General features: G+C 37.8%; 9 protein-coding genes and 3 long non-coding RNA genes across 18 annotated transcripts; 8 read left to right on the forward strand and 4 right to left on the reverse strand.

Annotated features, from left to right (window-relative positions):
* Positions 1–23,277: 23,277 nt before the first annotated feature.
* Positions 23,278–29,275, reverse strand: LOC311295605 (uncharacterized protein; the record flags this gene model as incomplete). The annotated part of the gene is made up of 7 exons (XM_084417071.1): positions 29,200–29,275; positions 28,337–28,669; positions 25,197–25,535; positions 24,666–24,995; positions 23,919–24,233; positions 23,596–23,715; positions 23,278–23,459 (listed from the first exon to the last, which is right to left on the reverse strand). Exons 1-7 carry the CDS (start codon positions 29,243–29,245, stop codon positions 23,278–23,280), a joined length of 1,665 nt encoding a protein of 554 aa, XP_084273197.1. The 5' UTR covers positions 29,246–29,275.
* Positions 29,276–32,425: 3,150 nt separating this feature from the next.
* On the forward strand, positions 32,426–37,721 carry LOC311295233. Its single transcript, XR_014628257.1, has 3 exons — positions 32,426–32,607; positions 33,444–33,476; positions 37,599–37,721. It is a non-coding gene; the product is annotated as an uncharacterized lncRNA (long non-coding RNA).
* A 15,506-nt stretch (positions 37,722–53,227) lies between these two features.
* On the reverse strand, positions 53,228–65,267 carry LOC311295211 (uncharacterized protein). 4 transcript variants are annotated; one of them, XM_084416469.1, is made up of 9 exons: positions 64,704–65,257; positions 61,031–61,140; positions 59,474–59,800; positions 58,530–58,865; positions 57,781–58,137; positions 57,260–57,401; positions 57,086–57,114; positions 53,770–55,247; positions 53,228–53,362 (listed from the first exon to the last, which is right to left on the reverse strand). In XM_084416469.1, exons 3-7 carry the CDS (start codon positions 59,763–59,765, stop codon positions 57,090–57,092), a joined length of 1,152 nt encoding a protein of 383 aa, XP_084272595.1. In that variant the 5' UTR covers positions 59,766–59,800; positions 61,031–61,140; positions 64,704–65,257; the 3' UTR covers positions 53,228–53,362; positions 53,770–55,247; positions 57,086–57,089. The 4 variants fall into 4 exon arrangements, with proteins under 4 accessions (XP_084272595.1, XP_084272593.1, XP_084272594.1 ...); XM_084416467.1 differs by lacking the exon at positions 61,031–61,140 and having other exon boundaries at positions 53,770–53,875; positions 54,033–55,247; positions 64,704–65,256; XM_084416468.1 differs by lacking the exon at positions 61,031–61,140 and having other exon boundaries at positions 57,260–57,289; positions 64,704–65,267.
* Positions 65,268–75,893: 10,626 nt separating this feature from the next.
* LOC311295606 (CD48 antigen-like) lies at positions 75,894–79,552 on the forward strand (the record flags this gene model as incomplete). Its single annotated transcript, XM_084417072.1, has 5 exons — positions 75,894–75,985; positions 76,603–76,920; positions 77,085–77,381; positions 77,483–77,617; positions 79,527–79,552. Exons 1-5 carry the CDS (start codon positions 75,937–75,939, stop codon positions 79,550–79,552), a joined length of 825 nt encoding a protein of 274 aa, XP_084273198.1. The 5' UTR covers positions 75,894–75,936.
* A 10,580-nt stretch (positions 79,553–90,132) lies between these two features.
* On the forward strand, positions 90,133–201,348 carry LOC311295607 (uncharacterized protein; the record flags this gene model as incomplete). The annotated part of the gene is made up of 5 exons (XM_084417073.1): positions 90,133–90,181; positions 90,649–90,939; positions 194,973–195,080; positions 196,139–196,200; positions 201,012–201,348. The coding sequence occupies 5 exons, from the start codon at positions 90,133–90,135 to the stop codon at positions 201,057–201,059; spliced, it is 558 nt and encodes a 185-aa protein (XP_084273199.1). The 3' UTR covers positions 201,060–201,348.
* On the reverse strand, positions 121,465–156,129 carry LOC311295221 (uncharacterized protein). Of its 2 annotated transcripts, none has more exons than XM_084416484.1 (6): positions 155,892–156,129; positions 152,618–152,947; positions 127,642–127,701; positions 126,871–126,990; positions 126,710–126,738; positions 121,465–123,204 (listed from the first exon to the last, which is right to left on the reverse strand). In XM_084416484.1, exons 1-6 carry the CDS (start codon positions 155,941–155,943, stop codon positions 123,133–123,135), a joined length of 663 nt encoding a protein of 220 aa, XP_084272610.1. In that variant the 5' UTR covers positions 155,944–156,129; the 3' UTR covers positions 121,465–123,132. The 2 variants fall into 2 exon arrangements, with proteins under 2 accessions (XP_084272610.1, XP_084272609.1); XM_084416483.1 differs by having other exon boundaries at positions 127,387–127,701; positions 155,892–156,127.
* On the forward strand, positions 132,651–140,723 carry LOC311295230. The gene is made up of 3 exons (XR_014628254.1): positions 132,651–133,294; positions 140,427–140,578; positions 140,689–140,723. It is a non-coding gene; the product is annotated as an uncharacterized lncRNA (long non-coding RNA).
* LOC311295224 (CD48 antigen-like) lies at positions 159,464–167,419 on the forward strand. The gene is made up of 6 exons (XM_084416488.1): positions 159,464–159,583; positions 160,017–160,319; positions 160,892–161,185; positions 161,309–161,416; positions 162,552–162,613; positions 166,545–167,419. The coding sequence occupies exons 1-6, from the start codon at positions 159,535–159,537 to the stop codon at positions 166,590–166,592; spliced, it is 864 nt and encodes a 287-aa protein (XP_084272614.1). The 5' UTR covers positions 159,464–159,534; the 3' UTR covers positions 166,593–167,419.
* LOC311295223 (uncharacterized protein) lies at positions 181,223–187,355 on the forward strand. 2 transcript variants are annotated; one of them, XM_084416486.1, is made up of 7 exons: positions 181,223–181,359; positions 181,525–181,746; positions 182,369–182,680; positions 183,435–183,722; positions 183,798–183,911; positions 184,023–184,084; positions 184,898–187,355. In XM_084416486.1, the coding sequence occupies exons 2-7, from the start codon at positions 181,707–181,709 to the stop codon at positions 184,946–184,948; spliced, it is 867 nt and encodes a 288-aa protein (XP_084272612.1). In that variant the 5' UTR covers positions 181,223–181,359; positions 181,525–181,706; the 3' UTR covers positions 184,949–187,355. The 2 variants fall into 2 exon arrangements, with proteins under 2 accessions (XP_084272612.1, XP_084272613.1); XM_084416487.1 differs by having other exon boundaries at positions 181,236–181,359; positions 181,528–181,746.
* On the forward strand, positions 188,258–189,835 carry LOC311295232. Its single transcript, XR_014628256.1, has 3 exons — positions 188,258–188,336; positions 188,627–188,715; positions 189,708–189,835. It is a non-coding gene; the product is annotated as an uncharacterized lncRNA (long non-coding RNA).
* A 4,281-nt stretch (positions 201,349–205,629) lies between the features above and the next one.
* LOC311295215 (uncharacterized protein) lies at positions 205,630–208,803 on the forward strand. The gene is made up of 6 exons (XM_084416475.1): positions 205,630–205,735; positions 206,146–206,463; positions 206,672–206,956; positions 207,795–208,079; positions 208,172–208,315; positions 208,403–208,803. Exons 1-6 carry the CDS (start codon positions 205,684–205,686, stop codon positions 208,417–208,419), a joined length of 1,101 nt encoding a protein of 366 aa, XP_084272601.1. The 5' UTR covers positions 205,630–205,683; the 3' UTR covers positions 208,420–208,803.
* Positions 208,804–221,939: 13,136 nt separating this feature from the next.
* On the reverse strand, positions 221,940–244,147 carry LOC311295809 (uncharacterized protein). Of its 2 annotated transcripts, XM_084417333.1 has the most exons (8): positions 243,997–244,126; positions 242,925–243,257; positions 240,721–241,059; positions 240,192–240,521; positions 239,445–239,759; positions 238,004–238,117; positions 237,842–237,867; positions 221,940–221,982 (listed from the first exon to the last, which is right to left on the reverse strand). In XM_084417333.1, exons 1-8 carry the CDS (start codon positions 244,037–244,039, stop codon positions 221,965–221,967), a joined length of 1,518 nt encoding a protein of 505 aa, XP_084273459.1. In that variant the 5' UTR covers positions 244,040–244,126; the 3' UTR covers positions 221,940–221,964. The 2 variants fall into 2 exon arrangements, with proteins under 2 accessions (XP_084273459.1, XP_084273458.1); XM_084417332.1 differs by lacking the exon at positions 221,940–221,982 and having other exon boundaries at positions 237,808–237,867; positions 243,997–244,147.
* Positions 244,148–262,214: the final 18,067 nt, after the last annotated feature.

Here is a 262,214-nt window from a genome sequence, read left to right on the forward strand (position 1 = left end):
TGTGCCAGTGGATCCCTAAAGCTCTTTCAACAGGTGTGTCATCAAAGTTGAGGTCAAGTGCCTTTACATCAATGGCTCGTTCAGAAATTGGAATGCTATCCAAGACAACTCTGTCATTTGAAATAAACTTGTGTAGTCTAAGACCACCTAAGGCACACAGTTGTCGAGCTTCTCTTGCTACTTGGACAGCTTCTTCTGTGCTGGCTACACTGGTGACACCGTCATCTACATAAAAGTCTGTCATGATGAATTTTGAGCCAAGAGGATACATGCACTCATTCTCCTTTGCGAGGTGTTTCAGACCATAGTTGGCGCATCCAGGTGATGAGGTTGCACCGAAAAGATGGACCTTCATGCGGTACTCTTGTGGCTGTAAAGCAAAGTTTCCGTTTTTCCACCAGAGAAAGCGGAGATAGTTTCGATCTGCTTCTTCCACATGAAATTGGTGGAACATCTTTTCAACATCGCACATAAGGGCAACGGGATGTTTTCTGAATCTTAAAAGAACACCAGTCAGCTTATTCATTAAATCTGGGCCTTGGAGCAAGTGATCATTAAGGCTGGTTCCCCGGTACTTGGCAGAGCAATCAAAGACAACACGGAGCTTGTCTGGCTTCTTAGGGTGATACACTCCATGGTGAGGAATGTACCACTTCTCTCCATCCTTTCCTTCATCATGCACTTCTTCTGCATCACCTCTCTCAATGACCTCTTCCATAAACCTTACATAATGTTGCTTGTACCGTTCATCTTTCAGTAATTTCCTTTTAAGATGATTGAGCCTTACGAAGGCAAGCTGCTTATTGTTAAGGAAGTGAGGTCTCTCTTTGAAGGGGAGAGGCATCTCGTAATGCCCGTGGTCGTTCTTCCTTATGCCTTGCTGCAGTTTGGTTAAGAAGAGGATGTCATCCTGTGAGACAGTTTTATTATCTTCACCAGCGTCTTTGAAGTCAGACTCCAATACCTTAATAACATCCGCTGGAGTCACTGGGGGGAGCTCTTTAATGCTGACTCTATGACAGATGGTGTTGAAGCTTTGCGATTCATGGTGTGAAGACAAGCGACCAACAATGCTCCAACCTAGGTCTGTATGGACTGCATAGGGTTCATCATCGCCACCTAATATCACTTGTTTTGGTGCCAAAGCCTTTGGACAGCTGTAGCCTATCAGGAGACCAACCTCACAATCCTGCAGAGGTGGAATTTTGTCCACTATTGGAGAGAGATGCTTCCAGTGTCGTGCTGTGTCACAAGTAGGGATGTGAGTGCGGTTCACTGGAATGGAGTCCTTAGTATAAGCAGTTGGCAGGTTGAGGACAACGGGGGAGCTATAGCCTCTTACTTTGAGACCTGACACTCTTTCACTCGGCATGACAACATCCTTTGCAGTCATTGTTGTCAACTTCAATCTCACAGGACAGGAGTCAGCTTGTAGCTGTTTGCTTAGCTCTCGATCGACGAACACAGTATCACTCTGGGTGTCAAGCAGTGCATAAACAAGTTTTTCAGAGGCTGGATTTCTCTCGGTTGATACCCACACTGGCACAATCATTGAAGTATTGGTGGATGACTCACCATTATCTACTTTGTGAGATGTAGTAGTAGTTGTCTCAGTGTCATCTTGGTTTGAGGCTAGTGCAGAGTTTGCTTTCCTTCTGTAGTTTTCATCATGTAGACACGTTGGATGTCTACCATTGCAGGTGTCACAGGATAGACGGTGACGGCAGTCTTTTGCACTGTGGCCTAGTTTCATGCAACCATAGCAGAGATTGTTCTCCTTCACATATTTCCGTTTCTCTTCTAATGACTTTGCCACAAATTTAGTACAATTGTGAATCATATGCTTGATGTCTTTGCAGAAGAGACACATTTTGAAGCTTCCTTTAGGTGGCCTTTGTTTGTTGTCATCATTTTGTTTGTTTTCCGTAGCTGTTTGGATGTGAAAGACGTTAGCTCTGTTCCTTTTGCTGTCCTTGAGGTTCCACTTTTCTGAAGTGGGGTCAGAGGCACGAAGAGCGCTGAAGGAGGTGACTGGATTACAAGTAATCTCTGCTTCTATGGACATGAAGTTCACAAAATCTATAAGCTTTGGAAAGTCATGAGTCTCTATCAGTGTCTGCGTGACCTGACGGTTCCACCGTGCTGCTGCCCAATCTGGTAATTTGAGTACTAGTTTCTGATTTTCATCACAGTCATTTAGTATTTCAAGCCCCTTGACATGAGGCATAGCTTGATGACATGCATTTAAGAAATCTGAGAATTCTCTGAAACCTTCAGAATCCTTGGGCTGAATCTTAGGCCATTTGGCTAGTTTTTCTCTAAATGCCTTCTGTATAACAAATGGCTGTCCATACCGTTGGTTCAGTTTGTTCCATGCATCATTATAGGCCTCATCATCATTCCTATAGAAGATGCCATCAAGAGACTTCCGAGCTGGCCCAGCAACATACCTTTTTAAATAGTGCAGCTTGTCAGCAGAAGAAATGGCCTTTCCACCAATGAGCGACACAAATGCAGCCTTCCACTCAATGAACTGGATAGGATCACCACTGAACACAGGTGGTTCTGTTGTTGGCAGCCTGTTCAGGGCTATGCTATCTTGGACAGCTTGAGCGAGATACGATATATCAGATTTTGGAGGTGAGGATGTTGCGGTGATGTCAGTAGGGCTTGTTGCTGTGATGTTGGTTGGACATTGGATGGGAAATGGAACCACATGCTGTTGCGCTGTTATGCTTACATTCTGCTTTTCCCTTGTATTCGTGTCTGAATTATGAATGCTGGCTTCCTGTGCCATTTCTTGATCATAGGCCTGCAGTCTCGCTCTAGCTGCTTTTAGATCCTTCTCTGCCTTTAGTTTTTCTAATTCACACTTTCGAGCTTCAATTTCTTGTATAATTGAGTACTCTGCTTCTTTGGCTGCTAATTCAGCTGCTGCGTCTGCTCGCTTGGCTGCAATTGACATAGCTGTAGACCTTGATGATGTGGTGCGTGAGACTGTGGATCCATAGACAGAGCAAGCATAATCGTGATGGAGTAACTCACGAAGGCTGTGTTTCACATTTTCTTGATCAAAGTCCTCAAGGCATGCTATTCTGTCAAAAATGATCTTTGAAATATCTTTCGTCACAGCTTCACAAGTATCGATTCTGCGTCTTGTGTCACTGGAAGGAGCGATGTAATCTCTAATTTCTAGGTAGACGTGCATGACATCATCTCTTCCCTTCTCAAGTGCATTAATAAGTGCTACCAGTTGGCTCTCACTAACGTCTGTTTTAAGCTTTTCCCTTGTGTTGCGAGCACAGTCCTTCCATTGTTCGTATAGCTGAATCAATCTTTTCTCCTTTTTCAGGGCCTCCTCCTTTTTATATGCACGCATCTTCTCCGTGGGGTTGCGTTGTCGACCAGAACGGTGAAGCTCCTCCTCTTCCATTCCGTTATGAGGCGCATCTACCTGCTGGTCTGGGTCGTTATTTTCAGAAGCGTCCATTTTCTTTACAGGGGGACAGATGAGGTGAAGCTGTTGATCTTCTGGGTGAAGCTCTTACTGTAGCATTCCCGGCTGAACAGATGCGATTCACTCTCAAGAACTGATGTTAAAGAAGAATTTTATTCCCAAAAAAAAACACCTTCCAAAACACCGTAAGAGCTAAATGAAAGTAAACAAACAAACAAACAGACATTAGACATCTCACTGCAAATGATACATGTCCATAAACACATGAGAATACACATTAACAATCTAATTGGCTTTGGTAGCCTAAATAGTGAGAAAACTCAAGTTTTTAGTGAGCAGGGGCTAATGTAATAACCTTGCCTTAATGTACTGTAATAAAACTGAATATGAATTATAAATTGTTTTAATTACAACAATCTCCTTTTAAAGTGCTATATGGACTAAGTGACAACTGAATTAACTATAAATTATTTATGTACAGCTGACGATCTCAATTCAGAGAGAACAACCTAAAATATATGAAATGACCAAATAAAGGCCTAATTTCCTGTAAACAATCTATCAGACGTTCAAATCAAGAGAAACGAAGCAATATTACACTGTGATCTGCTTGTGACAGTAACAATCAAACACACACACTCTACATATCATATCACTGATTTACACATGCTAATGACCCACTGACATCTTCAACGAAAACGAAACAAACACTTTAGTCTCTCAAAATTTAGCAAACAACATAAAATTAAAACAATACCTTGTGCCCTTCATCAGCCAGGAGCTAAGAACGAAGTAGAAAGAAACCCTTTTTGAAGCTATCTTTTCGGTGATTGGAGAACTCTCATCTCACTTCCCTGGTAGCTTTAATCAGAATGACGCGTCACATAGAAAGTGCGCCAACATACACACAGCGCGCGCGCCCGCTGAACTTCCTTTCACGGACTTCAAAATAAGAGCATGTGAGGTAAGTAACTGACGCTCTTGTAAGACAACAATAAAAATACAATGTCACAATAAGCATTCAGCGAAAAACATTAATAAACCAAAACAAACAAATAAAGATTTTTTTGTTTTGTTTTTTAGCTCAGGTTTAACATTTGGCTCAGGTTTAGTAAGAGTCCCTTTTAGTAAGGTATTCCATGACCACACCGCCCTCTATGGCTGGAGATAAAGGAGACGGCCCACTTCAGAGATAGGGAGATTTAATGGTCCTTTACACTGAGCATAACTCTTTGTAAACAAAAACAGATCAAATATGTCCCTTCCCCCTTTAAAGCATCCCTCTCTTCTCTTCCCTGCTTGTGCCTTTTTCTCTACAGCTTATTGGGTATTTATCAGCATGTAACAGCGAGCGATCTCTGGAAGCTTTGTTTATGTCAGGGAGTTCGTGGAATGGCTCTTCTTCATGTGTTCCATATATGGTCTAATGTGCATAGGGCGCCCTCTGGCTGCCAGTATGGACTGAAAACACAGTACATCAGAGTATCCAGCGGCACTCATAATGATTACATCGGCCCATTTTGGTTATAATAATTTAAATAAATATTATTCCTCTCTATAGAAATCTATCATAAACCTATGAAATCTATCAATCTATCAAAATCTGCACATTTTTGAGCTAAAAGCATTGAGGGACGTTGTTTGGTCAAGCGCTGTCATGACGACCGCACATGAGGTTTTTTTTTTTCTGAATGGGAGCGGCTGACGCTCATAATTCATATTAAAGGTATCTACTATTTTTTCCTGATATATAACTGACACATATTAAGACATAACTGTCCCTATAAGTTTCTCAGAATAAAACAGTGCTCAAATACTGAAACTTGAGTCTTATATCATTTTAATGATGTATAGTTTGTCAAGGTAATAACATTACATCTAATAGTAGCCTAACTTTAAACTATTTAAACAAAGAACGAACGATTCAGTGCGTCGGCATGACGGCTAAAGGCCTCATTATACTTCTGCGTTGGACCTAAGCCGGAGCCTATACGCCGTAGGCAACGTGTTGGTTTTAATTTATACTTCTGTGTCGTTGTCCGCGTTGACGCGCACCTAGGGAGCATGTGAAACCCCGAGGGAGGGGTTCTGGCAGACCAATCACAGCGCTTGTGTCCACGTAGAATTGACGCGTTGTTACATTTTTGGAGAGGTGCACGTCAGGTTACGCCGTAGGGTACGCGCGCTACACACAGCCTACGACGTAGCTACGGCGGCAGTTCGACGCAGAAGTATAAATAGGCCTTAACAGTTACGCACTTTCCTAGGCAGCTGAGCGAAAGGCAGAACAGGAGCACGCACGGTCTTCTTGATCGTTTGATTCGCTGGGCTAGCTTCATCAAACCTGGTGACAGAGCCATCTACCGCTCTGGCAGTGATAATGTGGGTTTGGAATGATTCGTAACATTTTTATAATTGTAATGAGTAACGATGCAGCACATAAAAAATGTATCGGAGTAAAAGTATTACACTCGTCGAAAATATGTACTGAAGTAAAAGTGGAAGTAGGAGAAAAAAAATAATACTCTAGTAAAGTACAGATACAGCCTTTTAGTACTTAAGTACAGTAGTGAAGTAGTTCTACTTCGTTACTATACATCTCTGGTGATTGGCTTACGGGAACCAATGATTTTAAACTTCCGACAAGCACATTTTGTAAGAAATATGGACATATCAATATTTCAATAAGTAATATAATACTTTCAAACAATATATAAAGCAGATGTAACTGAACGAAAAACAATTACATTTTAACCATGATATCATTTATTTAACAAAAAAATTTACAAAGATGCCAATTCCTTCTGAGGAAAAAGTTAGGACACCTTATGACCTAATAGCTGGCATTGCCCCCTTTGACTGAAATAACCTAAATAAGACGTTTCCTTCAACTGTCTAGTTTCTGACATCGACTGGGAGAAAGTTTTTCCCACTTTCCCACAGAATCTTTTCAGCTGTGTGATGCTTGAGGGGTTTCTTGCATGCACAGCCCATTTCAAATCACCCCACAGCATTGCAAAAGGATTAAGATCCAGGCTTTGACTTGGCCATTCCAGAACTCTCCATTTCTTTCCTTTGAGCCATTCCTTGGTGGATTTACTGGAATGTTTTGGGTCATCTTCATGTTGCATAGTCCACATCTGCTTCAGCTTCAGCTTCGGTCCCAAGATGACATTTTAGGATTGTTGGAGACTTCTTTAAGCATCTTGGGGTCTGCTCTTGGGCTGAACTTGCTAGGCCTGACTTGGGCATGTTGGCAGTTGTTTTAAATGTTCTGCACTTGTAAATTATTACACGGAAAATCCGGACAGTGGAATGGCTAATTTCGAATATTTTGGAGATTTCTTTAAATCCGTTCCCAGACTCATATGCATCTACAACATTCTTTCCGAAGGCCTCAGAGAGCTCTTTTGATCTCACCATGGTGATTTCACTCACTTCCACAATCAAGAGCAAACCAAACGTCTCGGTTACGTATGTAACCCTCGTTCCCTGAAGGAGGGAACAGAGACGTAGTCAACGTGTCAACTGATTGGGGTCACGCTAGGGAGCCTGTCATCTTCGAGTATTGTAAAAACGAGCCAATGGACATTGGCATGCATGAATCGCATCACACGCCCCGCCCCGCAGCGTGGGTATAAATACAGAAGTGGATGCAGGCACCAGTTGTTTTTCGCTGAGGAGCCGAGCGGGCCCCGGTCAGCGGTGGTACAGCAATAGTGGCTTGGGGACTACGTCTCTGTTCCCTCCTTCAGGGAACAAGGGTTTCATACGTAACCGAGACGTTCCCTTTCCCTTTTAGGATTGGGATCCTAACAAAACGCCACTACTTGCTGCCACCTTCCAGTGCCTAGACAAAAGCCTCCTGATCTTCCACACTTGTAAATGACGGACTTAGGCTAGAAAAGTCACTGCTGTTCCACAGGACCACTGGGAAAGCGTACCCTATCAAGAAAGGAAGGAGCGCTGCAGAAGCCACATCCTGCCTGAAGGGAGGTAACATGTGTTAAACACATATGGACTTGTAAGGACTGATTTTCCTGCTAAGACAAAACTCACCATGCAATAAAGCCATAAAACGCACCCACAGAAGATAGCAAAGACAGAGCACAGGACAGGATTGTCCTGTCCAAACTGTTCTCCTACCTCATCTCTGCATCCAAAAATTACACCTACGGGTCAGCAGTGATTATCATTTGAAATTGGAGTCAGATTAAGCGAGGAGCTAAAGTAATATTGAAACTAAATTCCAATAAATTAAGTGAATTTCACTGGAACACTGAAAAGACATACACGCATTATTCCTTCGCCCACCGTTGGATTCCGTCGTTGGGCCAATGAGTAGTCCTTACAGACTGAGCGAACTTAACGGGCAGTACAAAATATGGCATGTCATTGAGGTGGCTCCAGCCAATAACAGGGGGGAGACGCAACCGGTCAGTGACGGCAGAGCAGGCTCTGCCAAGGGAAGACACGGACTGGCCACAGGGAGTCAATCCGTGGAAAATACACATATGGGATCACCGTAGGGATCACAACATATGGACCCCACCTAACACAAGTTACACAAGAATACAAGTGATAGGTCTAGTATCGAACATTCCGCCACGTCCAACACAGACGGGGTGAGGAGGAACTCAACAGGGTTCAGAAGAGGGAACTCAACTGGAGCAAGAGGCGCACTTATCCAGTCCAAGGAGGGGAATGCAAGCCGACACTACAAACAGGGCTAAGATGAAGCTGGCTTCATGTGAAGGGAGCTATCGAAGCAACCGGCTCGACACATAGGCTAATTTCTTAGCGAATGTGCTGGTGTTGCCCAGCCCACAACTCTTAATCTGTCAGCAAGGCACTCATGTCAACACCCAGGAAGGAGCTACACTCTCTTTATGGAGGAGCTCACTACCCAGGTGGGCACGGTGCACCTTGGAATACACCAAGATGATGGCCACACTAAATTTGTTAGTAGGCCAACCTCTGCATGGAAACCGCCTTCCCTTCAGCTGGTTTCCACAACAGACAAGAGCTGGAGAGGTCCTGAGACTTTGCATTCTGCCCAATATAACCACACTAGCGGAAGGAACAGAGAAAAGTTCAGGCCTGGGTCTGCCTCCTCCGGGGCAGCGCTTGCAGGCTCACCACCTGGTCCCGTTTTAAGGGAGAGGTAGGAACCTTGGGCACAATCCAGGCCGGGGTCTCAGTAATGAGAGTAAGCCGGCCCGAAACCCAGGCACGATTCGTTGACCGAAGAGTGTGCAGGTCCCCTACTTTCTCGATAGAGTAAGCAAGTAGGAGAACTGTATCTTTAAAAACAGATTTTTAACTGTGTGGGTGCCAATGGTGCCCCATCCCTGAGAAGTCTCAGAGGAAGTGTCAGGAAGGCTGTCTAAGGAACGAGGTCCTAGTTGGGCCATTACGGGGCAACTAAAGAACCTGTTCCTCTGACCTGACTGAAGCAGCAGCTGACCTGACAGTGATGTGCAAGAAGGCTCACTGGGGATTAACGCACTTTGCATAGACCCTGGCGTCAGCTGTGAGCCAGTGTCTCCATGTTTAAGGGAATAAACAACTAGCAAGGGAGCAAATCAGAGCGGCAACAGATGTAACTGTGTGGCCCCGAAGATATCCCGGACAGCTGAAACGCCTGGGGATGAAGTCTCCATTCTCTTCGGCAACAGGCTGTCGTGAGGCCACCTGAGCGGCATGATTGAGCAGGCCGGAATTTTAGAGTGAAAGAAGCGACCTCAGAAGCTTCTGACCCCATCGGAGGGGGTGGCCGGTGAGTTGTGACATGCGAGGGAAGCGTATGAGCAACGGTCGCTGTACTGGGCAGTGCATCTTGCTGAGCAGCGGCATCAAGCAAGGAACTGCTACAACTCGAGGCAACTAAATGCCAATGCAGTGTGAGGTAAGCCCAAGCCCTCCTTACTGCATGCCCATTATACATGGCCCCTAAACTAGTGTTTAATAGACACTTGTTCTAGGAGCAATTAGCCCGGAGAAACAAAAGGTCTGAACACTGCTAAGGGTTTGGCAGCACACCAGGTGTTGTTAACACACGGGGCATTCTGCTCTGCCACGGCCACCTAGGAACCTGGTCATAAAGTCATATGTGCTAAAGTGGTCATCATGGAGGAAACCAATTATGTGCGGTTGCATCTCACATTTGCCCAAGGAGCCTCTGAAGTTTATTCAGTGGGACCCTTTCTCACCACTAAGCACAGACCGGACACATTTCAGTTGAGAAATGTGTAAACCAAGTCCACCTCCATACTGGAAAAGAGCTTCTTAGCCCGTAGACGAGTTACTCCTTCCCAGCTGACCTGAACCCCAACTGGCTATGTAGCACTCGAAGGGAAGGACTTGTACCAGACCTCAACCCCTCAACACAAGACATAGGATGACCCATGTTTGCAGAGAAATGGATATCTGAAGCACGTGTCCTTCAGGCCCCACACTGCAGACCACTCATAGGGATGGCATTAGTAATGCGTACTGTGTAGTAACTTGAACGGAGGCTTAAAAAAGTGCCCAAATCAAGCACACAGACCCCTGATGGTCTCTATAGAACTCACTATAGTCTAAGTATAATGAAGAACAGGCCTCACTTAGAAACCTGTTTTCATATTGGCTGGAGGAACGGCTCGATCGCAACCTTCACCAATAGGAAGCGACGACCGCACACACGGCAGCACAATCTGAACAAAGAAAGTGTAACAAAAATCGATGCATATGGGCGGGTGCCGGACGAACTGAATCGTCTTAGCCGAGTCTGATGATACAAGAACCAGGTGAATCGGCCGGGAGCACTTTTCAGTTCTACAACGGACCTACACAGGGGGTCCAATGTATCAGGACATACTTAAGGCCTCATTATACTTCTGCGTCGGACCTACGCCGGAGCCTATACGCCGTAGGCAACGTGTTGGTTTTAATTTATACTTCTGTGTCGTTGTTCGCGTTGACGCGTACCTAGGGAGCGTGTGAAACCCCGAGGGAGGGGTTCTGGCAGACCAATCACAGCGCTTGTGTCCGCGTAGAATTGACGCGTTGTTACATTTTTGGAGAGGTGCACGTCAGAGTACGCCGTAGGGTACACGCGCTACACACAGCCTACGACGTAGCTACGGCGGCAGTTCGACGCAGAAGCATAAAACAGGCTTTAGAGTGAGGCAGTGTGTTAGAGACAGGGACCTAGCTCGGAAGGCCCGAAGGCGGCCAGAAGCAAGGTCTGTGTTGTAAACACCTGTCTCTAGGTGGCTGCAGAGAATGCGTGACCGGGTCCTCGAACGCACTCAATGCCAGCTAAGACGCCGAGTCTATAGGTACAGATCAGCCAGGAGCACCGTGTAGTGCTACAACTGGTGAAACAGCGGAACCACAGATACCACAGACTTCAGGCTACAACAGGGACCCAGCTCGACAGGCCCGAAGGCAGCCCGAGACAGGGTATGAGTGTGTAGTGTGACTCTTACTTGTCTCTAGATGACCTCAGAGAGTGCGTGAGAAGGCGATACTGGGTCCTCGAAACTGTTAGGCAAAGTTCTATACCGCATCGCCGAATAACCCAACCTGGGAAATGGGGGAGTCCAGGAATCGAACATTGTCCGCTTCCCTCGAGATGGCGCATCTGGACCACTTATGTGGACATCGCCAGACTGATTGCGCGAGCTGCAACGTTTGCCCACAGGCTTTGTAAGCTTTGCCCATAAGAACGGACGAAAACTTACAGGCCTTAGAGGGGAGACGAGGATCCAAGAGGTAGCGGTTGCCGGACACAGCTGCATCGCGACAGACCACTCCACTGGAGGGATGGCCTCGTAACCCTTAGCCGCACCTCCATCAATGGTAGTGAGGGAGGAGGAACTACTAAGGTGGTTTCTGGCAGAGAAAGGTGCTGTCCACGACCTAGTAAGCTCTTCATGCACTTCAGGGAAGAAAGGAACTGGAACCGAGAAACCAATCATCCAACCGAGACAGTTCGGGAAACGCTGGAGAATTTCAGACGAGCCCTACTGCCTCAGCGGCCCTTTCCAGCATAGCTGACATCTCAGGATCTGGCTCGGGCAGCGTTGCCTTCCCAGAGGGGGGCAACAGAGCCGAGTCGTCATCTCCAGAGCACAGCTCTCCCTCCGATGCTATGATGGATATCCTGTCCTCTGGAGGGGCCCCAAATGAAACGGCTGGTCGGCCCACTACAGAGGGACCAGCACGTTCCCCAGGGAGCTCCACCGGCTGCGGTGTAAGGGAGGAGGGAGGGATCCACAGGGCCTTGCAGGAGGGATTTCCCCTCACCGTAATCCTCAGATCACCCAAGCCATGGGGCACTCCAGGCTTCCCCTGGGAAGTTGACCCAGAGCGCACTATAGAGCGGGGCATAGGCGTGGGGACTCCACCCTCGCTTTTAACAAAGGCGAGTCTCGATCTTAACACCGAGATGATCATGTTCCCATAGTGAGAAGATGAATCATCCACGAAAGCTGCTTCAGCGTGCTGTAAGCCCAAACACGTGATGCATCAATCGTGACCGTCAGATGGGGACAGAGCCCTACCGCACCCAGAAACGCACGAATGGAATGGCATCTTAAAAAAGACACAAACACACCGGTGTTGCTCTTTAAGGAAATGGGACCCGTCATCAGTGCTGGAGCATACAGGTGAACAATCGCGGCAACACTTTAAAGTGAAGCACTCACTATTTCTGCCCTCAACCGGCCGTCAACAAAACACTCTTTATAAAAATTCTGTTAAAACAGCAGTTGAGAGCTTCTGTAGCTTGCGATCACTGCTGCAGCGCTGTAATGGCGGCGTATCGCTCACCTCGCCATCTCCAGCAACGCTGACGACCATAATTTCTGTGCAAGGTGACCCGACACTGACCCAACACTCGTCAGTGTTGCTGGAGAAGGCGAGGTGAGCGATACGCCGAGGTCAACATGGTCCCCAGGGTTAGCTTTGGTGGAGGAGGTGTAACAGTCTGGGCAGGCATCACCAGTCAGCGCAAAACTGATTTGGTTATTGTAGATGGCTCAGTCACTGCACGTTCTTACCTCAGAGACATCATAGAACCCATCATCATCCCCCAATTCCGCCAGCACACCCCCAACTTTCTGTTCATGGATGATAATGCTCCACCACATCGTGCCAGAATTGTCACAGCTCGACTTCAGGAAGTCGGAGTGCCTCATATGGTATGGCCAGCAATGTCCCCTGACCTGAACCCCATAGAGCACGTTTGGGACCAGCTGAAGCAGAGACTGGATGATCATACCCCACCCCCACGTGACCTGGCAGAACTGCGAGCAGCACTTGTGGAAGAGTGGAACGCATTGCCTCAGGACAACATCATGAGGCTAGTGAGGAGCATGAGACGTCGCTGTCAAGCTGTCATTGCGGCAAATGGTGGAAACACCCGCTACTGACATTGTCAATTTTTGTTATTTGGGGTTACCCTTGTTATTGTCTACATTTTTGGGGTAATAAATATTACACTAATGAAAATGGTGTTTCTTCTCATTCATTATTAGTAATATCAAAGGATACTTTTACTTATTTCATTAAAATTCAGACCAAATAGGAATAGCACTCATGTAAATAACAATATCCCTAACTTATTGTGAGTAGTGTATCTGAAATGGAAAGCTTTTGTAACATTAAACACTACCCTTCAAAAGTTTGCGGTCAGTAAGAATTTTATTTTTATTTTTGGGGGAAATAATTAAAATAAATCAGTAATCAAGGATGAGTTAAACTATCAAAAGTTACAGTAAAGACATTTATAATGTTAGAAAATATTCTATTTTAAATAAATGCTGTTCTTTTGAACTTTCTATTCATCAAAGAATTTTGAAAAAAAAAATTTGTACACAACTGTTTTCAACATTGAAAATAATAATGAATGTTTTTTTTTTAGCATAAAATCAGCATTAGAAGGATTTCTGAAGGATCATGTGACACTGAAGACTGGAGTAATGATGCTGAAAATTCAGCTTTCATCTGAGGAATAAATTACATTTTAAAATATATTAAAATAGAAAACAGTCATTTTAAATCATCATAATATTTCACAATATTACTGTTTTTTGTTTTGTTTTTTATTATTGTTTTTTATCAAATAAATGCAGCCTTGGTGAGCAGAAGAGACTTCTTTTAAAAACATAAAAAAATCTTACCGATCTAAAACTTTTGACCAGTAGTGTATATAAATAAAACTATAACTATATTGGTATACTGATATACAGAGAATACAGATCTACTATTTCAGCTTCCTTCTGAGACCAATTTTCAATTTAGCTATGAACACCAAACTTGGCACAGACCTTCAGACTGTTGTGACTAATATCTTCTATCTGGTCTGTATTATATCTTTTCTGATCCAACTTATGGTATTTGCATATACGACTTTCAAACAGGCCTAAATTACCATAGACTTCCTTTGAGGAGGTGAAAACTTTTCTACAACAGAGTATTATAAACTGTAATGTATTTAGCTGTCATGATCCCGGTGTTGTTCCTGTCTAGTGTTTTGGACTTTTAAGTCGAAATGTCCTTTACAATTGTTTCTATGTTCACTCCTAAGTCTCTGGGCCCGTATTCATAAAGATTTTAAGAATCCTCTCAGAAAACTCTTAATTTAGCTTAAAAAACTTTTATGTAGGAGCTTAAGAGCGATTCGGGACCGATCTGAGAGCAACTCTGAGTAAGGAAAATACAAAAACTTTTATCTTAGTGAGGAGGCGGGGTTGACCCCATTGCTATGTATGACACAATCTTTTGAAGACTGTGATTGGTTGGTTGTCCAAGAAGGGAAAAAAAAAGTGATTTTAAGTATAGGGTCTATTCTAAGCCTCCACTTTGAACTTACATGCGTAATTTTTCCTATTTGATCGTTCTCTCTCACACACACACACACACACACACATTATATATGTGTATATAAATCCTTTTTTTATTTACCATGCTGTTGATTTCCTAAAAGGTATTTGATTGCTTAGAATGATACAAATTGTTCCACTCTTTCCAGTTACACTGATTGCTGGCATGTCTATTTAAGCGGTGGTTTGAATGTTGGTTTTAATGTATCAAACATGGAATTTTCCCAGTTGCCAAATATCGTAATGTAGTGATTACTTTCATTTCAGGCGCTATGGCATTTCTGCGCTGTGTTGGAGATGTTAGCGTGTCTCTATAAAGATCAGTCACAAACATGATCCCTGCACGATCTAATCTATAGCGCCTTATTAACTCACTGTCATCCATTGTCTGCAACACATTTTTTTCTCCCTCTTCGTCGTTCTGCCATGTTCTCCTCTGCTAAAGAAACTCTTAAGCCGCTTAAAAGTCCTCGTCCGTGCTCCTAACAATTTTGACCTTAAGACCTCTTTTAAGGGTTAAGATGCTTTCTGAATTACTTTTTTCTTTACTAGGAGTTTTTCTTTAATTTTAAGAGTAAACGCCCACATTTCTAAGAATTTTCTTAGAATTTTGTCACTAGGAGCTACTCTTTGCATTAAGATTCTTTATGAATACGGGCCCTGATCTTCTTCTCTGCCTGCTGCTTTGCCTGTCTCAGCCGTTACAGAAAGACTGGCCACAACGGATCCAGCAGTAAGACTCATTAATTTGCGCCAAAATAAACAATCACTCGAGGACCACACCTAAGATTTCCTGACCACAACAGATCCAGCAGTAAGATAGTGATGTTACATAATGACACTGAAGCTTCGATGTGCGTATCGCACATGCGACACAATTTCTAGTGAAGCCCCGTATTGGGGTGTGTATTGGTTTACTAGAGTAAACGTTTCGCTTTGGGTGTCAGAAGGCTCGAATCCCAGATCTTATTTAACGAGTCATTGTTGGCTCAGTCTGGTTGATGGGTTTGTGAGGAGAGAAAATGAGTTTATTTAATGAACAAATCAAACACAAACATGAAAGGCTTTTATTTGTACACATAACATTGAAACTATGGAGTGTGTTGTGGTTGCTTCATCTGCCAGAGCTTCTAACACAGGCTTCTGGCTGCTTTATTTTAAATAAGTACCATATGGCGCTGTTCTCGATGTAGCAGGGATATGTTGTTACACCAGATTATAACCCATTTTATTTATATTTTTATTTATTTTTATTATTTGTTTTGGGGTATTTTATTTTGAAAGAAGTTTGTGTGCTCTTACTAAACGTAATCATCACAGTATGCACGTCGGCTGACGTCATACGTAGGAGCGAGCTTCAAACAGCAGTGCAATCGGAGTTTCGTCCTCTTTCCTGCAATGTCTCTTGAGGAGAGGTAACGTTAAAAGAGCTGCGGTTTAACAGTGCCTGTCTGTTTATGTGTTTTATCACACAGGTATTGTAATTAAATTAAACTTTTGCACGACCAGCTTTGTGTGGGAAAATTATTTTATTAAAAACATCCAAAATAACACAATGCAGAGGAACAACCGCTACATCGACACTCTCGAAGCTTTTAATCTTTTGGAACAGTCAGGGGAAAGCCTCAGTGATTCATTAGGCTTAATTTCCCCATCCCTACAGTAAGACTCATTCATCTGCGCCAAATTTAACAACATGCAGCTCATGCAGGTCATGATCCCGGTGTTGTTCCCCTGTCTTGTGTTTTTGACTTTTAAGTTGAAATTTTTCTTATACCATGTTCACTTCCTGTATTCAGTTCCTGTTTCCCTTGTTTTGCCAGCATTGTTTGTTACCATAGCCACCCTTGTGTTTCTCTAGTTGTTTGTCAGTCATTGTTTTTCGCTGTAACATGTTCCTGTCCTGAGTTTCCTAGTTTATTCTGGCTACCTTATGTTTGTTTCTCTTGTGGCTTATTATTATTATTAAATAATAATTCAACCATTACACTAGCAAAGCCTAAGAAGTAGTGATGGGATAAATTTTTTAAGTTTCAAATCAATTGAACCATTAAAACGACACTCGGTTACTAACGTAACCTCGGTTCTCTCTAGAGAGGGAACGAGTGTTGCGTAAGTTTAGCTTACGCTGTGGGAAAACTCCTTTTCTCGAGAATACTGAAGCAAAAAATTATCCTTTAATTTTTAGAATGTAAAACGCATTTGCTGCAGCAGGCAGACATAGGTGAGACAGCTCGCGCGCATGGCATGACTCCAGCGCCAATGGGAAGCCTTCCCGCGCTGTCGTCATTGCCCGCCAAAAGGGGTGTGGCTTCAGCCTATAAAAAACCCTCGCCCAGGTTGCACAAGTGATTTCAGTCGACTAGAAGTGAAACCAAAGTACAGCACAAGCACGGCAGGCTATGCAACACTCGTTCCCTCTCTAGAGAGAACCGAGGTTACGTTAGTAACCGAGTGTCGTTCTCTTACGAGAGTACTCTTGTGTTGCGTAAGTTTAGCTTACGCTACGGGAACCCTATGTAAAGCGCCGTGCGTGCTGAGTTTCCAACACTTATGTCCCAAGGGCAGTAGCCCGGGGCTCCTACATAAGTGAAGTAATCGCAACGGCAGAACAGGGCGGGACGACTCGGTGTTATGAGATAGGTGCATACACATACAGTACACAGTTAAGGCAGTATGACCACCTTAAACTGCATAAGCCCACAGGACGTTGCAGCATATCAGCAGTCTAATCAAACTGAGTTGGGTAGACAATGTTAATACACATAATCAGCGGCCACCGAATGAAACGAAAAGCGTTTGCCTAAAGGCAGCAGAGCGCTCCACATGAATCCTTAAAGCCCTTACTGGGCAAAGGAGGTTAACCCCAGCCTCACTGTCAGACACAGGGAGGGCCGAGAGGGAAATAACTTGCGCTCTAAAAGGAGTCGCAAGCACCTTTGGGACGTAACCGTGCCTTGGTTTGAGGATGACCTTAGAGTCATTAGGCCCAAATTCCAGGCACGTAGCGCTCACCGAGAGCGCGTGCAGGTCGCCCACCCGTTTTACTGAGGCTAGTGCCAGCAGAAAAGCGGTTTTGAATGACAGATACTTTAGCTCCACCGCGTGTAATGGTTCAAATGGTTCACCTTTCATGGCCTCAAGGACCGTGGAAAGGTCCCAAACTGGAACTGAGGGTGGCCGAGGAGGATTCAGCCTCCTAGCACCCCTGAGAAAACGGATTATGAGGTCGTTCTTTCCCAGCGACTGGCCATTTACAGGTTTCGTAAATGCTGCTATGGCCGCCACGTACACTTTGAGCGTGGATGGGGCTCTCCCGCTGTCCAACAGCTCTTGTAGAAAAGAAAGTACCACCGTTACCTCACCATCTAGCAGGTTCATGAGCTGAGCACCATTCAGCGAACACTGACCATTTGGACGCATAGAGCCGTCTAGTAGACGGAGCTCTAGCCTCTGTGATCGTGTTCAGCACTCCCTCCGGGAGGTGAAATGGTGATAGTTGATCGCCCACACATGTAGGGCCCATAGCTCGGGGTATGGGTGCCAAATTGCGCCTTGGGCCTGGGACAGCAGGTCCTTCCTCAGCAGAATCGGCCATGGAGCTATGTTCCCCAGTTCCATCAGTTCTGGGAACCAGACTTGATTCTCCCATAGCGGAGCTACCAGGAGTATCGAGCATTTGCTCTCCCTGACTCGCTTGATTACCTGTGGTAACAAGGCGACCGGAGGAAACGCATAGAGAGGACGCACGGGCCAGTTTAGGGCCAGCGCGTCTCTTTCTTTTGAAAAGAACATTGGGCAGTGAGCGTTGGTTTGCGACGCGAACAGGTCTACCTCTGCTCTGCCGAAAATGTCCCAGATGTTTCACACCGTCAGGGTGTGCAGGGACCATTCCCCTGGGGAGAGTTTTGCCCTGGATAGCATATCTGGGCCCACATTCAGGACGCCCGGCACATGCGCCGCTCTCAGCGAGCGCAGATTGTGCTGGCCCCATATGAGGAGGCGTTTTGCTATTGCGAGAAGGCTCCGGGACCTGAGGCCGCCCTGGCGATTTATGTAGGACACCACCGACGTGTTGTCCGTTCTGATTAGAACGTGGTGGTTCCTTAATGTGGGGAGGAAGAACTGAAGGGCGTTTTCGACCGCTTTCATCTCTAGACAATTTATGTGTAGACGCTTCTCCGCGTCTGACCACAGGCCCATTGAAGGTCTCCCTTCGTATAGGGTGCCCCAACCCGTGTTGGAAGCATCTGTCGAGACTACTTTGATTCGTGAGGCGATGCCCAGGTTCACGCCGGACTGGTACCAGCCGGGTCTCATCCACGGTTTCAGAGCTGCAACGCATATCTGATTCACCGTGAGACGAAGCAGACCTGATGTCCACGCTTGCGCTGGCACCCGCCACCTCAGCCACAGCTGAAAAGGGCGCATGTGCAGCAGACCCAGCTGCAGAACCGACGAGGCTGAGGCCATGAGACCCATCATCCTCTGAAACACTCTGAGGGGAAGATTCTTCCCTACAGTGAATGTCGCCGCTAGGCGCTGGATCGCTTCCGTGCGTTCCCGCGTCAGGCGCGCCACCATAGAGCTGGAGTCCAATTCTATCCCCAGAAAGGATATTTTCTGGCTGGGGGATAAAATACTCTTGGCCCAGTTGATTCTGAGACCCAACTGCTCGAGATGGGTCAGCAGTAAAGCTTTGTGTAACACCAATTCCTCTTTTGACTGTGCTATAATTAGCCAGTCGTCCAGATAATTCAGGTCTCTCACGCCCCTTCGTCTGAGGGGTGCGAGCGCCGTGTCCATGCATTTCGTAAATGTACGAGGTGCTAAAGACAGGCCAAAGGGAAAGACGGTGTACTGATAAGCCTGGCACTCGAAGGCGAATCTCAAGAATGGCCTGTGACGGGCTGCTATTTGGATCTGAAAATAGGCGTCTTTCAGATCCACTGATATAAACCAGTCCCCCGGTCGAATTCGAGCGAGGATTTGTCTGGTTGTGATCATTTTGAACGAACGCGTTGTTGTAAAGTTTTTCTTTCTTCAAAGCAGACCAGGAGACGTTGGGATCACGTTCAAACAGAAGAGTTTCTTTATTTGAGCGCGGCTGCGGTTTCGTCCAACATAATCTAAAGTATATACAGTTTGCATTGTAGTTATATACATTCCAAGGGGGAGGGATTACATAGAGGTGGAGACCCTGAACAAAGCATGCAAATGAAGTAGGAACACACCCTACTCTGAGTCCAATTGAATCAGCATAACTATTCACATGCTGATACTGGCCAGGAACTCCAATTCCAAAAGCCATCCCAGAGCCATTAAAGAGAAAAGGTGAAAGTAAATCAACCTAACGATTCAACATCTGGGCTCCGAAAGGTGAGAATCAAGTGATCTGACTCATTTAAAACACAATAGAGAAAACAGGTCTGGCAGGAAAGGAGACTCTTTGCTGGAGACTCAATAATCATCTGAAATCAGTCTACTAAACTTTATCAGTTTATATACTATTGCAGTGGAAAAACTAAATTAAACTTTTAATAAAAATGTAACCCAACAGCGTCATCAGCGCTTTGTTCAAGCGTCTGAGATCTAGTATAGGGCGGAGCCCGCCGTCCTTCTTTGGTACTAAGAAGTAACGGCTGTAAAACCCCGACTCGCTTTCCGCCAAGGGGGCGGTTTCCACAGCCCCTTTTTTCAGCAAATTCTCTATTTCGGTGCGAAGTAGGTGTGCTACTTCCCGATTCACCAAAGTTTCGACCCGGGCTGTGAAGCGTGGTGGTCTGCAAGCGAATTGTAGCGAGTATCCCTGTTTCACTATCTTTAACACCCATTTTGAAGCCCCTGGGATGCTTTCCCACGCTTTCGCGTGAATGGACAGGGGTAGAATGAAATCTGGGCTCCGGTCGCTCAGGTACGGGGACCCGGAGACCCGGCCATGATGACATACTTCATTCATCATGCTCATTTCGAATGGGGCAGACAGTACTTCGTGCAGTGGTTCTGTAACCGGCACCCCGTACATATGAACGGGGAGATGCTTTATTACAGGCACAGCTCTGTGGGCTCGCGGTGCAAGGCAAAGCTTTCCACAAAGTGTGTGCGCTGAGAGGCAGACACATGATCTGCACTCTAAACACTGCCAGCGCGAACTGGGTTCATACGCTGAGGCGTTATGTGTGTGCGTAGCGCAGATACAGTCATATACACAGGCAGGGGAGGGTGCTGTACAGCGGGCACATTTCCTACACTTAAAGTATGAACGGCATAAGCCGGTTTGACTGATATGGACCCTGTGGTGGTGTGAGACACTGCATGGGTAGTGCTTGTGTGTAGGGGTGAACACTGGGAAGTATGAGGTAGGAACGGAGAGGTATCCCGTCTTTCGCGCCGTCAACCACAGAGAGCGTCGAAGAGACAGAGGATCTCAGCCTGGCCGAAAACGGGGCTCCCCACGACCTGGAGAGCTCATCGTGCAGCTCGGGGAGGAAAGGAGCGGGCCTCGAGACAGGTGCAGAGCGGCGTCCAGGCAGAAAACAGCCATCCAACCTGTTAGGCGCGGGCTCCTTGGGCGTAGACCAGTCAAGGCCAAGGTCCTCCACGGCCTTCGTGGTCCGCGTGTTCTTTTCCCAGGCAGGAAGCGCACAACTCGTGGTGGTCCCCGCCGCTGAGAACGGCAGGACATGATGGGCATTGAAAAATGCCTTTGCTCTTTTAATGAGAGAACGTGAGCACACGGAGCAGTGAAAAGGATCTTCTCCTCGCGAAGACACGCCGGTGGTATCCCCGCATGCATCGCTCATTGACTCTCCCACCTCTCTCACGGATGGCCAGCGCCGGGCTTCCGCCACCGCTCCCACCGTGCCTGGCGACGCACCTTTGCCCGCCATCCGCAGGGTGGCAGTCCAAATCTGCCCTGCCTGCCAAAGCCTGTCGGACTACTTCGGCCCTCATCGGTCGCGCCTATGCTGCCGCCGGTTAGGCCGCTTCAGCACTTCATTCCATGGCCGTGCTTCAAGTTTATCAAGCCAACCTTCTCCGTTCTATGGATGAGGCGGGCCCGGATCCTGCTAACTTCACGGATCTTAGAAGCGCCACGGACGCTGCACAGGCCATTGGAAGAAGCATGGCGTCTCTCACCGTCACCGAGAGACACTTGTGGCTCACACTTTCCAACATGAAAGACTCTGACAGAGCCACCTTCCTCGACGCGCCTGTGTCTCCTTCGGGACTCTTTGGCCCGTCTGTGAAAGGGTTTGCTGAGCGCTACTCGGAGGTGCAGAAGACATCACAGGCCATGCAACACTTCATCCCCAGGCGCTCAAATTGCCGCTCCAAAAAGCAGCCTCCCGCCCGGAACACAGCACCCCTGCCGCTTCCGCCGCCAGCTTCACAGCAGCGTCAGCCCTGGGACTCGCGTCAGCGCTCTCGCTCTTCGAGCCGCCGCAGGCCGCCTCCCCCCGGGGACCCAGGCCTAAGATTGTGCTGAACCCCGAGCCTCCCAAGTCTTCCTGACCACCTTAGGAAGACGACGATGGTCGAGTCCCGCTGCGGCCGGACCGCCATCGAAAGCAGCACGCTTCGCTCTCGCAGTTCCCACAACAGAGGTAACTGGAGGAGTGTATTTTACAGCCAACGAGCCCGTTACACAACCCGCTCGCCTGTACTCAAACGCCGTTTTCACGGCGACCCAGATAAATCTCAAAAAGAGCATTATGTCTGTTGGTTCGGCTCACGCCAAAAGTGTTATAAATGTAGGAATTGTGCCCACTTCCCAGTGCTCACTCCTACACATAAGCATGGCCCGTTCAGTGACACTCACTCACTCAGGGCCCACATCAATAAATTCGGCTCAGGCCGCGTGTGTTTCAAATGTAGGAAATGTGCCCGCTATTCAGTGCTCACCCCTACTCATAAACACTGCCCGTTCAGTGACACACACTCACTTAGGGCTCCCATCATCAAACACCAATTGTGTTTTAAGAGTAAGAAGCACTCCCGCTTCTCAGCGCTCACACTTACTAGTAAACACTGCATGCCCTGTGTCACATACACATACAGGGCTCCCTTCAATGATACACTCCCCGGTCGCCGTGACGAGAGTGTTATGTGTGAGCCGGCCGGCCGCTATTCCCAGCGCGCCGCCCCATATAAGCGCTGTAAGCACAGTGTCAATGTATCAACCCCATCCCGTCTCTGGGTCCCTGACACTCAGCGACCAGAGCCCAGATACCATTCTACCCCTAGCCATACGTGCAGAAGCATGGGAAATGATTGGTCAGAATGGGTGTTGAACATTATAAAGAGAGGCTCAGGCTATTCGCTGCAGTTCGCTTGCAGACCTCCGCGCTTCGAGCCAGGGTCGAAACTACGGTGAAAGGCGAAGTAGCCCATCTACTTCACGCAGAGATAGCGAAACTGCTGAAAAAAGGGGCCATAGAAACCGTCCCTCTGACACAGAGCGAGTCGGGCTTCTACAGCCGGTACTTTCTAGTACCCAAAAACTTTCTAGTTCGACCTGTCTTTGGCACCCCAAATATACAACAAAATGCATTTAAGGGCTAAAAAAGTGGATTTAGCATATGTCCCCTTTAAAGGGCCACCATGTCTTAGTCCGCACGGACAACATGTCGGTGGTGTCCTACATAAACCGCCACGGCGGTCTCAGATCACAAAACCTTCACACGCTGGCGGAATGCCTCCTCGTGTGGTCCCAGCACAACCTGCGCTCGCTGAGAGCGGTTTTGTGATGAGCAGCCTCTCGATAGGTTGCAGCAGTTGCCGCAGAGCGACCAATAGGCGCGCGAGCTGCCTCGCCTATAGGTCTGCTCTCTGCAGCAAATGCGTTTTAAATGAATACAAAATTATGGATAATTTTTGGCTTCAGTATTCTCTAGAAAAGGGATTTTCCCGTAAAGTAAGCTAGCTTACACAACACTCGTTCCCTCATCTAATGAGAACCGAGGTTACATCAGTAACCGAGGCGATTTTATTAGTGTCTCTACTCAATGATTTTTTAATCAAACCATATAGTTCTGAATTGTTTTTTGTTTTTGTTTTTTTGCAGATGGCAGATTCAGTGTAGGCTACAGAGTATCTCACCTGATCAAAGCACTGCATCCTGATATCTGTTTAAACAATAACAAACTCAATTAGACATTACTTTTGCTTAATTACAATAAAAACTACAAAAGCCAAAGATTATTGTCACACAATAAATCTAATATTTTCTATCTTATTAAACCACCTTTTTGTAATGCTCACCATTTTGTCCTGCCTGACGCTTGTGATAGTAAATTACAGCAGCAGATGCAGCAACAACAAGCAGAACAACAGCAACAGCAGCACATATTCCTGCTACAACAGCTGAAGACAGACCTGAATCTGGAACAGATGAAGTCCTTATTATATTTAATATAATTGGTGTTAATATAATAATAAGTCTTGTTTGTTGTGACAACTGTGAGTCACTTGATGTGCATGTGAAAGATCACAATGAAAACATTTACGGGGTTGATTTAAATATTTCAAACTGCTTTCTTATACTGCTTCAGGGAAAATACATTGAATGACTAAATGATACTCGCCAGTGACAGTAACAGTGAATATCTTTATGATACTGTTGCCGTTGATCTGTAGTTTATAGAGTCCAGAGTCTGTGGTTCTGGTGTCTGTGATGGTCAGAGATCCAGTATGATGATTCAGCTTCAGTCTGTCTCCGAATCTCTTTTCACCATCTTCACAGAACTTAATCTGATCTCCAATGATTTTGGCGATGCAAATGTCATTAAAATACCACGTCATCAACTCATTTGGGTTTATAACATCAGGATCTAAAGTAACAGATTCTCCTTCCTTAACTGAATTACTCGTCATTTCATCTCGTTCAGCAGCAGAAACATCTGAAACACAAACCAACAGATCATTGATTGAAGGTCTTTTGCAGGAAAACAAGAAACAAACTCCACAACATGAGAAATCTGTAGATATAAAGGTCATTGTCATGGTCATTCTTGACTTTCAGTCTGAAACATTTGGAATTGCAGATGCATTTAATCAGATAATAATAGAATATGATCAGAGATGAGAAACTGTATTCACTAGAACAAAACAAAGGTTATAACTAAATGTTTCAAATCACACTGAACTAAAGTTAAATCTACAAATTTTGCTTTGACAGTAAATGTGTTTTTGAAGAAATCATCAATGTACTGTGAATTATTATACAGGTAATGAGGAAAAACACTTGTGAATGTCACTGCAAAAAATATCACTAAACAAATTTATGATGTGATTTAAATGTACAAGACTTGCTTTTAAATGTATTGACTCACCATGAACAGAAACACTAAATATCTTTTGACTGCTGCTGTTGCTGCTGAAGATCTCAAGATGATAGAGTCCAGAGTCTGTCTTTGTGATGTTCATGATGGTCAGAGATCCAGTCTGATGATCCAGCTTCAGTCTGTCTCTGAATCTCTTATCACTATATTTACACTGAACATCTGTACAGATGAAACTGAGATCTCTAGTGATTTGAGCTATACGGATGTCATAAAAATACCATCTAATCTCTTCTTGTTGGTTTGTTTGAACACCAGTGTATAAAGTGACTGGATCCCCCTCCATCACTGACACTCTATCTGTATCAACACCAAAATATCCTGAAGAAATTAACAATTGTAAGCCAAACAAAATTATACATCAGGAAAGTGTTTTTTTTTTTTTCTCTTCTACAGATCATAATGATTGTGAGTAGAGAAATAAGTGCAAGACGGACAGTTTTTACTTCACAAAGTGAATCAGACACCTACGAGATCAAAGATGAATGTAATTTCTTAGGTTCATCACTAAATGATACTCACCAGTGACATTAACAATGAAGCTCTTTATGACGCTGAATCTGATGGTGCTTATCAGTAGATAATAGAGTCCAGTGTCTTCAGTTCTGGTGTTTGTGATGGTCAGAGATCCAGTCATATGATTCAGCTTCAGTCTGTCTCTGAATCTCTCATCAGCATATAAACACTGAACATCTGTACAGATAAAACTAAGATCTCCGTTGATTTCAGCGATGCGAACGCCATTAAAAATCCATTTCATCAAATAATATGGGTTTTTTATTACACCAGGATTTAAAGTGACAGATTCCCCCATCATCACTGATTTTCTCTTCATTTCATCTAGTTCAGCGGCAGAAACATCTGAAACACAGACCAAAAGATAATTGAAGGATCTTTTCACTGAAAACATAAAACCAACTACACAACATGAGAGAACCATGAATATAAAAGTAATTGTATTAGCCCTATTCCAGTGTTTTCAGTCCTAGAGGCACATCAACACTACACATTTCTGAGTTCTTCCTAATCAAGCACACCTAAATCAACGCATTAGCTCATTAAAGGGATACTTCACCTCTGGAAAGATGAATGTGTATTTAAAATGGGTCATTTATGTTGTAGAAATGTGAAATTATTTTTGAATTTGGAGCCTTCTAGACTGAGAAAAGCCAGAAAATGTATTTTTGGCTTAGGTGGATGAAAGACAACAACTCCCAGAATGCACTTGCTTCGCTGCTCTACGAGTCCACTCCCAAGCCACGCCTACCGGTAAGAGCGCGCAGTTAAACAACAAGACTAGGCTACTAGTGAGTCTCCGTGAGTCTGCCCGGGATTTCGAGATCGCTCAAAATGTCCGGGATTTGGCTTTTGCGTTCTAGTCGCCATTCATTATGTTTACTGTGGCGAGCAGGACGAGGCTGAGGGGCACGGGAGAATGGCGCGAGGCTGGTGGCGTGATTACTGATGAGCGACGGAGAAGCAGGAATGTTCTTAGCAATGTTAAAAAGCACATCAACCTTTTACTTGTTTAGCGTTCATGTAAACTTTACAGTCAGATTCACCAATCGGAATGAATTCAGTTATATTGAAACAAAAGGTGTGCATGTAAACAATGAATGGCGACTGCAGAAAGCAAAAGCCGAATCCCGGACATTTTGGACGATCTCGATGGCCGGACATGTCCGGGAAAAAGAGGATGGTAACCCCTACCACTCAGCTTTCTTCACAGAACAAGAGCCTGCTAAAATAGCTTCCAAAAAAAGATGGCTGACACTATGTGTACATTCTGTGAGTGAGATCCCACCCTCAATGGGCGGGTTGAAAACATGCAGAACAGCCCCTACTACTGGCTGTAGTCTTTAGCCTCTGGCCAAAAAATCCTTAGATGACGCAAAATGATGATTTTTGCGTCATCTGAGGATTTTTTCCAGACAAAAAATACATAAATCTCTCGTCTCAGGGGGACATGAGGGAGGAAAGCACGGTAATTCGAAAAAACTATGGGTTTTCTACTGATACAAAGCTTAATGCTAAATCCTGAAGTATCCCTTTAATAGAGACTTTAAGACATGGGCTGTGTCCGAAAACTGATAAATGATGCCTTTGGAGGACGCATTAACCCTTAATCAGTGTTCAAGTAGGTTTACGGTTTTGGTGTTTGGGGTCAGATAGACCCCAAACTTTTACAGAGCGATTGCATAAGGAAATATAAATGTTTACAACTATGTATCATTTTTTTATTTACTTCTCAACTATACATTTATCCTGTGTTTTTGTAGATATTTGGTAGTTTTTTACCTATTTTCTGCACTTAACTACGCCATAATTGGCTCATGAAAAATTATTTTTTTATGAAAAAAGCACTTAAATTTTATAATTAACAATTATAACAATTACAATTTTATAAATGCCTTCCAAATGTGTGAGTACTTTATGCAATCACCACAAAATCTGCAGCTCACATTTAGGGGAACTTTTCCAAAAAAATATCTTATTATCATATTTCCATATATCATAATTATCATATTTCCTTCCCGAGTTATTGCATGTCAAAGAAGAAAGATATTCAAATTCATAATAAAAATTATATATATTTTATTGTCTTTTATCAGCAGTTTCTCGGCATGAGAATGTCCAAATGTAATGTAATTTATATTTTCAAAAAATGTGAAAAGTTTTCTATCAAACGATACCTAAGTTTTGACTCTCCTTGCTATAGGTTTGGAGTTTTGAGTCTTTTGTTTTGTGTGTCACTCAGAAAAAAACAACTCTAAAAATGCTCTCTGTTACAGTCACACGTGTGTGTGTGTGTGTGTGTGTGTGTGTGTGTGTGTGTGTGTGTGTGTGTGTGTGTGAGAGAGAGAGAGAGAGAGAGAGAGAGAGAGAGAGATAGAAAGTTTGTTTCACTTTGTGTTTATGCTCTAGGACCAGACCTTGATTTAAATGTAGAAATTTTCTGATTTATACTGGATTTATTATCTTTTTTTTTTTTTTTTTTTGACAAACAAAATGAAAAAAAAAAAAGTATTTTTTTTTCATTTTCCCATTCATTTTCAATGTTTCAAACATCTTAAACGGTAAAAACAATTTTACACACCTTTAGAAAAAACACTTTTTACTTTTTAAAAATGAAGGAAAAGTCCAGTGGGGTCAGCTGGACCCCAAACACTGATAGGAAGGCATTAAGATAGGAAGGCATTAAGGCACGTTCGAATCCAATGTTAGCTTCCCTTCCTGTCCCCTGAGATACCTTCATCTGATCGATATTTTGTTTCCTTGACGCACATAGATGTATCTTTTGCTGCATTTTATATCCCACAATCCTGTGCTTTCCATTCTGTGACAGCAGCTTAGATAACAATAAAGATGGTGCTGAAAGTTGCAGGTGCTGGTCAGTTTGTGTGTAAATGTGTTTTTGAACAACATTTTCTACTTTTTTTATGTAATTCAAGCAAGATATGACTATTGTAGTAATTAAAAATTTGCTTAGTTTTCACCAAAGCCCGCTCTATTTTGCTGCAAATCATTAAACTGTTATGCTGGCTCAGAATTCCAATAGTATCTGTCCGACTCCGAAATCAGTTCTGTGAGCTATGTGCGCAAACAGCGAGGCAACAAGTTTTTGGACGCAGCCCTGAAATGGATTGATCAGAAATACTCACCATAGACATAAATACTGAAAACCTGAAGAAGACTGTCACTGCTGCTGTTGATCTGCAGTTTATAATCTCCAGAGTTTCTTTTTGTGATGTTTGTGATGGTCAGAGATCCAGTCTGATTATCCAGCTCCATGTCTCTGAATATCTTATAAGCATCCTCACACTGAACATCTTCACAGGTTTTAATGGGATCTCCAGTGATTTCAGCGATGAGAGTGTTTTTAAAATACCATCTAATCTCTTCTTTTTGGATTGTTTCAATATCAGTGTATAAAGTCACTGAATCCCCTTCCATCACAAAGAATGACACTCTGTCTGAATCAACACCGAAAAAACCTGAAGAAGAAATGAACAGTTAAACGATCAAATACATACAACAGGGTAGTGCACCGCAGTACAGATAGCCTAGTTTGCGGTTTGATATGTTAGAATAGTTAATGACTCAGGAAATGGTTGGAGCTATGAGCACTAAAAAAAGTACGAGTCATTATAAAAAAAAAAAAAAAAAAAAAAAAAAAGATTTAGGACCAGAGGACCGCGTCACCGGAATTCAAAAATCATGAATGACATTTGATATTATTTGCAACTACAACAGCGTACTGCGAAACGAAATATATAATAGCCAAACGAAATCTGCATCTTAAACCACAAATTTAGGCTCTTTACTGAAAACCGAAATGTTGCGATTGAAACTGTCGCTTTTTGTTTTAACTACTAACTAATGTCTTACAATTGTCCAGCAAAATACAAACAACAAATTAAGTTCTGTTGAATACAAAGCTAGAGCTGATATAAAGCAAAAACGCGTCCCGTTCGTTTTTTAATCGTTGACTGGAAAAGATATTATCCTAAATTAAACGTCTTACCATCCACACGTACACACAACAAGAGGAAAATAAAGATATGCTTCATTGTCACTGTTTGCAGAAAGGTGAATGCAGAGTCAGTGAGGCTTAAAGTGCTCTGTTCCAAAGGGGCGGCGCGAGAGAATTTTAAGGCAGGGGCTGAGGGGGTGCAGTGGTTCTCAAACTTTTTACACCAAGTACCACCACTATTTGGCTCTCCAAGTATACCACCATAATGACCAATATGAAAATACAGTAGCGTAGTAGGCCTAACTACTCAGCTACAGTTATGCACGGCTCAAAAATGAGGCAGCTTAATTTCTAATAAGACTATTTGGTAACGCTTTAGATTACAGCCCGGAAAGTACTACGTAATTAAAATGAAAGTACAGTGTAACTTTCGGTAATTACAGTGTACCTAAAAGGACGTACGTGTAAGTATAGGGGGATAATATGTAAAGTTTTGGGAATAAAGGGGTAACAACCAGGAAAATAACAAATTATTTAGGCAAATTATTTAGACTGTAAGTATTCCATGTAGGTACAGGGTAAGACATTGCGGGCTGTAAATTAAAGTGGTGCTTCTTACCCTCTTGTTTCATGTAGTGCAGGGTAAGTAGGCTACAATAAAAACACATGCACACACACAATCTGACATCACTTGGAAAACCTTTATTTGAAAAACAACTTATTTCAAAACAGATTTACAACATATTACACTTCTTATTCTTTATTATTTTTTTAAAATCAACTTTTCATTTCAAATACTAAAGTCCTGACAGAAAGTAGCATGTTTTGTCCTTTTTTGTCTCTCTTCATCTTCCTCTCTTTTTCTATCGTTCCACTGATTAGCCTAATCTTAAGAAGGAGTCTTTTTCTATTCTGTATTATGTCCCAGCAAGCAATAGCCGTCTTTTCAACGTCTGGGTTAAATATAGACCCGATATAGTCCGGCTATGTGTAACCCACTTTTAGCCCAAATAACATTTAATCCGGATAAATGTATTTTTTTCCAAAATAACTTGTGAGATGTATGATATTCCATCATGTAAGCAAAGTCTACCGTGATTACAAGTTGTTTGGCTTACTTTATTTTAGGCTACATGTTATAGGCTGTGCGTAGCCACGATTTAGCTCGTATTCAGACCCGGCTATGCGTAACCCACTTTTAGCCCAAATAACATTTAATCTGGATAAATGTATTTTTTTCCAAAATAACTTGTGAGATGTATGATATTCCATCATGTAAGCAAAGTCTACTGTGATTACAAGTTGTTTGGTTTACTTTATTTTACATGTTATATGTGTAGGCTGTGCTTAGCCACGATTTAGCTCGTATTCAGACCCGGCTATTGTAGCCCACTTTTAGTCAAAACTGATTAATTGTTGTTTTTTGCCAGGCAGTGCATGAAATGGTTGATATTCCATCATGTTCGCATTGGTATGATATCTACAAGATTCAATATGTAATTTCAAGACATCGTCGATCTGTAGTCACGATTTAGCTCCGAATTGGACGGGATATGGGGTCTGCTTTAGCCCACCTGGCGAAATCAAGGCAATCTGGTCTACGTACGGCTTGGCTATAGCCCAGATTCAGACCAGCGATATAGTATAAGAATATTAGTCTTTGAAATGTTTTCGCTCACACAGCTTAATATGTTTTCTGTCACACATAAACATAACATTCATGGGTGTTTCTGCAACTACGGGCACTTTTAAGTCCCAGGAGTGAAATTTTAGATTTATGTTAAAATTTGTCATTTGATGTTTCATAAATATAAACTTAGTGTCAATACACACCTTGACATAAAAAATGATGAATAAATAATATGATTTAATGTAAAATTATGAAGCATTTATAGGTCCAAACACCATTTTTGCTCATGTCCCACACCCGTGGTTTCAATGTTGAGATACTTAAAATTAGCTCATTCTTTTACAATATGACATTATTTCAAATGGAATTGTTTAATATACAGATTCATTTACAGCATCTTAAAAAATTTTGTATTATTTACTGATCATTTTTATGATTTTTTTAACTAAATGTGCCTGTCCCACACTTTTGAGTCCTTACCGCAACAATGAAAAAAAGCTTTTATTATGAAATTTTATCGAACACAAACAAGTCTAGTTTCTATGGAAACAGAAATTATCACATGAGCACATTGCTGACAGACTGGACCACCACACTACCTCACTCACAAGATACCAAAAAAATAAGGTAAACATCATCTTTTCTGCTCTAGTATTTATTGTGCGTCCTTACCATTCAGCTTAATAATTGTGTATTTATAACTACATTTTAAAAGTAAATGTATATTACTGTTGAATTCACATATATTAAGATGTTAAGAGTCAAAACTAATGTGGTAGGCCTTGCTAGCTGCCAATTAGCTAAAATATTAGCAAAAATGTCATTTCCGCAACATGTCTTTACCGCAGCAAATTTGGGTGTTGCGGTAAAGACTTTTTGTTGCGGTAGAGACAAATTCAAGGTTTACTGTATATTAAATTACAAATATTTAGTATATTATTAGTACTTAAGTATATATTAGTATTTATATTAGTATATATATATATAAACATGCCATTTTTTACATTAAAAATTTAATTTTGTCCTTACCGACACAAGATGTCATTACCGCAGCACTGCTCTATTTTCATTTTTTTTCACATTTTCATTTGCAAAAAAAAATATTTTTACACTTAAGTTGAGATGATTAACACATTAAAATTGCAACATCTGTCATAAAAAGTTAATTATGTTATCTTTTGTGTGTATGGAAACAATTTACATCTAAGGTTACTGTAAATTTTTTACATGGCATAGAAAAAAACATGAAATTCCCTATTTTGTATAGTATTTTTTTATATCAGTATTTACAAAACTGCATCAAATTTGAAAAAGCTATTTAAATATATTACATTTTTTATAGAAATTACTAAAGAAAAATGTATAAAATGAACGTTATTGTAACATTGCGGTAAGGACACTTTTTTAGAAGATGACCCGAAAAACATAAAAAATAAACATGTTCCAGATTAAAATCTTAACAAATACATTCTATTTTGTGTAAATCTTTGTATGTATTACAGACTGTGATGGTTAAAATTTAAATTCATAGAGGTTTATTTTTTTAAATTAGGATAGTCAAAAGTGCCCGTAGTTGCAGAAACACCCTCATACACAATCTACGATAAAAAATCTAATGACATGCAATTGCATTTCCCAACCGCTAGATGGCACAATCGAAACACTACTGAGACATGTCTACTGGGACTACTGGCATTGCGCGACTAGATCACTTTAGCCAAATTTCGCGATAAACATTTCCGCCATTTTATTTTACACGAGGCAGCTGTCGGAGAGCAACGGGCGAGCAACAGTCTGAGTGAAAACCTTCACATTTCTACTTCGATCTTGTAAGTATGCGTGTTATTTTTGATATGTTCATTGTTTAAATTAGTTAGCCTAGTTGTTATAATGTGTAGAAACCGTGACATTTTAACATTAACATTGCAGAGTAGTATTTTTCTCCAAAAAGTTAACGTTACCTGCTCGTGTTATTGCAAATGTATCTAAATTCAATGAATGTGGTAAGCATGAAACTATTCATTACTATTTTTTATTATTATAAAGATACCAGTATATTGTTTTTAAATTAGAGTAATAAATAAAAGTTTTTGATTTAAAGCAAATTTACTTTACATAAAATTTAACAGCAGCATAGTGCAACATGAAAAGAAATTATTTAAAAAAAAAATCCTTTCCAATTAATAAAAGGTAGTGGCAAACATAAAGTCTTTACACTTGTTTTTAAATAATTACAATATGCAGCATACATTCAGTTTTCAGTGAATTTGTTTCAGATATAAAACTGAATGCTGCTTCTCCATGTTTTGTTTTGACTTTGGAGATATAAAAGTAGCTGGCTACTGTCCCAGATGACCTGAGAGGTCTGCTCTTCATAGTGCATCAGAAGATTATAAATTTACTTTGGCCTTAAAATGTTAATTTAATAACCAACTGTAGTTTTTTGATATGAATTTTTTGACAGACAGATAGCCAGTGTAAAAACCTCAGAACTGGAGTGATGTAATCCACTTTATTTGATTTAAAGACACTGTTTATTGCAAATTATCCAGCAATCAGTCAACAAAGTACAACAATTGAATATACAGAACACTTGTCAATGACTACCATTAAATGTCTTGTTACCAACATTCATCAAAATATATTTTTTGTGTGTGTTCAACAGAAGAAAGCCATACAGGTTTGGAACCAAGTGAAAGTGAGTAAATGATTACATGTTTTTTTTTTTGTTTTGTTTTTTAAGTGAACTACGCCTATAAGTATCTTTTTATGTTTATTAGAGTTATATGAGTAAGTGATAAAGAATGACTTATAGTAGGGCTGTAGTACTCGAGTCCGGTCTTGGACTCGAGTCCGGACTCGAGACCGTTTTTCTATGGTCTCGGACTTGTCTCGGACTCGCTGTAATTCGGACTCGGACTTGTCTCGGTCTCGGCCACTGGTCTTGCCAAATATGGCTTTAGGTCTCGACCAAGCGGCAACCTCCCCGTCTCTCTCTTGAAACCAATACGGAAGTGAGTTAAACTGCAATTCATTGACTGGCCGCTTGGCCTGGCTGCAGAAGTGAGTCAAATCTGTATCTCCCTCATGTTAAAATTACCAACTTTACAGCAGAAAAAAATATGTTTACAGCCTGGATCTCTATGTGGCTTTGGTCTATACAGCTAATTTTGCCCTTCATAACAACTGTGAGGGGGGTGAATTATTTTATAACTCGTCCGTTTAGTTGATTAATATTTAAATTTAAGGGTGTGGCCAGTGGCCACTTGAGTGACAGATGGATTGCCGCTGTCAGTGCTAGCCGTTTGTCTGCTGTTACTAGCCGTCACTTCACCTCAGCAAATGTTGCTGCTGAACTTGCCATCTCTGCAGTGTTTGTGCTTTTTTTCGGTATTATTTCATACAATTTAAACTTGGGTACAAAGCCCACGTCTTTGGATTCCGTCGTTATCGTTCGAGAGAACAACCAGCGCTGTATTTCAGTTGTTTTCCTCCGTGAACATGCACTAATGGATGTCTGACAATTTCGTTGCTTTTTGGGGTTTTCAAATTGAAAACGTCAATAAATACTCGTTCGTTCTGCTCTCACGGAACAGATGGATTATAATATGCTTATGTTATGTACCGTCAGATGAAATCCTGCAGGCGTCGGCGCTTTCTCCGTCCATGCAATAAATGCACATGAATGAGCGCGGATTTTCTAGCGCATTTACTTGCACTTCAAAGGCAATATATCTATGGTTTAACCCATTTGAGAGACGGCCAAAATCAGAATTTAAAATGGACTGAATAAGCTCTCTACGAACTTGAGCAATGCCGCGCTGACGGACCATGAAAGAGTGACGGACATGTATGCACATAAATCACTGTCACACACAAACACTCTCGAAGTAATACACAGTCTCACTTGTAGTTGTAGCCATGTCTTTTAACTATTATAATATTTCGAAGGGCAAAAATAGGAACGTTTAACTGGCTTTACATCATCAGCTAACTCGATCACGTCGAGCTAGGTGATTTCAGATAGCCAGGCTCCTCAGCTCCACTCACGCCCCGCCTGTTTGCCTATTTTCTGTTATCCGGGAGTGACGCAAGGCCAAGATGGCGACGGCCGGCTCCGCCCACTTTAGGCTTCAAAAATGCTCTTCAGAAACCTACGGGTGACGTCACGGACACTACGTCCATATTTTTTTACAGTCTATGGTCTCGACCGAGTCCAGGTGTCTTTATAATGTTCCCAGTAAGCACACATACGTCGCCGCGATATTAAAACAAAATATTATTGGAGGGAAAGTGAAACACTGGCCAGTGGCCACCTAATAACTAGCGATGGGCATTTCGGCTCTTTTTCGTGAGCCGGCTCGTTTGACTCAGCTCACTGAAAAGAGCCGGCTGTTTTGACTCGCAAATGGAGCTCTTTAAAAAATAAATGTTTAAATAAACTCGCCTAAAGTCCACCGCTAGTGCAACGTGAATATTCACATTTTTAATTGTCCATAACAAACCGAAAACTTGCCTGCTTGCCTTGCACATCTAGATGATCTAATTAATGGGCAAAGTTTTCCGACTTTTTTCTTACCTTCTTTTTCTTACCACCCGCCACCCACCCGAATTTAATTAAAATATTATTTTTCGTCTCGTCATTCGTCCGATCCGCGGTTTATCCGCATCTCTAGTGTGTGTGTGTGTGTGTGTGTGTGTGTGTGTTGGCTCGACCCTCCCTCATGCAGTTTAACTGGTTGACATTGCGTGTATTGACAGGCTGATCATACAGTCGAAACGAATGTGTGTGCTCCTTTAGGCTTATAGGCTATAATCATTATTTTTTTTTTTTTGTTCTTTGAATTAGTCAATTATTTTAAATACAATTAAAATCATTCATTATTTAATTATTACATAATGATTTAATTTCTATAGGCTTTATTTTTTAGCAGACTTTTTTTTTCCTGTCCTGGACTCGGTCTTGACTCGGACTCGAACCTTTTTGGACTCGGTCTTGACTCGGACTCAAACCTTTTTGGACTCGGTCTTGACTTGGACTCGACTAGTCCCGGTCTTGGACTTGTCTTGGACTCGACAAAGGTGGTCTTGACTACAGCCCTAACTTATAGTGATAGTTCACTTTGAAATTAAATTTTGATATGTTTTAGCTTACCTTATGGGCATCCAAGATGTAGGTGTCTTTGTTTCCGCAGTAGGCTACTTTAAATTATTATAATCGAAACATGGATAAAATCGCCTTTAAAGTTGTCCATTTCTATTGGCGTTAGTGCTGCATCCGTTCACAAAAATAATGTTTTATATATTTAAGGTGGGAAATTTACAAAATATCTTCATGGAACATGATCTTTACTTAATATCCTAATGATTTTTGGCATAAAAGAAAAATCTATAATTCTGACCCATACAATGTTTTGTTGGCTATTGCCACAAATATACCCGTGCAACATAAGACTGGTTTTGTGATCCAGGGTCACATATATGAAGAGTTCAGATGCAAAAGCCTCTAAGTGCCATCTGAAATTTTCTTCTCGAATGTTCATTTTTATCAAGCTCATATATGTAAGTTCAGTAATTTCACTTAAATGACAATTAATAGGTAATTTTCATTGCCATTTAAGTGAAATTACTGAACTTGCATATATGAGCTTGATAAAAATGAACATTCGAGAAGAAAATTTCAGATGTATATATGTATGTACAGTGCTATGCATAAGTTTAGGCAACCATGCTAAAGTTGACTAAAAAGAGGAATAAAAAATCATATTTTGCAAATTTAACTTAATGCCTTATTTTAAAAAATGAGGAAAAATCCAACCTTTAAGGACACCAATTTTCTTTGTGAATGAATAATGTATCGTAAATAAATAAATGTTCTTCCTTAAAAAACAGGGTGCATAAGTTTGGGCACCACTATGTTAAATTCCCATAGAGGCAGGCAGATTTTTATTTTTAAGTATTTTTTTTTTTTTTTTTTTAGGATACTATGCATCCTGATAAAGTTCCCTTGGCCTTTGGAATTAAAATAGCCCCACATCATCACATAGCCTTCACCATACCTAGAGATTGGCATGGAGTACTTTCCATAAGATCATCTCTCAATGCAAATCAAACTAGCTATTAGGCTAACTGAAATAAAATCATGCCAATCTCTAGGTATAGTGAAGGCTATGTGATGATGTGGGGCTATTTTAATTCCAAAGGCCAAGGGAACTTTATCAGGATGCATAGTATCCTAAAAAAATAAATAAAAAAAAACTTAAAAATAAAAATCTGCCTGCCTCTATGGGAATTTAACATAGTGGTGCCCAAACTTATGCACCCTGTTTTTTAAGGAAGAACATTTATTTATTTACGATACATTATTCATTCACAAAGAAAATTGGTGTCCTTAAAGGTTGGATTTTTCCTCATTTTTTAAAATAAGGCATTAAGTTAAATTTGCAAAATATGATTTTTTATTCCTCTTTTTAGTCAACTTTAGCATGGTTGCCTAAACTTATGCATAGCACTGTATATAGCCTATATATATATATATGCCTTGTACAGAATTGTTCAATACGCGTATCGTTACACCCCGTATTGCATCACCATTACGCGAGCAAAAATGTTCAATTATTGATATTAATTAATTTATAATATTGATATAAATTATTGTCTATATTGATATAAATTATTCAGTCTCAATCTATATTCTGTTAACTCTATATTGGCCAGCTCTAGTGTGCATCCTAGCAAAAGTGATTGACTGTAATTAGTTAAATGACTGTCAACAATGCTTTTCTTGAGCAATAATTATTTCCTTTTTCTCATTTGGCAGACGCAGTGATGACCAGCTTTCCATCAGCTACGGAATGTGAAATAAAAAATGCAATTTCTAATCATTTCAAACAAGCACCAGGGAGGGCAGGGGGTGGGGGTTATGGATCAAAAGTAAACAGTTAATTCTTAAAAATTTTAATATCTTAATTTGTTTTACATATTTTTCCAAAGTTTTATTTGTTCATTTTTATGTTTGAATGTTGTCTAAGTTGTTGTTGTCTATATAATTGTTCAAAATAAATCCCTTTATATTCAATTAGTTTGGATGGATTTTCATTTATGAGAACCTGTTATATTCGAGTGAAAAGAATCATTATGCCTCATTTTGTTGTCTATTACATGTATATGTAGTGTAATTGATGACTAGTCTATTCTTGGGCTATGGTTAGACGTCTATTAGATTTTCACTGACAGCCCAAAATCAGCCTTGTTTTAGCCTAGACCCATATTGTCTGTCTATTAGACGTATATATGTAGTCGTTTAATAGCGGTCTAATTGATGACTAGTCTATTCTTGGGCTATGGTTAGACGTCTATTGGACGTATAAATATAGTCGTTCAATAGCTGTCTGATTGTCTATTCTTGGGCTATGGTTAGACGTCTATTAGACGTATATATGTAGTCATTCAATAGCTGTCTATTCTTGGGCTATGTTTAGACGTCTATTAGATTTTCACTGACAGCCCAAAATTAGCCTCGATTTAGCCTACGTCTGGGCTGTGTTTAGACGGCTATTAGACGTCTATTAGACGCGAAATTGCTTGCTGGGGTATTAACAGGAAATACAGAACACCCAGAAATGTTCTCATAATTTACTCATCTTTTCGCTACCGACTGGCTTGAATGGCTTCGCGTTTGGTGAAGGTTTAAGCGTTCATTGCATTCTCGCGGGAGTTTGATGTGAAACTTGCGCGAGAACTGGTGTCTCTGTTCTTCTGCATGGTTTGTTTTTCATTATTATTATCTGTTATTGTTTGTATTTTGTTGTGAGCAAAAAAATAATAATTCGACATTGGGTTTTTCGGTGCGCTTACGTCACGCTTTAAATTGTCAAGCGTAAACTTACTCAACCCTCTCATGAACGCGCAGGTGACAGTTGGTTGGAAGCGTCACGCTTTAAATTGTCAAGCGTAAACTTACTCAACCCTCTCATGAACGCGCAGGTGACAGTTGGTTGGAAGCGTCACGCTTTAAATTGTCAAGCGTAAACTTACTCAACCCTCTCATGAACGCGCAGGTGACAGTTGGTTGGAAGCGATAGTCTAAAATTTTAAAATATTTGGTATTTTTCTTACAAACGCTTATCGTTTCACTTCAGAAGACATTGATTCATCTTGGTGTCGTATGGATTACTGTAGTTATTGTTGTAGGCTACTGTTGTCAACTTTTAAGAACACATGAGCTTGCATTATATGCATTCACAGAGATTATTTATTTTTCTAAAAACTTTTGTTTGTGTTAATCTGAAAAAGGAAATTCGTATACATCTCGGATGACATGAGGGTAAAAGATGAGTAAATGGTGAGGACATTTCTGTACTGTATTTTCTTTTAACACATAATACAGAATAGCAAGATGTCATGGGTTTCCTTCTCAAGATTCATCAGTGGAAAGAAAGAAAAAGAAGGGCACGTGGCCTGATTTGAAGTAGCTCGCCAACTCATATCGCATCTTTTGCGCGCTCAAGTTCATTCAAATGTAGGCGCGCGGTAAGCGGTAAGCGCGCTCATAATTGAAGCGACGCGCTCGTTTTTTTTTTTCGATGTTTTTCGGCGGTGGAAATCCATTAGCCACTAAAACTTTTTTGTCGTTGTGGAGAGCGCAGAGCATAGTTGCATAGCAACGACAGACGCCACGGGAAAATCGGGCCTAATTTTACTATTAATAATAAAAGATATATAAGCTTGAAAGTGCATTGAAAATGTCAGTAATTTATCTTTTTTTTGACTCATTCTTTTTATAAATAATCATTTAAAGTCTGAAATACGTGAGGTTTATCTTTTTTATAAAAAAAACTTTTTTGTCAAAACTTTTTGAACTTGTAGCCTACAATTTTCTATAAAAAAAAATATATCTGATTCTGTTCTTTTCTCTGACACGCGTTGTTGGGTGTGGAAGGTTACTAATGTGATTGCTTTAAATGTAAATTGAATAAATGCTTTTTCAATGACTGAATTCATTGAAATAAAATTAATTCTTCGATTTGAATATTTTTTTGGCAATGCGTCGTAGGTCTTAAATTTCAATCTTTATGGTCTTAAAATGTCTTAAAAAGGTCTTAAATTTGACTTACTGAAACCTGCTACTGTAATATAGGCTTGTATTGGGTTTGTTCATCTCATGTCTGAATTATGTCTATTTATATCCACAAAAGTCACAAGACTCTATCATTTAAGGGATTATTTATCAAAATGTTCTCATAGGGGAGCACACCCCTGGATCCCGCTTGACAATTATGTTAATCAGGGCATATACAGTGAGGAAAATAAGTATTTGAACACCCTGCTATTTTGCAAGTTCTCCCACTTGGAAATCATGGAGGGGTCTGAAATTGTCATCGTAGGTGCATGTCCACTGTGAGAGACATAATCTAAAAAAAGAAAATCCAGAAATCACAATATATGATTTTTTAACTATTTATTTGTATGATACAGCTACAAATAAGTATTTGAACACCTGTCTATCAGCTAGAATTCTGACCCTCAAAGACCTGTTAGTCTGCCTTTAAAATGTCCACCTCCACTCCATTTATCATCCTAAATTAGATGCACCTGTTTGTGGTCGTTAGCTGCATAAAGACACCTGTCCACCCCATACAATCAGTAAGAATCCAACTACTAACATGGCCAAGACCAAAGAGCTGTCCAAAGACACTAGAGACAAAATTGTACACCTCCACAAGGCTGGAAAGGGCTACGGGGAAATTGCCAAGCAGCTTGGTGAAAAAAGGTCCACTGTTGAAGCAATCATTAGAAAATGGAAGAAGCTAAACATGACTGTCAATCTCCCTTGGACTGGGGCTCCATGCAAGATCTCACCTCGTGGGGTCTCAATGATCCTAAGAAAGGTGAGAAATCAGCCCAGAACTACACGGGAGGAGCTGGTCAATGACCTGAAAAGAGCTGGGACCACCGTTTCCAAGGTTACTGTTGGTAATACACTAAGACATCATGGTTTGAAATCATGCATGGCACGGAAGGTTCCCCTGCTTAAACCAGCACATGTTAAGGCCGTCTTAAGTTTGCCAATGACCATTTGGATGATCCAGAGGAGTCATGGGAGAAAGTCATGTGGTCAGATGAGACCAAAATAGAACTTTTTGGTCATAATTCCACTAAACGTGTTTGGAGGAAGAAGAATGATGAGTACCATCCCAAGAACACCATCCCTACTGTGAAGCATGGGGGTGGTAGCATCATGCTTTGGGGGTGTTTTTCTGCACATGGGACAGGGCGACTGCACTGTATTAAGGAGAGGACCGGGGCCATGTATTGCGAGATTTTGGGGAACAACCTCCTTCCCTCAGTTAGAGCATTGAAGATGGGTCGAGGCTGGGTCTTCCAACATGACAATGACCCGAAGTACACAGCCAGGATAACCAAGGAGTGGCTCTGTAAGAAGCATATCAAGGTTCTGGCGTGGCCTAGCCAGTCTCCAGACCTAAACCCAATAGAGAATCTTTGGAGGGAGCTCAAACTCCGTGTTTCTCAGCGACAGGCCAGAAACCTGACTGATCTAGAGAAGATCTGTGTGGAGGAGTGGGCCAAAATCCCTCCTGCAGTGTGTGCAAACCTGGTGAAAAACTACAGGAAACGTTTGACCTCTGTAATTGCAAACAAAGGCTACTGTACCAAATATTAACATTGATTTTCTCAGGTGTTCAAATACTTATTTGCAGCTGTATCATACAAATAAATAGTTAAAAAATCATACATTGTGATTTCTGGATTTTTTTTTTTAGATTATGTCTCTCACAGTGGACATGCACCTACGATGACAATTTCAGACCCCTCCATGATTTCTAAGTGGGAGAACTTGCAAAATAGCAGGGTGTTCAAATACTTATTTTCCTCACTGTATCTTGGCTTAGCAACGACAGACTCTTAGCTTACCTCCCAGGGAAAAAGGTTCAGGCTCAGGATTTTTTTCTACTATCATCACCCCTGGTTGTGCTGGGAGCAGGTCGTTTCTTAGTGTTATCAGACATGTCATAGGTTGCATAAGTCATCCATGTCATAAGTTGCAGTGTTGTCGCTGTTGAGTGCAAAGTCAGTAGACAAGGCAAGAGGCTCGGGAGCGCGCATGCAGGTCACGTCACTGGATTTCGCGGTAAATCCGACCTGGCACCTTCACATCAAAATAAGAATACTTGCTTTCTGAGGTAATAGCAAAACCCGCAAAGTGGATAATTTTAATGTGAGATTACAACCCCTTCACACACAGGCAATAAAAAATGATTCATTTTAGTAGAAAAACTACATATAGCACCTTTAATATGAACATGAATAAATTATGTAATAATTAATGTAAATCATATATAGGCCTACAAACATTAAAATAATGAAGAATAAACACAAAAGTCGTATTTAAAAAAAAAATCATGAAATTTAATTATTTGTGTCCTAATAAGATGGAAAATAGCAGAAAATAGAGTCTTAAAATCAATTTTGGCCTCTTCCAGCACCCATACCGTAAGTGCACAAATAGACACGCATACTAAAAAAAAATGTGCGGCTGGCTTGACCGTGTATTTTCAACGCGCGGCCCACTTGACTGCAGTCAATTACTGGCTATATATATATATATATATATATATATGAAATTGAACAAGCGCAACATTCAGCATTCAATCAAATATTCTTAAAGATTTATTATTATCAAAAATGTTATTTCAATATAATATATCTCATTATTTCGACATAATATGTGTGCGTGCAACAAGCAAGATGTTCATTTGTAAATCCGATGACGCGTGCATTGATTTTTATTAATGAACTGTTTTCTGTGTCTGTGTCGGCTGCAAAGATGAAGTTGCCGATCGTCATATCCGTAGTGAACGCGCCTATAGAGAGTAATGCACATAATGGATTACATAATCAGAGAGTAGCCTATTTCTTTTCGTTTTGAATTATTTCGTTTAAAGACATTTCAAGCTTTGTGTATTTGATGTATTTCTCATGTCTGTGAGGCATATGAGTTTTGGTTAAGTTAGGATGAGATGCGCTCCAGTTCACGTGCAATGCAAGTGACTGCGCGGGCGCCTCCATGGTTATTTGCTTATTATTTATTAAATCCAGGCAATTGGTTGATGAAAAAATAATTAAAAATAAGATACATTTTATACAAAACTAAATTCACTTTAAAGAAATGCTTTCTACAAAATAAAACTTAATGAAGTTGTCAAAATCATGTCTGACACACTCCATGTCTCCCGATATATTGCGCATCCTATCTTACTTGTGCTGTTCACTTTTCATAATCAACATAGATGGAAAAAAATAACATTAAAATATTTTAATAAATATGAAACTAAATGCGCTTATTTAATGGCTACAACAGTATAGTAGGCCTACAGACTCTCTATTTGTACAAATTGCTGCACATTCATTTAATTCTGAATTTTGCACACACAAGTTGAAAGCCATTTGGTCATATCAAGTTCATGGATAATTGTGCGTGCATTTATTAACCACTATGATACTAAAATCATAACAAAGTAGGCTATACTATGTACAAAAAATCAGATGAGCCCAGAATATGATTATTTAGGCCTACATGTTAAGCATTTTCCTCCCATAGAAAACCATTATAAGAATGCTTAACGTGGCTTAATGCAGATTAGAATGTCCCCTTATTATGTCGAAATAACGAGATATTATGTCGAAATAACGACGACTTATGTCGAAATAATGAGATATTATGTTGAAATAACGACTTAATATCTCGAAATAACAAGATCATTTTTTTCTTTTTTTCTTCAAAATGCAGTTCAGGGCTTCCATAGAATACAGCCTGAATATGATTGCTTCCAGAAATTATTTTTGGGGGTGCTATCGGGGTGCTTTGGTCTTTCTTGGGGGAGCTGAAGCACCTGCCCTCCCTAGCGCCGCCCATGCTCTGTTTCAATAGTAAGTGAGTAAATCTGGGGTGGCACTTTAGGGTGATGATGACGTAGTTTCGCCCGTTCTTTAGTTTACATTATATTTATTCGGTTAGCAGACGATTTTATTCAAAGCGACTTAAAAATGAAGAATAGCCTACAACAAGCGATTCGCGGGACAATAAAGTGCTCGTAATATAACATTTCAGCCATCGTTTAACTCATCCACAAAAGCTTCTGTCTTTGTAAACGTTTTTTTTTTTTTTAGGCTATTTGCAAAAATGCATTAGAATTTTAAAGTAAGGTGAATTCAGGTATTCTGGGACCCTTTTTTTGCAATTTTGACGTCTGTGATTTATTTCAATAGATTAAGGGCCAAATTGGGTTGCTGCAATTTTGAAAATTAAAATTCCAAATTTGACTAATTGGTATACATCAAATGATCAGTCCTTAAGTCAGGAGCGACGTTATGAGCTTGGTTGAGACCATAAGATAAGGGAATTTATGATTTATTTTTTTGCCATTTTGACGTCTGTGATTTATTTCAGTAGATTAAGGGCCAAATTGGGTTGCTGCAATTTTGAACATTAAAATTCCAAATTTGACTAATTGGTATACATCAAATTATCAGTCCTTAAGTCAGGAGCGACGTTATGAGCTTGGTTGAGACCATAAGATAAGGGAATTTATGATTTTTTTTTTTTTTGTTGCCATTTTCAAGTAATTGAAAATTAAATGTAATTTAAAAGTCATTGTCAAGTAAACGTGTCATTACCATCACATCATCGAATATATGTAAAAAATAAAACTTAAATGATAAATCAGTGCTTTTAAAACATTTTGTGGTTTCACATGGAATCTATTTATCTTGAACTTAATGGGATTGTTGATTTTCATTTAAGTAGGGTGATATCAGCTAAATTGGGCCACTTTTTGGTAAATCGTTTGGGACAATAATCAAATACCATATGTGTTTTTATGATTAATAATGAGTGTTTCTGATAATTCTGTGTTGAAATTATGTAATAAAATATAATTATTTAGGCCCTACAGTTCTTGAAACATCAGCTGTGCCAACTTTTTTTGCATGAGCAGTTTCAGGTAAAATGGGCCAGTCAAACTGCAAAGGGAAATAGTAATTTATCATCAATTTTAATTTTAAAACACAATTGCTTATACAGCCACATAACATTTAAACTGCATTAAACAAACATATTCATATGTGCCATTAAAAAAAAAAAAACATTTTGGGTGCAAACCCACATATTCAAATGTGCAATTAAAAAAGTCCATTTTGGAACAGCATTGATAAGTGAACTGATGTCAGTGTGTGTGTGTGTGTGTGTGTGTGTGTGTGTGTGTGTGTGTGTGTGTGTGTGTGTGTGTGTGTGTGTGTGTGTGTGTGTGTGTGTGTGTGTGTGTGTGTGTGTGTGTGTGTGTGTGTGTGTGTGTGTGTGTGTGTGTGTGTGCGCGCGTGTGTGTGTGTGTGTGTGTGTGTGTGTGTGTGTGTGTGTGTGAACAACACATTTAGAACGAAATGTGCAAATTACAAAAATTCACATTCAAAATTGATACCTGATATGTGTGTGTGTGTGTGTGTGTGTGATGAAAACATTTTTCAAACACAGCCTTTGCAAATGAAACCATCGTCATCACAGATACCATTCTCTTCACCACAGCTCTCATGAAACCAGGCAGAACATTTTTCGTTGTGTAGAGATATGCAATGACAAAAAAAAAAAAGAAAAGAAAAAGATCTATTGATCACATTTTACCCATTCCTCAGTAGCCTTAGGGTCAAAATTGGGTCACCATAGTGGGTGTTGCAGACTTTGCAAGGTGATTTGCTTCTCTTGCCCTGATTAAAATCTTTTGTGATTTGCTTTTTTTTTTTTTTTTTTTTTGGTTGCTTGCTGCCCGGGTACTTGCTGGCTTGCTTGGCTGGTTGCTTACTGGATGACTTTTTTGTTTTTATATTCAATGTGTTGCTCACTTGTGAGGTTATATGATGGTGGTTTCACTCTCTTTCTGATGGCCCTCTCCCTTTGTGGCACTGAGATCAAGTCAGTGAATGTGACCGATCTCACAGACTGAACAGAAAGAAAATAACAAAAAGAGCCTATGTTATTGCAAGAAATAGAATAATTATTTGGTGTACATTTTATATGATTAGGGACTAAATTGTGTGTGTGTGCGTGCGTGCATGAATGTGCATGTGTATGTTTGCGTGAGCATGCATGTGTAACATGTCATGTAGACTAAGTTTGAAAGTAGTATAAAATATCACTTACTGTGGAGGTAGAAGGTCCCTCATCCTGGGAGTGAAAGTGGCCTTCCTTTCCCTCCCTGTTTTATTTTTGTATTATTTCCTCTGTGGTCCTTGCTCCTCTTCTCTTTTCTCTCTGTCTGTCTCCTCTCATTTCCTCTGCATTCCTTTCTCCTCACTTCCTGTCTCCTCTGCTTGTCTCCTCTCTTATCCTTCCTCCTCCTCCTCTCCTCTCAGCCTGGCCAAATCCAACCTTGGAAAAGCTGTGTGTCGGTGTGTGTGTTAGTCTTCTTGGTCACAGGTTAAGGAACCACTGGCATTGTTGGAGATTGACTGAGTTGTTGTTCGAGACATGCTGGCACCCAGCAACCCAAATTTGCGACCTGGAAGGTCACGACGTGCCTAACTTCAGGGTCCGAGTGTCAGCTGCATAATCTATGGAGATATGCTTCTGTCTATCTGTATATGTGTGGGAAATTACTATGTTTATCAATTTCTTAGCCAATCAGAATCATTCAGCCTGTAAGCAATGACGTAGCTTAGACCTTGGAAATGGTTTAACTGCTCTGATCTTTGTAACTGTAAGCGGGGCGGCCTACAAACTCCTGCGTGAGTCTTGAAGCTGACTTCTGCTGATGAAACTGCAAACAATCTTCAGTAAAACTTTTCTTCTATTTTTTATAATTCTGACTCTGGGTCTTCTTTCAAACATCTGGTCATTGGGTCCTAAACTGTTAACCCCTAACACAGTCTTGATTTGAATTATTGCCCCGCACACCATAACAACCATAAACCAGTCAAATCACCTGTTACTTGTCAAGCACAGTTATGACAACAGTTTGAAATCCTTTGCAGTCATTGGCTCTAAATTCCAGAGGGGCTGGGACCCCCAAACCTTAAATGGCCCATTTTACCTACATTTCTGATTCATCAATCTACCCTGGCTTGGAATAAAAGCTTATTTTAAGTGAATCTTTATCAAAACTTTTTAATACAGTGATCATTTTAGACTGTCAAACATTGTCAGAAATATTGGCACAAATATGTATGGTGATGGTGATGACATTGCAGTTCTACCAGAAAGACTCGGGAGAATAAATACTGTGACAGATATCCATTTATTAACAACCCAGCAAGCAATAAAGTTCTTTGGCATAGGCCCCGTCCGTAGCTCGCAATCTGAGGGTCCGGACTCTGCATATCCCGCCTGAAGACCAAGGCGGGGGCGCAGCCGACCCCCGTGAGGTATGGAAGGGACCATCCTGGTGGTGGTGATGGGGAGGATGGAGGGAAGGATTAGGGACTTGGAGGTGGTGGGGAGGATGGTGGTGAATTGGAGCGTCAGCATCTGTGAACTCAAACATGAGTAAGTACCGATCTTTTATACCATGAGTATGATAATGTGATTGGATAGATGAAAGGTAAAGTGACGTAACAATTAAGTCTTCCCGGCAGAACTTATGCTAAAGCTTTCATTTCTGGAAATGACAGTTTGTTGCGGTGATGACAAATCACTGATCATAAGCTATTGTAATTTAAGAGCCTAAGTGACTTCAGACCAAAAAAATAAAATAATAAATAAATAAATAAAACACCAGCTAGTAATCTGTTTAAACATCAAAACATAGTTTAATCTGATTATGGAAGACCAAACATGAACTGTGTTCCTTGTGAACACGATTGGTTCAGTATAATTATAGTCTAAATAGACTATTTAATCATTTCATAGCCATGTTGAATAAAAAAAAATATGAAACAGGAGGGCAGTTAAGAACAGGTAAAAAACACTGAAATAACACATTAGTCATATTACGTATCCCAAACAACTAGAATCTAATCTGACAGTTTAATTACAATTTTTGTTCAACAATTGAAAATGAAACACCACAAACATGTCATTGATACCAAATCTTCCGCAAAACAGACAAAAACTCGTCAAACTTCCATCCTCTCATCCATCATGGACGATACTTTATTCCAGACAGAGACATCAAGCATCATTATGCCTCTTGGTGACTGGTTTTGGCTCTGGCACGAGCCCCAGGACATCTTCATGCCTGTACCACAGGATGTCGTCTTTCAGAGGCCCAAAAAAAAAAAGGTTAACCCCAGTGATACATATTGTTTTCACTTGGACATTTCAAGAGGTGGTGGACTACTTTTCTATGTTAAAGAGCATTTACAATGCCAACAGATAAATGTGCAAGATAAATTGGATGTAGAGATTGAATGTATTGCTTTAACTATAAATGTGTCACCTCAGATGTCATTCATTTTAGTTGGTATTTATAGACCACCTTCTGTTGATGCTACATTTTATACATCATTTAAGGAAATTTTAAAAGAATTAAATACTCTTGGTAAAGAAGTAATTGTACTAGGGGATTTCAATGTAAATTGGATAGATAAAAACAGTAGGAAAAGGTTAAAGGAAATAACAGGTCTTTATAATTTTGAACAGCTAATAAAAGGACCGACAAGGATAACTAAAACATCTAAAACACAAATCGACCTGGTATTTTCAAATAAATCTGACAGAATAATAAAATCTTTTAATTTTATCACAGGCATGTCAGATCATAATTTAGTTCTTATAGCAAGGAAATTAAACAAAAATAGATTTACATTTAGAACAAATAAGAAAGAGGCCTTTTATAAAATACCCAATAAAGATTTGACACGTTTTGACCAAGAGTTGGAGAAGGTAGACTGGAATCTTTTGAACTTTGATGATGAAATAGGCTCATTTTGTGGGAGCTTTTTAGATCTAATCAATAACGTGAAGGTGAAATTTATTAAAAAGTGTGTTAACTTGAACAAAAAGGCACATTTACCCTGGTTGACAAAAGACATTTGGAAATTGATGAGGAGAAGAGATTATCTACTTAAAAAGGCTTTAAAATCAAACATTGAAAATGATATGCGTCTATTTAAGGATTATCGGAATAAAGTAGTGAAAGAACTAAGGACTTCGAAAGCAAACTTTTTTATTGATTTGATAACACAAGCTAAAGGAAACAATCACTTAGTCTGGAAGCACATTAATACTATTTCAAAGAAAAAAACGACTCATAAATGTTATGAAATTAAAATAAACAGTGTTTTAACGCAAGAAGAGTCAAAGGTAGCTAATGCTTTTAATAGTTTTTTTTAAAGATTCTGTTAATGATTTGGTTGTTGTTTTTGGTAACAGAACAATGGAAATGAAATACGTAGATTCAGCTAAACCAGTGTTTCACTTAAGTGAGGTCTCGGAGCAAGAAGTCCTTAAAACTTTACAAGGACTTAAAATTTCAAAGTCACAGGATGGTTATGGTTTAGATTCGTGTATGATTAGAAGGAACGCTGCCACCCTATGTCGACCTACTACTCAGCTAATCAATCGATCCATCAGAGAAGCGGTCTTCCCCGACTGTCTAAAAAAGGCAGTGGTTACACCTTTGCATAAGGGAGGAGATAAAGCTGAGCTGGCCAACTACAGACCAGTGAGTATCCTACCTGTAATATCGAAAGTAGTCGAGAAAGTAGTGGCCATGCAACTGATGGATCATTTGAATTATGGAGAGCACCCCCTGAATCCACTTCAGTTCGGTTTTAGAAAACACCATTCGACTGAAATGGCACTTTGTTATTTTGTTGAACAACTCAAAGCCATGTTGGATAAAGGGGGGGTGGTGGGTGCCATATTTTTAGATCTGAAAAGAGCATTCGACACGGTAAACCATAACATCCTGTTATCTAAATTGTCCGCTCACAATATTTCTGATGAGACATTACGATGGTTTAAATCTTATTTGGAGAATAGGAAGCACTGCACAAGAATTAAGAGCACTATGTCTTCGTTTTTAGACTGCCCAGTTGGGGTGCCACAAGGCTCCATTTTGGGCCCTCTCTTGTTCAGTGTTTATATAAATGATCTTCCAGCTATTTGTCCTGAAGTTCATGTACAAATGTACGCCGATGACGCTGTGATATATGTCCATGCAAAATCAAGTCAGAAAGCAGCAGCTGTGCTCCAGGGAGCGATGGAAAAAATTTCAGATTGGATGGTGCAATCATGCTTGACACTAAATTTGAGCAAAACTGTTAGTATGTTTTTTTCAATAAGGAATGCTTCTCACTCTGCGTCGGGAATTATTGTAAAAGGAACAAGAGTTCACGAAGCAGAGTCTGTCAAGTATTTAGGCGTAGTGTTGGACAGGACACTGTCGTTTAAAAAGCATGTTTCAAAACTGATAAAAACTGTCAAATTTAACTTATCGCAGTTCAGATATATTCGCCCGCAAATGAGCACAGATGCAGCCAAGCTTTATATGCATGCGATGATATTGTCTCATTTTACATATTGCATCACAAATTGGTCTCTATCAACCAACTCTGCGTTACAGCCGCTCCAAAGCTTGTACAAACAGGCACTCAAAATTTTAGATAGAAAACCTGTTTCATACCATATTGTAACATTGTGAAGAAATATAAATTATTAACGTTTGAAAATTTCATTTTGTTTTCGAATGTCAGTTTATTATATAAAATTTTTCATGATTTGGCACCACAGCCCCTGAGAATGTTTGTGAAATCGTGTGAAGAGGCAGGACTTAGAACAACGCGAGCCTCTTCCAGAGGAGACTGTTATGTCAACTTTAGGTCCTCTACCTTTGGACAGAATTGCTTCTCTGTGAAAGCTGCAGGGATGTGGAACTTGTTGCCTTTAACTGTGCGAGAGAGTAGCACCTTGCAACAGTTTAAACTTAACCTAAAGAAGTGGTTGAACTATGAGGTGTCAATAGTGTGTGGTTGAAGGTTTTTTTCCTGTTTGACTTCTGCTTTAGACAAAACAGCTTTACTACAAAATGCTAAATCCAACATAAAAAAATTCTCAAACCGAAGAGAGATGTTACTGTGTGAATATGAAATATGGAAAATGCTCTTTGTATTTTAATTAATTAATTTATACTTTAACTTTATTTCTGATTATCCGCTTGTAGCATGACATCGAAGTCATAACTGATCACTCTTAAAACTCCTTCCAACAGATACTAAAACCCAATGATAAACACTTTGATGACAAATCGATGACACCTTGCCAGTCTGTAGAGGTGTTTGTTGAAGTGGAATGTCTCACATCTCATGCTGCAGCAAAATGGTTTTACAAGGTGTGCATATAGTATGGGCCTGTTTTGGCCGTTAATTTTTTTTAGGTAGGCCTATCTGTTGGCACCTGGAGTGAAAAATTGGCAAGTGTGCAGTGCACAGAGCGTGGGAGGTCCTTAACATGAAACAATGATATTTTATCCTCAAACTCATTGTAGAATAATGCATTCACTTTCAGTACAGATGTTAAACCTCAACAATGTATGCAAGACTTACTACCACTCCAGTACAGTAAAACAAATGAGCAATGGAGATATTTAGAATGATTAATATATCATTTATTTGTTCTGCCCATGCAAATAATTCTGCTGTAAACAGTGCTATTAACAGTGATCTAAAAAAAACATATTTGAAGAAAGACAACTATCAATTTAGGATTAGGTAGAAGATGTTATTATTTGTTTTAAGGGCTTAAATGGGATGGCGCCAAGTTACATTAGTGAACTTCTTCAGCAACATACATCTTAGGCATTTAAGATCTGTACAAAGGTTTCAGCGAACCATTCCTAAGTCTCGGCTAAAATTAAAAGGAGACAGTGCCTTCTCCATTGCAGCTCCTCGTTTATGGAACAGTTTACCCCTCCATGTTAGATCTTGTGCCACCCTTAATGCGTTCGAAAAGACTAATATCTTTGCATTTGATTTTTGATTTGATTTGTTTTTAAATGTCCTAAATAAATGTGATTGATTAAGTGATTGATTTATCAAAGACACTGCACCTATAGATAATAATTATAACAAAGTAGAAGTAAAAAAACAGCAATCTAGAACCATGACTTTTTTTCCCTCTCCTCAGGAAAATGTGCTTTTCAATACCGTAATCAATATAGTAATGCACGCTTGCGTGTGTGCGTGTGTTTTATATAATCTCGACTGGTTTGACCATAATCTAAAACTGAAACTTCCACAAGCTTTTAGCTGCTTTATTTTCACTCTGGGAGTTTTGAATATTTTACCATTACAGTCGGGGAAACCCTCATACTGAGGTCAGAATACTAGTATTCAACTCGAACTACTTTCGTCATCGTTCTATGACAGAAATAAGTAAGGGTATGTGGTTATGAATTGCTTTATGAGGCTTCAATTCCCCATCCCCAACTTACCTCAAACACTAGAGCAGAGGTCTTCAATCCTGCTCCTGGAGATTTACTGTCCACTGATTCTGAATCAGCTGTTCACGATCACTTGAAAATACAAAGGCAGGAGTGCTGAAGCGGGTTAGAACTAAACTCTGCAGGACAGTGGTCCTCCAGGAGCAGGATTGAAGACCTCTGCACTAGAGAATTCACTTCACTTTTAGTACTGCCCTCTACTGGACCAGATAAGCATCCAACTCATTCAGGTTCTCACTACATGATAATACAACCTATTAATAAATGTGCATAGTGAGTGAGACACAGTGTTAATAACCATAGTACACTTTGTTGATAACCATAGCCTACTGAATGTGTTTAATATCCCCACATCGTTATGTGTGTTTATACCCAATGCTTCATATTGTTAACATATAAAGAATGGATTGCTCATCGTGTCACAAAAAAGTCAACTGATTTTAATGAGAAAACATTACCTATTGACTCATCATGTTATGTCCACATTCTTACAATGCAATTTCCCATAAGGGCAGTACTGAATGTAGCTATACAAGGAAACTTACATACTCCCAGAACAGATGTTTCTGAGAAAGAAACAGAATCCATTCGACATAGTGGAAGTCATGATACACTCATATTTCAATGTAAAAAAATATACATAGAGTTGCTTTAATATGGTATTGTCTTCCAAATGTAAAATATATAAAATTATGTATACTTTACTAGAGCACCACCTAGTGTCCTAACCAGGATTTCACCTTCCCAAGATTAGCCTTAACCCTCATCCACTATTAATACATGAAGTTAAAGCTAAGTCGATTTGACTCATTTGTTTATATGGCTAAGGATTCATTTGAACAGCTTGTGTGAATATCAAAGGTTCAATCCTTAAATGTTAAAGATAAAAGTTCAGTCTATGTTGTGTTAAAATCACAATGACACACAATGATCACTCTATAAATGATTCACTGCTTGCATATAGTTCAGTTATTTCTGATAACAAACTCAAAAATACTTGCAAACAAACATCCTTCCAGTTTATTTCCATTGTAAGAAAATAGATTTTATAAAAGCTCAAGTATACAGTTTTTTTTTTTTTTTTTACAGGTACAGCTTTCTGAATGCGTGATCCACATCGAACAGGATAAACCTGAGAAAGAAAGACAGATTTAAAAAATGAGAAGTCTTTTCCCATTGTTCTGTCACAATGGGTTGCAGAAAACTCACGGCGATAGAATAGCAATCTTTAAAAAATAATCCAAACAATGCATCACTGGAGATCAAATCACTAGAATAGGTTTAGCAAAAAAAAAAACTTGTAAAAAGTAAACAACACTGAACAAAGAACTGAGAGAAAAATACACGACTGTGTAAAGCTTAAATACTCCGGGAGTAATCAATGAAACAGCGAACAGGGGTGGAACTCAAATCAGATACCAATATAACTAACAACGACAGGGAACATGGGAAAACAGGAACACAAATGAACTAACAGAACTAAACATAATCCTGACATGTTCAGACAAGCAGATTGTTTAAAACTGGGGTCAAACATACTTTTTATTTGATAATTTCCTGTTCTTTTTCCTGCCCTGTGGATGTGGATTGAGCATGCAGAAAACTCAAGTGAAGGCGCTCATTTCCATCACACAGTGACAATTTTCTAGAATGCAAACACATAAAAAACACAATAATTATGATATAACAAGCACTTTGAACAAATACAACACAGCCGAACATGCTTCATGAACAGAACTGAAAGGAATGGAGGTAAACAAACATCTATAATCGACAGATAATATAAAGTAGTGTATCTTTACCTTGAACGCTCCACAGGTCTCCATCTCCCTCACATGAAATGCAAGAACTTGGCAGTAAAGAAACCAATATACCATACAGAAAAAACAAAATATTGAAATATATTTTAAATTGTCAAAAATATATGTGGCATATATTCCAAATACATTGAAATATATTTGCATTGTTGTTCACTTATTTATCATTTTGAAATATATTCTGAAATATAACAAAAATATATGATGTTAAGTGTGAAATATATTTACATTTATAACATGTAATGTAAAATATATGACAAAATATATGGTCATAAAATGTTTAGCTTGCTAAAAAAGGGTTGAAAATGTATTTTGATCATAGTAATTCCTCTACCTTTTCCCCTATACACAACAGTAGGCTACCATATTTCACTACTGTATTATGACACACAGCTATAATAAATACTGTGCTTACATTTAAATGACTGCAATGTAAAATGACAGATAGTTGCTTTCCTAGGACTATTAGGCCATATTAGGTGGCACGTACCTAACACTAAGTGCAATTATTAGATTTATTGTTGTTTTATTGACATCTTTCCTGAAGTCATTTAACACTGATCACATCTAATAGCTAAACCTAAACAAAGTGTCTATCCTTCTACCCCCAGACGCAGTGTTGAAATTTCCACAGGCCACCAAGGGACAACTGGGGACAGCTGTCAACTCAAAAATAGCTGAACTCAGATTTAAAATGAAATAAATTAAAATGTAAAAAATAAATTGAAAATGTGTTGTTTGTTTGTGAAAATGTTAACTTTTTAAATTTCAAAATATATTTCACAAATGAAACAATTTGCAAAAGTTAAAACATATATGAACATATATGTTGTTAATAAATATATTGAAAAATAAAAAATATATTTACATATATTTAACTAAAATATATTTATTGGGCCAATTTTGAATATTTGCATATATTCCAAAAATATATTTCAAAATATATTCTGAAAATTCAAATGTATTTCTTTTGTGTATGGGATCTCAAATGCTTGTTGTGGCATTTGTTCACATGATGTACAGAGTGTGTTATTATATCTTGCGGTACAAATGCAAATGGTTAATAGAAATATAGAGATAAATAGAGATAATATTGCACTGTTCCTGTTAGGATTTCTTTAGTAGCTCTAATAACCCCAATCAGCAGGGATCAATGGAACCAATTTCAGATAAAAGAATTGAGACTTCCACACCATTCCTCTGTAAGAAAACACACATTTACAGAAGGTTAAAACAAATGGGTTTTTTTTCCTCTGATGTTTTCTGAATGCTCTTTATTCTAAAGTAAAACATCACAAGAGAGAAGCACTCTCTTAAGTCAAGATAAATTATTTGTGTTTCTATGCAATGATTTCTGAATGCAAGAACACTTAGATAGTTCACCCAAATATAAAAATTATGTCATCATTTACTACCCTCAAGTTGTTCCAAACCAGTATGAATTTCTTTCTTCTGTTGAACACAAAAGATATTTGAAGAATGTTGGTAACCAGACAGCAGCCACTGACTTCCATAGTAGGAAAAAAAATACAGTGGAAGTCAATGGCTACAGTCAATTGTGTGGTTACCAACATTCTTTAATATATTCTTTTGTTCAAAAGAATAAAATCACACATGTTTGGTACAACTTGAGGGTGAGTAATTTTCCTTTGGGTTAACTATCCCTTAAAGCCTCGTTCAGACTGTCAGTCCAAATCAGATTTTTGTGCATATCTCATTGAAATCTGATCATATTTATTAAGTGTGAAAGGCGAAAAAAATGTGAACACATGAAATATGATTTTTACAAATCCGTTATGAGCTACATGGGCAACGTTCACACTGTGGTTTGACATGACAATGTGTATCCACTGCGCTGGACTACTGTGCCTTCTGAGGCAGCAGAAAGTTTCATAAAACAACGTCTGATGTTTACATTTTACGTGGTGTGGTAAAGTCACATAAACCACGCGGAATCGGATTTCCAGAAATGTGATTTTTTTTTTTTGTATTTCAAACCACATATAAACCACATCTCTGGAAATCCGTTTCAGTCTGACTGCTCTGATCAGATGTTACGTGGTTTTTGTCACTTTCGCACGCCATGTAAAACGTAAACGTCAGACGTTGTTTTAGAAAACATGCTGGAAGTCGCTGCAGAAACAAAGTTGTGTTGTTGCAAAATGCCGGACGAGCAGAAAATGAGAATATAAACGGAGACATGCACTGCGTCTGAAATCCAATACTTCTCTACTAGTATAGCATAGTATGCGAAAAACAGTACGCCAACATAGTAGTATGTCCGAATTCATAGTATTGTCAAAAAACAGTAGACGTAAAGTTCCCGGATGAACTACTACTTCCGGTGAGATTCTAAAGTGTACATACGATGGACCCTTTACTATCCCACTTTACTATGAGGCCACAGGGATGGGTTTGGTAATTGAGGTGAAGGGACATAAAAGACGCTGGTAGGTCACATGACAATGACAACATGGCGGATGCAGTACGTCCGGAAAGGTTGCAAAGTAAGTTTAAATTCAAATGTAGTTCCTAGTATGTGATTTTACACGCAGCTATGCTCTAAAACCGACGGAGATGACAGCACAGAATAAATTCTGTTCGGAATAAATAAAACAATTCTGCCACTGCAATAGAAGATGCTGTTGCCCTACCCGGCAGATACACATATAGACAGTATTTACCACTGACAATATGTAGCCACTGTGCTGGAAAACTGCGTCTGTACCTGTATTGCAACCATTCCATGCCGCGGTTGTTTTTGGCGCATGCCTACCAATGCAATGTCATTGCTACAGAAACCAGTGCATATATTCCGGAAAACAAAAGAGCGACACAGGACACACAAATCGGATCTGAACAGTTGCAATACTGGACAGTCAATAATTAAGACCATATTCCAATCGGAAAATAATCGGATTTGAACTGACAGTGTGAACGTAGTCTTGCACTAGTGAGAATTGCAGTTCTCACAAATCAGAATCGGTTGAAAATTCAGTTTTTCTTTTTTTTTCAGACAGATTCAGTGCACATCTTACCTTATCAGGATTGTTCTGACTTGTGACGCCTGTATAAACAACAACAACAACAAACGAGATTTACTCAGATTACTTTAGTTAATTTGAATAAAAATACACATATTTTAAAAGATTTTTTTGCTCAATAAATCTCATACCTCCCATCCTGTCAAATCAGCTGTATAAAATACTTGCCATATTGTGGTGTATGCTTGTGTAGGTTTCCTGTGGCGAGAGTAAATCAGACCAGCAGTTACAGCGGCAGCCACGACCAGCAGAACACAAAAAGCACATATTCCTCCTTTAGTACCTGAAGACACACCTGAATCTGGAACAGCTAAACACACACAGTCATTATAACCAGAGCTTGACTAAAAATCAACTTTAACAACATACTTTTGACTGATATTTATACTCGTCTAGTTTGGTCATCAGTGCCATCTAGTGCCTTTCTTTTTTCAAGAAACAGCGTATTTACAGGAAAATTGACTTTCTTATTAACATTATTTAATAAATGCAAAATTCATAATGTAAACAAAACTTAATGTAGCGAGAAGATAATAGAAATGGTCTCAGTTATATTTTAATATTGAGCCAAATCTCACTTTTTTTAACAGCCACCAGTGAACATGTACAAGGTTGATTTACAGTATATATCTCAATCGGTTTCCTTAAACTCCAAAGGAAAATGCACTAAATAGCTGCATTATACTCACCAGTGACATTAACACCGAAACTCTTATTGCTGACAGAAACACTGAAGCTCCTTCTGATGCTGATTCTGCTGCTGTTGATCTGTAGTTTATATTCTCCAGAGTCTGTGTTTCTGGTGTTTGTGATGGTCAGAGATCCAGTCTGATGATCCAGCTTCAGTCTGTCTCTGAATCTCTCTTTACACTGAACATCTGTACAGGTTTTATTGGGATCTCCACTGATTTCAGCGATGAGAGTGTTGTTAAAATACCATGTCATCAAATCATTTGGGCTTTTTATTACACGAGTATCTAAAGTAACAGATTCTCCCTCCTTCACTGACTTTCTCTTCATCTCATCTACTTCAACAACAGGAAAATCTGAAACACAAACCAAACACAAACCACCTTTTTTAGGGGGAAACACTACATACCATGAGAAAACTGTGGACTTTTTGTTACTTTTAGTCAAAAAAGCAACATTTATCCACACGTTGAGCTAATAAGCATGCTTTTTATCAAATCAGAAGCACACTTTTTTTTTCGTATTCATCAGAACAAAACTAACTGACACAACAAAAAGTGTTAAATTATACAATACTGTATATTTAAATCTACAAATTCCACAGGAAATGTGTTTGTGTAGAAATGTGTTTGTGTATCTGTATGTGGATTAATATGCAAGTATAGAGATAAAATGCCTATAAATATCAGAGAAAAAAATATCACTAAGCTTAACTGTACAAGACTTGCTCTTAATCATAATGACTCACCATATACAGCAAGAATGAAGCTCTTTGTATTGATGTTGCTGCTGGTGATAATCCGTAGTTGATAAACTCCAGTGTCTGTGGTTCTAATGTTTGTGATGGTCAAAGATCCAGTCTGATGATCCAGCTTCAGTCTGTCTCTGAATCTCTCAGTGCCTTCATTACACTGAACATCTGTACAGATATTACTGAGATCTCCACTAATTTGAGCGATGCGAATGCCATTAAAATACCATCTAATCTTTTCTTGTTGGTTTGTTTCAACACCAGTGTGAAGAGTGACTGAATCTCCCTCCATCACAAAAGCTGACTCTTCATTTATATCAACGCTGAAAAAACCTGGAGAAGAAATGAACGGATAAATATAAGCCAAACAAAATGAAACTACAGGAAAATACTGTGAAAATGCAGAATGCTTCATCCTGAAAGTTGTGTAGCTGTTTATGGGTGATCGTTTCTGCACAGATTATACTCATCTCAAACAAGCCTATCGCTTCAATAGATAAACAGACCTGAATCTGTAACCGCTATAAAGTCATTTATTACTGATAATCGATTTTACCAATATCTTTGATTTACACCAGAACACAATTGAAACTTTTTATGAACCAAAACTAACTGCTGATACTAAATTAGTTTAGTATGATTTAAAGCTGATTTGTTTTAAAGCAAGAAGCCTGTTAGGCAGTGGTTTAAAACAAGCACACAGCAAAACAAATGTAATAAATGAATGGTGAATTTATAGCAATAACAAATCATTTCTTTGCCAAGGGACTTAGTTCTTCAGGAATAGCTGCCAAACAACAAATATGCAGCAACATTTTTTTTTTTTTTTTATCTATGTACTGAATGTGAATTAGTATGCAAAGAGAAAAACACCTCTGAATGTGTTCAAAAACATCACTAACATTAAAGATGTGACATTGCTGTTAAACATAATGACTCACTATGAACAGTAACAATGAAGATCTTTGAACTGCTTCTGCCGCTGTTGAGCTTCAGTTTATAAACTCCAGAGTCTGTGGGTCTGGGGTCTTTGATGGTCAGAGATCCAGTCTGATGATCCAGCCTCAGTCTGTCTCTGAATCTCTCTTTACACTGAACATCTGTACAGATCTTACTCTGATCTCCAGTGATTTCAGTGATGAGAGTGTCATTCACCAATGTGAAATACCACCTAATATTTTCTTGTTGGTTTCTTTCAACATCATTGTTTAGAGTGATTGATTCTCCCTCCATCTCTGCCAATCTCTCTGTACCAACACCAGACACACCTGGAAAATAAATGAACAGTTATTTTAAACAAAACAAAATTGCCACCAGATGACATAGCTGTATTTGGAAAGTGAATATATATATTTATCTTTTTATTGTTTACTTTTTTTAGTGCTAACTATCCAGTAGTGGCTCATTACTGTAATTTAGTTGCGGTTCTTCAATTTTTTTCTTTTCAGTTTCCCAGAATCTGCATTTTCCAACAACCATAAACATTTTTCTTTTTGGGAATGGTCAAAAGAATCTAGTTGTGTACGTTCTGTCATTATACCGCCGGATACGAGGTGATGGACTATTGCACTGAGCTTCGTGAATCGTGACCTATTTTTTACAGTCTATGATCGTGATGCACTTTCGTTTTGAAATAGTAGGCTACAAGCTGAGCCACCCTTACGAAAAAGAAGTTTATTCAAGTGTGCTATTAGTATACTTATTTTAAACTAAAAAATAAGAAAGTATACTTTCAGTCTACTTATATACTTCTCAGAAATATACTTTATGTACTTCTCAGAAATATACTTCAAATTCCACTTAAGTATACTTGACTTATACTGACAGAAAAGTCTAAGTATATTTGGCCTATACTTGTTGATCGAGATATACTTAAAAGTATAATTAAGTATTCTAAGTATTCTTGGCTTGTACTTGTGTTTACTATTTTGATTGAGTAGCTTATTAAATACTTTTTTTAAAACATAATATTACACACCGTCTTATAAACTAGCCTAACATGTTCAGCTTTATATAGTAACAAACTTTCGGGTGGAAGAGCTTACAGAGCAAATAAAATAAGCATGGAAAATAAGTTTATTCAAGTGTTCTATTAGTATACTTTTCAACTAAAAAGAAGAAAGTATACTTTCAGTCTACATTTGATATACTTCTCAAAAATATACTTAATTACACTTACTTTAAGTGTACTTGACTTATACTGAGAGAAAAGTCCAAGTATATTTGGCCTATACTTGTACTCAATCTTTTGATCGAGATATACTTAAAAGTTTAATTATTCAAAGTATACTTGGCTTGTAGTTGTGTTAACTCTTTTGATCGAGTAGCCTATTAAATATACTTTTTTTACATTGTTTTTCATATACAGTCTTATGAAACTTTGTTTGAAAATATTGATTAAAATATTGATATAAAACAGATATGTTTCTAATTCTGCGTATCTGAATTTTAGTCCACTGGTGTACATAGGAATTTACTTTAATTCAACTTTTCCCCACCATTGACTGAATTTTCCAGCTCTCCATGTGTTCACTGGTATACGGTAGGGGGCGCTATGACACATCTTCTAGTACAGAATCTCCGGATCAAAATGCAGGAGAAGAAGCAGCTGAAACAAGTGATAGAAGATTGCTCACTCAAATGTAAAATAATGTGATCATCAAACATTAAACAGCTTGTAAATCAAAACTGCTTAATGTTTCCAAATGAAATAAAGCGTAGGCCTAACCCATGAAGGAAAAATGACTGAGGCTGTGGGGGTGTCGGACTCGATTTACTCCATCTGTGTTTGATTATCGTTCTGAATCTGATCAAGGCGAAGTCTTTGACAAAAATGTAATTTTCTCAACTATTTTGTTTAAAATGTTGCCTTTCTTTATGAAACTTACCGACATTCAAGTGTTGATAAAAAGGATGCAAGCTAATAAAATGTTTTTAAAATTAAAGTAGAGTTAAAGGTATTTTTCAAGTATAAAAAATAACATTTGAACATAGTAGTATAGGCCTACTGCAACTGCAAAAATTGTATATAAATAGTAAACTATAAGTATAATGTTAAGTTCATTTAAAGAAAACTTGTAGTATAAAACTACTAAACTAGTAGTTTACTGAGAGTACACTAAAAGAGCAAAAAATAATATATAAATGGTAAACTATAAGTATGATGTTAAGTTCACTTAAAGGAAACTTGTAGTATAAAACTACTAAACTAGTAGTTTACTGAGAGTACATTAAAGGGATACTCCACTTTTTTCGGAAATAAGCTCATTTTACAACTCCCCCAGAGTTAAACAGATGAGTTTTACCGTTTTAGAATCCATTCAGCCGAACTCCGGGTCTGACGGTACCACTTTTAGCATAGCTTAGCACAGATCATTGATTCTGATGAGTCCAGTAGCATTTCTTTCAAAATGACCAAAGAGTTTCAATATTTTTCCTATTTAAAACTTGACTCTTCTGTAGTTAAACCGTGTACTAAGATCGACGGAAAATGAAAAGTTGCGATTTTCTAAGCCTATATGGCTAGGAACTACTCTCATTCCAGCGTAATAATCAAGGAACTGTGTGGCTGTACCATGAGTGCAGCAGGCGTAATGATATGACGCAGCGCCTGAAAATAGTCCCCAGCTCGGTAACTTCTTCCAACGTGACCGGGACTAAGTTTGTCTAACCTATTAGACCTATTTTCAGGCGCTGCGTCATATCATTACGCCTGCTGCACTCATGGAACAGCCGCACAGTTCCTCGATTATTACGCTGGAATGAGAGTAGTTCCTAGTCATATAGGCTTAGAAAATCGCAACTTTTCATTTTCCGTCGATCTTAGTACACGGTTTAACTACAGAAGAGTCAAGTTTTAAATAGGAAAAATATTGAAACTCTTTGGTCATTTTGAAAGAAATGCTACTGGACTCATCAGAATCAATGATCTGTGCTAAGCTATGCTAAAAGTGGTACCGTCAGACCCGGAGTTCGGCTGAATGGATTCTAAAACGGTAAAACTCAACTGTTTAACTCTGGGGGAGATGTAAAATGAGCATATTTCCGAAAAAAGTGGAGTATCCCTTTAAAAGAAAACTACTAGTTTAGTAGTTTTATACTACAAGTTTTCTTTAAGTGAACTTAACATCATACTTATAGCTTACCATTTATATATTATTTTTGCTCTTTTAGTGTACTCTCAGTAAACTACTAGTTTAGTAGTTTTATACCGCAAGTATACTAGAAAGTTTTCTTTTAGTGTACTCTCAGTAAACTTGTAGTATAAAACTACTAAACTAGTAGTTTACTGAGAGTATACTTCAAAGTTGCTACAAGTATTACAATAGTGAACTACTAGTATACCCATAAGTTCACTTGCAGTACAAATGAGAAACGTAATTATGAACTAGTTGTGCACTTAAAGTTTACTACTGTTACACTTATAGTACACTTAAACATATACTTTTATATACTTCAAGTGGGCCAATTTAGTCCCAAGCGGTATTAAAATAGTACACTTACAAGTTTACTACTAGTACATATTGACATTAGTATACTTACTACATAAAGTATACTTAAAAATATACTTGAACATTACTCAAGTATACTTCATAAAATGAACTTAAAGTATACTTTTTTTTCGTAAGGGCATTCATGGAACAATCAAAACAAGCCCTGATAATTGAAATTGATAATAGAACACATATTATACAGACACTTGATATTTAATCTTATTAGATGATTAGTTAATTGCATTTGATAGATTTGACTTTCAATAAAATATTTGCAATGGGTTTGTAAAAGGTGTTTTTTATACATGTTTGGCCTGAGTTGTTGGTGCATTTACACTATACTGTCCAGCAGAGGTCACCAGTGGCGTTTCGAACGCTTCAAAAATCTAAACAGTGAATCATTTTGCGAAGCAATTGTTTCGGAGCTTTGAAAAGATTCGTAGGCTACATGTAATCCTTGAACAACGCTCTTAGGCCTTGTAGGCCTAAGTAATCACAGTCTCATCACAGTAAGAGAGCGTTGTCACAATGTTGAAATTAAACCACTGTTCAGGGCCATTGCTTAAGGTTGTGCCTAGGGGCGCGAAAATCAGACTTTTAAATTTCAACCACCCGTTGGGCTCATTGTGTTGTCTCATTCTTCATCGAGCAAGGATACGTGAGTATTGCGTTAAATTTACCTCAGCTAAATAAGATACGTAATTAATCAAACACAATTAACTTCATTTAATTGATTCGTTTTTCATTTGATTTGTCTGCTATTTAGTGTCATTCGGAGTTAGGACAATTCCAAGGGCCCCTGACTGAAAGTGGCCTCAACAAATAGGTAATAACTAATTTAAAATTGTTATTATATTATACTATACACTAGGCCTATATAAACCATCATCATTAAGTATATTTCAAATAATAATAAAATGAATGATGTATTTGATTTTACTTATTTTGGCAATAAAAGTTAAATATCCCCATTGACCAAAAAGTAAACATCCATATTGACCGACCACCCCCATGTATCTGCATGAAATGGTTTGGTCCTGCCTTAGCACACTCATCAGTGACTGTGTTTAGTTGCAGACAGTCAGTCGATGCGCCCGAAACACAGAGACCACAATGAAGCATAGTAAAAGAAAATCTGGTTTTGAAAAAAGGAAAGAGAGAAAAGAGAGATGAAAGTCAAAAGAAAGGGTGTCAATCTGTAACCCAGTTGTTCATCAAGAAAGGTGTGTAGCCTACACTTGCAGGTGTTGATTATAATTAGGCTAATTTACTGATAGCCCCATTAAATGATAATAAGGATAAACAATATTTTAAAAGTATCTAACATTTGACTAATTAAAAAATTAACCTCAAAACAAAAAAGTTGCTGAATGTCGCGTCTTACAATTCTACGTTGTTACAATGTTGCGAGCACGTAGACAGCAACTTTGCCACAGCAGAAATGTGTTTGCTGGGCTCCTTTCGAACGCTTGCATGATAAATGCCTAACTAATTTAAATACTGGTTTGTAAACAAATATAAACACCATGGATTGACTTGATGATCCGATATGGTTCATGTCCGCCATGTATAAACGCAGGCACACCAGAAACAACAACAACACACGACCAATAGGCTTTAGTCTACTTTCGCTTATCACGAGAGCCGTAAGAGAAACAGAAAGGTCTAAATGTCTTACCACGGTCACGTAAACACCAAAGTAATGATGGCAAAAAAGAGAGAAGCATTTTCACTGGTTTTCTTTAAAATACGTGTAGATTTTAATCCGTTAAATTGTTCATCTGCATAAACTCCGACGTCACTAGGAAACTGAAAGTATTTGCTAAACCAAAACATTAGGCTTGTTTGAGATGCGCCTTGCCTCGCCTGAAATGTTTGCGAGAGTAGGCGGCTACTGTGAGGGGAGGAGTAAAAAGCGCAGGCAAGCCGGACAGTTCTCTCTTCTCGAAGTGGATCTGACACCTGAGATCAAAGACGGATAGATTTCACGCTCGTGCACAGTATAAACTGGATGTAGGCTAATTTAAGTTCTGTTGCTTTTATATGAAAATAAATATAATGAATAAGACAACCATGTACTTATTTAATTCCATTCCAAATACATGTTTTCAATCATTTTTTCTTTAATACAGACATAAGTTTTTTTTTTTTTTTTTTTTTTTTTTATTATTACATTGCATAACCCATAGAGATCACACTGTCAGATGGGAATATTCACACATAACGTATAGCCTACACATAAAACATGAAATCAGAGTTTTAAAATCAAACATTTTAAGATTTTTTATTTTTTTTATTAATACATTACACATACAAATACATATTTTGATGTATTTGAAATGCATCAATTATCTGCAAAAACATGAAAAATACCATAAAATGTAAGTAACTGGGGAGTGTACTGAAATATTTCACTTACATTTTAGTATTTAGGTACTAAATACTTTGAGTTCATGAAGCTGCAGCATAACAGCTAAACATACAAATATTTGCTAAAGTGCAGAAACGTCAAAAACACGTAAAAACGTAAAATGCAAGTAACTAGAGAGGGTTACTTCAAATGTTCAAGGGATACTCCACTTTAAAATGAAAATTCTGTCATCATATACTCGCCCTCATGTTGTTTCAAACCTGTATGAATTTCTTTCTTCTGCTGAACAGAAAGGAAGATATTTAGAAGAATATCAGTAACCAGACAGTTTCTGGTCCCATTGACTTCCATAGTATATATTTTTTCCTACTATGGAAGTCAGTGCGGGACCAGAAACTGTCTGGTTACTGACATTCTTCTCAATATCTTCCTTTCACAAAAGAGGAAAACCGGGAAGAACTTCCCAAGAGGTATACTTTGAGCTCATGATGTCCTCTTAAATGGTGAAGAAATGTTGATTGAGAGCAGATGTCCTTAAAATCACAGTTGTCACAAGAAAATGTGGCATTCTCCTTAATGCCAGTGTTTGGATGTACCCTCCACAGATGTGTTTTTAAAGCCCAAATTTTTGTGTAAACAGGGAAAGGAAGTTGCATTAACTGACCAAAGTTCTGTAGTGCATGAAAATGATGTCTTGGTGATGTGGTGAAAACTTGCAGAAGCGGCACTTCTTTTGCTGAAAACCTGCAAAATAAATAAATGACAAAGCCTTGCATTAAATAGTTGACGACAAGTGACAGAACAGATTTTTTTTTTTTTTTTAGATAACACTGACAAATTTGATTAATTTATGTCTTTAAAACACATGCAGCAATATTTTTGCTGGCAGTAACACTCTGGGCAACAAATGAATTGGAAGGCTTGCATATTCACGTAAAATAGCTTACTTTTGCATTGATAATAAGGTGGATACATTAGTGGACTACAGCAAACAAGTTTGGTCCTTGTTCATTAAACTCATTAAATTAGTCAATTAATTAATAATGTCAATATATTATCATCAAATAATACTAAGCCAAACACCAGTTTTATTTGTATTGATATTCTTATTGTATTCGGCCTTAATAACAACAGTTATTCAATAAATTAAAAAAGTTTTGAAAATGTAGGTGTATACTGTATTAATAACAATAATAGTTACAGTTATGTTTTTATTTTATTTTTTTTATTTAGAGGCTCCATATCTGATCTTGCCAAGGGCACGAAGTAAGCCAGAACCAACTGAGGACGTCAGGTTACCAAAAAAATCAATTCTGAGCAGAGCAAACAAGGGAACAGTGGTTGTTTGCATAACATACAATAACCCACATCTCAATTCATATAACCCGATCCTTATGTGTCCAATACATATTTTCCTAGATCTGTCACTTCAGTCTGTTTTCCTTGGTTTGAGCTCTTGACACTCCTACCGTCTTGTCTTTGTGAGAGCATGTGTAACAGAGACCTCACTTCTCTGATCTCAAGAGGCGCTCTAGCATTTGACACTAGAGATTGCTCTTTAGCCTCGTTGTTAGCGCGTCCGCCTCCCACGCCGGAAGTCTCGAGAACACAGAGCAGGGCCTTTATTATCAAAAATAAAAAAGCATACTTGTTTGCAAACTAAATGTAACATCTTGGTTTATACCAAATATGATCTACCAAGGCATGGCTAATACATTCTGTACGTCACTATTATTTATCATAGTTATACCATTCTGTTCTGTGATTTATCGGTTGTTATTAAAAAGTGAACAGGAAAAACTCTGTGGAGGGACCTCACATATTTCCTTGTGTCGAAAACACAGGAAACTCAGCTTACCATATGAGCTTAGTCCATTCCTACACAGGCCTCTGCATACTGTCAGATACATGTTTCACCATCAGAAATAATCGTAGAATAAAATGGCTATATTTACATTGATTTTACTTCATTATTTTATATTCTGATTAATAAAAAATATTCCACACTGCTGTCCCTATCACGGCCAAGAAGGCCGTCTTCTCTTTTATGCCAAGTCAAGTCAAGTCACCTTTATTTATATAGCGCTTTTTACAATACAGATTGTATCAAAGCAGCTTCACATTGATAAAATGAAAAGTTTGTTTCTAGAAGAAAATTGCATCATTGTCCACCCTAATTAGGCAGATCAATAATATTGTTGAATATTAAATGTCCCCAACTAAGCAAGCCAAAGCCAAGGCAACAGTGGCAAAGAACCAAAACTCCATCAGGTGACAGAATGGAGAAAAAAACCTTGGGAGAACCCAGGCTCAGTCGCTCAGTTCTCCTCTGGCCAACAAACATATGTCTCTGCTGTTGTGTCACTCCTGCTAACTTCACTTCTGCACTGTAAAATAAATTCCAGTAAATTTACGGAAAAACAAAAAACAAAACAAAAACAGCAGCTGTGTTCGCCAGAAATGTACCGTAAAAATACAGTAGCAACATTTTAGGGTTTACAGACTTAAATTATAAAAATTATATATTCCATAATCTTAAATATTGTAAAAAAATTAACAACCTATTAAATACCTGTTTTGTACTATTGTAATACACTAACAACCACCAATCACAGAGGTGATGAGAGTCACATGATGAATTAAAGCTCATCACAAGCAGTTTTTGCATATGAAAGTAAATTATATTATATGGAAGCTGCACAGTGTCATTCACACAGACACTAAACACCATAATGGTAACACACATGAAAAAATAAATAAAAAATCAAATAATTTAACAACATTCAATGTAACATAAAACCATTAATCATTATTATTAACCCGTTCCAGTCCGAGAGTGGTGTAATGGTCGTGTTTTAGTGAAGCACAGCGGAGCTTCTGGCCCGACAGTGGAAACACAGCGTGGTTTTGGGCTCAGTGCTACAGGTCTGAGGCTATTATGCATGTTTCACACACACTCTGTTTGCAGTGCGTAGGCTATATTTTCCGTACCCATGTTAACAGGTTAGAGCTTGCTTTCACACTGCACGCGGATGCGGTCAGTCAATGCGTTCCAGGTGCGATACAGCAGTGTGTAGTCTATTTTTGCTGTGCTGCTGAATTAAAGTGACAGCGCATCGGTCGTGGTCAATACGAACACAGAATGTCATGAAATGTCAGTAATTTCACCATAAATGCATTTAATTAAATATTACTGCTATTTTTCAGTCATCGTTTTAATTTAAGCCCGGGGTAAAGCAAGGAAAACTACAAAGTACCTCAACAAAGCGACATAATGGATGGCACTCTTTATGTACAAGTTCTTTGTGACCGCAATATTTAGTGTATTTAAATGCAAAAGAAAAGGGACGAGAGTCTGCTATTTTTTTTTTTTTTTTTGTGATGTTAACATAAGCAGGCCTACGTGTTTAAATGTTTTGCCACTTGCTTGAGCAACTTAATATATAAATCTATGGTAATGGATTGAATAATACGTTTTTTTTTTTAAGTGTAGCCTATTGAGTTTAAACGTGAATACGTCTGTGAAAGAGTGTAGACCTCTAACTACTGTGTACAAATAGAATCGCAATGCTAAAAATAATATATAATATTATTTATTTATTTATTTTTAAATAAAAAATAGAGAATAAATGTTGTGTTTGTAGTACAGCCGTAGATCAGTTGCGCACTGCAAACGCAGCATATGAGAAAGCACAATCTCACATGCTGCTACTGCACGCGCAGTGTGTGGAAAATTCTATTTTTCACACACTGCCTGGCTCGCACTGCAACGACAGTGGAAACGTGGCTATTGATAAACTTGTTCAGGTGTGTTTGATTAGGGTCCAAGTTTGCCCAGCCCTGCTCTAGAGACATAGCCTGGTTCTACCAGACTCTCGTACATTTCATTTGTACAGAGAGTCTGGCCTCTCTCCATTGACAAGCGTTAACTTCCTTGTAGGCGGGTACTCTGTTGAAGTTTAAAACTATTGGATCTGCCCAGAGCCACTCTGGATCTGCCATAACCAATTGCTAACGTTTGGTCGTGACATAACCCTACAACTCAAACTAGCACACGACCTCAACGTCATCGTTCTCAGCCACTCCCTCTGTTCGCTGATTGGACCGCCAAAAAAATTATCGGAGAAAACCAAAGAATACAACACAATCCCAGACGTAGTACTGAGGGGAAATAAAATTGAGCGGAAATGCACAGGAGGGCGGAGCCAGGCTACTAGAGACATGCCCTGCATCTCAATGCCCATATCCATTCTAAACAGCATGTGGGATTAAAATAAGTGTGTCCCAAAAGCATAGTATGTGGAAAAGAGTAGGCCTATGCCAGAAGTCCCTGGATGGTCTAACTCTTTCCGGTGGATTTTCAAAGTGTGGATCCGTGCTCACAAAGCACATGTGTCAAACTCAGTTCATGGAGGGCCACAGCCCTGCAGAGTTTTGTTCCAACCCTGCTTCAGCACACACACACCTGCAGTTTTCTGAAGATTAGCTAAACCTGCAGATTAGCTGATCAGGTGTGTTTAATTAGGGTTGAAGCTAAACTCTGCAAGGCTGTGGCCCTTCAGGAACTGAGTTTGACACCAGGCTAATATTGCCGACAATCCATTGCGCTTTGGAAGAAGAACTACATGAGTAAAAAGTGTTAAAAAACTACAAAACATGGCGGATATGCGCGACCAACGGTGAGAGGTTTAGATAAAGGTTTGAATGACTAATCAAAGTTTAACCTGATAGAAAAATATTCTCTTCGATACGGTAGGAAATGAAATGTGGAGGGTTTTATCTTTGACAAGATGATTGACAGGTCAGTTTGCGTGACAGGATGCGTGTAACTAAGCGACAGAGAGCAACCGTTAAAGATGCAATTGTATGACGTGATAGTATGTCCCAAAGCTTGTGCTACACACTCAAAAGTATGCACTTTTTCTTCACAAAAAGAATAAATATTTTTAGGGCGCAGTATAAGCTAGTCGAATTGAGATGAAGCATTGGACTATTGTAATGCAGTCTTGGCAGGTCTTCCAGAATGACTGTTAAACCTCTGCAACTGATCCAGATGCAGAGGCTAGAGAGGTCTTTAATGAGCTGAAGAGAGCACGTCACATCTCTCCTCACAAAATTGCACTGGTTGCCAGTTGCCGCTCCCATCAAATTCAAGGCACTGATGTTTGCCTACAGAACAACCATGGCTCTGCACCCCTATATCTTAACTCATTACTCCAGACTTCTGCAAGTGAACATCGCCTTGTGGTGCCATCTCAGAGAGGCACAAAATCACTTTCACGGACCTTTACCTGGACTGTTCCCTGCTGGTGGAATGACCTGCCTAACTCAACCTGAGCTGCTGTCCATAGCCATTTACAAGAAAAAAAAAAAAAAAAACATATTTTTCAGGAACACTTGACCCATTAAAGGTTGTATCAGCGATTTCAGGCCCAAACATAAATTATCACATTCATCTAATCTTTCCTAATGATCCGCTAGCTGTCTAGATCTGCACACAAAAACAATTGGTTTCACCAACCACTCAAAATCAAAATAAATAGTGTTCCAACCAATCACTGACAGGGGGAGGGTGTTGTGAGGTTTTGCAAAACCTCACAACGCCCACCCCCTGTCGGTGATTGGTTGGAACACTATTTATTTTTATACTATTTATGTTTGGGCCTTTTTTGGGCCTTAAATCACTGATACAACCTTTAATGCAAATGTTCTAGGACTTGCTTGGCTCTCCTCCCGTTTTCTGTAAATTGAGCCCTTCTGCTGTCTTGGATTGTCATGTTGGTCTTGTGTTGTCCTGTTTGTTTAATATGGTTTTATATTTGAATAAAGAGCCCATTACTCTGCATACTTGAGTCCTCACCTCATCTCTTCACCCAAACCTTAACAAATATATTCTAAACTTTTAACCCTTTCGCACGTACAATCACACCGGTGTGATCAATCTCAAGTGGTACTCGATGCAGAGCCAAATGGGAGGAGCTAGAGCTCCAGCTCCTCCCCTCGCTGGATTTAGTGGGAGGGGCCGCGCATGCGCAGGTTAACTTTCTCGCTATACGTCACGATCTTTTCCCGCAGCGTTGCATTCCGGGAAGGCGCCGCCATTTTAGGTGGTAACTCTATCAGTTGCCATGGTTACTTCTACAGTGAGGCCAAGATAAATAGCAAAAGAGAGAGAAAAGATCAGCTTGATATGCGTTTGCATTTTAGCGATATGCCACAGTTTCTTGGTGAGATATGGAGAAGGAAAAAGCTTAAAGAAACGGCCTATCACGTTAATGACGTAGCCTACGACATTGCCAGAATGTACGATCTGTCCACACAAAATGCACATCCAATATCAGATTTATTTCCACATATAAATAAACCCCAGGCAAAATTAATCAGTGAGGCCCTATTTTTAAATATATTTTATATAGTCCTATAATGTTTTTTTAATATAATATATTAAAATGTATATTTGTTAATAGGCTATCTTCATTGCCTAGATATAATTAAACAAAAACACATCTAACAGAACATAACCTGAGTTGTTCATTTTTTATAATATGTTCTTTTCTTTTTTTTATTAACGAAATGTCACTTCGTCTTTATAACAGAAGAGACAAAAATCTTCAGCCTATTACATGTATAACGGATTATCACCTTATAAACAGTCCTTTGTGGAATTAGGCCTAATGCTATATAGAAATAGCATAGCCTATGGTTATAGCATCTTAAAGGAGAACTCTGGTCAATTTTAACATTGAGCTCATTTTTTTGTACATTTGGAGTGCTGTCAATACAGAGAACAACGACAAAAATCGGTGTTGCCTACACCGAGTTATTCTATTTTTAAAATTTGCACCCTATTGACTTCAATGGGGCAAGTAGTAAGCCTGCTTTTTAGCCTCTTAACATCCTTTAAGTGTCATTACAAGTGCACAGAAAATGTGAGTGATTCCTTCCGAGTGAACACGGGTGGATCTGACTGCAGTAGATGTTAGAGATATTAATAAAAATGAAGTTAATTCAGCCAGCGCTCATACCTTTGTTTACATCTTGTTTTCGGTGGAAGGCCATAGTAATCGATTGTCGAGTTCAAAAAAATCCTCTGTGTGTTCAACATCTGATTCGGATGAACTATCCATCAGATCTGATATTCTCAGAACACCACACAGCACCGTCATCGGCTGGGCTGACAGTCTGAGTCTCCACTGTTGCTTAGTTACCTATGATCACGCGCGTGAACTCGACAATCGATTACTATGGCCTTCCACCGAAAACAGGATGTAAACAAAGGTATGAGCGCTGGCTGAATTAACTTCATTTTTATTAATATCTCTAACATCTACTGCAGTCAGATCCACCCGTGTTCACTCGGAAGGAATCACTCACATTTTCTGTGCACTTGTAATGACACTTAAAGGATGTTAAGAGGCTAAAAAGCAGGCTTACTACTTGCCCCATTGAAGTCAATAGGGTGCAAATTTTAAAAATAGAATAACTCGGTGTAGGCAACACCGATTTTTGTCGTTGTTCTCTGTATTGACAGCACTCCAAATGTACAAAAAAATGAGCTCAATGTTAAAATTGACCGGAGTTCTCCTTTAATTTAAACTTTATTTTGGTATTAGGTTATTAAAATGCTCGTCTATCTAATGTAAAGAGCTGGATACTAGGCTAAATAGGCCTTATGTCATTAAATGTAGGCCATCTACGATAGACTAAATATTTTTAACGTTAGTCATTCATTTAAGCAATGACTAATATCGCACGTTAATCAATCCTGAGTGCAGTTCAAGCATCAAGCACCGGCAAAAGTAGACTAATGATAATAAATGTGTAAAAAAAAAAGAAGCATTTTCATTATGTATTAATAGGCTGTGTACAGTATCATAACACTGAACAACTCAACAGAAATCAGATGATTTAGATTAATTCACAAATAACACACACGTAAATGCGGTGGACAAAAAATAAATAGGGGTGCACTATCTAAGCTTTCACATTGCCTTTTAAGTCTAGTAATTTACATAATAATAGCAGACGCTTTTGTTTTTTGCTTTAAAAGTGAGGAAAACAACGAAACCGTTATAAAGATAAAATAATACATAGATAAAAAGTTTCAACCGTTTTTAGAAACACACACACACACACAGTGTGAGCAATGTTAGGTGTTTACCGTTTGTCACAGAAACGATAAATATTTAATCATAATCACGACAAATATTAGAGAAAAATACAATATGATGTGCGCATCAAAACAAACTTGTCCTTCCATCACGGTTGAACTCGCACTGGATCCAGCAACAGTGAGCTAGAGCTCTAGCTCCTCCCATTTGACGCTGCAGCGAATCCCCGCTCACTAAATTTAGCAAGGTGGAGCTGGAGCTCCAGCGAGGGGAGGAGCTGGAGCTCTAGCTCCTCCCATTTGGCTCTGCATCGAGCACCATCTCATCAATCTAGGCTGGTCCCTGGGTGCATATATGACGTGATCAACTGCTAAATTCAAATGTGCTTTCGCGCGTTGGCTGGCGCTGAGCCAGAGACAGGCGCGCTCAGAGCTGTCATATATCACAACTTTTCAGTGTTTTCAACCACATAATGTTTATTTCAGGTTTCAGACATATAAGTACTAAAAAAATAATACATTTAGAGTTTGTAAAATACACACTGATGTCAAAGGAAGAGGCAATAATAATCATCTCCATTATAATTAGACACGTTTTATTCATATCAGATACACATTGTGTAAGTAACTTTAAAGTTTACTCTATTCTTCTCCCAGTTCACCAGCCACTTACTTTTATGTATTTCGGGAGAAGTGGATGAATTCACGTGTTGTAAATCCAACAGATCCGATTCTCTCAGGGGGGAAGGAAGTCGACCGGAAGTTGAAGTCGGCCGCGTTCCGCCATCTTGTAGCAGAACTTCACCTGCTGTTAGCATCCCATTGACTCCCATTCATTTTGGCGTCACTTTGACAGCGAATAACTTTACATCTGAGGCGTTTAAAGACTCCATTTGTCCATTATTTATTTCTAAAGAAACACGACAATGTATAAAATGCTCCATTACCTTGTAGCTTATGTTAAGGCCCCGTAGAAGCAGTTTTTGTAAAAGTAGGCTAACGATTGCGTCATAACCACGCGACTCTCTGTCGCACAGTAGAGAGATTACCGTATGGACGGGAGGAGAAGCTCGCGGGCAATCGGGGGGACGTGGAGGCAAAATGACAATATAATTAATCAGAATACCTAGCAAAAGTTTCTCCTGCTCCAAGCTTATGGACAGCTCCTACTCACATTCTCCGTCTCTGCAAGATTCGGAAGGGAATGATTCAGATTTCTCTTGGCACAGCTACTAGAAGACAGACGGGTTGCTCACGTGGTCCGTGTAAAGCTTTGCTCGGTTTGAGTCTGCGCGTCAGGAAAGGAAGTGCTAAGAAATCGCTAAAAATGGGCTTCACTTGTCTCAATTGAGTTCCAATGGGGTCGCTGTGTCCATTTCTTTTACTGTCTATGGATTCTCTGAACTGCGTCTGCGGCACAAACTAAGATGGCGGCGCCCATCGCGCATACAGCTCAACTAACGCGATCGTTATAAAGGTGTTTAAACAACAAAACACTTCCACTTGCATATATTTGACAATCGGAATATCAGATATTTCATGCCATATCTAACAAATTTGTGAATATTTTGAATAAAAAAGGTAAATGACATAAAAGCAGATCATCATTCATGCTCTGTTGTTGCTGTGGTGTGTCACGTGACAAGCAATGACGCGTCACCATGGAAACCATAAAGTGACACATTCTAAATAACGGTCACCTTGAAAAACTCACGCTGGGGGTCAGCCAGAATATTTTAAATTTACGTGTGAAAGGGTTTTAAATATGATCATTTTGTTGTTATCTCTTTCCCTGCTGTGTCAGACACCGTTTCTCATCATGTTTTTTTTTTTTTTTTTTTTTTCTTAGATAAAAGGGTCTTAAAAGCTATTCACAGCAGCAGGGCAGGAAGACACTCTTCACCTACAAACACTATGATCTCACTGCCCATTCTCTGATGCACAAGATGTTTGTCCACCCAACAGAACAAACCGCGTCTCTGAAGAAAAAGACCACAGAGGGTTTCAGTTTGACTCAGAAACCCAACTTAAAAAAACTGGTTCTGTGAGATCATGATGCTATGCATTTTTAACATTTTACTTTGTTTTTTCCATACACTAAAATTGAGAACTGAATAAATATACACAACAATTTTAAAATCACTAGAGTTACACTATTTGACATGTAGTTCTTCCACAATAATCTTCTAATAGCTGTGTAACAGTCAGATCTAACAAAAATAATGTTAAATGATAAAAATAAAGAATATTTTCACCAATTAAGAACAGTTAAAGTCTTAATAAAGGCCAGATGAACTATAACATTATATCATGTGCAAATGCAGAGTGTGAAACTAGGAGGGTCAAACTCTGACGTGGGCGGATTCACACACATAGACGTGTTTTTCAGCGGACAGTTTCATTTCATCAGACACTGAACTACTGAAGAAAATGTTTCACATGCATGTTTTGCTGTGTTTTTGCAGGTGGAGTCTGACTGGTAAGTTATAAAAAAAAAATTACGGTTTAATTTCTTTATAGAGTAATAAAACTCAAGCTACATTCGCTATTGTTTGTACAAAATAAAAACCATTATTGTTGTGAGATTCACTTTGGATTCAGCTCTCTGTTTGAAATTGAAATTTAAAATGTTAAGTGTACATAAATATTTTTTTTTAATTTTTAAAATGTTAAATGTCATGGGAAATAATGGAAAAGTCTATAGTGAATGTTTAAATTGAAAGCATCTTATTCTTATGTCATATTAAATCTAGATTTCAAGGATTACAAGTGCAATTTCTAAGACATATTTTTAAAAAAGTGAGCCTGTTTTATCTAATGATGTCATTATTTATTTATTTTTTAAATATCAATCGGGATTAAATCTGTGCTTTCAAGCTTTAATTATTATCAGGTATTTATTGTTTAAATCTATTATTGGTCTGCAGCAGATAAGTTTAAAACACATTAAAGATGAAATGAATACTTCACATCTGTCTTTCATTTGCCATCTCATTTGATTTTGTATCTCTGCATTCAAAGTTACAAACTAATTTCAGGCTTTGTAAACTGTCATTAACACTAATCTTTGATAATTTGTCCTTGTATGTTCATCAGGTGTTTTTGGTGATTCAGTGTCAGTGATGGAGGGAGATTCTGTTACTCTAAGCACTGATCTTACTGAAATACATGAAAATGACTTTATACAGTGGAAATTTGGAGCTGAAACGTCTCTGCTAGCTGAAATCAGTAAAGCTGCTGGGTTTTTCTCCACATATAACGGCACTGATGGGAGATTCAGAGACAGACTGAAGCTGGACAATCAAACTGGATCTCTGATTATCACAAACACCAGAACTGAACATACTGGAGTTTATCAACTAGAGATATTTGGAACTAAACGATCATCAAAAACATTCAGTGTTTCTGTCTATGGTGAGAAAGGAGAGCATTTTTGCTCATTTTTATATGATGAAATGACCAAACATTTCAATACTTACAATGACAGACACTCAGTGTTTGTCATCACACTAAACACGCACTCAGCATACGATTGTTGATTAGATTTATTTATATTTATATTCTCTCATGCTTTCCAGCTCGTCTGCCTGTTCCTGTCATATTTAGTCACACTTGTTCATCATCATCATCATCATCATCGTCAAATTGTGCACTGTTGTGTTCATCAGTGTTGAATGTGGGTCATGCGACTCTCACCTGGTACGCAGGAATCAGTGTATTGTCCAGCATCAGTGTGTGTGATCTCAGCATCAGTCTCTCTCTACCTCTGGAGGTGGAATATCAGGATAAAAACACCTACAGCTGTGTGCTGAACAATCCCATCAGCAACCAGACCACACATCTGGACATCAACACACTCTGTCACACATGTGCAGGTACCACAGCACTGATGATATATGTGTGTATTTACTGACCTGATCTCTGTCTTCTGTCTTAGATCAGACTGACGCATTCACTTATTTCTTTATCATTTCAGAAAGGGACGGTCAGTCTACTTCACATACAGTCTCAGTGTCTCTGATAGTGTTGATCTCTGCTGGATCTCTGATGATTGTTGTTGCAGTCAGGATCTTCTGCATCTTCAAGAAACACAGAAAAAACGACCAAGAAGGCAAGTGTTACAGCTTTTAACAAACAAATAATGCTTTGAAAATATTATAAATGATTAATTTGATTTTTGATGATTCACTTGTTGGGTTTTTATGATGGTTAAATTGCCAACATACAAAGAATGTAAATGACTTTTGATAAACATCATGGCTAGGTTTCATTTATAAATTGCATGTAGATTGTCTTTCTAAATGTAATGTTAAATACATACCCTGTGTGTCAGTGTTACAAACTGTAGAGTCACCCAATTAAGTTTACACATCAATGGTGTCCCACTGGTCATACTACACTGCTTTTGCACATTTTTTATTATGAAAAATATTCAATAACTTCACAGTAACACACCAAATTTAGTTCACACATCACTGCTCTAATGTTGGTTATTCAACACTTAGTTTGGGAAGTAATTGCACATAAAAAATAAGTAGGCCTTAATATTATCATAAAAATTATGATTTTGTTTTATCAAACTAAGTATTGTAGTATAACCAGCAGGAGAGCAGTGATGTGTAAACTGAATATGGTGACAGTACAGTGTGTCACAGTGAAGCTATTGAATATGTTTAATAATATATAGGGCCCTATTTTAACGATCTGAAACGCAAGTATCAAGCGCGAAACGCTGTGGGCGGGTCTTGGGCGCTGTTGCTATTATACCAGCGGGATAAATGACTCTTGCGCCCAACGCAAATCTAAAATGGGTTGGTCTGAAGTAGCTTAATTATTCATAGGTAGGCTTATGGTTTGGGTGTAACGTGAAATAAACCAATCAGAGCGACATCTCACATTCCTTTTAAGAGCAGGCGTGCTTGTTCCATGGCGGATTGCTTTTATAACTGCAGATTTGCCAGGCACACGCCAGGAGCGGTTCACAGTCGAGGAGACCGACGTTCTCGTCAGGGCCGTAAAAGACAGAGAAGTGACATTGGGGATGGGAGAAACCCACCCAAATTAGCTTCGGTTAAACAGGCGTATAATAATTTGGGTAAATGTGTAAGCTAGATTGCCTATTTTTCACATCTTCATAGACACAACAATATGTTCCCATGTGTGTTAATATTTTTCCTTGTAATAATGTATGATTTGCAAAAATGAGAGCAGCTGTATCTGTGTAGATGAGAGAATCAAAGTGTATGCGCGTTGTGCACACGCTACATTGATTATGGCCAAGCATGCGCCCTTAAAATAGCATATTATAACATGCTGTTCAAAACATAGAATTGTTTTCTAAACCTGCAAAATAGCACCAGGGAACATCTGCGCTGAAACACGCCTGCTCTTTTCGCTGCACCGCCCCCGGGAGCGCAAGTTCATTCCTAAGTTTACCGACGTGCGTCAGTGGAGGGAAAAGTCCGCTGTGCACGGGTGCAAAATAGGAATGATACATGCGTCGCTGTACAAAGTCAATTGCGCTGGGTGCAAGATAGGGCCCATAATGTGCGAAGTGTTTTGGGATTTGCACTTTGCAGACAGCCCCTTATTTGGACTTGTCTCTCATTCGTCTGGTTAGAGACAAATTTAGGTAATATACGGTTATCCGGACCACACGTGACACACGTGACCACACGTAAATAATTTATCCGGACCACACAGTGGTGTGTAGGTGTAGGTGTGGTCCGGATAACCGTATAGTACCCAAATTTATATTATAAAGCTTGTTTTGAGGAGAATTGGGTTAGCTCGTTGTCTAGGTTAGTGTGATTGTAAATAGGTGTCGTTTGTGTTTTAACAACGTTTAGCTCAAGAATATTGATCCGTGAAGTTCGAATAGCCTAAATGTGAATATATTGCCAACTTCACTGAACTCCTTGAGTTAAGCACTGACCGCGGTACTATACGGTTATCCGGACCACACCTATAACCACACCTATTTCTGAATAATTATTTACGTGTGGTCACGTGTGGTCCAGATCGTGTGGTCCGGATAACCGTATAGTACCCTGACCGCATTTCTTTATATTTGAGTCCAAGTTCAAACACTATGAAACGCTCCATTAACGTACGGAGCTCTGAAACACTGCCAGCGGGACATTAAACAGGAACTGTTTGTCCAAGCTCCGTACTACACAGGCTTTGCGTGGGAACGCAAATAACTTTGCGAGGGAACTAGGGGTGTAACGATTCATCAACTACATCGATGTATCGATTTATATTCCTACGATCCAACTGGATCGATCTGTGCTCGGCAAGTTGGCCTTCCGGACGACATATATCGATCTAATATCGTTTTAAAAGGTAATAAATCGATTGTATCGATACTAGGAAATAGCGCATTGGATTTAAGCACGTTAGACTTTATATGGATGTTTTTTCTTTGCACTTTTAATGATAAAGGCGTTAAACGTTACTCGATTCAGTCTGCCTATCTGTGTCGTCGTCGCCATGCGTGACGCGCCAGCAGCAGCGCAAAGACAACAAGCAGCGCAAAGTCTCTCGCCTCAGAAAAACGGACTGTCCTGTCCTCTCAGCCGCTATACTGCAGTAGCGCGCACTCTTCAATTGCACGCGCAAATGCGGTGGAGAGCGCTGTGTCACTCCACTAAAGCGCAAAAGAAATACGAGCATGCAACGTCGTAAATTAGTAAGTTAAGAAATAAAAGTAAAATACCAATAAATTACGTTATTGGTACGTCATTTGTGTTGCTATTTATCAGGAGCAGTTTCCATGTTTCTTTACCAGTTCTTCTAAGTATTGTGTATCACCATGGTAGCCTAATTGTTGTTTGTTTCCATAACAAAATGCCACTTACTGGTTTTGTATATTTTTTTATGACTGTGGTGGCTCATACCAAGATTGTATTAACAAAAACTAGTTTGGGACTGCTATTTATTAGCTTAACCTCGCAGTGCCTACTGTCAGTATTTGTCATATTCTTAAAAAAAAATTGTTAAGTAAAGGGTGACAGAACTTGTGTGTCAACAATTTTTGTGTAAACAAATGTATTATAATAGGCTTATAATTCCTAAAAAGGTGGGTCGCGGCTTGATGACCATGCTGAAATGTGGGTCCCATGGCCAAACTATTCAAAACATCATATGTTGTGATAATCGTAATTAATAATCACAATTACAATTTCAAGGGAATAATCAACAATTATCATTTTTGTCATAATCGTTCAGTCCTACTTATTAAAATAAAATGTGAATGCATTTTATATTAATTGTTGTTTACTTGTTTGTTTATATCTATAATTAATTGATACCTGATTCCCTTACAAGAATTTTTGGCTAAAAAGTTACTGAATCGATTTCAAGTCACTGAATCGTTTCGGATCGGATCGTTCTAAATGAACCAATATCGTCCTTGAATCGTATCGACAACCATGAATCGCGAATCGAATCGAATCGTTGTTAAAACGAATCGTTACACCCCTAGAGGGAACGCAAAGTTTCTAGGGGGAACGCAAACATTTTGCGAGGGAACTCAAAATATATATTTTTTTAATTCTCCCTTCCTAAATTTTACATTACAACATTTATTTCCAAGAGGTCTTTCCAAATACATTTTTGGTCAAGATCTTGAATTGACAATGTAAGAGTCCAGCAATCTGTAAAGTCTCCTTCAGCACATCCAAAATACTTGTTTTTATGTGAATTTAAGATCTGGACTCAGAAGTGTCACTCAGTTCATGTGTGAATATGACTCTTCATGATCCCTCCCAACCATTCTTTCACAATTTGAGCCTGATTAATCTTGACATTGTCATCCTGGAATATGGCCATGATGTGTCTTCTTACATGGTTGTTTAAGAAATGAAAAGCTAACACTCCATCAATTAGGATAAGAAGAACTGTTGCCAAACATATAACATTAGAAACATAATAATCACTGCAATAATGATCCAATCATTGATTCTTAAGTATTTGCCTATTTAAGTCCCTTTTTGCCGGGCAGTGTATATAATTTTGTGCATTATAGCGGTTTAACTTTGCCAGTCCTAACATTAACATATGTTGTGAAAAACAGATTTAGTTAGGATTAAGTTGATGTTTTAATCTGTTGTTATTATTGTTGTTAAAACAGTTCAGACTTGTGAAGATGAGATAACCTACACTGAGCCGATGTTCTACAAAAGAAATGCACATAAATCAGTAAGTTCATTTATTACTAATTTATGTTCTGTGTCTCAGCAGTGAGTCAGATTTAGAAAAGTGTACACTCATATTTTATTACAGTTACATAGACTGTGTCACGGTATGTTCAGTCAGAATCAGAATGCGCTCACAACATGAATGGATGAAAATAATATATGCAGCAAAAAAAAAAAAAAAAAAAAAGTGGACTCTGAATGACACGTGTTTAACACAAAATAGACTGCAAATTACTTTTTCCCCAGTATTGGAAAGAAGGTACTGTTCAATCTTGCCATTTTAATGATTAAAACTTCACACCTGCCAACGGTGTGACATTACGCATCAAAAAACAATAAGGGCTTATTTAGATGAATTTAGCATGGGTCGCAAACTCTTCATTAGGCGACTTAGGCGATTTAGTTTTATTATTATTTTATATTCATTTTTATAAAACAATATGAATTTTTGCACTGATATCATCTGACAATATAACCTGTGTCATGATACCTTGGCAAGCCTACTGTAAAATAAACACTGATAAATCTTTCCCTTTTCTTAAAGGCAGGGTACACTCTCAGAAAAAAAGGTACAAAAGCTGTCACTGGGACAGTACCCTTCAAAAGGGTTCTAATATGTACCATTTAGGTACTAATATGTACACTTTTGGTACCAATATGTACCTTTGCGGGACCAATATGCACTTTTTAGGTACAAAGGTGTACCTTTTGAAAAGGTACCGCCACAGTGACAGCTTTTGTACCTTTTTCTCTGAGAGTGTAGGTAGGATTTTTCTAAAAAGAAAACATTCCAAATTTGTTTAAACTGTCTTTATATACCAATACATAATTAAAATGTAAGTACTCTGAAAAAGAAAATATAAAAATCGAGTGACTGTAGACCTTTTAATCTGCAATAAACACAGCTCATTATTTCCATTCACTCCACCCCCTCCCTTCTGAGCTCCTTCCAAAGCCACGCCCCCAAAACACATGAACGCGCGACGCCAAACGCTCAGGCTGGAACAAGACGCATTTATTACCTGAGACGAGTGGAGAGGAAGGAGCGCAGTACATACAGTGACATCATGTCAGAATCACATGTAATAAAATACCTAACTTTATCACTATGAATATAAACAAATAAGATTTATTTTAGTACTCGCTATCAAGCTAGCATATCGATAATGGTAAAGTTTCATTCGGTAACGAGCTATATTTATAAGGCAAAACTAAAAACAGGTTGCATTGATACACGTTTTTCCATTACCATCAGTTACACTGTGATGAAGGTGAATTTCGTGTAAGATTCATAACATATACGGTGTTTTGCATGTAAGAGTTTCCATGATGAAAACATTGTTGACTCTAATGAAGACTAACGTACACTCCGAGTCCGGAGACAAGTACCGCATCGTCGGTTCGAGGACAGGTCCGGGGTTGAGGGCGAAGCAGAGGAGGTCGTTCAAGAGTGCGGGCAGGGTCCGAGGAAGTAGTTTTTGCCTTGTTTGCCTTCGCTGACTGCATATGCAGGTGCTTTGAGCTGAATATTTCCGGGAACGGTGACATGTGATGAGTGCACGCAGGGCAGCGCGCGCAGTGGGGCTCGGGCACGAGACATGAAGACATCTGATTGGTTCTTTACATTCGCACCGAATGGCAGTGATTGGTCAGAGTTTTTACTGTCCTGCAGCTGCTACAGAGGTCTGATTTTTTTCATTCCTTTTTCTGAACACATAATGTATTGACTACTCTCAGGATGGAAGGACCATTTCACCCAGTACAAAAAAAAGTGTTTCTGAACAGGATTACCTACCCTACCTTTAAAAACACTTATTACAACGCTCTGTGGAATACTTGACTTGATTGGTCAATGGTGTCATCCAGCTTTATGTTATTTTCGATAACAACCGGTAAAAGCTGATAACACATGCAGGCTCATCAGGGTAACTCAAGTCGGTGCTTTACGCTTGCTAGGAATGGTTATTGCTTGTGAAAGTTTTGTGTTTGGTGAGCTAATAAACTATTAAAACTCAAATGAACATTTTGTGTATTAATATTTTTGTTATTCGGGTATCGCAGATTCACTCAAATTCATTCAAATGCAGCTGCTACCATTTTGCAACTACTGTTTTGTACACAGTAATGGATTATAAGATAACAAACAGGTATGGTTTTAAAACGGTTTCATCAAATAATTATCTCTTATCCCCATAATTATTTATGTGGTGAAATGCCGTGTAATAAGTGATATGACTCAAGTCAATATTTCATGTCTAATTATTTAATTATATGGCGAGTAGCTGTGTAATAATCCACATCAGGATCCTGATCACTGTCGGGGTTTATTCTGAGATAACAACCGGCTGAATGTACATTATCCCTTACATCAAAGACTATAGATATAGACATATGGTTCACTCCTATTACTTGGGCTATTAATGGGAGAAACTGCAATGCGCTATATGGAATATGTCCCGCTTTCTAAATAAAAGAGCCAATCGCTGATTAATAAAGTCACTGCATCACTGCAGCTGTCGTTAGAAGCTCTGGTTCCCATAGAAAACTGAGACTCACGCTTAGGACTGCACATGTGCGTTGGCTGGTGTAGCCTGAAAAATAAGATTTTATTAAACGATATTTGAGCAGAAGGTCTTGGTCTTAATGCCAGGAATAGCTTTGGCGTTGCAAATACGGCCGCCGAGTGAACAGACTTTCCTTGAAAGGTAGTTTGCTTACATACACTTCCAAAATGACTAATAGCCTACATTTATTAAGAAGAAAAGCTGCCATTGTTTTAGTAGTCCATCAAAACCTGCAGTGCTCCAGACATTTCAAGCTGATTTTTTAATAATAATAAAATGTAAAAAAATTATAAATCACAATGAATCTCAAATTTATGAATTTGCAAAAAAAAATCACATTTTGTATTAACATATCTTGTGTTTATTATTTTATCTTGCGTTTTTACAGAAAACTGAAGAGGAACATGACGTGGTTTATGCACCTGTCGTCACTAGAAGATGATCAAACTTCAAACTTTTTCTAAGTATCAAATCTGCTGTGTGATTATTTCACTATAGGATCCTCCTGCAACAACCTTAGAGTCTAGCCTATTCATTTTGGGGATTGGTAAGAATCACAACATGTGGTCCTTGTTCTTTCAAAAGGAATTTCTTTTTTACATTAATAACATGATATAAAAAGAAGATTATTTTCAGCAGGATAATTCAGCTTCAGTTCTGTATCAGTTTTTTTGTGACGTGCATCAGGATCATTCTGAGGTGTTTGAAGTGTGATACTTAAAGATGGTTTGATGAAACGCTCTCCAAAAAACTTCAACAGACTTTGCATTGTAATAGAAGGACTTTTACCAAATTATCTAAATCGTATTGACTCTTAAAGTCTCAAAACAAGACTGTGAGTGTAAATCTCCAAATGCTAAACATAGATGAAAAATACTCATCAAAAGGAGTCAAAGTTAACCCTGCAGTGGTCTGATTTATTCATATAGTTGATAACTGTACAGAAATTTGGCTTGATCCGTTAAGTGACAAATAGCTTCTAAATGAGCATGTGTCTACTACTGCAGGCTTGTGGTAAGTTTTTGGTTGTGAACGTTTGAATAGCGTGTGGTTGAAGGGCTTTTCTTTTTCCATTACTGCTAACATCAAACTCACAGTTTGACTAATACTGAATCTGACAGATAAAAGATTCTCACAAATCAAACAGACATACTGTGAAATCTTACTGTGTGAATGTAAAAGATGAAAAAAATTAACATATAAAGACTGATATTCAAAAGAACATCTGCATTTCTATACAGTATATCCATGACCTTATACACTCAAGCAATGATCATGCAGATTAGCTCTGCTAGTTTCAGTTATCCAACTCTTGTAAGAGTGATTTCTAAAAAGAAGAACTATTCTTGATTTTTTTTCTTTTATAAAGATCATATAGCCTTCTCTTGTTGTATGTCAGTGACTGGGGTTTATTTCACGAATAAGGTAATATTTTATTTTAAGGGTCCAGAATAATGCATTAGTTAAATAAACTAGTAATTAATGATTAACTTAACATATAGTAAGGACACATTCATGCGATAAACAAGCTAGTTATTAACTGAATGTAGAGTAAAAACATTTTAGACATTATTTAGAACTTAGCAAACATTATATTATTTGTGTGTGGTAATGTAGGCCTACTTAGTTTTATTTCAGTGATTTACCATCGTTAACTGAACAATTTGAAGCCAGTAACAATGTTTAATTAGAGCTGGTTTTACAACTGCTAAAATATTGCAATAAAGCCAATTTGACCATTTGTTCCAAAGTGGTCTCTTTGTTACAGTAAGTACTTATACGTAACTTTACACCAGATTCTGAAACATAACATAGATGCATTGGCAATATTTAACGTAAACATGATTACGCTTGCTAAAACATAACATATTTACAAATCTTTTATATCATAAAGATATATGTAGCTATAATTTCCCTTTTAACATTTTATAGATAAATGTGATATCCGCAAACTCAACCCCACATAGGCCTAACCATTTTATATGATATAAAAGGAATATATAAGGTAATGTAATGTTTAGAAATTTTTACATTTTAGTAACAATGTAGCCTTAAATATATTTATTTTGCGCGTTTCTCATACAAAACCCTAAAACACGGTATGTCGCAAGCTGTGACGTCTTCAAATGTATAAAGCTGATCAGAGATCAGGTTTGTTCTATGGGTTTGTTCAATGATTCTCAGTAAATCCGCATGATTCATGGGTTCACTATCGCCTCCCAGCGGTGAACCATTGAAATTTTTAAACGTTTCGAAAGTTATGACGTAACGAACCCTTGTTTGCTGAAATCACTTGACTGGCAGTTTTATTTAAAACACACCTTTTCTTTAATGAGAGAAAAACTATTTTGCCCAAACTTTTATTGGATGGAGTAAGTATTCTTGATAAAAAATGTAATAGTAAACTTATAAAGTTATTGTTACATTACACTGTTTACACATCCCCTCGATGTAAATTTTTCTGGAATAATTTTTTTGACTGTATTCACTGGAAGAAAGCGTGGTTACGTTACTCCCTGAGAAATATTGTATGTCCAATAAAATAAGAGAAATAATAATAAAATAAATAAATAATATTTTTTATTTTATTTTGATGGCTAAATTTCATATTCATAAATGCAAATTTTCAGGGAAAAAGCCATGTTTTATTGCATTTAAAAATTAAGTGAAGCTTTATATTGAGTCAATATTGCCCTCAAAGAAACAAAAAGCTAGAATTTTACAAGCATGTACACTCTTTAAAGTATTCCAATAATACTGTTTGTACCTCCCCTAGCATTTGAAATGTATTGTATTTCTATTGTTTGTTTTGATATTTCTTCAATAAAAAAAAAAAAAGAAAAAACTTGACTGGCAGTTTGAGACAAGCTCCTTTTACGCTTTCTTTTACTGTCTATGGCTTATTAGTTCAAAAGATTCGTAAAGGTTTCGAAGCTTGAAGCAGTGTTTCGAAATCCCCCTTTACGGTTGCTGTTGAGGAGGATGGAGATAATTACGATGAATAAATAATTTAATTGTGATCTGTTCCTCGCAGTCGTATTGATTATTTTATTTTTTAATTATTATTATCCAAACAAATTCTAGTTACGGTTGACATTACAACAAAAACCAAGGCCAACAAAACATTCATAACAACAGCCAACACCATATGTATGTGTGTGCGTGTGTGGGGAAGTATCTCTAAACAAATGAACATCTTACAGAGGTACAACAGACGTAATAAAATAAAAGCATTGATGACAATAATCAATAATAATAATGATGATAATGATAATAGTAAAAATAATAACAGGAGGATGAGGAAGATATGATAATATAGTATTATAATAAAATAATAAGAATAGTAATAGTATTAGCAATAATAATAACAACAATAAACTTTTCATTAGGAATGAGGGGGAGGTTGGAGGATAAGGAAGAGGACAAATAATAATAATAAGGCTATTAATATATGTTTTTTAAATGCTGCCTCTGATCCCTCAATGGCCAAGGCACAAGTTAGACCCCCACCCACGTCACACTCCAATGGGCACACTCCCTTCCCCGAGAACATTCCTCACCTCTGGCTGCCACACACATGCCATGCTTACCCTGTTTGTTTAAGGTAATCCTTCGAAACGAGTTTGCAGCAGAAACAACAACCAGAGCAAAATGTCATCACTTCATCTTAGGGTCATTGATTCTACAGAATTGGTTCAAATGCAGTTTTTGTATGCATGCAAATTGTGTAATATCCAAGGTACACTTTTAGTAATTGTGCACTTAATTCTCATATTGTATTTTCAGAAATTTTTTGAAATATTTTTCTTCTCCCCAAATTTGCTACTATTGAAACGCAATATATAATTTTATAAGAAGGGTAATAATGACCTGATTTGGTTTACATCTACCTTGTAAAGATAAAGATATATATAAAATAATAAATAATGCCTAAATAAATATTATTTTTTATAATAAAAAATGTATAAACAGGTGAATCAATAACAATTTTAACAAATTTGAAAGTGTAATTTATGAGATTTGTTGTATTTGATATATTTCTAAGAAAATTGTTTCTACACCACCTTTTTTCAGGATTAAGGTCAAATGTTGAATCCTGAAATATTGAAGTTAAGCGCATGAAATCCCCCAGAATGCAGAGAGACACAATGATCACTCTACAAACAATTCAGTGTTAGCTTAGTTCATTGAACTCATTTCTGATGAACTCAAAAAAAACAACACTCAAAAAAGATTGCAGCTAATATGATTAAATTATCATGTGTTTTTAAATTGCACTTGTCACATGAATATACAAAGAAAAATAAAAAGTTTACATGGCTCAACACCAAGTCAAGCTTTTTCTCTTTTAAGGCTTGGCTTTTAGTTGGAAATTGGCCTATTTTGGGAAATGCAGCGCCTTTCGTGACATTTGAATTCTCCTGTGTAATGCGATCTCATAGCAATTTTTATTTAACGTTGGTACATCGTGCAAAATGTTTGTGTGTGTGTGTGTCTTTTATTAAACGTAAATTTAGCTGCAATAGCCAATAGTAACTGCGCGACCCACCTCTTCCCAATCTGCGACCCACAAATGGGTTACGACCCACAGTTTGAAAACCCCTGACTAAAAGATCAAACTTTCTGAAGAAAACCAACCGCAGCAGTTTCAGTTTGACTCAGATGAGCTGCTAGAATCACAACTCATTAAGGCAGTTTTAACTTATTTGTTTTGTTTTTCCATCGGCACATTTATTCAGTTGAATTATAAAACTATTTTAAAATCAGTAAGATCTATTTTACCATGTAATTCAAGGAGATTGACACAATATTCCACTCTTCTACTTTTTCATTATTAATATAGCCAGACACATGCACATTTCAAACATTATAAATGTTAAATGATAAATATAAAGATTACTTTTCATTATTAATAGCAATTAAAGTCTCAATAAGAGGCAGAAGAACATTTATACATATCTAACATGTGTACTGTGTGTGTGTGTGTGTGTGTGTGTAGTACTAGGTGGGTCAAACGCTGAGAGGGATGATTCACGCAGTGTTTTCATCTGTCAGTTTTATTAGATCAGACACTGAACTACTGAAGAAAATGTTTCACATGTTTATTTTGTTCTGTTTGTGCTGGTGGAGTCTAACTGGTAAGTTATAAAACCTCATATCTGTTTCTGAACTACTGTTTAGATTAGACTGTTTACCCTTGCTGTTTTTTCATATCAAATCAAACTACTTTGGATTCAGGTCTCTGTTTGTCAGGGAATTTTTAATTGGCATTTTTATGAATGAAAATATTAAAATGTTAAAAGTCATGGAGAATAATGGAAATGTCCATGATAAAAAATAAAAACTCAAACAGTGGAGGCTCAGAAAGTAAATCATCAATTGAGCCACTCAAATTTTTTAGACATATTTTTATTTATTTATTCATATTTATTTTTTATATACTTCGAGGATTGTAAATGGACAAATGGAAATCCTGCCCAGCTATCTCTTAAAATGATAATGAATGATAGCAAAAGTAATATAAGTTCATTGGTCAAAAAGCAATTTACATTTAGTTTACATCTGAAGCATTAATAAATTATTTTCCAGGTGTGTTTGGTGATTCAGTGTCAGTGATGGAGGGAGATTCTGTTACTCTAAACACTGATCTTACTGAAATACAAGACGACGACAATATACTATGGAAATTTGGAGCTGAAAAGTCTCTCATAGCTAAAATGAACAAAAGGAAGCAAATCTCCTCCACATATGATGATGGTCCTGATGGGAGATTCAGAGACAGACTGAAGCTGGACGATCAAACTGGATCTCTGACCATCACAAACACCACAACTGAACATACTGGAGTTTATGAAGTAAAAATGATCGGAGCAAAATGGTCATTAAAAACATTCAATGTTTCTGTCTATGGTGAGACGAGATAATTTGTCAAAATGTTTTCTTATTCTTGTTTAATTGAAGGAACATTTTGTTTTCAGTAAAAGCTTAATCGACAGTATTTGTGGAATAAAGTTGATTACCACAACAACAAAAAAATGGACTCGTCACTGGTTAAGAAATTGAAATTGCGGTAAGACGCTAACAACAAAAAGTAAATATTTTATAGGGTTTAAAAGCATAAATGTAAGTCATCTATTTATATATTAAAATTACTTATTCTGTCATAATCATTAATTCTTCTGTTGAAACATAATTTGAGCTCTAAAGCGGTTAGTGATTTTTAGTGATTTTTTTTTAAATCAACATTGTCACAAATGCTTTAGATTGAGCAGTACTGAACTCTGAATATTCCTTTATTATTTACATACTGAAATATGTAATCATTTTATAGTTTGAGATTTCATATAATATTTCTGTTAATTCTCTCATATTTCCAGCTCCTCTTCCCACTCCTAACATCACCAGAGATTATTCTCAAAATCTTTCATCACACCAGAATTGTTCATTGGTGTGTTCATCAGTGTTGAATGTGTGTGATGCGACTCTCTCCTGGTACGCAGGAATCAGTGTATTGTCCAGCATCAGTGTGTGTGATCTCAGCATCAGTCTCTCTCTACCTCTGGAGGTGGAATATCAGGATAAAAACACCTACAGCTGTGTGCTGAACAATCCCATCAGCAACCAGACCACACATCTGGACATCAACACACTCTGTCACACACATTCAGGTATGATAATGGTGAATATTAGTGATTATTTACTGAGCTGTTTTTGAGTTTTTGAAATAAACTGAGATCTCAGTCTGGTTTGATGTCAGACTGACAGACTCATTTTTTTCCATTACAGATCAAAGTCTATATGGTTTATTGTACACAGTGTTGATCTCGGCCGCTGCTGCTGGGTGTCTGTTGATTGTTGTTATAGTCGTGATCTTCTGCATCTGTAAGAAATGTAGAAAAACAGGTCAGGAATTCAGTTATTACCTACAAATATTAATTAATGCATTTGAATTAGATACACAGATTTCTATACAAGATTGCAAGCTCTGTTGTTTCAACATGTCTGTATTATTGTTAATGCAGTTCAGACCCGGCAGGAAGACAGAACTGCTTCAGCTTTGTGTAAACCAACAACACGAAAAAAGGTAAGAAGTTGCAAGAAGTTGTTGCAGTCAGTTAGTGTGATTTAAGTTGTGTGTGTCAGACGGTCAGTGAACAGACGTTGGCTGACGCCTTGATCTTTATTACCTTCAGTTTGGAGGAGGCTCTAAAACGATACTTTTTAAACATGTTTTTAGGCTATTTATTGTTGTGCATGTACTGTTTGCACCTCATTGTACATTCTAACATACAGTAGGACATATTTTCAAAGTTCAATAGTATAAATAAAAATGTATTAGCACGGAAAAGTATAAAAAAATGTAAATAACAGTTAGGCCTATACTACAGTGAAATTATTATACTTTAAAGAGATAGCGATTGTCTCTTTTATTCAGAAGGCAGGGGTTATTCCACCATATTGCGGGTTACATGTCGCCCACTCTTACTTAATTGAATAGAATGGTCTATTTGTTTCAAGATTTGTGAGGCATCTTTAGTTGATGAACAACGGCCTATTCTATTTATGACATGCTGCTGACTGCATAGTTGTTGTTGTTTTTAAACATACATGCATGAATTAATTGTTATGAATTGTAATAATTGTACATGTAAAAAACCTTACACCAAAGCCTATGATGTGGTCTGTGGCCTACAATGTTAAATCATCTTTTTTTAAACCATATGTGACCAGTTTTAACAATAAATAATTGGTTTGTTATTCTAAAACAACCCATACAAGGTCAGTTTTATACCATTAGATGTTCGTTGAAAAGTCCATTTTCCCTATGCTGAAGTCTGGCCTGACCGTTCTGAAGTGACATACAGCTTCACCACGTTAAAGCGGATGTTGGTTGCTTTATAGGCGTGGTTCAACAAGTGTCTTTGGTGTGTAAACGGCCATCATTCTCAAAGCAGAAGCTGTTTTGACAAATCTTCAGATCTTAAATAATACATTGGCCTATTACTGGAGCTGCTGAATGATGATGAAAGTAATGAAATATTTTACTAAAGCTTGAAATCTAGTAAGCTTTATTTCAAACCCTCACAACTGTGCATCAGTTTGATCATTCAACTGTTCAAAAAGTAACGTATATGAATTGGATGTATGTCATTTCCTCTAGCTGCTTTGTGTTAGCATATGTTCTAAACTGATATTTCCTACTGACAATACAGCAAAATAAATACTTTTTTTAGTGAAAATACTAACGTGCCTATGACTTTTGCACAGTACTGTATATGAAATAATATTAAGTTAAATGATAAAAAAAAAAAAATCTGCTGAACAAGTGGAATAAGCCATAAGCTTTGTGTACTGAAGAGGGAAAAAAATAGCTTACAAGTTCAGATTTTGGAATAAAAATGATGGAGGGCAACACCTGAAATATGTAAAATATGTTCAGGTCTAAGTTGCTAGTATTAGTTTATAGTTAAAGGTGCAGAAAGTGATTTATGAGATACGTGTTGAAAATGGACCAGACTGAGCAGCACAACACACTTGTAGGCAATTAGCAGTAGGGGGCATAGATATATATATAAACACTAGATGTGTTATGGCGCAGTCACTTCCGGCATCATCGTTCGGCCATCTTGTGACAGTGCTCTGTGCATTAAGGTGAATGATCAGCACGCACACAAATCCTCTTATCTCGCTGAAATCTTGACGGATTTACAAACGGTTTGGTTTCTTACAAACGTTATTAACGTGGCTATAATTCCGAATGCTTGAACATGTATGTTATAATTTTTCATATGTATGCAGTGTATGTATGCAGTGTCATAACTACATCTCTGACGTTTATAACAAACCAAACCGTTTGAAAATCGGTAGAAAAATGAGCAAGTTATGGTTATTTAAAAGTACATGCACCATTGAAGTAGTGAGCGAGTACACTGTAGCAAGATGGCCGCCACGTGCGGACGTCGACCTCCATTGGCCAACAGCGCGTACGAGGTATCTAGTGTTTATATATATATCTATGGTAGGGGGCGTGTCCACTCATGATGGTAGGAGAGAATGAGACAATCAGCAGTTGGGGGTGTGTCCATTCATGATGAGATGATCGAGTGAGCCAATCAGCAGTAGGGGACATGTCTATTCCTAAGATTGGGAAGGATAGAGAGTGAGCAATAGGGAGATTTGAGGAAATACTGTAGAAAGAGACATGGCTGAGAGATTATACAAAAGGTCAGAGGAATATCACTGTAAAAAAGAAGGGTTATGATCAGCCATGAGCTTTAGGATCCATGTCAATATTAGAAAATCTTTTATTATTTTGCTTTGATTCAGCTATGATAAAGAGACCTTCACTCTACAGCATTATGTGTTCATGCATTTTGGGGGGCGGAGCAATGAGGTGAGGGTTGTGTTTATTTGGGTTGATTTCAAATATCAACAGAGTTTCTCTGAAATCGCTTACTGTACCTTGTTAGATTTTTTGAGAGAAAAAAAGAATTTTACAGAATTTACAGAATAATAAGGTACAATTCTGTGAAGGTTGGTCTGCCATTAATATTCACTCTGATTAATAAAAAATAAATAAAGTGTTCCTGATTGAGTTTGTGTTTCCTTACAGAAATCAAAGGCGGATGCTGTATATGAAAATGTCCCCAAAAAACGATGATCAAGTACTGTATTTATTGGAATTGATGTTTAAGCTCATACGGGACAAGACCTCACACATTGTTTTTTATTCCCATTTATTCTCAGACAGGATATATCTGTTTTGTTTTTACTTTTTTGTATCAGATCTTCTGGTGTCATTGTGATGTCTGAAATTGTTTTAATTTAGTGGTTCATCAGTAGCATAGCACACTGAAACTCAACTTAAAAGTTCTATTTTTAGTTTATGATACAGAAATGTACCCAATATTCATTATTAAATATTAATCACCATTCAGTGTGCTGTCATGTCATTGTCTGTCATTTACTGTTCTTGTTTTATTTAAAAAATATATATATATATATAAATATATATATATATATATATATATATATATATATATATATATATATATACTATATATATACATTGAATATTGAGTGCATTGCATAGTTGTGTACAGGATCACACACAATATCTTCTGCTGGATATTTTGTCAAACGTAACAAGGACGTTATCGCTCTCTAGTGTCCAAGAGTGAAAATCATCTTTCTATAACAATAGTGCTTCTTTTACCCGATAGAGTGCGCTATAAATGCTGCTTCTCGTATATAGGCAGGGGCGTAATATTTCAATCTATGCATTACAACCCCCTACCCCAATATTTATACCATGATCACATGAAAAGGAGGCATCAGTAGGCATACCCAAACTTCAACCCCCCCAATGTTCAAACCAAATCTACGCCCTTGCATACAGGATTCGCTAAAGGACTAATATAAAACATACTCATAAGTTTGAGATAAAAAGTCGCTTTTTCTGTGGCTGCCTGAAACAAGCTTCCATACTCATCAGATTAACATACACGAGTCTTACTTAAATAAACAGCATAAACTGTGTTGATGTGGCAGGCAAATCCAGGTGCAGTGAGAGATGTATTAAAATAATCCACTAGGTAAATGAAAACAAACAGCGATATCTGGGACAGGAGGAAGCACAATAATCCTGAGACTTGACACACAAACTAGTGACATGCAGGGCTATAAATGCTGAGCAGAACAAACAATGGAACAGTGGTTGTTTGCATAAACAGCTTAGACTGGTCTTAAAAGTTAGTCATCTCAATTTTTTCATCAAGACTGCCCCTTACTTTTTGAAGTCAGTTACATAAAATGTTAGATCGATCTAATTAGAACTGGGATAGTAAGACCGATTAACTTTAACTGGCCCCAGAGCAGCAGGGAAACATGGGGTGAACAAAGCAACAATGAAAACACAGAACTTCAAAATAAGAGTTCATGACAACAGACATGAAACACAGGCAGGGATTGTGACAATAACCCACATCTTGATTCGTATAACCCCCTCCTTATGTGTCCAAAACATATTTTCCTAGTTCCCTGATCAAAGGGGTATTGATTAAATGCTATTGCATGCGTTTATTCAAAACATTGCATTTATTTTCACATTTACAGTTTGACTCTCCAGGATTATATGAATGGTATCAGTGTCTTCGGATTAGCTTGTATACATCAATGATAATAAACTATAGCTCATCTCAATAATACGTTGTTGTTGTTGTTTTTTCACTGGGTGGAAATTTAAAATAGATATTGTCAGGGTTCTGTCATTTCAGTTTGTTTTCCTTGGTTTGAGCTCTGACACTCCTACCGTCTTGTGACTCTTGTATTTATGTGAGCGTGTGTAACAGAGTCCTCACTTCTCTGATCTCAAGAGGCGCTCTAGCATTTGACACTAGAGATTGCTGTCTTTAGCCTCCTTGTTAGAGCGCCCGCCTCCCACGCCGGAAGACTCGAGAACACAGAGCAGGGCCTTTATTATCAGAGGTAAAAAGCATAGTTGTTTGCAAACTAACTGCAACATATTGATTTATACCAACTTATATACATATGATCTACCAAGCATGGCTAATACATACTATACGTCACTATTATTTATCATAATTTACCATTGTGTTCTGTGACTAATCTGTTGTTATTAAAAAGTGAACAGGAAACCTCTGTGGAGGGACCTCACATATTGCCTCTAGTGTTGAAAACACAGGAAACTCAGTTTACCATATGAGCTTATTCCATTCCTACACAGGCCTCTGCATACTGTCAGATACATGCTTCACCATCAGAAATAATCGTAGAATAAAATGGCTATTTTTACATTGATATTACTTGATTCTTTTATATTCTGATTAATAAAAAAATATTCCACACACGCTGTCCCTATCCAAGGAGGCCGTCCTCTCTTGTCACTCCTGCTAATTTCACTTCTGCACTGTAAAATAAATTCCATTAAATATACGGTGAAAAAGAAAGAAAAAAAAGGCAGCTGTGGTCATCAGAAATTTACCGTAAAAATACAGTAGCAATATTTTAGGGTTTACAAACTTAACTTAAATTTACCGTAAAAATATATATATATTCCATTATCTGAAAAATTGTTAACTTACCAACCTATTAAATACCTGTTGTGTACTATTGTAATACACCGACAATCACAATCACAGTGGTGATGAGTCACATGATGAATTAAAGCTCATCACAAGCACAAGCAGTTTTTGCACATGAAAGTTAATTGTAATATATTAAAGCTGCAGTGTCATAACACACAAACACTAAACACCATAATGGTCACATGAAATAAATGTAAAAAAAAGCAAAAAAAAAAACTTAATTTAAAATCATTAAATGTAACAATATATGTGCATAACTGATTATATATATATATATATATATATATATATATATATATATATATATATATATATATATATATATATATATATATATATATATATATATCCCTCTACTGCACGGTGTTGCCATATGGCCCTTTCCCTTTCCCATATGGCCCTTTCCCCATACCCTTTCTTTGGACATTTCTTGAAATGTGAAAATAAATATGAGCTCTAATTGGTCTTAAATTCATGGTAGGACCTGGGGCCTGTTTCAGAAAGGAGGTTAATTGAAAACTCTGAGTATGTTAACCCTGAAATGAGGGAAACTCTGGGTTTTCTGTTTCAGAATGGGAGGTATGTCAAACCTGAGAAAGCAGAGTAAGTCAAGCCCGTTTCTGAAAGAGAGGTAACTTATACTCAGAGTCAGTTACCATGGTAACTTACTCTGTGAACCTAACCTGGTCGGGAGCAGGTTTTCTTCGGTAAACTCAGAGTTTCTATCGGTCTCCTCCCCTTTTTTAAAGAGGAGGTGGTGTTTAAACACCTCACTCATTCTTTCAGTACATTTTTATTAATAAAATTAATCTTTTATTAATAAATAAAATATTGCTATTTTTACTGCAGTTTTTTTCTATTTTTTTAATAAGATGAAGTCTATATAACTCCTTGACTGGCAACTGAAAATACAGTAGATTAGAGTTACATAATGTAGTTCTAAACAAATTCTACAGAATTAAACTGTGGCATTTAGTGAGAATGACTGAACTGTGTTGATCTGAGCACCAGAAGTTGATGGACCGTCCTCCTGCTGTTCTTCCACACTCTGGAGGCGCAGGGAGAGATAAGAATACACGTTTATACTTAGATTTAAACTTTGATTCTAGGCTACTCCACATAAAAATGTGACAAAATCTGAATGTGTAGATTGTTTGATGTGTAGACACATAATATTAACATTACCTCTGTAGAGGCCTACAGATAGGCCTCTCTGTGGCAGCAGAAACTCTTTATCCCCATCGTCCTGTGAAGATGAGCATTTGGTCGAGTACACTTTATAGCACTATTTGTCATAATTTCTGGTGTATTGATAGGGTACTTACAACTGCCTGGGGTTCTGTTGGGACAGGAGGCTCCAACAGACAGATATTACCATCAGAATCTGTTGGGACCAAAAAAACCCAAACCAAAGTAAAATAAATGGAAATATCAAAAATAGCCTATATAAAAAATAACACACCTCTTACATTTTATGAAGGCCCTTGGATCTTCGGGAGTGACTGGCTCCTCTGCACTGCTAGAAACTGAATGCTGTTTAGTTATTTAATATGTCAAATGTTTGTAAAGTCAGGTAGCCTACACCCATGATATGCTCAAGCCTTGCCTGACTGAATTATGTTTTTATATTTCATTTTCAGCTGCTGCCATGTTCTTTTAATACCTGCAGGATTGCTCCTACATGAACATTAAAATTAGGTTGAATAACATACTGTTCTTCCAGTTTCACCTCAGATATTATAACAGTTGGGTAAGTTACTTGTATTACTAACTACAAATGACATCTTCAACAGTGTAATTAGATTAATGTAATAATGACTATCTTTAGAAAGCATTTGTCTACTTATTACTAATTACTAAATCCCATATGAACCTCAACCACTTGAACAATACAAGGAGAGACAAGAAACTGCTTTTTTAATGCTTTCAAATAAACAATATACAATTGCATGAATTATTCTTGAATTGACCAAAGTGTGTAGAGGGAGAAGGTTACATTAAAAATATACCTTTTAAAAATGTGTGTTAAATATACAGAATTGTTCTATAGTCTAATGCAATTACATCAGATTTTACTTTAAATTACAGAAGAATTAAGAGTAATCCCTTTAATTAAATTACAGTATTAATGTTCTAATACTGTAAAATTACAGTAATAATGTTCGTACTGGTGAGAAATATGAAGACCTCTTTTTGTCTGGCGCTGTTGCCATGGTGACTCATAATATCTGCGCTCCATTGATAATGGCTTTTTATAGTTGTGGTGCACGCGCTTAACTCAGAGTAGGTCAACTCAGAGTTGATTGAACTAACTCATTTCAGCTGTTCTGTAACCGAAAACTCAGAGTTTCCCATCTCAGGGTAAGTCAACTCAGAGTTCAAGTTTTAACTCAGAGTTGGTTGAACCTCCTTTCTGAAACAGGCCCCTGGTGGTAACCGATGATATGCTTTGATGACATCACATGACACTACACACTCTTGCACTGTCATTCTTTTCACTCACTTTTGATGACTCCAGTTGCTGAAGAAGTGCTTGTGAATATGTGAAGATTTTCCTCAATTTTTCATATTTCTTCAGAATTTAAAAATTACATCAAGCATCTGGGGCAAGTTCTAATCTTTTTTCAATCATTGTCACATTTTTTTGATACTACTATTACCTTTTTGGTCAATAAAATAGGTATGTTGCCATATGGCAACATTGTGCGGTAATGGAACAATATTTTGCCCATGCTAATGCAGAGTAGCTTTGTATGAATGACAATGTATGGATGCACTGATATAGTTGGATGGTTGTATTCTACTCATATATTTATATATATTTGTATGTATTTATAAAGTAAAGTAAAAGTATAAAAGTAAAATATATATACGCTTATTTTGTTTAGAAAATGAAGCCGTCAGTGTTCCATGGCAAGGCTGAGAGGAGGGCTGAAATGTACAGGGTACAAGTGGTTATACCATCTCATGAAAGTGAGGATGAGCTAGGGATCAGTGACGAGGAGTATGAGAGGCAGGCAGAATTAGGCCTAGTAGACTCAGGACGAAGAGACAGGTATGTATCTAGTATTCCGGTATGTTCAACATTCAGGTTACATGTCGTCCTTTGCACAGTGTTGAGCTGATGTTGGGAAAGGTGTAAAGTAGATCAAGAATTTGAGGTTTTTGTCATTCCAAAATCTGTATGGTGAACAAAAAATAACCACATACACAAGTCGCTGTGCAGTCCCCATGCACATGTGCACGCACACACACACACATGCACACGCAAAGGCACAAACACATGCATGTTCTATCATCCTAAACTTGATGGCAGCAGTTACTAGTAAATGTTGTTGAAATAATACTTTGAAAATTAGTTTCATATTTTGTACACAAAGCTCTTGAAAACATTTCAAATAATAAAAACTATTTCATTTCTAAAAGACAGGTCTGTAATCATCTATGAATTTCATGTCATTTTTGGAGAAAACACATCAGGTTGTTCCATTGTTGCACAATGTTGCCATATGGCAACGCACCCAAAAGTAGCCTACCCCCCGGAAAAAAAAAAAAAATATATATATATATATATAAATATGTTCATTTGAGTCTATTTTATATATAAAAAAAACGCTATAACATTTTTTTCCATGATTGCATAATAATGCGTGCAGTAGAGGGATATATATACTGTATAAATGAAGAAACAGTTATTTCAACAAAAATACATAAAATGTGAAGTGTCATGCAGGGAGTTTTGGGAATGTCAAGTTATGGGTTTTCACTGTAAATTATATTGTATATAATGAGTTTTCACCTTCCAGTATTTTACTGTAAAATTGCATTAAATGTACGGTTAGATCTATCATAGTTATTGACTGTATATGGTACAACAACTTTATGCTAACCAATTAACAGTTTTTCACCATAGCATTTTTTTCCATTATACTACTATTATACTACTTATTCTTTTACCGTTAAAATCACAATAATTTTTTATAGTGTTCTTCCCTGAGCCACTTGCTCTCGCAGTCATGGCCACGAAGGCCATCCCAGAGCCACCCAAGCTCAATACTCTGACCACCGCCCTGGCCATCTGCCGGGTTCTTGTGCCGTTGGAGACTCCTTTGTTTATCCCTGACCGCACCGCTGGGGTTCTTGCTCCGCCAAAGCCTGTCTGGTCTGTCACTCCGGCTAATCCCTGGACTTCCACCAGGGTTTGTGACTGTCTAGAGCAGGGATCAGAGTTGGAAAGTCCAGGGGTCAGAAAGTCCTGCCATATGTTTATTCCACCCATGAACTCAGCCAGCTGATTTCACAAATCAGTTCTTTCTCCTGTCTGAAAACTGTGCTAATTAGCAAATCCAGGTGATTGGAACAAAATACTGAGGAGGACTTTTACTTTCTGAACCTGGACTTTCCAGCAAACTCGGTCCTGTAGGGCCACTGTCCTGCAGAGTTTAGCTCCAATATTGATAAAACTCACCTGCCTCTAGCTTTCTAGTAATCCTAAGACATTAGCCATGTTTCCACTGTCGGACCAAAAGCGGGCGTGCTAGTGCGTGTCAGGGCCAGTCGTGTTTCCACTGTTACTTCCGGGGCTTGATCGGGCCTCATCGGGGCTTCCTCAGGCCCAACAGCCCGGGTTTTTTTGGGCCGCCGAAAACCTTGGTCCAAAGCGGACCAACTTGGGCTTGAGAAGTGATCATGAACAATGGTGGAGTTTACCTAAGTCGGGAGATGGTAGCGCTGGATGATTTGATATACTAGCTAACATCAGCAGTAAAAACTTTTTAGCTCAAAACTCACTTTTGTTAATGAAAAATTCATTGTTCTTGTGTCCATTCATTTAAAACTTGTTGATTTCATTTGAGTGTGTGTAAAAGCATTTCTAACAGCTGAATTGGGGGTAGGAAAGAGCAGATGTAATAAACCAGATAGCCCGGGGAGATAACAAACACCTAGGCACGAGAAAGAATCTTAGTCGAAGAATACAGGATGTCATATAGTAGGGTCCCAGGCCCCCTCCTGAGGAAAGCAGGAGGTCATTTAGATTGTAAATGAAGGCCTTTTGGCTTCTCAGGGACAAAGAACAGCATGACCTGCCCAGGGGGGGTAGAACCAGTCCATACTAGATGTCTTTAAGGAAATTTACAGAGACTGGGAAAGGAGGAGTCAAGAATGTCAGAAACCTGTATAAAATGTCTCAGTTTTATTATGTCAGTAGGATTGTCTGTTTTTCATGGCTGGGTGGCTGCGGTCTGTGAAAAGAATCCTCAGAGAAATAAAGCCTTTTCTTCTTTATTACAATTTTGCCTCTTAATGCTTCTTACACCTGTTGATGCTGTGTTTCTCATTGAAAATTGAAATTTGCTATTACAGCTGGTGTCAGAAGTGGGATCCTGTGCGGACGCTTCTTCTCCTGGTCCTGAGAACGGATTTGACGGGAAAGTGCACAACCTCGGCAGCAACAGGCAGCCGTCTTATACCTCGACGGTTTGAGATAGAAACTCAACAGATTACGAGAGAGAGAGGCAAATACCCCGCACTCAGGGCCAGTGAAAGAAAACTCCCACCAGGATTAAAAAATCTGCGACGATTGCGAGAAAAACAGAAAAGCATCTGGGTAAGAAACGGCAAAATTGTTTTATTGAAGTTGAGTGTAATTTGATAATTGTGAGTGAACGTGAACCATATTGGCTGAGTTTTGCTTTTGGTACGAGCGAAAAGGTGATTCAGATAATCACACATTTTTTGGGGAAGAAATTGATCTGACAGATTCGGATCGGTATCTACCACACTTAAGCTCGTTGGTGGACGGAAGTGCCACAGGTGATTCAGATAATCACAATTGCTGATTAATTAGTTTTACTCAAAAAAACTCTGTAACCTGAGGAAATCTCGTACAAGTGGACGGAAGAGCCACATCAAATCAATCGTACAAGTGGACGGAAGAGCCACATCGTACAAGTGGACGGAAGAGCCACATCAAATCAATTAAGTGAATCAGAAATTAATCGAGCGCTAGAAAGTGCCTATGGGAAGATTTTGAGTAGAACGTAATTACAGAAACCCGACCGATTTTGGGTAATGAAAAAAAATTGGGTCTGTTGAAGACGTTTGACAGATACTGTAAGACACGTGTCGAAATTGTGAAATCCAGAAGGGAGATTCAGCCAAAATGGGGTCATCTAACAGTAAAGTAGATCATTTTTATACACCAATTTTCTGTTAAAAGAGAAATAATGATGGTGGTAAATGTAAATGTATTTCCCCGAGGCGGGAACCTTGAGTAAGATAAGACTCAATGTTGTAAAAGAATCAATAGAAAAGAACGAGGGAAAACAGAATGGTTGTTGTGTGTGTGTTAAACGTGTGTAAAGGATCTTTATGTGTGGCTGATGAAACTTTGAGCAAAGCTATGACTGATGATTTGAGCAGTGTTGTGAATGATGAGCATATGAGATTGTACAAAGTAGCCTACAGGGTTTTCTGAAATGCTAACTTATCCGTTACTAGTCAGAAAGGGTTGTTGAAGTTTGTTCATGAGTGTAAAACTGTGAACGGACAGTGAATTGTTGGATGGGAAAGAAGCAGATAAAAGAGAACAGAGTCGATGCAGAAGGAACTGACATGTAGGGGAAGATAGGATGTTTTTCCTGATGGAAACAGTGAATTGTTGGATTGAGCAGGTGCAGAAGGAACTGACATGTAGGGAACGATAGAGTTCATGGAACTATTTATGAACGCCTGATAAAGTCAAATTAAGTTGAAATGGTACGAAAAGTGAGTTTTAGATGGAAATGGGGCGTTGAGTATGATTAACAGGGATTGGCATGATATAAGGATAAGGAATGTTTCATTAAGTAAAACGATTGTCTTTTGAACCTAAAGGGTCCAGCTATGCTGGGAGTACAGCAACAGCGCTTGCTTGTTCAAACCAGCTTCTGAATGTTAAATGTATACTTGTTTTGTAATCAGTGTTGTTGATGATAATATCAAATTAGAAAATGTCCAAAGATTGGATATTTTGTTGATATTAAGCCATTTAAGGAAATATATTGTTTTATAAAGGAAATTATGGGCTGGAGATAATTTCCCTAGACACGTGTGACTAAAGTTAATCAGAAACTTTGTGAAACCCGTTTAGAATATTTAGATTTTCCGTGTCGCTTATGAAAATTAATGTTCTGCCAATAATGACGATGTGAATGCTTTATTGTATTAATGTTATGAAAACAAGGGTATTGAAGAATAGATTGCCATATTTTTGTAACAAGAGTTGAAGGTGCAAGCGGCTAAGATAGCTGTCTGTGTAATTTAGAGACTGAGAAGATTTAGAGAATCTTGTGTTTTCTGTGAAACAGTAGAGATAAGTAGGACTGAATAATTATAATACAATCTTGTGATTTATGTTGAATCTGCAAACTAACCATTTGATAGAAGAATAAGCTTTTAAAACCAGTGTTGATGAAATTAATGACACGTTAAAGTTTTAATACTGTATGAAGAGTAACTGAACAGTCCTGATAAATAGTGAGATAAAAGAGAGCAAATGCTGTAAGCAGTTCTGCTCATGCTCTGAAGAGATTTGCAGATGATGTTTTGTAAAAGTTTGATTGTGATTGGAAAGATAAACAATAACTTAATTGGCTCCAAACAAAGAAAGTGCCAAAATGACACAAATTTAGAGAAAAGTCTGTGTTAATATGGGTTAGAAAGTAGATCAATGTTAATATGATGAAGATTGTTTCGGCTATTGTAATTGAATTTGCAGCTGGGACAGTGGGGGAAAATGCAGAGAACTTATCAGTGGCTCTGTTTGCATTTCCTGAATAGGAACGCTCTGCTTCAGGGGCGTAAAGTAGGGTGGAGATGTTAGAAAGATAAAAGGCAGAATAACAGAGAGTGTTTTATTGCAGTCAGCTGGGTCATTCAGTGACTGTAAATGCCCACTGTATGACTGTAAAAGTAAATGAAGGAGAAAAGAAAGTTGATAGATGGAACTTTTGAAAGTTGTTAAGAAGACTGAAAGATATTAAGTGTAAGGAATTCCTTTTGAAAGGAAAAGAACTATAAAAAGTACCGGTGGACGTAAAATTACAGATGAGCTAAATGAGTTGCAAAATATTTTAAAAGTACCGATCACTAAAAGGATGATTGTGTTTTGAATGAAACGCTTTGATAAGGTTTTAGATGATATAGAGAGACAAATCTAACGAATGATTTATAGTGATAATCATAAAATGTATGACAAGCAGAGAGCGCAGCCTCAAAAGTTAGTATGAACCATAGAAGCAGATTGATAAACTCCTAGAGAAAACATTGAAGTCGGGCATTAAATTATGGTAATTGAAAATAAAATTGAAATGAAATTTGAAACGTTATCAAGAACTAGAATAATTATTATTCCTTTAAGATAAAATAAACAGAAGCAGTGTTACAGGATTAACAGTTGCTAAATGTAAAATGTGTAAAAGGCATTTGATTAAACAAAGGCTTGTTAATGTTGATTTTAAAAGATAAGAATGTGATTTGGCCAAAACAGGTTTGCTTATCTGAATCTGGCATGTGCTGTGACTGAAACTGCCACAGTTTCAGTGCAACAGAGACTCATTCGGAGTGGATATTTGTAATGTCTAAATTACAATACATGTAATTTATGGAAAAGATGCCTTAAGATGAGCTACAGTTGAAAAAGATGGTAGATAAAGTCTGAAGTTAAAAGTTTATGAGAATGCAGTGTACCAGTCCTGATGCCTCAAGAGTCTCTCTCTCTCATTCAATGTCAGCTGAAAGCTGTTGTCTGAGCCTGTGTAAAGCACAGTGTTTCAGTTGAACAGATTCATAGATGCGGAAAAGCTAAAACAAATCATGCTACAGGCAGTTCAGATTTGACAAATTTAGAGGACAATTTGTAAATGTTTTAGAAGTAAACCTGAATGACTTTAGAAGTCTTTACAATAACACTGTTTAGGACTTGCTTATTTTAGGTCCAGAGACTTTTAGCTCTCATTTTAGCTTCCACCATAAAACAGGGTCGATGGCTCCGGCTACAGAAGTAACAGTACACTGAATGTACGATTGTGATCTAAATTCACTGACTATAATCTAAGCAGGTTGCTACCTTTAAGATGATTAATGAATTTAAGTGATTAAATACTGTTGTTATTAACTTGTCTCCCTGTGAACACTATTAGGTCCGAATGGCTCTGATGACTCTTGAATGCGCCTTTTCCTAAGCTCCAGAAAACAACAGATTATGTTGAAGAAAACGGTCACAGATTCTGTGATGGGAAAAAGCGGTTACCAGTGTGTACGAGTGATTACTTCAACGACGGGTACGATCTTTTAGGCCAAAAGGACAACCTAAGACAGAGGGGTCACGCAAAAACACTGGGCATTTCCTGATGGAGGTGTTTTTTTTATGTGAGAAAGGTATTAGAGTTGAGCGGTGACTGTGAGGCCAGCAGCATCAGCAAACCATTGAGAGGCGAGATGAGCTGTAAGAAGTTACGGCCGTCTGACCCAGAAAATGTGAGTTCCTCTATATACCACTCACCAGAAACCGCGTTGATTGAATGGCTTGTTTTTCTGACAAGTGTCTGCAACTATGCCAGGGGACAACACCCTGAAGAAAAGACAATTATAGGTTAAGAGCTGATCTGAATGGGCATTCAGGAGCCAGCAGAGACCATTGAACTAATGGTTATCTGTTGTGGAGACAGTTTAAAAAAAAAAAAAAAAAAAAAAAGTTGTAATGTTAGTTGCCTGATGAGCAAGGAAAACACAGAGATTTGTGTCGATGCTGAACTAATGTGTCAGTTCTGACTCCTGTAGATCATTTAGACATGACAAAGGACCACTATAAGACATGGTGGTGGCTAAAGATGACTCAAGAGAATTTTCTGGAAAACAAAGGTTAGGTAAATTGAGTATTTAAACTAAAGATAACCTTAGAAAAGATCATAGAACGATTGAATATGACTATGATTATTTTAGTTACAGTCCTAGGAGGCTGTTGAAAAGATTATTTGCTTATAATGAGAGAGAAAGAGACTGCTTGAGTGGAGGAAGAGGATGGTACTCTGTCTGTTCTTCTGTTATCAGTCAGCCAAAGAAAGCTGAAGCAAAGTAATAATTATGCACCAAAACAATCCAGCTGACTTTTCTAAAATCAGATGGATAATGAACAGACATGCCTTGAAACTGGTTAAGAGGCCATAAAACATTAGATAAAAGATACAGGAAAATGTAAGGTTAAAATGTCATTTAAAATTTTAATTTTTTTAGAGAAAAGATATGAATAAGAAATATGAGCAGTTCATAGTCAGGGATGAGTGTGAATGCTAATTCATGTTTGTACAGTATGTGTTAGTTTAGGACAACTATTCTGTCTGAATAGTGTGTATAAAGATGAGATCTCGTGCATCAAGAGGAGGATGATAACAGTTGCCAAATATGGTTTAAAGCCATCGCACAGGTGGGAAGATAAATGTTGGAAGGACATTGGGTTTAATTGGGTAAAAACCCTGCAAGAAGCCATTCTTCCCCCTAACAAAATTGCTGTGTCCATTGTTTGTATTTTTAAGTGTGCTAATAAAAAGAATTGTTTCGACAGGAAACGCCAGGGCAAGATGCGACAACACAGCAGACAAAAGAAAACTATGTGACAATAACCTCAGCATTTGTTTTTCTTTACAGAAGATGCAGACTTTTGCGCACATGACATGAGTAAAGTGAAGAAACCATGCCTAACCCTGTGCAATGCCTAACTTAAAATTTTTATTTTACAGGATGTCAGGATGGATTGAACCACACAGAACTGATTCTGTATTGTTTTGTTAACATGAGCAACGTGGGTTGAATGTTTTTTTCAGGGGACAAGGACCCTGAGTGATATTCAGTGAGCAAAAATTATCTGGTGACAATAATGTTTCAGGCTGTTGAATCCACAGGTCACACCAAAGGGACGACAAGACAAGCGGTCACTAACAAAATCACTTAAGGTCTGCCTTCACAGGTGACAGCAGACAGTAAACGACTCATTCCACTGGGGGTGCGATCGTGATCTAAGGGAAAATCTTGGAAGGATCTGGGTCCAAGCATCTCACCTTAAACTATACCAACCAACATCAGCAACCCCATACGCCACAACGAAGAATAAAGTGGAAGATCAAGGATATGCGCTAGAACATACCTCTCCTGCCAACGTTGGAAAAAGACCATTTCAACAGCACACAAAGTGTCAAAATGGTGAAGATGGAACGTCCATGGGGCAACGAACATAGGAACAATGTTGACCAATTAATGGTTGAAGAAAAGTTTTGTGATTTTATTTGATTGAATCAAATTAGGGCTTAGTATTGATATAAATCTAATAATTTGACTTGTGCAAAGAAAATGTGTTTTCAGGTAGAAGATCTATTAATTAATGTGAAGTATGGTGATAAGAAAAATGTACATTTTTTTGAATTTGACTTTTTAAAACGTTTTCTGAAGTTGTCCGCCGTGTACCACTGCTAACCGTTATGCTAACACTACGAAACTAACGTTAGCTGCTAAATGTTGCTGAAATGAGACGACGTTATATTTCACATATTCATATATAGACATATAAAATCATAACACTACTGAATGTGTTAATTTTGTTGTTTTAGATGCCAGGGGGAAGAATTGCCAACGGACTAACCCCACAGCTGACCGACCGAGACACACACACACACACAGCTGCCAGCGCGTTTGAAGACACACACACACACACACACACACACCACGGAAAGAGCACAACACCTTTACAATTGTTCAAATAAATACTTTGTTCCTTACAACGTGTCTGTTTTCTTTGGTTAGCCAGAAGTAAAATAAAATAAAAAAAGGATGTTAAAAGGACTTCTAATGAACGTTCTGTAAAGGTCCCCGAATGTTTTCCAAACGTCCCACGAAGGTCCCTCGGGACGTCGCACGATGGTCCTGCAAACGTCCTGCGAAAGTCCCCCGCGACGTCCTGCGAACGTCCCACGCGACGTCCTGCTAACGTTTAAAGAACCCTACACAAAGACGTCCAGAGGACGTTCGCAGAGGACGTTCTAGGGACGTCTTTTTGTTAGCTGGGAGGGGCGTCGTCCATCTTTTTTTACAGTCTATGTGTTGGACTTGTAAGTATATTGCTTATACTGTATATCACTCGGACAAGCTTTTTACTCGTTGGTGTGAGCTAAAAAGCACCTGGCGTTCTTGTTGATGGATTAGTAGACATCTTCGGAGGCTAGCTGTGCTTGTTCGATGTCCGACGATTTGTAACGCGTTGTGTTTATTCCCCAATCGAACTCGTGTAACTGTCTGTCACGCGTTTTACCGTCCACAGCATTACTTGATAGACAAAAATAGGACAAGAATGAGCATCAAACAGAAACAATCCGCTTACGGTGTGTTCGAGGCGCACATACAATACAGACTGTGCCGAGTCAGTTAAACAGGGCGCGCGCAGCTCTTAAAGGGGACACACCTTATTGCCACTCGTTACAGCTTCTATCCGACTGAACAGGGACCGGTATACAGGGGCATCAGGCTCAGGATCAGTGAGTGAAGAGACTGCTGTGTGAGTGGTATTTACGACAGTAACGTTAAATACAAGTAGTCCACAGCGACTCTAGGGGTCGTTGTTTGACCAAAACGGAAATCCTACATAATGGGGCTTTAAAGTTGATTAGTTAAAATCTATCACAGGATGCAAAAGACTATGCGTGCTAACCATTACCATGGTAAATATGACCGCTTGAAGAAATCAGACAAATCACATCAAGGCTATCCAATCAAGTTTTTATTTGATCTGTCAGTATGTCTCGTCTCATATCGGACTGTCTAATATCCACATTTAGCTCTGCATATGTCATCAAATAAAGCAGCTGGTTTTTCGAGAGCTGTACTCAGTTTATACATCCTCAGTTTGCAGTGCGTATATTTTCTGTAACCACGTTAACAGGTTAGAGCTTGCTTTCAACGCGGATGCGGTCAGTCAATGCATTCCAGGTGCGATGCGTATACAGCAGTGCGTATACAGAGTTTTTTTCTGTGCTGCACATGCTGAATTAAAGGTCCCATATTGTACATCTTTCTGAAGTTTTATTTTAGGTTTTGATATCCTTAAGAATATATATTTGCTTTATAAGTACCAAAAAACATCTCAATATATATTTTACAGCTCCTTTCTCATGAGCTCTGCCAAGAACAGGGGTGCGTTTCCCGAAAGCATCGTTGGCCAACTATGGTCGCAAGTTCATCGCAATGTCCATTGAACTCTATTGGTAACGACGGAACTTGCGACCATAGTTGGCCAACGATGCTTTCGGGAAACGCACCCCAGGTCGATTTTGGCCGGTCTACTTAATATTCATGACCTCTCTTCTGATTGGCCTGTTGTTTTCTGAGTGACCCACCATTGGTGGGGGTTGTGACTGAAGGCGGTGACTGAGTAGTGCTGACATCACATTTATACGGAAGTCACAACAGCTCTTGAAAAGGCACATACTTTATGCAGGTTGTGTGCATTTGTCTGTGGATTGACTGTTAAATGTAGTAATATCACCATAAATGCATTTAATTAAATATTACTACTATTATTACTACTGTTCCCTGCTGGTGGAATGAGCTGCTGAGTCCGTAGCCATTTTCAAGAAAGATTAAAAAAAAAAATCTTGACTCATTAACACTAACACTTTCTATTCTATATCTATTTTAAAAAAGCTACGTGTACTGCGAATCTGTCACGGCACTAGCAGATAGATGTCCTATTGTTGATTTGATTGCTTCTATTGTTCTCCTCATTTATAAGTTGCTTTGGATTAGAGCATCTGCAAAATGATTAAATGTAAATGTTCTAGGACTTGCTTGGCTCTCCTCCCGTTCTCTGTAAATTGAGGCCTTCTGCTGTCTTGTGGTGTCATGTTGGTCTTGTGTTGTCGTGTTTGTTTAATATGGTTTTATATTTGAATAAAGAGCCCATTACTCTGCATACTTGAGTCCTCGCCTCATCTCTTCACCCAAACCTTAACAAATATATTCTAAACTTTTAAATATGATCCTTTTGTTGTTATCTCTTTCCCTGCTGTGTCAGACACCGTTTCTCATCATGGTTTTTTTTTTTTTTTTTTTTTTTTTTTCTTAGATAAAAGGGTCTTAAAAGCTATTCACAGCAGCAGGGCAGGAAGACACTCTTCACCTACAAACACTATGATCTCACTGCCCATTCTCTGATGCACAAGATGTTTGTCCACCCAACAGAACAAACCACGTCTCTGAAGAAAAATTACCGCAGAGGGTTTCAGTTTGACTCAGAAACCAAACTTAAAAACTGGTTCTGTGAGATCATGATGCTATGCAGTTTTAACATTTTACTTTGTATTTCCATACACTAAAATTGAGAACTGAATAAATATATACAACTTAAAATCACTAGAGTTACACTATTTTACCATGACGTAGTTCATCCCCAATTCACACAATAGCTGTGTAACAGTCAGATCTTACAAAAATAATGTTAAATGATAAAAATAAAGAATATTTTCACCCTTTAAGAACAGTTAAAGTCTCAATAAGGGCCAAATTAACTATAACATTATATCAAATGCAAATGGAGAGTGTGAAACTAGGAGGGTCAAACTCTGTCGTGGGAGGATTTGAGTGTTTTTCAGCGGACAGTTTCATTTCATCAGACACTGAACTACTGAAGAAAATGTTTCACATGTTTGTTTTGTTGTGTTTTTGCTGGTGGAGTCTGACTGGTAAGTTATAAAAACATTTTTACGGTTTAATTTCTTTACGGAGTAATAAAAATTAGATTAGATTAGATTAGATTCAACTTTATTGTCATTACACAAGTACAGGTACAAGGCAACGAAATGCAGTTTAGGTCTAACCAGAAGTGCAATAGCAGCAAGTGCAGGATATACAGTGGTTCCATAAGTGCAGAACATGGATATGTACTGAATAAATATAGAGTTGAATACTATTATAAACAAAAATTTACAGATAGATTGTCCTATGAATATAATATACAGATAACTATTACTGTGAACAGAGTTTACAGCTAGATATGTACTGAATATAATAATATACAGATGGCTATTACTATAAACAGAATTTTACAGATAGATATGTACTGAATATAATATACAGATGGCTGTTACTATAAACAGAATTTTACAGATAGATATGTACTATGAATATATATACAGATGGCTGTTACTATAAACAGAATGTGAGCATAATATACAGATGGCTATTACTATAAACAGAATTTAACAAATAGATATATGTATAAGTTAGGCTAATGAGCAGTATAACAATGGATTTAAAGTAGTGCAAATAAAGTTTGGACAGAAGCTATCCGAGTGAAAGTGCAGTGGAAAGTAATTGCATATTACAGTTAAGGTACGATATTGCAATGTATATATAAACAGTCGGTACTGTAAATAAACAGTCGGCAGTGCAAATTGAGCATATTCCAGTCAAGGTAGTAGTGCAAGATGCATATGTAAACAGTTGTTACTGTAATAACAGTCAGCAGTGCAAATGAACATTATAGTATTGCAAATAACAAAATGGAGGCAGGTGTGAGGAGGGAGAGGAGAGTCAATCAGTATATGAGGGGAGTGGGATCAATGAGGGTTAGAGTTTAATAAAGAGACAGCTCTGGGGAAAAAACTGTTCTTTAGTCTGCTGGTCCTGGTCCGGAGGCACCTGAAACGCCTGCCGGAGGGCAGGAGAGAAAACAGTCTGTGGGCTGGGTGAGAGGAGTCCTTAAGGATGCTGCGAGCTCGATGCAGACAGCGTTTCCTCTGGATGTGCTCGATGGCAGGTAGTGGAGTCCCAGTGATGCGCTGGGCGGTTTTCACCACCCGCTGCAGTGCCTTGCGCTCTGCAACAGAACAGCTCCCATACCACACTGTAGCACAGTTGGTCAGGATGCTTTCTATTGCACAGCGATAGAAGTTCACCAGGATAGTGGAGGAAAGCTGATTCTTCCTCAGTGTCCTCAGGAAGAAAAGGCGCTGGTGAGCCTTCTTGACCAGGCTGGAGGTGTTGGTTGTCCAGGTCATGTCCGCCGAGATGTGGATCCCCAGGAACTTGAAACTGGAGACACGCTCAACAGCCATTCCATTGATGTGGATGGTGTCGTGTGTGCCTCTTGACACTTTCCTGAAGTCCACGATGAGCTCCTTCGTTTTGGTGGTGTTGAGGAGCTGGTTATTTTCGGTGCACCATGTGGCCAGGTGCTTGATCTCCTCCCTATAGGCAGTCTCATCGTTGTTGCTGATGAGACCAATCACCGTAGTGTCGTCCGCAAACTTGACGATGGAATTAGATCCGTACACAGGCTTGCAGTCGGAGGTGAAGAGGGAGTAGAGGAACGGGCTTAGCACACAGCCCTGTGGTACACCAGTGTTGAGTGTGATGGATGTGGAGCAGTTGGAGCCTGATCGAACATTCTGGGGTCTGTTGGTCAAGAAGTCCAAAATCCAGTTGCACATGGAGGTGTTGAAGCCCAGGTCTCCAAGTTTGGCTATTAACTTAGTTGGGATGACAGTGTTGAATGCTGAGCTGAAGTCAACAAACAGCATGCGTGCATAAGTGTTCTTATTGTCCAGATGTGTGAGCACAGAGTGCAGTGCCATGGAGACTGCATCCTCTGTGCTCCTATTGCTACGGTAGGCAAACTGGTGTGAGTCCAATGTGGATGGTAGAGAGTCTTTTAGGTGTGCCAGGACCAGCCGCTCAAAGCACTTCATTACGATGGGTGTGAGTGCTACAGGGCGGTAGTCATTAAGGCACTTCGGGCTGGAGTGTTTTGGCACTGGCACAATGGAAGTGCATTTAAAGCATGTTGGTACAGCTGCTTGGGCAAGAGACAGGTTGAAAATGTCTGTAAAAACCCCAGCGAGCTGCTCCGCACATGCCCTGAGTACGCGTCCAGGGATGTTGTCTGGTCCAGCAGCCTTGTGCGCGCTGATCCTGCTCAGTGCATTGCAGACATCTGTGGAGGAGAGTGTGATCGGTGGGTGGTCAGCTGAGGATTTGAGCTTGGTGGCAGTTTCTCTGTTGTCTCTTTCAAAGCGAGCATAAAAGTCATTTAGCTCGTTCAGGAAGTTGACATCAGTGGCTGCGGGGGTGGAGTGAGAGGGTTTGTAGTCACTGATGGCCTGAATGCCCTGCCACATGTGCCGAGGGTCAGCGTTGGAAAAGTGTCCCTCTATCTTAAGCTTGTAGCAGTGCTTGGCCTCTTTGATGCCCCTTTTCAGATTTGCTCTGGATGTGCTATAGGCTTGTGCATCTCCTGATCTGAAGGCAGTATTGCGTGTCTTCAATAGGAGTCGCACTTCCCTGTTCATCCATGGCTTCTGATTTGGGTATGTGGTGATCTGCTTCTGGGTTGTAACACTGTCAATGGTGGTATTAATATAATCCAGTACAGAGGAGGTGTAGCAGTCAATGTCCGTGTGAGAGCCACTGGTGGCTTGAGAAGCAAACATACTCCAGTCTGTGTGTAGAAACCTTTCCTGGAGTGAGAAATCTGCCCCCGCAGGCCACACCTTGATGGTCTTCACTGATGGCTTCACGCGATTGATCAGAGGTGCATATTTGGGGGTGAGGAACAAAGAAAGGTGATCTGACTGTCCCAAGTGGGGGAGGGGTGTCGCGACGTAAGCTTCAGCCATGTTTGTGTAAACATGGTCTAAGGTTTTGTTTCCTCTGGTGTGACAGGAAACATGCTGGTGAAATTTCGGTAGCACTGACTTTAAGTTTGAATGATTAAAATCACCCGCAACAATAAACGCAGCTTCCGGGTGAACGGTCTGTTGTTTACTGATGGCTGCGTGAAGTTCTTTCATAGCAAACTTGGCATCAGCATCCGGGGGAATATAGGCTGCAGTTATAATAGTGGAAGTGAACTCCCGCGGTAGATAAAACGATCTACATTTAACCATGAGAAACTCAAGGTTAGCTGAACAATGTCTCCCAACAATAGCAGAGTTTGTGCACCAAGCTTTGTTAATGTAAATGCACAATCCACCACCTCTGGTCTTACCGGAGCCATCTAATGGGGCAGTCATGGCCTAGTGGTTAGGGAGTTGGACTGGTAACCCAAGGTTGCTGGTTCGATTCCAGAACCGGTGGGAAATGACTGAGGTGCCCTTGAGCAAGGCACCTAACCCCTAATCGCTCCCCGGGCGCCACACAAAGGCTGCCCGCTGCTCTGGGTGTGTATCCACGTTTGCAGTGTGTGTGTGTTAACTACTCACTACTCTGCTCCTAATGTGTGTGCATTAACTTGGATGGGTTAAATGCAGAGGTCAAATTCCAAGTATGGGTTACCATACTTGGCCGTCACGTGTCACTTTCACTTCACTTTCACTTTCACTAATGTTCTATCCGCCCGGAATGTATGGCGTCCCGCTAGCTCAATAGCGTTGTCCGGTATTCCGCTGTTTAACCATGTTTCCGTGAAAATTAGAACATTACAGTTCAAAAGTCTCTTGCTGTATGTGATGTTGAGTCGAATCTCCTCCATTTTGTTCAACAGCGACCGTACATTGGCAAGGAAAATGCTGGGTAAAGAGAGCCGGTGTGGTGTTAGCTTTAGCTTAGCTCTTAGTCCTCCGCGCTTCCCCCGCCTTTGTTTACGATCTCGCCGGCGCCTGCGAGCACTTCCGCCCGGCCGGGCAGAGTGCATAGCCTCGGGTGATCTGGCGATCTCAGGAAGGAGTCGAAGGTTGTCCATAAAACTGTCGGAAATTCGCAAACCAATATCCAAAAGCTCACCTTGGGTGTACGATGTTAAGGCACAACTGTTCTGGACGAACAGACCCGAAATGAGCAAGAAAAATACTGCTAAATTACAGAATCTGGAGAGACCGCGAGCCTCGCGATGTACTCGCGCCGCCATCTTGGATCATCAAATAAAGCTCTTACTACTGTTCAAGTTACATCCGCTATTGTTTGTACCAAATAAAAATCATTATTGTTGTGAGATTCACTTTGGATTCAGCTCTCTGTTTGAAATTGAAATTTTAAATGTTCAAGTCTTGAATGTTTTTTAAATGTTAAATGTCAAGGGAAATAATGAAAATGTCTATAGTGAATGTTTAAATTGTTACAAGTAAAAATCTTCCCTAGCAATCTATAAGACATTTTTATTTTTAAACATATGTGCAGTAATCATAAACATTTACAAGTCATGGTGCGCAGCAGGGACGTGCACAGAAATTTTGAGGTGCAGGGGCTCAAGTGAAATAAAGGGCACTTCTCATAATTACGTTTTTTTTTTTTTTACAAAAAAGTATATATATTAACGCAACTCTGACTTCCTTTAAAAAAAATGTACTTTAAAAAGTTAATCAGTTCACACAGAAACCATGGTCTACTTAGTATTCACTAGGTTTATAGAGCAGCAAAGGAAACCATTCCACAATGTGCATGTTTTGAAAACATTTTCTATGCTACTAGTTTCAAGTATATATTTAGAATAACCTAAATAACTGCATCAAGCAGAGGGGCGTGTTTTACTAATAATTTGTTTATTTTTGCACAAGGCACTACATCATTTTAATTTTTTTGGTGTTATCAGAATGCATAACACTTTAAAATCAACACAAATATTCACTCTAAACTGAAGAGGGCTGTTGCTGCTATTTTGTTACAGATAGCAAAATCTGCTAATTTATTAATTACTCATAAATAAAAAGTGAATTTATAAATATTGTTATTTTTAATGTTAACTTATTTCTACTCAGTTTTATTTATTAATGTACCAGATGCAGTTACTCAGATTTACTACATTTTTTAGAGTGTATCCTCCATCTGTTTGCATCTGTAGATTTCTTCTAAATTCACCAATTTAGATTTCTACATTTCAGGGGGAAAGACTCTTGATGTAAGTCATTAACTGGGGACGTTCTGTATGCAAATTAGGCGTCAACTAGTTAAAATGCGCACATTTGCATCTAATTGACAGGACAATGCAGGTAAATAGGATAAACAAAATAACTAAAGCATGTCACCTGGTGGTGATATATGCTTATTTTATTACTTGGCTTGGTTAAATTCCAATGTATGCGGTCTGTTATTTCCATAGACTGTAAAGGTTATTTCTTGATAACAGACCGCTGTGCGGAGTATAACAGACCGTTGCCATGAAAAACAGAGCGTTGCTATGGACTCACAGGATTCTAACCGCAGAGACGGAGCGTACTATTTTCTTTAGCGGAAGCAATACAATCGGGTTTAAATCAATTAACCCTTTTAAATGATTTTTTTGTGTGTCAAATTATTTATTTATTTGATAGATTTATTTGGGATATATATTATTAACAGGAATATATATTATTTTTCAAAAATAAAAAAAAGCACCCCAGAAAAAAGGGCACTTTCTCTCCAGGAATAAAAAGGGCAGGTGCTCAAGCCCCCTTTGATGTCTGTGTGCCCGACCGTGCCTGGTGCACATTAAGGGATTCAGATGCAGTGAGCCTGTTTTATCTAATAATGTAATTTTTTTATTTTTTTATTTTTTATTTAAATATCCGTCAGATTTAAACCAGTACTTTAAATACAAGCTGTAATTATTATCATGCATATATTGTTTAGATCTATTATTGCTCTACAGCAAATAAGTTTAAAACACATTAAAGATTACATAATTTCTGCACATACATTTGTCTTTCATTTGCTATCTCATTTGTTTTTGTATCTCTGCTTGTTTTATTCAGTTCACATTTAAAGTTACAAACTGATTTCAGACTTTGTAAACTGTCATAATTTGTCCTTGTATTTTCATCAGGTGTGTTTGGTGATTCAGTGTCAGTGATGGAGGGAGATTATGTTACTCTAAACACTGATCTTACTGAAATACCTGAAGACGACGATTTACTGTGGAAATATGGAGCTGAAACATCTCTGCTAGCTGAAATCAATAAAGCTGCTGGGATTTTCTCCACATATGATGGTCCTGATGGGAGATTCAGAGACAGACTGAAGCTGGACGATCAAACTGGATCTCTGACCATCACAAACACCACAACTGAACATACTGGAGTTTATCAACTACATATAAGTGGAGTTAAGTGGTTGTCAAAAACATTCAGAGTTTCTGTCTATGGTGAGTAAGGACAGCATTTTTGCTAATTTTAATATTTACATTTACATTTAGTCATTTAGCAGACGCTTTTGTCCAAAGCGACTTACACTTTAGGACTAAATTAAGCGAGTCATCGTGAAGAGGCAAAAACAATGCAAGAAGTGCTCAAAATACAAAGTTCAGGCATTGTTCAGAGTATAGCATAAGCCCGATAAGCGAGGATTTAAGGAAAAGGAAATTATTTATTTTTATTTAATTTTTTATTTATATATTTATTCATTTTATAAATGAGGTTAAGTGTTCACAGAAGAAATGAGTTTTCAGCTGTCTTTTGAATGTTGTCAGGGATTTTGCAGTGGATGAGGGTGGGGAGATCATTCCACCGGCATGGAACTGTAAATGAGAATGTTCTGGTCTGGAGAATGATTTTTTGGCTCTCTGTGATGGACAATCTGATTGTAGGCTTCTGGTAGGGATGTAGACTCGTAGGAGTGAGTGAAAGTAGGAGGGAGCTGAGCCTGAGATAGATAAGCAAGTGTCAATGCCTTGAACTTGATGCGAGCAGCGAGAGGTAGCCAGTGCAGTGAGATAAACAGAGGAGTGACTTGGGCATTTTTAGGCTCGTTGAAGACAAGACGAGCTGCAGCATTCTGAATCATTTGTAGAGGTTTAGTTGCACATGATGGAAGTCCAGCCAGAAGAGCATTGCAGTAGTCAAGCCTAGAAATGACCAGGGCCTGGACGAGAAGTTGTGTTGCGTGCTCAGTAAGGAAAGGCCTGATCATGATGTTGTGCAGTGCAAACCTGCATGATCGAGCTGTCTTTGTAATTTGGTCTGTGAAGGTCAGCTGGTCATCAAATATTACTGATGCCTACTGGCAAATAGTAAATTGAGCTATATTATGAAAACAAACAAAAAAAACACTTACACGCTCTCCCAGTATTCACAGACTGACTGCTTGTCCTGTCTGTGAATACTTATATGATGAAATTATCAAACATTTCAATTCTTGAGATGACAGACACAAACTTCTTGTCATCACACTAAACACTCACTCAGCATACGATTGTCGATTGGATTTATGTACATTTCTCTTGTTTCTCAGCTCGTCTGCCTGTTCCTGTCATCATCAGTAACTCTTCACAATGTTCTTCATCAAATTGTTCATTGGTGTGTTCAGTGGTGAATGTGTGTGATGCGACTCTCTCCTGGTACAAAGGAATCAGTGTATTGTCCAGCATCAGTGTGTGTGATCTCAGCATCAGTCTCTCTCTACCTCTGGAGGTGGAATATCAGGATAAAAACACCTACAGCTGTGTGCTGAACAATCCCATCAGCAACCAGACCACACATCTGGACATCAACACACTCTGTCACACATGTGCAGGTACCACAGCACTGATGATATATGTGTGTATTTACTGAACTGATCTATCATGTTAATACAGTGATGATGCTTGATAGAGATTCACTAATGGTTAATTTTGTCCATTACAGATCAAGGCCTATCTTTATTGTACATAGTGTTGATCTCTGCCGCTGGATCTCTGATGATTGTTGCTGTAGTTGTGATCTTCTGCATCTGCAGGAAATGTAGAAAAACAGGTCAGAAGAACAAGCTATTTATCTGTAAAAATATTTATTCTTTTAAGGAACAAATTTCTAAATGACATTGAAAACCTTTTCATTTTAACACATCTGTGTTATTATTAATGCAGTTCAGACACAGGAGGAAGACAGAACTGATTCAGCTTTGTGGAAACCAAAAACACGAACCAAGGTAAGATCTTTCATGATTGTGTTGCAAGAAGTTGTTGCAGTGAGTTAGTGTGATTGAAGCTGCTGAGTGAAGTTTTGTTTTAAAGGCCCCAAATGGTCAGTGAACAGACGTGTGTGATCATTCGTTCCAACCGTCATCGTTACTAACTTCAGTAGAGCAGATCAAAAGGACAGTTTAAGCATGTTAGCACCTCAGTGTGTTACTGAAAATGGATTTAAAATGTACCTCAATTTATTGTAGCCTATTTATTTCAGTAACAGTAATATATTATAATTTATAAATCATTATATTAAAAGCTTAGTTCATCTAAAAATGTTTTCTAAATTTTTTATGACAGCCTCAGTCACCAGTTCTTGCAAATCAGACTTAAGCTAAAGTACAGATATCTTATTGCAAAAATTACTCAATTACAAGTTACAAATCACCAAGTTTAATATCATTTGAGTACAAGTCGTATAGGCCAACCCCCTGTTTCACAGACAAGGCTAAAGCCTCATCCCAGACTAAAATGCATGTTTGAGCTGTTTTAACTTAAGGCAACTCAATATATAGGGGCCTACCCAGACAGCTACATAGTATCAGCCCAGATCCGGCCCACATCTGGTACACCTCGAATCCAAACAGCCCGGATGTGGGCCAACACTATGTTGCTCTTTGGGTATATATAATTTTCCAAATCATGTTTAAAAAAGCTACTTAAAGGGATTGTTCGGCCAAAAATGATATTTAAACCATGATTTACTCACCCTCAAGCCGTTCGAGATGTATATGTCAATCTTTTTTCAGACGAACACATTTTCAGTTATTTTAGAAAACTAGTGCAAAATGCCCGTGCAAAATCAGTTTTTGTGTGTGTTTTTAGTAATTGTTGGTTTGGTGCCTGTGAAAGAGACTGTGAACGCATTGAATTCAGGGAGCAGGCTAGGTTACTAACATGTGTGTCCTCGAGCTGCGGCTGCTCTGTGTTTCTTCATTATTCTGAGCTGAGATGCAGATTCACACGGCCCTTGTTTGTTTTAGACGTGCTGAAAAAACAGGTATATTTGCTGTTGCTTTTGTGTGAAAGACAATCATTATCAGAGCAGAAGCTGTCAGCCCTTCAGAACTTAGTAATCTGTCTGATTATTTAATGGTTTAACAGACATTCAGTGAACTGGATGATTGATGTCATTTCCTCTTGCTGCTTCATGTTAACATCTGTTCTGTAATAGGCTAGTGGTAGTTCTTTGAAAAACAGTTCTTAGGCCTATTTGTAGATTCAGCTTTGCTTTAGCATCTTTCAGCACACACGATAGAAACATTAAGGTCTTTTAAAAGGTATTCACACTTAGACTTAGACTTAGCAGAGCAGAATTAGCAGAAAGTTGTTCTGCTATCAATTTACTGATTGAGTTTGTTTTCAATTACAGAAATCAAAGACGGATGCTGTGTATGAAAATGTCCCTAAAAAACGATGATTACTGTATCTACCGGAATTGATGTTCATACAGGACAATACCTTACACCTTTTTGTATTGATCACTTTTATTCTCTGCCAGGATGCTTCTTCTGTCTGTTTTGTTGTTTGCTCTTACTATTACATAATTTGATTGTTTTGAAGTGTTTTTTTTTTTTTTTTTTTGGGCTCTATTAGCATAGCAGCAACCAGATTATTAATTAAAATGTTCTATTTTAAGTTTATCACATCCAAATGTATCTATATTTTATTATTAAATACTGATCCCATTTACTGCTTGTTCTTGCACATTATCGCTCTCTAGTGTCCAAAACAGAAATCACATCTCTATAAAAATAGTGCACATTTAGTGTCTGTCTCCAATAGTTTTTTTTTTGTTTGTTTGTTTGTGAAGACAGCATCACACAGTTAGGCTATCCCCTTTTTTATAAACTGCCTGGAATTTCGTGAATACATAAAGCAGTGTGTGTACTGCACTACTAGAGCATCTAGTGTCATGACTATCATTTACCAAGAATAAAAAAGGTATTAAAAGTGAAGTGTTAAATTCACATAACACGACTCATTGTTAACTAAGTTCACATTAATTATGATAATTTACAAACTCTCTGGATCCAGCCATTTTTGAGAGCTGTTTTAATATTTATCCCATGAAAATACAAAGTGTATTTGTGGGTTCAACTTTAAGGCTTGTGTGGGCTCAACTTTTATCATTGAATAACAGTATCACAACATCCTATAAAAACATCTTTATTAAATTAAATGTAAAGTGACAGAAGAAATATAAAACTGAAGTTAAACATATAACCAACAGAATCAGCTAATAATAAAAAAAAAAAGAATAAAAATGAAAAAAAAGAATAATTCTGTAACATTTAAATCCAATGGGTTCAAGAACAATGTAACATGCATGGCACAAACATTATTGTACAATGAACTGAGAGACAAACTCAAATATAAACGAGTGTGCTAATTAATAAAAAGAAAAAAACAGTAACCAACAAAAAGCAGGTAAATTAAACAAATGAAGCAGGTAACTAAGGGAAACAAACAAAGTCCATGATAACAAAGTCATTTTAACACACTCATTTTAAAACATAGCTTTTGAAATATCCAGGCAGATAATCAGTGGTATATACACTACCGTTCAAAAGTTTGGGGTCAGTATATTTTTTAACGTTTTTAAAAGAAGACGTATCTTCTGCTCACCAAGGCTGCATTAATTTGATTAAAAATACAAACAAAAACAGTAATATTGTGAAATATTATTCCAATTTAAAACAGCTGTTCTTTATGTGAATATACAGTAAAGTGTCATTTATTCCTGTGATCAAAGCTGAATTTTCAGCATCATTACTCCAGTCTTCAGTGTCACATGATCCTTCAGAAATCATTCTAATATGATGATTGATGCTCAAGAAACATTTCTGATTATTATCAGTGTGGAAAACAGTTTTTTACATTTTTATTTCAGGATGCTATGATGAATAGAAAGTTCAAAGGAACAGCATTTATCTGAAATCTAAAGCTTTTGTAACATTAAACACTACCCTTCAAAAGTTGGGGTCAGTAAGAATTTAATTTTATTTTTTGGGGAAAGAAATAAAATAAATCAATACTTGTATTCATCAAGGATGAGTTAAACTGATCAAAAGTTACAGTAAAGACATTTATAATGTTAAAAAATATTCTATTTTAAATTAATGCTGTTCTTTTGAAATTTCAATTCATCAAAGAATTTTGAAAAATATTTGTACACAACTGTCTTCAACATTGATAATAATAATGAATGTTTTCTTGAGCATCAAATCATCATATTAGAATGATTTCTGAAGGATCATGTGACACTGAAGACTGGAGTAATGATGCTGAACATTCAGCTTTGATCACAGGAATAAATTACAGTTTAAAATATATTAAAATAGAAAATAGTAATTTTAAATTGTCATAATTTTTCACAATATTACTGTGTTTTTTATTTATTGTTTTTTTATCAAATAAATGCAGCCTTGGTGAGCAGAAGATACTTTAAAAACATTAAAAAAATCTTACTGACCCCAAACTTTTGATTGGTAGTGTATATATATGCACTTGGAGTTTATTTACCTGAACACACACACACACACACACACACACTTTAATGGGGGAGAATAGTGACTCATCTAGTAAAATAGGGTGCAATTGAGTAATAAAATAATGCATATTATCCAAGTGTTCTGAAGGCTTACAGTAGGGTTTGGTATGAATGGCTTGAGTGAACATAAACAGCTGATATTTCACATCAGTGTACTGATTCTATACATTATGTCTTAAAAGTGACAGCAGCCTAATCTATAATACATTTGAGCATGTTTTAACAATGAACATAGGTGTGATTGGCAAAGGACAAAAAAGCAGGACGTTCAAACCCCATTACCAACAGTCACTGATGGTTTGCCAGTATGATTAATGAATGAGGCAGTTTCACCATTCTCCTGTAATAAAACACAGATTCATAGAAATTAACAAGATTAATGTCACAAAAACACAAATAAATACAAGAGACCTGGAATACATTTTTTCTCATATTTGAGGAATGTACAAATGTTTTTTCCCCCAGAAAATATTAAAATGTCCTAAATGTGGGATTTTTCACTTCATGAATCTTCAGCCTGATAAACTGCAACACAATGCCATCTACTTTACTACAGCAATACATTACTGATGCTACAGTATTAATACTGTATTAATAATATTAATGGTACTCTTGCTCTTTTAAATAAGTTGTACTTTTTAATTAAATATAATTTAGTTTATGTGGGAGTCATTGCTGGCTCAACTGTGAAGATCTGCATCCATGGAGAAAATAATAACGGATAAGAAAATTAAACTGTCCACATGTACATTTACGTTTCACTCAGATCAGGTTAATTATAGTTAACTAAAACTAAAACTATTTTCGTTACTTGAAATAAAATAAAAGTTAACTTAAATAAAATATAAAAAACTTATTTTATTTCAGCTATTTCCAAGGCAACATTTCTCATTTAGTTTAACTTGATGCACTAAAATTGAAAAAAAAATTATAAAAAATTTAAAAAATAATTAAAATGACAAAAACCCCAACGAAATTACTTAAATTGTAACTAAAATGAAAGCAGAAAATATAAACAAATATATAAAATATAATACAAAATATATAATGAAAACTGTAATAGTATCTCAGTAGTACTAAAACCATTTTTGACAATGGAGATTATTATTACAAAAACTACTTTATATTACTTTTAAAAACTTATTATATTTCAACTAGTTGCTAAGGAAATACTTGTCATTTAGTTTAACTTGAACTACTGATAACTAAAACTAAAATAAATATTAATAAAAAACTTTGTAGATCAGGGATGGGCAACTGGCGGCCCAAATGTCTTTTAATACTGGAGCACTCGGATGGCCAATTTTAAAATAGTAAGTAATGGAAAGATTGAGTTCAAATTATGATGTTAATACTAAATCAAATCAGGAGAGTTAGCAAATTCCAGCCTATCACCATATTAATTACAGCGTTGGATGTGCACGCTAAAATTAAAATAATTAAAAATTTCAAAAAAAAAAAAAAAACCTTTCAATTTGACAATGAAAATCGTGTTTTCCAGTCATGACGGTAAACAGATTATATTTTTCACCAAGTTCAAGGTGCCACCATACGTTTTTTGTTTATCTGGAAACGAAATCTGTGTTGAAAGATTTGAATGTAAATTGCCATTACGCCACTGCACTGCTCACAAACGAGAAGGTCATGGTAATATGTGGATGTGGATTATTGAATAATAGGACTTCTGTACATTTGTTTGTTGCAAATTTACAGACAATACATTTGAGATGTTTACTTTTGCTTGTTGGGGTTGGCTAATATTGCTTCTCTGACAATAAAGTTTACCATTTATATTAGCATAACTGCACATGTTTTATAGTTAATAAAATCTTTAAAAACTAATTAGATTAATTACATTTATTTCTCTTAATAAAAAGTAAATTGACTAAGACGGTGAAAAAGTGTGGATTAGTAATTTGGCCCCTTGATATGAAAGAGAAAAATGTTGGCTGGCATCACTATCGAAGTTACCCACTGTTGTATTACAAATTTATTAAATGTTTAATTTAGGTTCCAATACAATAGTAAATAAACCCAGAAAGTTATGTACACTGTGTTTTACATTTTGAGGCATTGATGATGAGATTCAAAGAAGATTAAGTCAAATAACCCAGGTGTCTGACATTAACCTTTTGTCTTTATGCTCCTCCTGAACAGTGTCATTGTCCCAAATTAAGCTATGATAATGTGAAGGTATGGGTGATACTGTCAGGCTGATTGGATTAGCATCTATGCATTTGAGTGACAGTTATTCTGATGAGATCAGGCTGACTCCTGTACTTCATTTACGTAAATTCTTCCCTCTTGAAATGTATATAAACTACAATGTCTATGCCCTAGTCAGACTTGATGACTGCAGCTAGGACAGCTCTTGTTCTCAATAAAGAATCCTGCTGAGGAAACAACCAAGTCTCCCAGGGCCTTATTTATAAAACTTTGCGTAGGATTTGCGTCAGAAGTGGTGTACAGATGAAACATAGGACGTGCGTACGCACAGAAATATTCTGATTTATAAAACCGTGCGCACGCACATCCTACACAGTTTTCCCTTAATAAATCACAATCAATTCTAAATGTAGCGCAACTTTTGCGGCTTCATGTCACGCCCATAGTTGCCCATAAATAGACCGGGAAACGCCCACAAGTTAATATTCATCGATTGCGAAATCACGGCAAACACAGAGGGGAAAACCAAGAAACGTAACTTCACTCAATGTGAAATAGAAATTATCGTTGGCGAGGTGGAAAAGAGGAGTAAAATGTTGTTTGGAGGGCACAGTGTGGGCATTACTAATGCCAAAAAGGCACTTGAGTGGCAAAAGGTTGCAGACACCGTTAATGCTGCAGCCTCACAACCTCAGACAGTGGCCAAAATAAAAAAGAAATGGTCGGACATCAAAGTCGATGCAAAAAAGCGTGAAGCATTGTGATGGCATCGTGGCATTTTATTACCATCCATTTGATTGCATCTGACAAGCTACAGATGTGTTATGAGGATGAATTGCATAACATGCCAATATTATTGCAGAACATATTTCACTTTTCTTTTTGCAAATATGTGTTAATTTGCATTTCTGTTGTACTCTTCGTTTGATTTTGTTTGTTTTACACTGCAGATCGATCAAACGGGTGTTCGTGTAGGCTGTTAATTGTAAGACTTGCTTTGTGAAGTCTTCATGTTATTTATGAGAGGCAGTATTGCCATTTCTTTTACACAACGGTCTACAGTTTCACACACTTTCACGCGTTTCTTCCATCTGCCGACGGTGTCGCCATTTCTCATTTCACCCGTTTTTGTGCGTACGCCTGGGTCAGAGTTTGCATGAAGGACCGCACATTTTCCCATCAAGTTTGCTTTTTATAAATACCAATTATTGCGTAGAGAGCGGTGTACGTCTTCTTTTGTGCGTACGCAACGTTTATAAATGAGGCCCCAGGTCTCTGCTTCTGAGTTTCCAACACCATCCCTGATATAGACATTAAAACAACTAAAACTAATAAAAACAACAAAAATACAACTAAAATAAAAATGGAAAATATCAAAATAAAATAAAATAAAATTCAAACTATGATTCAAATTCAAACTTTGTGTATTTTGTGTGTGTCTATCCGACTTGACTATCTAGTATCCATCAATAAAAACAAACTCTCAATGATACTAAAATAACACTACATAACACTTTACATATTATATATATATATATATATATATATCACTATATTTTAATATTAGAATGTATTCATCCCACTGTTCTCGAATTTAAATTGAAACACCCGAGGACTTAGAATATGGTGTAAATTCAGGTTTTTGCAGGCGGACAGATTTAGTGCTCATAGTATCTCACCTGGCGGCCATTGTGCGGCGTCCTGGATCCTGTTTGAACAATAAACTCAATTAAATACACAATACTTTGGATAATTTTCACATCTTTAAAAAGATTTTTTTTTTTTCATATAATGAATCTCACAATTCTATCTTGTTAAAACAGCTGTTTGCAATACTCACTTTCCCTTCTTTCTTGACGCTTGCGATAGTCAATCACAGCAGCAGCAGCTGCAGCAGCAACAGGCAGCAGAACAACAGCAACAACTATTCCTGCTATAACACCTGGAGACAGACCTGAACCTGGAACAGATGAAGACAGACAGACATTATTACTAAAGAGTGGATGATAATCCATCCAATATTTTCCAATGTTTCTTTACAACTTTCCACATTGGGCATCAGTTGTATGATATTGATAAATAGTGTCATCTGGTGAATTTTTAATCCGTTTGACAAACCACAAGCTAAAACAGTATTACTGTGAGCTCAACTGGAAACATTAGTGTTCATTGAGAAAAAATTCAAATTTTATGCTTTTTTCATTTAAATAACGTTAGACTTGGAGGTGTTAGAGACCTAATATATATTTTATTATTCAAAGCTGCACTTTTCAAAACAGGCCACAATGAAAACAATAATACTGAACTGTATTTCAAAAGTAGAGGGAAAGGCATTGAATAACTAAATTATACTCACTGATGACAATTAATAAAGGCAATTTTCTCCTAATACTGAATCTGCTGCCACTGATCTGTAGTTTATATTCTCCAGAGTCTGTGTTTCTGGTGTTCATGATGGTCAGAGATCCAGTCTGATGATCCAGCTTCAGTCTGTCTCTGAATCTCTCTTTACACTGATCATCTGTACAGGATTTACTCTGATTTCCAGTGATTTCAGCAATGCTAATGTTATTAAAATACCACATCATTGAATCATTTGGGTTTATTATACCAGGATCTAAAGTAACAGATTCTCCCTCCTTCACTTCATCTCGTTCTGAAGCAGGAACACCTGAAACACAAATCAACAGATGTTGGAGAATCTTTTGCTGAGAAAACTCAACAACAAGATAACTGATAAATTTATCATAATACAACATAAGCCCTATTCGCACGGGATTAGTATTACCTAGGGACCTCCGGTAATTTGTAATAATCGCAGAGGTCGTCTGTGATTTTTATCCCGTGCGAATCTGCCATGTCTGTATAAATTCCCCCGAAAATTACCTACCGTATTTCAGCCAACACAGGGGTCCTCTGATAATATCAGTCCCATGCGAATCCCCATGTGTTTGATTTGGTATGTTTTTTTGTGAGCCTATCGTTTCCTTAAGAACGTAGTAACCATTATGGGCCGTTTAACAGTCCATTTTACGTCTGTATTAAAACTATATTAACAATAAAATTTCTCGATATGCCCCTAGTCCAATCCGATTATAGTTTTTCTCCAATAAATACTATGAAGTGCTGCAAAAGAGAAAACAAACTAGTAGGGGTGACCCCGAATAGTTGAAGATTTTATGCTTCGATAGGAGGAGGCTGATTCGACTACCGATCTCACGGTCGAATCTTCGCGGAGGTGTTATGAAACGAGGATCATGCCACTTTGGCTATATGAGGGCGCTCAATGTCTGATTTCACATAGAACTAGCTTTTATGTCAATACGTTAATATTCAGCCTATTATGATAATGCTGTATATAAAAATGTGCAAAGAAAGAAGCTTTTAATAAATATTTTTTAACATGCGTGAATAAATCCAAACACCCCGTGACAGATTTAAGTTTCACTTTCAATCCGTGACCGACAGAGGAGCGTCTTGGCGGCAAGGATTTAAATCTTTAACAAAGTCTGGGATAAGAAAATCTAAAGTGTGGATGTACACCATCAGAAAGGATATTCTCCAAGGATGGATTTAGCATCAGGAAAACCATGATCGCACTTCTGCCGGCCAACATTAACACGTTTCACGCATAGACTGCGTTTCACGCATAGAATGTATTTTATCCGCGCGCACAATTTGAAAAGACTCCAACGGACGCAGACAGAGTGAAAGACTGGATTTGTTCTCTCGATCAGGTAGGGTAGGCCTACGAGTGATTTCAAAACTTTTCAGCCGGTTCTAATTTGATTTTTGGATGCTGTGAAAATTTTTTGCTAAAAAGACTGCCTCTCCAGTTTAGCATTGTTTCTGCAGTTAAAAAGACAAAGTTGAAAATTCTGGCTACTATCGTTATTTTAATAATTTCTTTATTTTAATTTTATTTATTAATCTGTCAGGGTTATCTAATCTAACTATTTGTGGCTTGTGTTTTGAATATGTTCCCCTGCACTTTGGGCATTTTGCTCACATTTGCTCATCTTGTGACTTACTGCGGTCAAGCCAGCCGTGGTTTGAAAATACACGGTCAAGCCAGCCGCCAAAAAAAAAAAAAACGTGTGCGCCTATTACTGTGAATACGGTAATTTCAGTAACAGCAGAGAGAACGCGCTTTCAGAGCGCTTGAGTTGCCCAGATCTCTCTCTCTCTCTCTCTCTCTCTCTCTCTCTCTCTCTCTCTCTCTCTCTCTCTCTTTATCTTTTTTCTTTTTTTCTCTTTCTCTCTCTCTTTCTTTTTTCTTTTTCTATCTATCTATCTATATATCTATCTATCTATCTATCTATCTATCTTTTTTCTTTCTTTTCTCTCTCTCTCTCTTTCTTTCTTTTTTCTATCTTTTTCTTATCTATCTATCTTTTTCTTTCTTTTTTCTTTCTTTTTTTCTCTTTCTCTTTTCTTTTTGTCTTCTTTTTTCTATCTTTTTCTTCTCTCTCTTTCTTTTTTCTTTTTCTATCTATCTATCTATCTATCTATCTTTTTTCTTTCTTTTCTCTCTCTTTCTTTCTTTTTTCTTTTTTCTATCTTTTTCTTCATCTATCTATCTATCTATCTATCTATCTATCTATCTATCTATCTATCTATCTATCTATCTATCTATCTATCTGTGAGAGACGATATAATAAGATGCCGTATTTTGAGAGTTTTTGTACTTTACTCTGTTATCCTTTTAATTTACACTCATGTTGTCTTTGCAAGTTGTGTATTTCTTTGACTAATGTTTTTTTTTTCTTTATAGGTCACATCTAGAGAATTTTTATGTAGAGGTTTACAACATAATTATTTGCAAAAAAAAAAGCAGTAAAATAAAGTATACATTCTTTCTAAATACATCTTTTTTGTTTTCATATATATTTTTTACTACATTAAAAGTTTCTGAAATTCAATGTCACATTTTACTGTAGCATTTTGGAGATACGTCAATTTATTCGAATTCAGAGGCCTATAAAGACCTCATTTCTAATAAGTAGAAAAAACTAATGGTCAGTTCTTATAGGGGACGTCCCATACGGTATGCACACCTCATATCAAAACATTTTACTGTAGCATTTTGGAGTTTTGTCACATTTTACTACTTCAGAGGCCCATAAACACCTCATTTCTAATAAGTAGAAAAAAATAATGGTCAGTTCTTATAGGGGACGTCCCATACGGTATGCACACCTCATATCAAAGCATTCCCTTACAGAAAAAACACATGAATTTCACATGTTATCACATGTTTTACACATGTGATTACATGTGACCTCATGTGATCACATGTGTTCTCATGTGAACAACATTTTACCACATGTGAACAACATTTCACCACATGTGAACAACATTTCACCACATGTGAACAACATTTCACCACATGTGAACAACATGTCACCACATGTGAACAACATTTCACCACATGTGAACAACATTTCACCACATGTGAACATAATGGAGCATGTGGCACATGTGGAAAACATGTTTCTATAGGTTATAATGTGGAGCTCATGTGAAATATATTTGCACATGTTGTAAAATAATTTTTAACATGTGAATCATGTTTCCACATCACAAATAGTGTACATTTTCAGCTTCTTTGTAATTGGAAGTTGTCCCATTTTGTCACAGTCATACTTAACTTCAGGTAAGTGCCAGTTAATAAATGATCAATTTTAGACTTAATAACGACAAAAATGTAAAACATATTCAATGTTTTTTTGTGTGTTGTTACGTCCTGAGACGTATATTTGTGATTGGTATTAGAAATGTTTTATAAGTTATACATAATCATGTCGAGAGAAAGCCCACCCAGCACCAGATGTCATTAAGACATTGTTTTTTGGGCTGAATCAAGTCGGCCCGTCATAGTCTTAATTTAGCCCAAAAATAGACGTTGACATTTGGGCTTTGTTTGGTCCGTCTGATTTGGTCCAAATTTAGCCCAAACATAGACGTTGAAATTTGGGCTTTGTTTGGTCCGTCTGTTTTAAACCACATTTAGCCCTAATATAGCATAAATACAATTAAAGTCTATTGTAGCAAGTGAATAAATAGATTGTAGAAATAGTTTCAAAGTTACGTGTCACTGCACATCCCAGAAATACATTATTTGTGAACACCTATGTTCGTAAACCATCTACCTACATGATTTGGCATAAATCCAGTAAAAAGCGCTCCCTAGTTGTTTGTATCTCGTTGAAAACTTGTGCTGAATATTATTACACCTATATCTGAACATTTGTTAACAGTTACTACATTAAATATGCCTATGCATCCATAAAAACATTAAACATCAAAGTAGTTTAAACACCGTAGACCCCGATAAACAACAGCATTATTAATATATTCACATATGCAAAGCACTGTTAAATATTGAAATACATTTAATAGATTTGAAATACATAAAAAAAATACTTAGAATAAAGCTTGTTCTTCCTGTCACATCTGTGAATTTGTGTAGAAAACGTTCATATATCATGTAGTTTCTGCTATTTTGTTTCCACACCGCGTTTACCATTCCTAAAGGTAGGCCTATATATTATATTATAATGTAGCCTATTATAACTGACAGACTTGTACGTTTTCAATGCTTTTATATTTTCATTCTATTTACAGTTTGCGATGGCCACAAGCCTATCCACTTAATAATGTATCAGGATATTTTAGCTGATTATCAAATAATTCACTCCATCAATTCAAAATGTATGTAAATGCTGCGTGACTTCTACGTGTTTTAATGGGCGCGCGCGCTGAATATTCAAGCAGCATTTGAACTGGAGCGGAGGGCGTTACCATGGAAACGAGGCAGCAGCTCAACTGACAATCAGCGAAACTCCGTCTCTCACTGTTGTTTTAACTACTTTAAGGTAAGTTTAGTCCATAAAATTACACAAATTGTACATACAAGTGTTTCTGAGACTTTCTTTCATGTAAATGACTCGCTTCCGTTGAATATTTACTTTATAGAAATGGCTTAGTGTCTTCGCAAAAGTCCGTTAGCATCTCAACCGTTAACGTTAGGCTAACTTGAGGTAACTTAACGTTAAGTTAGGGTAACTATAGACTTGAGCTGTAAGTATGGGCTTTTAATCACATATTATGTGTAGATGAGATATTTTGAGAGTTTTGTAAAGGTTTTGCTGACAATTGGTCAATGGATGAATGGAAATAATCTAATTTATTTAACCTAAAAGTACGGACTGTATGGTTAATTCATAGTTATCAAGTGACGTCAGGATGCAGCGAGCTGTAACGTTACTTGACCCAGGGGGGAAGGAATTCGACCGGAAGTTGAAGTCGGCCGCGTGCCGCCATCTTGTAGCAGAACTTCACCTGCAGTTAGCATCCCATTGACTCCCATTCATTTTGGCGTCACTTTGACAGCGAATAACTTTACATCTGAGGCGTTTAAAGACTCCATTTGTCCATTATTTATTTCTAAAGAAACACGACAATGTATAAAATGCTCCATTACCTTGTAGCTTATGTTATGGCCCCGTAGAAGCAGTTTTTGTAAAAGTAGGCTAACGATTGCGTCATAAGCACGCGACTCTCTGTCGCACAGTAGAGAGATTACCGTATGGACGGGAGGAGAAGCTCGCAGGCAATCGGGGGGACGTGGAGGCAAAATGACAATATAATTAATCAGAATACCTAGCAAAAGTTGCTCCTGCTCCAAGCTCATGGACAGCTCCTACTCACACTCTCCGTCTCTGCAAGATTCGGAAGGGAATGATTCAGATTTCTCTTGGCACAGCTACTAGAAGACAGACGGGATGCTCACGTGGTCCGTGTAACGCTTTGCACGGTTTGAGTCTGCGCGTCAGGAAAGGAAGTGCTAAGAAATCGCTAAAAATGGGCTTCACTTGTCTCAATTGAGTTCCAATGGGGTCGCTGTGTCCATTTCTTTTACTGTCTATGACTTGACCTGGAGGGCAAAATAAGCCTTTCCTCCATTGCCCACCAGTCATTTTTATCAGGTTTGTAGTTAGTATTAATGTAGTAAAACAGTGTTATTAAAAGAGCAAATTCATACCACTTATTCATGATGCATACTTTGTACAGGTTAGCAGATGAACACAGAACAAGTTATTTATAACATAATAATAGTGTTTGTCTTCTCCCCTTTACAGTATTGTTTGCCATCTAGTCCTGATCACAGAGTTTAGCTCCCAAACCCAATAAAGCAGACCTGAGCAGCTGATCCAGGATCACCAGAAACTCTGCAGAACTTTGGTCTGGACACCAGTGTTGTAAGTTCAGAACATATTGCAGGAGATATAATATCGTCTCTCAAGGTCCACTTACATGCAGAGGTTTACTCCAACCTAGTCCAGCACACTTGAACAAGCTAGTCAAGGTGCTAAACTCTGGGTAAATATCACTCAGTTCTCTAGCTCAGTAGTCAGTGGTTAATGGCCGTCTTTATCACAAAATCCTTACAGTGCACTGAAACATTTGCTCCCTAAAAACTCACTATGTTAACGGAAATTCTGAAGCTCAAAACTTTAATCACACAAGACAGTTCGCTACAAAATTACATGTGATAGGCACTAGCGGCGCTTTTCTGCGGCACTGAGGACAGCGACTCAGTAGCCTACCTGAATTTAATGCATAATTAAGCATCAAAAAAAAAACCTGTAGGATTTTTTTTTCTTTCTTTTTAATACAATTACAATGTAATATTTTCAATTGTTTAATAAAATTATAGGCCTATTATTTTTAGTTTATTAACAGTAGGGATGCACCGATCCGATACTCAGTATCGATATCGGCTCCGATACTGCCATTTTTGGCAGATCGGGTATCGGTCAGACGAGGCCGATCCAAATCCGATATTGTGTGTATACTATTCTGTGTTATTGTTAAGCCACACAAAAGGCACACAAACATTATAAAGCACCATAAATTTTTGTGCACAATATTATAAGTGTTCTGAAGCCATTATATAGTATAATGTGAGATATAGCCTAAATGAATATTTAAGTGTTAAATTCAAGATCACGTAAATGTTTCTCTCAGCTGCGGCTGTCAATCATTCTTCATTCAGCATTCAAACAGCGCGTCGCGTTCGGTTACGACAGTTAACACGATGAAACTCTCTCCAAGATGATTCAATGTTACTATTATTATACTTGATCTGTAGATAAAGGTCTATGGTTTCGCATAAAACAACTCTTATCTTGCTGGATTTTATTGCTGTACCTTAATCATGTTACTTTCTACCGGGTGTCTGTTAGATCACAACACTGGAGAAAAGTCAGAGCACTATTTGTTCTTCACGCGCACAGTAACTGAAATTTAAAACTGTTAAAAGAAAATGCTGAATAGACTATTGCATAGATAGATACTGTATAATACACTACGCATCAATATGTATTTTCTTTGTGCTTTAAACTTTTCAATGCGGACTCGACGCGCTGCACTCGTGATTTTTCTAGACTAAATTTTACTGAATTATCAACTAATCTAGTTTATTTATGTCAGATTATGATCATATATTTTTTGTTGTTGTTGTTTTTCTTTTTTTCAGTTCTTATTATCAGTTCAACACAGAGTTATAGAAATTCTACTTGATTAAAAAAAACCTGTGCTGGTATCGGTACGGATCGGTATCGGCCGATACTCAGAATCTTTGGTATCGGATCGGTTCTGAAAAAATTGTATCGTTGCATCACTAATTAACAGCAACAACAAAAACACACACACACACACACACACACACACACACACACACACACACACACACTTCTCTGCATATCTTCAGACAAAATAAAGATATCTGACAAAACAATGAAGATATTTTACAAACCAACTGCCAGGGATGTGCAAACACTTTGTATTGTATAGCCATTGTATGTGTATTTCAATTATAAATACGCTACAATATGGAGTAAAATTGACCGTTCGCAAAACCCCGCCCTCGAACGCTCCTCGTCCAATCCTAGCTCAGCAACGGTAACTAAGGAGAAGGACCTCCGTCAAACATTGCGATATTCAGCACATGGTGAAACGAAGCGCCTATGGCACCTGCAAGTCTGACACTAGGTACTGTTGGATTACATTTTTATTAAAGGTTTAATTTAGTTTTTCCACTGCAATAGTATATAAACTGATAAAGTTTATATACTGATTTATTGAGTCTCCAGCAAGAGTCTCCTTTCCTGCCAGACCTGTTTTCTCTATTGTGTTTTAAATAAGTCAGATCACTTGATTCTCACCTTTCGGAGCCCAGACGTTGAATCGTTAGGTTGATTGACTTTCACCTTTTGTCTTTAATGGGTCTGGGATGGCTATTGGAATTGGAGTTCCTGGCCAGTATCAGCATGTGAATAGTTATGCTGATTCAATTGGACTCAGAGTAGGGTGTGTTCCTACTTCATTTGCAGGCTTTGTTCAGAGTCTCCACCTCTATGTAATCCCTCCCCCTTGGAATGTATATAACTACAATGCAAACTGTATATACTTTAGACTGATTTGGGAAGAACTGCAGCCGCGTCAACGCAAAGTCCTCAATAAAGAATAACTTTGTTTGAACGTGATCCCCAACGTCTCCTGGTCTCTTGCTTCGACGAAGAAAAAGGTTTTCAACAATTTGGTGCCCTGTGACCCGGATGGAGAAGAAGGAAACTCAAAGAACTGAATCTTAAAACTTCAAGCTTCTTCCAGATTGAAAACTTCAAGCTCAAAGATCTCAACAAAGCTGACTGAGTTCCAGACGAATGTTTTCTGTACAACCAAAGACTCGGTGAGTTTTCACTCCATTCAAAGAACCAATGCAGACCAGTACAAATGTTTTCCTCTGCGCCGTTCAGAGAAGTAGTTAACAAACAGCTGTAGAGTTTGGTTAACTAAAGATAAGCCTCTAAAAAGTTTTCTTTTAGAGATGAAATTGATCCTCTGGTGTTGGCAGGGAAGATTAACAGTTACATGTTAATATTGTGTGTTTGCTCTTGCTGGAGAAGACCTATCCTCTGTAAGCTAGAGAAGAGTTAGCGTCATGTGCTAATAAGATTGTACCCTCTGTTTTGTAAGACAGTAGAGATAAGTTTTTTAGTGTTTGTTTGTGGTAACAGAAATTCACAAAATGTTTAGGAAAAGTACTAGACAGATTACACCTTTTTGGACAGATAGTGAATTCAAGTCTTTGTTATCAGAGCACATGGACTCCATCGTGACTGAGCCAGTCAGATTGAATTTAACAAAGAAATTTGGCATTGATCCAGAAAAAGTGTGGTCAGTTGAAGATTGTAAGAAGGTACTAGGAGAAAGTATTCGCAAGAAAAATGTCAAAGGCATTATCTTCTGTCACAGAGAATTTAGCTTATCCATTGCACAAGAACAAGCTTGTTGTATTGATAAGTTGAAAGATCAGATCAAACAATTGCAGACTCAGGTGTCCTGTCTCAAGACAAACGTGGGCCATAACAAAGCCTCAACCAAATGTGATTTAGAAGACCAACAGTCAGATGAAAGCTATCCTGATTTACAGTCTTTTGATAGTATAGAGGACAAGGTCAATGCAGATGTAAATGCAGATGTAAATGCAGTTGAAGTGTGCGTAGCTAGACAAAAGCCTCAGGGAAAAGGTATTGATACAGTTCCATTTGCAAACCCCATATTGCAGCCACAAGCAGTCAAAACATCTTTAGGTCCTAAAGATATTGAGAGAATTGCTGAAAGTTTGCCATCAGTGCAAAGAAATTTTTCTGAGTTTAGGAGAGAGTTGTCCAAAAAGATGCGGCTCTATGATATGACTCTAGCTGAAGTCACTCAGCTAATATCACAGATCTTGACTGAGTCAGAATTAAATGATTTTGAAAGTGCTGTAAACAATTCTGAACTGCAACAAGCCAGTAAAGATGAATTGAGAGAGGAAGTTCTGAAAATTTTAAAGAACATTGTTGGACCGAACGTGGACTGGTCAAAAATAACCAATTGTGTACATAAGAAGGGTGAGACTGTTTGTGAGTACACAGAACGATTCTGTCAGATCGCTGCCGTTTACAGCGGAATTGCCGACACTCCAGAAAAGGTGTTAGGTCATAATGGTCCTTTGGTTCGCACATGGTTTCATTGTCTTTTGCCAGAACACAGAAAGGCGTTGCCTTACTTAAACATCACATGGTGTACGAGAACTCTGCAAGACAACTTGGACAGTTTAGCTATTTGGGAAAGAGATTCTGATGTCAAAGAGAGAGTAAGAATTGCTGCAGTTTCTGTTATGGTCAACTCAGAGAAGCCAAAGAAACGCAAAAGTCCTAGAGATGCCAGCTGTTCTTACTGTGGCAAGCATGGACATTTTGGAAAAGAATGTAGAAAAAACAAAAATAACTTAAGACATGTAAATAAGGTTACTCAGCTTCTGCTTAGCCTGCTTGATATTCTGAAGCAGCCCCTCCCCTCCTCGTTAAACTCGTGGGGCAACTTGATACAGTGTTAACCATTTAGGCTGTGAGTGCTTAATTTCCCCAGTAACTCACAACAAAGATGAAAGACTTATTTTTGTTTAATAGAACAAAAGGAAAGTGACTGTCACAGCCTTTGTTTGGGGGACATTCAGTATACTCACAGCCTTAAATGTTATACTGCAGAACATTACCATCAGACACCATCCTCTGTTAATGATGTTTATTAAGACTGATGTTTCACTGGAGAATGGAAATGTGCCAATTTTCTCACACACTGTACAGTGTGTACACAACACAGGGACAGGTAGGACACGGACAAGTGAAGTGCCCTGGGAGGAACTGACGCAACAGGCTTCGGGGGTGAACCCAGGGTGAAGACACTACCTCATAGGCCTTTCCTGATTTAGTCCATCCTTACCTCAATGGTCCATAGGTGTCAAATAAATTAAGAAATAGGGAAAGAATGAAACGACAACAGTAGACTCTGAAAACGATAGAACCATAATGTTTAAACTGCTACAACCGTAGTGTTTTGAAGAAATACTGCTCTCTGTTTTTCTGTTTTCTGTCTTACAGTGTGCAGATAAAACTTGATGGCTTTTTCAAGATCCATATGCAACGACCGTCTCATCTGCGTATGAAGCCACAACCTCAAGAAGACAACCAGACCTACTGCTGAACGAACTATCACCAAAGAAAATGAAAAATACACAACGCAGAGAAAATTCACGGACCCTAGTTTCATGTTATGTTTCTGTGTCAGCATGCAATTACAGATGAACAACACAGATCATGCTTGTGCCTGTAACTTTTTCAAGTTACAAGAATGAACTTTTAAGTGTACTTTGATAAAAGTTAGACTTAAAACCACTATACGATCAAATGACTTATGGAAGGATGAAGTCTATGCATGAATATTGCTGTTCTGCTGTTTCTTTGTTTTCTTGTGTTACTCGTATGTGTTGATGTCTTCGCAAGCAGAAACCTGGTGTAAAGCATCACCTCAGATTTCCATGAACAAGCCTCATGAGGGACGAGTCATCAGAGCGACTCTACGTGGGAAATGGACGCTACAGGAAACAGACTTCACAGCTATTCAGGCGCCATGGATTTTCAAGAATTCCACTGTTATGCTACATGGTTTTCTGTGTAATCATGTAGTTTATATGACATTTTACACCCTGCGTCGCAGATGTCAACAGTTATGGTTTTGAGAAGAACTATGACACTCATGTAAATCAAGGACACAACACAGAATAAGTTATACGTACCTGTAACTTACACAAGTTACAAGAATTAACTTTTAAGTGTATAAATTTGTATTTTTGTGAGAGTTATTAGAACTCTCAAAGGGGGAAGTGTTGGATTACATTTTTATTAAAGGTTTAATTTAGTTTTTCCACTGCAATAGTATATAAACTGATAAAGTTTATATACTGATTTATTGAGTCTCCAGCAAGAGTCTCCTTTCCTGCCAGACCTGTTTTCTCTATTGTGTTTTAAATAAGTCAGATCACTTGATTCTCACCTTTCGGAGCCCAGACGTTGAATCGTTAGGTTGATTGACTTTCACCTTTTGTCTTTAATGGGTCTGGGATGGCTATTGGAATTGGAGTTCCTGGCCAGTATCAGCATGTGAATAGTTATGCTGATTCAATTGGACTCAGAGTAGGGTGTGTTCCTACTTCATTTGCAGGCTTTGTTCAGAGTCTCCACCTCTATGTAATCCCTCCCCCTTGGAATGTATATAACTACAATGCAAACTGTATATACTTTAGACTGATTTGGGAAGAACTGCAGCCGCGTCAACGCAAAGTCCTCAATAAAGAATAACTTTGTTTGAACGTGATCCCCAACGTCTCCTGGTCTCTTGCTTCGACGAAGAAAAAGGTTTTCAACAGTACCCCAAAAGTTTAGAGGGAGGGGTCGTTTTTTTCGCCTTTCCAAAACCCAAAACCCAAGCGGAAAGATGCCGACAATGGAGTAAGCAGTGTGGGAGACCTCACTCACAGCTAAATGCCTCGAAGATTAATAAGCATACATTTGTCAGTGTATATAAGCGTCAGTCACGCCCGTTTCACATATACTCCGTAGTCCGTTTACAGTGCGTTTGAAGTGTGTATTTTTTTCCCGCACCCATGTTAACAGGTAAAGCTTTCACACTGCAAGCGGATGCTGCAAGCGTTTCTGCACCGAGTCTAATTTTGCTGTGCTGCACGCGCTGAATTAAAGTGACAGCGCATGGTTCTTGGTCAAAACGAACACAGATTGACATGAAAATATAATAATCTCACCATAAATGCATTAAAAAAAATAAAATGTAGTAAACTCACCATAGCCTAAATGTATTTTTGGACTTGCAGACTTGGAGGAGTTCCGTTTGCACACAAGCGCACACACACACACACACGACTTGTTTAAATACATTTATATAGTTAATAAATAACAATAAATTGTTGTTGTACCAGCAATATCTTCAAGTTTTGTTTTTCACTGTATTAATCTCAAATGTCATGATTTGCCAATGCAAGAGAGTAACAGTCAGCCTGCCTACCGGCACCTTTTTTCCCCCACTTCAAGCACCTTTGCCTCGATTGTTGTAATATTCCCGTCTTTGCTTCTTTTAACATTATAAACATATGCATATTGCAGCCCTTTCTGTCGTGCCCTGGAGGATATATCTGCTGCATTACTCCAAAAGCAATCACTTATACCGGTATGGAGCTCAACCGAGCCACGTGTCTGTTTCTCAATTGTTTGACGGGCGTAGTAACAATAACTAGGGGGCGTGACTTTTGCGAACGGTCAATTGGTTGCAACTCTGGTTTCATCACAAATTTAAGGAAACAGGCCTAACTAATATAGTGATGTTACATTATTTTATTTTATAAGCGTCAAATTATTATTATTATTATTAATATTATAAAAATATTAGAATTTTTTGTGATCAATTGTACTTTTATTTCTCCATCAGGGTGTAGCCAAAGTGATGCTCTGTCGTCATTGCAAGTTTTCTGACAAAAGCCAGTCAATTCTCCTACAGCAAGATCTACTGAAACACTGGCACGTGACCAGAACACTTCACTGCATTTACATACATTGTGTGTGTACATTCAAAACCAAAGGGTGCGTTAAAGACTCATCTGCCAAGATTTCACTCTGAGTTCAGTGATATCTGTGAGGAGAAGACATATTGCACTGCCCTAATCTTTGATTGTTTTTCTATCCCAAAACAGGATGCCTGCTGAAGGAGACACAGAGGACTGAGACAACACACGTTCACAAACACACAATACACACACACACGCCCTTATACATCATTGTTTTAGAGGCTTTTTTTAAATGTATAATTTTAATTTGGTTTTGCTTTGTTTGTTTTAAACATTCAATTTGTATATTTTGAAATGAAATAAAAGCTAAATTTGAATTATTTGTTTTAATGTTGGGAAACATGGCTATAGGCCCTACAAAAGAACATGGTAGGACTACCATTTTCTGTGGTATATTGCTGAATGATTTTTACATGGGTTTCACATGAAGCATTTTACTGCAGCATTTTGGAGTTTTGTCACATTTTACTACTTTAGAGGCCTAGAAAGACCTCATTTCTAATAAGTAGAAAAAAATAATGGCCATTTCTTATAGGGGACGTCCCATACAGTATGCACGCCTCATATCAAAACATTTTATGGCAGCAATTTGGAGTTACTTCACATTTTACTACTTCAGAGGCCTATAAACACCTCATTTCTAATAAGTAGAAAAAACTAACGGTCAGATCTTATTGGGGACGTCCCATACAATATGCACACTCACCTCATATCAAAGCATTTTACTGCAGCATTTTGGAGTTATGTCACATTTTACTACTTCAGAGGCCTATAAAGACCTTATTTCTAATAAGTAGAGGTCAGTTCTTATAGGGGACGTCCCATACAGTATGCACACCTCATATCAAAACATTTTACTGCAGCAATTTGGAGTTACTTCACATTTTACTACTTCAGAAGCCTATAAAGACCTCATTTGTGACCCTGGATCACAAAACCAGTCTTATGTTGCACGGGTATATTTGTGGTAATAGCCAACAAAACATTGTATGGGTCAAAATTATAGATTTTTCTTTTATGTCAAAAATCATTAGGATATTAAGTAAAGATCATGTTCCATGAAGATATTTTGTAAATTTCCCACCTTAAATATATAAAACATTTATTTTTGTGAATGGATGCAGCACTATCGCCAATAGAAATGGACAACTTTAAAGGCGATTTTCTCAATATTCCGATTTTTTTGCACCCTCAGATTCCAGATTTTCAAATAGTTGTTTCTCGGACAAATATTGTCCTATCCTAATAAACCATACATCAATGGAAAGATTGTGTATTCAGCTTTCAGATGATGTATAAATCTCAATTTTAGAAAAAATACACATAAGACTGGTTTTGTGGTCCAGGGTCACATTTCTAAAAAGTAGAAAAAATTAATGGTCAGTTCTTATAGGGGACGTCCCATATAGTATGCATACCTCATATCAAAGCATTTTATTGCAGCATTTTGGAGTTATGTCGAATTAGACTATTTTAGAGGCCTATAAATACCTCATTTCTAATAAGTAGAAAAAAGTAATGGTCAGTTTTTACAGGGGACGTCCCATACAGTATGCACACCTCATATAAAACCATTTTACTGTGGCGTTTTGGAGGTATGTCACATTTTACTACTTCAGAGGCCTAGAAAGACCGAATTTCTAATAAGTAGATAAAACTAATGGTCAGTTCTAATTGGGGACGTCCCATATAGTGTGCATACCTCATATCAAAACATTTTACTGCAGCATTTTGGAGTTATGTCACATTTTACTACTTCAGAGGCTTATAAAGACCTCATTTTAAATAAGTAGAAATTCAGAATTTGTAGAGTGGTTGCTGGCATCTTGTGAATGCTTGTGACGACACTCACCGTCGTAACTGTGGACAACAACGCCAGTCCCACTCACAACCCAGTTCCCAGCCAAGATCACCCAGACTGTGAGGATCAGCAGCATGAGCCCACCGAAAGCAGCGAGAATGAATTCACTTGTCCCGTCCAACCTCCCTCTCCCACCACCTCTCCAAACCACTTGTAATAAATGTGTATGTTTCCTCAGTATCTGTATGTTTCTGCAGTCCCAAGACACTCCTGCCACCCAGTCATCTCCTCCTCCCATTTGTCCCGCAGTGCATCTCAGCCTCCTCTCAGTGGCACGGCTACATCTTGGGCCTGCTGGGAGCCATCTCCTCCTGGGAGTGTGGAGACTGTGGCTCCGCCTCCAGCCTCTGAGTGCACCGCCTCCACTCCACCTCTACCCATCGCCCTGGCTCCTGTGCTCTTACCACCCTCGACTCCAACGTGGACCACAGGCCATTCGGCCTCGCCGGGCTCCCTCGGCACGTCGGCTCCACTTGGGTTGGTCATCGCACCACTTTTGCCATGGACTTGTGGCCCATTTGTTGCCCTGTGGCCCTCCACCTCTTCAGCTTTGGCTAGCCCCGCACTCCCTCAGGCTCCACCTTCACATATGGTCGCTCCAGCTCAGCCTCTAACCTCAGGATCCCTGCTTCCACCTCAGGGGGTCGTCGCTGCGGCCCAGCCACGGTCGCATAGGTCTTTGTGTCTCACTGCCTCATGGCTTCTCTGGCTACGCGGTGTGCTCCACATCCATCACTGTCGTCACCACCGGCAGTCCCCATGGTGGCGTCTGGACTCTTCACTCCATGGCTACTGCCTCCTGCGCCGCCGCCGTGGGAGGCAGTCCTGGCTGTGGTCTAATTATTGGAAATGAGGTCTTTATACACCTCTAAAGTAGTAAAATGTTAAATAACTCAAAAATGCTGCATTAAAATGCTTTGATATGAGGTGTGCATACTGTATGGGACGTCCCCTGTAAAAACTGACCATTACTTTTTTCTACTTATTAGAAATGAGGTCTTTATAGGCCTCTAAAATAGTAAAATGTGACATATCTCCAAAATGCTGCAGTAAAATAGTTTGATATAAGGTGTGCATACTGTATGGGACGTCCCCTATAAGAAATGGCCATTAGTTTTTTCTACTTATTAGAAATGAGGTGTTTATAGGCCTCTGAATTAGTAAAATGTGACAAAACTCCAAAATGCTGCTGTTAAATGTTTTGATATGAAGCGTGTATACTGTATGGGACGTCCCCTATAAGAACTGACTATTAGTTTTTTCTACTTATTAGAAATGATGTCTTTAAAGGCCTCTAAAGTTGTAAAATGTGACAAAACTTCTAAATGCTGCAGTAAAATGTTTTGATAAGAGATGTGTATACAGTATGGGACGTCGCCTATAAGAACTGACCATTAGTTTTTTCTACTTATTAGAAATGAGGTCTTTAAAGGCCTCTAAAGTTATAAAATGTGACAAAACTTCAAAATGCTGCAGTAAAATGTTTTGATATGAGGCGTGTATACTGTATGGGACGTCCACTATAAGAAATGGCCATTCGTTTTTTCTACTTATTAGAAATGAGGTCTTTATAGGCCTCTAAGATAGTAAAATGTGACATAACTCCAAAATGCTACAGTAAAATGTTTTGATATGAGGTGTGCATACAGTATGGGACGTCCCCTATAAGAACTGACCATTAGTTTTTTCTACTTATTAGAAATGAGGTCTTTATAGGCCTCTGATAGTAAAATGTGACATATCTCCAAAATGCTACAGTAAAATGGTTTGATATGAGGTGTACATACTGTATGGGATGTCCCCTGTAAAAAAATGGCCATTAGTTTTTTCTACTTATTAGAAATGAGGTGTTTATAGGCCTCTAAAGTAGTAAAATGTGACAAAACTCCAAAATGCTGCAGTAAAATGTTTTGATATGAGGTGTACATACTGTATGGGGTGTCCCTTATAAGGACTGACCATTAGTTTTTTCTACTGATTAGAAATGAGGTCTTTATAGGCCTCTAAAATAGTAAAATGTGACATATGCTACAGTAAAATGTTTTGATATGAGGTGTGCATACTGTATGGGACGTCCCCTATAAGAAATGGCCATTAGTTTTTTTCTACTTATTAGAAATGAGGTCTTTATAGGCCTCTAAAGTAGCAAAATGTGACATAACTCCAAAATGCTACAGTAAAATGTTTTGATATGAGGTGTGCATACTGTATGGGACGTCCCCTATAAGAAATGGCCATTCGTTTTTTCTACTTATTAGAAATGTGGACTTTATAGGCCTCCAAAGTCAAATAAATTGACGTATCTCCAAAATGCTGCGGTAAAATGGTTTCAAATGAGGTGTGCATACTAGGTGGGACATTGAATTCCAGAAACTTTTAATGTAGTAAAAAATATATATGAAAACAAAAACCAAAAGATGTATTTAGAAAGAATGTATACTTTATTTTACTGCTTTTTTTTGCAAATAATTATGTTGTAAACCTCTACATAAAATTCTCTAGATGTGACCTACAAAGAAAAATAAAAAACATTAGTCAAAGAAATACACAACTTGCAATGACAACATGTATATTAAAAGGATAACAAAGTACAAAAACTCTCGAAATATGGCATCTTAGTCTCTCACAGAAAAAAGAAAGAAAGAAAAAAGATAGATAGATAGATAGATAGATAGATAGATAGATAGATAGATAGATAGAGAAGAAGAAAAAGATAGAAAAAAAGAAAGAAAGAGAGAGAGAGAGAGAGAGAGAAAAGAAAGAAAAAAGATAGATAGATAGATAAAGAAGAAGATAAATATAGAAAAAAGAAAGAGAGAGAGAGAAAGAGAGAGAAAAAATAAAGAAAACAGATAGATAGATAGATAGATAGATAGATAAACAAGAAGAAAAAGATAGAAAAAAAGAAAGAAAAAAAGAGAGAGAGAGAGATAGAGAGAGAGAGAGAGAGAGAGAAGAAAGAAAAAAGATAGATAGATAGATAAAGAAGAAAAATATAGAAAAAGAGAGAGAGAGAGAGAAAGAGAGAGAAAAAATAAAGAAAACAGATAGATAGATAGATAGATAGATAGATAGATAGATAGATAGAAAAAAAAGAAAGAAATAAAAAAGATAGATAGATAGATAGATAGATAGATAGATAGATAGATAGATAGATAGATAAGAAGAAAAAAAAAGAGAGAGAGAGAGAGAGAGAGAGAGAGAGAGAGAGAGAGAGACTTTTAACCCCTTTTTATTTATAACAATTAAGGGTTTTAAAACACCTTACAAAAATACATTTCCAAAACAATTTAACAAAAACACCAACATTTTACCAATTAAAAACTAAACTTCTATTCTCACTCACTGTCACCAGTGCCTCTCTCACACTCCATCTCCATTCAAACAAAGCAACATTATCAGTGTATTTGTAATATGTATACTCAATGGTCACTCGAGATTCTATTAAAGACCTGAACATAGCAACCATATCAACCTCTGTTCCTGCATTTTTACACTGGTGGGATTTCAGAATGGCTAACTTAGCCTGGCCAATTAAAAAATTGGCAAGAACACATTGTTGTTGCCATGACCTTCTATATTTATATCCCAGTATAAACAAGGTATTGCTATATGAAAAACCTAATTTTGTGATCAACTTTTCTAGTATTACAAATATCGGACCAAGTCTTGGACATTCAAAAAACATATGAAAAACAGTATCATGAGCATTACAGAAGGGACATAATAAAACAATCTTATTAAATTTTGAAACCAAGCTATTTGAGGCTATAGCACAATGAAGTACTCTCCATTGAAGATCTCCACATCGCTTCGAGATAGGAGGTTTATACAATACTCTCCATGATGGATGTACTTCCTCACAAATAGAGATCTTAGCCCTCCATTTAGTATCTGTTTTTCCTTGCAAATGCCCAACATGCACAGATTTGACACAAATATAATAGAGATTTTTCTTTGCCACATCATGAAAAAACAAATCCCCATATCCCTTCAACAATGTATTCTGGTTTATATTACCCCCAACTCTCCCATCTCTAGGGGTCACCTTCAGCTCAGGAAATGTCTGAGGTGTAAAACCATCTACCAGGGCTGAGTTTATAAAGGACATTAATACAGGGGGAAAAGCATCCCTAATACACTTGATTATCCTATCCATAGTTCTCAGAGATTTAATTCCAACCTGTGCAGCAAGTGATAACACAGTTCGCCACTGACATTGTGTCAAATCAATTAAATCCATAACTTTACTGACCCCAGCATTTAAAAACTGTGGAACAAAACAAGACAAATTAGATGGTAGTTTTATAAGGGGATTAAAAAACAAGGGTTCTGAAACCCCATAGTGCACATCTTCTGTTCTTGTAAAGTTTAAATATTTCCATGATTTAATTACTGACATGTAAAAGTTAGGAAAGAAACAACGTGCCTTTTCCTCAAAGGGCTTTTCCATTAAAAACAACTGTTTATCAAGGCCTATCCCACCTAAATCTGTTAATATAGACAACCCAAATGAAACCCATCGTAAAGGAGCAGAACAATACATAATCCTCTGTAATGTTTGTAATCTCATTCCTAATATTTTTGACTCTATATGTATTAGTCCTTGACCTCCCTCAGCCACAGGAAGGTAAAGTATACCAGGAATAAGCCAATGGTGACCGTTCCAAAAAAAATCCACAAAAGCTTTTTGGATGATAGTAAGCAATTCCTTAGGGGGATTTAAAACAGTTACTCTATGCCATAGCATTGAGGCAGCCAGATTATTGATAATCAAGCACCTCCCTCTGAAGGAGAGCTGTGGGAGAAGCCATCTCCATTTTTGTAATCTGCCGATCACCCGATTTGCTAATCCCTCCCAGTTCTTTTCAGTGTATTGAGCTGTCCCAAAAAACACACCAAGCACTTTAAATCCATCTTTAACCCATCTACACTGTTGTGGTAATCGCGGAGGTCCTATATCCAACCAGTCTCCCAACAACAAGGATGCACATTTATCCCAGTTAATACGAGCAGATGTAGCTTTCTGATACTTGTTCAAACAATAAATAAGTTTAGTGACATCATCAGTGCTCTTAATTATCACTGTGACATCATCTGCGTAAGCTGTTAATTTCACCGGGACTATTTCTGGAAAACCTGGGACACCAATACCACACAGCTGTTTCCTCAGCATAACTAACAGAGGTTCAATGGAAATAGAGTACAGAAGACCAGACAGAGGACATCCTTGTCTTATTCCCCTGGTCACAGAGAAAGGCCTAGTTAAAGACCCATTAATTCGAATCATACTGTAAATGTCACTGTACAGCAGCTTGACAAGAGAAATAAATTGTATACCAAAACCAAAAGCTTCAAGGGTCTTAAACAAATAATGATGGTCCACCCTGTCGAAAGCTTTTTCCTGATCCAAGGAGAGGAATCCAATGTCCAATTTGTGTCTTTGTGCAACTGTGATAATGTCTCTTACAAGAAACAAATTATCAAAAATTGTACGTTTAGGTACACAAAATGACTGATCTTCATGGATTACATTTGTCATATATTTTTTAAGTCTATTAGTCAATGTTTTAGATAAAATCTTAAAATCAACACAGATCAGTGATACAGGTCGCCAGTTTTTAAGGAACCCAAGATCCCCTTTTTTTGGAATCAACGTTATGATTGCCCTCCGACAACTCGTTGGAAGTTTCCCTCGGTTAAAACTTTCCAGAAAGACTGCATACAAGTCCTCTCCAATCACATTCCAGCAGGCACGATAAAATTCCGCTGAAAGACCGTCAAGACCAGGCGACTTCCCAGGGCTCAGCTCCTGGACGGCAAGAGAAAGTTCAGCAAAGGATATAGGGTTCTCAAGGATAAGTTGATCTTCCTCTGATAACTGTGGTAGATCACATAGAATTTGTTCTGCTTCTGATCGATCACATGGTTCAGCACAATAGAGGTCCTCATAAAAGGAAAGTGCATGAGTACGGATTTCCTGCTGGTCAGTTGTCACACCACCCTGTGGTACATTCAGTTTATGGAAATACTTATGTTCTCTTGTTTTTTTTTCAAGACCAAAGAAGAATGCAGAAGGAGCGTCCATTTCATTTAATTGAGAATATCTAGTCCTTAAGAGGGCTGCTTTTCCTTGCTCCTCCAACAAAGTCTTTAGAAGGAATTTATTCCTCTCAATGGAATCAGCAGAGTCACCATGGTTACTTTGTCTCAGAATGTCTTCTTCAAGTGATCTCATTTTTTCTTTGAGAGTTCTGGTGTTATGGGCAGTATATTGTTGGCAAAACAACTTGATATGCACTTTGCCTATGTCCCACCACTGACTCAAAGGAAAACTACATCTCTCCTCTCTCCAAGATTGCCAAAAAAGGCCAAAAGAGTGAATAAAAGAGTGATCCTGCAATAATCTGTTGTTAAAGTGCCAGTGTGATTTTTGAGTTTTAGAAGACAGGACAGAAACAGCTACGGAGATATAATGGTGGTCAGATAAAAAAGATGGTGCTATTAGGCTATTGTAAAACCTACCACTATTACTCTTAGCAACATAAAATCGGTCAAGTCTCGCTCCAGACAAGGAATTTGAGTTAGCTTTTAACCAGGTATACTGTTTAACCCCAGGAAAACTATCTCTCCATAAATCAACAAAATCATGACATCCAATAACATTTTTTAAAACTTCTGCAGAACCTGAATGGGGTTCATCATGATTTCTATCTAAATCAGGATTTATTGTGCAGTTAAAGTCACCTCCTACTACCACAACATTATCCTGTGGGCACTGTGACAAAGCATCTGACATTTTTTTAAAAAATATCTTACGCTCTTGTCCAACATTAGGAGCATATATATTAAAAAAAGAAAAACTTACTTGTCCAACTATAATATCCGCTCTTAAAAGGCGACCAGGTATTATCTCAAACATAACTGGTTGATTACAGACACATGGAGAAAAGAGTATAGCAACACCAGCACTAAAATTAGTCCCGTGGCTCATTAACATATTTCCCTTCCAATCACAATTCCACTGTGTCTGATTCCTCAAATCAGAATGAGTCTCTTGGAGCATAATAATGTCTGCCTTTTTTAATTGTAAATAATTAAAAAGAGCAAATCTCTTTGTTATATCCCGACATCCATTGATGTTAAATGATCCAATATTTATGAATGCCATGGAAAAGATAATGCTAAGATATCCAAAAAAATAAAAAATAAATAAACTGACAATCATGACTTCATATATAATATTTATAACGAATTTTTTATCTTTTTTTTAACAGTGCTCAGGTATTTTTTGAGTCTGTAGCGTTTAGGCTGAGCAAGCTCCTCCATTGTTGCCTTTCTTAACGCCATTGTACATGAATCAACAAAGAGTTGTAAATCTGGGAAGTATTTTTCAATTTTTGGTCCTCGCTGGTTAAAGGTATAGTCTAAAAAATCATTAATTTGACGAACTGTATAATAGGGATGTTTTAATTTAAGATTCTGGCCATTCCCTTCAGAACTTCCCTGAGAATTTTCCATAGCAATATGTTCTGCTATATCAGAAGTGTCACTATCAGAATCCATTACCTGAACTTCACTTCCTTCCATCAACATACCAGCATCGCCCTGAGACAGGCTAAATCCTGATGCCTGCGAATCGACCAACTCGCCGTCAGGCATCACGAGCTCAGCCCGCTCTACTGGTCGCTCCGGTTCACCGATCGCGCCGGCGAGATCTGCGTCAGCGCGCTCAAATTCGGCACTCACTGTGCATTCATCTACACTTACAACGGTATTCAAAAGGTGTTCCACATCATCAACGTGCTCATTCATTATAGGCTCATTCGCACTTACTCCATCTTTAGATAAAGAAACCGCATCAATTACCTGATCAATTCTGTCACAGTCAGTTTTTCCACCTTCATCATTTACCGGAGCAGAAGGTAATTGTTCCACAGAAGAATTAAGCTCATTCACATTAATGTTATCCTCCACATTCCTTGAACATACCAGTTTTGTATGACCGTACTTCCCACAAGTAAAACACCTCATTGATTCAGTACTGATGTAAATGGTATAATCTTTACCCAGCACAGTGGTTTTCGCTGACGTATTCAAAGATTGAAATTCGGCGTTAAGGATCATGAAAGTCTGACGTCTAAATGACATCACATGTTTGAGTTCTGGATTTTTTAATCCTAAAGGAATCATTTTTATTGGCCCAACTAGTTTACCATAGCGTCCTAACAAACGCTCGAGTGAATCTTTGGTAATGAACGGGGGCACATTCGAAAGGATAACCTTCTTTGAAGGATTCGACAAAGGCAAAACTGATAAAAAAGTATCTCTAACGGATAAACCAAACTCAACTAAATGCTGAACCAAAGAAACTTCTTTCAAAAAAACAACAAACGCCTTGTTCATCCTTGATGCAGACACAATATTACAAGCCCCAACTTCACTACCGATCGCAACTAGACAATCCTCAACTGTAATGGACTCATCAGGTAAACATTTGCACCCGTGTTGAGCGGTTAAAAGAGCACAACCATCTGAATTTGTCCCCATTTTCCACCCTTAGGTGAAAAAAAACAGCGACAAATAATATATACTAAGCAAAACAAAAAAAGGAAAAAAGAAACAGGAAAAAAAGTACCAACTCACTCACACACGCTGCAACTCGCTCAGACGCTCACACACTCCTCAGACGCCCGCACATGCGCATACGCACACAGAGACAGGGAGAGAGAGAGAGAGAGAGAGAGAGAGAGAGAGAGAGAGAGAGAGAGAGAGAGAGAGAGAGAGAGAGAGAGAGAGAGAGAGAGAGAGAGAGAGATCTGGGCAACTCAAGCGCTCTGAAAGCGCGTTCTCTCTGCTGTTACTGAAATTATCGTATTCACAGTAATAGGCGCACATGCACGCTTTTTTTTTTGGCGGCTGGCTTGACCGTGTATTTTCAAACCGCGGCTGGCTTGACCGCGGTTGTGAACTGATTCTGATTTACTTCGTTTTGTATTTTTATTTATTAGAAAGGTATATTCTGTTCTAATTTAATTTAGTAAATTAATTGTTTATTTTTTCAGTGCGTCGATGTTGTGCTGTAGGCTGGCCTGCTCGCACAGGTAATTTAGCCAATTTAATTTGATTTGCATGTGAAATGCAAATCCTGTCTGCAGTGTGGCCTTTCTGGAGTTATTTATGTTATTTCTTAGTTTTATTGGTCCAAAATGTTTTTATACATTTTCTTCTATAGCTTTGTGTGATTTTATGTACATCGCGGCTTTGAAACGTTAAAGCCCCGCCCCCAGCCCCACCCCCATACACAACATGGAAGCTCTTTTGGAAAGTTTGGACGCTTTTTGTGGTAGTGTAATTTAGTAGTCTGTATCGTGGAGCATTTCTTTGTCTCACACGGCCTCTAAAGATGTCCATCCTGTAAGTATCTCAAGAAATCAAAGTGTGAAAGAGTACAAATGATATAAAATGAAATAAACCAAATAAAATTAATAGAAAAACAAGCCTATTGCGACGTTTCAGTATTTATAATACCTTCTTCAGGCAGGCCTGTTGTAAATATGGACAAAGAATAAAATAAAAAGATGATATATTATATTTATACAATAATATGATATTCTATAATATATATAATATATTTCTCTAATAAATTGGTTAAATAAGTTCTTCTTTTTTTTATTGCAATACTGCAGCGCGATCTTCGTTTCAGCATGTTCAGCTAGCAATTTCAGTGAATGGGTGGGCACGCGCTGTAAAGTCCGTAAACTCGAAGGAATTACGAACATTTATTTGCCCGTGTGAATGAGCCACCAAAAACACAGACGTCAGGGGGTAATTTCTTAATTACAGAGGTCCAGGGGTAATACTAATCCTGTGCGAATAGGGCTAAAGACATGAAATTACTTCATATGTGCTTATAAAACACATACTTACTGTACAACTAAAACCCAATAATTATGATGATTAGATACATTTAAACAGATCATATGAAAAGATGATCAGGGATTAAATGATGAGAAATTGTCTTCTTCACCAGAATAAAACTAACAGATAAAACTAATGGATCATCAACTAAAAGATACTAGTTTTGAATCATTCTGTTCTGTTCTGTTTAATGATGCAGGTAAAGACAACAAGCAAACACAATGTGATTTAAACACATATAACCTGCTTTTAAACATTCATTAAATGACTCACCACGAACAGAAACACTGAAGGAGTCTTCAGTGATGTCGCCACTGTTGATGATATGTAGTTCATATTCTCCAGAGTGTGTGTTTGTGATATTGTTGATGGTCAGAGATCCAGTCTGATGATCCAGCTTCAGTCTGTCTCTGAATCTCTCAGTGCCTTCATTACACTGAACATCTGTACAGATCTTACTGAGATCTCCAGTGATTTGAGCTATACGGATGTCATTAAAATACCATTTAATATCATATCGTTGGTTTGTTTTAACACCAGTGTGTAGAGTGACTGAATCTCCCTCCATCACTGACACTTCATCTGAACCAACAGCAGACAAACCTGAAGAAGAAATAAAGAGTTAATTATTATAATTCAAACTGGAATAATCTTGTAGATTGTTTGCTTTGTTCCAAAACAGGAACAAATATTACATTTTGCTTTCACAAGGCAACATTTCAAAGCGTACCTCATAGCATCATCACCCACTGCATTTTATGCAACACTTTCCCATTATGAATTATAATATAGCTTGGTTCGTTGGTCTGTTGGGTCAGATTGCTTTCTCACCACAACAGAAACGCTCCAGAGTTAGTTTTCGTTCAAGCGTTATACATCAGAGTTATATTAAAAAATGCCCTGGCTCTTCCAAGCCTTATAATGGCAGTGAATGGCCATTTTGGACTCATTTTCATTTTGGGTGAAGTATCCCTTTAAGTATGGACTGTGTAAGGCTCATCTGGAGCAGTTGTTTTGGAACCTGTTGCATTTTTGTCCTTAGTTTGGTTTGTTTAGGCATGTAAAAGGTTTAAACATGGAAATTGAGCTCGGATGCACAATAAAACAATCGGCCCGAGATCACTTGAATGAGGAGTGTTCACGAGAACGCAATCCGACCCAATAGACCAAGCTGCATGATGCATCATAATTCATAATGGGAAATGATTCATTAGAATTTTCTATAATTTATTAATAATTATTATTATAAGTTATTATAATTATCTATTCTAATGGATCCATTCTTTTACATGATCCATGTTTTAGAAAGGTTTATCGTGATTTTAGTGGTCAAAGAACCAGGATCCCGACTGGTGGCTTACTGCCACTTCACTGGCCACTAAGTTCACCCAGCCACTATTGAGCTCTGAATATACCACTCTAGCTGCAAGTAAATACATTATTTTATTATTATGATGAAGATATTCATAACAATAATGGTAATAGGTAATTGGGTGACCTGCCAGTGGATTGTGCTCCCAGGCAGAAACTGATTGAACCCCTACAGACATAGTATTAATCTCATTAAAGGGATAGTTCACTTTGAAATTAATTTTTGATATGTTTTAGCTTACCTCAAGGGCATCCAAGATGTAGGTGTCTTTGTTTCCGCAGTAGTTTCAATTTTGATATTTTTAGGTCAAACCGTTCTTGTCTGTCAGTCATATAATGCAGGTCTGTGGTCACTGTCTCAAAACACAAGCACAGAGTCCAAATTAAAACAATTCCCCATCGTCCAAATGAAACAATTCCCCATCATAAGTACACATTGATGGCCTAAGACACGAAACGAGCGGTTTGTGTGAGAAAACGTTTTGTAGCTCTTGAAAACAGCACACGTCCAAATGGTCTGACGGCGCGGGCGAGTATAGATGTATACATAGATGTCGCCTTGGCTACTGCAGTTCATTGGAACGAAACCGTAGCAAAGCGACATCTAGTGTATATATCTATGCGGGTATAGATGTATACACTAGATGTCGCCTTCGCTACTGCAGTTCATTGGAACGAAACCGTAGCCAAGGCGACATCTATGTATACATCTATACTCGCCCGCGCCGTCAGACCATTTGGACGTGTGCTGTTTTCAAGAGCTAAAAACTATATAAATACTGTTCGTTTTCTCACACAAACCGCTCGTTTCGTGTCTTAGGCCATCAATGTGTACTTATGATGGGAAATTGTTTCATTTGGACGATGGGGAATTGTTTTTATTTGGACTCTGTGCTTGTGTTTTGAGACAGTGACCATAGACCTGCATTATATGACTGACAGACAAGAACGGTTTGACCTAAAAATATCAAAATTGAAACTACTGCGGAAACAAAGACACCTACATCTTGGATGCCCTTGAGGTAAGCTAAAACATATCAAAAATTAATTTCAAAGTGAACTATCCCTTTAACTGTCATAGTTTTCACTCTGAGTTTCATTGTAAACATTAGAAATGATTTGGCAATACACTGTCATGTCACTAAAGAACAGATCTGATGTTATTGTTTTTAACACAATCATGTTGCAGCATTTTACTTGGCACTATATTTTTTAAAATATTTACTTTTGGTATTTTGTTGGTGTAGCAGCATAACCCAGAAAAAAACATAACAATTTAAGTCACTGGAACAAAGCAAATGACCTACAGGCCTGAAAACACCCCATCTCTTCCTTTTATTTTCAAGGTTCAATGTTCAATTTGTTAATTAATTTTGCATAGTGGCAATAGTAATAAAAATAATAAAAAATACTGTGATTTTTGAACTGTGCCATAATAAAAGTATTAGTAATAATAATAAAAGTAAAACGGAAATTACAATAAAACGTTGAAACACTTTAATAGCCTATATTAACCGGCAGCCTATATTTATAGATTGTAAATAAATAGCATAGTAGGCCCACTGAATCGTTAAAAACCAGATTGCAAAACTACCACAGGTTAGCATAAGTGTCTGTTAGCCACTTATATGCTCAAAAATATTAATAATGAAGGCAAATTAATTAATTGACTCGATTTCGTGTATCTGAAAGTTCAGATACACGAAATCGAGTCAATTAATTAATTTGCCTTCATTATTAATATTTTTATTTTTTTATTTGTACCTGGAGCAGCTCACTAAGGGATTTGAGAGTGCCACCATGAATACTGTTGGTAGACTCATCCTGATCAATATGATCTCCGTAATTTGCACATTAATTTATTAGTACATTGAGTCTCAGCTCGCTTTAAGACAACATAAATTAAACTGCGTCATAGGCCGCAGTCTGGATGAATGAATATTTATTCAAAAGCGATCTTTGTCTAACAAATGTTTTTGTTGTTGTGCTAATGGCCATGTAGCCAATAAGGCTAGTTGCTGTGCTGTCCCTTCCACCCTCAGAAACGTGACTAAAACTAAAACAGATCTTCACTCCTCACATAAAACTGCATCAGTTAAGAAATAACAAATGGACTTCTGTCAAGTGTAACAAAAAACTGACAGAACGGAAATGAGATCGTAAATGCATGTCTTACCGAGTAGGCCAAAATACAAAACACATATCTTCCACGAGACTTCAGAATTCATTTTCACTGCTGTTCGATCACTTCCATTAATTCTTCTTCTTCTTCTTTGGGCTTATTGGGGGTTCGCATTCTTAAAATGAGCATTAATTCATCAATTAAATGGAAATAAATGCTTTATGTTTAGTTCCCAATGTCCGAGCACAAAAACGAAAGTAACCGGTCTCGATCCATTCATTTTTGCGCATGCGCTCTTCTTCTTCTTCTTCTTCTTGTGTTTAATGGCGGTTGGCAAACCATTTAACGGTGCATTACCGCCACCAACTGGACTGGAGTGTGGAACGAGAGATTAAGCAGAAAAAATAAATAATACTTATTAGACTCAGATTCTTTTAATTAATTCAGTTTCTTTAAGAAACCTAATTATATAACAGTATATCTGACCTGCTGTTTTCCCCAAGAGACCTGACAATGAGACGTCATGATGTTTTGCCTTTAATGACTGAAAGAGGTGCTCCCTATTAATATTGTATTTCCTACACTGAAGAAGAACATGTTCCACTGTTTCTGGTTGATTACAATAAGTACATTTCCCAGTTGGGTGCTTACCTATTTTATACAATGAAAGGTTTAAACCTGTATGACCTATTCTCAGACGAGTTATTAAACTTTCTTCCCTCCGTTTCCAGCCCACCATCCTCCCAGCACCAACCTGTCTCTGTACATTATATAAATGCCTACCAGTTTCACTGTTATCCCAATACCCCTGCCAAACGGACTGTGCATACTTCCTGATAATTGACTTGGCTTCTTCTTTATTTAATGGGGTTTTTAAGTCTACATGTTTAATTTTGAGTGATCCTTTTGCCAGCATATCCACCTGCTCATTCCCCTCCACACCGACATGAGCAGGAAAGAAAGCATGTGGATAGACCCTTTAGCTCCATCCTGTATAACATAAGGAATATGTCATTGATGATATTGGATCTAAATAATGATTTGCCAGATTTAATACTCATAAGTGCAGACAAACTATCAGATGCAATAACCGCTCTTCTTCTTCTTCTTCTTCGATTTTATGGCGGGTAGCAGTAGGTGCATTATCGCCACCTACTGTATTGGAGTGTGGACCAGAATTTACCCATTTCATAAAAAACTAGAAAAAAAAAAAACTCTAAATTCTCTTAATCAGCTCTGTTCTCTTGAGATAAAGAAATACACTCTCTAGTCCATAAGTAATTATATTTTTAAGCTTTAATTCATCCATTCCCATCTTTCTAAGGTGATTTTTCATTATTTCTCGTTCATTATTATACTTTTGACAAACACAAATAGCATGTTCTACTGATACCTCTACTCTACAATCGCATGCGCTGTTGTTGTACGTCCACGGACACTCCCCCTGACGCAAGTAGAGTATTACGTCACGAGGAGGGACTGGTTCACTACGTCTCTCAGCAGAAGGCGCTGTTTTACAGTTCTGGGCTAATACAAAGACAAAGACTCAAAAATGAAAATGTTGTCATAATTACTCACCCTCATGTAGTACCAAACCCATAAAACTTTTGTTCATCTTTGAAACACAAGTAAAATGTTTTAATTCTCTCATTATTTTTGTTCATTTTTAAAAACATTTTCAAGCTTCAAAAAGTAAATAAAGGCATCATAAAAGTAATATATAGGTTATGAATAGAGCGGTTTAATCCGGTTTAACCATTTTAAAAGTTTCAGGGCACAATCACTTTATGAACAGATTAACTTAATATAAAGATTAACTTTATTCATGCTTGATGCACAGGAACCAGTGAGTTTTTTTCCTCACACTTCAAATAGGCTTTTTAAAAGATTTAAAATATACTTTTAATGGTGGACAAAAAATTAGAATATTAAAATATCTTCATTTGTGATCCGAAGATGCACAACAATCTTATAGGTTTGGAATGACACAAGTGAGTAAATGATTTTAGGCTCAGAATTAATAGGGTGAACTATCCCAAGAATCAAACATAAAAAATACTTCAAAGCATCAAATGATTTAGATAATTTATCAAACAAACCCCTGGTTTCACAGACAAGGCTTAAGCAGTCTCGACTAAAATGCATGTTTGAGCTGTTTTAACTGAAAGCAACTTGCACTCTAAATCTTTTAAAATTGGTCACTGAGTAACTTTTTCTAAGGCATATTTATGAAAGCTACTTAATGTCCTGTAACTAAGGCCTAGCCCTGCTAAATTATAGCCTAATGTATCATGGTGTTTTCATAGTTATTATAGGAGCCAAATGTGTGATTGTTCAACCACTAGATGGCGGTGTGCACCAGTGGTGTTGGTGTGGTTCACCTGTTCATATCACATGATTTTTAAACTTCCCTAAGGTTGTATGAAGAGACAGGTGGCTGGAACATATGGTTCTTACCATAGACCCACTGCTTTTAAACTCTGTAAAATATACATTTCATTAAATGGACAACAACGCATTCTGAAACGGATATCACTGTGCGGACATAGTTTATTCCAAACTATGAGTGAAGAACATCTTACCACCTCGCCCTGGCTTATGAAAGCCACTGCAGTTATTGCTATTCTGAAAACGATCTTTTAAAACAGTAACAACGGATTTAAATGAAAACATTATTAAATTAATTAATTACACCTTAATAAAGTGTATATTTCTTTTAAAACATGTTTTAATGAAAAAATGTAATATTATTTATGAAACAGTTAATCTAAACTTTCAGCGAATCATGTTTTGCATTATTCAAGTTTTTCTTCCTCTCTTCCTCTGCCAAACAGTTTCTCGTCAGGTTTCAGTGTTTCTGTAGATTAAAGAGTAAATGGTTATATTCCTGGTCATAATGTAGCAGCATTTTTTTCACTGGTATGATATATATTTAGTGTTGAGAGATGATCAGCCGTCAATCTGTATAGTTTATCAATGATTCATGATGGGTAAGTTTGACCTCTGACTCCGATTTGACTTTTTGATGGAGTAATTAGGCTATTATTTTTTGACTGTAAAGCAGTTTTGTGAGGGCATCAACTGTGAGGTTCATAACAGCAGGACAGGAAGAAACTCTTCACCTACAAACTGAACAAAGATGAAACAAATGGACACATACAAGATGCTTGTCCACTAACAGATCAAAGCACATTTCTGAAGAAAAGCGACCGCAGCAGTTTCAGTCTGACTCAATAGATGAGCTGCTAGAGTCACACCTCAGGACGACTGCAGTGTGAAATGGCAGATGTTTTTAGGCTACTATTTGCAACATATAAATTATTATAAAACCATTTAAACATCCACAAGAATTATTGAATCATGAAATTTAGCTTAGCTAATCTAATATTCATGCAATTTACCCTTCTTGTTTCACATATTCATATTTCACCAGTCAAAAAAAAATTACAATTATTATTTTATATTTGATATATGTTAAATGATAAAACTCAAGAATGTTTTTAAAAACACTATTAAAAACAATTCAAGTCTGAATAAGAATCAGAAGAGCATTTATACGTAACTATGTATCATTCATGTGTAAAGAGAGTGTGCTAGGAGGGTCAAACTCTGTCGTGGGAGGATTCACACACCAGATGAACAGATCAAGTGTTTTAGACGGATAGTCTAATTAGATTTCACTGAACAACTGTAGAAAATGGTTTGCAAACTTGTTTTGTTCTGTTTGTTCTGGTGGCGTTTGACCGGTAAGTTATAAAATATTTTTTTATGATTTATTGTATTCTCGTTTCAGAGTAATAAAGCCACTATTGTTCAAATTAGTCAGAGGATTTTCATTTGCTGTTCTTCCCATATAAATCAAATCAAGCGGAGATATTATTGTTGGATAGGCTTTACTCATATAGTTCATATCTTTTTCAGGGACTGTCTTTCAGTGAAACAGTTTTCTAAAAGTGTCCAGTTTTCACTTGGCTGTAATTAACTTTTCATGTAACTTCACATATTTATTTTGCTGAAAGCAGATATCATATTAAAGATCAAATTATTAGTTCTCACAACCATCTGTAAATGTCCTTTTCTTTTGTTTGGGATTTCAGTTCACACTTAATTACAAACTATAACTAATTTCAGACTTTGTAAACCAACAAGAGCCGTCATTTATCCCTGAACCTTCATCAGGTGTGTTTGGTGATTCAGTGTCAGTGATGGAGGGAGATTCTGTCACTCTAAACACTAATGTTACTAAAATCCATAAAGATGAAGACATACTGTGGAAATATGGAGCTGAAAACTCCCTGATAGCTCAAATCAAGAGAGAGAAGCATATCTTCCCTGATGGGAGATTCAGAGACAGACTGAAGCTGGACGATCAAACTGGATCTCTGACCATCACAAACACCAGAACTGAACATGCTGGAGTTTATCAACTACTGATAAGTGGAGCGAAACGTTCAACAAAAACATTCAATGTCTCTGTCTATGGTGAGTAAAAAGATCATTGCTCTGACCTTCAAATTTTCTTGTTTTAATAAAGGAATATATCGAGTTAAATACTCCGTTAAGCTCAATCAACAGCATTTGCGGTATAATGCTGATTATATAAAAAAATTACACATCCCTTGTTTTGTTTTTGTCACAATTAAAACTTGTGCATTATTTGTGCTGTAAAACAGTTACAATTATTATTTTACTGTCGTTTTAGTGTGTGAAAAGCTTCAAAACTGTAACATTAGATACTATAGAAAAAGAGATATTTCACACTAAAACTGTGTTAACACTCATATTATTTATGTTTTTAGCTGACTGAGTATTTTAATGTTTACATTACGGCTTCATTCACTTCCAATGCAAGTGGTAATATTTGTTTCTGGTAATCATTATAATTTATGCTAAATACTAAATTGAGCTTAACTTGTACTGAACCCTAATTTCTTTAACTATACTGAGGTGATTTATCATTTTATAGCTAGACATAACCGAAACACTCCACTCCGAATATAAGATTGTTGTGTAGATTTACCCCTTTTTCTAATTAATTCTCTTTGTTTTTTCAGCTCATCTGCCCACTCCTAACATTATCCGAGATTATTCTAAAAATCTTTCTTCATCACACCAGAATTGTTCATTGGTGTGTTCATCAGTGTTGAATGTGCGTGATGTGACTCTCTCCTGGTACGCAGGAATCAGTGTATTGTCCAGCATCAGTGTGTGTGATCTCAGCATCAGTCTCTCTCTACCTCTGGAGGTGGAATATCAGGATAAAAACACCTACAGCTGTGTGCTGAACAATCCCATCAGCAACCAGACCACACATCTGGACATCAACACACTCTGTCAAACACACTCAGGTACGATAATGGTGAATATTAGTGATTATTTACTGAACTGATCATTTTGACACAAAAATACTCCAGCATTATCTCTCAGTTTTGTTTGCGGTCAGACTGACAGATTCATTTTGTCCACTATAGATCAGGACCTGCTCTGGTTTTACATCGTCCTGATCTCTTCTGCTGGATCTCTGATGATTGTTGTTATAGTCGTGATCTTCTGCATCTGCAGGACATGTAGAAAAACAGGTGAGGAATTCAGTTATTACCTACAAATATTAACTACAGTTAATGCTTTTGAAACATATATATGAACACACACACATACAGCATATACCGGTCAAAACATTACTATTTGTAATGTTTTTAAGTCTCATATGCTCATTCAGCCTGCATTTATTTGATAAACATACGGACACAAATAATAATATTGTGAAATATTATTACAATTTAAAATAATGATTTTCTATTTTAATATACTTTAAAATATAAGTTATTTCTGTGATGCAAAGCTGATTTTTCAGCATCATTACTCCAGTCTTCAGTGTCACATGATCCTTCAGAAATCATGATGATTTATTATTATCAATGTTGGAAACAGTCGTGCTGCTTAATATTTTTTTTAGAACCTGTGATACTTTTTTTTTTAGGATTCTTTGGTTAATAAAATGTTTAAAAAAAAAGAACAGCATTTTTATTAAAAATAGAAATACTTTGTAACAATATAAACTACTGTTCAAAAGTTTGGGGTCAGTAATTTTTTCCTTTCTTTTTTGAAAGAAATTAATACTTTTATTCAGACAGGATGAATTGCTTTAAATATTTATTTTGTTAGAAAATATTTTTCTAATTTGAATAAATGCTGTTCTTTTGAACTTTTTATTCATCAATGAATCCTGAAAAAGTATCACAGGTTCCATAGAAATATTAAGCAGCACAACTGTTTCCAACAGTGATAATAACAAAGTATCAAATCGGCATATTTGAATGATTTCTGGAACACTCAAAAAAGTATTTTAATTTCAGTCTAATTAATTAAAATGAGCAAAAGTAACATGATTTTTTTACATTTTTGTTACAATTATTTAATTGTGTTCAATCAACCTAATATATTTAAAACTGACGTTTCCAGAAATACATACAAATATATTTATGCAATAAAAAAAAGTAAAAAACATAAAAAAAATTAAAAAAATAAGTTTCCAAACTTTTGACCGGTACCCCCCCCCCCCCCCCCCCCCCCCCCCCCCCCCCCCACACACACACACACACACTCTCACACACACATACTCTCTCACACACACACACACACACACACACACACAAACACACATATAAAACAAGCTTTGACGTTTTAACAAGCCTGTGATTATTGTTAATGCAGTCCAGTCACGGGAGGAAGACGGAACTGATTCAGCTTTGTGTAAACCAACAACACGACAAAAGGTAAGATCATTATGGACTGTTGCAGTCAGTCTGATTGAAGCTTACTGATTGAAGTTTGCAGAGTGAACAGACGTGTCAGCAGATCAAAGCAACGTTTTTATGCTATCTGTATGCATGCACTTTTTGCACCTTTGTGTCACTGCTAACGGGCAGTTTTTCCATTGTGCAGGGCTATTCTCATTTCAAATCAGAAGCACAAAACTAAAAAATGGTAACACTTTAGTTTAGGGTCCAATTCTCACTGATAACTAGTTGCTTATTAGCATTACTAGGATATTAGCATAGGATATTCTACATGAATAATCCTTAATCCTACCCATTTAACAACTACCTTACTAACTATTAATAGGAAGTAATTAGGAGTTTACTTAGGACTCTCCCCCCCCCCCCCCCCCCCCCCCCCAAAAAAATATGAACACATAAAATGCATTTAAAATGTTTTTGTTTTTTAAAAGCTGTAATAGGTTACGCTTTATTTTACAATATACTTAATACATATGTTACATGTACTTACCATAATAAGTAAATTACTATAATTACATGCAACTAACCCTCAACCAAATCCTAATGCTAGCCTAACTCTATAGTAAGTACATGTTGCTAATTAATATTAATCAGTATAAATATATAATTACACTGTAACAATGACACCTTAAAATAAAGTGTAACCCAGTAATATATTAACATTAATAAATTATTATATATTAAAGGGTTAGTTCATATAAAATAAAATCAATAGGCATAAAGTGATCTCACAGCCGTAGTCACCACTCACATTAATGAATTTTTTTTTCCATACAATGAAAACGAAGTCCCTGACTTTCTTCCTGGGTTTTTTTTTTTTTTAAAGCAACTCATGCTAAATCTTTTATCAATTGAAAATGTATCTATTGTGTTTGCCGCGAGGTCAATAAGACATAAGCGTGGTGCCTCCAGGTGCGATGAGGTCTTTTATTTTTTTCTTTGCCACCGAAAATATTTTGTTCAACTTGTAAATCAGCTTAGAACACTTGCGCTGAAACAATGGGCGAGTTTACATATTTTGTCCCAGCACTTTTTGAGCAAATTGTGTTGGATTTATTTTTAAACTACAAAAAAGATTCTTCTAACTGATTTCCATAGTACAGTCAGTGGTTCTCAACTCCAGTCCTCGGGACACACTGCACTGCACATATATGTCTCTCTTATCGGACACACTCATTGCAGTTCATGGAGTCTCTCCCAGTGAGCTGATGATCTGAATCAGGTGTTTTAAATAAGGCAGACATATAAAATGTGCAGAGCAGTGGGTCCTGAGGACTGGAGTTAAAAATCACTGCCATAGTAGATACTGGATCAGCTCATTACATGTCTAGCTATGATCTGAGTTCTGCCAGCTGTCCACATTCACCCGTTCTGTTGCTGCTTCCCAATTCAGAGGCTGCACCCTTTAAAGGCCGCATTCGAAGGCCGGTTGCATCACCGCGGTACGACGGAGGCTGTCCCAATTGCCAGATTTCCAGTATCCTACCTATAATTAATTTGGCTGGACAACTAAAAATTCTCAATCCCACACTCTATAGCGAGTTAAGGTCTTTTGCTTTATAGGACAGTATAGTGGCATGAAAGTAGGGCTGGGTACCGAGTTCGATACTTTTTAGGTACCGACCGAATTGCCTCGATACTATCGAGTATCGAAAAATGACTTGTTTTTCGGTACCAGATTTCGATACCTAAGGGGTTAACTCGTCAACGTCAGTGCTCAAACAAATACATATGAAATGCACAACCACACGCCTAAATTCGTTCACGCACATACACGCAAACTCTACACACACGAGACGCGCGGAACTCTCCGCACATACTCTTATGAGACGCGCGCGCGCACACAAACTGTCCACACACATTCTCATGAGACGCGAGCCTATGGACGCGAGCACACACACACAAACTCGCGCACATACTCAATGACACGCAAGCACACACACTCACAATACCCTAAAGATGTGGAAAAGTCGATCAAAAGTGTGGCTACATTTCTCCATGCTCGATGCCAACAGCGTGCGATGCAGTATTTGTGGTAAAATAATGGCTGCAAAGACGGTACCCGCGACAGATATGATGAAGCCCTTGACAGTGCACGGAGTAAACATAAGAGCAGAAAGTTGCTGCGTCTTCGACTGGTAAATGAAGAGATACCTTGTTGATCACTCTGACTGTGTTTATATTGCAATAATGACCTACTGAATGTACACTGCCGTTCAAAAACGTGTTGGTCAGAATTTTTTTTCAGTAAGCATGCATTAAAGTGATCAAAAATGACCTTCCAAAAACCTTTTTCATATTTCAGCTTTGACAACACAGGAATAAATTACATTTTGAAATATATTCAAATAAGATTTTAAATTGTAATACTATTCCACAATATTACAAGTTTTACTGTATTTTTGATGAAATAAATTCAGCTTTGGTGAGCATGAGCTCTTTATAAAAAAAAATATTTTGTACCTTATGTATATGTATAAGGAATATTTTGTTCCTTTGTGCTTTTTTTGTTCCTTTGTGCACTGACTAAGGATCATGAGTCAAACTGAAAAAATAAAACCAAAGTTTTTCTGAGGTAATGTGTTATGTAATCTTGTTAAAATGGATTTCATAAAATTGGTATCGAAAAAAGTATCGATCAGGAACCGGTATCGAAATCAAGGTATCGGTATCGGTATTGGTATCGAAATTTTTTAAACGATACCCAGCCCTACATGAAAGAAGGATGGATAGACTGCAATAATCAGTGCTACAAACTATATGTCTTTCTTTCTGTGGAAGAAAAGCACACGCTGAGAATCGGGTGCAGATTATAATGCGTTTTGACTAATTTCTACATTTTATTAAAAGCTGTATTAAACTAATTTCAGAGATGTTATTCTGCCAAATACAGATTGTTTATGAAAGATTACACATTTAAGCATTAGAATAGCCTCTGTATTGGTCATTGCACAATTAGTTTACATGGTTATAAAAATAAAACCTAATAAAAAGAACCTTCCCAGAACTTTCCCTGAAAGTTATTTTTAGGTTTATACAAAAAAGCCTCCCTGCTACGTTCTGTGAAGGTTAGTTTTTGGTTACAGAAAAATAACCTACCTTATTTGGTTCCCAAAAACTGACCAAGTGGGAGTGTTGTGTGCTGGAACTGGGCTGTTCTGCGTGAAACTCAGAGCGTGACGTTTGGAAGTGAAGAGAAAAACAAAGCGAGTAGAAAGAAAATAAAAGTACAGTGAAAAAAGTGTCAGAGAGAGTAAAAAACAGATAATTATCCAACTAGAAAACATTATTTTGCTTGCAATTCTGATCATTTTGTTTTAAAATATTTTTGTAGGCTAAATACTTTCGTCATAAGTTGATTACTTTTAATTCTATGATCGCAATGTATTTGGCATCAAATTGACTCCATTGTGTATAATTTGACTGAACTAGATTGCACACGTTTGTTCTATTTTTGACTTAATTATTAATTAGGTTTTATGATTTTGATGCATTAGTTACATCAAAGCCAGCTTGTGATGTGTCTGTGGCCTACTAATTTAAACCATCATTTGTTTAAAATCATATCTGTAAACATTTTGAACTATAAATAATTCACACTCATTTTATACCATTAGAATTTCACTGGAAAGTAAAAAAATAAAGTTGTTCCTCATGTCACCTGTGCTGAAGTGTGTCCTCGATCTGCAGCGTCTCTGCGGTTCATCATTATCTGAGCTGAGATGCAGCTTTAGCAGACATTGCTTTCTTTGTAGACGTTCTGCAACAAGTGTCTCTGCTGTTGCTTTAGTGTGAAAGACAGTCATTCTCAGAGCAGAGACTGCAAACCTGCACAACTTCAACTGTTTGATGATTTAACGGTTGAAAAAGTCACTAAGTTCCTGATTGAGTTTGTGTTTCCTTTCAGAAATCAAAGACGGATGCTGTGTATGAAAATGTTCCCAAAAAGCGATGATCAAACACTGTATTTATCCACCGGAACTGATGTTAAAGCTCATACGATCCCTAAATCACAGCTTTTGGTTTTGTTCACATTTATTCTCTGCCAGGATGTTTCCTTCTGTCTCTCTTTTGTTTTTGCTCTTATCACATCTTTTGATTTCAATCTGTGTAAAATAAACCTCTCAGCCTGACTTTTCTGTCTGTCCCACCTTTTAAGATTCCTCTCTCCGGTCTGTGTAAACTAGCTGACCTTGTACAAGGGAGGAGTTGTTCTTGTTACTTTACAAATATCTTTTTATCCAATGCACTTTACATATAGACTACATATATGTATGTGTGTGTGGTTCTTGGAAACCAGCCCATATAGGAGATCTGGATTTGTCTAAGGAAATCTGCTTCCTAGACATTTGGACACATTTGTAGATGAACTTGTTTTTCTCTTCATCTTACATTCTATATGATGTAATGTATATTCTCATTGGACGATTGCTACATCACCCCTTGACAACGTATAAGCCAACGTGCAGAAAATAAAGCTGAAGAAGTTTTGTTAACGGAGAATCGTCTCCAAGTTCCTGACTCTTTTTAATGGGCCCATACATTCTTGAGTGAAAGAAGGAATGAGAATTTTGGTTTGAGGTCAATTCTTTGCACAAGAAGCCTAGGTTGAAATTACTCCGAACCATCCCTTTAATTTGGTGGTTCATAAACAGTAGCATCCAGCCCCTGCATCTCAATGTCCATACTATCCATCCAAAACAGTATGTGAGATTAAAATAAGTGTGTCCAAAAGCATAGTATGTTGAAAACAGTATGCCAGAAGTCCCCAGATGGTCTACTATTCCCAGTGTATTTTCGAAGTGTGGATTCATGCTCACTCTAAAGGCCTATGGAAGCTTGTTTCCGCCACAAATAATAAAAAAAAATTATAATTGCGACTTTTTATCTCACAATTCTGACTTTTTTTCTCACAATTGCGATATATCAAGTCAGAATTGTGACTTTTTTCTCACAATTGCGAGATATTAAGTCAGAATTGTGAGAAATAAAGTCGTAATTGCGAGATATAAAGTCGTAATTCTGAGAAATAAAGTAGCAATTCTGAGAAATAAAAGTCGCAATTGCGAGATATAAAGTCAGAATTCTGAGATATAAAGTCAGAATTCTGAGAAAAAAAGTCACAATTCTGAGAAAGAAAGTCACAATTGTGAGATATAAAGTCAGAATTCTGAGATATAAAGTCAGAATTCAGAGAAAAAAAGTCGCAATTCTGAGAAATAAAGTCGCAATTGTGAGATATAAAGTCAGAATTCAGAATTCTGAGAAATAAAGTCGCAATTCTGAGAAATAAAGTCGCAATTGCGAGATATAAAGTCAGAATTCTGAGAAAAAAAGTCGCAATTCTGAGAAATAAAGTCGCAATTGCTAGATATAAAGTCAGAATTCTGAGAAAAAAAAGTCGCAATTCTGAGAAATAAAGTCGCAATTGCGAGATATAAAGTCAGAATTCTGAGAAAAAAAGTCGCAATTCTGACTTTTTTTTCGCGCAATTGATATCAACATAGTATGGAAGCTTGTTTCCGCCACAAAATAATAATAAAAAAAAGATAATTGCGACTTTTTATCTCACAATTGCGAGTTTACATCTCGCAATTCTGACTTTATTTCTCAGAATTGCGAGATATAAAGTCAGAATTGCGCAAAAAAAAAAGTCGCAATTGCGTGTTTTAAAGTCAGAATTGCGAGAAAGAAAGTCAGAATTGCGTGAAATAAAGTCACAATTGCGTGTTATAAAGTCAGAATTCTGACTTTTTTTTCTCGCAATTGCGACTTTATATCACGCAATTCTGACTTTATATCTCAGAATTCTGACTTTATATCACGCAATTGGGAGATATAAAGTCAGAATTGCATGATATAAAGTCGCAATTGCGTGTTATAAAGTCAGAATTGCATGATATAAAGTCGCAATTGCGTGTTATAAAGTCAGAATTGTGAGATATAAACTATTCTAAGGTAAAAAAAAAAAAAAGTCCGTCTTTTTTTCCCCCTTAGAATTGGACTTTATATCTCACAATTCTGAGAAAAGATGTCAGAATTGCGAGATATAAACTCGCAATTATGTGTTATAAAGTCAGAATTGCGTGATATAAAGTCAGAATTCTGAGATATAAAGTCAGAATTGCGTGATATAAAGTCGCAATTGCGAGAAAAAAAGTCAGAATTCTGACTTTATAAGACGCAATTGCGACTTTATATCTCGCAATTCTGACTTTATATCTCAGAATTCTGACTTTATATCTCAGAATTCTGACTTTATATCTCAGAATTCTGACTTTATTTCACGCAATTCTGACTTTATATCTCGCAATTCTGAGAAATAAAGTCAGAATTGCGAGATGTAAACTCGCAATTGTGAGATAAAAAGTCGCAATTATCTTTTTTTTTTTTTTTTTTTTTTTTTTTTTTTTTTTTTGTGGCGGAAACAAGCTTCCATAATACTCAATTGACCTTCTAGCTGCAAAAACCTAAATTGGGTCAGGCCAATCACGTCGTGTATAGAGTAGGCGGGGGCGGGCTTAACATATGACGACAGAGTTGCGACGGCTGCCACTTGAAAACAAAGAATGACGGCTGCTGGAGAACAACGGTCTTTCGAATCGGCTTTGGCCGCGACTCTGGAGGACTTGGGGTTAAGTTTTTCTTTGAGAAAAGAGCAAAGAACGGCACTTAAGTCATTCTTAAAAAAAGGAAGATGTGTTTGTCGTTTTGCCGGCCAGATATGGCAAAAGTTGAATCTATCAACGTTAGCTCCGCTGTTGGGAAATAGGGAGTTCTCGATTTTATATTAATAACATGAGAAAATTAAGAATTATCAGGAATTATATTTTCCCTGATTATCAGCATGATTGTAAATGTGATGTGATTTTTATTTTATAACAGTACGATAAACAAGAAGTTAATAACCTCACATTTTAGACACATATTGTCTGTTTTTGTTCCTTTTAACGAAAATATCTCAAAACAAAGCAAGAGCAACAGAGCAAATAGGCTACTCCAGAAAAATACAACTTTTCTACCAAAATAAAAGCACTATCGTTTAACTTTTGAAAATATATAATATAATATAATATAATATAATATAATATAATATAATATAATATGATGACTTTGGTAGTTTGTTTTGTGTTTAGTGTGCATGCTCTCTGTATAGATGTGATGTGGATACCGCGGTAAAGTTGGTTTTATATTGGACATTCGTTTGACATTCGGCTTGAAAAGTTAGGGAGCGTTTCTAAAGTGTGAAACGGATAAAAAAACTGCAAAAAAATAAAAAAGTTAAAGTATTTACTAGTATCTGCTGCAGCTATAAAACATGTAGGCTAGTGTTTTGGGTGTGCACATTTTTTTTTATGATCAATATTCCTTTTTGTGTATGAAGCAATTATGTATTGGAGTCAACAATGTTATATAGCCTAATGAAAGTGTTTTTATAAAGCAAGACACCAAAAGTTGTTGTTAAGTCATTTATTGATAAGATGTTTTATATATAAAAAAAAAAACTGCTATGGTTGTAAAATCATTTATCGAGAAAATGGTTTATAAAGAAAAACAAACCACACTGAATGTTGTAGGCTAAGCATTTATTAGGCATATTGCAGAATAGAAAGAAACTGAAAATGTATTAGAAAGAGCTTTGCCAAAGAAAGAAGAAAAATGCAAGCATTAGCCTACCGTCTGTGTTGCGGACGAGATTCAGAATGTGTGACGAAGAAAGGGTCCAGAAGAAGGAGGACGAAAAGGCAAAGGCTCAAATCAACAAGTTAGGAGGGGATTTCTGAAGATGTCAAAAAGTTGATGGACTTTAAAACAGAGCTGGAATGACATCCAGTCAGACGCTGATTCACCACAGACAGCTGGTGTTAAGATGCCTTGGATTGTGCCTAATGAATTTCAAAGCTTGTAAATTATTTTTATTATTTTTATAATAAAAATTGTACCTTTGTACCTTTTATGTAAACTTGTTACCTGTATTTAATAATAAAATTATATATATATATATATATACAATTGAAGGAGGCTCGCCTGCCATAAGTCTCTGTTTTACAAAAGGTTGAGCTGAACTAACCATGGAGAAGTTTTCTGTGATCTAAATATTGTACAAGTGTGGAAAATCAAATGCCTATTATTTAGGACAGATGTGACTTTACCTAACCTGAGGAGAATAAAAAAAAAAAAAAAAAGGTGTTTAAAATTACACACCATAAAACAAGTGATATGCAAATATAGTCGGAATCATGAATGAAAAGCGTTTTGGTACAAAAGCCACATAAGCTTATTTTTATTTATTTATTTTTATGTATCTTAAGCAAGAACAACAGCAATACATTGCACATATATTACACACATGTTACAAACCTAGCTTTGTTTATAAAAAATATAATTTTATTTGCAATATTTATTTTATAGGACATTGTAAACAGGAAATAGAGTCAGAGCAAGGACTTTAATTCTACATTGACCTAATAGCTGGATTTGAACTCGGGTCCTTGTGATGTGTCCCGATTAAAGGCAAACACGCTACCACTCAACTTGTTTAAACATATACTTTTATTGAACAGACCATTTTTTCCAAAGGGACTTAGTCTACATTGCATTTCAGGGTGCACATGTACATTCTAATCAGTTCTTGCTTTCTCTGGGAATCGAACCCATGACATTGAAGGTGCAAGCACCATCGCTCTACTGTTTGAGCTATATCACAACATTTTGTCATAAAAATTCCACCATTCAAAGCTATTACACTTCCTGGTCATGTGACCCGATGACATCACAACGTGTCCACTTTGTTCACACGCATTTCCTGTCCATCATACACGACTCATATGGTCAAAAGAACAATCGTTGTATTTTTAAGAATTTTTTCCACCATTCAAAGCTATTACACTTCCTGGTCATGTGACCCGATGACATCACAACGTGTCCACTTTGTTCACACGCATTTCCTGTTCATCATACACGACTCAGAAGCCTTAACAGTTGTAATTACAGATTTTTTTTGTAACAGTTTATTTTACAGTGTCCTTGTTACGCATGTTACATGTACTTACCATAGTAATAACAGTAAATTATGCATAATTACATGCAACTAACCCTTAACCAAACCCTAATCCATACCCTAACCCTATGATAAGTAGTATGCTGTTAATTATTCTTATATATATATAAACTGTAACAACATTAAAATAGACACCTTAAAATAAAGTTAAAACTTTAAGTAAAAACACATGTACACAATAAGTGTAAGTTATATCAAATGATTAATTTAAATAGGGACACCTTAAATGTCACCTAATTTCTTGTTTAGTACTCATTGATTATATACAATAAAGAAAAGAAAAATAGAACATTTGGCTTGGAAAAATATATCAGCGCGGCTGTGATTCGGCCATAGGTAGCTAATACTAAATGCACTCTTTATTAAAGATTTTAACAAACTCCATAGTAACAATCTGTGACAACTACCTAGTAACACCATAGCAACCACTAAATATACCTTAGCAATCCACCCTGAACACCCTAGCAATGTCTAGAAATGCTCTAGTAACCACTCAGAAAACCATACCCAGAACACCCTAGCAACTTTAAACTACTTGTAAACTTAAATTAAACATTAAACTACTTGAAACTTCAAATAATTAAAACTTTAAACTACTTAAACTCTCTGGTCCAGCTTTCTCAAGCCGACTTAAAGTTTGTCTCAACAAACTTGTTTTTCTCTAGTATGTTCTAATAATATATATTTATATATAAAAACACAATTCTGTTAATGATAGCAAATGCATGGAGAATTTAATGTATATTAATAAGAACCCAGCAAACTGGAAAGTGCAATAACAGTTAAGGAAATGCAGATTTTACTAATCTCTGCAGATGTTGAAAAACTTTCAAAATAAATTCAAAATGAACAAACAGCATAATTTTTCAAACAGTAGCAATTATTTTATTTAAATAATAATAATAATAATAATAATAATTACTATAAATCAAATTCTGTTTTCTCACAGACAGCACAACGACTTAGAAATATGAATGAAATAAAATCTTCTCGGAGCACAAAATAAAATTGATGTCGGCTCACACACCTTCAGCTTATCCAAAAAAAAAAAAAAAAAAAAGAGGAAATGTTAAACCACAAGACATTATACATTTCAATCAATGTGAAAATGCAGTAAGATGGACTATAACAATCTATACATTTTAGATGTAGCATGAATTTATATATGAGAGAGAGAGAGAGAGAGAGACTAAATTGACTTTCACATCAATTACCTTTTAAATGGTGCACAATTTACAGAACCATGGTGAATCCATTCCCGAGGTCTGTGTAGCATTGAAACCAACACATGGACTATGAAACCATCGTGCACATTTTTCACACTGAACCTGCAGGAGAATGAAAGTTGGTGAAAATATAATACAAGTTATGATCATACAGTATGTATTGTGTTGGCTTTGTGCAATTTACCATGCATTTTTCTTATTTAACTAAGTTACAATGTGCGATTAGCATTTTAGGATACCACTTAACCCCAAAATCACAAATTGTCCAAATTATTCACCATTGTCCATTTATAACCGAATGACTCTCTTCTTTACAGCACAATAGGAACAGTTTAAGCAGACATGTGTCTTTCACACACCTCTGATGGACAGAAAAACTGTGCTCTTTTTAGTTGTTAATAAAGTACATATATTAGCAAAGAAAATGTAAATTATTCCGTTTAGAAGGATTATCCCACATGCTGATGCATTTGGGTCATGGTTTAGGCCTATTCTAATTTAACGGATAAGATGTCAACAATTAGTAAGCAGAAATATACAGGAATATTAAAGTTGCAAGCAGTAATTAAAAGGCCCTCACACCCGTGCCATCCACAATTACCCAGTCTATGATGTCTGTGCTTGTCCTTTGAGGGAGGTCTTTCAAAGCACAGATCGAACAGTAGTCCTCTTTTGATTCTAAAATGGATAGTTGGAAATAATTTAACAGTTAACTGAATTTTACACTTTTTTCCATTACACAAAAATTGTTTCACAGATGTTGACCCATCCCTCCTTTCCCAGCTGGTTCAGGCGCATCCTGAAATACTGCCTATGTGTGAAAACAATTACCACAGTTTTCCAAAATAAAATTAAAATTAGTCCAAAGCATTTCATAATAGCCTAATGTGTGTGTGTGTGTGTGTTCACTTGAGTGTCGGAAATCCTGAAAATAAAAGGTTTTACCTGAATTTTTGAGATGCAGCTGTAAGGAGCTTCATATCGGGTTCATCATTTGCAGGATCCACAATAAAAACTGAATTTGAAGGAACATGAAGATACTAAAAAAAAAAAAAGTTAAGAATAACATTTTATATATTGTAAGGTCATATTCATGTTTTATACACGAGTGAGTTAATGAGAGAGTTTAAGTGATTTAAGTGAATGATTAAATTATAAATTCAACTTTGAATCTTGAATTCTTTTCTTAAACACCTTCTTATTGGCTCACAACCCTCCAGAGGGTGTGACACCTTCATGCTTTAAAAATCACTGATCACACGATCATTCCTCTTAGCTCTCTAGTCCATGGAATCCTGAAGATGATGCTGAACTAGAAGTTTCTAAGTTGTCCGTGTCTCAAGCTCATATCTGGAGTCCTAAATAATATTTTGACTACTTGCTCTTAGTAGTACAGTAACTGTAAAGTAAGAAAGACACTTCCTATGCCCCGGAAATGTAATAAATTAAAAAACAATTAATGAGTGTAATCGGGACAAACAGGGCTGCGTTTCCCATAAGCATCGTAACTAAGCCTAAGTATATGGTCTGTTTCCCAAAAGCATTGTAACTTAAGTAGCCTTTGAAAATCTTTGTAGAACTACGAGTGCTTTGGAGTAATATCGTAAATTCCCAAGTGCATCGTAAGACAGATGTATGAGGTCACCTGACAACCGGCAGATTACACTTTTATCTAGACAACACACTACACTGCAACGTGAGTAGCTATAATATAAGGTTTTGATTGTACTTTATTGTAGCCTACTACTCGTTTTTTGTTTAAATGAATGTATAAATGAAATTAAAAAAGGGGTTGACATTTTCCGAAAGTCATCCTTTGTACATTTATTTTCACCAAACTCGATTGGGGGTTGCACATCAGCTCCACTGGGAAGAGGCACATCATCGTCAGTTTCACTTCGTACACTCAGCTCACTGGGAAGAGGCACATCATCTTCAGCTTCACACTCCATAGGTTTCACTGCTCTAGGTTTATCTGCTCTTGTATGACAGTTAGAGGGCGTAGAATCATCTTCCTTTTGAACACTTTCTCTAATGTTCCTCCTGTTGTATCTCCACACAACATAAAGCCACTGTCTATTGTTTTGAGTGTTTTGTCCAAATATGTTTGTTGAAAGTGTATGCCAGATGGGTGCATTTTGTTTTGTGTCTTGTTGATTTATGTTTGCTGTCTTGAAAAGCCTAACCATTACCTCTTTTCCGCCAGCTGCCGTCCACAAGTCCTTTCTGGCAGCCCCTTTCCCCCTTTTCGTTTTTGCCATGACTATAACAATTGCACATGCAATTTAGTGGCTGACTTAATAAAACTGAAACACTATGTGGCACCTTTATAACCCACGGCCTAAAATTTGAAAAGATTTGTAGCAGGTGTGGCATTGGTCTGTAGCATATTAAAGGTGATGGTCATTCAACATCTGCAATAATACTAAAAAGTGGCAACAGGTTACGCTCACCCTGTCACCATTATGCATATCTAAGGCATAAATCAGCTGTGACCTCAAGGCTAAACTAAAAAGAAATGCTGGTGTAAAATATGGAGTTGGTGTAAAATATGGACAAACCCAACAGTTGAGTTACAATTGTAAATTACATCCTAAACCAATGGTTGGGTTGGTCCAAATTTAACCCAAAATGTTCTTGTGTGTTTTGTGAGTGCTTGGTTATTTTTTTTTGGCCAGGCCAAGAGGTCAAAATGTTGTTGTGTTTTGTGTAGCAAGCATTTTTGTGTGTGTGTGTGTGTGTTTTTGTCTAGTACAATGTAGTATGCAGCTGGATTTTTTTCACTGGCTGCATGCATTCGTGTTTTTTGTGAACATACGGCATATGAGTTTTCTCATAGTTGTGTTCATGTCTTGTTTTGTGTAAGAACAATCACAAGCCATATGCTTGTTTTAGTCATGTTTGTTGTGAGCACATGGCACAAGGAAACACACGACAAGCCATGTGCTCTCCTGTCTATTTAGTCCAGTCATTTTTAAAAAAGGTTGAACAAATTGCAACTGATTTTGTATCCTACATGTCCTGAGTAAGGGGAAAAAAAGCCCAGAAGAATTCCATTAGGGGAAAGTTTAGAAAAAGACCAAAATATAGCCTATATTCATACGCCTATTCATTATTTTTCTCATGTGAATAGGGTCAAAATTAATCTTTAGGTATCACCATGAAAATGAATGAGTTGATTACTTGCATCAAGACCAACAACAAAAAATGTATTACAAGTTTTTTAAATAGTTTGTTAACATGGGCAAAAAGAGCATAATCTATAATTACTTATGTGCTCATTTGCAAAAATAGCACAACAGATCTCAACATTGGGTTTAGCCAAGTAAAAAAGTCTTGTTGAATCTTACCATATAACAGTAAAAGACTTAATGTATTGTTAAGGTCTGAACGGAACCCATTTAGGCTACCCATAAGGATAAATACATAGAGGCAGGAAGAAGTACTTTAAAACAGTATTGATTATTGAGTGTATTAAACCAGTATTTGTATTGCAGAGATGGCATTTGGGGCTCGGTCCGTGGGACTGTTTTTAGGGGATGAGTCTGAGGGAAGAACAAGGGTGAGGAGAATGCAGAAGACAAAAGGTAGGTAAAATAAAAAGTAAATCCCCAGAAACAGTCCCACGGACCCAGCCCCAAACCCCATCTCTGCAATAATAATTAATAAAGGCTGGTTTAAAGTACTTCCTTCTGCCTCTATGCTGATAGCCTAAATGGGTTACATTCAGACCTTAACATTAAGTATTTTACTGTTATATGTTAACAAGATTCAACAAGACATTTTCACCAATGCTATACCCAATGTTACCCTATTAATGCAAATTAGCACATACGTAATTAGATTATGCTCCGTTTGCCCATGTTAACAAACAATTTTAAAAAACTTGTAATACATTTTTTTTTTTTTTTTATGCAAGTAATCATCTCTGTAATTTTTTATGGTGATTTCTAAAAAGGTTCAAATTTTTACCCTAATCACATGAGGAAAAAGAATGAATAGGTGTATGAATAGGCTATATTTGGGTCTTTTTCTAAACTTTCCCCTAATGGGATTCTTCTGGGCTTTTTTTTTCTTCTCCCTTACCCAGGACATATTGAAGATACAAAATCAGTTGAGTTTGCTTCTGTTGCAATTTGTTCAAGGTTGACCCCCATTTTGGCTTAAAATGACTGGACTAGCCTAATTGTCTACCTGCCCATCTTACCGAACACTTGGGCAAAATGAAGTCGGCCACAAAAACAACGTTCATATAACCTCTGGTGTTTGATGATTATTGGTTCAGTTAATTGCTCCACCTGTCTCTCACTCGTAAGCTCCTTGTTTAGTAGGAACATGGGCGGCTATAGGGAGGGTCTAGCAGGTGCTATAAGCACCCCCAAGAAAGACCAAAACACCCTGATAACACCAAAAAAAAAAAAAAAAAAAAAAAATTCTGCAAGCAATTATATCCAGGCTGTATTCTATGGAAGCCCTGAACCTCACGTTGAATAAAACAAAAAACCTATCTTGTTATTTTCATATAATATCTTATTTCGACATAATAAGTAGGCCTAGTTATTTAGACATAATTAGTTATTTCGACATAATAGCCCGTCATTATTTCGACATTCGTTATTTTAACGCGTTGCGTTAATATCCTCAACTCATCTGATTTTTTTTTTTTTTTTTTTTTTACTCATAAAAAATACTTTATTATGATTCTAGTATCATAATGATTAGGCTACTAAATGCACGAACAATTATGCGTGACCTTTATGTCGCAGGGCCAGGTTTCCCAATAAAGATATCTTAACTCTTAAGCGCGCTCTCTACTGACGTGTACGAACGCTCGCCGCAAGTCCACGCGCGTTTCACAAAAATGCACTTAACATGATTTAACAGATTACAGTGCAACGTGAGTATATATAAGGTTTTGATTGTAGGCTACTTTATTGTACACTTTATTGTAGGCCTCCTCTTTTTTTTTGTTAAAATTAATTTATAAATTAAATAATTAAAAAGGGGAGAAAATAGAAATAGGCCTACACATCTAAATTAAAAGAATGAACAAACAATCATGAAAGTAGTAATGTGGGAAATATGCTCCAAAGACTGATCAAATGTCCTTTAAATCTGTTAAAAATAGTATCTTTGTTTCACTATCTCCTCTAACAGGACATTAATTCCATCCAGGGACGGACTGGGGCTAAAACACAGCCCTGAACTTTCTCCCAAATAGGCCCATCATCCGGCCATTCGCGACAGACACTATAGCCAGGATGTCCTGATACTATAGCCTATGCCACAATACTGTAGCCTATCAGACAAGGTATTCACAGCAAGTAACATCTCAAAACCAATGATGATTATTGGGGTTGTGTTTATTAATGAAGCCTCAGCCTTCAAATAAAAACAAAAAATGTGCAATGCCATAAAATACAAACAATGAAGTGTCACTGGCTACAGAAACCCCAAATTACACAAACTTGTAATTATAAAACATAGTTACTATTTACCAGGGGTCTCCAACCATTTTGTGGGGGCTACCTCAAGGGATACAATAATCTAGAAGGGATTTTTGTTTGTTATAGGCTACTCAAAAATATTTATTATATACATATAGCCTAACATGGTGGTGCTTTTTTACTTTTCACCATCATATGCGAAATAATAAAATATCTTGATATTCTGTTTCAGACTTTTAAGCGTTTAAAAAAAAATCAACAATTCCTGAAAAATTATTAAAGTAGGCCTATTTATAGATTTTTTTGTTGATTTTCTATAAACCTGTTGTATGTGTTATCAAAAACAGTAGGCCAAACATTTAGTATAAATATAAATGCAAAAATAAATAAATAAACTGCCACAACTTCTAAACAAAAACATTACTGCATAACATCTAATACATTTAGCATTTTTAATATGAATACAGGCACATTTCTACCAAAAAAAAGTTTGTTTTACTACAGTTTTAGGCTACTAGTTAATTCATAAGTTATGAAATGAAATGTCTTCTGACTGGTTTGTTCTTGGAACAATGTTTCGCCTGTTTTTTTGCGTCAATATGTTGAGAATATCAGCGCTGTTTCATCTGGCTTTTATCAGTGGGTTTATAATAGAGATAGAGAATTCTGCGCTGAATTGAAATGCTTCTCAGTGGATCGCGCAGCTCGGTGTAATGTTCGCGTGATCGAGATCAGCCCGCAGCTGCTTTGGCCGCGATCGCTTTTTTGGGCGGCTGAGCTGATAATGCTCTGCGCTGCTCAGATCAAACAAGTTTTGTTCCGCTTTTTGAGCGTTTGCCATTTGATGTTTCTCATACGAGTATAATAAATACTTATTTCTATGCTTCTATCTAACGTCTTTGCTGTTGGTTTCTTTCTCCTCTTCCACTTCTTCTTCTCCGTACTTTGCGGCCACGGCCAGTGCGCCGGCCCGTGCAAGCCATGAGTTTTTTTTCAGCATTTTTGTCAGTGCCTCCGCCTGTAGGTGCTGTATATAGACTCACTTGTCTTGATTGCTAATCGACAAAAAATTACGATTATTAGGTTTAACGTTTAGAATACGATTCCATATAAGAGTATATTTCAGCACTTCACAAATGGACAGCAACTCTTATAATGCGTTCTCGCGCGTTCATGTTAAGTATAGGCTACATTTTTGTGAAACGAGCATGGAATTGCGGCGAGCGTTCGTTACCTTACATGTAGAGAGCGGGCTTAAGAGCTAAGATGCATCGTTATCGGGAAACCCGGCCCTGGGGTGCGTTTCCCAAAACCATCGTTGCTAACTTGTTAGCAACTTAGTTGGTTGGCAATGGGAAATTGCATTGCAACCAACAAAGTTGCTAACTTAGTTGCTAACGATGGTTAGTCTTCATCTGGCTAAGGTCACCCTAAAACTTATTTATTAATTAATACATTTGTTAAATAATGTATTAAAATGTATTACATGCATTATTTTAATAAACAATTAAAACTTAATTATAATTAAATATTAAATATTGAGTGGAGTTAAATATTTCAAGTTTTTGACACTTTTGGGACTTTTGGGCTTGAAATATCTTAAAATTTTGCACATCGCGGCCATCAGGGGCGGGCTGAAGCTGGTACCGGGGTGTGGCAGGGGAGGGGCTCATTATCATTTGTTTATTTATTTTTTGTTGTTTATTTTAGATGTACTGCAAAGGTAATACAACACAATTTATGCAACATACAGGGGCCATCCTTGACCATCAACCCCACCTCACCCCTGAAGTAGGCCTAAATGGTGTAAAAAAAAAAAGAATGATAGCCTATTGATTGTTTACTAAATGAAAATATTACTGGAATGTTGAAACGCATCATCCCAGTCCGTGAAAGGGTAGGGGTCCATAACTGAGGCCAGAAAACCCTGAAGGTAATCCTCATTTGCTTTTAGACATTGTCTTGTGACCAACAAATGACAAACTGTTGAGTTTAGTGTGCTCCCATGCCGGTGGCTGCAATCAGCACAACATATTAAGACCATTTATAAACCAACCTTTTTTTAAAAACAAAAATACAATAGACATACTTATTTTATGGAATAATTTGGAGAAACACAAGATTTACATAATTGTCTGAAATTCAAAATTCATAAAACAGAAAAAGGACAACCTTTATACAAAAAGTCTTCCTAAAATTCTTTAAAAAGAGGCAACACATTACATAAAAGGCCTACTTTATTTCCCACAATACAACATACCAATTTAAAGCAACAATTTTATTCGAAGTAAAAAAAAAAAAAAAAAAAAAAAAAAACAACAATTACATTTAAAGAAAGAAAAAAAATATAAAATGTTTTATTTGAACTGTTTCAAGGTTGCAGAAATTAGTGATGACAAGGGAATTTCTCTTCTCTCCTTGATGAATCTACAAAAAAAAAAAAAAATAATAATAATAATAAAACAAAATAAGACAAGCAAGATTAACAGCAGGGAAACCTTCAGTCACATGATCCTTCAGAAATTCTAAATGGTGATTTGCTGCTCAAGAAATACATATGATTATTATCAGTGTTGATTATTTAATGAACAGAAAGTTAAGAAAAGCATTGTCTGAGACACACAGGTATAAATATATATAGCCTATAGGCCTAGAATTTTTTTTTTTTCTAGAATTATCATTTTTAATTCGTAAAAGCTTGAAAAAAAAGAAGATAATAGAAGAAAATTTCAGATGGCACTTAGAGGCATCTGAACTCTTCATAGGCTGTAATTAAAGTCTTTAAGTCACAAAATACAAACGTCTTTTAGACAGTGTTGCATTTTTGCCACACTCCCTTACTTGTTCAATAGGCGGAGATAACTATTTTAGGCTTCACACGTTTAAAAGGCATTTTAACAAGAAAGAACAATATACAATACCACTATCACATCATACCATTATATCAACGTAGAGATAGAGACTTCGAGCGCGTTTATTCAAGTAAAGGTAAGGAAATTCCGAACGTCAAACGAATGTCCAATATAAAACCAACTTTACCGCGGTGATGTGGATGATTTAAGAACCACTAGGTTCATATTTGTTTTAATAATGGGATATGTTTAAATTATGTTTTCAGAAAGAGTTCACATTCTATTTGTTCTTTATATCAAGCAGTGTGTTTTTGAGAAGTCATATTCAGTCTCTGAAGGGCGGTGCTGGAGTTTAATCAGACTGACAGAGTTTCACTAAACCACTTTACAACAGACCAGCAGCTTCATTAGCTTTGTTACGAAACCTTCAACATTTGCTATCACTGTTCTGTTGTGAAACTGCTTTGTGAACTGCTGAAGAAAATGTTTATTTTCTTCTTTTTGTTCTCATGGAGTCTGGCTGGTGAGTATTTGTATGGCTACAGTTATATTTATATTATATTTATATTACCATTTGTTCACATAATTCTGTTATTTATTATTTCCATTTGGCTTCTAATATTTTCCAGTTGTATCAGACTACTGGTTACACTTCACAATAAGGTTCATTAGTCAACATTAGTTAATGTATTAACTAACATGAACTAACAATGAGCAATACATTTGTTACAGTATTTATTAATCTATTCATTTATTTGTATTAATGTTTTTTAATAAAAAAATATAGCTGTTCATTGTTTGTTCATGTTAGTTCACAGTACATTAACTAATGTTAACAAATACAACCTTTGATTTTAATAACGTATTAGTAAATGTTGAAAATAATATTAATAATTATGATTAATAAATGCTGAAGAAGTATTGTTCATTCTTAGTTCATGTTAACTTAACTAATGTTAACTAATGAACATTATTGTAAAGTGTTACCAGACTAATATACTCAAATACTTTATGTGTTTATTCTGCAGTCCCTTTCAATAAGTATACATTGAAATTAGTGCAAAGTGAAGAATTGTTTTTCGAAATTACTAAAACTCCAAAATTACTAAAATGTCATTAAGTTAACACCTCTGTTTGTTGTTCAGGAGTGTTTGGTGTTGATGAAGTGAAGTCAGTGTCAGTGACTGAGGGAGAATCTGTCACTCTAAACACTGATCTTACTGAAATACAGACAGCTAATCTGATAATGTGGAGTTTTGGACACAGTCTCATAGCTAAAATCAACAGACAGAAGAAGACATATTTTCCTGATGAGAGATTCAGAGACAGACTGAAGCTGGATGAGAAGACTGGATCTCTGACCATCACAAACACCAGAACCACAGACTCTGGACTTTATAGAGTAACCAGCACCATATCAGAGACACCGCTCAACATATTAAATCTTAACGTCTATGGTAAGTTAAAGCCCTTTTCACACTTTCATTAATTTAATATCTCTACTAACAATGGCCACCGAAACCGTAAGTAATGTCTTTGTACAAATAGATGCATTTGTTTTTGAAAAATAATTTGTATAATAAATGTCCAACATCACAAGAGAAATCTGTCATCTTTGTCTCTTTTCTGAAAGTCATGACCGTTTCCAACACGTCTACAATTATTTGATCTTGTTGTGGAAATTACAATTTTCTCTGCAATATATTTATATTTAGTCAGTTTAGCTTAATACTGATTATTTAATTCAATTTTAAACATGAATCATTTATAAATGTTGAGAGAGGGGTTCATGACAATATTGCCAGTGTCAGCTTTGACCTCTCTATGTGTCACGTTTCCGTTCATGTTTGGACTGTGTTGTCTTTGTCATTAATTCATCTGTCTCACCTGTGCCCTGTTAATCACCTCATTTAGTTATCTCGTTTGTTTTGCCCCAGCTGTGTCTTATTTCCCTGATCTGTTTCCTTGTGTATTTAGGTCCTGTGTGTTCCTTCAGTCCTTGTTGGTTATTGTTTGTGCACCAGCACACTGTTTCTTGTTTGTTTTGAGTTACCTCCCGTTAAATAAACCTTTGTTATTTTTGGTACTTCGCTTGGCTTGTCTCCTTCCCAACCCGGACACTATGTGTGATGCAATTTCAATCAACACATCATATATACTGACAAATAAAACATAACTTACTGTTAATTATTTATGTTCTCTGTTTTCCAGCTCCTTTGCCTGTTCCTGTCATCAGCAGTAACTCTTCACAAAATTCTTTATCATCTTCATCATCTTGTTCATTGGTGTGTTCAGTTGTGAATGTGAGTGATGTGACTCTCTCCTGGTACAAAGGGAACAGTATGTTGTCCAGTGTGAGTGTGTCTGATCTCAGGAGCCCGTCTGATCTCTCTCTACATCTGGAGTGTCTGGATGACTCGTATAGTTGTGTGGTGAACAATCCCATCAGCAACCAGACTCTACATCTCAACAACACTCAACTCTGTCAGCCATGTTCAGGTACATCTGCTATGATATTTTGTGTTTATGTACACATTCACTCACACTAATGACTCGCTCCTTCTCCTCCTCCAGACTCAGTGTCTCTGATAGTGTTGATCTCTGCTGCTGCTGCTGGATCTCTGGTGATTGTTGCTGCAGTCGTGATCTTCTGGATCTGCAGGAAACACAGAAAAACTGACAGAGAAGGCAAGTATTACCTACTGTATGAGTGTATATATATATGTATATGTATGTGTTATATGTAAATACAGTATATATATATATATATTTTTTTTTTTTTCTGTAATTATGAAACAGTTCAGACCCGTGATAGAGAGATCACTTACGCTGATCCAACATTCTACAAAAGACATAAATCGGTAAGAGAATTTATTTTTATGTATGGTTTGTCTCCGATTTATTTTAGCATTGAGTCTGATGTGTGTGTTTAATAATTTACACAGACTAGCATGATATCACCACAACAGATATTTATAAAAGTAGTAGATGTATTTTAGTGTCTTTTTGTCTTCTGCTCTGATGCGTTTATATTGTAGGGTCACAGAAGGTCATCATTTATAAGAGGTCACAAACTCTTATGAGTCATCAGAGATACATTTGTCCCCCCAAAATATGAAATTACTACATTGTAGGCAATTTAAAATAACTTAATGAACATATTTAATCAAACAAATGAAGAGAGAAATGTTTAAATATTACATTAATCCATTTGTTGTAACACAATCTCAATTCGTAACTATTTTATGTTTTGGTGAATTGGTGGGTAATTCATATGAATTTGTACAATCTCATTAGTATGTTTTCCCAGTGACGTTGTTTAGGCGTGGACCTCCATGCTTTTTTTCTGATAATCATAAGTTTTTGAAATTGCCACCTCGTAACGGTTTCCTGTGAGATCAGGTCGTCTATTCTCCAAACCACTTGGAACCCGTAATAAAGAAACCGAAAGACCTGGTGTAGATACAGTATTATAGCTGAGTGTGCAAGAGTGGATAAAGACCGGTCTGTTTGTACATCAACAAATAAAATGCAAAAAAAAAAAAAAAAAGCCTTTTAACAAGAAGAAATTTAGAGATGTTTTAATATGTTTTTAGGAGGAGGATGATAGATAAATATAGTGTACATTAAGTTCTTGCATATGACGGTTAATGTGCATTTATGTTTTCTTTTAGAGTGCTACGGATCAGGATGCTGTGGTGTACGCAGGAGTCGTGAGACGTTAATCAACTCTTGATCAAAATGTGATTCTGTTTTTGGGTTACTAGCTTTCTATACCCCAAATACAAGAGAGGGGATGGAATCACATGTTTTATGCGAATACAAATACATGCACAAATCTCATTAAGTCATTGCACTCTTAAAAATAAAGGTTTCAAAAGGGGGTTTTCGCAGTGATGTCATACACCAGGGTTCCTCAATTCTGGTCCTGGAGGGTCACTGTCCTGCAGAGTTTAGCTCAAACCCTGATCAAGGCAAGGCAAGTTTATTTATAAAGCACATTTCATACACAATGGCAATTCAAAGTGCTTTACATAGAAGAAATTAAAATAATAAAAGAAATAAGAATAATTAAAACAGTTTAGAAAAATAAAATACAGTACAGTACAAACAGTCGGACGAACATTGGCACAGTGCTCATTCAGTAAATGCATAGCTAAACAGATGTGTTTTGAGTCTGGATTTGAATCTGATTACTGTAGGAGCACATCTGATCTCCTCTGGAAGCTGGTTCCAGCTGCGGCTGGCATAATAGCTAAAAGCGGACTCGCCATGCTTAGAGTGAACCCTTGGTATTTCTAGCTGATATGATCCTAATGATCTGAGTGATCTGTTGGGTTTATATTCAGTGAGCATATCTGCTATGTATTGAGGTCCTAGGCCATTGAATGATTTATATACCAGTAATAATACTTTAAAATCAATCCTAAATTTAACTGGGAGCCAGTGTAAAGACCTGAGGACTGGTGTGATATGTTCATATTTTCTGGTTCTGCTCAGAATCCTGGCGGCAGCGTTCTGTATGAGCTGCAACTGTCTTATGGTCTTTTTGGGAAGGCCAGTGAGGAGTCCATTACAATAATCCACCCTGCTGGTGATGAAAGCATGAACAAGTTTCTCTAAGTCTTGTCTGGAAACAAAGCATCTAATTCTTGCAATATTTTTCAGATGATAGTATGCTGATTTAGTTATTGCTTTGACATGACTACTGAAACTAAGGTCTGACTCTAGTGTCACACCAAGATTCCTGACTTGATGTTTAGTTGTTTGACCCCTAGAGTGAAGGTATGCATTCACCTTGAGAACTTCATCTTTGTTTCCAAACGCAATGACTTCAGTTTTGTCTTTGTTTAACTGAAGAAAGTTTTGACACATCCAACTGTTGACTTCATCAATGCATTGGCACAGGGAGTCAATGGGGCTGTAGTCGTTAGGCGATAGGGCTAAGTAGAGCTGTGTGTCGTCTGCATAGCTGTGGTAAGAGATTTGGTTCTTTCTCATTATTTGGCTCATTGGGAGCATATACAGGTTGAACAGGAGTGGTGCAAGAATTGAGCCTTGAGGGACTCCGCATGTCATGGATGTCCACTCAGACTTATGGTCTCCTATACTCACATAATAACCTCTCCCATCTAAGTATGACCTGAACCATTTTAGAACTATCCCAGAAATCCCCACCCAGTATATGATCAAACTCATATACCTGGAATTTTCTAGTAACGTTGAAAATCTTGATTCGTTTTAACAGGCATCTTTGATTTGGGTTTGATCTAAACAGGGCAGTGGCCCTCCAGGGCCGGATTTGAGGAAACCTGAGAGAAGAACCATTTTTTGGTTCCCCAAACCTCCGTGAACAGTTCTTAAAATAACACATTTTCTTACTGTGAAGAACATGTTAATACAGTACAGAATTTTTTTTTCCATCATAAAGAACCTTTTGTGGAATGGAAAGATTTCATGGATGTTAAAGGTTCTTCATGGAATCATCGATGCCAAAGAATCTTTATTTTTAAAGAGTGTAGACAGGACTGGACTGGGACTAAAATTCTACTTTGAACAAAACCAGCCCATCCGGGCTACGATTCCCCTTGAATGGGGTTAAGGTCTTAATTTAGTGTAAATAAATTAATTACTAAAATAAGAGAGAAAAAAATAACAGATTTATAGATTTTATGAATAAACTGCAAATGCAGTTAACAAAATGTATGTTTTTTCTCACCTAGAAATGCACATTTGACAGTAAAACTGATTTTAAATATAGGCTACTATTAAACAAATATAACATTTATTAGTTAACTTCTAATTTATGTAAGACACTGATATTGATCTTTCACGGACTCTTAGTGAAATAACATTTTACCTCAATTTACAGTGTAGAAAACTGTGTCCTTAATTCACTGGATCCAGTTTTGTTAAATTATCCTTTGTAATTGCTTTAATGAAAATTTACCCTAGTTCTTGTGTAAAATTTTAAGTTGAATTGTTGTAATTAGTAAGATCATGGTAGCCACAAGTCACATTTCTCATATTATTGTTCCAGATGTACTTTTGTTTGTGTTTTGTATCATTTAAAGGTTCTGTGAATGAGGAACATTAATGTGGTATTAAATCAAGGTGATATTAATGGATTTATGTCATAGCTTTTGAGCAGTGTTTTAGTTTTATTTAGCCTATGTTTGTATAGTTTTCAATATTTGTGTCAGTCCTGTGTGTCTCTGCTGATAGTGACTCTGCTGAAGCTCCTCCTGCTGGATGAACATGTTATTTCACCAACAGCTCTCTCACTGTGACGTTTTATAGTGAAAAATTCCACACACACACACACAAAAAAAAGGATATATCTATATTTCATATTTTTTATAACTGTATGCCTCCTTTTGTACAATATTAAATAAACATGCTTTAATATATCCTTTAAATTCTTCGGCCTCATTCTTGACCTTTGCAGACATCACAAATACAGCTCTACTCTTTGTTTATTTGATCTTTATTCTGTTAGTCTTGAAATATAAATACATGAAAAACTGATTCAGATTATGTGTGTTTATGTAGCTTTCACATGAGCATCAAACAAGACTAATATAATTGAGAATAGCAGATCTATAAGAATATCCCCTGACAAAAAAACATCCACTTATGATATAAAACAAAATCACTTCATATTTCTTCTGGATTCTGCATATATTTACATTTATTCATTCAGAAACTTAAAACTACAATGCAATTAAGAAAAACTATTCAATAAAAATAATTAATTATATTCAGTGAATTCATATTTAAACTTAATGTCTTTTAAAGCTGGGGTAGGTAAGAAAAAAAACTTATTTTTCAAATTTGTTTAAACTTTATGTATATATCAATACATAATTAAAATGTAAGTATTCTGAAAAAGAAAGTATAAAAATCGAGTGTATGTAGACCTCTAACGACTGTTTTACAGACAGCTCATTATTTCCATTCAGTCCACCCTCTCCCTTCTGGGGTCCTTCCAAAGCCACGCCCACAAAACACATGAACGCCCGACTCCGTGAGCTGGAAGACGCATTATTTATTTACCTGAGACGAGCGGAGAGGAAGGAGCGCAGTGCATGTAGCATCATGTCAGAATCACATGTAATAAAAAAATCTAACTTTATCATTATGAATATAAACAAATAAGATGTTTTTTAGTAGCCTACTCACTATCAAGCTATCATATCGATATTGGTAAAGTTTAAAATATATATTTTTTGATTCGCTAACGAGCTAGTTATAACTATAAGGCAAAACTAAAAACAGGTTGCATTGATACACGTTTTTCCATTTCCATTAGTTGCACTGTGATGAAGATGAATTTCGTGTAAGATTCATAACATATAACGTTAGGCCTACTAGCTGTTAAACATGTATTTTGTCATGTAAAGTTCCCCCCACAGCGGAGCCTGCCGTGAACGCGCAGGCTAGTAAACATGCAGGGTCACCGATGACGACGGATAAGCTCGCTAGATATAAGGTTAGCATGTTTCAATTGTTGCTTTGCACAGTGCGTGACATTTTATCTGTATGTTATGTCATACAGTCAAATGGGAGTCAATGGGCTCCGACGGGCTTGTTTGATTTGCTAAATAAATATTCTTTAATGCATAGCCATCATATTAGCCTCTAATGATGTAAAATGAATTGTTAGCACATTCATTTAACGGAACTGCATGCTCATGCTAAGCATGTGTTGACTTATTGACAGCACAATAAACTGTAGCATGTTCGTTCTGAAAGCTTGTTAATTACTCATTGTTTTTCCATTTTAATTCAGTTAAAATAATCGTAATGTTTTCACTGTCACGTGCTCTCAGTCAGTCTGTTTAACGTTACCCACCACAATACATGTTAGCCTACGTCTCTTCATTTTGTTTTATAAAGTTGGTTGAGACATATGACATTTTAATAGTCAGACATAACAGAGAGGCCATCATAATAACTGTCTGTTAAAATACCACGTGTTAGATTGTGTCATTTGTGTAATGAAGTGCTTTCAAGGACACCGCTCAGGGTAGGTAGGCAATAGTATGACAAAAGATAAATAAATAAATGGGTTAAGTAGGCCTACTAGGCTTAGGCTTAATTTATGTCTATTTATTTATATGAAATTGACTTAAAAATGTTTTTCAAGAAACATAATCATATGTATATTATGTTATTTCTATTCAGATTTCTTGCATCTCTCTCTCTAGTATTTTTTTTTTTTCTCAGTTCAGATGGGCTTTATTGACATGAGTGTTTCTAGAACCTTTGTTCCCACAACATCAAAATCTTTTTTTAAAATCTTTGAACCGTATGCAATAATAGTATTATGGACATTAATTGTTATGAAGATTGATATCATTATTTTTGTCGTGTGTGCACTCTGTGGTAACTAAGATTTTTTAAATATAAATTTTAAAATTAGAGAGTAGATGTTTCAACTAAATGTTCCTTATTTAATTCACTTCTCTTTCTCTCTCTTAGGAGTCAGTGATGATGCCTTCCATGAAGTTCTGTCTATGTGGTTCACGTCATAAACAAATTTGTTTTTGTGTGTGTTGAAGTTCAGTTGTTATATATTATTTTGTAAAATAAACACAATCTTAAATCTACCCCCCAGAGTCATCCTCTTCTTCCCTCTGTACCTACTTGAAAATGTGGTCGATCTGACTGAAAAGACTATAACATGATTCCTTGTTTATTTTACTTGAGTAGTATGTGTGTGTAATAAAACTTTAAAAAAACTGTAAAACTCTAAATGTAGTTAAAACTGGGTGGAAATACTGCATTGGTGGCACTTTTTTCGGTCCTCCAAAACTGGGTCCTGGAAATGCGTTCCTGAGACTGCGGTTCTCCGAGTCGGTAGGTGGCGCTGTCACAAAAAACTAGGGTCCTAGAAATGCGGTCCTAGAAGTGGGGTCCTGAAAATGCAGCCTCCGGGACTGCAGACCAGGGGGGCAGCGTTTCATATTATGTTGAAGCTTCCCCGGGCGCCGCCATTGGCTATCAGACCCCCACCTGCTGTTAGCATCCCATTGACTCCCATTCATTTTGGCGTCACTTTGACAGTGAATAACTTTACATCTGAGGCGTTTAAAGACTCCATTTGTCCATTATTTATTTCTAAAGAAACACGAAAATGTATAAAAGGCTCCATTACCTTGTATCTTACGTTATGGCCCCGCAGTTTTTGTAAAAATAGGCTAACGATTGCGTCATAACCACACGACTCTCTGTCGTACAGTAGAGAGATTACTGTATAGACAGGAGGAGAAGCTCGCGGGCAATCAGGGGGACGTGGAGGCAAAATGGCAAAGTAATTAATCAGAATACCTAGCAAAAGTTTCTCCTGCTCCTAGCTCATGGACACCTCCTACTCACACTCTCCGTCTCTGCAAGTTTCGGAAGCGAATGATTCAGATTTCTCATGGCACAGCTATTAGAAGACAGACGGGTTGCTCACGTCACAACTACGTCGTCAAGCTCAGTTTGAGTCTGCGCAGTACGCTCGACCCCCAGGAAGTAAGAGCTTCTAATTGACTTCACTTTCCTCCGTTGAATCCAATGGGGTCGCTGTGTCCAGTTTATATACTGTCTATGCTGCAGACAGATAATATTGGGTTCACCTCGCCTCTCAGCAGAAGGCGCTGTTTTACAGTCATGGGCTAATATACAATTTGCAGAAACATGGTCTCAATTAGGTGTCAGACTCAAAAATGAAAATTCTGTCATTAATACTCACCCAAACTTTTGTTCATCTTTGAAACACAAGTAAAATGTTTTAATTCTCTCATTTTTGTTCATTTAATAAACATTTTCAAGCTTCAAAAAGTAAATAAAAAGTAAATAAATAAATATCATAAAAGTAATATATGGGTTATGAATAGAGCGGTTTAACCAATTTAAAAGTTTCAGGGCACAATCACTTTATGAGCATATTTAATTTCATTTAAGGTTTTAAATATAACTGATTTAACTGAAAAGATTTAAAATATACTTTTAATGGTGGACAAAAAAAATTGAATATTAAAATATCTTCATTTGTGATCCGAAGATGCACAAAAGTCTTATAGGTTTGGAATGACACAAGTGAGTAAATGATTTTAGGCTCAGAATAAATAGGGTGAACTATCCCAAGAATCAAACATAAAAAATACTTCAGTGCATCAAATTATTTAGATCATTTATTAAACAAACCCCTGGTTTCACAGACGAGGCTTATAGTCTCAGACTAAAATGCATGTTTGAGCTGTTTTAACTGAAAGCAACTTGAACTCTGAATCTTTTAAAATTGGTCAGTTGGTAATTTTTTTTGTCTCAAGATGCAAACCTGTAATGTTTTTTTTTTTTTTTTGTCTAAGGCATATTTATGAAAGCTACTTAATGTCCTATAACTAAGGCCTTGCTCTGCTAAATTATAGCCTAATGTATCATGGTGTTTTTATAGTTATTATAGGAGCCAAATGTGGTGATTGTTAAACCACTAGATGGCGGTGTTCGTGTAGTTCACACCTGTTTATATCACATGATATTTAAACTTCCCTTGGGTTGTATGAAGAGACAGGTGGTGGGAACATATGGTTCTTACCATAGATCCACTGCTTTTAAACTCTGTAAGATATAAATTTCATTAATTAGACAACAAAGCATTTTGAAACGGATATCACTGTGTGGACACACTCAAAAAATGAATTTTTGCCTCTTGTTAAATTTAAATAATTAAAATAAGCAAAAGTAACACAACTGTTTAATATTGTGTCACAACTTAATTTAATTGTGAAAACTACATGAATCATTTTTGTTGACAACTAACTGGGCAGTGGATCTGTAGTTCCCAACATGCTTTGCAAGAGACTGCATGGGTAAATTTAGGGATTAAAGTGTTATTTTATGTGTTTTTATGTAAATGGAAATTGTTAGTTTATTCCAAACTATGAGTGAAGAACATCTTGCCACCTCGCCCTATAGGAAATCCACTGCAGTTATTGCTTTTCTGAAAACAATCTTTTAAAACAGTAATAACAGATTTAAATGAAAACATTATTAAATAAATTAATTACACCTTAATAAAGTATATATTTATTTTAAATCATGAAACAGTTCATCTAAACTTTCAGGGAATCATGTTTAATACATCATCAATCATTGCATTATTCAAGTTTTTCTTCCACTGCCAAACAGTTCCTCGTCAGGTTTCAATGTTTCTGTGGGGTGAGATTAAAGAGTAAATGGTTATATTCCTGTTCATAATGTAGCAGCATTTCACTGGTATGACATATATTTAGTGTTGAGAGATGGTCAGCTGTCAATCTAGTTTATCAGTGATTCATGATGGGTAAGAATACAGTTTGACCTCTGACTTCGATTTTTGATGGAGAAAATTATTTATTTATTTTTTGACTGTAAAGCAGTTTTGTGAGGGCATCAACTGTGAGGTTCATAACAGCAGGACAGGAAGAAACTCTTCACCTACAAACTGAACAAAGATGAAACAAATGGCCACATAGAAGATGCTTGTCCACTAACAGATCAAAGCACATTTCTGAAGAAAAGCGACCGCAACAGTTTCAGTTTGACTGTGAGTGTCACACCTCAGGACGACTGCGAGTGTGAGATGGCAGATGTTTTTAGGCTACTATTTGCAACATATGAATTATTATAAAACCATTTAAACATCCACAAGAATTATTGAATCATGAAACTTAGGTTGGTTAATCTAATATTCATGCTATTTACCCTTCTTGTTTCACATATTTACCAGTAAAAAAACTACAATTATTTTATTGATATATGTTAAATGATAAAACTCAAGAATGTTTTCCACTATTAAAAACAATTAAAGTCTGAATAAGAATCAGAAGAGCATTTATACGTAACTATGTGTCATGTGTAAAGAGTGTGTGCTTTTGACCCACAGGAGGAGGGGAAGGATTCACACACCAGATGAACAGATCAAGTGTTTTAGATGGATAGTCTTATTAGATTTCACTGAACAACTGTAGGAAATGGTTTGCACACTTGTTTTGTTCTGTTTGTACTGGTGGCGTTTGACTGGTAAGTTATAAAGTATTTTTTATGATTTAATGTATTCTCGTTTCAGAGTAATAAAGCCATTACTGTTCAAATTAGTCAGAGGAGTTTCATTTGCTGTTCTTCATATAAATCAAATCAAGCGGAGATATTATTGTGGGATAGGCTTTACTCATAGTTCATGTCTTTTTCAGGGACTGTCTTTCAATGAGACAGTTTTCTAAAAGTGTCCAGCAGAATTTAAAGTTTCACTTGGCTGTAATTAACTTGTCATGTAACTGCACATATTTATTTTGCTGAAAGCAAATATCACATTAAAGATCAAATTATTAGCTCTCACAACCATCTGTAAATGTCCTTTTCTTTTGTTTGGGATGTCAGTTCTTGTTTAATTACAAACTAGAACTGATTTCAGACTTTGTAAACCAACAAGAGCCGTCATTTATCCCTGAACCTTCCGCAGGTGTTTTTGGTGATTCAGTGTCAGTGATGGAGAGAGATTCTGTTACTCTAAACTCTAATGTTACTAAAATATATAAAGATGAAGATTTACTGTGGAAATATGGAGCTGAAAACTCTCTGATAGCTCAAATCAGATTCAGAGAAAAGATTCAGAGACAGACTGAAGCTGGACGATCAAACTGGATCTCTGACCATCACAAACACCACAACTGAACATACTGGAGTTTATCAACTACTGATAAGTGGAGCCAAACGTTCAACAAAAACATTCAATGTCTCTGTCTATGGTGAGTAAAAAGATCATTTGCTCTGACCTTCAAATTTTCTTGTTTTAATAAAGGAATATATCGAGTTAAATACTCAGTTAAGCTTAATCAACAGCATTTGTGGTATAATGTTGATTATATAAAAAAATTACACATCCCTTGATTTGTTTTTGTCACAATTAAAACTTGTGCATTATTTGTGCTGTAAAACAGTTAAAATTATTATTTTATTGTTTGTAAAAACAAATTGTATCATTAGACACTATAGAAAAAGAGATATTTCACACTAAAATCATGTTATTTTACACTCATATTATTTATGTTTTTAGCTGACTGAGTATTTTTATGTTTACATTACGGCTTCATTCACTTCCAATGCAAGTGGTAATATTTGTTTCTGGTAATCATTATAATTTATGCTAAATACTAACTTGTACTGAACCTTAATTTCTTTAACTATACTGAGGAGATTTATCATTTTATAGTTAGAGATAACCGACACACTCCACTGCGAATATAAGATTGTTGTGTAGATTTACTCCTTTTTATAATTTATTCTCTCATGTTTTTTCAGCTCGTCTGCCCACTCCTAACATCACCCGAGATTATTCTCAAAATCTTTCTTCATCAAACCAGAATTGTTCACTGGTGTGTTCATCAGTGTTGAAAGTGAGTCATGTGACTCTCTCCTGGTACGCAGGAATCAGTGTATTGTCCAGCATCAGTGTGTGTGATCTCAGCATCAGTCTCTCTCTACCTCTGGAGGTGGAATATCAGGATAAAAACACCTACAGCTGTGTGCTGAACAATCCCATCAGCAACCAGACCACACATCTGGACATCAACACACTCTGTCACATACATTCAGGTACGATACTGGTGAATATTAGTGATTATTTACTGAACTGATCATTTTGACACAAAAATACTCCACCATTATCTCCTAGTTTTGTTTGCGGTCAGACTGACAGATTCATTTTGTCCACTATAGATCAGGACCTGCCCTGGTTTTACATCGTCCTGATCTCTTCTGCTGGATCTCTGATGATTGTTGTTATAGTCGTGATCTTCTGCATCTGCAGGAAATGTAGAAAAACAGGTCAGGAATTCAGTTATTACCTACAAATATTAACTACAGTTAATGCTTTTGAAACATATATATGAACACACACACATACAGCATATACCGGTCAAAACATTACTATTTGTAATGTTTTTGGAAGAAGTCTCATATGCTCATTCAGCCTGCATTTATTTGATAAACATACGGAAACAAATAATAATATTGTGAAATATTATTACAATTTAAAATAATGATTTTCTATTTTAATATACTTTAAAATATAATTTATTTCTGTTATGCAAAGCTGATTTTTCAGCATCATTACTCCAGTCTTCAGTGTCACATGATCCTTCAGAAATCATGATGATTTATTATTATCAATGTTGGAAACAGTCGTGCTGCTTAATATTTTTTTTTTCATAACCTCTGATACTTTCTTTTAAGCATTCATTGGTTAATAAAATGTTTTTAAAAAAAGAACAGCATTTTATTCAAAATAGAAATATTTTGTAACAATAGTTCAAAAGTTTGGGGTCAGTAATTTTTCAGTAAGTCTTCTTTTTTTTTAAGAAATTAATACTTTTATTCAGAAAGGATTAATTGATATAAAGATTTATATTGTTAAAAAAGATTTTTCTATTTTGAATAAATGCTGTTCTTTTTAACTTTTTATTCATCAATGAATCCTGAAAAAGTATCACAGGTTCCATAGAAATATTAAGCAGCACGACTGTTTCCAACATTGATAATAACAGAGTATCAAATCGGCATATCTGAATGATTTCTGGAACATTCAAAAAAGTATTTTAATTTCAGTCTAATTAATTCAAATGAGCAAAAGTAACATGATTTTTTTACATTTTTGTTACAACTTTATTTAATTGTGTTCAATCAACCTAATATATTTAAAACTGACGTTTCCAGAAATACATACAACTGTAAATACAAAAAAAAAAAAAAAATTAAAATAAAACTTTTGACCGGTACCACACACACACACACACGCACACACACACACACACACACACACACACACACACATTTATATATATTAAACAAGTTTTGACGTTTTAACAAGCCTGTGATTAATGCAGTCCAGTCACGGGAGGAAGACGGAACTGATTCAGCTTTGTGTAAACCAACAACACGACAAAAGGTAAGATCATTATGGGCTGTTGCAGTCAGTCTGATTGAAGCTTACTGATTGAAGTTTGCAGATGATCAGTGAACAGACGTGTGAGCAGATCAAAGCAAAGTTTTTATGCTATCTGAATGCATGCACTTTTTGCACCTTTGTGTCACTGCTAACGGCCAGTTTTTCCATTGTGCAGGGCTATTCTCATTTCAAATCAGAAGCACAAAACTAAAAAATGGTAACACTTTAGTTTAGTCCAATTCTCACTGATAATAACTAGTTGCTTATTAGCATGGATATTAATAGGATATTAGCTGTTTATTAGTACTTATAAAGCACATATTAATGCCTTATACATGAATTATCCTTAATCCTACCCAATACCTAAATTTAACAACTACCTTACTAACTATTAATAGGAAGTAATTAGGACTTTAATTAGGACTCCCTTAATTAGGACCCCCCCCCCCCCCTACATTTACATTTATGCATTTGGCAGACGCTTTTATCCAAAGCGACTTACATTGCATTTAAGGTACACATTTTACATTTAATTTTACATGCATAACACATAAAGTGCATTTAAAAAAGTATATATATATTTATACTGTATATATATATACAGTAATAGGTAACACTTTTTTACAGTGCGCTTATTAACCCTCAACCAAATACTAATGCTACCCTCACCCAATAGTAAGTAGACTACATGTTGTTAATTAATATTACTCAGTATTTAAATATATAATTACACTGTAACAATTACACCTTAAAATAAAGAGATATTTATACATTAAAGGGTTAGTTAAAAAAATGTAGGCAGAATGTGATCTCACAGCCATAGTCAGTCAACACTCACATTTAATGATTTTTTTTTCTTCCATACAATGAAAGTGAAGTCCCTAACTTTCTTTCTAGTGTTTTTATTTTATTTTTTAAAGCAACTCATGCTAAATCTTTTATCAGTTGAAAACGTATTGTGTTTGCTGCGAGGTCAATAAGACATAAGCGTGGTGCCTCCAGGTGCGATGAGGTCTTTTTTTTTTTTCTTTGCCACCGAAAATATTTTTTCAACTTGTAAATCTGCTTAGAACACTTGCACTGGAACAACTGGGTGAGTTTACATATTTTGTCCTGGCATTTTTTGAGCAAATTGTGTTGGATTTATTTGTAAACAACAAAAAAGATTCTTCTAACTGATTTCCATAGTACAGTGGTTCTCAACTCCAGTCCTCGGGACACACTGCTCTGCACATATTGAATGTCTCTCTTATCGCACACACTCAGTTCAGTTCATGGAGTCTCTACCATTGAGCTGATGATCTGAATCAGGTGTGTTAAATAAGGGAGACATATAAAATGTGCAGAGCAGTGGGTCCTGAGAACTGGAGTTAAGAACCACTGTCATAGTAGATACTGGATCAGCTCATTACATGTCTTGCTATGATCTGAGTTCGGCCAGCTGTACACATTCCCCCGTTCCGTTGCTGCGTCCCAATTCAGAGGCTGCACCCTTTAAAGGCCTCATTCGAAAGGCCGGTTGCATCACCGCGGTACGGCGGAGGCTGTCCCAATTGCCAGATTTACCTACCTATAATGAATTTGGCTGGATAACTAAAAATAAAAAAATCGGTAACACTTTACAATAATAGTACATGAATAATCATGTACTAATACCTGAATTAATAATTACTTTACTATGAACTAATGATGAGTTAAGACATGTATTAATGAGGTACTAACCTTAATTACGACATGAGTATCATGAATTCCTACATGAATATACCATCTTAACTACGCGTTAGTACATGCTTGTTAATTAATGTATTAATTAACATTTCGAGGTAAAGTAAATCAAACATGCTCTAGATCAGAAGAAAGATGTACTAAAAGGGCACAATGTTAAATTGTTCATAAATTTAACACCATCAATTGTCACATACATCATTGAATGACACAAGATGTCTTGAAATATTTATATTAAACCTACTCATTGAACACACATTCCGTTTTAAGTGATTCCACTGCTGCCTTCAAGTGTAAAATACCTACTACACTAGCATATTCATTAAACAGATGCAATTTTCAAAATTAAAATCAGTGTTAGCACAGATGATGGTTATTTTCTGGATTTGTTTACTGTCTTTCTGTCTCTATCATAATGCATTCGGATGTTAGTCTTGTTTGCTGGCTCTTCTTTGGGGCCACTTCAAAATTTGTCCACTTTTTTCCTACCGTTCAGTTCCTTCTCCATCTAATTCAGGCACAGCACCTCTGCTCTTCCACTTCTTTACAAACCACCGACAAGCACCAAATGATATCTGATTTAGAAGAGCTGAATATGTATAAAACATGTGTAATTGATACATTTTTGAAGATTTACTCTTGGATTTTCCAAGTAATTAATGATGAGTTAGTAATGATGTGCCCCCCCAAGTAAAGTCATGACATTATGATACATTAACAAGTCATGAATTCATGTTACTTTCCAAGTAATTAATGATGAGTTAGTAATGATGTGCCCCTCCATGAAGTAAAAGTAACATGAATTCATGACTTGTTAATGTATCATAATGTCATGACTTTACTTGGGGGGGCACATCATTACTAACTCATCATTAATTACTTGGAAAGTAACATGAATTCATGATTTGTTAATGTATGTAATTTCTTGTGTTGGCCCTCCAAGAGTAAATCTTCAAAAATGTATCAATTACACATGTTTTATACATATTCAGCTCTTCTAAATCAGATATCATTTGGTGCTTGTCGGTGGTTTGTAAAGAAGTGGAAGAGCAGAGGTGCTGTGCCTGAATTAGATGGAGAAGGAACTGAACGGTAGGAAAAAAGTGGACAAATTTTGAAGTGGCCCCAAAGAAGAGCCAGCAAACAAGACTAACATCCGAATGCATTATGATAGAGACAGAAAGACAGTAAACAAATCCAGAAAATAACCATCATCTGTGCTAACACTGATTTTAATTTTGAAAATTGCATCTGTTTAATGAATATGCTAGTGTAGTAGGTATTTTACACTTGAAGGCAGCAGTGGAATCACTTAAAACGGAATGTGTGTTCAATGAGTAGGTTTAATATAAATATTTCAAGACATCTTGTGTCATTCAATGATGTATGTGACAATTGATGGTGTTAAATTTATGAACAATTTAACATTGTGCCCTTTTAGTACATCTTTCTTCTGATCTAGAGCATGTTTGATTTACTTTACCTCGAAATGTTAATTAATACATTAATTAACAAGCATGTACTAACGCGTAGTTAAGATGGTATATTCATGTAGGAATTCATGATACTCATGTCGTAATTAAGGTTAGTACCTCATTAATACATGTCTTAACTCATCATTAGTTCATAGTAAAGTAATTATTAATTCAGGTATTAGTACATGATTATTCATGTACTATTATTGTAAAGTGTTACCAAAAAATCAACTAATGTCTCAGTTCTCAGTTCCACACTCTTGAGTTAAGGTCTTTTGCCTTATAGGACAGTATAGTGGCATGGAAGACGGATGGATGGACTGCAATAATCAGTACTACAAACCATGTCTTCCTTTCTGTGGAAGAAAAGCACATGCTGAAAAGCCTTGGCTTAATATTTTAAGCTATATGAAATTGGATTTATCCAACCATTATAATGCGTTTTGACAAATTTCTTCATTTTATTAAAAGCTGTATTAAACTAATTTCAGACATGTTATTCTGCAAAATGTAGATCATGTTTATGATAGATTACACATTTCAGCATTAGAATAATCTCTGTATTGGTCATTGCACAATTAGCTTACATGGTTATGAAAATTAAATCTAAAAATAACTTGCAGGGAAAGTTCTGGGATGCTTTTTTTTTTAGGTTGTTACAAAAAAGAAAAAGGAAAAAGCTTCCTCCAACATCCTGTGAAGGTTAGTTTTTGGTTACAGTAAAATAGCCTACCTTATTTGGTTCCCCAACAATAACCATATGGGAGTGTTATGTGCTGGAACTGGGGTGCTCTATGTGAAACTCTGAGCATAACGTTTGGAATCGTAAGTGAAGAGAAAAACAAAGCGAGTAGAGAGAAAATAAAAGTACAGTAAAAAAAAAGTCAGAGTAAAAAACTAATTATTGTAGAACTAGAAAACATTATTTTGCTTGCAATTCTGATCATTTTGTTTTTATTTTTTTGTAGGCTAAATGTTTTCATCATAAGTTGATTCATTACTTACTGTGATCGCAATGTATTTGGCATCAAATTGACACCATAGTGTATAATTTGACTGAACTAGATCGCTCACATTGTTGCATCATGATGCATTTTTAGTTTATTGATTTCTATTTTTGACTTGCTGCTTTCTGTCTTTGTTTAGCCTAAATTTGTCATGAAGTAGGTTTTATGATTTTTTTGATGCATTAGTTACGCCAAAGCCAGCCTGTGATGTGTCTGTGGCCTACTAATTTAAACCATAATTTGTTTAAAATCATACATGTAAACAGTTTGAACTATAAACAATTTGCTTTGTTATAAACACTAATTTTATACCATTAGAATTTCATTGGAAAGGAAAAAAATAAAGTTGTTACTCATGTTGTGCTGAAGTGTGTCCTCGATCTGCAGCGTCTCTGCGGTTCATCATTATCTGAGCTGAGATGCAGCTTTAGCAGACGTTGGTTTCTTTGTAGACGTTCTGCAACAAGTGTCTCTGCTGTTGCTTTAGTGTGAAAGACAGTCATTCTCAGAGCAGAGACTGCAAACCTGCACAACTTCTACTGTTTGATGATTTAACGGTTGAAAAAGTCACTAAGTTCCTGATTGAGTTTGTGTTTCCTTGCAGAAATCAAAGACGGACGCTGTGTATGAAAATGTTCCCAAAAAGCGATGATCAAAGGTCTTTATCCACCGGAACTCATTTGGTTCCCTAACTCACAGCTTTTGGTTTTGTTCACATTTATTCTCTGCCAGGATGTTTATTCTGTCTCTCTTTTGTTTTTGCTCTTATCATATATTTTTATTTCATCTGTGTAAAATAAACCTCTCAGCCTGACTTTTCTGTCAGTCCCACCTTTTAAGATTTGTGTGTGTGTGTGTGTGTGTGTGTGTGTGACACCACCCCTTGACAATGTATAAGCAAACGTGCAGAAAATAAAGCTGAAGAAGATTTGTTAACGGAGAATAATCTCCAAGTTCCTGACTCTTTTTAATGGGCCCATATACATTCTTGAGTGAAAGAAGGGATGAGAATTTTGGTTCGAGGTCATGGTGCAAAAGACCCTAGGTTGAAATTACTCCGAACCATCCCTTTAATTTGGTAGTTAATAAACAGTAGCATCCAGCCTCTGCATCTCAATGTCCATACTATCCATCCAAAACAGTATGTGAGATTAAAATAAGTGTGTCCAAATGCATAGTATGTTGAAAAGAGTATGCCAGAAGAAGTCCCCAGATGGTCTACTATTCCCGGTGTATTTTCGAAGTGTGGATTCGTGCTCACTCTAAAGGCTAATATTGCCCACAACCCACTGCGCTTTGGAGGAGGAACTACAAACATGAGTAAAAAGTGTTTAAAAAAAAAACCTACAAAACATGTCGGATATGCGCGACCGACGGTGAGAGGTTTAGATAAAGGTTTGAATGACTAATCAAAGTTTACCTGATAAAAAAATTTAATAAATAAATAAATAATAATAATTATATATATATATATTTTTTTTTTTTCATCTGCAATAACGATGTGGACTTTTATAAAGATCCGTTTAGCCATTAACTTAGCATCATTAAGTTAATAGCATCTTTAATAATGCATTAATATGAGGAGAGTTCTCTGCATGAAACACCCGCGACTGCAGATCAAAGTGCTTATGCATTTCTCTCCGATATGGTAGGAAATTAAATGTGGAGGATTTTATCTTTGACAAAATGATTGAAAGGTCAGTTTGCGTGACAGGATGCGTGTAACTAAGCGACAGAGCAACCGTTAAAGACGCAATTGTATTATGTGATAGTAGCCTGTCCCAAAGCTTCTCTACTCTTCTGCTACACACTCAATATCTACTTTTTCTACACAAAAAGAGTAAATACTGTAGGCTACTTTTAGGGCGTGGTATAGTAGGCGAATTGAAACGCATCACAAGTTCTTTTCACTAAACTTATGCTCTGCTGGATATTTTGGCGCATCATCGCTCTCTAATGTTTAAAGCAGAAAATGTATGAATCTATGAATAGTGCTATTTATACACTGAGCTTTATAGATGCTTTACATTTGATATGGTCCTTGTAGTCATCAAACTTTGTCTCTATAATATCTGTTGCATTTAATAAATGTGTTTTGCAGTGGAGTGGAACACTCAGTCCAAATTTACACATTAGCCAAAAGTTCACAGGTTGAACCTCTTAAAATGTTTAAGGTGAACATGTAGTGCAATACACCATGAGTGAATGAAATCTGTATTCATGGCACTTACATGAACAAAGAAACTTTCCGTTTTCCAGACACATGAAGAGAGAAAGATTTCAAATTCTCTATTACTCCCTCACCAGCTGTATTGCACTAGCACTAGCAGCAGTTTTTACTTTGGCTAAGTTAATGCCAAGGAAATGTGGTACAAAGTATAGTGTGTACAACGTATACTTAGTATTGCAATTATCTTCTTCTGAACCTTCGTCTGTCTGTTTACTACACACACATCATGGTGTTATGACAGTGTTTCTCCTCTCGACGGTTCATCCAGCAGGAGGCGCTCGGAACTTCACAGACTTTGTTGTCATGTTGGAGATGTCCATGCACTAAAAGGATGAATAATTTCAGTTTATTTTATCCCAACTTTTGTTACCATTACAGGTACAATATTAGAATAAACAGAGCAGTTCCAAGAGGGTCCTCACACCATCGGTGCTCGGGCCCTAATTAGCCTATTGTGTGTACGCCCATCATAACTTAACATGAATTTGAGAAAACATAAATTCAGGCCTCTACGCTTCTCTGTTTCCCCAGAAGAAAAGACAAGGTAAACTCACATGTGATTCAAGAGTTATTTTGCTCAGATTCACCAAGATAACAAAGTCTGTAATCAAAAGCCTGAGATCTCAGACACAAACTCAAACCTAGTTGGACGCTGCAATGGGTTTCCTCTTTGTTTTATCTGTACAGAAATGTGGTTTTATCTGTTGGGTGGATAAACAGCTTCTGCTGGATGTTTTCTCTCTCTCTCTGTGTCACTAGTTTGTGAAGCATTTGTCCATCTTTTTTGCTGTTAAAATGAACCTTTTAATCTTCTACTCCATACAAAACACCTTTACACTGAATAAACTGCTGCCAAATAAGGGTCAGAGGTCAAACAGATTTGATGCGCATAACATAAAATAAAACACCAGGGTCCGTACGTATAAAGCCACTCAGAGTAAAATTTAAGTCTCAAGTCTGTCAAAATTCTAAGTCATTTTACTCTTATTCCTAAACTTAAGAATAAGTGTGATTCATAAAGGTTCCCAAGTGTTAAGACTTGGTCTCAGGTTGTAAATTATTTAATAGAGCTGGAGAAGTCTCCAAACCTAGTTAGGATGGCAGCAGAGGAGGCGGCCACGCACTTTTCAACGAAAATATGATGTATTGGAGTTAAATGATGATAATGTTGATCAAACGATAAAAAAAAAGTTTAATCATCAAGGTATTCTTTTTGTAACTTACCTTTAAGAAATTGTATAGCAATGAAATTAAATGAAAGTAATAATTATATTTTTGGTGACTGTAAAGGTGCAGCAGTGCACCTGTGATGACTCGGCCCCTTCAGTCCACAGTCCAGCAGGCTCTTAAATAGCAGTATTGTGGCACTGACCACACCAAATATACAGTAGTGGCCAAAAGTGAAAACTGAACTGGTTTATTATTTTTTTTATGACCCTACAAGTTTGCTTAAACCATCAAATTATGAGGAAAATATTTTATATTTATATATTTTTAATATTTTAAAATATGAGGGAAAAACAAAACACTAAACTTAGTGAAGGTATTTATCTAACAAAATTATTTCAAGTCACCTTTATTTATTTTTTCAGTGCTTTGTACAATACAGATTGTTTCAAAGCAGCTTTACAGAGATAACAGGAAAATAATGCAACAAAGTTAGTCTTGGCTGTACAGCATGCAGCTCTAGAAGAAAACAGTGTCATTGTCCAGCTTAAGTAAGTTCAGTGTTGATTCATTTCTACCAGAAAGACTCGGGAGGCAAAATGACCTAACAATGTATGAATTTTTGAATGCAGGCGTCAGCATCTGCAAACTCAGACATGTGTAAGTAACAATCTTTTATACTACAAGTATTAGAACATGATTGATAGATGAGAAGGTAATAAGTGACATTACAATTTAGTCTTCCTGACAGAACTTACGCTAAAGCTTTCATTTTCATTGTAAAAAATCATTAATTATCTATTTAGTTCATTTATCTATCGTCCAGCTCAGTTCAATTCTCATATAATGGTTTCAATGCAGATAGATCAATAATATTGTTGAATATTAAGTGACAAAAAAGGGTAAACTACAGCTACAGGTTTTAGAAAAACTAAAAAGCTCACAGGAGAAAAAAAATCATACATTGTCTGCAACATAGTCATTTATTAATATTTCATTGTCCTCTCTTGTTTTTTTTTTTTTTTGCGTTTATAATTTCTTTGTATGACAGCCTGACTAAAAAATATGTCTGTTCAATTTGGAATGTTTCATTGTGTTATCACAAATAAACAGTTGACTCCAGGCACAACTACACAATAAGCTTACAAAATCTTTAACACATTTTTAATACTATTTGAATAAAGGGTGAATATGTCAAATTTCTTTTGCCCCACAGCATCAATAATCACGTGATAACTTCTATAATAATGATAATGTGATAACATTGCACAATGCAAAGCAATTAAAAAAAAAATGAAATATTCAAGTTTCAGTGTCTTAATTAAATGATTTTATTATAATTACATTTAAATGATGTCATGCTGCAGTGACCTCACCGTTGCAGGTTCACTATTGGCTGATTCAGAGGTTGAGGGCGGCCATTTTGTAGTCCTTAGTTCGCAGCACTCAAGTCCCACTTCAGTCAGTACTTAGGAATCAGTCTTAGACTTTACTGAAAGTTGCTTTTAGCTTCTTTATAAAAGTCTCCTACTCTTAGAGAAGTCGTACTTTTTACTAAGAATTTTTTGACACTTAAGTCAAAGCTTAAGACTATTCTTAAGAGTAATTCTTAGAAGTTTTATACATGCGGGCCCAGATATGGATCTAAAACTCATGCAACGTTTCACTCAACCAATACAGGGCCAGAATTCAAAGAAAATATAAGATCAGCAACTTTATTTTCATGACTTCCTCTGATGAAGGAAACTGTGACGGGTTGACATTTTTTTGAGAGACGATTAAACCAGCAAAATATCACAGTTCAGTCGTGTTTCCGATCAGTCGGACTGTCATCATCAGACATTTTAAGGCTCACTATCATAGGGTTTTCAGTGAACCGATGAAGAAAATGTTTCTCAAATTAGTTTTGTTCTGTTTGTGGCGTCTGGATGGTGAGTTTGAAATGTGTTTTTAAGGCTTCAGTTGCTTCTGTTTTAATTTCTGGTGAAATTAGTCAGAGATGCTTAACATTTGACTGTTATTCTCAAGTATAAGTTATTGATTTTTAAAGTTTTGATTCAGGTCTAAACTAATTTATTAGGGACATATTAAATAAGTATGAAGCTAAAATACCCAACATCATTCGTTTAAGTGTGACATTACTCTTATCTAGTATTACTCTTATCTATTATGTTTTAATTAAGTATTACACATTTAATTCAGCATGTTTTCTGTTTATACTGCTGCAGAATGTTATTCACTTCAGATTCAAAGAATTAAAGTATTTTAGTGAAGCTTCATCAAACCGAAATCAAGTTATTTAAAGCTTTAATCTGTGACAAACTCTCTTTCTGTTCTTCAGGTGTGTTTGGTGGTATGGCAAATATTGATATGTCAGAGATGGAGGGAGATTCGGTCACTCTAAGCATTGGTAGTAATGTTATGAAGGATGGAAATCAAATTCAGTGGCAGTTTGGAAATTATTTACTAGCTAAATTAAATCATGACAGCATCACTGTATATGATGATGTTGCTGATGGGAGATTCAGAGACAGACTGAAGGTGGACAATCAAACTGGATCTCTGATCATCACAAACTTCAGAACTGAACATACTGGAGTTTATGAACTACATATCACCAACCGACAAATGAGCATATTTTTCATTCTCACTATCAACTGTGAGTTAAATATTTTTTTTCACCTTTTTATTTTTTAATCACTCCATATAATATCCAAACAACATTTTAATCTATTCTGTTGTTTTATGATATTATTGATTTTAAATTTCAAACTATTTACTTTCTCAAACAATCATAAAGTTATTTAAAAGTTAATCTGTGACAAACCCTGTTCCTGTTTGTTCTCCATGTGTGTTTGGTGATGCAGATAAGATGAAGTCAGTGTCAGTGTCGGAGGGAGATTCAGTCACTTTAAACCCTGGGCTTACTGAAATAGGCCTACGTGAAAATCACATACTGTGGGAGTCTGAAAAAGAAAGGCTAGCTTTCACTGATGGGAGATTCAGAGACAGACTGAAGCTGGACGATCAAACTGGATCTCTGACCATCACAAACATCACAACTGAACAGGCTGGAATCTATAAACTTCATATAACTAGTGCAAAATCATTATTACAATTACCATCTAAAACATTCAAAGTTTCTGTGTATGGTGAGTAGAAATCATTTCCCAGACAGCAACATAGTGTCGGCCCAGATCCGGCCCACATCTGGTATATGTGGATCAACGTGTACCAGATGTGGGCCGGATCTGGGTTGTCCTTTCCTTCAAATATATTCTCATTTATTAACCTTTTCACACGTAAATTTTATTCACATTAGAATGTGAATAAAACATGTTGTCAAACTGAAATTATTATAATTGCCACTCCCATCAACATAAGTGTATTTTACAAACTGTTTTGTAAACTGTATGATTATCTTGTAAAAACTACAAAAAAAAAAAAAGTTATTGTATGTGTATTTAAATGTCTGAAACCTAAAAGAAACATTATGTGGTTGAAAACACTGTGATTTGACAAGTGCAGAGCGTATCTGTCTTTGGCTCAGCACCAGTCATATGTTTTCTTATTTTATAGTTTGAGATGACCGACCGTATAAACACTCACTCTACACATTGAACCGAAAATAAGATTGTTGATTAGATTTGGTTATTTCTGCTGCTGCAGAGCAAACACACACGTGTCGTGTGCTGTGAGCAAGATATGCTGCTGCTGTATATAACATACATGAGTTACCTGCAGCAGATCTATACAGGTGGAGCTGGGGAAGGTGGAGGGTTTCTGAAAGAGCGCCACACTGCTAATGCAAATGATGACCAAGTATTTGAAGTTTGAGCAGATACAGCAGGAACCAATCATCTGTGCCCATAGAGAATCATGTGATTACAAACAGATTGAGTTAAGGACCAATCAGGCTGCGCCATCTAGAGTTTCATAACAGAACTTTGTATTTGTTAATATTTCTCCTTATTCTCTCATGTTTCCCAGCTCGTCTGCCAGTTCCTGTCATCATCAGTAACTCTTCACAATGTTCTTCGTCAAATTGTTCATTGGTGTGTTCATCAGTGTTGAAAGTGTGTGATGCGACTCTCTCCTGGTACAAAGGAATCAGTGTATTGTCCAGCATCAGTGTGTGTGATCTCAGCATCAGTCTCTCTCTACCTCTGGAGGTGGAATATCAGGATAAAAACACCTACAGCTGTGTGCTGAACAATCCCATCAGCAACCAGACCACACATCTGGACATCAACACACTCTGTCACACATGTGCAGGTACCACAGCACTGATGATCTTAGTTGAAGTCAGTGCTGATATTAGCGTTTAATGACTGATCTGATCTCAGTTTGATGTTTTTATTCCTCAGGCTCTGTCCACTGTTGTGGTCCTACTGAAGCTGTGATCCGATTGGTCCTCTCTGCTCTGGTGGGCGTGGCTACTGTCATTGTTCTGGTTTATGACATCAGATCCAGAAGAGCTGAACAAGATCAAGCACATATTCACACATCAGGTACCTAACTGATGATGTCATTTCTCACAAACTGTTTTTGCATAAATATTTGTTCGATTTATGGCTTTATATGTTCATCTTTTTCAGGAAGTATTGAAATCTAAAGCAGCACGCTGAACATCAGATGTTCTTCAAATGCATTTCTTGTTTTTCTAGTGTTTTTGTCCTTATAAATGTAGTTTATTACTCAAGCTTGTGCTCTCCCTTTGCATTGTCAGTGTCTTGATATTTTTAAAAACAATTTGAAGGGCTTTATTGTTTATATTTCCCTCATGTAGTGTTTTAGAGTTTGATCGTTCCAGCAAACTTTTTTCCTTTCTCCCAGAAATATATCAAATCTATTTCTATTTTATTTTTGTGTTTCTGGACACGTTTTACTGTTTGCTCTCCCTTTGCATTTTCAGTGTCTTGATATTTTTAAAAACAATTTGAAGGGCTTTATTGTTTATATTTCCCTCAGACATGTAAAACAAATGAATAGAGACACACAGATCTCACTTTACTACCGCTCTCCATTTGTCATATGTATTTTTCTTGCCTTTATCAATAAAGTTTTCTCACTCTGAGGTTCAAGAGTCTCTCCATGTTTTATTACATTTACAGTAACATTACAGAATTCATTTGAAAGTGTCACAGTTCAGTCGTGTTTCAGATCAATCTGAGTGTTTTCTGACATTTTTAGCATCACTATCATGGGGTTTTCAGTGAACCGATAAAGAAAATGTTTCTTAACTACACACTATTCTCACTAGTCTCATGTGTAAATGATTAAACTGTGATTTTACTGTGAGATCAATTTTGAATTCAGGTCTAAACTCTGATTTTTATATGGTGTATACTACACTAATATTTTATTTGAACAATTTATTTTTGTAAAAAATATTTTTATATATAATATATTTTGTATTTTTATTTTCTGTATTGGTCATTGCACAATTAGTTTACATGGTTATAAAAACAAAACCTAAAAATAACTTGCAGGGAAAGTTCTGGGATGGTTCTTTTTAGGTTATAAAAAAAAAAAAAAAAAAAAACCTTCCTCCAACATTCTGTGATGGTTAGTATTTGGTTACAGAAAAATAACCATATGGGAGTGTTGTGTGCTGGAACTGGGGTGCTCTATGTAAAACTCGGAGCGTAACGTTTGGAATCGTAAGTGAAGAGAAAAACAAAGTGAGTAGAGAGAAAATAAAAGTACAGTCAAAAAAAAAAAGTCAGAGTAAAAAACGAATGAAAACTAAAAACATTATTTTGCTTGCAATTCTGATCATTTTGTTTTTATTTTTTGTAGGCTAAATGTTTTCATCATAAGTTGATTCATTACTTACTCTGATCGCAATGTATTTGGCATCAAATTGACACCATAGTGTATAATTTGACTGAACTAGATCGCTCACGTTGTTGCATCATGATGCATTTTTAGTTTATTGATTTCTATTTTTGACTTGCTACTTTCTGTCTTTGTTTAGCCTACATATATCATGAAGTAGGTTTTATGATTTTTTTGATGCATTAGTTACGCCAAAGCCAGCTTGTGATGTGTCTGTGGCCTACTAATTTAAACCATAATTTCTTTAAAATCATACCTGTAAACATTTTGAACTATAAATAATTTGCTTTGTTATAAAAAAAAACAAACAAAAAAAAAAAACACTCATTTTATACCATTAGAATTTCACTGGAAAGTAAAAACAATAAAGTTGTTACTCATGTTGTGCTGAAGTGTGTCCTCGAACTGCAGCGTCTCTGCGGTTCATCATTATCTAAGCTGAGATGCAGCTTTAGCAGACATTGCTTTCTTTGTAGACGTTCTGCAACAAGTGTCTCTGCTGTTGCTTTAGTGTGAAAGACAGTCATTCTCAGAGCAGGCTTGTGAAAAAACCTTCAGAACTTAAACTGTTTGATGATTTAACGGTTTAAAAAGTCCTGTGATGAACAGTAGATTGATGTCATTTATCACCAAGTTCCTGATTGAGTTTGTGTTTCCTTGCAGAAATCAAAGACGGACACTGTGTATGAAAATGTTCCCTAAAAACGATGATCAAACACTGTATTTATCCACCGAAACTGATGTTAAAGCTCATACAGCCCCTAACTCATACCTTTTGGTTTTGTTCACATTTAGTCTCTGTTTCCTTCTGTCTCTCTTTTGTTTTTGCTCTTATCACATCTTTTGATTTCATCTGTGTAAAATAAACCTCTCAGCCTGACTTTTCTGTCTGTCCCACCTTTTAAGATTCCTCTCTCTGTTCTGTGTAAACTAGCTGACCTTGTACAAGGGAGGAGTTGTTCTTGTTCCTTTACACATCACTTTTTATCCAATGTACTTTCCATGTATGTATGTGTGTGTTTGGACGATTGCTACACCACCCCTTAACAATGTATAAAAGCAAACGTGCAGAAAATAAAGCTGAAGAAGTTTTGTGAACTGAGAATTGTCTCCAAGTTCCTGACTCATTTTTAATGGGCCCATACATTCTTGAGTGAAAGAAGGGATGAGAATTTTGTGGTGGCATAAACAGAGTCACAATCTAACAATCGTTTTTTTTTTGTTTTTTTTTTGCTCTGTATTAAAGTCGGCATGAAATCAAAATGGACCCTATTTACTTTGTTAGCGCATATTACTAGTCTTGTGGTGAACAATTAATCCGTGCAAGTTAAAACACAGAAAAAAATGTTTTGGCTTCGTAATCTTTAATCAAAATCTGAAAATGCCCCTCCCCTCTGCCTTGGAGGACCTTCTCTGATGACGTAGGTTTGACGGCTTGGTTTGGGAAACGCTTAACCACTCCCCTCAAACCGTTAGTCTGTAATGAGCGAGAGATGGAGAGGAGGAGCGCTAGAGTAAAACCCTGCCCTCTGTTCAATATTCCTTTTCACTGGGAAATACGTCACAGCACTGGAGAAAAGTCGTTTGCAACTTCCGGTTCACGCGGACTTTAATTTAATTTGGTGGTTCATAAATAGTATAGCATCCAGAATCAAAGGTCTTTTCAATATGTTCTGGTGGATATTTTGGCACATCATCGCTCTCTAGTGTTTAAAGCAGAAAATTGTTATAAATAGTGCTATTTTTCTTTTTTTACCAGAGTGTGCTTTAAATAGATGTGGTCCTTGTCATCAAACTTTTTCTCTAATATCTGTTGCATTTAATAAATGTGTTGTGCAGTGGAGCTCTCAGTCCAGTTTACAAACATTAGTCAAAGGTTCACAGGTTGAACCTCTAAAATGTTAAAGGTGAACATGTAGTGCAATACACCATGAGTGAATGAAATCTGTATTCATGGCACTTACATGAACAAAGAAACTTTCCGTTTTCCAGAAACATGAAGAGAGAAAGATTTCAAATTCTCCGTTACTCCCTCACCAGCTGTATGCACTAGCAGCAGTTTTTACTTATGTTGGCTATAATGGCAAGAAAATATTGCACAAAGTAGTGTGTTATAAACGTACATTTTTTGATAAATGTATGATGTTAATAACTGTAGAAGCGCGTCATCATCACAGCTAGTGTATTCCTTTGTTCAGTTTTCCCGCTTCTCATTTGTTTACATTGGTTTCAGCTGTGTTTAACTTATTAGTCTTGTTTGTGCTCCTAATTGTTGTACCCTCACATTCATTCTCTGTTCGGTCTCGTTCACGTTAGATGTGTGTCTCAACTCTGTGTTGGATTAAACCTAGTAGTATTGCAATTATCTTCTTCTGAATCTTCGTCTGTCTGTTTACTACACACACATCATGGTGTTGTGACAGTGTTTCTCCTCTCGACGATTCATCCAGCAGGAGGCGCTCGGAACTTCACAGACTTTGTTGTCATGTTGGAGATGTCCTTGCACTAAAAAGATGAATCATTTCAGTTTATTTTTTTTCCCAACGTTTGTTACCATTACAGGTACAATATTAGAATTAGCCTATTGTGTGTAAGCCCATCATAACTTAACATGAATTTGAGAAAACATAAATTCAGGCCTCTACGCTTCTCCGTTTCCCCAGGAGAAAAGACCAAGGTAAACTCGCATGTGCTTAAGAGTTATTTTGCTCAGATTCACCAAGATAACAAAGTCTGTAATCAAAAGCCTGAGATCTCAAACACATACTCAAACCTAATTGGACGCTGCAATGGGTTTCCTCTTTGTTTTATCTGTACAGAAATGTGGTTTTATCTGTTGGGTGGATAAACAGCTTCTGCTGGATGTTTTTTCTCTCTCTCTGTGTCACTAGTTTGTGAAGCATTTGTCCATTTTTTTTGCTGCTAATTATGAACCTTTTAATCTTCTACTCCATACAAAACATCTTTACACTGAATAAAGTGCTGCCAAATAAGGGTCAAACAGAGGTCAAACAGAATAGATGCTCACAACATAAAATATAAATATAAAGCCGCTCAGAGTAAATTTTTTGTCTTAAGTCTGTCAAAATTCTAAGAATGGCGTCATTTTACTCTTATTCTTAAGAATAAGTGTGATTCATAAAGGTTCCTAAGTGTTAAGACTAGGTCTCAGCTCCTAAATTATTTAAGAGAGCTGGAGAGGTCTCCTAACCAGTTAGGAGTAACAAGATGGCAGCAGAGAGGAGGAGGCCGCGCAGTTTCCAACAACGTAAGAATGTGTTGGAATTATATGATGACAGAGAGTTGATCAAACGATACAGGCTTGATCGTCAGGGTATTCTTTTTGTTACTGACAGTCAGAAATTCAATATCTTCTCCCACTGTCAGAAACAATGCTTTAACTGCAGAAATGAAAGTTGTAATGACTCTGCGTTTCTTGGCGACTGGAAAAATGCAGCAATGCACCAGTGATGACTTAGGGCCATCACAGTCCACAGTTGAGAGGGGGTTCAGCGAAAAATCGGCAGCTGGCAGCAGGAAGTAGCTGCCGTTGACAGCCGGAAGTAGCTGCCGTTGACAGCCGGAAGCCCTGCCATATTAGGAGGGACCTGCTATTTCGTGACAGCCAATCAGTATCGTCCAACGTGGTAGCAACCAATCACATTTAACTTTAAGTCAAGCGACAGCAGCCAATGGTGGCGCCGGCGAATCTTCAGTAATGGCGGCGGTGTTTGGCTCGGTAAGGTCGTATATATTATTAGATTAATAAATAATTGTTGCTCTGTACGTTGGAGTTTAACTTTTATGTTAGAGACAGTGTATCTGTGACTACTTAAGTTGAATTGGTTAATTTAATCATTTGTAGAAAAACGCAGCTGCGTGTGCTCCTGGTTTGTGAGGGGCTATCATTAACTTCAAATACGTTACTACGTTACCATTATCATTAAATATTAGCGTTTGTTAACATGTTAACTTAATCTATTGATTAGAATAAAGCTTATGCTGATTTATTGGAATTATTGACAAGCTCAGCCTTGATGATACACGTGCAACGCTAACAAAACATATCCCAAATGTGCCATGTTTTAATACAAAACACCATTTTAATCAACATTACTTCACCATATTCTAAACTTCTGTTTTTTGTAGGTTCACCAGAGCCTGTCACAGATTGCTGGGGACGGACAAACATACTGCCATGAAGGAAACCCCAGATTTGCAAATCCATCCAAACTCACTGGTATGTTTTCACATAAGGAACATAATGTTAAATGTATTATATCCTGTCTTGATCAAAGCAGGCAAAAGGCATACTGTTTTTTTTCTTTTTATTTTTTTATACAAATTCTAGATTGTATCGAAAATTTGACATTTCAGTGTCTATTTTCTTTGTTTGATTATGTTTTGGATGGGACCCAATCACCAGATGAGACCAGAATATGTGTGTATGTATGTATGTATGTGTGTGTGTGTGTGTGTGTGTGTATGTATGTATGTGATATGTATGTATGTTAAATTATTTTATATATATCTATTCAAGATATACTGGAACTGTTCACTTTTTCCATATAACTTTCACCCCCAGTTTCACAGACAAGGCTCAAACTGGTCCCAGACTAAAATGCATGTTTAACTGAAAGCAAATTACACTTGCATATCTTAAAATGTCAGTGCCATTGTTTCTTTTAAGATTCACAACAGTAATGTTTTTTTCTAAGGCATATTTATAAAAGTCCTAATTGCACTAAGGCCTAATCTTGTCATAATCTAAACCCTATCTGTGAAACCGGGCTTCAGAGTTTTACATATTAGTCCAGTGGTTCAGTTCAACACTTTGTTCTCTGGCTTTAGATGGGAATAGACAGTGGCATTTAAAAAATAAATTACACCTGCTTTTTCTCTCGTGTGTATAAAATAACAAACTTTTTTTTTTCCGTCTTTTTAAGCTCAATTGCAATAAAGATGGATCCGGGATCTTGGAAGCTTGTTAAAAATAAGGGTTTGATTTCATGTTGCAACAATTTTGATTTCTTTGCTATCTTTAGTGTAGAAATAAAATATTAGTTTTTCCATTTAGACTTCTTTTTTTCCAGGGTGTTCCAGCTCAGTTGGGATCTGTGGACTGTGGTGTATTCATGCTAATGGGAAGTTATTACAGTGGTTTTGTTTCTCCATAACTTTTATTTTACGGATAACCCAACATCCATAATTGTCATCAAAAGACATCAGGCTGATCCCAATTAATTTTGTTTTTCAGGTGTGTGTGTGTGTGTGATTTCTGTAAAAAAAAAAAAAAAGTCTCCCTTTGCTTTGAACTTTGATCGTCGTAACTTATTCATATTGCAGATATTGTTTATGCTCTGACAGCAACATTACTCTAAAGTTTCTTTCTTTCTTTCTAACTTGTCTATCTTTTTCTAACATCTGTCTTTCTTACTAAGGTTTCAGGGGTCAAACACTATGTGATCTGATTCACAGAATTGTACTTTTATGTGTATTTCTTTAAAGTGAACATTATCTGTACTACTTTTGGAGGAACTGCGATTTCCCTTGTGCTTTTGTGTGTGTTGAATGCTCTGTACAGGTCTTGTAATATGCAACAGCTGACCCCAAGACGCCTTTCTACGACCTCCAAGGTCATCACCGGACCATCTTGGACTCGGATGACAATGTCGACTTACCCTCCTATCTGTACATAAGTGTAGAATTGTTTTAACTTTGTTCTTTTGCCAATGAGAAGTAGCCAACATGTATGTACTGATGTCAATCATGCCTTCAGAAATGGTATAACTGGTGTGAGATTGTGTGTACAGTAGAGTCTCTGGCCTGCGACCCCCGTGAGAATTTGATGCCTGGCTCTACCGATGAAACTATTCTTCAGTAAATTTGTACTTATTTGATTGAACCTCACGACTCCTGGTCTTCTTTCATCATATCTGGTCCTGGGTCTTTAAGCTGTTATTCCCTAACACTAGAAACTTAGTTTTTCTATGAACTGTAACATCTAGTTCAGAATTGTTGTTCATTCTGATTTCAGAACAACAAATATCAAGCCTGTTTTTAAAGTTATAGCTGTTTTATAAAACAAAGACAAGAATGTATGGAAATACTACAGATGTAAAACTGAACTTAAATGATAGCAAAATATGTTTTTTGTGTCATTGAGAATTATTTTTCTTTTTTTCTTTTAGACAGGACATTCATTATTTGTTTAATGAATGTTTTTGTACGTTTAATAAAAATACAATATTATATAGGCATTCATTTATGTATATATTTCATTATTTGACAAACATGTACACATTTATACACGTTCAAATTCATAATTTCAAGTGTAGCTTAATGTTTGTTTTTTGTACTGTGTCTATGATCTTCGTTACTTAATTTATATTTGATAAACCTTTTTAAATCAATTACAAATGTAAGTATTTTATTTAAATTAGTACTAAAATGATATATATACATTGATATAATAATTTATTTGCCTTGCTAAAAGCGGCATCCACCTCCGACTTCCGGTTATTAGCGGCAGCTGACGTCAGCTGCCAATGGCAGCTACTTCCTGCTGCCAGCTGCCGATTTTTCGCTGAACCCCTACTGAGTTAGCACATTGTAAAAATAAAAGGTGCCTGGAGGAACCTTTTGGGGTTCTTCACTTTGCCACATCGGTGGAACCGTCTGTAGATCCTCTAGGCACCCTTTAAAAAGGGGCGGTTCTCTGAAGAACCACACAGGTTTCCTGATGAACTCTTATATTAGGCACTGTGTGGAACCAAATTTAATTTATTTTTGTATGTTTTATATTTAATTTCATGTTGTTACTTTGGTTACCTTTTACTTCTATTAAAAAAAACAAATTGAACCAAATACAATATAAGAATTGTTTATTACATATTTGATATTCATTTTTATACATACACTTCCATGCACAAGGGAAAAAAAGCTAACTATAGATTAATATCAATGAATACACAAAAAAAATTAATAATACATAAGCAACATGAATAATCAACCATGTATATACAATAGAACAAGAAAAGACATCTCAACAAAATGCATGCATATGTTGCCTAATGCATATGTTCCACGACATAAATCAATGTAAAAAAATTACAGTCTAAGCTACGTCATTGCTTCACGTTGAATGATTCTGATTGGCTAAAAAAAATAGATAAACAGTAAATTTCTACACATGATCTGATAGGCAGTAGCACATCTCCATAGTATGTACGGCTGCCACCAGGGCCCTGAGTCTGGTACGAGTGTTCCTCCGAGGTCACATGATGTGTGTCTAGGCGCCAACATGTCGAACACGTCAGTCGATCTCCAATAATGCCACTTGTTTCTTAACCTGTCACTAAGTATACTAACTCATACACACAGCTTCTTCAAGGTTGTATTTGGTAGGGCTCTATAAACAGGAGACTCTTCCCAAAACATCCAGATAACATGTTCTTTCCTTCAGTGAGAGGGCAGTTTAATATAGAACAGTAAAGTAAATGCTAAAAAATGGTCGTTTAAACTATTGGTTCCATTGACCCTTGTGACCTATAGTCAAACCACCATGACGGTGAGCTAGAAGAACAGATATGTTTTAACACGTTGAAGAACTTTCTCAAACAAAACAAAGTCCATATTTCATGTCTGGAAGCTGGGCTAAATGAGCAAGCATGGTTACTGTATTCCTGGCATTGGCCAGACCCTAAGTCTCCTCTCAGATATTTAATAGAGACATTAGAGAATACATGAAAAGAACATTTCAGTAATCACACTGGTAACTTCTAAAATGAAGAAAAATCTCATATGCTTAGAGAAGTCATTCAATTAATTGATGAATCAAAAAAAAAAATATTTTTAAATCTTACCGATCTAAAACTTTTGACCAATAGTGTATATAAATAAAACTATAACTATAGTGGTATACTGATATACAGAGAATACAGATCTACTATTTATTCAGCTTCTTTTTCTTCTTCCTTCTGAGACCAATTTTCAATTTAGCTATGAACACCAAACTTGGCACAGACCTTCAGACTGTTGTGACTTATATCTTCTATCTGGTCTGTATTATATCTTTTCTGATCCAACTTACCGTATTTGCATATCCGACTTTCAAACAGGCCTAAATTACCATAGACTTCCTTTGAGGAGGTGAAAATTTTTCTACAATAGAGTATTTTAAACTGTAGTGTATTTAGCTGTCATGATCCCGGTGTTGTTCCTGTCTAGTGTTTTGGACTTTTAAGTCAAAATGTCCTTTACAATTGTTTCTATGTTCACTCCTAAGTCTCTGATCTTCTTCTCTGCCTGCTGCTTTGCCTGTCTCAGCCGTTACAGAAAGACTGGCCACAACGGATCCAGCAGTAAGACTCATTTATCTGCGCCAAAGTAAACAACATGCAGCTCATGCAGGTCATTATCCCAGTGTTGTTCCCCTGTCTTGTGTTTTTGACTTTTGTTTAAGATTTTATTATTTATATAATAAGTAATTTAGCTATACATTTGGACACTATTATTTATTTCCTCTGTCTGTGTGTGTGTGTGTGTGTGTGTGTGTGTGTGTTGTAACAATATTAGCTCAAAGGGGAAATATTAATACTAACTCATAATCATCAATTATAATTAGTTATTAATATTTGGGTCAGTTAACTGGATTAACTTGAGTTAGCTAAATTAATATTACAATCAATTAATCAGTTCCAACAAACTCTTTTGATTATTAATTTATTCTCAGAAAAGCGTATCTTTCATGGCCACCGAAAGATAATTATTTCCTAGCATGTACAGCGCTTAGAGCATTTAACAAGATCAAGATCGTAAAAGGGACTTTGTTGCAAGCAGATAATCAGAACCAACTACAGATTGTGCACAAGTTTTATTAATGTAGCCGCACTGGGTAGTACATTAACATTAGCTCAAATGATCTATAGGGAATTTTAATACTTAATCATGAATATGATAAATATATTGCATATTATAGTTACATTAAATTATCGAAGTTGAAAATAGATCGATTGTAGGCTATATATGAATAATCAATCACAAAGAATTATAATTCCTCATTCATATATCAATAGTCTTATTTTCAGATCGAGCCTATGAGATAACCCGTAATGGAAATTAATGTAATTATCAAACAGTTGTTTGTCCCGCAAACGCCCGTAAGATTAACTTATCAACTTCTCAATAAAGTTATCACTTCTTATAATTTCAGGAAAAATTGTTTCTGGCTGTGAAACCATTCTCCTGTCCTTATAAAATTTAGGTTACCGAAAAGTAACAAATCGTAAAGCTTGTAGCTAGGATCAACAAATCATTGACTTTGTAATATGAGCATTTTAGACAGAAGCAATCAAGAATATAATGGTTTTAATAATTGAACTAATAATACATCGAACTACAATTCACACAGAATATATGTATGTATATACAGAACACGTAAACAAATACAAGACTAAACGAATAACGAAAATGAGAGAGAGAGAGAGAGAGAGAGAGAGAGAGAGAGAGAGAGAGAGATCGGAAAATGAGAGAAATGAGAGAGAGAGAAAGTGAAAGCAAAATGTGCGATCAGAGATCGCATTATGGCAAAAATCACAGACCAGGTAACCTTTAAGAGAGACAACAAGAAACCACATCAATCAAATCAAAATCAATACTTGCGTACCCAGATAGCAGGCAGACGTCGATTCAACGTTGATTCTTAGTTGTAAAGGTTAGTATCAATCATCAATCAAATTTCAACGTTGGATCAATCTTTACTATTTATTACGTTGAAAATAAAACATTGATTCAATGTTGAAATGCGGTTGAATGGCGTGTCTGACGTTGATTCAACGTTAATTCGATGAGCAAAGTGATGTTGTTTCAATGTCAGGAGAGACGTCGTTTCCATGTTGGTTCAATGTCAGTTTGCTATCTGGGTATGGTTCTCTTTGTATTTGCTGAGGAAAGAAGACGCATGTGTCGTTCTTTTTAGAGCTGGGCGTGTTCGATCGTGTCTTTGGGGCGAGCAGACTCGCGGGAAGATTTAAAGGTTCACCGAACGTGAAGTTACCAACGAAACAATTCAGAGTTCATCTCCCTCGTGGAGGGAGAGGCGAATATGAAAATAAAACTTAGTAAAGAAAAGAAAAACGGAGATGAGCTCCCGAAGGAGCCATGGAACCGGAAGTTCTCTCAGACAGAGTGCTCGTGCGTGCGTCCTTAAGGAAGAGGAGCTGAGCCGCAGGAATTTCAACAGAGTTCTTTTCTTTGAGTTGAAGTTGCCGGCGGTGTTTGCTTCACTGAACGTAGGAAGAGTCCGAAGATGAAAATAAAGAAAAGACTTTAAAGAAAAATAAAAGAGAAACGGAGAAAGGTTCCCGAAGGAGCCATGGATCTTGAAAACCTCTCACAGGAAAAAGTGCTCACCGAGAAACTTCGGTGTAAGTCTCTTATGGAGAAGATGGGTTCACGCCTACTCTGTGTACGCGGACCAATCATCTTAGAGCATCTCGGGCGGGAAGATTTTTCTTTTGTCTTGTCAGAAGAACTTCTTTGCATAGTTTATGATGGTATAAAATTTCGTCATTTCTACCCAGAAAGATTGTACACATAGAACAATACATTTTACTGTAATTTCCTATGTATGAGTGGTTCAGTCAAAACAAGACGGTTAAAGAGAGACCAAGAATGGCAGGTAAAGGTAGAAGAAACATAAAGTTACATTCATATGCAGAATTACACACATTTAAAGTTTTGATTAACACACGATAACATTGCAGATACACAAATTTGATATGGGAAAATCAAATCCTTGTTTATACATTTCTTAAGTGGTTATACATAAATGTAGGATTAACACTTTATTCCTACTCCTCTCCTAGAATCTCAGTTTGCTTGACATTCCGTTAGGGCAATAAAAACAAAGTGGGGGGAAGGCAATTGCCAGAGAATGTTGGTGACATTCTTAAACTAAAACACTTTTGATTCAAGATTACACATTAGAAAACTACACCTCTATTATAAAGCAAAAACTAATCACACATGCGTAATGGAATTGTACATATATTAAAAGGATATTTCTATTCTAAGTTACACACAAAGGTGTGTGTGTGTGTGTGTGTGTGTGTGTGTGTGTGTGTGTGTGTGTGTGTGTGTGTGTGTGTGTGTGTGTGTGTGTGTGTGTGTGTGTGTGTGTGTGTGTGTGTGTGTGTGTGTGTATGTGTGTGTGGGATGACTCCTCAGTCTCCCGGGGGTGTTGTAAAGTGTTATCCTATAGCAGGGGGGTCAGGTTACAAGACCATGTTTCTATTTGAGAACATTACTTAGGAGAAACACTTTCAAGTTACAAATCAGAAAATCATAACTATGGCATGAAAGGGCTAACCAAACATGCAGGCCTTAATACATCATCTTAGTAATGACTTACATGATGAGTGTAAAAAAAGTGTGTGTGTGTGTGTGTGTGTGTGTGTGGAATGCTCTGTGTCTGGAATGTCACATAGAGAGAGAGAGTCCTTATCTCTTGAGGCTTGTGTGTGTGTGTGTGTGTGTGTGTGTGTGTGTGTGTGTGTGTGTGTGTGTGTGTGTGTGTGTGTGTGTGTGTGTGTGTTGTTCTGGTAATACTCCAGGGTGCCATAAAGTGTCGGGGGAGCCGTAAAAGTTGCCACAAGGCAGACCTAGCGACTCCAAGGCTATGAGTTAGATTTACAGGTTAAACGTTAAAAGTTTTCCCCAAATTTATAATGACAAGGCTTCTGGAGTTTTGTGTGCAGGGAAAACAGAATCATGATTCTTGCACATTCGTTACATTAACTAAATCACAAACATAACTAAACTAAACAAACATACATACATTCATACATACATGCATAGGTAAAAGGGTGAGTGATGTGGAACCGGAAGCAGGAAACAGAACTATGTAAAAGATTTATTTAACTATGAAAAGAACCATCAGCTTATCATTTTCAGAGCACCTCATTAAATAAATTGATACTTGCATGGTCTGTGTGCAGAAGACAATTCTTGAAGTGGTTGAAAATTTAGTTTTTTCGATGGGTCCATGAGTGTCGAATGTCACTGTACAAGTTGCAGTCGTTTTCTTCTCTGCTGGATGGAGAAGATATGATGAAGAGTCCTTTTTCTCTTGAGGGAGCACATGGCTGTTGTGAGTCGAAGCCTGCACCCCGGGCCTGCAGAGGCCACACTGGATAGTGCGGCATCCTGGAGTGCTGAGAATGCCAAGAGTTGATTGTTGCCCGTTCAGTGATGGTAAGGAGCTTGAAGGCTGGGGCCCTTGCTGGGGGGGGGGGGGGGGGGGGGGGGGGTACGCGGGTTACGTGGACTGTGGGTTCTATAATAAGATATATAGTATCAAAGAGATAATAGTATCAACAGATAATAGTATTAAAAGACACAACACAAGACAGTAAGTCATTCACAAAGTTTCTGGGATGCATGTTCATTTATAGATCAGTTTGTCTATGATTAATGCAGAAAAGTCTGTATTAAAGATTGTTTCTGTCTTCCCATTGTCTCTCTCTCGAACATGTGGTCACATTCTTTTAACACCCATAAAAACTTATCTGATCATGGACAACAGAACGAGAGCGCCTTGTCTGCAGAGGAGCCGTTCGGTTTGTGAAATAAAGTCTAATATTTCTGGCATCAAAGATCTCTGAAGTCATTTCCCTGTAAAGAAAGAATGAAACTACAACATTTTGGCGCCCAACATCGGGCTTGGCTTAGGAGCTGAAGGAACCACGAAGGGCATCACTGGCGACTGACACAGACAGTGCACTGTACTTTGAGGTGAGCATTTTTGCTTTTGTTTAGAGCAGTGATTCCCAACCCTGCTCCTGGAGTACCCCCAACACTGCACGTTTTCAACTCATGAACCCATGTGATAATGAGCTGATGAGTTGAATCAGGTGTGTTTGATTAGGGAGACAAAGAAAACGTGCAGTGTTGGGGGTACTCCAGGAGCAGGGTTGGGAACCACTGGTTTAGAGTATGTGTTTGTCGCCAGTGGCCCGGATGTGGTAAGAAAAAGCTTCTCCAAATTTAAAGAACTTTTAAGAGTAAAATTTAAGAGGGGTCTTTGATTCCAGAAATGATTGCATGCATTGTCTTTGATGGTACGTACGTACGTAAGGATCTGTGTTTGCTTATCAAGAGGGCCTTGAGGATGATAAGCAAAAAGCATGTACACAGAGGGTTTGTATTTACTGATAAGGATACCAGTAAATGATCTGTGTTTACTTTAAGTATAGCATGTGCACATAAGAAGTTTAGCTCACGGTTACCGTTTTGTTAAACAAAGGTTTAACAAAAGTCTGCTCGGGTGAAGCTAGGTCTATAAAATAGAGGTTTTAAAAGTGTATTGTTTTAGCCTACGGTTACCGCTCTGTTTATGGTGAACAGGGGTCTGCTCAGGTAGGCTAAGTTTTATAGAATAGGATAGGTTTAGCAAAAAATTGAGAAGAGGTGATTGTTCAGATCTGACAGAAAGTAAAGTAAAAAGAGTGTGTGAGTTCATGTTGGTGTGTGACTGTGGGATCCTGTTTATTGCGTGACTGTGCCTGTGGTTAAAAATAAGTGACCCCTGACCCTGGTCACTTGGAAGGGATAGAGAATGTTTATACATGCCCTCACGTACATGTATAAATGTTGTGTATTAAAAAAGTAAAGGAAATTGTAATGAAAAACAATTGTTTCAAGATATTAACTATATAGATTATTGTAGTATAAAGTTAAAATAATAAATATATATTTAATCAATGAATATAATAATATATATTAATAGATAAATACAAATAAGATTGCACATGCTTAATATATTATATATTACATCTGAAGACGTCTAAAATGTGTATCTCGTTATATTAGAGTGGAAAAAGTATTCCATTGCAGATAAATAAGTTTGTGTTAAGAGAAAAATAATTGGTGCAGTGCTGAAGGTTAGCAATATTGAGTGACCAAGTTTCAACAGTCATAAATATTTTTACAGAAATCTTAGAATTGTAGTAAATGGGATTTGTTGATTGAAAATAAATTCCTTGATGTTTGTTTATTCACCATACTGGATTATTATGAACACAGCATGCAAATATAGAATAAAGACTGAAGTCTGATTTTATGATAGGGAAAATTATTTAACTGTATTATACAGATTATATATAGATTATTGCTGATATAGAAAAACAGAACTAGCTTGTTTTTTCCTGCAATGAAGAACTTGCTTTACTAAAAATAGAATGGGGGAACTGCTGTGGTCAACCAGTGAGATTTTTTATATAAGAGAATGAGTAAAAAGATGCAGGTTAAAAAGTGGAATGCAGATAAAGAGCTAATAGCTCAGGCACAATTGGAACTAGTATTTGTAAAAGTTCAATTTGATTCATGCAGATCTCTGAGTGTTCAAATTTCAGATGGCTTCAGTGACTAGTGTCTTGACAAATGGAATCAACAGGAAGAGAAAGGGCAAAGACACAAATGCGAGAAGAAGAGAGAGTGGGTGAGGGGCTCTCAGCTCCCCTCCTGAAGTTGACCACTCAGAAAGCAGCAAGGAGAAAGGCTGAATTAATGCTGGAAAAGGTGAAATACTTGAGTCTTTTCCTGAGGACAAAGAGAGAATTCTGAGATGCAAAACTGTGGCAGGATCGATCAAAATCCCAAACTGACAAGAGGCAGAGAAACAACAGAGCCTATATTCCACTCTGCAATGGCCTTTGAGTGACAGCAATGCTGACAAAACATGCAGAGCAACAGCCAAGCAGCGTCAACACACTTATCTAAAAACAGAAGAACTGTGCCCGGTTGCATAAAGCACCTTAAGTTTTTCCCTTAAGTATGATACTTAAGGGGCGATTTCCCCTTACCTAAGAGAATAATTTAAGGGTGTTAAACACTTCCCTTAGGTAAGGGAAACATTTAAGTGTTTCACGACAGCGATCCTGGATTCACGTTATAAAAGTCTGTTGTTGCCATAGATACGCAAAACACTAACACTTTAGCAGTTTCATCAAATAAAGTAGGCTAGGATATTGGAATGGATAAAGAAAACAAAAAAGAAAGCCTAATTGGACAAAGAAGGAGAAATGCATTCTTCTTGACGAATATGGTAAAATAAAAATAAAAATTTGACCGTTGCGTTTAAATGACGGGAAAGAGCCCCCGCAACCCGGTGAACCACTTGGCTGGCAGACGATTTATGCACGTGGAAAACATTTCCCACAACCGTCTGAAAACTCCCAGTTGCAAAAAACCCTGCAGTGCTATAAGCAATTGTAACACCGCAGGTAAAGAGTGGTTGCGATGTGTGACATGCAAGGTCGCTGCCTAGTTTGTTAGCGATGTCAAATATTGCGCGTCGATCAAATCGGTATTCCTGAAACAATTTTTCGGCGCTAAGATGGTCCAAAGGGTTCTCCCTATCCCTAAAAAATATTCTTGGCACATAATGATCTTCAGCTGGTTCCATAAATTCAGTCATGTCGTCTTATTTTTGTCCGCGTTACTCTTAAGGTTACGATTTCCAAACCTTACGTTATACTTAAGGGGATACACTGTGCGATTTTCGTCCGATTTTGAGCCGAATTCTGACTCGTGCGACTCTTTTTCGGGTCGGGCCGATTTTCAGCTTTGTCGTGCGTCGTTTGTCGTGCAGTGTTCGTGCAGTGTACAGGGGGAAACGAGAGGCGATTAACCTCTCACAACCGGCAATCGGATGGTCGGATGGATTTCTGGCATGTTACAAATTTTGGTCGCTCCTCGTTACTATATCGCACAGTTGAAGCAGAGCTACGAACCGATTGCCCTAAACGCAGTGTTTTTTCCCTCACTGCGCCTGCGCGAAAACAGTTTCATCTGCAGCAACAACAACAACAAAAAAAAAAAAAAAAAAAAAAGGAAAGAAAAGAAAAGGGAGATAGGCCTATTTAAGTTCTGTAGTTCAAAGCTACAAACTACTGTTGCTTACCTCCAGTTCGTGTTGCAAAATGGATTAACCATTACCCACTTCTTCCAAGCCACCTGCGATGTAGGCTACACTTTGCCTCTTTTATTGTTAAAAAATGTTTTTGAAATAAAGCTGTTTTTAATTTTCATTGATGAATTATTGCAGTGGTCGGACATAGACTGTTAATAATTAATTATATGTAGCCTATATAATTCATTGTAATCGACCTAAATGTTTTAGACAATTTTCAATGAGGAGAAGTAAGCTTCTATGTAATATTTTATTATCCTCACAGCGCGTTGGTTATGCGGTGATGCGCTATGAAATTGTTGCGTGGCAATTTAATTATAATAGCCTATCACTTTAATAATAAAAGTAGCCTGCCCTAGGCCTTCCCTAATAATAATAATAATAATAATAATAATACAATAATACTAGTCTACTAATAATTTAATATATAAATTAGAAATGCTAAATCTTCTTGATATTGATAGCTGATGCTTGTTTTGACAATATCTCTGGCTGATATCGTCCATAGGCGCAACCTGGTACGAGGATTTATCGCGCTGATTCGCGCATATTTCACACGTATAGTGTGAGCAGTCAAGTCGCAGCTCGATGTTCGGACCGTACAGTGTGAGCACATAAATCCTGAGCTTTGGCTTTACATCGCATGCGATATACTCGTTCAGTGTGAGTAGGTTCCTTGCTGAAATCGCACAGACATCGCACAGTGTATGCCCGCTGTTATGGCAATTTTTAAGTTTTCGTTGATTTACAGTATTGATTTTCATTTACTTTCAGTAAAACATTGAAATGACTCTTTGTTGGACTGTACATGGTCTGCCAACATATGACTAATGTGTGTGTGTTTTTTTTTGTTTAAACACTGGGAAACAGGTGAGACGTCAGGAGGAGGCAGATTGAAAAGGTGCCTATGTCCCCTAGGGTCAGAGGCCGTCCAATTTAGAACTTGTGAGTTTGTAAGAATAAACTCAGCAGGATTAGATCACTAGCAGAGAAACCTTCCCTTGTTTAGATAAGGGCCTGTAAGCAGAAGACCTTGAAAGCAGTATAAAGACTCCTCTGCCCTCCCTTCCTGGTCGCACTTGTTTCACAGACTGTACTTTTGACTTCTGTGTGGCAACTGGGCCTTCTTGCAAGAATAAACTACTTTTTAATGATCATTTGAATTTCAGAGTGTCTCTTACGCAGTGATTGATTGTTTAATGAATATTTTTGCCACAACACCCGCCTTTAGGGAAATGACCGTTAAGGCGGGCATACACTGTGCGATGTCTGTGCGATTTCAGCAAGGTACCTACTCAGACTGAACGAGTAGATCGCATGCGAGAATATTGTTCTGCATGATATCACAGTGATGTATGATAGATGAATAGTGAAGTCTGTAGTTTGAGATCATATGTTATTTATAAGGAATATAATTATATTAAAAAAATTAAACATTTTTAAAAAAAGTCATAGCTTGTGGGGTAAAACGCCCCCTACGCTGAGGGGTAAAACGCCCCCCTGGGAGCATAGTTTCTCTCTATCATAATTACTATAATAAAATATTTCTGTCTATCAAATCCTTTGTTTTACACTTAATGCAGTATAACTAGGTGGTAAAATCAAAATATTTGAACAAAACATAAAAAAATTACCTCAAGTGAACATTAACTAGCTAGCTTGCTAGCAAAGTTAGCTCACTGATGGAAGGTAGATAAATTTGGCTATTTTGGACATTGCTGAAATAAATATTAATATACGTATATACATGTTTATACATTACTTGCCTTTTACTTTCAGAGATTAAAAACTATTGTCTGTTAATTTTGCTGTTGTTTGCAATGTTTGCTATCTATCAAGCAAACTGGTTTGTAAGAAAGGGGGCATTTTACCCCACCGCTGGGGTAAAACGCCCCCTTTGTACAAAAATATTTTCAGTCAAAATGCTAATTAATTATGAAGGCTGAGCAATTTTAATATTTGGTGCATAACTCCTGCCATAGTCACTCAAAACCGGGATGGCAATTCTAGTCACATTTATGTTTTGTTTCACTGTAATGTCACATTTTCCTTAAGGGGGGCGTTTTCCCCCACTCTACCCTAACACTTAAGTTTTTTTTTCTGCAACACCCTTAGGTTTAAGGGAAACATAAGGGAGAACTTAAGGGAAAATTACACTTAAGGTGCTTTATGCAACCGGGCACTGACTCTTACGGGCACCACAGGTGTGGCTACTTCAATGATCACTCTAGACGAGACTGCTTCAAATTTGGTTAATTATATTTTTGTACTTCACTTTTATTTGTTCCCATGTTCTAGTGTGGCGACTCTGACATTACAATGAACAAAGTAATTATGCAATTATTAAAATACAAAAATATAGACTAATAAGTGATAAAAACATCTAACATGGCCACTTCTAACGGATTTAAATTGTCTGCTACTTTTTGCCAGCCCTCTCTCCTGGCTTTTGCAGACTTAGTTTGAGGTGTTCCCTGGCGGTTTGATTAAACATTAAAATTCCAAATAAACTTCGACTATTAGTTCTTGCTCTGCTGAGGAGAAAAACTGTGCGCGCTCTTTTGCCACGCTGAACAGCCAATAGCAGCATTGCTGATCAATGTTTCTACTATCGATACATATCCCCTTTTAAACCAGCGCATGAACACGCAGTTATCTCAGATAACTAAATCCAGCGATACTAATCATAAACAGCAGGTGTGTTCGAAGAACCGAGTTAGACGGATCATGATTAGCACGATGATATCATCTTGGATGTGTCATTTGATCTCGGATGTAATAAGCAACGTACGAAGAACGAGCCCCTGGTCACACCATCTTGTTTTGGTAATTTTCTAGAGATAAGATTGGAGAAGGATAAATAACTCCAAAAGTCCAAAATTGTGAAATCAAAAATGCTGTCAAAACTGGGATAATGAGATGGAAATGTTATTGGCCATGGATCCAAGATTAGGTAGAGTTCTCCAATTTTCTTCTTAAAGCAGCTAATGAGCAAAAACAAAAAGAATAAGAAAAAGTAGACCAAACAAATGACAAAATGCATTTGAGAAATAACAATAGGCCGTCTCACTCTCAACTGCACCATGCTTAGGCCTATATTCTAAAATATTTAATCTATTAGAGTTTGTAAAAAGAAAAAGAAAAAAGGGTTTATAACAACGGTGTTAAACTAAACCTTAAGATCACTGACACTTCTGAATAGTGTTTGACATAGCTGTGTTGTCCAGATCATTCCACATTCCACAGCTAAAATGATAAGTTCCGCATTTAGAGCACAACCTGCGGAAGAAGAATGTGTGATGGCCAATGAGTGACTGAGTATGAATGGAGTGAAAGATGGTGTACACTGAGGCAAATAAATTATTTTGCCTATACAGCTGTATCTAAATTTAATATGTGGGCCCACAGGGCAAATTCTGCCCAATAAAATAATGACTATGGATGGATTTGGTTAATTTCCTGGTCGAAACTGTAGTGACAATAAGAAAAGAAAATGGGAAAAAAAACAGTGCCACATTTGACATCACAATTATCGAATAACACATCTGACTTTCCTTTCAGAATATCATGATGGAGCTGACTCTTTGTCAAAAGTATATAGGCCTAATATTGTCTTGTAACTTTTGACTTGTTGCAAAGTGGGTTGAGTGTTGTCCAAGATGCCTAATAAATAGTGTGCTGTTAGTGGGAGTCAAAACACTGACTACGTTTACAAACTGTCAATATTCGGGTTATGGTTGGGTTAAGGTCACTATTTGGGTTTCTGAAACATTCGGAATAACCCGTTTACATGTGTGAGCAGAGAGAGTTACTCCTGTATACATGGAATTTGTAATCAATTGGCAATATCCCGATGTAAACGGCGACTGTTGGAGAATTTTCCTTGAGTCATGTCTAAGTATGATGTAATGAAACAAAACAAAAAATGATGACAAGCAATAAGATTCTGATTTGATTCAATGTGCTAATTGACTAATTAAATGTATTTTAAATGGTGCTAATAGAACGACCACCTCAATTGGAAGATTGTTCGAATTCAATAACAAACAGGCCTTATGAACAATTTATATGGTACCAGAGGGGGGTAAGAATGACAGATTGTTGCACAAAAACATACTTTTGAATATTCTCAATCCAGATGCGCATGGTTTTGACCAGTGCGCAACGGGTGAATAAGAGTGATTAAGAATAAGGAAAATTAAATAAAAGGCATTTAGAATAAGAAAAAATAAATGAAAGGAAATTAAAAGGCTAAATTAAGAATAAGGAAAATTAAATAAAAAGCATTTTTTGCAATTTTTGTCTGTACACATGTGAAATTTGTACCAAAAATAAATGTAGGAAAGGAACAAGGCAATATATCAGTACCAGAAGGACTAATAAAACACTTGGTAATGGATTATATGAACAAGATAGAGATGGGTAAAGGCAATGAAATCAACAGGAGAAGTAATTAAATATTACCAAAGAAGTATTCCTTAGAGTTGAAATTCTATCAGAAATAAGTTTAGATAATGGGTCAGCAGTCATTCCAGAAAAATTGTAATTGTACAATTTAATTGTATGCAAAAACTTAAATTACAGAAAGGAAGTTTTAACAATAATTAAGTTATAATGCTTTATGTTTGAAATGGTTGAAATAAAAACTTATAGATAGTTAGATTTCTTTAGATACACAGAAAAATAAATGTACATTTAATGAATATGTAAGATATTATAAAAAGTAATTTTCTAGAGTTATATTTTTTTCTAATTGTCTAATGAGTTTACTGAATGACTTTTATGAAGTAAATGTAACATTGCTCTTAAAGCTTTCTTAGTTTGAGAAATTACATGTGACATAATTAAGTTTATTCATGATAGTTCATTTAGAAATTAGTAGATAGGAAGAAAAGGTATTCAGTTAAGGTATGCTTGAACTGAGGAGCTATAATGAGAAGGAGCTGCTACACTTGAGATTAAACATTTTAAAAATGGTATTTATTGTTTAAATTTGGTAATAAAGTAGACAGAATTTGAAATGTAAAACTTTATAACGAATCATATTGCGATTTAATAGATTGCGAATTGCGATTCTCTGCGAGAGGAACACCATTCGACAAACAGGTTCCACTTCAAGGCGCACGCACGTCTCATAGACGGCGCTCACACAGAAGTGATGGTGTTAAGTACCTCTAGGGGTAAGTCACCTAGAACCTCCGCGTCCCATCCAGGGACCAGACATGGAGTTTCCAGAGGTCTGGACATGGGTGCCATAAGGTGCCCCGTCTCTGAGTCAGAAGGTCCTTCCTCAGAGGAATGGGCCAGGGAGGGACTGTCAACCATGTCCAAGTGGGCCAATAGGGAGCCACCAGAAGGACCTACTCCTCGTCCTCCATGACTTTGCACAGTGTCTGTGCAAGTAGGTTTACTGGGGGAAACGCATATTTGCGAAGGCCCTGGGGCCAGCTGTGTGCCAGTGCGTCCGTGCCGAGTGTTCCCTCGGTCAGGGAGTAAAACAGCTGGCAGTGGGAGGTCTCTGAGGAGGCAAAAAGGTCTACCTGAGCCTCCCCGAACTCTCTCCAAATCAGCTGAACCACCTGTGGGTGGAGTCGCCATTCTCTTGGAAGCACAGCTTGTGATAGCTAGTCTGCCGCACGGTTGAGCACACCGGGGACATACATGGCTCGAAGCGGCCTCAGATGCTTCTGACTCCAGAGGAGGAGATGGCGGGCGAGTTGCGACATGCGACGGGAGCGTAGACCACCATGCCAGTTGATGTACGCAACAGTCGCAGTGTTGTCCGTATGGACCAGCACGTCTCTGCCCTGAAGCGGCCTTTTTAAGTGGCTCAGAGCGAGACGTACTGCAAGCAACTCAAGGCAGTTGATGTGCCAATGCAGTTGGGGGCCCGTCCACAACCCTGAAACTGCATGCCCGTTGTACGTGGCACCCCAGCCGGTGGCAGAGGCATCTGTGAATACTACAGCATGCCTGGACACCTGTTCCAAGGGGACTCCTGCCCGAAGGAACAAGGGGTCTGACCACGGGCTGAAGGTCTGGCGGCACGCCGGTGTGATTGTCACCCAGTGAATGCCGTGATGCCACGCCCATCTCGGGACTCGGCCGTGAAGCCAGTGCTGAAGCGGTCTCATAGAGATGCGCGGATGGGCTATTATTTCATCCGCAACCGCATCACAAAACTCATCATCCGTCCGCCATCCATCCACACCAACGTTTTTGACCAATTTTCAAAACCGCACCCGCCCGCCATCCGCTGATTGGGCGATGCAAGGCGCTGCTGATGACAGCCGCGAGACTAGAAAGCTCTTACCTCAGAATATCAGCAGTGAACTCCGTCTCCGATCAGCGCACAGGGACAAAAATAAATAAATAGCCTAAATTAAACGCACTTCAGCAAACCTGACCTTATCTGATAGGCTACTGTACAATCCAGGAAATTGGTTAATGAAACATGGATTAAAATTAAGATACAATTAATACAAAACGAAATTCGCTTTAAAGTAAGGCTTTGTGCTTTCTGTTTGAGGTCTCTGTGAAAGTTTGAAAGTCTTTTAGTGCCGCTTTCAGAGTGGTCGCGTCCGTAATGGAGAACTGTCACGTAACATTGTTTTTTTTTCTCATAAATGCAAACACGAAAAATAAATGACAAAAGATTTTTTTTAAAAGACAAACCATACATTTTTGGAGAAAATGGATGGATTTATAGAGTTTTGGGGGGGGGAAATGGATGGATTTATAGTGTTTTGGGGAAAAAAATGGATGGATTTATAGCGTTTTGAAAAGAAAAAAATTTACTTTGAATTTATCATTAACAATATGTGACCCGATCTGGCGAAATGAGTCGGAAGTCGCAACGTTCCATTTTAAGATAATGGCCGTTTATGTGGAAAAACAATGAAATAATATTTTTTATTTTATTTATTTTTTTGTGCTAAATTTCAAAGAACAGACATTCAAAAATAATCTCCTAAAGTTTCGTAGTCCAGATAATTGAGTAAAGGTATTTAAATGACTATTAAAGTTTACAAAGTTTTACTAAATTCGCTGGAAATGAATATTGCTTTTCTCAACTCCTCTCGTCACCTCTGAGCATTTCCCGGGTATCCCCTGAAACGTCTCTGCTCTCCAAATATGGTGTTACACGTTGTATAGAACCAATCAAAAAGCTTAGAAATGTACACAAACGCTGATTATTTGTCAATGGGAAGCCCCATTTCGACTGACCGGCACGCGATTGGTCCAGGCATCCTCCTGTCAGACTCGCAGCGCTCTGTGTAAACAAGCTAGCAGATCTCCTCAGAAAGATTAAATATTATTAATTTGAGAAATGTCGCTGTCAAAAGAGAGCAAAGTCGCCAAAAAGTCGCCAAAAGCGTTGAACTCACTTGAGGCTTCTAACCTAAGCTCTGCTGCTGGTCATCAAGAGTGGCTAAGGCTAGTCAGTGATTGTTTTGGATCTGGAGACGTGTCATCCTCTGATGATTTATCGTGTATGGATGTGAGTGAGTGCAATTATTCTGTGAGTGTATTTATCTGCAAGGAGAATCCATTACAATGTGTTTGATTTATTTTAACCCAATATTTAACTGTTGGTATATCCGTTATGAATATGTTACACTGTTATTGTCAACTAGCCTACACAAAGATATGATTGCATAGGCTAACATTATTTGTTCTCGGTTTCCTTGTCTCTCTGCCTCTCTCACTTTCTCTCTCTCTCTCTCTCACACACACACACACACACACACACACACACACACACACACACACACACACACACACACACACACACACACACACACACACAGACACACACACACAGACACACACACACACACACACACACACACACACACACACAGAGAGAGAGAGAGACACACACACACAGACACACACACACACACCCTCTCTCAAGCAAAACTGTAGCACCTCTGTTCAATCTTTCTGATTTTAGTAAATGTTTGTAAAAGTGCCTTTTAAATTATTTTTTCAAATAAAAACTTTAAAATAATTTGAGCTTCAGCCTGGCATAATAGCATATATTAATGTCTTTGGTCAAATTAAGCTGTACAATAAATAGTTCATCCCTTTAAATGCAATGGATTTTGAAAGATATCAACAAAAAACGGGCAAAAAACTTTAAAAGCAATTTTCTCAGGTTTTCAATTGGAAAAAGAGGGCAGACGACCATAATTCAAATGTGTATATATTTACAACCATTCAAGGTATGACTTTGACTAGGATATCATTTGAAAGCTTATGGTCTCCTCTTTCCAGTAATACCAAAATATCAGTTTTGAAATTTGGGTCACTGTGACTCATTTTGCTGGATCAGGTCACATATTGTTGTTTGATTTAATAATCATTGTTCAACATGTTCAGACTGAGCCAAAAAAAAAAAAACATTTTAACAGGATAAATTGAATATTCACAAAATGTGTGGGTCTAGGTAAAAAATGTAATTTTCCTGAAAACTATTGAAATGGATTTATCGCATTTTGGAAAAGAGCTCCTCAATTATAAATGATTATTAATAAATTATAATACAATTAATAAAACAAGTTATACTACGTATATATGGGTTGTGGCACAGTGATGAATTTGGAAACTTAAAATGGCACTTTATAATGAAAAGGTTGCCGACCCCTGGCCTATAGGTAAAGTATCGACCCACCTTGCTCTGTTTCTGGCATTGGCTCGGTGACAGGAAACAAAAACCTTGCAAAAATTATAAACGGCCCCGCCAAATCACAGAGATGCCGATTCGCACAGGACTAATATTATCACAGGACCTCGGTGTTCTGCGAAATATGGTAGGTCATTTGCGGGGGAATTTTTACTTTACAAATTACAGACATGGCCGATTCGCACGGGATTAAGATCACAGACAATTTCTGCAATTATTACAAATTACTAGAGGTCACCAGGTAATACTTATCCCGTGCGAATAGGGCTTGATGCCTGATGAAAATTTGACTATTTCAAAGTGTGTTCAATTTTTTTTTTTGGATGTAGGTATAGTCAGATAACAATATTTAACAATGTATACATATATTTTTCATTTGATTGGTTCAACCGCCCGCCACCCGCCCGAATTTAATTAAAATATTATTTTTTGTCACGTCATCCACCCGATCCGCGGTTTATCCGAGTTACCGCTGCTGTCGCTGCCATATGCCCCAGGAGCCTCTGAAAGAATTTCAGTGGGACCGCCGTCCTGCCTTTGAACGTGTTCAAGCAGTTCAGCACCAACTGAGCGCGTTGCTCTGTGAGGCGCACTGTCTGAGCGACCAAATCCAACTCCATACCGAGAAAAGAGATCCTCTGCACAGGGGCGAGTTTGCTCTTTTCCCAGTTGACCTGAAGGCCCAGCTGGATGAGGTGCCTGAGCACGAGGTCCCTGTGTTTGAACGCGAACAAGGATGCGAACAGGATGCGAACGCCCTGTTCTCTCATGGGAACAAGGGCCCCCTCAGTGACATTCGTGAAGACACGGGGAGACAGGGACAGCCCGAAGGGCAGGACCTTGTACTGATATGCTCGACCCTCGAACGCAAAGCGCAGAAACGGCCTGTGTCAAGGAAGAATCGAGACATGAAAGTACGCGTCCATCAGTTTGATCACTGCAACCAATCTCTGGGATGGATGCATTCGAAAATGCGTCTCTGCGTGAGCATTTTGAACGGTAGCTTGTGAAGGCTTCAATTCAAAACTCGCAGATCCAAGATCGGTCGTAACCCACCACCTTTCTTGGGTACAATGAAGTAGGGACTGTAGTGTCCTGACCTCATATCGGCTCGAGGGACCAGCTCTATCACGTCCTTCGCTAGTAGGACCGCAATCTCCGTGCGCAAGACATGGGCATCGGCTGCTCTCACTGTAGTGGAGTGGATGGCCCGAAACTTGGGGGGATACCGGGCAAACTGAATGGCATAGCCGAGCCTGATGGTCCGAATGAGCCAGCGAGACAGACTGGGGAACGCTAACCAGGCTCGCAGAGACCGTACAAGCGGGACCAAAGGGACCGTAGGCGTACCCGGAGTGGGGCAGCGAGGTGGAACACAGCAGCTCCACCCATCTCCGGGTCACCCATCTCAGGGGTGATTGTTTCACCGACCACTTAAACAGCGGCTGAGACGGGCGGTGTCATCCTCCTGCATCGGACACAGTAGAGCAGGCTGTGCCGGAGTGTTTTTTTTTTTTTGCAGGGAATGACACCCTTGGCCATGAATAGACTGAGGGGCCGCCCACGAGGCACTCTGGTGGTACGTCGGGGGAAGCGTTTCAGTCTGCTGCTGACTGCGGAAAACGGCTGGGCCAATTCTCAACAGTGTCGCCGAAAAGGCCACCTTGTGTGATGGGAGCATCGAGAAAGCGTACTTTGATGACCTCTCGCACCTCTACAAGGACAGCCAGGGGCGTTTCTGGACCACCAAGGTGGACATCGTCTGGCCGAGTCGACAAGCGCAGCTCAACTCCGGCTCAGAACTACCCTCATGCAGTAAGAGTGCCTTGGCCTCGCATGCAGGGCAGAGGTGGCTAGCCAGAGGCACAGCCACCCCACCATCGAGGGTAGCGAGAGAGGTGAAAACTTATGCAGAATTTGGCACTTTTGGGGTTCCATATTTTGGCACCAATATAGCTCCATACTGCTAAGTTCTCAATGCACATCCGAGAAAGACCCGGGAAAGCATGGCTGTCAGTTCTGAATCTGATTCAATTTTGAAGGACCAGCGATCCCATCCATAAGCTGCACAACTTGTTATGCGCTAGAGAGCGAGGAGCCCTAGGTGGTTGGTTCCCCGAAGGAGAAGCCCTCAGCTCTCAGATCACCCAAGCCATTCTACTGAAGTAGACCTCTCCTGGTAGCCACCAGGGAGGGTGCTACAATGGAGAATAGACAAGGAAAGTGAAAGTGAAAGTGAAAATGACACGTGACGGCCAAGTATGGTAACCCATACTTGGAATTTGACCTCTGCATTTAACCCATCCAAGTTAATGCACACACATTAGGAGCAGAGTAGTGAGTAGTTAACACACACACTGCAAACGTGGATACACACACCCAGAGCAGCAGGCAGCCTTTGTGTGGCGCCCGGGGAGCGATTAGGGGTTAGGTGCCTTGCTCAAGGGCACCTCAGTCATTTCCCACCGGCTCTGGAATTGAACCAGCAACCTTTGGGTTACCAGTCCAACTCCCTAACCACTAGGCCATGACTGCCCCGCGCACCTAGAGCGCCGAGCGAGCGCTGGGTTCCTGCGACAACCCGCGCTGCAGCAGGGGAACGGTCGCAGCGGACACAGATAGGAAATATGCAATCTGTCGTGAGCTGTCTCTCTTCACGGCGGTCTTACCAGCCGTAAGAATGGCTATTCAGCGCTCTTGGCGCACCGTTACCAGCTGTGAAATCAGCTTTTTTGTTTTGCTCAGTAACACAAAAACAAAAGAGAGAGAAAAAGAAAGTCGACCCCGCTGCTGCGCTGTATCGCCCGCACCAGACACGAGAGATCATCTTGAAGAGCTTGCTCGTTGTTTGATCACTTAGTAGATTAAACAGCATCGAAACGCTCGGCTCCAAAGCAAAAAGCTGAAGTGCAATTGCACCAGCTGCTCGTTAAATACCCACGCTGAGAGGCTGCACAGCTGATGCAAATGATTGCACGCCAATATGCATTGGCTCGTTTAGTTTCACTCAAAGTAGATTGGCCTCTCTAGCGAGATTCCTATTCGTCGATCACCACGATGAACGTCGTAGTGGCCGGACGATAGGGAACCATGCTAGTAATTTGTTAACAATGTGCTAAATCATACTAGAAACATGTTTATGTTAGAAACATGCTAGCAGCATGTTAAATGTTATAAATGTTAGTAATATACTAAAACATGTTAGCAAGATGCTAAAACATGTTCACAACATTGTATTGATTTTCTCTGAGAAAAACCTTCAAACTTCAAGCTTTTCAAAGAGATTTCAAACTTTCAGACAAGGCTTTGTTAAGTCAACATTTTGTCATCAAACTTTATCTGTCTAGTGTCTAGTATATTATAAAATGTAATCATGCCACTGGTCTTTATTATAAAGTACTAGCAGTATTGTCTTTAAGAGTCAGATTTTATTAGTGTCTCTACTCAATGATTTTTTAATCAAACCATATAGTTCTGATTTTTTTTTTTTTTTTTTTTTTGCAGACGGCAGATTCAGTGTACAGAGTATCTCACCTCATCAAAGCACTGCATCCTGATGTCTGTTTAAACAATAACAAAATCAATTAGACATTATTTTTGCTCAATTACAATAAAAAATACAAAAGCCAAAGATTATTGTCACATAATAAATCTAATATTTTCTATCTTATTAAACCACCTTTTTGTAATGCTCACCATGTTGTCCTGCCTGACGCTTGTGATAAATTACAGCAGCAGATGCAGCAACAACAAGCAGAACAGCAACAGCAGCACATATTCCTGCTACAACAGCTGAAGACAGACCTGAATCTGGAACAGATGAAGTCCTTATTATATTTAGAGAGTCTTGCTTGTTGTGACAACTGTGAGTCACTTGATGTACAGAGCCCCTTAAAGGAACGTGGTGGTGGAAAAAATTTTAGGATGGGAGAATTTTTTATTTTTTATTTAAATCTTTTGCGTTCCCTCGCAAAACTTTTGCATTCCCCCGAGAAACTTTGCGTTCCCACGCAAAACTTTTGCATTCCCCCGAGAAACGTTGCGTTCCCACGCAAAACTTTTTCAGTTTACACATCAATGGTGACCCACTGGTCATACTACACTGCTTTTGCACAATTTATATTATGAAAAATATTCAATAACTTCACTGTAACACCAAATTTAGTTCACACATCACTGCTCTACTGTTGGTTATAGGCCTACAACACTTAGTTTGGGAAGAAATTGCACATAAAAAAATATATTGGTACTGTACGCAGCTTTTGCATTATATTTGCTTGCTGAATTTGATGGCATTACACTTTATAACAGTGTCAAGTTATTTAAGTTATTGATTTGACTTCATAATAAATAATCATAAAAATTATGCATTTTTTAAATCAAACTAAGTAATGTAGTATAACCAGCAGGAGAGCAGTGATGTGTGAACTGAATTTGGTGACAGTGCGTCAGAGTGAAGCTATTGAATATGTTTAATAATATAAAATGTGCAGAAGGGTTTTGGGATTTGCACTTTGCAGACGGCCCCTTATTTGGACTTGTCTCTCATTCGTCTTTAGAGACAAATTAATATTATAAAGCTCGTTTTGATGAGAATTGGGTTGTAGCTCGTTGTCTAGGTTACTGTGATTGTAAATAGGCGTCGTTTGTGTTTTAACAACGTTTAGCTCAAGAATAGGGAAGTTCGAATAGCCTATGTGAATATTGCCAACTTCACTGAACTCCTTGAGTTAAGCACTGACCGCATTTCTTTATATTTGAGTCCAAGTTCAAACACTATACGCTCCATTAGCGTACGGAGCTCTGAAACACTGCCAGCGGGACATTAAACAGGAAGTGTCTGTCCGAGCTCAAAACAGGTTTTTGCGTGGGAACCCAAAAGTTTTGCGAGGGAACGCAAAGTTTCTCGGGGGAACGCAAAAGGTTTGCGAGGGAACGCAAAAGATAAAAAAAAAAAAAAAAAAACTACATCTCCCAACCTACATTTTTTTCCACCACCACGTCCCTTTAGGGGCTCCGTACTTGATGTGCATGTGAAAGATCACAATGAAAACATTTACAGGGTTGATTTAAATATTTCAAACTGCTTTTTTATACTGCTTCAGGGAAAATACATTGAATGACTAATTATACTCACCAGTGACAGTAACAGTGAATATCTTTATGATACTGTTGCCGTTGATCTGTAGTTTATAGAGTCCAGAGTCTGTGGTTCTGGTGTCTGTGATGGTCAGAGATCCAGTCTGATGATTCAGCTTCAGTCTGTCTCCGAATCTCTTTTCACCATCTTCACAGAACTTAATCTGATCTCCAATGATTTTGGCGATGCAAATGTCATTAAAATACCACGTCATCAACTCATTTGGGTTTATAACATCAGGATCTAAAGTAACAGATTCTCCTTCCTTAACTGAATTTCTCGTCATTTCATCTCGTTCAGCAGCAGAAACATCTGAAACACAAACCAACAGATCATTGATTGAAGGTCTTTTGCAGGAAAACAGGAAACAAACTCCACAACATGAGAAATCTGTAGATATAAAGGTCATTGTCATGGTCATTCTTGACTTTCAGTCTGAAACATTTGGAATTGCAGATGCATTTAAACAGATAATAATAGAATATGATCAGAGATGAGAAACTGTATTCACTAGAACAAAACAAAGGTTATAACTAAATGTTTCAAATCACACTGAACTAAAGTTAAATCTACAAATTTTGCTTTGACAGTAAATGTGTTTTTGAAGAAATCATCAATGTACTGTGAATTATTATACAGGTAATGAGGAAAAACACTTGTGAATGTCACAGCAAAAAATATCACTAAACAAATGTATGATGTGATTTAAATGTACAAGACTTGCTTTTAAATGTATTGACTCACCATGAACAGAAACACTAAATATCTTTTGACTGCTGCTGTTGCTGCTGAAGATCTCAAGATGATAGAGTCCAGAGTCTGTCTTTGTGATGTTCATGATGGTCAGAGATCCAGTCTGATGATCCAGCTTCAGTCTGTCTCTGAATCTCTTATCACTATATTTACACTGAACATCTGTACAGATGAAACTGAGATCTCTAGTGATTTGAGCTATACGGATGTCATAAAAATACCATCTAATCTCTTCTTGTTGGTCTGTTTGAACACCAGTGTATAAAGTGACTGGATCCCCCTCCATCACTGACACTCTCTCTGTATCAACACCAAAATATCCTGAAGAAATTAACAATTGTAAGCCAAACAAAATTATACATCAGGAAAGTGTTTTTTTTTTCCTCTTCTACAGATCATAATGATTGTGAGTAGAGAAATAAGTGCAAGACGGACAGTTTTTACTTCACAAAGTCAATCAGACACCTACGAGATCAAAGATGAATGTAATTTCTTAGGTTCATCACTAAATGATACTCACCAGTGACATTAACAATGAAGCTCTTTATGACGCTGAATCTGATGGTGCTTATCAGTAGATAATAGAGTCCAGTGTCTTCAGTTCTGGTGTTTGTGATGGTCAGAGATCCAGTCATATGATTCAGCTTCAGTCTGTTTCTGAATCTCTCATCAGCATATAAACACTGAACATCTGAACAGATAAAACTAAGATCTCCGTTGATTTCAGCGATGCGAACGCCATTAAAAATCCATTTCATCAAATAATATGGGGTTTTTATTACACCAGGATTTAAAGTGACACATTCCCCCATCATCACTGATTTTCTCTTCATTTTATCTAGTTCAGCGGCAGAAACATCTGAAACACAGACCAAAAGATAATTGAAGGATCTTTTCACTGAAAACATAAAACCAACTACACAACATGAGAGAACCATGAATATAAAAGTAATTGTATTAGCCCTATTCCAGTGTTTTCAATCCTAGAGGCACTTCAACCCTACAGATTTCTGAGTTCTTCAAGCACACCTAAATCAACGCATTAGCTCATTACAGTAATAGAGACTTTAAGACCTGGTCTGTGTCCGAAAACTGATAAATGATGCTTTTGGAGGATGCATTAACCCTTAATCAGTGTTCAAGTAAGTTTACGTTTTTGGTGTTTGGGGTCAGATAGACCCCAAACTTTTACAGAGCGATTGCAGAAGGAAATATACATTTTTACATGGCAAACTATATATATTTTTTTTTATTTACCTCTCAACTATACATTTATGCTGTGTTTTTGTGGATATTTGGTCGTTTTTTACCTATTTTCTGCACAATTACTTAACTACGCCATAAATTGGCTCATGGTTTTTATTTTTTTATTTTTTTATGAAAAAATCACTTAAATGATGATCTTAATTTTATAATTAACAATTATAACAATTACAATTTTATAAATGCCTTCCAAATGTGTGAGGAAACAAAAAGGCTACCTTTGTTCCAAATGCTATAACTTTTGATTACTTTATGCCATCACACAATATCTTTGCGTGGGACTTTGCAGCTCACATTTAGGGGAACTTCACCAAAAAAGAATTTTCCTCCTACCATATTTCAAAATTATATATATATATATATATATTTTGTCTTTTATCAGCAGTTTATTGGCATGAGAACGTCCAAATGTAATGTAATTTATATTTTCAAAAAATTTGAAACCTAAGTTTTGACTCTCCTTGCTATAGTTTTGGAGTTATGAGTCTTTTGTTTTGTGTGTGTCACTCAGAAAAAACAACTCTAAAAATGCTCTCTGTTGCAGTCACACGTGTGTGTGTGTGTGTGTGTGTGTGTGTGTGTGTGTGTGTGTGTGTGTGTGTGTGTGTGTGTGTGTGTGTGTGTGTGTGTGTGTGTGTGTGTGTGTGTGAGTGAGTGAGTGAGTGAGTGAGAAAGAGAGAGAGAGAGAGAGAGAGAGAGAGAGAGAGAGAGATAGAAAGTTCGTTTCACTTTGTGTTTATGTTCTAGGACCAGACCTTGATTTAAATGTACACATTTTCAGATTTATACTGGATTTGTTTTTTGTTTTTTTGACAAACAAAAAAATGTGAGGTCAATCCCCAAACACCTTAAACGGTAAAACAATTTTACACACATTTAACAACCACTTTTTACCACACAAGGTAACACTTTTTTACAAATGAAGGAAAAGTCCAGTGGGGTCAGCTGGACCCCAAACACTGATTAAGTTAAGATAGGAAGGCATTAAGGCACGTTCGAATCCAATGTTAGCTTCCCTTCCTGTCACCTGAGATACCTTCATCTGATCGATATTTTATGTTTCCTTGATGCACATAGATGTATCTTTTGCTGCATTTTATATCCCACAATCCTGTGCTTTCCATTCTGTGACAGCTTAGATAACAATAAAGATGGTGCTGAAAGTTGCAGTTGCTGGTCAGTCTGTGTGTAAATGTGTTTTTGAACAACATTTTTTACTTTTTTAATGTAATTCAAGCAAGATATTACTATTGTAGTAATTAAAATGTGCTTAGTTTTCACCAAAGCTCGCTCTATTTTGCTACAAATCATTAAACTGGCTCAGAATTCAATAGTATCTGTCCAACTCCGAAATCAGTTCTGTGAGCTACCTTTGTGCACAAAAACAAAGTCATTGCCTGATAGGGCAGCGAGGCAACAAGTTTTTGGACGCAGCCCTGAAATGGATGGAGAAATACTCACCATAGACATAAATACTGAAGACCTGAAGAAGACTGTCACTGCTGCTGTTGATCTGCAGTTTATAATCTCCAGAGTCTCTTTTTGTGATGTTTGTGATGGTCAGAGATCCAGTCTGATTATCCAGCTCCATGTCTCTGAATCTCTTATAAGCATCCTCACACTGAACATCTTCACAGGTTTTAATGGGATCTCCAGTGATTTCAGCGATGAGAGTGTTTTTAAAATACCATCTAATCTCTTCTTGTTGGATTGTTTCAATATCAGTGTATAAAGTCACTGAATCCCCTTCCATCACAAAGAATGACACTCTGTCTGAATCAACACCGAAAAAACCTGAAGAAGAAATGAACACAGTTATTTATAAACGATCAAATACATACAACAGGGTAGTGCACCGCAGTACAGATAGTTTGCGGTTTGATATGCAGATTTCGTTTGCCTATAAACCCGCAGTAGGCCTACGCTGTCGAAAAAATCCAAATAATATCGCATCGTCATGATTTGTGAATTCAGGAGGTGATGCGGTCCGAAATTGGTGTTTTTCATAGTCAAATTAAGAACTGAACAAGGAAGGGTTAACTGATCAAAATAGTCGCCTACACTGTAAAATAGTTCACAAATCAGAATAGTTAAGGACTCAGGAAATGGTTGGAGCTATAAGCATTGAAAAAAAGTATGAGTCATTATATAAAAAAATATATATATAAAAAATATATATATTTAGGACCGGAGGACCGCGTCACCGGAATTCTAAAATCATGAATGACATTATTTGCAACTACAACAGCGTACTGCGGAACGAAATCTATAATAGCCAAACGAAATCTGCATCTTAAACCACAAATTTAGGCTCTTTACTGAAATATCTTTACTGAAAACCGAAATGTTGCGATTGAAACGGTCGCTTTTTGTTTTAACTACTAACTAATGTCTTACAATTGTCCAGCAAAATACAAACAACAAATTAAGTTCTGTTGAATACAAAGCTAGAGCTGATATGAAGCAAAAACGCGTCCCGTTCGTTTTTTAATCGTTGACTGGAAAAGATATTATCCTAAATTAAACGTCTTACCATCCACACGTAACATTAAGAGGAAAATAAAGATATGCTTCATTGTCAATGTTTGCAGAAAGGCGAATGCAGAGTCAGTGAGGCTTAAAGGGTCATGAAACCCCCCTCTTTTAGCTCAAGTCTAGCTCACAATCTTTTTGAAAAATATAACTTAAATGGGCGTGGATGGCTGTGAGAAGAAGTGGAGTGGGTGTGGTATGGCACGGCAGGGGAGAGGAGGGGAGAGGAGAGGGGAGGGGAGAGGAGAGGGGAGGGGAGGGGGGGGGGGGTATCTGTCATTGCCACTGGCTCATGCATATCGACTGTGTTGAATTGGACGCTGCAATGGGTTTCCTCTTTTATCTGTACAGAAATGTGTTTTTATCTGTTGGGTGGATAAACAGCTTCTGCTGGATGTTTTTTCTCTCTCTCTGTGTCACTAGTTTGTGAAGCATTTGTCCATCTTTTTTGCTGCTAATATGAACCTTTTAATCTTCTACTCCATACAAAACACCTTTACACTGAATAAACTGCTGCCAAATAAGGGTCAGAGGTCAAACAGAATTGATGCTCACAACATAAAATAAAACACCAGGGGCCGTATGTAGAAAGCCACTCAGAGTCAAATTTAAGTCTCAAGTCTGTCAAAATTCTAAGAATGACGTAATTTTACTCTTATTCCTAAACTTAAGAATAAGTGAGATTCATAAAAGTTCCTAAGTGTTAAGACTTGGCCTCAGCTTGTAAATTATTTACAGTTTTTTTCGATTGCTAAACGACAGTGATCACAACTGGAGCTGCATGTGCAAAACTCTAACTACAGTCTGCACTACCAACAGTCACCTGAGCTAAACAGTTCACATCACCTGCAAAACTCACTCCAAGCAACACAACTCTTAACACATGGCTCAAAACAGGCTCAGTGCAGCCAAACACTATGCACAACCCTCACTGAGATAACACACACTGTCACTCAGAACACACTGAGAGTAAAAACACTAGCATCAAACACCAATACAGAAAATACAAACTTTTCATCTTTACAGTTTGAACAATTTCAGTGACTTCAAGTAATATTTTCTTCAAAGAAAAGAGTGACATTCTTTCACATGATTTATTTACAGTTTTTTTTTTCAATTGCTAAAGGACAGTGGGCACAACTGGAGTCACATGTGCAAAACTCTAACTACAGTCTGCACAGCAGCAGTTCATGTGGACCAAACTCTGGTTCGTTTTTCATTGCTTGAACACAGTTTTCAAAACTCTACACACTTATCCCATGACTTTAACCACAACCTGCACAACACTGTGGATTTACAGCACTTTGTTCAAATGCTAACACACTGCTGTCAAAACTGTGAACCACACATTCAAAACAGAATAGATTTCAGCCTTGTGCCTTTCAAACACTGCTGATTGCGATTTCAGCTGAAAGGCTAAGCAGGTGTCTTGTTTTAGACTTGTTAGTGAACACACACACACACACATATATATATATATATATATATATATATATATATATATATATATATATATAGGTAGAGCTCAGAAAGACTAATTTTGGAAATGGAACAAGGAAGACGGGTTTTGATGGGAACTGATGTTGATGAAAACCTGTGGCCTGATGCTAGAGAGAGGCAGGATTAGCCCCTCAATTATTTGTTCGAATTATAGTATGTACTTTTAGTTTCTACCTTTTTTTTCTCATTACTGTAATTCCGTAAATTACTACAGACTATTGAAGCAAACGTACTCGGTTACTAACGTAACCTCGGTTCTCTCTAGAAGAGGGAACGAGTACTGCGTAAGATATCTTACGCTAGGGGAAAATCCTTTTTCCGCGAGATATTGAAGCCAAAAATTATCCTTAATTTTGTAATAATGCAAAACGCGTTGCGGCAGCATGCAGACATAGGCGAGACAGCTCGCGCGCCTATTGGCTGCTCTGCGGCAACTGCAGCAGCCTATCGAGCGAGGCCTGGCGTGACGCCAGACCCAATCAGGGCACTTCGCGCCCGCTGCGTCACGTCCCGCCGAAATGGGCGTGGTCTAGGCCTATAAATACCGCTCGCAGGCAGCTATTATCTGGTTTTTCATCATCGAAGCAACCAGAGCGTGTGCATGCACGGCAAGATACGCAGTACTCGTTTCCTCTTCTAGAGAGAACCGAGGTTACGTTAGTAACCGAGTACGTTCTCTTACGAGAGGTCTCTCGTACTGCGTAAGATATCTTACGCTAGGGGACCCAATGCAAAACGCCGTGCATGCTGAGATCTGACACCAAAGACCCAAGGGCGAAAGCCCGGGGTACATATAGTGCACAATCACTCAGGGAACTCACAGGGAGTCCAGGAAGAGGGAGGGGCGAAGCCGCACTCTTCCACATATGGTAGCGTCGCTGAGACGCGAATTTCATCATACAGACAGGGCGGGGTACGGCCTGAACTGATGGGGGAATGTGGGTCTTACACAGTTTGCCCAGGCACATCTCGTGCTGCTACTTTTTTACTGTCGAACATTGAGCTGTGCTCAGTAGACGCAGCATTCTGAGCTGATCGCATCAGGTCAGACAATACTGGTAAACTTAGACCGACAGCAGCCTGGCCTGCAGGGCGGGAACCTCTAGGTTATAAAACCTTATAAATGTAGACGGGGAGGCCCAGCCTGCCGCCATACAAATATCTTGCAAGGCAATCCCACTTGACCAGGCCCACGAAGAGGCCATGCCTCTCGTGGAGTGCGCTCTGACACCCAACGGGCACTGCATGCCCTTGGAGGCGTATGCCAGCGCTATAGCATCAACTATCCATCTGGATAGGCTCTGTTTCGACGCGGCTAGTCCCTTAGACCGTCCGCTAAACGAAACAAAGAGCTGCTCCGTCTGTCTGAAACCAGACGAGCGAGACACATAAGCTCGTAATGCCCTGACTGGGCAGAGGAGGCTCGCGTCTCTTTCCTCATCAGGGACCGGTAGGGCTGACAGGGAAATAACCTGCGCCCTAAACGGTGTGTTGAGGGATTTCGCCAGAGGTGTAAAATACTTGAGTAATTTTACTTGATTACTGTACTTAAGTATTATTTTTGGGGATTTTTACTTTACTTGAGTACAATTAAAAATCAGTACTTTTACTTTTACTTAATTACATTTTTTAAGAAAAAAAAGTACTTTTTACTCCTTACAATTCTATTTATAGTCAAAAAGTACTTATTTTTTGGAGATCACTTCATTCTATTTTCCCTTGCTATTACCAAACCAATTGAATTGTGCTGATGCTGTTTAATTTAAATGTCATTTATTCTGCCAATGAGATTCGGTTTCACATTTCACCAAATTGGTCAGACATGTTCATTGGTCATTTGGAAGTGACATCATGTCGCATCTATTACCACAACGCACAGCACCTTGACCTGGAAATGAGAGAAATTATAACAGTCAATCACAGGGGGTCAATCCAGGGGGGCACTGTTTCATATTTTATTGAAGCCTCCCCGGACGCCACCATTGATTAGCGGACCATCACCTGCTGTTAGCATCCCATTGACTCCCATTCATTTTGGCGTCACTTTGACAGCGAATAACTTTACATCTGAGGCGTTTAAAGACTCCATTTGTCCACTATTTATTTCTAAAGAAACAAGAAAATGTATAAAAGGCTCCATTGCCTTGTATCTTATGTTATGGCCCCGTAGAAGCAGTTTTTGTAAAAATAGGCTAACGATTGCGTCATAACCACGCGACTCTCTGTCGCACAGTAGAGAGATTACCGTATGGACAGGAGGAGAAGCTCGCGGGCAATCGGGGGGACGTGGAGGCAAAATGACAAAATAATTAATCAGAATACTTAGCAAAAGTTTCTCCTGCTCCTAGCTCATGGACAGCTCCTACTCACACTCTCCGTCTCTGCGAGTTTCGGAAGGGAGTGATTCAGATTTCTCTCGGCACAGCTACTAGAAGACAGACGGGTTGCTCACGTCACATCTACGTCGTCAAGCTCAGTGTGAGTCTGCGCAGTACGCTCGACCCCCAGGAAGTGAGTGCTTCTAATTGACTTTACTTGTCTCCGTTGAATCCAATGGGGTTGCTGTGTCCAGTTTATATACTGTCTATGGGTCAATCCAGCAGCCTAAAAGCGTACCACCCCCGGGGGCCGCCATTGGCTAACGAGCCATCACCTGCTGTTAGCATTCCATTGACTCCCATTCATTTTGGCATCACTTTGACAGCGAATAACTTTACATCTGAGACGTTTAAAGACTCCATTTGTCCATTATTTATTTCTAAAGAAACACGAAAATGTATAAAAGGCTCCATTACCTTGTATCTTACATTATGGCCCCTTAGAAGCAGTTTTTGTAAAAATAGGCTAACAATTGCATCATAACCACGCGACTCTCTGGAAATTACCGTATAGACAGGAGGAGAAGCTCACAGTCAATTGGGGGGACGTGGAGGCATAAAGTCAAGGGAGAAGCCCATAGAGTCATAAAGTTGCTCCTGCTCCTAGCTCATGGACAGCTCCTACTCACACTCTGTTTTCTGCAAGTTAGATTTCTCTTGGCACAGCTACTAGAAGACTTACAACGGTCAGACAGGTTGCTCACGTCACATCTACGCCATCAAGCTCAGTTTGAGTCTGCGCAGTACGCTCAGCCATCAGGAAGTGAGTGCTTCTAATTTGCTTCACTTTTCTCTGTTGAAATCTATGGGGTCGCTGTGTCCATTTCTTATACTGTCTATGGTCAATCAGTGGAAGAAAATGGAGGAAGAACGTGATTCAGCTGCGAACACAGTCCAAAATCAGCCACAGGATCAAGAGCACCCGTGGCCGTACCTTAGCGAATTCTTTTCTTTTAGTGGTAAAAGCATGTTTAGTGGATTGTTTAAAAAATGTTGCATACTGGCATTAGATAGTAGTCTTATAGTTTGATAAATAAATACAATTAAATACAAACAGTTCTAAAGCAGGATAAAACCTTGTATGTGGTTCATTCACTTCATGATTTTAGAGATTAAAAGCTTAAACAAGAATCTCTAGTTTACATTATTGCTGTTACTTTTACTTCTTTAATACTCAAGTACAATTTTAATGTGGTACTTTTTTACTTTTACTCGAGTACGATTCTGGCCAGATACTTTTACTTTTAATTGAGTAAAATTTTCCCTCAGTACTTGTACTTTCACTTGAGTAACATTTTTGAGTACTTTTTACACCTCTGGATTTCGGAACATAACCGTGCTTAGGTTTGAGTATAACTTTTTGAGTCATTAGGCCCAAACTCCATGCACGCCGCGCTCACAGAGAGCGCGTGCAGATCCCCTATGCGCTTCACCGAAGCGAGAGCCAGCAAAAACACCGTCTTGAAAGACAGGTGTTTCAAATCGATTGACTGTAAAGGCTCAAATGGCGCACCTTTCATGGCTTCCAGAACCGTAGAAAGGTCCCATACGGGGACTGAGGGAGGTCTGGGAGGATTCAGTCTCTTAGCCCCTCTAAGGAAGCGGATGACTAAATCGTTCCTTCCTATTGACTGACCAAGCGTTGTTTCTGAGAACGCTGCTATAGCCGCCACATAAACTTTGAGCGTGGAGGGGGCCCTGCCCCCATCCAACAGCTCTTGTAGGAAGGAAAGCACCTCCGCCACACCACAGTCTGTGGGTGACACACCACGGGCTGTGCACCAGCCCGAAAACACTGACCATTTCGAGGAATAGAGTCGTCTCGTAGACGGAGCTCTTGCCTGCGTGATCGTGTTTAATACTCCTTCAGGGAGTCCAACATGTACCCGTTGATGGCCCAGACATGAAGGGACCACAGTTCCGGGTGAGGATGCCAGATCGAACCGTGGGCCTGTGAGAGGAGGTCTCTCCTCACTGGTACTGGCCACGGGGCAGTACTTGCTAACTGCATCACGACTGGGAACCAAGGTTGGTTTTTCCAGAACGGTGCCACCAGCAGTACTGAGCATCCTTCTTCCCTGATCCGTTCTATCACCTGAGGCAGGAGAGAGACGGGGGGGAAAGCATAGAGCGGGCGGCGGGGCCACACATGGGCCAGCGCGCTCCTGCTCTTTGAGAAAAATTCCTGACAGTGAGCGTTTTCTTGAGATGCAAACAGGTCTACTTCCGCTCTGCCGAATTTCTTCCACAGCAGTTGGACTGTCTGTGGGTGTAGAGACCACTCGCCTGCCGGAACATTGTTCCTGGACAGTCTGTCCGGTCCTATGTTCAGGAGCCCTGGCACGTGCGCTGCTCTGAGCGAGCGCAGGTTGCACTGAGCCCATACCAGGAGGCGTTCTGCCAGCCTGTACAGGTTCTTGGACCTGAGGCCGCCCTGGCGATTTATGTAGGACACCACAGACATGTTGTCCGAACGGACCAAGAGGTGGCGTCCTTTTATCTGGGGACAAAAACGCGTCAGCGCGTTGTCTACTGCCAGCATTTCGAGGCAGTTTATGTGCAGGAGCTTCTCCCGTTCCGACCACTGGCCGAAGAACGGTTTGCCCTCGAGCAGCGCTCCCCATCCCGAGGTGGACGCGTCCGTGGACACCACTTTCACCCTCGAGGAAGTCCCCAGGCTTACACCTAATTGGTACCAGTCGTTCGCTCTCCAAGGTTTCAGAGCTGTGACGCACTTCTGATTGACCCTGAGGCGAAGCGAACCGGATGCCCACGCTCTGCGTGGGACTCGCGCTTTCAGCCAAAACTGCAGCGGGCGCATGCGGAGCAGGCCCAGCTGGAGCACTGACGATGCTGAGGCCATGAGACCTAGCATCTTCTGAAATTTCTTGAGCGGGACAGACGCGCCGCAGCGAAAAGCGTTCGCTGTGCGCTGAATGTCTACCGTGCGCTGTGGTGATAGTCGCGCTATCATGGACAGCGAGTCCAATTCTGTGCCCAGGAAAGATATCTTCTGACTGGGTAACAGAGAGCTCTTCGCCCAATTGACACTGAGACCCAAATCCTCGAGGTGATCGAGTAAAATGGTCGTGTGTTTTATGAGCACTGCGCGAGATTGCGCTAGAATCAGCCAATCGTCCAAATAGTTCAGCACTCGTATGCCTCTCATTCTGAGGGGTGCGAGCGCCGCGTCCATGCACTTCGTAAATGTACGGGGTGCCAGGGACAAACCGAATGGCAGGACTGTGTACTGATATGCCTGGCCCTCGAAGGCGAATCTCAAATATCGCCTGTGACGTGACGCTATCTGTATTTGAAAATACGCGTCTTTCAGATCTATTGACACAAACCAATCTCCTTGGCGAATCTGCACAAGGATTTGTCTGGTCGTGAGCATCCTGAACTGTCGCTTCACAAGCACTTTGTTCAGTTACCTTAGATCTAGTATGGGTCTGAGACCCCCGTCTTTTTTCGGTACCAGGAAGTATCTGCTGTATAGCCCTCCTTCGCTCTGAACTTGAGAGAGAGGCTCTATGGCCCCTTTGCTCAATAGTTTCGTCACTTCGGCTTCGAAGTAAATGTGCTACTTCTGTTTTTACCGTGGTCTCGACGCGCGCCACATAGCGGCGAGGGCGTCGGCGAAACTGCAGCGAATAGCCTCTTTTTATAATGTTCAGCACCCACTTCGAAACCCCGGGCAGCTTTGCCCATGCGTCTGCATGGATAGCTAGGGGTTGAATACGAAGCGCGCTCCGCTCGCTCAGCGATGGAGAGGCTTCGGCGTGCTGCAACACAAGCATCGCGCTCGTGACATTTGAGGCATGGGGCGCGCTGATAACAGCGGGCAGATTGCCCGCGCTCGACTCCTCTGCGGTGGTCAGCCGCGAGGGGGAGGGCTGGGCGGTTCCCGTGGGAACTGTCATGTCTATGTGTGGATGTGGGCGCGGGACAGCGGGCACATCTATCCCACCGAAAACATCGTTCGCTTGCGTGAAGCGAGTGCACGTTGGTTTCGTTTTTACAGAAACCATGAGACATGCACAACGCGGTGTTAGTGGGCACTGGGTAGTGGGCACTTTCACCATGTTTGAAGCGCAACCGATCTGAGTCGGTTTTATGTGCGCGAGCCCTGTGTGACAGGCTGTGCTTGTGTGTAGGGATGGGCACTGGGCAGTGGGCATTCTTACTACACATGAAACACCATCGGCCGTGGCCGGGACACCAGAAAATACACTCTTTTGGGGATTTATCTAGGTAGCCGTGAAAACGGCATTTGTGTGCAGGCAAGCGGGTGACAGAACCGACTTGTTGGCTGCAGAAAACACTGGAACAGTCACATTTGCTGGAACTGGACGAGCGAATAGCTTTGGTGTGAGTCTGGCCGCAGAGGGACTTAAACACCGTCGTTTTCCTAGCTGTGCTAGGACGACTTCGGGGCCTCGGGCTTCACCGTAATCCTAGGTCGCGGGCCACGTACAGCGGGGCGGCGACCGGATGAGCGGGAGCGCGGTCTCGCGCTTCGGGCCTGGCGGCGCTGTGAAGTGGAGGCAGTGGACGGTGGCTGTGGCTGTGAGCTCTGAGCAGACGGTTTCGCACGGCCTGCTGCAGAGCTGGAGCGCTTCGGGAGGAAGTGCTTCATAGCCTGTGACGCTTTCTGTACCTCTGCGAATCTCTCCGCGAAATCCTTGACGGAGGATCCAAAGAGGCCTGTGGCGGAAAGCGGGGCGTCGAGGAACGCGGTGCGCTCAGACTCGGCCATTTCCGAGAGCGTCAGCCAAAGATGTCTCTCAGTCACGGTGAGAGAGGCCATATTCCGTCCAATGGCTTGCGCTGCAGACTTAGTAGCACGGAGAGCGAGGTCCGTGGCACTCCTTAAGTCCGGCACGCAGATCGCGTCAGGCCCTTCCTCATCCAGCTTACGGAGGAGATCGGCCTGGAAGATCTGAAGCGTTGCCATGGTGTGCAGCGCTGACGCAGCTTGCCCGGCGGCGGAGAAAGCACGGCGGAGCAGGCTTGACGTCGTGCGGCAAGCTTTAGAGGGTAGGGCCGACTTAGCACGCCGTCCAGCAGAGGGCGGGCATAAGTGGGCCGCTATCGCCTCTTCGACCGGCGGCAGCGAAAGGTATCCTTTGTTCTTGGCATCGTCAACAGCGGAGAATGCCAATGAAACAGCAGGACGCACTCTAGCCGAATAGGGGGCGTTCCAGGACTTGGCGACTTCTTCGTGTAACTCAGGAAGAAAAGGCGCCGGTCTGGACGCAGGCGAAGCGCGCTCCCCAGGCAGGAAAAATCCATCCAGCCGGTTGTGAGCGGGCTGCTCAGGCGAAGACCACTCGAGGCCGAGGCTCGCCGCGGCCTGTGCGAGTACTCGCGTGAGCTCCGTCTCGATGGACGCTCTCTTGCCTGAAGACATGCGGGCAGGGGGCGCGGGGTCCTCAGAGCCCGCCCAATCCTCACTGCCTGACGCCAGGATAGAGCAGGAATCATCCTCTCCCAGCAGGGCTTCCTCATCCACGATGTCAACGGAAGCGGCGGCAGACGGCGGCCGCTGTCCGTCAGGAAGCGAGGCTGACGAAGCCGGGGAAGCAAGCGGGCGAACCGGCGAGCTTTGGCGGCTGAGGGAGGGTTCCGGGGCCCGCTGGGCACGGCGCTTTTTACGGCGCGACGCCGCGGCGGGCGGGGGAGCAGTCTCGGTGAAGAAGGCTAGGCGAGTCCTCAGAGTCGCCATTGCCATCAGCTCGCAGTGAGGGCAGCCGCCGTCAGTGAGCGCGAGAGCTGCATGTTCCTCACCCAGGCAGGAAACGCAAATCACGTGGCGGTCCCCGTCGCTGAGTGTGGCTCTGCACGAGCCGCAGGAAGGCATCTTTAAAAAGACGCTAGCTCTTTTAGAATGTGTGTCGCGGCGGCGACACACACACACAAAAGTACAGAGTAATAAAAGGATATAAGCGCCGGAAAGCGCAGCAGGAAGGCAGGAAGGCGGCGCGGCCAGCGACTTCAGTGACTCGTCCCGCTGAAGGAGCTCTCTCTCAGACGGCGCGGCTTCTTCTCCGGCTCCAGCGATGCGTGTGCTTCGCTTGAAGGATGAAAAATCAGATAATAGCTGCCTGCGAGCGGTATTTATAGGCCTAGACCACGCCCATTTCGGCGGGACGTGACGCAGCGGGCGCGAAGTGCCCTGATTGGGTCTGGCGTCACGCCAGGCCTCGCTCGATAGGCTGCTGCAGTTGCCGCAGAGCAGCCAATAGGCGCGCGAGCTGTCTCGCCTATGTCTGCATGCTGCCGCAACGCGTTTTGCATTATTACAAAATTAAGGATAATTTTTGGCTTCAATATCTCGCGGAAAAAGGATTTTCCCCTAGCGTAAGATATCTTACGCAGTACGAGAGACCTCTCGTAAGAGAACTGCTCATTTTCATTTACCTTAAAGAATTGTTATGTTCTAAAATTTTAAATAAATCATGTGAAAGAATGTCACTCTTTTCTTTGAAGAAAATATTACTTTGTATTAAGTCACTGAAATTGTTCAAACTGTAAAGATGAAAAGTTAGCATTTTCTGTATTGGTGTTTGATGCTAGTGTTTTTACTAGTGTGTTCTGAATGACAGTGTGTGTTATCTCAGTGAGGGTTGTGCATAGTGTTTGGCTGCACTGAGCCTGTTTTGAGCCATGTGTTAAGAGTTGTGTTGCTTGGAGTGAGTTTTGCAGGTGATGTGAACTGTTTAGCTCAGGTGACTGTTGGTAGTGCAGACTGTAGTTAGAGTTTTGCACATGCAGCTCCAGTTGTGATCACTGTCGTTTAGCAATCGAAAAAAACTGTAATGAGAAATTGAACAGGTGTTCCTAATAATCCTTTAGGTGAGTGTATATATATATATATATATATATATATACAGTGCTATGCATAAGTGAATACACCCATGCTAAAGTTGACTAAAAAGAGGAATAAAAAATCATATTTTGGAAATTGAACTTAATGCCTTAATTTAAAAAATTAGGAAAAATCCAACCTTTAAGGACACCAATTTTCTTTGTGAATGAATAATGTATCGTAAATAAATAAATGTTCTTCCTTAAAATACAGGGTGCATAAGTGAGTACACCCCTATGTTAAATTCCCATAGAGGCAGGCAGATTTTTATTTTTAAGTATTTTATTTTTTATTTTTTTAGGATACTATGCATCCTGATAAAGTTCCCTTGGCCTTTGGAATTAAAATAGCCCCACATCATCACATAGCCTTCACCATACCTAGAGATTGGCATGGGGTACTTTCCATAAGATCATCTCTCAATGCAAATCAAACTAGCTTTTAGGCTAACTGAAATAAAACCATGCCAATCTCTAGGTATGGTGAAGGCTATGTGATGATGTGGGGCTATTTTAATTCCAAAGGCCAAGGGAACTTTATCAGGATGCATAGTATCCTAAATTTTTTTTTAAAAAAAATACTTAAAAATAAAAATCTGCCTGCCTCTATGGGAATTTAACATAGGGGTGTGCTCACTTATGCACCATGTATTTTAAGGAAGAACATTTATTTATTTACGATACATTATTCATTCACAAAGAAAATTGGTGTCCTTAAAGGTTGGATTTTTCCTAATTTTTTAAATTAAGGCATTAAGTTCAATTTCCAAAATATGATTTTTTATTCCTCTTTTTAGTCAACTTTAGCATGGGTGTATTCACTTATGCATTGCACTGTATATATGTATATGTATATATATATGTGTGTGTGTGTGTGTGTTCACTAACAAGTCTAAAACAAGACACCAGGGGCCTGTTTCAGAAAGGAGGTTAAGTGAAAACTCTGAGTATGTTAACCCTGAAATGAGGGAAACTCTGAGTTTTCTGTTTCAGAATGGGAGGTATGTTAAACCTGAGAAAGCAGAGCAAGTCAAGCCTGTTTCAGAAAGAGAGGTAACTTATACTCAGAGTCAGTTACCATGGTAACTTACTCTGTGAACCTAACCTGGTCGGGAGCAGGTTAAATAAATAAATAAATTTAATAAATAAAATATTGCTATTTTTACTGCAGTTTTTTTCTTTTTTTTTTTTTTATAAGATGAAGTCTATATAACTCCTTAACTGCCAACTGAAAATACAGTAGTAGATTAGAGTAACATAATGCAGTTCTAAACAAATTCTACAGAATTAAACTGTGGCATTTACTGGAAATCACTGAACTGTTCATCTGTGCAGCAGAAGTTGATGGACCCTCCTCCAGCTGTTCTTCCACACTCTGGGGTCGCGGGGAGAGATAAGAATACCTGTTTATACTTAGATTTAAACTTAGATTATCCACATAAAAATGTGAAAAAATGTGAATGTGTAGATTGTTTGATGTGTAGACACATAATATTAACATTACCTCTTAGGCCTCTCTGTGGCAGCAGAAACTATTTATCCTCATCGTCCTGTGAAGATGAGCATTTGGTCGAGTGCACTTTATAACACTAATTACAACTGCCTGGGCTTCTGTTGGGACAGGAGGCTCCAAAAGACAGATATTACCATCAGAATATGTTGGGACCAACAAAAAACCCAACCTCAAAGTAAAAGAAATGGAAATATCAAAAATAGCCTATCTAAAAAATAACACATATGTAAACCTCTTACATTTTATGAAGGCCCTTGGCTCTTCGGGAGTGACTGGCTCTGATGAAGTCCAGGAATTCCCTCAACCAAAAATGCTGCTGCACTGCTAGACACTGGATGCTGTTTAGTTTAATATGTCAAATGTTTGTGAAGTCAGGTAGCCTACACCCATGATATGCTCAAGCCTTACCTGATTGAATTATGTTTTTATATTTAATTTTCAGCTGCTGCCATGTTCTTTTAATGCCTGCAGGATTGCTCCACATGAAAATTAAAATGAGGTTTAATAACATACTGTTCTTCCAGTTTCACCTCAGATATTATAACAGTTGGGCAAGTTACTCTAAAATAGTTATTAATGTTATTTTCAACAATGTAATTAGATTAATGTAATAATTACTATCTTTAGAAAGTATTGGTCTACTTATTACTAATTACTAAATCCCATATCAACCTCAACCACTTGAACAATACAAGGAGAGACAAGAAACTGCACTTTTAATGCTTTCAAATAAACAATATACAACTGCATGAACTATTCTTGAATTGACCAAAGTGTGTAGAGGGAGAAAATATATAAAAAAATATATAAAAAATATACCTTTTAAAAATGTATGTTAAAATCCACTATTGTTTTACAGAATTGTTCTATAGACTATGCAGTAGCCTATTTAATGTAATTACATCAGATTTTATTTTAAATTACAGAAGAATTAAAAGTTATCCCTTTAATTAAATCACAATATTTAGATTACTTCGTAATTAATTACACCCAACACTGTATAACAGTAATTCCTCTTTTTGTCTGGCGCTGTTGCCATGGTGACTCATAATATCTGCGCTCCATTGATAATGGCTTTTTATAGTTGTGGTGCACGCGCTTAACTCAGAGTCAGTTAACTCAGAGTTGATTGAACTAACTCATTTCAGCTGTTCTGTAACCGAAAACTCAGAGTTTCCCATCTCAGGGTAAGTCAACTCAGAGTTCAAGTTTTAACTCAGAGTTGGTTAAACCTCCTTATTGAAACAGGCCCCTGCTTAGCCTTTCAGCTGAAATTGCAATCAGCAGTGTTTGAAAGGCACAAGGCTGAAATCTATTCTGTTTTGAATGTGTGGTTCACAGTTTTGACAGCAGTGTGTTAGCATTTGAACAAAGTGCTGTAAATCCACAGTGTTGTGCAGGTTGTGGTTAAAGTCATGGGATAAGTGTGTAGAGTTTTGAAAACTGTGTTCAAGCAATGAAAAACGAACTAGAGTTTGGTCCACATGAACTGCTGCTGTGCAGACTGTAGTTAGAGTTTTGCACATGTGACTCCAGTTGTGCCCACTGTCGTTTAGCAATCGAAAAAAACTGTAATAGAGCTGGAGAGGTCTCTTAACCTAGTTAGGATGGCAGCAGAGAGGAGGCGGCCACACACTTTTCAACGAAAATATGATGTATTGGAGTTAAATTGATCAAACGATAAAAAAAAGGTATTCTTTTTGTAACTTACCTTTAAGAAATTTTATAGCAATGAAATGAAATGAAAGTAATAATTATATTTTTGGCGACTGGAAAAATGCAGCAGTGCACCTGTGATGACTCGGGCCCTTCAGTCCACAGTTAGCAGGCTCTTAAATAGCACTGTTGTGGCGCTGACCACACCAAATATACAGTAGTGGCCAAAAGTGATGTTCAGAGGGTTTTTTTTGTTTTATGACCCTACAAGTTTGCTTAAACCATCAAATTATGAGGAAAATATTTTATATTTATATATTTTTTTATATTTTCAAATATGAGGGAAAAACAAAACACTAAACTTAGTAAAGGTATTTATCTAACAAAGTGATTTCAAGTACTTAGGTAAAGTTGGTTTTATATTCGCACATTCACACTTTTTTGCTTAAAAAGTGTTTCAATAACAAGCGCAAATAAGCACATTTTTGCAAAATAAAAGCAGCTACATGATCTTTAGGACAAAGATGGTGAACTACAACACTCCACAATCGATCAAAATGGGCAAATATTGTTTTAATGGCATACATGTTCACTGAACATTCAATGTGTGTGTTAAAGAAGATTAGGGACCGTCTAAAAAGTTATATATTTTTTTCCATTGTGTGCAAACAGACAACTACATTTTTGCAAAGTACTGATGTACCAGCAAATCTCTCTCACATTATGTGTTCTAATGCTATTGATTGTACTTTAGCAACAATAAAAAGTGCATTATAATGATTGTATTTAGGAAACCTGCCTCACTGTACATAATGTACATAAATATGTTTAGAATAAAATTACATTAATTCACCAAAGGGATTTTTTACTATCCGAAGGTTGCAGCATGTTCCTAGTGACCACACTGACTTACTCCAGGTGAGATTTTGACAAAAAGTCCGTTACTGTACGTACAGTTGACAAATATGTTTTTTAAAAATTTACTGTAATTCACCCTAAGTATTTTTTCGTGTTCCAAAGGCTGTAGTGCTTTCCTACGGACCAGACTGACTTACTACAGGTGAAATTTTGACAAAAAGTCCGTTACTGTACGTACAGTTGACAAATATGTTTTTTAAAAAATTACTGTAATTCACCCTAAGTATTTTTTCGTGTTCCAAAGGCTGTAGTGCTTTACTACGGACCAGACTGACTTACTACAGGTGAAATTTTGACAAAAAGTCCCTTACTGTACGTACAGTTGACAAATACGTTTTTTTAAAAATTACTGTAATTCACCCTAAGTATTTTTTCGTGTTCCAAAGGGTGTAGTGCTTTCCTAGTGACCACACTGACTTACTACAGGTGACATTTTGACAATACCTCCCTTACTGTACAATTATCAAATATGTTTATGTAATGAGCATATTATTACATATGTTTATTACATATGTTTATGAAATAAACTGTAAATCACCTATAGTGTTTTTTTTATATATATCCCAAAGGTTGTAGTACTTTCCTAATGACCAGACTGACTTACTACAGGTGAAATTTTGACTATAACTCCCTTACTGTACGTACAATAATCAAATATGTTTATAAAAAAATTACTGTTATTCCCCTAAAGTATTTTTTCATGTCCCAAAGGCTGTAGTGCTTTCCTAGTGACCACACTGACTCACTACAGGTGAAATTTTGACAATACCTAATAATACTGTTTTACATAATAATATAATACTGCAGTATTGTGTGGGTGTGGTTACTCGTTGTGTTGATTAGTGTCACCAGCTGTCATCAATCCCAGGTTCCTTTATATGCCCAGTAACTTCCCTCTCATGTTGTCAGATCGTTGTGGTTGTTTCCCGGTGTGTGTCCTGTGCTCGTGCCTCGTCTACAAGATTCCTCGTCTGGATTTCGTCAGTTCTTCGTGTCGTCTGGATTTCGTCAGTTCTTCGTGTCGTCTGGATGTTCCACGGTTCCTGGGTTTCACTCGTGCACGCTGACCACTGCACCACCACCGGATCGCCATCTCGTCCCTGCTTCAACTACCACCTGAGTGTTTGTCCCCGACCTGTGTCTTTACATCATCTTGCATCCTCCTGTTATTTCCTCACACTTTCTCTCAAGGAGAGGATACTTTAAATCTAACTGTAAAGTAAAGACTTTAACTAAGAAATGGTCTCTCAACTATAGGTTTCAATGACTCCTGAGACCATTGCTATCAGGGTAGCCTAGAAAAGCAAATGGATGTAGTGACACCTGTTAAAGAAGTCCATATTTCATCTCTGGAAGCCAGGCTAAATGAGCAAGCACTGTTACTGCATTCCTGGCATGAGCCAGACCCTTACGTTACACCTCAGATATCAAATACAGACATTTAAAGGAGACATGAAATACCATTTTCGATAATCACACTGGTAATTTCTATAACAAAGTAAAATCTCATAAGCCTAGAAAAGTCATTCAACTCATTTGATATATAGAAGGAAAACTATTGATTAATACCTTGATTATAATCACTCATTAGATATACATTGAAGCAGCAGTGTGTTCCAGAATCCACTTCTTCAGGACTTCGTAACAAAAACTTAACTTGAATCATTACAATAAGGGTGTTGCTTATTTATAACGTTGAAAATATGATTAACCTAAAATATCTGCATTTTTTTAATCAATGAAATAATTGTGTTGTACAAGGAACAGCAGTTCTTATACATTCTTTTACCTAATACATTTATCAAAGTTAATTGAGTGATCACTAGGAACATACTATAACCATAACCAACTATACTTACAGTAAGGGAGGCATTGTCAAAATTTCACCTGTAGTAAGTCAGTGTGGTCACTAGGAAAGCACTACAGCCTTTGGAACAGGAAAAAATACTTTAGGTGAATTACTGTAATTTTTTCTTAAACTTATTTGTTATTGTACGTACAGTAAAGGAGGTATTGTCAAAATTTCACCTGTAGTAAGTCAGTCTGGTCAATAGGAAAGCACTACCTTTGGAACATGAAAAAAATCCCTTTGGTGAATTACTGTAACTTTTACATAAAACATATTTGCGTACTGTACAGTAGCCTACACAAAAGTACACTAAATCAGTCTAGGTGAATACGCAGCAAATATCAAACCTGAAACTATTTTTATCCTGGTTGGCAACTTTTTTTTTTTTTTTTTTACTTGACTATGTTCATGGTGCTGTCCACGTATGTGGTACTGAGGTCCTACATGATCAAGTCTGCAACTTGGGTAAAGTTGGTTTTATATTTGCATATTCGCGGAGTTCCGCGTTCAATATCTCGTGAGCTGAATATTGTTACTACACAAATAACATTGTTTTAATATTTAAATCTTCCTCAAAACGAGCTTTCCTTCGGGTTTGCACTTTGCAGATGGTCCCTTCTTAGCAGCCTGCGCATAGAGATCAATGTATTTTGTCCAGTGCGAAGGAAAGATCGTTTTGAGGAAAATTATGTTGTAGCTTCTGGTGTTTTATCTGTAGTTATATGTGATAGGTGTTTTGTGTAGCAACAACGTTTAGTTCACGAGTTATTGAACGCGGAAGTCCGCAAAATGTGCGAATATGCGAATATAAAACCAACTTTACCTAAGTATTTCAAGTCACCTTTATTTCTACATTGCTTTGTACAATACAGATTGTGTCAAAGCAGCTTTACAGAGATAACAGGAAAATAATGCAACAAAGTTAGTCTTGGCTGTACAGCAGCTCTAGAAGAAAATAGTGTCATTGTCCAGCTTAAGTAAGTTCAGTGTTGATTCATTTCTACCAGAAAGACTCGGGAGGCAAAATGACCTAACAAAGTATACATTTATTAACAGCCCTGCAAGCAAATATTATGAAATAAAGTTCTTTGGTGTAGGCCCTGTCCGTAACTTACGCTAAAGCTTTTATTTCCTTTGTAAAAAAAATCATTATCTATTTAGTTCATTTATCTATTCAGCCGCTCTGGATAAAATAGTGATGTCATCGTCCAGCTCAGTTCAATTCTCATATAATGGTTTCAATGCAGATAGATCAATAATATTCTTGAATATTGAGTGACAAAAAAGGGTAAACTACAGCTACAGGTTTTAGAAAAACTAAAAAGCTCACAGGAGAAAAAAAAAATCATACATTGTCTGCAACATAGTCATTTATTAATATTTCACTGTCCTCTCTTGTTTTTTCATGCATTCATAATTTCTTTGTGACAGCCTGGCTAAAAATTATGTCTGTACAATTTGGCATGTTTCATTGTGTTATCACATAAACAATTGACTCCAGGCACAACTACACAATAAGCTTACAACATCTTTAA

This window comes from Rutilus rutilus (genome assembly GCF_951802725.1).
Source record: "Rutilus rutilus genome assembly, chromosome: 8".
Lineage (NCBI taxonomy): Eukaryota > Metazoa > Chordata > Actinopteri > Cypriniformes > Leuciscidae > Rutilus > Rutilus rutilus.

Bases quoted from the DNA above. Each gene is read 5' to 3' on its own strand.
- LOC311295211 (XM_084416467.1), bottom strand. From the start codon at position 64,752: ATGCTTCTCTCTTTTTTGCCATCATTACTTTGGTGTTTACGTGACCGT. The intron at 59,801-64,703 runs GTAAGACATTTA...TTTATTTTCCAG, and splicing joins TTGGTGTTTACGTGACCGTG to GTGTGTCTGGTGTTGGTACA. The intron at 58,866-59,473 runs GTGAGTCATTAT...TTTCTTCTCCAG, and splicing joins CTTCATTGTTACTGTTCATA to GTTTTTTCAGCGTTGATATA.
- LOC311295221 (XM_084416483.1), bottom strand. From the start codon at position 155,943: ATGAATTCTGAAGTCTCGTGGAAGATATGTGTTTTGTATTTTGGCCTA. The intron at 152,948-155,891 runs GTAAGACATGCA...TTTCTTCTTCAG, and splicing joins TTTGTATTTTGGCCTACTCG to GTTTGTCTGCTGTTGGTTCA. The intron at 127,702-152,617 runs GTGAGTCATTTA...TTTGTGTTTCAG, and splicing joins CTTCAGTGTTTCTGTTCGTG to GTGTTCCTGCTTCAGAACGA.
- LOC311295224 (XM_084416488.1), top strand. From the start codon at position 159,535: ATGGTTTGCAAACTTGTTTTGTTCTGTTTGTTCTGGTGGCGTTTGACC. The intron at 160,320-160,891 runs GTGAGTAAAAAG...TTGTTTTTTCAG, and splicing joins ATTCAATGTCTCTGTCTATG to CTCATCTGCCCACTCCTAAC. The intron at 161,417-162,551 runs GTGAGGAATTCA...TTGTTAATGCAG, and splicing joins CAGGACATGTAGAAAAACAG to TCCAGTCACGGGAGGAAGAC.
- LOC311295223 (XM_084416486.1), top strand. From the start codon at position 181,707: ATGTTTATTTTCTTCTTTTTGTTCTCATGGAGTCTGGCTG. The intron at 181,747-182,368 runs GTGAGTATTTGT...TTTGTTGTTCAG, and splicing joins GTTCTCATGGAGTCTGGCTG to GAGTGTTTGGTGTTGATGAA. The intron at 184,085-184,897 runs GTAAGAGAATTT...GTTTTCTTTTAG, and splicing joins TCTACAAAAGACATAAATCG to AGTGCTACGGATCAGGATGC.
- LOC311295215 (XM_084416475.1), top strand. From the start codon at position 205,684: ATGAAGAAAATGTTTCTCAAATTAGTTTTGTTCTGTTTGTGGCGTCTG. The intron at 206,464-206,671 runs GTGAGTTAAATA...TTGGTGATGCAG, and splicing joins TTTCATTCTCACTATCAACT to ATAAGATGAAGTCAGTGTCA. The intron at 206,957-207,794 runs GTGAGTAGAAAT...CATGTTTCCCAG, and splicing joins ATTCAAAGTTTCTGTGTATG to CTCGTCTGCCAGTTCCTGTC.
- LOC311295809 (XM_084417332.1), bottom strand. From the start codon at position 244,039: ATGAAGCATATCTTTATTTTCCTCTTAATGTTACGTGTGGATG. The intron at 240,522-240,720 runs GTGAGTATCATT...TAATTTCTTCAG, and splicing joins CTTCATTGTTAATGTCACTG to GATATTTTGGTGTTGATACA. The intron at 237,868-238,003 runs GTGAGCATTACA...TTGTTTAAACAG, and splicing joins GCGTCAGGCAGGACAACATG to ACATCAGGATGCAGTGCTTT.